The sequence below is a fragment of the Schistocerca piceifrons genome, chromosome 8 (genome assembly GCF_021461385.2).
Source record: "Schistocerca piceifrons isolate TAMUIC-IGC-003096 chromosome 8, iqSchPice1.1, whole genome shotgun sequence".
NCBI lineage: Eukaryota > Metazoa > Arthropoda > Insecta > Orthoptera > Acrididae > Schistocerca > Schistocerca piceifrons.
In genome coordinates this window covers 398620521-398841676 of record NC_060145.1, presented here as the reverse complement: position 1 = coordinate 398841676, position 221156 = coordinate 398620521, and the positions used below count along the sequence as shown (strand labels likewise).

Genomic DNA, 221156 nt, shown 5'->3' with positions numbered 1-221156 from the left:
TCATCAGGAAAGAGGGAAGGAGAGGGAAAGACGAAAGGATGTGGGTTTTAAGGGAGAGGGTAAGGAGTCATTCCAATCCCGGGAGCAGAAAGACTTACCTTAGGGGGTCCTTTTTTCCCCCTAAGGTAAGTCTTTCTGCTCCCGGGATTGGAATGACTCCTTACCCTCTCCCTTAAAACCCACATCCTTTCGTCTTTCCCTCTCCTTCCCTCTTTCCTGATGAAGCAACCGTTGGTTGCGAAAGCTTGAATTTTGTGTGTGTGTGTTTGTGTTTGTTTGTGTATCTATCGACCTGCCAGTGCTTTCGTTTGGTAAGTCACATCATCTTTGTTTTTAGATATATTTTTCCCATGTGGAATGTTTCCCTCTATTATGACCACATACACATTGATATGGCCCTGTATTTAAAAAGAACAGATGAAAATGCTGAAAGGTCAAAATAACAGAAATATAATTTTTTTGGCTGCACCTCCAAAATCTAATGGATCACTATTGTTGTTATAAAACACCTCTATTTTGATAAGAAAAGTGTTTATTGTCACTTGTTCAACAATTACTTAAAAGTCACAAATTATTCTACTAATTCAGTTTTCTACTGATCCTGTAAGTTAAACTCAGCTTCTTAATGAAGCCTTCAAATGTTTTTCACTACATCCCCATTGTCCTCTTAGAACTGGTTGCACACATCAAGTGATCTTAGATTAGCACGAAAATCAACTCAGAAATTTGCCTTCTGTAAATGTTAATCTTAAAGCATAGTAAAGTTGCAGTAATGAGTTCCTTGACAGTTGCAGTGGGCTGGGGACAGCAGCTTCGGACGTCTACTGCAACCAGGCATGTTATGCAATTTTGTAAACGCCTCTATAGCAATGCCTCAGTGTTGTTGGAGCACTATAGACTGCTATTGCCACTTTGTAGTTGGAAGCTGGCAACAGCATTGTTGGCTGTCAGGGCTCAACTTATGCCAACTCGACTATAGTAGTTAACAGTTCAATATATTTCTTTTCAATTTGTTAAGATTAGTTTGAAAGAATATTAGTGCAGTTAGTAACCAGTGGATACAGTAAACTGCTCCTATATGAATTCATGGAGGCCAGTTGTAATCAATGTGAAAAAGTTTAAAAGTATTAGGTTTGTGCATAAGTTTGTAGCATTTTTTCGTAAGTTTAATAAACACAACAGATACTCATAAAAGAGACCTTTATCACCATTCCTCCTCCATTATTTATGACACTCTGCCAATGTTTTGATTCCGTTACTGTAGAAATCACTTGGTTTTGAGGTGAAGAACTTGTTGAGCCATGTTTGGAGTCCATTTTCATCTGGAAAGGGAGTTCCTTGAAGGTTGTTCAATAGAGAGCAGAAAATGTGAAAATTTGGAAGTGCAAGATCAGGTGAATAAGGTGGGTGTGGAATTGGGCAGAAGTGGAAGAAGCGGCTCAGTCTGATACGAGCAGCCAATGATGATGGTTGGCGTGTGGCCCCAGTAACAGAATGGTTATGCTAATTTGGGATATGGAGGAAGTGCTTCTATAATTGTGGAAAAAGTTTTGTCAATATATTTGTAAGAAATTGGAAGTTATAACGGGAATAATATCTCGGGATATTGCGTCTGTTGCCACTGTTAGGGCCACATGAGTGTTCAAACATTAACAATGTAGCGAACGTTTGTTTCACATACAACTTGAAACACCATGAAACCTACATGCAGAAATCGCTCCTGGATACCTGATGATGGATAAATACCAAAACGCATCGTATGAGCGATTTAATCATTCTATGCCTGGTGTTTGACTTGTACCATTAAGACCCTGTCAGCCTGAATGCAGAACTACTGATTATTATAATAATGGTCGCCTGTCTCCTGCACGACTTTATGTCACATTTATATTTTTAACAAAGTGACCGTTGATATTATTAGATATTGGAAGACTTTATATTAAGTATCAGTCAGTTAGTCAGTGTAACTCTTCAGAACATAATTTTGATGATGGAGTGAGTGCTGTGAATCTGCATATGAGTTGGATTAGGGGCCATTTGCTTGTCCCATGAATTAATGAACTACATTTTGATAGTGACTTTTATCATTTCAAATGTATTGTTAAATATAAATCCTTCCAATCTTAGGAAGCAGTCATAGGCACATTTCAGGCATAACAAAGGGGTAGTTTCAACCACTTCCGAAATGAACACGCCCAGTACAGCAGTGTGGTAGTCTAATCAATCATTACATTGTTGACAGCACTACCTAAGCAGGCAATGCAAATAGCTTTAAAACCAATGAGTTATTGAAACTTTCCTCCATGTAGAAAACCATCCAATCTCGTGGTCAATGATCTGCATTGTGTATCTTTTCATCACACTCAACTCAGTTTATGTTTGCAGTCAAATCAGCCATCCCAGTTAGGTGGCTGAGAATTATCAACTGCCAAATGACGTATTCTCTATGTTATGCTTATAATGAAAATTATGACAGCAATTTGTTTTAATACCACACCACACGAATATGCCACATGCTGCTTTCCTAAACGTTTTGGGCTCCTAGACTAAGCAGCATTAAGTGCTGAGAATTATATTGTTTTTTTCTTTTTCATTTATTTATGGATATCTGGCTTTCATTGTTTTCTGGATGTGGAGAAGTTCCTTTAAGAAGTTTCTTCTGCTTATTTTCCTCCACTAAACCTTCAGTAATACAGATTGTACACTTGATATCTGTAATCGAAGTGATACCTGATATAGCTAGTTACTTTCATGTTACATAGTTCATTTTGCATGATAAATCGTCACGATGTGGAACGAGTCATTTTACATTCAACTGCCCCCCCCCCCCCCTTTCCCGAAATGAAAACAAGATATAAAGATTGAGTTAGTAATTCCTACCCACCACCTTTTATACATTACAAACATAGAAATTCTTCTATGGAGTACAAGGAGTTGTCAAGGAAAAACTTTTTCAATTTATTTTCAAATTTTACCTTGGTGTCTGTTAGATATTTTATATCACTGGGTAAGTGGTCAAAAATTTTTGTTGCAGCATTGTACACCCTTTTCTGTGCTAAAAGCAACCTTAATGTTGAGTAATGAATGTCATTTCTTCTTCTAGTGCTGTAATTATGTACCTCATTGTTCATTTAAACTGTAGTGGATTATTTACAACAAATCAATCAATCAATCAAATTTTATTGTCGTTCAGCTCATAAAGCAATAGACAACATCAAGATAACTTACATTTTTAACATTAATTACTAAATACAATTTAGTTTGGATTACATAAGGCCATCCGCTAGATACAGTGTTGAAAGACAGTATTTTCAGTTTCAAAAAATTTGTCTACTGTGTAGAAAGGATTATTTACTAGTATTCTGTACAACTTAGCTTTGAAGAAAACTTCATGAGGGGATAAATATGCTGTAAAGCAGTGGTCAGAATGCTCAACTCCTTAAACAAATGTCTATATGATGATCGCGGGTGAGCACCACATATTTTCTTACAGCACGTTTGGGCAACGAAGACCTTCTTTCTTAAAGATGAGTTACCCCAGAACAGTATTCCATATGACAGTACTGAATGAAAATATGCTCCAATGTTAATCCAGTGTGCACTCCATGTGCATTCCGGGTGGAGTCATTCCTGATGTGGAAAGGGTCATTCCGGATGCCATGAAGAGCACAGGGTGCAGCCAGCTGCAGAAGGTGGCACATGTCAGCACTAATGATGTGTGTCGCTTTGGATCTGAGGAAATTCTCTCTGGATTCCAGCGGCTATCTGATTTGGTGAAGGCTGCGGTCTTGCTTACGAGATGAAGGCAGAGCTCACCATCTGCAGCATCGTTGACAGAACCCACTGCGGACCTTTGGTGCAGAGCCAGGTGGAGGGTCTGAATCAGAGGCTCAGACGGTTTTGCGACCGTGTTGGCTGCAGATTCCTTGACTTGTGCCATAGGGTGGTGGGGTTTCGGATTCCGCTGAATAGGTCAGGAGTTCACTACACTCAGCTGGTAGCTACATGGGTAGTGGAGGCTGTGTGGCGTGGACTGGGCAGTTTTTTAGGTTAGATGGCCTCGTGAAAGTACGGAGTGGGCTGCAATCTCAAAGGGTGCATGGCGAATACAGGACGTGCTTGGATCAAGGAACAGTCGGAATTGTAGTTGTGTTGGTAAAGTCCCTGAGCTTCAAGCGCTAATAGAAAGCACTGAAGCTGAAATCTTTATAGGTACAGAGAGCTGGCTAAAGCCTGAAATAAGTTCTGCAGAAATTTTTACGAAGTCTCAGACGGTGTTCAGGAAAGATAGATTAGGCAGAATTGGTGGTGGAGTGTTTGTGTCTGTCAGTAGAGGTTTATCTTGTAGTGAAGTCGAAGTAGGTACTCTGTGCGAATTGGTATGGGTGGAGGTTATACTTAACAGCCGAACTAAATTAATAATTGGCTCTTTCTACCGACTCCCAGATTCCGATGATATAGTTGCTGAACAGTTCAGAGAAAATTTGAGTCTCATAACAAAAAAAATACCCCACTCATACGGTTATAGTTGGTGGGGACTTCAACCTTCCCTCGATATGTTGGCAAAAATACTTGTTCAAAACCGGTGGTAGGCAGAAAACACCTTCCGAGATTGTCCTAAATGCTTTCTCCGAAAATTATTTCGAGCAGTTAGTCCACGAACCCACGCGAATTGTAAATGGTTGCGAAAACACACTTGACCTTTTAGCCGCGAACAATCCAGAGCTAATAGAGAGCATCATGACTGATACAGGGATTAGTGATCACAAGGTCGTTGTAGCTAGGCTCAATACCGTTTCTTCCAAATCCACCAGAAACAAACGCAAAATAATTTTGATAAAGTGTCACTAGAAGCCTTCCTAAGAGACAATCTCCATTCCTTCCGAACTGACTATGCAAATGTAGACGAGATGTGGCTCAAATTCAAAGATATAGTAGAAACAGCAATTGAGAGATTCATACCTCATAAATTGGTAAGAGATGGAACAGATCCCCTGTGGTACACAAAACAGGTCCAAACGCTGTTGCAGAGGCAACGGCAAAAGCATGCGAAGTTCAGAAGATTGGCTAAAATTTACAGACGTGCGAAATTTGGCACGGACTTCAATGCGAGATGCCTTTAATAGGTTTCACAACGAATCACTGTCTCGAAATTTGGTAGAAAATGCGAAGAAATTCTGGTCGTATGTAAAGTACACAAGCGGCAATATGCAGTTAATGCCTTCGCTGCACGGTGGCAATGGTACTGTTACCGACGACTGTGCCGCTAAAGCGGAGTTATTGAACGCAGTTTCCCGAAATTCCTTCACCAGGGAAGACGAATGGAATATTCCAGAATTTGAAACACAAACAGCTGCTAGCATGAGTTTCTTAGAAGTAGATACCTTAGGGGTTGTGAAGCAACTCAAATCGCTTGATACGGGCAAGTCTTCAGGTCCAGATTGTATACCGATTGGGTTCCTTTCAGATTATGCTGATGCAATAGCTCCCTACTTAGCAATCATATACAACCGCTTGCTCACCAATAGATCTGTACCTACAGATTGGAAAATTGCGCAGGTCGCACCAGTGTTTAAGAAGGGTAGTAGGAGTAATCCATCGAACTACAGACCTATATCATTGACGTCCGTTTGCAGTAGGGTTTTGGAGCATATACTGTATTCAAACATTATGAATCACCTCGAAGGGAACGATCTATTGATACGTAATCAGCATGGTTTCAGAAAACATCATTCTTGTGCAACGCAGCTAGCTCTTTATTCGCACGAAGTAATGGCTGCTATCGACAGGGGATCTCAAGTTGATTCCGTATTTCTAGATTTCCGGAAAGCTTTTGACACCGTTCCTCACAAGCGACTTCTAATCAAGCTGCAGGCCTATGGGGTATCGTCTCAGTTGTGCGACTGGATTCGTGATTTCCTGTCAGGAAGGTCGCAGTTCGTAGTAATAGACAGCAAATCATCGAGTAAAACTGAAGTGATATCAGGTGTTCCCCAGGGAAGCGTCCTGGAACCTCTGCTGTTCCTGATCTATATAAATGACCTGGGTGACAATCTGAGCAGTTCTCTTAGGTTGTTCGCAGATGATGCTGTAATTTACCGTCTAGTAAGGTCATCTGAAGACCAGTATCAGTTGCAAAGCGATTTAGAAAAGATTGCTGTATGGTGTGGCAGGTGGCAGTTGACGCTAAATAACAAAAAGTGTGAGGTGATCCACATGAGTTCCAAAAGAAATCCGTCGGAATTCGATTACTCGATAAATAGTACAATTCTCAAGGCTGTCAATTCAACTAAGTACCTGGGTGTTAAAATTACAAACATCTTCAGTTGGAAAGACCACATAGATAATATTGTGGGGAAGGCGAGCCAAAGGTTGCATTTCATTGGCAGGACACTTAGAAGATCTAAAGAGACAGCTTATACTACACTCGTTCGTCTTCTGTTAGAATATTGCTGCGCAGGGTGGGTCCTTACCTGGTGGGATTGACAGAGGACATCGAAAGGGTGCAAAAAAGGGCAGCTCGTTTTGTATTATCACGGAATAAGGGAGAGAGTGTGGCAGATATGATACACGAGTTGGGATGGAAGTCATTAAAGCAAAGATGTTTTTCTTCATGGCAAGATCTATTTACGAAATTTCAGTCACCAACTTTCTCTTCCGAATGCGAAAATATTTTGTTGAGCCCAACCTACATAAGTAGGGATGATCATCAAAATAAAATAAGAGAAATCAGAGCTCGAACAGAAAGGTTTAAGTGTTTGTTTTTCCCGCGTGCTGTTCAGGAGTGGAATGGTAGAGAGATAGTATGATTGTTGTTCGATGAACCCTCTGCCAAGCACTTAAATGTGAATTGCAGAGTAATCATGTAGATGTAGATCTCAACTTTCTGATTTCTGTCTCCCCAACATTTGATATGATTCTAATTGCAAATTTGGCTGAACTAAGTTGTTTTAGAAATTCCAAAATGTGTTTTTTTCCATATTAAATTCTCATCAATATGGATACCGAAGAATTTTGAATTTTCCACTCTATGTATTATTTTATCACCATGTGTTACACTTAGCACTGGTTCAGTACCCCTTGAAGTCCAGAACTGAGTATGTTGTGTCTTTGTGAAATTCAGGGTGAGACCACTTGCAGAAAACCAACCAATGATACTTTTGAGAACTTTGTTCACCATTTCTTTTATTTCTGTGTGTATACTGGGAGTGATTGCAATACTGATGTCATCTGCAAAATGAACTAATTCTCCTTGTTGTACATGAGACGGTAGATTATTTACATATATGAGAAACAGTAGTGGATCTAAGACTGAGCCTTGAGGAACTCCATATGTGATTTCTCCCCAGTCAGAATTATGTCCCTGGATTCTGTTGGTTGAATTTCTACTGAGTACAACTTTCTGCATTCTTTGGGTTAGATATGACATGATCCATTGGATGGCTATACCATCAATCCCATAAAACTTCAATTTATCTAGGAGTATACTATGAGTCACACAATCAAATGCCTTGGATGGGGCACAGAAAATACCTACCGGTGCTATTTTGTTATTTAATACTTGTACTATCTGGTGTGTGAACATGTAAATGGCATTCTCAGTAGAGCAACCCTTCTGAAACCCAAACTATGATTTACTGAGAATACTATTGTTGCCAAGGAGAGATACTATTCTAGAATACATCACCTTCTCAAAAATTTTGGAAAATGATGTCAGCAGGTCAGTAGTTACTGACATTTCTCTTATCACCTTTCTTAAAGAGGGGTTTAACGACGACATATTTTAGTCTCTTTGGAAAAACGCCTTGAGTTAGTGATGCAGTGCGTATTTCGGACAATACTGGAGTTATTATGTGGGAACCAATCTTTAGTGCTCTATTGGAAACACCATCAAAACCAGAAGAACTTTTATTTTTAAGAAAATGTATGACCATCTTAATTTCGCAAGAAGTTGGTGGTACATTCATATGATGTAATTTTATGAGAGTTACTTCTTCAACATATTGCTGTCATCTTTCTCTTGAACAGTTGGCCCCTATATTTTCTACTATGTTTAAGAAATGATTATTAAATACATTTGCTACTTGTGATTTGTCATTTATAACTCTTCCATTCAATTCAATAGTAATGTTATCCTCTTCTGTGGTTGGTTGTTGTCCTGTCTCTTGCTTCACTCTTTTCCATATTGTCTTAGCTCTGTTGTCAGACGTACTGATTTCTTACATTATGTGCATGTTTCTTGATTTGTTAATAATATTTCTTAGTAATTTTTGTAGTGCGCAAATACTGCAAGGTCTCTACTTATTCTTGCCAAAAGATACATTTCCCTTTTCCTTTCACAAGATACTTTAATCTCCTTAGTGATCCATGGTTTTTTACATGGCTGTTTAATATCCCTTCTGATTAGCTTACGCAGAAAGCTATTTTCAAATAATGATATGAATTTATCATGGAATAGATTAAATTTTGTATTGGCATTTGGTTCTTTATAAATTTCATCTCAGGCTGTTTCTTGTAACCTACTCTTTCAAAACATTTGCCCTGTAGTCATTAATGATTCTGACTGACTTCCACTGTAAGGCACCATGTCATTTATCCTGACTAACTGTGCATCATGATCAGAGAAAGCATTTGTTATGGAGTAAACAGTTATTTTGTTGCTTTGTGCCTCATCAAAGAAAACCTTATCAACTAGGGACCGACCCTGAGAGCAAATTGTAGGACCCAAATAAGTGTTCCAGATAATTTTTTTATCAGAATCCTTTAGAAAATCTATGACGGTGGTGTGAAAAGTTCTCGGGATGGAATAGAAAAAAGTACTTACATTACTGAAACTTTTTTATTTTTCAATGTAGCCTCCTTGTAGATTAATGCAGTTGGTCCAACGATGTTACCGCTCCTTGATCCCACCTCGAAAATGAGTTTCCTCCAGGCCTGCAAAATAGTGTCAACTCCAGCTATCAATTCTTTGTTTGAAGTGAATCTTTGTCCACAAAGAAAAATGTTTGGATTTGGGAAGAGATGGAAGTCTGACAGAACCATATCAGGTGAGTAAGATGGATGTGGCAACAATTCATACCTCAGTTCGTGTGATTTTGCTATGGCGACAGCACGTGTGTGGGCACATACTGTCTTGATGGAAGAAGACTTTCTTCCTTGCTAAACCTGGCCTTTTTTTGCATATCTTTTATTGCCATTTGTTCAGGAGGTTAGCATAGTATTCTCCAGTAATTGTTTGACCAGTGGGAAGATAATCTACAAACAGAATCCCTTCACATCCCACAACGCTAATACCACGACCTTTCCTACCGACGGAATTGTCTTTGCTTTCTTTAGTTTCAGCATGTTTTCACAGCTTTGACTTGTTTTGTCTCTGGGGTACCCAAGTTTCACCCATGCTCACAAACCGGTGCAAAAAAATCTTGTTCGTTTCTCCTAAAACGGGCCAAACATTGTTCGAAGAAGTCCATTCTCATGCATTTTTGATCCAGCATCAAGAGTCTCAGCACCCATCTTGCAGATAATTTTTCAATTAAAATGTGACATACCCTTTCAGATGATATCTGCCAAGGGTGAGCAATTTCACATACTTTCAACTGGTGATCCTCCATTATCATTTTGTGCACTTTTGCAGTGATTTCTGGAGTAATGACATATCTTGACCGACCACTGATCAGGATCATCATCTAAGTTCTCCATACCAAATTTAACTTCATTTGTCCACTTGGCAACAGTTGAATATGAAGAAGCAGAGTCCCCCAGTGTATTCTGGAAATCAACATCAATGTCCTTTGCTTTCATACCTTTCTTTACTAAGTACATAATCATGCTCGAATCTCAATTTTTTCCATCTTCGCAAATCACTACTCGGGAACAACAACAGAGCCACATCACCGCTACAGCTCTCTTCCAAGATCACTGATGTGGCATGTATTTACAGGCAACAGTCCAATGAATATCACATGAACAACTCGTTGCGCTAGCGCTGGCCTCCCGTGTTGATTCTAAGAGCTTTTCAAACCAGCCTCGTACATTGAAGTCACCACAGGCTATTAACTGCTTGCTGATGTCTGACAGACAGCGCAACAAGGAATCCAAGTTCCCCATAAATAATTCAAAATTTCCCAGTGGGGATCTATATACTGTTACAATTAAAAATGAATTGTTTTTCAGCATTAATTCACAAGCACACACTTCTATGTGCTGATCACTACAATGTCTACTTGTGTCAATGCTTTTGAACTTATGTTTTGTCTTTAATAAATGCAACAACTCGTTCCCTTCCCATATTAGTTCTGCACGAGTAAGCTGCTAGACTGTAATCTTTTATATGTAACTTATGTAAGCCTGTGGTTATGTGGTGCTGAGACAGGCACAGGGTGTCTATCTTTTCCTTTAAATTTTGCAAGCAGGCAAGAAGTTCTTCCACCTTATTACTCAATCTTCTAATATTTTGGTGGGATGAGCTAACCTTACTTTTCTGTGCATTCTTGTGGGGCTCTTCTATTATAGTGACTTCTGTCAAAAGAGGGTGCCTGAAACTTGATTCTAACCTAAAGAAGTTGCCCCTCTGACACCTGTAACCACAGGGATTTTGCACTGTGTGGTGATGCCCCCCCCCCCCCCCCCCCCCCCCCTTACATTTCCTGAAAGAAGTGCAGCCAACCTATCTTTCCCTCTCCTACTCAGGTGCAGGCCATGTCTATTATAACCTCATCTCCCAATTGTAGCAATGGGCACTGCACTCATATGAGAATTCATTTTAGTCAGCAGTAACCTGCTCAACTCAGAGTTAACATGGCTCACAGCAGTATTAACCCAGGGCTGGCCATGGCGCTGCAGGACCTCAATGAAACTCACATTTTTGTGTGTAGTTGCTACTCCTCTTTTATCCACGTGTTGCCAAGCATCTTTCATGTTAATTTAGATCAACACAGAACTTCATTCAGTCAGTCCAAATTTAATATTATCAATGTAGTAAGTTTGTGAGCTCGGTTTATTTTCTGAACCAAAATCAAAACTGATCTCCAGTAAGCAATCATTATACAATAATTAATTATCTGCTGCACTACTCTACCATATCTGGAGTGCTTTGCTCCTTTCATGTGAGTGTTTTCCCATTTCTGACACTTCAAAGAAATAATTTCCCTGACAGACTATTTCCAGAGTTTGTTGGTTGGTTTTAAATTGTGCCAAAAATTTCACACTGTCATTTTTTCAATAAGACTAATGAGTAAGACTGATATAGTAAAAGCATATGGCTACTGGGATATACAGCTGAAAATGTTTGTTCTGCAAATTATGATATTGATGGTTTTAATAAATTAATTTCCAAGACTTGAGTGTTGGCATAAACATAAAATATCTTGAGTACAACACTTTATAGATTTTTGGTTGACTAATAGCACAACGCAAAAAATTAGTGTACCAGAAGGCATTGAAATGGGAGAAACAGATGTTAAAAATGGTCTGCACCTGCAGTCTAATAAACCATGTAGCTGAAATGAATGGACTATGTGAACTCCATGATAGTAAAGAGAGAGAGAGAGAGAGAGAGAGAGAGAGAGAGAGAGTGTGTGTGTCACTCTGGAAGTGTAAATAGGTCACTCAGTGAGTATGTATTTATCATGAAAGGACTTGTAATTTAACAGTGTAATCACTTTCACTATTTGGATGAAGTAATGAATGATGTAAAAAACTAAGATGGAAAATGATTATTTACTATGATTTCCATACTAAACAATATTTGAGGGGAGAAGTAAGGTGCCAAGGAATAGTTGGAGAATCTCATACTGCCATAATATATCGAAAGACTTATCCTCAACCTCATCTTGGAGCTGCTCTACTTCCTTCAAACCATACACTGTAAAAACATCAATTCTGCTGGTTACCCTGCACCCTCTTTGATGCAGTGTAAAATATGTCTCAGAAGAGGCTGTTCTATCTGTTCAAGGATGCCACAAATTACTATTCAGGACAGCAGCTGCATCCATTTTTATTCTTTGTGGCGAAATTCATACATTCATGGGATGCGTTAAAGCTAACCAGTTACTAATGACTGATATAACCATGTATTATTACATGTTAGTGTGCATGTATTTTCCATAAATATGTAATCTATCAATCTTAGTGAATGTTCAGAAAACTAATTTACAGGGAACATGATGAATGTCATACTTTTCTCATTTACATATCAAGGTGAAATATATTGAATTATGCAATAAAACTTTACACTGCCCAGTTGAAATAGTGTTTATGCAGGAGACCTTTTTGTCATTTTAAGTTATAGTATTTTACTTTAAATCTCAAATTTATCAGCCTAGGCAATGGACCAAAAAATAGTACTTGAATATTGTGCAAGACTGGAAAATGAACATTCTAAATTAAGAGTTTAGTAGCTTCTACATGTTTTGTAAACAGAAATTTGAAAATGCCACAGAAAAATTAAATTTTATGAATGTATTAAAAACTGGGAGCTTATGCTTACTTCTTTCTGCATTCATCTGATGCACATTATATTACTGGTATGTATTTGGCAGAAGTACTGCTATAACCGCTCTTCAGTTAAGATAATTTGGTTTAATACTTCTGGAATAAGAAAACTTGTTTAATATACTAGTTTGCTACAAACCACCCATAAATTAAATTCACAGATTATGTGGCCGGTTTCCTCTCAGGAACCAGACATCTATACTGACCATAAGTTGTCCACTTCACAAAATATATTCACAGTGCTTCTTTCTTTGACAAATAGCTCAACTTCACTGGAAATAGTTCTGCTTAAAACATTATTTTGCAACATTGACAATTTATTGTACTGCTTCATATTTGTGACAACATTTTAATAAGAAAACATGTTGCCACCACTAAACATAGTTTTACACTGTTTTAATCGTATCTTGCTTCCCTCTTAATGAACACATATTTACATACAGTGTGATTCTGTGATCATGTTACAAATCTCCAGAGATGATGGAGAAGGGTAAATGTACCAATTTGAGGTAAGAGACCCTAGTCCAGAGAGAATGAGTTGAAAGTTATAGGCAAAAATTGTTCTGATACCTCTGACAGTGGAATACATGCATATCAGCAGTGTTGTTGCTATAAGGCAGGCAACTTTCAGTAGTGGTGGTATAGACCAAAAGAATAAAAAAAAAAGGTCAAGTAAATGTTGTTGTTGTTGTTGTGGTCTTCAGTCCACTGACTGGTTTGATGCAGCTCCCCATGTTACTCTATTCTGTGCAAGCTTCATCTCCAAGTACCTACTGCAACCTATATCTTCCTGAATTTGCTTAGTGTATTCATCTCTTGGTCTCCCTCTATGAATTCTAACCTCCACACTGCCCTACTAAATGAGTGATCCCTTGATCCTTCAGAGCATGTTCTAATAACCAATCCCTTCTTCTATTCCAGTTGTGCCACAAATTCCTCTTCTCCCCAAGTCTGTTCAGTAGCTCCTCATTTTACATGATCTAATTTTCAGCATTCTTCTGTAGCACCACACTTCGAAAGCTTCTATTTCTTCTTGCCTAAACTATTTATTGTCCAGTTTCACTTCCATACATGGCTACAATCCATACAAATACTTTCAGAAAAGACTTCCTGACACATATCTATACTCAATGTCAACAAATTTCTCTTCTTCAGAAATGCTTTCCTTGCCACTGCCAGTCTACATTTTATATCCTCTCTATTTTGACCATCATCAGTTACTTTGCCCCAGAATAACAAAACTCATCTACTACTTTAAGTGTCCCATTTCCTAATCTAATTCCCACAGCATCATCTGATTTAATGTGACTACATTCAACTACCCTTGTTTGTTTTTATTGATGTTCATCGTATAACCTCGTTTCAAGACACTGTCAATTCCATTCAACTTCTCTTCCAGGTCCTTTACTGTCTCTGACAGAATTACAATGTCATCAGCAAATCTCAAAGCTTTCATTTCTTCTCTATGAATTTTAATTACTACTCCAAATTTTTCTATTCTTTCCTTTACAGCTTGTTCAATATATAGATTGAATAACATGGGGGTAGGCTACAACCCTGTCTCACTCCCTTCCCAACCACTGTCGCATGCCCCTCAACTCTTATAACTGCCATCTGGTTTCTCTACAAATTGTAAATAGCCTTTCCCTGTATTTGACCCCTGCCACCTTCAAAATTTGAAAGAGAATATTCCAGTCAACATTGTCAAAAGCTTTATCTAAGTCAACAAATGCTAAAAACATAGGTTTGTCTTTCCTTAATCTATTTTCTAAGATAAGTCGTAGAGTCAGTATTGCCTCACGTGTTCCACCACTTCTACAGAATCCAAACTGACCTTCCTCGAGGTCGGCTTCTACCAATTTTTCCATTTGTCTGTAAAAAATTCGTGTTAGTATTTTGCAGCCATGACTTATTAAATTGATAGTTGGGTAATTTTCACACTTGTCAACACCTGCTTTCTTTGGGATTGGAATTATTATTTTCTGCTTGAAGCCTGAGGGAATTTCACTTCTCATACATGTTGCTCACCATATGGTAGGGTTTTGACATAGCTGGCTCTCCCAAAGGTATCAGTAGTTTTAGTGAAATGTTGTGTACTCCCGGGGCCTTGTTTCGAATTAGGTCTTTCAGTGCTCTGTCAAACTCTTCACGCAGGATCATATGTCCTATTTCATCTTCATCTATGTCCTCTCACATTTCCATAATATTTCCCTCAAATACATTGCTCTTGTATAAACCTTCTATATATTTCTTCATACAGGTGGTTCTATTTTCTCCAAAGGTCTCCTTAATTTTCCTGTAGGGAGCATCTATCTTACCCCAAGTGATATACGCCTCTACATCCTTACATTTCTCCTCTAGCCATCCCTGCTTAGCCATTTTGCACTTCCTGTTGATCTCATTTTTGAGACGTTTGTATTCCTTTATGCCTGCTTCATTCGCTGCATTTTTATATTTACTCCTTTCATCAATTAAATTCACTATCTCTTCTGTTACCCAAGCATTTCTACTAGCCCTTGTCTTTTTACCTACTTGGTCCTCTGCTGCTTTCACTATTTCATCTCTCAAAGCTACCCATTCTTCTTCTGCTGTATTTCTTTCCCCTGTTCTTTCCAATCGTTCCCTAATGTTCTCTCTGAAACTCTCTATAACCTCTGGTTTTTTCAATTTATCAAGGTCCCATCTTCTTAAATTCCCACCTTTTTGCAGTTTCTTCAGTTTTAATCTACAGTTGATAACCAATAGATTGTGGTCAGAGTCTACATCTCTCCCTGGAAATGTCTTACAATTTAAAACCTGGTTCCTAAATATCTGTCTTACCTTCCAGTGTCTCCAGGCCTCTTCCACATATACATCCTCCTTCATGCTTCTTAAATTAAGTGTTAGCTATGATTAAGTTATGCTCTGTACAAAATTTTACCAGGCAGCTTCCTCTTTCATACTTTATGCCCATTTCATATTCACCTGTTATGAGGTTGGTTTAAAAATTTCTCAGAACAGAGTAGGAAAAAAGTACTTTCGTCACTGAAACTTTTTTTATTTTTCAACATAGTCTCCTTGTAGATTAATGCACTTGGTCCAATGATGTTCCAACGCCTTGATCCCATCTCGAAAATGATTTTCCTCCAGGCCTGTAAAATTGTTCTAAAATCCGACTATCAATTCTTCGTTTGACGTGAATCTTTGTCCACCAAGAGAAATTTTCAGTTTTGGAAAGAGATGGAAGTCTGACGGAACGAAGTTAGGTGAATAAGGTAGTTATGGCAACAATTCATATCTTAGTTCATGTAATTTTGCCATGGTGACTGCACGTGTGCAGGTGCACGTGAAGAGTCACGGCTCCTATCTTGCAGACAATTTTTTCATATCTGATTCTTCACTTAAAATGCGATATACCCTTTCAGATGACATCTGACAAGGGTGAGCAATTTCACGCACTCTCAACCGGTGATCCTACATGACCATTTTAAGCACTTTTGCAATGATTTCTGGAGCAGTGACACATCTTAGCCAACCACTGCGCGGATCATCATCTAAGCTCTCCCGACCAAATTTAAATTCATTGTCCACTTGGCAACAGTTGAATATGAAGGAGCAGAGTCACCCAGTGTACCCTGTAAATCGGCATGAATGTCCTTTGGTTTCATACCTTTCTTTACAAAGTACTTAATCACTGACATCTTGGGTTGTCGGGTGTTCTGTCGGATATCAGCGTCGTACTTGCACGATATTTCGGTCACGTAGTTCGTGGCCTTCATCAGGTGCGACCTGAGACTACTCCTCGAGTGGACCTGGACCAGTATTTATGCCTATGGCCTTCCCCCTCCACCAACGGCTGCAGGCACTTCCTCTGTGGTCCGCGCCCATTCCCTGCGACCTGCTGGAGCGTTGCTGCTCCGTTTTCCATCCGCTGTGGTTCTAGGTGTTCCCTCTGCGGTCCGTGCCCACCAAACCCGCTCCTGGGGGTTTCATCTATGGACCGCAGAGGGAACACCTAGAACCGCAGCAGACGGAAAACGGAGCAGCAATGCTCCAGCAGGTCGCAGGGAATGGGCGCGGACCACAGAGGAAGCGCCTGCAGCCGTTGGTGGAGGGGGAAGGCCATAAGCATAAATACTGGACCAGGTCCACTCAAGGAGTAGTCTCAGGTCGCACCTGATGAAGGCCACGAGCTACGTGACCGAAATATCGTGCAAGTACGACGCTGATATCCGGCGGAAACCCGACAACCCAAGATGTCATTAGATCACCGGGAAAGCCTGAAGAGTTACTTAATCACTGGTCGAATCTCAATTTTTTCCATCTTCGCACATCACCATGCAGGAACAACAACAGAGCCATGTCACCGCCACAGCTCTCTTCGAAGAGCATTGACGTGGCACGTGTTTTCGGGCAACAGTCCAATGAATATCATGTGCACAAATCGTTGCGCTAGCACTGACCTCTCTTGGTGATTCCGAGAAATTTTCAAACCATGCTCGTACTCCTCTTCCTTTTCCAACTATCAATTTCCAGTGCCCCATGACTACTAAATTTTCATCTCCCTGCACTATCTGAATAATTTCTTTTATCTCACCATACATTTCTTCAATGTCTTTGTCATCTGTGGAACTAGTTGGCATATAAACTTGTACTACTGTGGCAGGTGTGGGCTTCGTGTCTATCTTTGCTACAATAATGCATTCACTATGCTGTTCATAGCAGCTTACCCGTGCTCTTATTTCTTTTATTCATTATTAAACCTACTGCTCCATTACCCCTATTTGATTGTGTATTTATAACCCTGTATTCACTTGACCAGAAGTCTTGTTCCTCCTGCCACTGAAGTTCACTAATTCCCACTATATCTAACTTTAACCTATCTATTTCCCTTTTTAAATTTTCTAACCTACCTGCTCGATAAAGGCATCTGACATTCCACGCTCTGATCCGTAGAACACCAGTTTTGTTTCTCCTGACAATGATGTCCTCCTGAGTAGTCCCTGCCCGGAGACACCAACGAGGGACTATTTTACCTCCGGAATATTTTACGCAAGAGGAATCCATCATCATTTAACCGTACAGTAAAGCTGCGTGCCCTCGGGAAAAATTATGCCTGTAGTTTCCCCTTGCTTTCTGCCTTAGCAGTACCAGCACAGCAAGGCCGTTTTGGTTAATGTTACAAGGCCATATCCGTCAATCATCCAGACTATTGAAATGGCTGCTGCTGCTCTTTAGGTACCACACATTTGTCTGGCCTCTCAGCAGATACCTCTCCATTGTGGTTGCACCCATGGCACGGCTATCTGTATCGCTGAGGCCTGCAAACCCCCCCCCCCCCCCCTCACACACCAACAACAAAGTCCATGGTTCATGGTGGGGGGGGGGCGGGGGGGTATCCAGCAAATAGGGACTTAAAAATTCATACTCTAATAGCCAGGAGCCCTTTTTTTTATCTTCACTACTGTGAAACTCATCCCCTCTACTGAGAAAGTGCCCACAGCTGGTCAGGTATGCATTTTAAAGCCCCTATTTACTAGACTTTTTTCCAAATTTTGGTCCATACTACCTCCTCCAAAAATATGGTGACTAAAGAACTTGCTGTAGAAAAGGTATGTTTCACAGTGTCAAATACGAAAAAAATGCTTATAGCTCTCATATGCATTTTAGAGCCCATGTTTACTAGACCTTTTTTCTTGTTTTGGTCAATACAAACACCTCCGAATGTTGCATACACTAAAAGCTTAGTAATAACTGTACTGCGACCTGCCATAATTTTTCCCAAGTGCATACAGCTCTATAGTATGGTTAAAATATGACAGCATTCTCTGGGGTAAAATATTCTGGAGGTAAAATAGTCTCCCACTCAGATTTATGGGTGGGGACTACTCGTGAGGATGTCGCCATCAGGAGGAACAAAACTGGTATTCTACAGATTGTAGTGTGGAAAGCGGGATCCCTTAATCAGGCAGGTAGGTTAGAAAATTTAAAAAGGGAAATGGTTCGATTGAAGTTAGATATAGTGAGAATTAGAGAAGTTTGGTGACTGGAGGAACAGGACTTCTGATCAGGTTAATACAGGGTTATAAATATGAAGTCAGATAGGGGTAAGGCAGGAATGCGCTTAATAACGCATATGAAAATAAGAATGTGGGTACCGGTAAGCTACTATGAACAGCATAGTGAATGTACTGCCATAGTCAAGACAGACACAAATCCCATGTCTACCATAGAAGTACAAGTTGTTATGCCAATTAGCTCTACAGATGATGAAGAGGCTGAAGAAATGTACAATGAGATAAAAGAAATTATTCAGATAGTTAAAGGAGATGAAAATTTAATTGTGAAGGGGGATTGGAATTCAATATAGCAGGAAGTGAAGTAAAAATTGCAGGTAAATGTGTGCTGGGGGAATGAAAGAGGAATCCTTCTGGAAGAATTTTGCACAAACCATATTTTAATCATATTTAACACTTGATTTAAGAATCATAAAGGAAGGTTGTACACGTGGAAGATACCTGGAGACACTGGAAGGTTTCAGATTGTGTATATAACAGTAAGACAGAGATTTCAGAACCAGATTTTACATTGAAAAACACATTTCCTGGAACAGATGTGGACTCTGACCACAATTTATTGGTTATTAACTGTAGATTAAGACTGAAGAAATTGTAAAAAGGCAGAAAATTAAGGAGATGGGACCTTGATAAGTTGAAAGAACAATAGGTTGTTGAGAGTTTTGGAGGGAGCATTAGGCAACAACTGACGAGAATAGGGGGAAAGGAATACAGTGGAAGACAAACGGGTAGCTTTAAGAGGTGAATGCAACAGAGGATCAAATTGGTAAAAAGACAATGTCTGCTAGAAATCCTTATCCTTGTAAAACACAAGAGATATTGAATTTAACTGATGAAAGGAGAAAATTTAAAAATGCAGCAAATGAAGCAGGCGAAATATGAACGTTTAAAAAATCAGATTGACAGAAAGTGCAAAATCGCTAAGCAGGAATGGCTAAAGGACAAACATAAGGATTTAGAAGCACATTTCATAAGAGAAAAGTAGATACCACCTACAGGAAGATTAAAGAGGCCTTTGGGGAAAAGAGAAACAACTGTATGAATATCCAGGGCTCAAATGGGAAACCAGTCCTAAGATAAAAGGGGAAGCTGAAAGATGGAAGGAGTATATAGAGGGTCTATACAAGGGGAGATGAACTTGAAGACAATATTATAGAAGCAGAAGTGGTTCAAATGGCTCTGAGCACTATGGGACTCAACTTCTGAGGTCATTAGTCCCCTAGAACTTAGAACTAGTTAAACCTAACTAACCTAAGGACATCACACACATCCATGCCCGAGGCAGGATTCGAACCTGCGACAGTAGCGGCCTCGCGGTTCCAGACTGCAGCACCTAGAACCGCACGGCCACTTCGGCCGGCGAAGCAGAAGTGAATGTAGCTGAAGATGAGGTGGGAGATAACATACTGCAAGATGAATTTGACAGAGCTCTGAATGATCTAAGTCGAAACAAGACCCCAGAGGTAGATGATATTCCATCAGAGCTACTGATAGCCTTGGCAGAGCCAGTCATGACAAAACTCTTCCATCTTCTGTGCAAGATGTATGAGACAGGTGAAATTCCCTCAGACTTCAAGAAGAATGTAATAATTCCAATTCCAAAGAAAGCAGTTGCTGACAGGTGTGAAAATTACTGAGCAATCAGTTTTGGACAAAATAAGGTAATGGGATAGATAAACAAATCTATTCACCAAGTGACAGAACACACACATAAAAAGATCATAATTAGGCAAGCTTTTGGAGTCAGTGGCTCCTTCTTCAGGCAGAAGTGTTGAAGGGAAAGGATGAAGGGTGAAGGAAAAGGACTGGAGGGGTCTAGGAAAAGGGGCAGATTTTGGGAGTCATCCATAACCACAAGTCAGAGAGATTTACCAGATGGGATGAGAAGAAAAGACTCGCCGTTTAAAAAGTCATGGTTGCAAAATACTAACATGAATTCATTACTAAAGAAAGAAAAAACTGGTGGAAGCCAACCTCAAGGAAGATCAGTTTAGATTCTAGATAAAAATAGAAACACGTGAGGCAATATTGACGCAATGACTTATCTTAGAAGACAGGTTAAGAAAAGGCAAACCTACGTGTGTGGCATTTGTAGACTTAGAGTAAGCTTTTGACATTGTTGACTGGAATACTCTCTTTGAAATTCTGAAGGTAGCAGGGGTAAAATATAGGGAGCGAAAGGCTATTTACAGTTTGTGCAGAAACCAAAAATACAGGGAGCGAAAGGCTATTTACAGCTTGCACAGAAACCAGATGGCAGTGATAAAGAGTCAAGGGGCATGTAAGGGAAGCACTGACTGAGAAGGGAGTGAGACGGGGTTGTAGCCTAACCCCAATGTTATTCAATCTGCACATTGAATAAGCAGTTCAGGAAACCAAAGAAAAGTTTGGAGTAGGAATTAAAGTTAAGGGAGAAGGAAAAAACTCCAAGATTCGACAATGACATTATAATTCTATCGAAGACAGCTAAGGACTTGGAAGAGCAGTTGAACGGAATGGGTGATGTTGTGAATGCAGTCAAATTAAATCAGGTGATGCTAAGGGAATTAGATTAGGAAATGAGACACTGAAAGAAGTAGATGAGTTATGCTATTTGGGCAGTAAGATAACTGATGATGGCTGAAGTAGAGAGGATATAAAATGTAGACTGGCAATGGCAAGAAAAGCATTTCTGAAGAAGAGAAATTTGTTAACATCAAATATAGATTTAAGTGTTAGGAAGTTTTCTCTGAAGGTTTCTGTCTGGAGTGTAGCCATTTATGGGAGTGAAATATGGACAATAAACTGTTTAGACAAAACGAGGGGTAGTTCATGAAACCAACGAAGTGATACTGAATAGAATCAGGGAGAAAAGAAATTTGTGGGACAACTTGTCCAAAAGAAGGGAACGGTAGACAGAACATATTGGGTGACATCAAGGATATTTATCAAATATTGGAGGAAAGAGAGTGTGAGAGTGTGTGTGTGTGTGTGTGTGTGAGGGGGGGGGGGGGGGGGGGGGGGGAGGGGGTTAAAAACCATAGAGGGAGGCCAAGAGATGAATACAGTAAGCAGATTCAGAAGGATGTAGGTTGCAGTAGTTATTCAAAGATGAAGAGGCTCACACTGGACAGAGTAGCATGGAGAGCTGCATCATTGACAACAACAACAACAACATCATGTGGAACTCCCAGATCAGATTTCAGGATGACACAAATGGGCTTTGTTGTAAGAGACAGTGTTGAATACAAAATCTCTACAGAAAAGAAAGACAAGGCTGAAAAACAGTTGCTCTTACAACAGAAAAAAGGGGGTGTTGCAAACACAATGCAGTGATATTTCTTCACATTTGCCAGAATTTAGTACAGGGATAAAGCTGAAGTACAATAGTTATCCACAAAGAATTGAATTTATGACACTTACCTTGTACTGTGTAGCATTACCTTTCATCCTTATGTCTGTGGATTTTCTTCGTGACATGCATCCCACAAGACAGTGTTTCCACGCATTCTGATTCATGACCTCTCAACTGGTGCTCGCAACTCATGGAAACTCGTCATACCTTTCCTCAAGGCATGTTTATCTCACTCAATGATAACTGATATCACATTATATTGGACACCATACAAGCACCTTCACTTTGATGGGTTGTTCCTCAAGCCAGCCTAAAAATTTGGGCGCAATAAAGGGGTGCACTATCTTGCTTACGGTAAAGGTTTCCTGTGGGGAGCTGCAGTAGTAATCCCACACAAGGAGACGCCACAGCAGCTTGTAGGCATATCAGTTTATGCTGTCACTACAGTGTGAGCTACCAGCACCGGCCCACTTCCAACGCCTAAAATGAAACAGCTGTTACCTGATGTTACTCATGTTGCATGTATTGGCATGTCCATTTCCTCTCACCTTGCTCCTCACCCCTCTGACAGTGAACATTTCATGGCTTGAGCAAAGTACACGAACTAATGGACATATATGACTGTACAGTAGGTTTAGATTTTGGTACTGTTTGCAGATGTATCAGGGGCCAGTTCCGTTTCCATGTAATCAGCCATCACCATCTGCTGGAATTTACATGTTGGCAGACATACCCCGCCAACAGCGTGCAGCAGGACTTGTCAGTATAGATAACATTCCTAACATGCTTTGAGTGTCTAATTGCAGTGATCCTGCTACCACACTAATCTCTGTGTCTTCTGACATGCTGTAAAGAAAGAGAGAGGTGCGACAGAGGCTCTACATTCTGAATCAGGTGGCATTGTATGTTATGAATGTATAAAAGTTTTTGCCTGGCATTTAACTGGAGAGAGATTTGCTGCTGTTCACAATTACTGTCCAGGGAAGTCAATGGCCACCCCTGCCATCAAGACGTTGCTAATGGCATTTATTTTGGTGGCAGCTTTCCTCATTCTGAGGTACTCATGATACACTTCTGACCTGGTGATACTTGAAAGACCCAATGCATGCACAATTTTGGAGATGATGGGTCATAACATATAAGGTGCCAGTGATCTTCCCAAAATGAAATGCAATGATATTAAACGACAGGTTACATCACTGTCACAAAGCATGCTAAATTATTCCGGCAAAATCAAACACTGGAAACTCCAGGCAGGAATGTCAACAATGTAGGAAAAGAGAGATTGCAATTTACCATAAAGGAGACACATTAAGTTGCAAACAGGCACAATGAAAAGACACATACATAAAGCTTTTGGCCACAGCCTTCATCAGCAAAAGAGAAACACACACCATTCATACACACAAGCAAGCACACACCTCATGCACACAACTGCCAACTCTAGCATCTCAGGCCAGAATGTTGGCCCGAGTGCTGGAGTTGGTGGTCAAGTGTGCTTGCTTGTGGGTATGAATGGTGTGTTTCTCTTTTCTTGATGAAGGCTGTGGCCAAAAGCTTTATGTAGGTGTCTTCTCATTGTGCCTGTCTGCAACTTAATGTGTATCCTTTATGGTAAGTTGCAATCTGTCTTTCCCTATATTGTTGATAAATTATTCCTTTCACCTATATGACAGGAGCAGTGTCTCTCCAACATAGCAGCAGTGCCCTCACAAGAATACATGGTTACTTGCTTCTTTCCCCCACCAAAAAAAAAGGCTAAGTAATTTATGTACTGTCAGAATTCACAATTTTTCATTTTGATAAAGTGGAAGGTACAGCAGCTGAGCAGGTTTGTGAGTGCAGCACTAGCAAGGAGAGGTCCTCAGAGATGGGATCAATGTTTTGAAGCTATCTACATGGCTGTCTAGGTTAGGGTCCCAGAAGGCACATCCTGCAGCCATTCATCAAAGTGGGCCTGTTCGTGGGTAATCAACAAAAAATAATTTCACATGATACTCTAGACCCTTAAAAACAAGTCTATAATGCAGAACAGCAACATAGCGTAGTGGTTACATCCTTGACATGCAACAGGTTGGGGGTTAGATTCCTGTTGGGTGTTTTGATACACTCCTGGAAATGGAAAAAAGAACACATTGACACCGGTGTGTCAGACCCACCATACTTGCTCCGGACACTGCGAGAGAGCTGTACAAGCAATGATCACACGCACGGCACAGCGGACACACCAGGAACCGCGGTGTTGGCCGTCGAATGGCGCTAGCTGCGCAGCATTTGTGCACTGCCGCCGTCAGTGTCAGCCAGTTTGCCGTGGCATACGGAGCTCCATCGCAGTCTTTAACACTGGTAGCATGCCGCAACAGCGTGGACATGAACTGTATGTGCAGTTGACGGACTTTGAGCGAGGGCGTATAGTGGGCATGCGGGAGACCGGGTGGACGTACCGCCGAATTGCTCAACACGTGGGGCGTGAGGTCTCCACAGTACATCGATGTTGTCGCCAGTGGTCGGCGGAAGGTGCACGTGCCCGTCGACCTGGGACCAGACCGCAGCGATGCACGGATGCACGCCAAGACCGTAGGATCCTACGCAGTGCCGTAGGGGACAGCACCGCCACTTCCCAGCAAATTAGGGACACTGTTGCTCCTGGGGTATCGGCGAGGACCATTCGCAACCGTCTCCATGAAGCTGGGCTACGGTCCCGCACACCGTTAGGCCGTCTTCCGCTCACGCCCCAACATCGTGCAGCCCGCCTCCAGTGGTGTAGCGACAGGCCTGAATGGAGGGACGAATGGAGACGTGTCGTCTTCAGCGATGAGAGTCGCTTCTGCCTTGGTGCCAATGATGGTCGTATGCGTGTTTGGCGCCGTGCAGGTGAGCGCCACAATCAGGACTGCATACGACCGAGGCACACAGGGCCAACACCCGGCATCATGGTGTGGGGAGCGATCTCCTACACTGGCCGTACACCACTGGTGATCGTCGAGGGGACACTGAATAGTGCACGGTACATCCAAACCGTCATCGAACCCATCGTTCTACCATTCCTAGACCGGCAAGGGAACTTGCTGTTCCAACAGGACAATGCACGTCCGCATGTATCCCGTGCCACCCAACGTGCTCTAGAAGGTGTAAGTCAACTACCCTGGCCAGCAAGATCTCCGGATCTGTCCCCCATTGAGCATGTTTGGGACTGGATGAAGCGTCGTCTCACGCGGTCTGCACGTCCAGCACGAACGCTGGTCCAACTGAGGCGCCAGGTGGAAATGGCATGGCAAGCCATTCCACAGGACTACATCCAGCATCTCTACGATCGTCTCCATGGGAGAATAGCAGCCTGCATTGCTGCGAAAGGTGGATATACACTGTACTAGTGCCGACATTGTGCATGCTCTGTTGCCTGTGTCTATGTGCCTGTGGTTCTGTCAGTGTGATCATGTGATGTATCTGACCCCAGGAATGTGTCAATAAAGTTTCCCCTTCCTGGGACAATGAATTCACGGTGTTCTTATTTCAATTTCCAGGAGTGTATTTCTTATTTTTAAATCTTTATAAAAATGACTTCAATCATTATTTTTATTCAATTAATTGGTTTAAATTTACTTCTTTATTTCTAAATCTTTGTTGTGTCATTTTAATCATCATATTAACTTTTCATTTGCTCTCATTTTTTCTCTCCTATCAGTCTTCTTACATTTCAATAAAGATTTAAAAATAGAAAGTTCTGAGGCATTTGACAGGGTTTGAGTCCTCTACCTTCTGAACGTCAGGAATGTACTTTACCCATTACACTATGTCGCCACTCTACATAAAAATGTTATTGATAAGACTCTTGAGCATTACGTGAAATTATTTTTTGTCAGTTACTTACAAATGAGGATTTATTTTTCCAATTCAGTTTATTTTAAACCATTTTAATTACAGTCTGCCATTTTTATTACACTTTTATTATTTTCAGTGTTTAAATGGAAAGTATTAATATTATTGATGTGGCAGTAATGATTGTGTTCCAGATCTATAGCAAGCCAAAAACTTGTCTATTGCAAAACTGAGATGTTTATGGTGTTATACAGTTGGTCTACATGAATGAGGTACTGGCAATCTAGCTGCAATACAAATGGTCGGAGTAAGCTAACCATTCACCGTAGAATGGAAGTTTTCTCTCCTACTCTGTGTAGGCACTACACAGTTTATGATAACTCACACTGATAGCAATGGAGAGACTGGCAGAATGAAACAGACTGTTACAGAGGCAAATGATAGTGGATTTCATGAAATGAATGAATAACCAGAATGCATCTAGAGCATAGCAAAGTCACCTGAAGCATACGTGTAATAATCCACTGAGCAATCAAAGTGACCAATGTAAATCAGGCAGGGTTAAGAGAACTGGTCAAGACAACTGTTCAATGATGGGTTAATAAACGCTTCAGAGACTGAATAGCAGTTGTGATATTTGGACGGCGAGGGCAGAATTATGAATCTTTGTCAGTTTTAGGAACTGAACTACATGAGCATGACTCATGAGCCAACCTTGCAGCTTTACAGTCAGGCCCTCAGTTACCACCTGTTCACATATCCACAGTGGTAAGTTACGTATTTAGCTTTCCTGTGGTTTTTTAGCAGCAAATTTCTTAAATTTTGTGCATGTTTCTCTATTTAAGAGGTTTCATCTCACGTTTTTAACTGTAAGTATAAATACTGCTGTCTGCAGCACAGTTTTCATTTCTTCTGAACATCCAGCTACACAGCTCATTAAGACATCAGCATCCAAAGGTGATATGCCACGCGGATAACAAGTTCTTCATCTAGGTTTTACAGTTTACTTCATCAGTTAGTCTTGCTAGGTTGGGTATGATGTGTGCAGATGCAGGAGGGGCTGGCCGCAGTTTGCTAACAGTTGAATGCATTTTTGGCTATGATCAGCCAGCTTCAGGCTGCTGTCTCAGGGTGTAGCGGTGGCAGATAGTCTTGGGCATTGCATGGGACACCTCTATCGGCTCTACTGCTGAGTCATCTCCTAGTGCACCCGAAGCAGGGGAACTTTCCTCACAGCATGCTGAGTGGCACCTGGTAATGTGTTCATGTTGCTTGAGATGGAGGGCCAGTGTGGAGACTGGCCGTCTGGCCTCACCTACTTCAGCAGGATCCAAGCACGCTTGTATGGGCTGTGGGTTGCAAGTTACTGAGAGCCCCTAATGGCTTGGAAGAAAGCCAATGTTCACTTGGTTTGTCTGCCATTTGCAAGTTGTGCCTCACATTGGCATGAGTGACACCTGTCACACAGGTTATAAAGCCAGCCTCAGTTCATACAGGTGGCTGGCATCATCCAATAGGTGCAAGCAGATCTCACAGTTTGCAGCACTGTTCCCAGAGCTGATTCGGGTCCTTTTGTTTGGAGCTGATTGGAGTGTCTCAGCCAAAGGCTTTGTCAACTCTGTGATGGTCTTGGCTGCAGATATCTGGACCTGCATTATCGGGTGGGAACTTGTAGGACTCACCTTGATAGGGCAGGAGTGCACTACACAAAGGAAGCATATACTCGGGTAGCACATGGGTGTTTTTTACACTAGGCTCCGTAGTTCGAGGAACTCGCCATCAGACATGCATATAGTGAAATCAGACCATGCTCACATTAGACACTGCAGATGTCAAAATTTTATCAGTAAATTATTAAAACAGTTCATAACAAAGTTCCCAAATTTATCACTGTGACTTAGCTTTATGACAGTAGGAGCAACGAGCTAACCAGTGACGTCATAGTCATCACATGACTCAAATGGAGCATTTTAGGGGGCTTTGAAATCATCTGAATTCCATTTTAATTTTTATAAATGAATACTGAAATTCAAGAAGGAAAAACGCATGTTTTGTAATACTTCTAGAGTCATTCAAAGAATGTCTACAGTCAGCAGCATGTAAATATCCACATCTTGCAATGCTAGTTGGAGACTATTTTAACCTGCCAAATACAGACTGGAACATCCATGGATTCATTGCGGACGGGGTGGGGTGGAGGTTACAGACAGATAATCTATTGCAGAGTACTTGAACATGTTTTCTGAAAACTATCTTCAGAAGCTAGTCCAGCAACCCACACACCATGGAAACATCTCAGACATTGTACTTATAAACAAGCCAGACCTCATTGACTGCATCAGTATAGACACAGGGATTACCGATCATGATGTCATTACAGGAACTATGGATACAAATGTTAACACTGGAACCGCTAGAGCAATCAAAATGACTGCAACACGTTTTCAAAACGCTATTTTGACTGCAGCTTTTGTTGTATTGCAGTGAGCTTCAGTGACATTTCCAGGTTAAAGGTCAGAATCACCCGTGCTAAATATATGTATTTTTTGAAAAATGGTTACGGCGCTGTTAACAACTACACCTAGAACTGCAAGAGCAGTCATTTTGACCGCTGCATTGATTATTGTAATAAAATGTCTTACAACATGTCTCCCTTCCTCTGGTTGAGATCAAATCTGTTAACAGTAAGTCTCTAAACAGCAATAATACACACAGTAATGAAACTCTTTTAATTTACTTATGTCCATTGTCTGTCTCTGTGTCACCAGTCATATTGTCATTCGTTAGTTCTTAGCAATGTAGTAACCATGGCCTCAAAGATCTCCTTCGCTTACCGACACAGAATTCTTCACTCTTACATGTTATTCCAGATGATAAGTCTGATGCAGAATGTGACCTAGATGAAGAAGACCTAAGAGAAGATGTGGCCAAAGATTATTGTCAACCAAACGATCACTCCGGAAGCAGTGACTCACATTATGTTGACAACGTTGTTCAACCAGGTTTGTAACAGCCTAATGAAATGCGTTATTTACATGTCAAAAATCAACTTTAATTTAAAATTCAGGATTTAGATGATGATGACTCTGAGCGGACACTTCTAATTTGAAGTTTTCTGTAGTTCAATTACAGCAGGAGAAAACGTATCACATAAAAGAAGATATCAGGAGGGACAGATCAACACATGCCTCTCAGGACCACGTAGTATGTTGCTGGGTACAGATGGTATCGCAGAGTGGACTGTAGCAGAGTTTCGAAAGATGACATCTGGCAGAATGGCGAGTCATAACATCGTGAGAGAAAATCCAAGACCTACACCATATTCAAAGTGGTATATTCCTGACATCAGTGTAGTGTGTGTATGGCGTCTGTTTATTAATGACTCAATACTGGAAGACATAAAACACTGTATGGAAACGCAGGCAAAACATTTTCTAGGAAATGAGTTGTGGAGTGTACATTTGGAGAAATTGGAGGCTTTTATTGCTTGATTGTATGTTTGTGGTGTCCTTGGAGCCAACAGTACTGAACCTGATGAACTGTGGTCTAAAAAGTGGGGCCCACCTATCTTCAGAGATTGTATTGTATTGTATGTTAACCGGGGACCTAGAAACAACGGATAGGTTCCGTCCCCGCCACAGCCGCAGTGGTCCACAACCCCACGATGACTACCCCAGTCCACTTCACTGGGTTTGCCCCCCCCCCCCCCCCCCCCCCCCCCCAGGGAACGTCTCACACCAGACAAGTGTAACCCCTATGTTTGCGTGGTAGAGTAATGGTGATGTACGCATGTGGAGAACTTGTTTGCACAGCAATCGCCGACGTAGTATAACTGAGGCGGAATAAGGGGAACCAGTCCGCATTTGCTGAGGCAGATGGAAAACCATCTAAAAACCATCCACAGATGGGTCAGTTCACCGGACCTCGACACAAATCCGCCAGGCGGATTCGTGCCGGGGACGAGGCGCTCCTTCCCGCCCAGAAGGCCATGCGTTAGACCACACGGCCAATTGATCTTCAGAGATACTATGGTGAGAAATTGCTTTCGAGGAATTCTAAGATTTTTGTGCTTCAACATTAGAAACACAAGATCAGATCGTTTGAAGACAGATAAATTCTCTTTAGTACCAAAAGTTTGGAACAAATTCATTGAAAATTGCCGTTTGAGCTATATTCCAGGTGAAATCTGACAGCTGATGAGCAGTTTTTTCCAAGCAAAACAAGGTGTTTGTTCTTACATTATATGCCAAACAAACCAGATAAATTTGGTACAAATTTTGGTTTCTTGTTGACATTGACTCAAAAGTTTCTGTGCAATCTGTTCCCTTACTTAGGAAAAGCCAACCACAGATCATGTGGCCAGACTCTTCCTGAAAGTGTAGTAATGAAGTAGATGGAGCCATTTCCAAAGAAAGGGCGAAACATGACTATGGACAAGTTTTTTACAACAGTGAAACTGGGCAAGAAGTTGAGAACTAATCATACTAGCATTGTTGGAACAATTAGACAATCAAGAAGAGAAATATCTAAAGCTGTGAAGGCTAATCTTTATCATTCAGATCTCTTCAAACATTCCAGTGGTACCCTTACTGTATATCAAGACAAACGAAACAAGCAAAACAAGAATGTGCTTTTGTATAGCACTTTGCATTCAAAAGTTGAACTTCAAACTGGTCCAGTGGAGGGGGAAAAAATAGATTTCTACAGCAATACAAAATATGGTGTTGATGTGGTGGATCAAATGGTGAGAAAATACACTGTTCTGAGTCATTACTCGTAGATGGCCAGTTCATGTATTCTATAATATTCTTGACTTGGCAGCTATCAATTCCTGGATTGTTTTCAAGACAGTAACAGGGATGAAAATCGCTCATCAAAATTAAATTCTGAAGCTAGCATAGGAGCTTCGTTTTGGAGTATGTGCACTCGTAAAGTAACTTGGTGGAAACAGAAGCTGAATCTGGAAACTCTGTGGAAGGAAATAAAATGAGGAGACAATGTCAAATGAAGAAGTGTAGGAATAAGACAAGTTATATCTGCGAAAAGTGCAGACAGCGAGTGTGTGGCTCTCATTCAAACGGCGTAACTAAGGACGTGGTATGTAGTTCCTGCTATTAAAGATACGTAATTCACATCACTGAAGAAAAAGTCAGGCAGTGTTTTACAAATATGTTGTGGTACATGGATTTGGCAAACAGATTTCACGACTATAAGTGCACTATATAAAATATAACATTAATTAATTTTATACTAATGAGTAGACAATAAATACATCAGCTTCTTTACTAAAAAAATTTGAAACAAAAACTGTGTTTGTTAAGTAGATAAAACGTTTCTAAAAATTCATTCTTGCTTGTAATAAATGGAAAAAATATCAAGTTTGAAAAGAATTACATGATTCATCTAATTTTAGCTTTATAAACCAAAAATACACATTTGAAACAATGATAATGAGAAAGAAAAATAATAATTTTCATATAGTGGTCAAAATGACCGCATCGATGGTTCTAGGTATACAATGTGACCAAAAATAGCCGGACACCTGGCTGAAAATGACTTACAAGTTCATGGTGCCCTCCCAACAGTGGGAAGCAAGAAGGTGCTTAAAACATCAATGTAGGCATGTGCTGTGATAGTGCCATGCAAAACAACAAAGGGTGCAAGCCCCCTCCATGAAAAACATGACCACACCATAACACCACCGCCTTCGAATTTTACGATTGGCACTACACATGCTGGCAGATGACGTTCACCGGGCATTCACCATACCCACACTCTGCCATCAAATTGCCACATTGTGTACCATGATTTGTCACTCCACACAATGTTTTTCCACTGTTCAATCATCTAATGTTTATGCTCCTTACACCAAGCGAGACATCATTTGGCATTTACCAGCATGATGTGTGGCTTGTGAGCAGATGCTCTACTATGAAATCCAAGTTCTCTCACCTCACACCTAACTGTCGTAGTACTTGCAGTGGATCCTAATGCAATCTGGATTTCCTGTATGATGGTCTGGATAGATTCTGCTTATTACATATTACGGCCCTCTTCATGTGTCGGCAGTCTCTGTCAGTCAAAAGATGAGGTTGGCCAGTACGCTTTTGTGCTGTACGTGTCCCTTCATGTTTCCACTTCACTATCACATCAGAAAAAGTGAACCCAAGGGTGTTTAGGAGTTTAGGACTCTCGGCAAAAAGAGTTAACATGTGGTTACATAAGCGGCAGTTTCAAAAGTTTCTTTCCTAGATTTCTGGAAAAGTATGCACTTGTGGACACCATACCTGATGATGTGAGACGATTGCTTGTCATAACCTTTATGGGTGATTTTCTCAAAAATAGGAGGGTGTTGAGTCAAAATATCTTAAAAGTCCTTCATTTTAGGTTGTGCACAAGCGACCTGCTAAATCTGAGCCGAATCGGTTGGCCATATCTGAGGCCTTCCCCTTGTTAGACAAAATTTCTAGATGGGGATGACTAGGAAAAACTAGCCTGTAATCTTCTGATACATTATTTGCACAGTCCTGCTTGACACAGTCACAGCATTTAAATATCTGGAAGTAACATTAAAAATCAATATGAAATGGTACGAGCATGTGAGGATTGTGGTGGGGAAGGCAAATGGTTTATTGGGAGAATTTAGGAATGTGGGGTTCATCGACAAAGGAAACTGCACATAGGACACTAGTGCGACCTATTTTTGAGTACTGCTCTAATTTTTGGGATAAGCACCAGATTAGATTAAAGGAAGACTTCAAAGCAATTCAGAGATGGGCTGCTACTGGTAGGTTTGAACAACACTCTGGTGTTACAGAGATGCTTGGAAACTGAAATGGGAATCACTGGAGGGAAAGCGAGGAACACTATAGAGAAAATTTTGAGAAACAGCATTTGAAGCTGACTGCAGAACAATTCTACTGGCGCCAACATAAATTTTGTGTAAGGACCGTGAAGATAAGATATGTGAAATTAAGGCTCATGCGGAGGCACACAGACAGTCATTTTTCCCTCACTCTATTTATGAGTGGAAAAGAAAAGAAATGACTAGTAGTGGTACAGAGTACCATCCACCACACACCATACAGTGGCTTGTGGAGTATATATGTAAGTGTACTTCTGCCAGTACCTCATGTCCTGTCTTCCAAACTCCAGAGAAGTTCTCTAGGGAATCTTGCGGGATTAACACTCTTAGAGTGTGGTATTGTTTCCAGAATGAGTCTTCACTCTGGATCGGAATATGTGCTGATATGAAACTTCCTGGCATATTAAAACTGTATGTCAGACTAAGACTTGAACTTGGGATCTTTGCCTTTCGTGGGCACGTGCTCAACCAACTGAGCTACCCAAGCACAACTCGTGACCTATCCTCACAGCTTTACCTCTGCCAGTAGCTCATCTTCTACCATCCATGAGTCATGGTTGAGCACTTGCCTGACAAAAAGCAAAGGTCCCAGATTCGAGTCCTTGTCTGGTATAGAGATTTAATCTGCCAGGAAGTTTAATATTGACACACCCTCCACTGCAAAGTGAAAATTCGTTCTGGAATCATCTCCACTCTCCTTGAAATACTGCCAACTCTGCAACTTTTGATTATGTATATAATGTGAAAATAATTACTGAACCTAAGTGTTGCCAAAAGACTGTCACAGGTCTATGCAGTCCTTCTGAAAAATATGGAAATCACACAGTTCAGTGTTCATGGTGAATCCAATTTATTGAAAATACCTATCCAGTCCTCAAAGTTAATATCTCCATTCCTGAGGGCTAACCTGAATCCACACTGCATTTCAAGCACAATACAATGAAGCCAATAAGTCAATAACCTCAGTGACATCATAGTGATACGCTTCTAGCACAAAAGAAAAATGGAGAGTCACAAAGCCTTTACCCAGTGGCAAGCAAGACACACCAGTTTGCATAACAACTATATAGTCGGCAGAATGGTGCCTTCTGAAAAAAGTAAGTAAGTTCAAAAGTATTTATTCAGCATGTTGTTGCAAATTTATCTATGCTATCAATTTTTATAATTTATTTTAATGAACTTTTATAAATTATTATTTCATGTGGTACTGTGTAAATATATTTATTGAATTCAAGGTTGTAATATGAAACACATGCCATATTTTAAAGCCCAACAGAAATATACTATACAGACACATCAACATTAGTATTATAAATTTTCTTGCATTAATATGTATTATCACAGTGTTTTCATGTGACTAGTTACACTGAAATGAATGATTTGTAATGTATCTTTCCAAGATCGTGCACATGTAACATAGTGGGTGGGAAGTGTGCACTTATATACTGAGATATTCATTCAACTTCTTCACTACCAACTGAATATTGCTTTAAAGAGGTTTCTTCTACCTGCATTGTTTTTTTGCATCAACAAAGTGTGGGTGTATTATAACTGGCTATTCATATCAAAATATATTCTATAAACAAAGTGATTTTATCAAAAATACATAAATACTTCAAGAACTTCCAAATAACTCTCTCATCAGATTTGTTTTATTTTTAGCCCTGTCAATATCAATTTCAGTATCTTCTACGCCAACGTCTGTATGGACATCTTTCCCTTTGTCTATAGCCTCCAAAGCAGCTAACAGCTCTCCTTTCCTGAATGTACTTTGCTTCTCTTCCTCTTTTATAGGTGCATGCTGTTTGATATTTATCTCAACATTCTCTTCTTTAATTACCGTATTTTTTGATACCCTTTTTGGTCTCTCAATTGAGTTGCAAGGCTGTTGAACAGTTTCGCTTTCACCACTACATGTAATTTCAGCCAAGGAAGGTGATCTTACAAAATTATTTTCTTCCACACTGTGCTCTTCAGAGCTGTTGCTATGTGAGTGAGAGTTAGATGAAGCGGAGGTGTCGTTGAAATGTGTGTGTGCTGTGTCGTTTATATTACCATTATTGTGTGATGTTTGTATTATATTATCAGAGCAATTTTTTAGAGAATTGTCTATTAGTTGTGATGTCACTGGACTGCTGCTGTAGCTCTTTGGAGTGTGTAAACTCGACACAAATTTCAATGGCTTTTCAGAAACATTATCTGAAAATTCCTTGCTTTGATCTGAATTGTGCTGCTCAAGTGGAGAAGACACTCTACTAAGTTCATCAGTAGTGACAGTGTGCTCTTCTCGCTCTCCTACATCATCAAATAGCTCTCCACCAGACGAAACTATTGTCTGTTGTGAATCTGAGTCTGGGTCCTCCAGGATGGTTTGGTGGTCTTGATGACGCCTTCCATATTTTTGTTGCTTCAAACTATAACATGGTGTAGCTGCATTCAACTTCTTTGTTCCTGTGATCTGTAGCTGGTCCAGTTTTTCATCAGAAGATTGGGGTGTTACTTGATCTTGAACCTGCACATAAGACCAGTTTATTTATGGATACTGGGAAAGGAAATTCTTTGTTTTCAATTAACATATAGCCCTACTTAAAAACTAGAAATCATTAAGCTATACTCCACAATTTATTCTGTGCATAGGGATTGGGTTACAGAAATACCTCACGAATGGGGTGGGATTGGGATAGGGATGTATTGGGAATTGTTTGGGCACTAAACAGCATTGTCATCAGCACCCTTGTCCAAGATTTTAGTACTGTCGTATGAATAGTCTTTTCTTTTTAACACAAAAAGCAAAGACCATACAAGTACAACCACAGATGTAAAAAAAAATCACAAACATTAGGAGAAGGTAGGGGGAGCTTCTCATTAACTCATGTTAACAATCAAATTAAAAAGACTGCCTGTTGGCAAATAAGCAAATTATAATTGAAATCAGGTATAATGTAATTTAATTGTTGTTTGCTGAGGGTTTCATTAAAGAGGTATGCTTGCGTGCTTATCAGCCCTAAGCTATGACTGGCCGATTAGTCCGGTTTCCTGGCCAGTAAGTTCGAGTTTATGACTAATGTGTTCCCTCAAGTTACACACAGTATTGTTTAGGAGGGGATGAGCAAATTGGAAGTCAACTGAAGGAAGCAGAGGGGATAATCATTGACCAGAGCGTATTTGGACAGCAGTATACAGACAACCATCCCTTTGGGCAATACTGGAAAAATTTGTTGCAAATTTTCTTTGAATGTAAGGCTGTTCCTGCAGACCATAGTGCTGGCGAAGCAAGCCCGCCAGCTCACCTAAAATAGCTGCCAATAAGAAACACAGAATGGTGTCATGGGAGAACAGCTCGCTTTGTCTGCCACCTCTGACCTGGATACATATTCCTTCTCCCTACTCCACTGTAACATTATCATAATGGTTCCTCCAGTTTGCCATCTGGTTACATTCCTTGAGAGAAGCTACACAGCAGGAGTGGTGCATTTCCTATGATTATCTGTGTTACTATCATAGGAGGTGGTGGGGAAAAAACATGGCAATCATTTGAAAAAAGGCCAGCTGGCGAACACTGACACAATGAGTTCAAGTATATTTTCATACTTTGACATTTACAGAGGTTAATGAATTTTTCTTGACAAAATGCTTCATCTGAGAATACTATTCTATTTGTGACTGGAAAACGAATTATTTCTAGATAAGTTGGAACTTAGTTCATATATGTGGCTGTTTTTTGAAAGAGCAGAGTGTAGTAACACGGTTCACGTTTTACGTCGCACTTCAGAGTAGACCGGGAACTGTCTCATAGGCATGCCCGATGTGAACTGACTGGGCACGGCCTGTGCTGCCTGAGTTGTTGTTGTTCCGCTGGCAGAGGTCACGGCCGAATTCTCGCGTGCCCTCTGGTGGACGGGACTCTATTTGCGGCAACTACCGTCCGTGACGCGCTGTGTCGATGTGCGCCTCCCGCGATCTTTCTGGTGGCTACTGCACAGAGGATCTAAAACAAGTAAGGTGTATAGTGTATGTATGTGTGTGTGTGTGTGTGTGTGTGTGTGTGTGTGTGTGTGTGTGTGAGATTTTGTTACATATAGGTTTTATACTGATGGTCTTGTGGTGGATCAACTGAGAACCAACTAGAATGTTATGCTTCCCATGAGAATAAAATGCTTTGCTGAGATAGGAGATGCTCAATTAATAGTGACATGCCCCTTCAAGGATTTGAATAAGAGTATATAGGAACTGAATGTGCAGATCAAGCATATTGGGATATGTACTGAAGTTCATTTAATTTATGTGACTTGTAAAATATTTATGGAATCAAATTTTTTTAATCTGTAAATGTGTTTTTCAGTGTACAATCATTTTTACTATTGAAAAATTGGCCGGTGCTGTACTGAGTTTAAGGAGAATGTCAAGAAATGCATAAAGATCAGTAGAACTCATTGGAAACTATGTTTAAGAAACCAAACAACAGCACAATTCGATTTGGAGAAATGAATTCATACTGTCATCTTAGTGGTTACTAAAGTCACAAAAACGTGCCAGTGTTTTTTATGAGCTTATTCTGACTATTCACAAAGGAAAAATACTCCTCAATTTTGTAGCATAAAATATATTTAAAATGAAAAGAGATTGGTATTCGAGGAAGTGATGTTGCCTTGACACTAAAGAGACTGGATGTTCAACATTGCTATTTAACGAGAGAAGGCTGGAGCCTCTAAAATGGCATTGACCCTCCACTTCCAGAAAAATCATTCAGCAGCCAGTGCTTCCACAAAACATATTGAGCATTATTCATCAGAGGAATGAGTATATCCAGAAGGCATCCCCACAAAAATAATGGATAATGATGAATACATTCATAATTCAGCTGATAAAGCAAAGCTATGTGGAGTATTATAAAATAAAAAAGTAACAAACCCCTTAAAAGTAGCCAACACATTTAACAACTTTTTTGCAGGTGTTGCTGATAATACAATAAAATCAAACTTAAATAAGAATACCCAAGCCAGTGAATCCATACTATTATATAAAGACAAGTTGTTGTTACCAAAATTCTCTAAAAACAGTTGACCAATTTACTTCACATTTTTGCACGATGCTCTAATGAACAATCAGATGGACACAGGCTATAATTTGTTTTAATATATATGTGCAATATAGGGTGACATAGCAGTCTGTTAACATTTGAAAATGCACTAATTCACAGACTAATGTAGGCAGAGAAGTAAAAATTGACACATGCACAAAATGATATGGGGTTTTATTGAAACCAAAAATTATTGCAAAAACTGGCCAAGATGGCACTGGAAAGCAGTACGTCAGTGATGCTGCATGATATCTACAGATAAAATGACCTGTAGTGAGAGAGGGCGTCAGATCATCCCTAGCCTGGCTGATAAACACCTGCTGGAAAGTATGTCTTTTAGGAAGGATGATGCTTCACCTCATACTGCTTCATGTGTGAAAGAGTTCTTGCACACATCGTTTAGTGAAGATCGCCTACTAAGCCACCATGTCCGTCAGGTTTGGCCTCCCTCGTCCCCAGACCTCAATCTGTATGATTGTTGGTTGTGGGGTTACCTGAAGTTGCAAAAGTTACCACGATCATCTGACCTCATTAAGTATGCTAAAAGACATCTGACAGAAATTTCTCACCATGCCAATTGATATGATTTACATTGCTTTTCACAACATTGTCTCTCGACTACAGGCATTGATGAATGACGGCCAACATGCTGAACATTTGTTATAAAGAACATCCACTTTGCTCAAATAAATTGGTATGCTAATTATTGCTTTTGTATGATATGAGGGCAAGGTACTATTTGGATATGACACGCTGAAGAGATGGCAAGAATACATTGAAGAGCTATATCAAGGAGACCCTCTAACAGATAATATGATAGAATTAAGCGAAGAAGTAGAGAAAGAAGAACTAGGGGACACAATTCTGAAAGATGAATTTGAAAAAGCACTAAAAGAACTACCAGATAAGAAAGCGGCAGGTGTTGATGATATACCTTCTGAACTAATTAAGAAATCAGGAGACAAAATGAAAGCTACATTACTGCAACTCATACAGAAAATATACAAAACAGGTGAAGTTCCTGAAGACTATCAGAAATGCATCATATTCCCCATACCTAAGAAAGCATCTACTATGGACTGTGAAAACCATCGAACACTCAGTCTTCTTTCACACGCATCAAAAATTCTAATAAGAATAATTTTGAAAAGAGTTGAAAACCAATTGAATAGCACTCTAAGTGAAGACCAATTCGGTTTTAGAAGCGGTGTAGGGACGAGGGAAGCAATCTTATCTTTAAGACTAATAATTGAGAAACAAATTTCCAAAAACAAACAAGTATTTATAGCCTTCGTAGACCTCGAAAAGGCATTTGACAATGTTGTATGGCCAGAAATGTTTAGAATTCTGAAGAAGGCTGGTCTGAAATATAATGATAGAAGGATAATCTTTAAAATATACCAAAATGAAACAGCCTTAGTTAAGAAGGAAAACAAAGAAGAAACAGCAAAAATAAGGAAAGGAGTGAGACAGGGATGCCCACTATCTCCAGTAATTTTCAACGCATATATCCAAGAAGCAATAGACAAAATAAGAGAGAATATTGAAGTAGGAATAAAACTTAACGGAATGAAAATAGATATGTTGCGATATGCAGATGATATCGCCATAATTACAGAAAGGAAAGAAGATTTAGAAGCCGCACTCAATGAAATGGAAAACACCTTAAAAGAACAGTATGGAATGAAAATAAATAAGAAAAAGACTAAAGTGATGGTGAGTGGCGCCCTGAACTACAATGAACCCATACGAATAACAATAAAGGGAGAGAAACTAGGGCAGGTTACAGAATTTAACTACTTAGGTAGCAAAATAACAGCAGATGGAAGGAGCAAAAGTGACATTAAAAACAGAATACAACTTGCCAAAATAGCATTCAATGGAAAAAGAAACTTACTGACGAGTAGAAATGTTAGTTTAGACGTAAGAAAGAGAGTCATGAAAACCTATGTGTGGAGTACAGCCCTTTACGGATGTGAAACTTGGACTAGTGGAAAAGAAGAAAAGAGAAGATTAGAGGCATTCGAAATGTGGTGCTACCGGAGAATGGAAAAAATCAGCTGGCGAGACAAGGCTACAAACGAAGATGTCCTCAGAAGAGTGAAAGAAAACAGATCTCTTTGGCGAAATATACAGAAAAGAAGAATAACCTTCATAGGTCACATTTTACGGCATAACAATTTCATTAAGAGAATATTAGAAGGAATCATTGAAGGAAGAACTCGCCGAGGACGACCTAGATTAAGCTACATTCAACAAGTAATAAATGACATCGGGTGCCAGACCTATGCAGATATGAAGAAGAAAGTTGACAAAAGAACGGAATGGCGTGCTGCTGCCAACCAACCTGTGGGTTGATAACCGAAGAAGAAGAGATGATATGAAACCAATCTGTGCACCATTTTGTGCACTTTTTTGGATTCAATAAAACCCCGTCATTGCAAGCATGTGTGTTAATTTTTACCCCTCTACCTACATTATTCCATGAAGTACTGATTTTCAAATTGTAACGAACTTTTGGGTCACTCTGCATATACAGGTGAAACACTGTTACCAAACATTAAAAAAATCTCACAATACTGTAATGAACATTCATATGGACACAGGCAATAAACTATAATTCATAAATACATATGTAATATATAAATGGGAAATGCTGTTACCTAAAATCTCAAGTTCCTGACCGATTTTTTTCAATTTTTACAGAGTACTCTACTTAATATTAAGACCAAGATAGGCTACATATTTTTTTAATGTTTATACTATATAAATGGGAAACACTGTTAAAAATTCTCAAAAAGTTCTTGAATTGACATAGACTACACATATTTTTGAATGACAATGTCAAAGTTCTATGTTAAGACTGACTATGAAAACGAAATCTGACAGACAGGCTACATATTTTTTTAATTTTTATACTATATAAATTGGAAACACTGTTCAAAATTCTCAAAAAGGTCTTGAAGTGACATAGACTACACATATTTTTGAATGACAATGTCAAAGTTCTATGTTAAGACTGACTATGAAAAAGAAATCGCTGTGATGTGCTTTAAAAATGTAGCGGTTTAGTGTTCTTTCTTGTAGTCAGTTTCAAGTACAATAGCAAGATATGTAAATAATTAAACAAATTGTTCTTTCTCCTTATACAAAATTTCAAACAAATATTGTACACACAAAGATGTGCTGTTCTGTTTCCTTCCTTGCCATCTGTTTTACAGAAAACTGGAAAGGTGTATTTATTGCTTACGGCATAGTCCATATCAAATCAGACAGGCTAGGAAAAAATTTAACGTTCATAGTCTCGGATATTATTGAATTTAGCATATGTTAAAATGAAGGACTAAGTAAGGAACACATATCTTTTCTTGTTTTCTCCAAAAAAAAGTTCTCCTCTGAGATACAGCCCTCCAAAGATAACACTGTGCATACCATTTTGAAGATGTGAATCTCGGAAATTTTTTTAAAATGCTGTATATCTGGAACAGTTCTAGATATTTTGTGATTACAAAGAAATCCTCCATTTGGACTTATCTGTCAAAGTTCTTTTACTGTAGCATTCTGAAATGTTTTTATAATTTATGGAATTTATAAAAAATGCCAATCCATGAAATTTTTATTTTTTTTCTTTTGATTAGTACCATATAGTCCTACATTCCCTGAAAAGGAGAGGTTACACTTTTAGGTTGAACAGGTTTTATAAACAATTGAAATTTTTGCCATACATAAAACCTGTTTTATTACCATATTATCACATAAAAGGCTCATAAAAATCAAAACCTAGCCTTATTTAAAATAATTTTAGTTTTGAAAGATGAATAAGAGACTCATTTTTCAAGCATTTTAAATGGTTCCAAAATGTATTTGAAATGTCCAAAGACTTAAAGGTTTCAATTTATACTACTTCTGTGCACTCTGTTTTGTACTGAAACTAGCCAGTCAATGAACTAATAATGTGTTCGACTGCTTCAGTATCTTCCTATGATGTAGAGTGATGCCTTCCTGTTGAACCAAGAGGAACTGGAGCACTCACAATTGTCAAAACATTGTCAACAGGAAGTGAGCACAGATGGCATTGTTGCTGTCCTTCAGCTGGAAACCTCTACCCAGTTCACTACAATTTCATTTAACTCATAACTGGTGTCTATAATATCTGCAATCCGCCAATCACAAGTCATACACACAAGCCACAAACATCCCCCTTCTCAGGTTGTGAATAAGAATATTATCCTGCTGTTTCTCAGGTATTAGCTGAATGAATTAAAAGTCTTCTTTCTTGCTCTTTAAAGTCTGTGCAATATGAGTTCGCCCATCATTTTGAGTCCAAAATTGTGTCTTCTGAATTCCTTTCACAGGAATAGTTTGTTTGGACCATTCTTTTTTCTGCTCACAGAATTCTTCGATTTCCTCTTTGGGCAAAAGAATGAGGGATGTGGATGTGTAAGATTTAATGACGCTTGTAAAATCCTCAGCATTCTGAATTGCAGCTGTATTTGGTATGGAAAGATTATGTTTTGTAGCATGGTCCTTCAGCAGGTCTCCTACACCGTCACAAGACCCTCCCCAAGACCAGTAACACTGTATACCCAGTCAGTTAGCACAAGCGACTTACTCAAATCCAAAAACTGGTAACCATTTTTAAAATGACTAGTAGCACCATCAGATATAATGATGATCTTCTTTGCACCTGTTTGCAGTTGAAGAATTTTGCGCACTGCTAGCAAAGCATGTGCTGAGTCATGTCCTGTGTCATCACTTATATGTGCAACACTTGTGATCTTGTTTTGAAAATATGTCACCCCTGTAAACATTGAAACCTGGTCATTACTCCAATGATACCCTTGTACTTCTTGTGGGAGAGTCACAGACCAGTTCTCAGCAAAATCACAGTGAAGCACTAAACATAGTTCTTCAGACTGTACACACCCGTACACTTCTGCAATTTGTTGTTGTTGCCATTTCTTCAGATGCTGTTGTGTTACTGCTTTCACTAACCATTTATTAAGTTCATCAATGAAACTGTCAAAGGCAATAGTTTCCTTAATTAGTTTATTTTTCTCCCAAGTCGCCTATGTAATTTCTGCAGAGTTATCAGCTATGTGTTTCAGGCCAAGTGTCTGTAAAGACAGTCTTCCCTTTCCAGGGTGTCACCACATTCTTGAAACAAAGAAGTCTCTCACTTTACAACACAAACTACTAGAGTGCGCGTCATTTACGAAGGCGGTCGAGTTTAGGTTCGTTCTGCGCATCTGTCATCACAAAACACAGTCAGCCAATGAACAGAGAACGACGTTGCCAGATCTCAACTGCAGTGCAGAGCACGGACGAGTGTCTTCAGTTTTAGAAACGTTAAGTCATAAAGAAAGTAATTGAACAAAAGCAATGTCTTGATAGCAGACATTCTATAAAAGAAAGTTTGCAAAAGGCATTCTTTATACCAACTGCTTCATATTCTATAAATTAATTAAACCAAACAAGCAATAAGCCTCCAAATTCAGGCAATAGCAAGGCAATTCTTCTCACTAAGCGCTTTTTCGCAATAAAGAACAGTGGTAATTGTTTATTTCCTATTGTACTTCGACGAAATGTGAGTAATTCATAGTCATGCCAACAGTGTTTGTTGGTATTTTGCGTGATTCTTTAAGGAACTCCAGGCATTCTGTTGAACGCTGAGCTGCGTTAGTATAATGGTTATTATATTAGGCTGCTACGCAAAAGGTTCAGAGTTCAAATCTTGTTCAATGCTTAGTATTTTCTTTATTTAAAAACAATATCGAAGTGTCTTACTTCATGAATTTTATTCGTTTGAATGTAACTTTTTGAAATTTCTAGTGGTAACTAAAATCGACCATACAGAAAGTATATGCTGTGGACTTTTACCTCTGCAAACTCTTCAAAATTTCGTGCAATGGTTTACTACATTTAATGCTGCACAGTAACTGCATTGAACATCGAAACAAAATTAAGTCATTTATGGGGGGGAGGTATCACTCAATAAGATGTGTAAAAATCAAATTTTTGGGCCAAATAGTTTTTGTGAAATCGAATGACAAGTGTGTCAAAGCAGTCGGAACGCCATGTGTCTGCACAGGCGAGCAGTGCAGTGTTGACAAAATCGCGCACAGCACGGAACGCGGGGAGCACATCTCTGACGCAGCGAAAGTATTAATGCGGCCGTGGTGGCTTTACTTCATAAACTGCGCGCTATCCCCTAACTATACTATACTATGGCACTGCTTCTCTTGGCACGTGCAACTGGCAACGCAGCAATCTCCCGCATCTGGGCGGGCATGCACGAGCTGCCAAGATAAAAGAATTGAACTATAATGACTTCACACGACCAACAAAAGTGACATGTCACGTGCTCCACTAAGTTCTTCAAAGTTACCACACAAAGTTCAAAATTCGCGCAGTACACACATAAACAGACATCTCTAGGTGGGTGTGAAACTACCCAATTAGGTCGTAGTGCATAAATTTTGATCTTCCAATATGTGAAGTTGTATAGTTGCTCTTATAAATTGCAAAAGTTTCTTTAATACTGTGAGTCATGTACCTCGTCACTTTCACAACTTTTTGACCTTCAACTGTTACAGTTAGAGTGTCTTTTCTGTTGGCACTCTGGCGAGAACAGTCCCATTTACCTTCTAGATAAAATGACTGCACTATTTGAACTTGAGCTGTTTCCACAGGATGACCATAAAAGGGACCTGGTCTTCCAAGGACTCCTTTTACAGACCTCACATTTCTTGATTTGTCTACCATGTACTTTGATACTGATGGAACGTGGTTCAAAATTGTTTTCTTTGAAAATTTCGCTGGAATCATAGTTAAAATTTGAACCTTTTCACTCTAGGATGCACAATATTCAACAGCTGAATTGATATTTGTGAAAAATTTCTGGTAAAAGGTGCAAGAATGCTTTGATTCATTTTCTTCTGAAGATGGAATTTCTACTTTGAAGAGTGTGGTCAGTTTTGCTGTAGTGTATTCACCCATAGCTTTAATAATTTCTCTGCACTTTCTTGATGCATAGAGCTTATAACTCGACTTCACTGACCACGGATTCTCAACACGACTAACATCTATCTCTATAGTTTACGGATTCAGGGTATTTAATTCTTCCTCTATTGATGCAAAATCTGCATCGTCTGGGCCACGGGTGGCTTCACCTTGTTCAGATATTATCATTGTTGTTATTCTGTCAAAACATTTTGAACACAAAAAGTCGTCACTGGCAACATCTTCACTTTGAAACAGAGCATTCAAATGTGAACACTTATTTCCAACCTGAACACAGTCTTATGTATCACTCTTTTACGCGTATGCAAACTGTCAGCACAATTCACTTTCCTGTCGCCCCAGTCAGAAGACATTTCAAACAGTCCTTTTCACAAAACACAGTGCAACTGTGTCAACTGGCAAATTCCTCACGAAAACATACAACTCCCTGGGTGGTCTCAGATTTCTTAGAAGCTTCTTCAGTAAACAAATTAGCACTGAACAACTACAATACAGAAACCTGAGATGAAAAACCATGACAAAGAAACTGACAAAAAACTACAACAAAGTGTAAGAAATATCTGCAACAATGAAAGTGCAAAGAAATAACAGCAACAAAGAAAGTGATAAGAAATAGCTGCAACAAAGACAATAGTAATAAACATTGTAACAAAGAAATTAGTAAGAAACAACTTCAGTGAAGACACACATTACTGCTGAAAGTTAAAAAAATGATTTTTTAAAATAAAACCTGTCCAAACTAAAAAGTGGAAGCTCTCCTTTACAGAGAATATAGTACTACATGGTACTAATCAACATAAAAAAATCTAACTTTTCTGGATAGGCATGTTTGAAAAAAATGTTTTTTCTGTAAATTATAAAAAAAATTCAAAATGCGACAGTAAAAGAACTTATTATGTCCACACGGAGGATACCATTGTAATCATAAAGCAATTATCTTTCAAATAAAAAAAAACCTTCTCTATAACTGTTACAGAGATACAGCATTTTAAAAAATTTTCCAAAATTCCCATCTTCAATATGGTATTTGCTGTGTCATCTTTGGAGGCCTGAATCTTGAGGCAGGAAATTTTTTGGAGACAAAATAAATAAATAAATAAATAAAAATAAATAAATAACATGTTTCTTACTTAGTCCTGAATTTTAACATATGCTAAATTAGATAACATTCGAGACTATAAAGGTAGCCCTCTGCCTAAAGTGATACAGATTGTGCCTTACAGACTTCTGATTAGAATTGGCCCACTACCACATGATCTGAATTGTCTGAAACTATGTAATACCCTATCCATTTGCAGATTAAAACTGTGCAAACTACTGTCACTGAAGCTACTATCCTCACAAATTCGGCAGCTGGAGAGGTCTCTCTCATACCTGTACTGATGATTCAAACTGATTTACCCATTCATTTTAAATGACTTCAGTTTCCAATGAAGGTTGGTTGGCTGGTTTGGGGGGGTGGGGTGGAGACTAAGCAGCGAAGTCATCGGTACCATTGGACTAGGAAGGATTTTGTTTGCAATAACAGTAAACAAGGCTCAAGATCAGACAGAGGAGTAAGAGGCTGGGGGGAGGGGGTCGTGGAGGGGGATGAACATAGATGGGGTGGGTGGGTGGAGGAGATGGATAGAGGCGGGGGGAGGTGATCAACAAAGAGAGGGAAGGAGGGCAAGGGTAGAGAGAGGGGGACAAGGAGTTTGGGTTTGCTACTATTTTATAAGTGAATGTAGGGGGACAATGCATATCAGCTCTGTCTCACAGAATGAAGTAGTGAAAGCAATAAAAGGACTAAAAAATTCCAGCTTTGCAGGCACTGATGATGTCCCTGCAACAGTCTTAAAGGAGAGTGCACCAAACCTAACTGAAATACTTACACACTTTCCATTATGTATTGAAAACATCTAAGATTATTCCAATACATAAAAAACTGTGAGAGGAATACTGTAAATAACAATTTCCTCTTGCATTTCAAAAGTATCAGAAAAAGTTGTGTGTGACAACTTATGAAATTTGTAAATAAAAACGAAATCCTATGTAATGAACAAAATGTATTCAGAGATAAGGAGATCAACAACAGCAGCCATTTGTGAGTGCATCAATTACATACTAAGCCTGACAGACATGAAACAGGAATCAATAGGAGTGTTCATTGACCTATAGAAAGCTAGATTCTGCTGTCAAAGCTTGAAAAATACGGCAGTCGATGTCCACCAATGGATCAGTTCCTCCCTAAGCAATCTTAAGCAAGCAGTGTGCATCAAGCACACAAATGTCAACCTGAAAACAGTTTCTGTACACTTGTCATACAACAAACATACAACAAAACAAACAAACAAACAGTGTACCCCAACGATCAGTAATGGGACATCTTCTACTCTTTCTGAACATAAATTATCTAAGCTTAAATGTGGATGCTCATAAAACAATCATATTCGCAGATGACACTACAATTCTGTCAAAAGGGAAAAGTAAGGAAGAATTAAAGCAACCAGTAAACACTGCCACAAAACAACTTACACCTTATAATAAATAATAAACTATTGCACTAAAATTGCACAATGCTTCAAACAAGGATATGTACATCCCATCTGTCTCCATCATTGATGAACCATGTGATATTGGTATGGAAAAGAAATTCTTAGGACTATGGCTGCAAAGCAATGTAAAATGGAATAAACGTACTGAATACATTAATATGAAACTGAGCAAGACATGCTACCTTCGTTGCTCATTAAAATCCTGCTGTAGTGATAGATGAGTAATGAACCCATTTCAGGCCTACTTTCATTCTCACCTTAAATATGGGGTCACTTTCTTGGCAAACTCTAAAGCAGCCACCAACACTTTTGAACTACAAAAAAGAGCCATTAGAATCAGGTTTGGATGCAAACCTTGACACTCATGTAAACCCCTACATAAATCTCTGGTACTGCTCCTTTACCATGTATCTAGATTATGGAAACACTTATGTTCTTTAAAATAAATGGATAGGTAACGCCTGCAAATTACAGAAATACTGTGAGATCCATAATCACTTTACTAGACAAAACAAAAACATATATACAACCCAAATCAAAACAACGCTGTGTCAAAATGGTACTTTTCACATGCGAGTTATTAGATTTGGAAAATCTATGCCAAGCCTTCTTAAATATATCCTTAATCCATTGCAATGGGTGACAATAGCATCACATTAGTCAAAACTTCAACAAAAGCTTTGTTTCATGTTCAGTACTAACTAAGTCTGTGCATAGAGCAGCGCAGAGAGTGTCTACTGTAATTTATCAAATGAATAAATAAAATGCAGGCTGGCAATAGCAAGAAAAGGGAGTCTGAACAGAGAAATTTGTTAATATCTGATATAAACTACACTACTGATAAGTTTTTTCTGGAAGTATTTGTCTGAAGTGAAAGGTAGATGATTAGTAGTGTAGACAAGACTAGAATGGAAGCTTTAGAAATAGGGTGGTAGAAAAGAGTGCTGAGGATCAGATGGATCTAGATCAAATAACTAATGAAGATACAGTGAAAATAACTGGGGAGAAAAATACATAATGCGACAATTTGGCAGCTAAAGATTGGATCAGCTGATGGGCACATACTGAGATATCACGGAATAGTCAAATTGGTAATGGAGGAAAGTGTGAGGCATAAAAATTTTAGAGCGAGATTAAGGCTTGACTACAGTAAGCAGATTCAAGGAGATGTAGATCATAATAATTATTCTGATATGAAGAGGTTTGCATGGGACAGGCTAGCATAGAAAACTGCATTAAACTAGTCTTCAGACTTAAGATCACAACAAATATCTCATTCACGTATACGAGGGTAATCCCAAAAGTAGAGTCTCCTATTTTCTTATAAGTACATAGACCTGTTTATTTCTACAAAGATTTATGTCAGTTTACAGTTTGAACATTTAGCTATTTTTCAACACAATCACCATTTCTGTTGACGCATTTTTATATACACTATGGCAGTTTCTGTATGTCCATGTCATACCAGCTCACCGCCATGCTGTTCAGAAAGTTATGAACCTCTTCTTTCACCTCGTCGTCGGAGCTGAATCGCTTTCCGGCCAAATGTCCTTTTAACTTAGGGAACAGGTGATAGTCACTGGGTGCCAAGTCAGGACTATAGGGTGGGTGAGTGATCATGTTCCGCTAAAACTGTTGCAGGAGAGCAACAGTTTGACGGGCGATGTGTGGGCGAGCACTGTCATGAAGAATGTGTACGCCCTTTCTCAACATTCCTCGTCTCCGGTTCTGAATTGCCTGTTTGAGTTTATTCAGAGTCTCACAGTACCTGTCTGTGTTAATTGTGGTCCCAGTCGACCAGCAATACCCCTTTCTCATCCCAAAAAATGGTTGTCATGACTTTACCTTACCGGCAGACTGTGTTTGTTTGAAGTTCCACAGTTTGGCGAAGAAGGATGCCGCCACTGGTGTGATTGTTGCTTGGTCTCAGGTGTAAAGTGGTATGCCCAGGTTTCGTAACCCGTGACAATTGAGTCCAGAAAGTTGTCCTGTTCGACTGCAAGGCGGTGAAGAAATGCGCAGTCAGTCAGCATGCATGGCACCCATCTTGCACACACCTTCCAGTAGTTCTATGTTTTCGTTAAAATTCTGTGAGCGGTGCTTCGGGAAACCACAGGAACCAATGTGCAGAAATAATCCAGGATGATCCGCCGATCTTCACACATGCTTTGCTCAACCTTCAACACTGTCTCCTCAGAAATTGATGGTCTCTCACTCCTCTGTTTGTTGTGAATTTCGGTCCAACCAGCTGCAAACAACCTACACCACTTACAAATATTTTTGACATCCATGCACAACTCACCATACACTTCCATCAATTGGCAATGGATTTCAATCGCCACAGTGCACTTTGCATTCAAAAACCGAATAACTGCGCACAATTCGCACTTGGTGGTAACATCCAATGGGAGCTCCATTCTCAATGGCTGCAAGCCAAGGCTGAGTGCCTTAGTGCGGCGTACACATGTTTACAAACAGCACATGAAGCACTCTCCATAACAATTAACAATGTGACCAACTGCCACAAAAACAGAGTTATGTAATGATAAAAAAAAAAAAAAAAACAGGAGACCTTACTTTTGGGATTACCCTTGTAAAAGACATCCTTCCTTCAAATCATTAAAATTTCATCACAGTATAAATATATAATATGCCAAATATATGACACTTATCAAGTAAGCATGTCAACATACACCGAATGAAATCAAAGATGTGCTGCAGGAAAATAGCAGGTCACTATAGTCCATGTGAAAGAGTAATGGAGATTCTCAGGAAACTTAATTGGTTTTCTTAATGGGGAAAATGACATAGTTTATGCAAAAATCTGTTGGGCTTATTTAGACAGCCTGTATTCCATGAAGACTGTGTAACCATTTCGCTGCCACCATCATTTATTTTCCACTGCGAGAATAAGATGAGAACAAGTGAGCAACAGAGCTTTTTTTCCTTACTCACTGTGTGAATGGAGTAGGGCAGAACACTGTTACTAATGAAGCAAGGAACTCTTCAGTGTGCTCTGTCTAGTGGCCTATGGATTATATCTGTGGATGTAGATTGTGGACAAAGGAGAAAGACTGTAACAGTACATAGTATACCATGATAATGATAAAATTAGAGTCCAAGAGAATTGTGAAAATTGATGTCTTGGAAGACAACAGAATTTCGTCCACTTGTTGCATGAAATGAGATGACAATGAATGACAATTTATACAAGTGTACTGAGCAGAAAAAAATCACCAATCCTGCTGTCAGCACGCAATACAAGCAGACAGAGGTAGAAGGGACAACTACAAATGTCGCAAAAAAAGCAAAAATGCTAATAAAGCAACCAATTGCTGCATAAAGTACTCCACATATCAGAGAGAGGGCAGAAATTACAAGACTGCTCATCACTTCAGCTATCTGTATGCAAGCCAGATATTATTGGGAGGATGCAATGGTCATAGTAATTATATGAAATCACTTTTATTCATGACATCTGTGTAGTAACCAAGTAATAAAGGAAATAAGCCGCTCATGACTTCATATGTAAGGAGACGAGAGAAAATACACGGAACAAATGATGTGAGCAGTACAAACTAAGAGAACACAGTGAGAGCGAATCAACGCTGCTCCGGAAGTATATAGGTGCTAGTCGTTGGTAAAAGGTGCAATGGAGACGGTGCCGTATGCACGGTTCCTACAGGTAGCTTCCAGTGGGCGGCCCATCCTGATGCAATTGGCCTATGCTGATACATATGCACAGCGACACTATGCTCGGTGCACTGACACTCACATGCATTTGTAGCAGGATACAGCACACCTCTTCCTCATACAAAGAGGGCACCCAAACAGAGAAGACGCTGGCAGCCCGACCAGAGGCACATTCATTGGATCCAGTGCAATGGCAGCCAGTGCCAATGGTGGGGGAGGGACAAAGTGGTGGGCAGGCACCAAAGCGTAGGGCCGGAATGTGCGAAGGTGACACACTCAGGGCAGTGGGCTCATGCAGCACCCCGACAACAGCACCAGGAGGAGAGTGCCATTGCCATCTCTTTGTCATCACCAGCAGCCACATCCCAATGTGAAGGACATGGGGCTGGACCCGCTGGCAATGATGGCTGAGGTGACAATGGCAAGGGGACCAGTGGAGGCGACTAGACCAGAACAGCAGGCTGGGGCAACGGACCCAACGCCCAAGACGAACCAGCAACAGGTGCTGGGAAGCTGGAACCCCAGGGAAGAATCCACAACCAACTTTTTCATTTGGGATCCGAACAAACACACTATTCATTCCGCATCATCACTTAATTGATAATGGAACAGTGGAGCCGTAACATGACAAACACTGTAATGGGAACAAAACTGAAATGTGTGAGAAATGAAATGGGCCTGTTATTGGAAACTAGGGTACAAGGCAACCCCTCAATACACACAACTCTCAACAGTGTACGAATTGTGACCTCAGCCGATATCGACACACACCAGAGAATGTAAGGAAACCAGGCAGATGCATCCACAGCTAAGAACCAATAGGAACTCAAGACGAGACCCACAACGTCTACACGAAAGCGTCCCCATGGCTGGTGTGGAGCAGGAAAGGGGGGCAGAGACGCCCTGGGAGCTACCTGTTGGGCACAAAGCTCACAAGCTGCGACAAAATGGACAATTTCGTCATCAATCCCCGGCCAAAAAACATTTTTCCTAGCTAACAGTTTAGTGTTCCAAACTCCCTGATGGAGAGGAAGGATGCTGTAAGGAAAAATAGTTGTGCTGGGGGTCCAAAGCCTGATCCAGCAATTCATCTAGCCACCCGCTGAATGAACTGAACCACCTGGCGGAGAACCGGGTCGGTGACAATGGTAGCTGCTGTGTACGAGCTCATAATTGGGAAATCCTTGACCATGGCCCGCGTTTCAATATCAAGTTGTAAGCAAAGCTATTCTTCATGATCAAAGTTGGGATCAGGACCCAGAGGAAGGCGGGACAATGCGTCCACATAGGCATGTTTAGAAGTTGGTCGAAAATGGATTTCATAATTGTAGTGAGCCAAGCACAGTGCCCAGTGTTGTACGCGGTGTGCTGCCTTGTCAGACAAGGAAGTGTGAGGGTTAAATAAAGAACCAAGGTTTTATGGTCAGTAACAAAGGGCAACTTGGAGCTATACAAAAAAAAGTACGAAAGTTATGGTGAGCACAGACTATGGCAAGACCCACTTTCTCACCACCTGAGGGTAATGCTGCTGGGCCAGAGTGAGAGATTTACAGGCAAAAGCAACAGGTCATTCAGAGCCGTCAGCTTATTGGTGTGCTATGACCGCGCAGAGGCTGTACTTTGAGGCATCATCGCCAAAACTATGTGCTCATCCAGAGAGAGCATAGCAACACAAGGGGCCAAGAGTAGTTTGTATTTGAACATTTGAAAAGCACATATGCGATCTGGGCTCCAGCAAAATGGTACGTTCTTGCTTAACAAGGCATGCAACAATTGGATGAATGTGGTTGTTCCCAGCAGGAATTTAAGGTAGTGGGCTATCTTCCCTATGAAGGTCTGAAGCTCCTTCATGGAAGAGGGGCAAGGCATAGACATAACACCAAGGATGTGGTCTCACAGAGGACAAACCCCATCCCATAAGACCTTGAATCCCAAATTAACAATAGAAGGATGGAAAAACTGAGATTTGGCGAGGTTACACTGTAAGCCTGTGGACTGTAAGACAGAAAACGTTTTTTAATGTGATCAGCTGTGGAGGACTCGTAACAACAATATCATCCATATAATTAATGCAACCAGGGACAGGCATAGCCAACTGCTGTAAAAATCATCGAAAAATAGCAGGGACACTAGCAACATCAAAAGGAAGGCACAAATATTGATAGAGACCTAGAAGAGTATTCAAAACCTGAAATTACTGAGACTCTTCATCCACAGGAACCTGCAGACTTGATTCAGACAAATCAATTTTAGAAAAGTACTTGTCACCTGATATTTTCACATACAGTTCCTGCACATTGACAGTAGTATTGAAGTCGCCACAGAGGCAAAGTTTCCCCAATGGCTTACGAACTACAAGCAGCAGAGACGACCATTCACTAGCTATAACAGGTTGCACCACCACTAGAGACTGAAGTCTTTCCAATTCTGCTTTCACTTGACCTTTCACGGTGACAGGAATAGGATGCATGTGACAAAAAAGAGGCTTGGCCATGGTTTTCAAAGAAATATCAGCAGAGAAATTAGTCGCATACCCTATACCTTCCAAAAACAAGTACGAAAACTCCTCACACAGTGTTTCCAACTGAGAATACGGTACCTGAATGGACACAAGATGAACTGCGTCAGTGACACAAAATCCCAATGTCTGAAATGTGTCCATCCTGAACAAGTTCTCCACACCAACATCAGCAACCAGCAAAAAGGAACGGAATGAACCACTGATTTGTAGAGGCAGATGTTGTACATTTTCCCAACAGTACAATGTGCTGTTTGTTGTAAATGACCAACTTCCGTCTAAATTTCCATAGGTTTGAGAATTCAATAACATCGCTGTGTTGACCTGTAACTGGAGTACTTGGTGACAAATACTTAACTTGATAAACAACTTGGAAGAAGTCAAAAACATTGATGCCACACAGTTTACGTCCATGTCCCTATCCTAAGCAACCTTCAGTGAATGACACAGAGGCAATGTGGTCTTTCTTCTGGCAAGCATTACAAGTAGCCCAACACTTAGGGCACATCGAATGTTCATGCTGGACAAAACAGAAAGGACAAGACAGAAACAGAGAACGCTGATGCTGGCACTGTGGCGGTCATGGCTGCTTGGGCTGGTCTTGGTCTACTCAGCGCCGGGCCACATGTTTACTGCTGCCCTTGCACAAGCTATCTGTCATCCTTCCAGGCACACCTTGTCACACTATTGCCACATCACCTCACACTTCAATTTGGTCACCCATTGCCCATGAAACTTCAAAAGATTGTGCTACTTGCAAAACTTCTGCCAATGGGGTGTTTTCACAGAGTAAAGCCTTCTGGCACACTTCCTTGTCCAGAGATAAACAGATAATTGTGTTGCATGCCATGGAGTCTGCATAAGAGACATTGTCTTGGTCATTGATGTACAGAAAAATATTTTGCAAATAAGAGTTTGACTGCATGAACAATGAAAATGTAGCAAGCAACCGACTTTTTTCCTTTCATCATTTTGTGGAGGTGTCAGCAAGAAAAAGTTTCCTACAGGTTTGAGATTATATGTATACTGCCAGGAAGTCGTTAAGTGTTCTCATTCTTAAATACTGGATGAATATAGTCTGAGCATTTGCACACAATGCATTGTGATGCCTCACGACACTTACACAGCTTCTACCTGTAATACTGTATCAAATACTGTGTCAAACCTTTAATATAAGATTATATGTCTTTAACGGGTAGATCATCATATCACTCTACATTTTTTTAATTCAGGCAGTCATCATACCTAATTCCTTTCTCAATTCTTTACCTTTGCTCTCATTCAACATTATGTACTGAATCTATAACTAAATGGAATATACTGGGGTATTCCCATCATCTGATCACCTTAGGTAGTCCATTATATGGCATTCACTTCAGAAACCAGGTTGTTTATTCTGCTGGTAGAAGTCTAATATGTTTCTCAGACAGACTGTTAAAAATGGATAAACACCTTATACACCAGTTGTAAGATATCATTCCTGGCCTTGCTGTGGAGTCATCCTCTCGATTATTGGGGACGACACAGCTCATTCCCGGCTCTGAGCACTATGGGACTCAACTGCTGAGGTCATTAGTCCCCCAGAACTTAGAACTAGTTAAACCTAACGAACCTAAGGACATCACAAACATCCATGCCCGAGGCAGGATTCGAACCTGCGACCGTAGCGGTCTTGCGGTTCCAGACTGCAGCGCCTTTAACCGCACGGCCACTTCGGCCGGCCAGCTCGTTCCCAACAACTGGTGGAAGGCTGTTTTGTTCAAACTGGGGATGAGGGGTTGGTCTTTCCATTGTCCATCTAATTGGCTTATGAGCAGGGCCTACTATGCTGAATTAAGGGCTACCATCTTCTTCATGACAGTAGGTGTTTTCTAGCACCTGTTGGAAATAAATTTGCAAGAAATTCTGGCAGGAAGCAACATTTTGCAGAGAGGTGGTACCAATGGGAGCACGTAATGGCCACTGAAAACGCCTGCTTTCTTCTCCTGAGGCTAACTGGTTGTAAAGCCAAAAAGTTAAAACAATTCGGTGGAGCTGCTCGCAGTTTGCGGAATTGAGGATTCGACTGGCAACCCTCTTGGATAAAGAAAGCAAGTTGGGTACCCTCTAAGGAAAAGGTGCTATTTTAGTGTGTTAGTGTCCTTTGTACGCAACAAAGTTACTTGTAATAAAAGCCTACCCAAAAAGCATGTTTCCATGTGCACGTGTGGAATCCTTTACAGTGGTTTTTTTTTTTTTTTTAGAAATGTGTTGCAATTTTGTGGTCATACTTGTCAGTAGAAAGATTCCTTATATTAGAGTGTGGTGCTATTAGCTAGCTGGAGATGTTGTTTAGTGAAAGTGATGGACTTAGTTAGGTTTAATTGAAACTTAACTGAAGTCAATGAAATTGTATTTGTTTCTATGGAAACTTCATGTTGTGTTCTTGTGAGACTTTTTAACAATGGACTTTGAACTTTTATCCTGTGTTATCATTGTGGAGATTATTGGTGTAATTTGGCAGATATCAGTTGGAAACATTGTACTGACTGTTAGTGGTATATATTTTCCTGTCCAGTTGCCAGGTCTCGTAATACTCTTGAATGCAAATGGATAGCTATAGGGCTTCAATTATTGGTTTTGGAGTAGTGACAAAATTAGCCCTGATTTGCATGTCAAAGTGAGACTGGTAACCTTTACTAAGGCTGGTGACAATAATGCAGCAGTGTAGAAATTGATTCAAGTCTGTTAACAAATGGTTCATGGTTAATCTTGGGTGCAATTTGTTGCATAATTTGTCTCACATTATGGCAAGTTGGGCTGCTGCGGCAAGTGAGACTTCATGCAACACCATGACATTTCACAGCGACAAAAGACTAAAAAGCCTATAGGTTTGTAAATCTTCCCCTTTAATGCACATTTGTGTGAATAATTCTGCTAACCTCACAGGTGTTTAACTTTATCTGTGTTTCAAATGGTTTTACCCACTAATAGCTACATACTAGAAACATACCTACACACTTTCATACATGACTTCATGTTTTACTACATCAAATATAAATATAATTAAAGAAATCTCTGTACACCTTAAGTATGGTCTGCCTCTACGTTAGAGATGTAATTTAGTATCCTGATTGATGGGATGTTGCATCCAACCAGCGGAAGAGCATGCTCTTTTGCTGTATTCTTCAGACAATCCTTACGATTCACTCATTATACTTTTTGAGATATCTTCATACATGTTTCTGAATAGCCTTATTTATTTAGTGAAATATATAATATTGTTTGATCTTAATTCTCTTGCTCTGACCAAATGTTGTAATTCTCTTGAAATTAAGTTTAGTTTTATCATCTGATACTTGCAACAACTTGTTTACAAAAGAATTTGACTTCTACCATTCCTTGTCCTTATGCCTGTTGTTTCCTCAGTTTCTAGATCATCTAAGACTTTTTATTAATTTTATTTGATTCTCTGAATATGGATTGGTACTTACTGAATTTGGCCTTTACTAACACAGTGTTGAGTTTTATCTCACTATCCTCTGTGAGCCCAGGATTCCTGACATATTTAAGATTGGCTGTTTATTTTAAATTTTGAGAAATGTGAAACTGTGCACTTCACAAAGCAAAAAGATAATATCCTACAACTACAATATCAATGTATCAAAATTGGAGTTGGTCAACTCACACAAATACCAGGGTTTTGTAGGGATCTGAAATGGAATATGTTGACCATAATAATACAGGGTGTCCCAAAATGAATACAAAGGTTTTAAGGCTTTGTAGCATTTATTACATTCAACTAATACGTATAAATAATACATCAAATTACAGAGCAACTCTAACAGTTTTGTTTGTATACCTCTGCGCGAAGGGAAGAGTATGGAGTGACAGAAGAATGTGCTCAACAAGTGTGAGTCTTTCATGCTTAGTACGACGAAATCAGTTTGGAGGGTTAGTCATGAATTAGCAATTTCAGCGACATCTGTATGGATACTTTGAAGGACACACTTATAACCATGTCCTTATCATTTATAGTTGTTACAAACGCTAAAACCTACAGACTATGGTTTATGTGCCAACTTCTAAGCAAAATGTTGCTGAGTGATATGAAGATTTTCTGAATTATGTTGTCTTCAGTGATGAATCAACATTTCATCTAAGTAGAAATGTGAACACACATAATGAGCACATCTGGCAAATCCTCATGAGTTGCAACGAGCTTCTCCTAAATTGAATTTTTTTCACACCATATCCCACTGGAAAGTTTACGAGCCTTTCTTTATCAGTGAAGCAACTGTAAATGGTGTTTCCTATCTTGATGCACTACAATTATGACTCTTTCTTCAATTGGAAGAAGATGAACCATGGAACTTATTTGGAGCAAGAGGGTGTGCCACCTCACTGGCATAACTCATTACACGATGATGTACCAGACAACTGGATTGGCCTGCAAGGGGCGGGATGACAGAGACTGTATTGTATGACATCTACAGGGTGTTTCAAAAATGACCGGTATATTTGAAACGGCAATAAAAACTAAACGAGCAGCGATAGAAATACACCGTTTGTTGCAATATGCTTGGGACAACAATACATTTTCAGGCAGACAAACTTTCGAAATTACAGTAGTTACAATTTTCAACAACAGATGGCGCTGCAGTCTGGGAAACTCTATAGTGCGATATTTTCCACTTATCCACCATGCGTAGCAATAATATGGCGTAGTCTCTGAATGAAATTACCCGAAACCTTTGACAACGTGTCTGGCAGAATGGCTTCACATGCAGATGAGATGTACTGCTTCAGCTGTTCAATTGTTTCTGGATTCTGGCGCTACACCTGGTCTTTCAAGTGTCCCCACAGAAAGAAGTCACAGGGGTTCATGTCTGGCGAATAGGGAGGCCAATCCACGCCGCCTCCTGTATGTTTCGGATAGCCCAAAGCAATCACACGATCATCGAAATATTCATTCAGGAAATTAAAGACGTCGGCCGTGCGATGTGGCCGGGCACCATCTTGCATAAACCACGAGGTGTTCGCAGTGTCATCTAAGGCAGTTTGTACCGCCACAAATTCACGAAGAATGTCCAGATAGCGTGATGCAGTAATCGTTTCGGATCTGAAAAATGGGCCAAGCTTCGTCAGTAAGCCAAATGCTGCCCACATGCATATCGCCGTCATCAATCCTGTGCACTATATCGTTAGCGAATGTCTCTCGTGCAGCAATGGTAGCGGCGCTGAGGGGTTGCCGCGTTTGAATTTTGTATGGATAGAGGTGTAAACTCTGGCGCATGAGACGATACGTGGACGTTGGCGTCATTTGGACCGCAGCTGCAACACGTCGAACGGAAACCCGAGGCCGCTGTTGGATCACCTGCTGCACTAGCTGCGCGTTGCCCTCTGTGGTTGCCGTACGCGGTCGCCCTACCTTTCCAGCACGTTCATCCGTCACGTTCCCAGTCCGTTGAAATTTTTCAAACAGATCCTTTATTGTATCGCTTTTCGGTCCTTTGGTTACATTAAACCTCCGTTGAAAACTTCGTCTTGTTGCAACAACACTGTGTTCTAGGCGGTGGAATTCCAACACCAGAAAAATCCTCTGTTCTAAGGAATAAACCATGTTGTCTACAGCACACTTGGACGTTGTGAACAGCACACGCTTACAGCAGAAAGACGATGTACAGAATGGCGCACCCACAGACTGCGTTGTCTTCTATATCTTTCACATCACTTGCAGCGCCATCTGTTGTTGAAAATTGTAATTTCGAAAGTTTGTCCGCCTGAAAATGTACTGTTGTCCCAAGCATATTGCAACAAACGGTGTATTTCTATCGCTGCTCATTTAGTTTTTATTGCTGTTTCAAATATACCGGTCATTTTTGAAACACCCTGTACGTGCATTCACACACGATATGATGCCACGTGATTTTTACCTTTCGTAGTTCATAAAGGATCATGTATATATGTCTCCACTACCAGATGATCTACACACTATAGAAACAGGACTGTCACAATAATTACTCCAGGTGCTCTGATCAAAGTTTCGGAAGAATTTGCCTATCAACTTGATGAGTGAGAAAATGGTACTCACTTGTAAGAAAAAACTGTCTGAATTGCTCTTTCATTTGATGTATTATTTGTAACTGTATGCTGAATATAATAAATGCTACAAAGCCTTAAAACCACTATAATTATTTTGAATAATACAACAACAACAACAACAACAACAACAACAACAACAATCGTATGACCCATCCTAGAATACTGTTTAAGTATATGGGACATGTACCAAATAGGACTAAGAGAGGATATTGAAAGCGTACAGAGAAGAACAGCAAAAATGGCCATAGGTTTGTTTGATTCATCAGTGTGTGTCATGGAGATACTGAAGACACTGAACTGGCAAATGCTTTAAGATACATGCAAACTATCCCGAGAAAGCCTACTTACAAAGTTACAAGAGTCTAGGAATACCCCACAACCCTCTACATACTGTGCAATGACAAGACTGAACTAATTACAGCCTGCACAGAGGTGTTTAGACAATCACTCTTCTTGAGTTCCATATGTGAATGGAATGGGAAGAAGCCATTAGTAACTGATACAACAGAAAGTAACCTCTGCTATACACTTCACAGTGGTTTGCATTCACGGATGTAGATGCAGAAGAATGTAACATTCTGAAAATTCGGTTCATTTATTCACCTAATTGTAATTGCATCTGGTTCCTTTACTTAACTTTTTGTTCAACTTTTTCTTATAACATGTAATAACATATATTTTATTTACATTGATTTGTCTTTATCATTACTAATGCCACTGCTAAAATTTCTCAGACTCGACTAGTTTTTCCACCTTGTCCCTAATTCTGAATAAGAAATGTTCAGATGGGATGAAATGCAGTATCTTCTATAGTCAACGGTGTAATGATATGTGGACAGATCAGGTATATGCGGTGGTGTTTCTAGACTCCCCCCTCCCCAAACACAAATTCTCAATGGAAACATGTAGATCCAGCATAATAGTGCTTGATCCCACAGTTTGTAAATTCTATTAATAGTGATTCCATGAACATTCCAGACATTTGTGTTGTACTCTAACATAATTGCCAAGGACACCAACAGCATACTAGATTGCTGCAGCCTAATAAGTCGGCACTCATGGAACATTGCCTATCGGAATTACACAGAATGGATTATGACCGTACTAATGTTCTGACACATATATGTTTAATTTCTTGGATGGTATCATTAAGGAATCAACTGCAATTTCAGTGAGTGTGCTGCTGATAAATTGTGACAGCGACTGCATACCTAGTAGGACCTGGGCACTTGCAATCAGTCTCATTAAAAAGAGGGAGGAGGTACCAAAGCGCAAACTGACTTCGGGTGTTGGTGGATAACAGCAGAGATGTCACCAGCATGCATACCCAGCTGCAGATCTGGGATGGAGCAATATGTCAGAGGGGGGAGTGGGGCAGGGGATGGAGGGGGCAGACAGAGAATGGAATTGTGAATCGGACGAAGGGAGGAAAGGAAAAAAAGTGCTGCACTGACTTTCACGTGGACAGTTAATCAGCACACCTAATTGTGGCAATGTGATAGCTTCCCAAAATTTAGTGCCTGCTGGCCACTAACATCCACCAATTCACCTGCGAATATTTTGTCAATATTGTAGTAATTACTGCTTACTTGTTAACAGTTTCCTATCAGTAAATTACTGGATGGAAGAGCTTCCTAGCAAATAATGAGTCAAGAGATTGGCTAGGGTTGCTTGTGTGTAAGCAAAGGGGTTGCCCAGTGAGCATAATGATGAACTATAATACGGCAGCCTGTCCTTTCAGCCCTTTATTTGTGTAGAATGAAGATACCACATTAAATGTTCCCATATCAAATGTTACTATAAAAACAGATACTGAACAAAAATATTTCTCGGCTGTTAGTGGATGAAGCAGCCCGACTGGAAAGACTGCTGTTGTGTATTGATGCTTTTACTCTTTTCAACACACTAACTCCACTTCTGAAAAATATAGTTGTTTTTGAATACAATTGATACATACACTGCCAAAAATCCAAATATAACTGGCTGACAAGTATGGAGATCTGTGCCACATTCCACAACAGTAATTTGTATCAAGATGTTACTCCTCAACATAAGCCTGCTTCATCAGCATGATGCTTGGCCAAAAATTTTCCCCACTGTAATAGGAATTCCTAGCTGCCTTGTGGTATAGGACATCTCAGTGAGACCCCCACCACTCTTCATTGCAATAAAACAAAGAGAACAATCATGTGGAGTACTGAGTTCACATTATTGAGAGTTCATTGGACCTACCAGGCCCCAGGCTGGGGACCAATAGAGTGCAGAGAATACTGGCGCTGGAATTCATAACTGGGCGATTTCATTCCAAATCATACAGGTTAAGAGTGAATGTGTCACATCACTCTTTCAAAGTTTTCTGGGGGGGGGGGGGGGGGGGGCAAAAAAAAAAGTTGAAGTACCACATGACACATCTCAAAAAATAAAGATTTAAAAAAATGCTATTAAAAAAACAAGTGATATAGGTCTGAATATTAACCTTGTTTGCAATACTACCAACATGATTACTACATACACACTTCTGAGCTTTTTTTCATCTTTAATTTGGAAAAATTGACTATGAAACTTAGCAACTTTTAGCAAATTTCAAAATTATGTTTTGAAAATATGAAGTCACAGGATGCTAACTGCTTTGAGAAATGATAAAGTGAAAAGCCTGCTAATTGTCAGCTATCATATTAAGGCCTGAAATACTTGTATTACCGAAAAATTTCTACATAAAGATGAGAGAATCTGAAAATCTTTATACATTATTTCCCCTGAAACTCTCATCCTGAATATTCTAAAAATTACAAGGAATGTTGGTCATTGTACTTATGGAAGGTGCAATCTGAGTGGACAATATCTTGTGGTGCTACTCTCGAGATTAAAAGATCCTGGACACTTAAAAATTTAAGTTGATTACTGATGCTGAGTAAATGTAAAGTAAAACTGGTATATCTTAATCAAAATAACTATTTCACAACCTTATAAATCAATGGGGAAACAATTTTTCATTTTGTTCAAGCATTTTTTAAAAAAAAATTAGATATAGAAAATAGCTTTGTATAAGGGACATTCAAATAAAACCCAGTCACTAGTATAAATTCACGGTAATGATTTTATTAACTCAAAAATTTAGTTATACATAGCACACATAGTCAAAAATAGTCGCCAAAACTGTTGCCACATTTATCCCATTGCGACACTAGTAGGTCGATTCCATCCTTGAAGAAGCTAGTAGGCTGCTGTCGGATCCAGGCCTCGACGGCAGTCACGCACTTCATCGTCCATTGCGAATCGATGTCTGAGAATAGCCTGTTTTAAAGGTCCAAACACATGAAAGTCGCACGGTGAAAGGTCGGGACTGTACAGTGGATGTTCCAGTGTTTCCCACCAAAGCTGCTGCTGCAATGTTGTCTTCACCACAATGCCCGTGTGTGGGAAAGCATTATCATTCAGGAGGATAACACCATTGGAGAACATGCCTCAGTGTTTCCACTTGATGGCTCATCTAAGGTTCTGTAAACTGGCTTGATAACGCTGGGCATTGATGGTAGTTCCCCGTTCCAGGAACTTGACAAGCAGCGGCCCTTGTGGTCAAAAAAGAAGGACATCAGGACCTTAACAGAACTGGTGTGCATGGCCTCTTATTTCTTTGGAGGTAATGAAGTCGCATGATTCCACTGCTTGCTCTGACACTTGCTTTCTGCTTCAAAATGGTGACACCATGTTTCGTCATCTGTGACAATATGTGACAGAAAGCCGTTTTCCTCCTCATGATAATGTTGCAGATGACTCAAAGACAGCACCATTCGATTATACGCTGTTCGACAGTCAGTCGGTGGGGAACCCACTGCGCACAGTTTTTTCGAAAGTTTCTAGTGTTGATGCATTATAGTGTGGGCGGTATCAACACAAATACCCAGTAATTGATGAATCTTGTCCACGGTTATTCTGTGGTTGTCCAAGACTAAAGCATTCACTTCTGCAACCATTTCCCGTTTGATGACACGATGAGCCTGTCCAGGACGAGCGTCATCATTTAGTGACTCGTGTCCCTCAAGGAATCGTTTGCACCATTCCACAACACTTGAACAACTCAGACTGTACTCACCATACACAGCCTCCATTTCATGGCCTCCAACTCCCTCTGCTGCCAAAAATCAAATCACTCCTCATTATTCCTGCTTACTCACCTGCATGTTTGGCAGTGGACGATAACTTGTGTGACCATCTTCTCTTCGGCGTGAAACCACACTGGCACTATCCAACATCGAATGGTGTGCACACGTCAGTCTCTCCACCACTAGATGGCGCCACCATACCCATAGTTATGTGATGACGATGTTTGGTTTGTAGGGCGCTAAATTGCGCAGTTATCAGCACCCATACAAATTCCCAACCTTTGCTCAGTACAAACTCGCCACTTTTATGAATGATGATGAAATGATGAGGACAACACAAACGCCCAGTCATCTCGAGGCAGGTGAAAATTCCTGACCCCGCCGGAAATCGAACCCGGGACCCTGTGCCCGGGAAGCGAGAACGCGACCACAAGCTGCGGACTGCCAGTTACATGGTGCAGTCACGTGTAAGGCAAAGGTAGATGCACTGACCAGGTTTCATTTGAATGAACCTCATATATACATTGTTTTGTTTCTGGTATTGTTTGTAAATTGCTATTGTCTTCTGTCAAAATCTTCCTTCTTCCATGAATTAAAATTGTCTAGTCTGTAACAATCAACACCACACTTTTGAAAAAGGGTTCATTTGTTTTTTAAGTCTGCTCCTCACTGAAATTGTATACCCGATATGAATTTGCATATGGACAAGGATGATCCAACAAGAGCAGTACTTGGTAAATGGGAACTGCACACTGACCTGTTGATGACAGCCATTTTTTTTAATTTCGCATAAATTTATTCTAGAGCAACTTCACAATACATAGTAACTTAGCTATACATTTTTGACAGTATATACATATCACATATTTAGTGATACCTCATGAAATTGTAGGAAACAGTTCTTTTTCTCATTGCAGCACAAATACACTTTACATGTACTACATTGTGAATGTGGTCTCGACTGAATTTTATTTTTCGCACACATTTCGCATCGTCCTCATTTACAACTGAACACTGCAAAATGGTTTCCTCGGTTGCCAAGACGTATGTACATCCTTCGGAACAGAAAAGTTATCCTTCCTTCTCTTTGGGAGAGTTATTTCATCTTTACCAGAGTTTCTCTTTTTGAGATTTGGCACTTGCTGTTCATTCATTAGCCGTAGTGCCACAGCACACCTGAATTCCAGCAGTGGCAGTGCCCCATGTAGATAACTGAAAATGATGCAAGCATTGACAAAAGCAACTTCTATTGCTCCCCAGAAGAGACGGTACCACCATTTCTTTGATCGCTTGTCAAGACCATAAGTTGAATGTAATCTGTCTGCATGATCCACACCACCCATGTTTTTATTGTAATCACATACAATAACTGGACATGGTATAGTCATACTAGTTCCATCTTTCTGTTTTCTTGTCACTACGCTCTGTTCAACGCCATGGAAGTTTGACGCAAAATATACTACTTTATTTTCCTTCCATTGAAATACTGTTAGGTCTAAAGATGACTCTCTGTGATTTGATTTAGACATTTTTCTTTAGGTAAAAATATTTAATATTTATATGGAATAACGTACAAGTTATAAAAATTGGAGCATTTTTCTGCGCATGTTGTGATTCTGTACATGGAGTCTGACGGTACTTCTAAGTACCAGGAGAGAAAAAAGTTGTGAAAAATAAAATAAAATTTTACAAAAAATCCTACCGTCATTTGAGGCCACAACAGCATAAATTCTGCAAATAATATGTTAAAAAGTAAATTTTTTCTTATGTCAGGAAACAAAGGGTTAAAACAAAATTCCCCTAAAGTATTTTCATTTAGAACTAAGAGTTTTGTGTTTTGTAGTAATTTCGATGTGGTCTTCACAAATCCAAAAGGATCTCCTATAGCATCAACAGCTTCACGCTGGAGATAAATCTTGCTGCATGACATTTACAGATACCTCCTACCCAATCACATGCACTCTCTCCACGACTTTTCGCTGAAAATAATTCCTGTATAGTGTTCCCAAGCTCATAAAATTGAAAGCGATTTTTAAAATGAGATGCTGCGCTATCAGTCGCTTACACCCGTTTAGGAAATGTATGACTTCTAGATGATAGTCATCACACTATCATGCTGACAGCACAGCACATATGTGCACTGTCGTGAATGAGATCATCACTTGACAATAGCAAATCAATGTGATGTTCCAAAATAGTGAGCAACACACGTAAATATTGAAACTTGTCACGTGTGCCAGTGGTAACTTTGAACTTCGTTCTACAAAGAAACGGAACAGTTCTCAGAAAAGTCAAAATGTATTCGGGGATGTGGCTGATTTTACTTCTGCTATGGCCTGTCTCTGAATCCTGTGAACATGATGATGAACTACTCCTTTCATGACTCAATGCCTAGCCTCTGCAACAAACCTCACAAGCTCCACTGTCTTCTAGACCAACTCTCCTCTGTCCCACAAGGCATAGGTTAAATCATTGTCAGTATCCTGAAAGTGTAATGCTTCAACAGTCATCCCTTCAGCACTAGGACAACTGCACACTCCTGCAACCAAGCTCTTGACATGTACGCAAAAGCATCAGCTCCATCTCTGCGTACTTCTTCCCTGTGACACTACTTATGGTGAAACAAGTAAGTTTCAAATTAGTGCAGTATATATATGTGCATAGTTCCTTCATTGGCTGCCATTTTACCCATTTTGATCATAAGGAGTAGAATTTTGTGAAACCAGTCTCCTTTTTCATTAGGAGATATGCATCTCTTACTGATTGATCTTGTCGTATACCTTTTTAAGCATTTTCACTAACAGAGACAGCATCAGCCTGATTAGAACTTTGCCTGCTGTAATCTTCGTTATCATTTACGTAATATTCCAGAGCAACAGCACATCTTGCAATGGACTTCCATAGTAGGAATCTGGGCATGCTCAAATACCTTTTTTGTTATTTATTTAATGAGCTCTTGAAATTAAATAATGTGAGGAAGTGGGTATGTATTTCTGTATCTGCTGCCTGGAGTGGCTACCTGCTACCAGTGTCAGTAATTGTACCTTGTCAGTCGAGATAGCAGTGTTCAGGTTGTGAAACCACTTATCACACTGAGTGCACATGTCACTATCTTCAGGTTCTGCACCAAGTGCATCTACATTATACATTTCACAAAGTTTTGCAGTTGTTGCTTGTGTAAAACTTGTTTCAAGTTCTTCCACTTTTCTTTATACATACCATTTGCTTCTTGTGCTTCTTATCTTGCTTGGGCATTTAAGGGAGGATATATAGGGCCTACAACTGAAATGCTAACATTCAACACATTGCAACTTCATGAAACCCAAGAATATAAAGATCTGCACTGTCTTCTTCAGATCCACATTCTAGTGACAGTTATAGTTCAGGTGCGATATTACTGAATTTCCTGTTGTAGTGAGTATAGCAACTTCTCAGTTGGTGTGGTGGTAACACAGTTGCTTGAGGGCCAAGATATTTCTGTAAAACCTCTCACAGATTTCCAACAATTGTGAAGTGTTTTTCAATTTACTTAAACACCATCTTCTTGTGTCTTTTTCCATAGCCCACAAATCTCACCCTTTGACCACCGTATTTCCTCACTGACATTTCATTTAACAAAAAATTCAACCCAAACACAAAACTCTATGCAGAATGATTGATGAGTAAGTGCTCACTCATTTGTTATAAACAGAAGAGAGCTGGAAACAGTATTGCTCAAAAATTTCTAACACTTTACACAGAAAAATATTTTTACTTTGATTGCAGTAACTACTAACAAGTTAACCAAAAAATATATTGTGTCATTTTCATGCTTTGTGACGGGTGTTTTCCAGTGAATAATTCATAAAAACTAGTAAAAATGTAATTTTTTAAATGTTTAGTAATAAATATTTGCATAATACAGATAGCTGGAGCAGAAAAGGTATTGTTTATAACTATACCAGTTGCATTTGGTAATGTAACAAGAAGATTAGTATTCTGAGACTTTCCAAACGAGGAAAACAATTTTTTAGTAGAAAAAATTAAAATTTTTGTATTTTCTTCTCAAATTTGTAAAAGATATCCCATAAGAGAGAGAGAGAGAGATAGAGAGAGAGACTGTCAACTAAATCTGAAGAGTTAAAGAGGCATCTTTAAAGCAAAACATCTGATACGTCGTCATACTTTTTTTAGAGTTATTTACAAAATACACATTTTTTCAATGGATTGTACCGTTTACAAAAACCAAGACAAAAATAAAATCTTTAATTTCTTAATGTATATAATACAGAGGTCTAACACACATTTTTTCAGAGAAATTCATGATCATGAATTGACATGTCCTGTATGATTTGAGATGAAATTGCCCAACTTTTTATTTTGCTTATCCTTCTCCTAGCAACTTTTCTGAGAGGTAATATACACAATCAATACTGACCTTATTGTGAAACAAAAGACTGTGTTGTTTATTAAGAGTTTCAAAATGAAAACTAATACACTCATAAACAGAAGGAATTTCCCACATTTTTGTACTGAAATGCACAGTTGCTTGAAGTTTTAGCTGGGCAAAGTGAATACAGACTGATATTACTGATATACGAGGGCTGTTCGATAAAGAATGTTCATAATTTGTTTTTGACAACATACCTTTACTCATCCTCATAATTTTGATGGTCCTTCTCAAAGTAGTCTCCCATGAAAGTGATGCACTTGTCCCAGAATTTCTGCCGGTCTTCAAATATACACATCAAAAAAAGTTTTGCATCACCTCAGTTCCAAGAGTTCCGGTGCCTGTACAGACAATTGGAATAGAGATCAACATAAACATCATTTCTGCCCTTTTTATTGCTCATGAAAACCACACATTGCATGTCATACCACCATACAGCGAGACCTTCAGAGGTGGTGGTCCAGATTACACCGGTACTTCTAATACCCAGTAGCATGTCCTCTTGCATTGATGCATGCCTCTATTCGTCATGGCATACTATCCACAAGTTCATCAAGGCACTGTTGGTCTGGATTGTTCCACTCCTCAACGGCGATTCAGCGTAGATCACTCAGACTGGTTGGTGGGTCACGTCATCTATAAACAGTCCTTTTCAGTCTATCCCAGGCATGTTCGATAGAGTTCATGTCTGGAGAACATGGTGGCCACTATAGTCGAGCTATGTTATTATCCTGAAGGAAGTCATTCACAAGATGTGCACGATGGGGTCGCGAATTGTCGTCCATGAAGATGAATGCCTGGCCAATATGCTGCCGATTTGGTTGCACTATCAGATGGAGGATGGCATTCAAATATCGTACAGCCGTTACAGAGCTTTCCATGACCACCAGTGGCATACATCAGCCCCACATAATGCCACCTCAAACCAGCAGGGAACCTCCACCTTGCTGCAATCGCTGCACAGTGTGTCTGACGTGTTCAGCCTGACTGGGTTGCCTCCAAACATGTGTCCGACGATTGTTTGGTTGAAGGCATATGCGACACTCATCGGTGAAGAGAACATGATGCCAATCCTGAATGGTCCATTCACCATGTTGTTGGGCCCATCTGTACCATGCTGCATGGTGTCATGGTTGCAAAGATGGACCTTGCCATGGGCATCAGGAGTGAAGTTACGCATCATGCAGCATAATTGTGCACAGTTTGAGTCGTAACACGACATCTTGTAGCTGAAGCAGGCTGGTGGTGTTGCTGTCAGGGTTCCTCCGAGCTATAATAGTACGTAGCAGTCATCCACTGCAGTAGTAGCCCTTGGGTGGGCTGAGCGAGGCATCATGTCATCGACAGTTCCTGTCTCTTGTACCTCCTCCATGTCTGAATTAAATCACTTTGGTTCACTCTGAGATGTCTGGACACTTCCCTTGTTGAGAGCCCTTCCCATCATAAAGTAACAATACGGATGCAATCAAATCGTGGTATTGACCGCCTAGGCATGATTGAACTACAGACAACATGAGCTGTGTACCTCCTTCCCTGTGGAATGACTGGAACTGATCGGCTGTCAGACCCCCTCCTTCTAATAGGCACTGCTCATGGTTGTTTACATCCTTGGGTGGGTTCAGTGACATCTCTGAACAGTCAAAGGGACTGTGTCTGTGATACAATACCCACAGTCAATGTCAATCTTCAGGAGTTCTGGGAACCAGGGTGATGCTAAACATTTTTTGATGTGTGTAAATGCGGGAAACTATTTTCTAAGAGGTCCTTCAAAATAAGTTTCTGCAGCCTTCGCCACTGCTTCTGATGATTGATAAAGCCTTCCACAAAGGCATTTCTTCGTGTTAGGGAATAGCAAAAAGTCACATGGGGCTAAATCCGGATTATAGGGAGGGTGAGGGATGCACTTCACATTGATTTTTGGAAGATATTCAGCAACAAAATTGGCAATATGTGGCCGCACATTATCATGCTGCAGCATCCAGCCTGCCTCAGGGAAATGTGGTCCTTTGCGCCTGATATGGATTTGCAGTGTCTTCAGGACAACCCTGTAGTATTGTCCAGCTACTGTTGTGTGCAAGTACAACATGCTGATACACCTTCCCATGAATATCAAAGAATGAGATGACCATAACTTTCCAGCAGAAGCAACCACTTTGAAGCAACCACTTTTGCTGTTTTGGGGGTTTGTGGTGAAGGAGATTTCCACACTGAGCTTTGCCATTTGCTCTCAGGATCCAAACGATGTAGCCAAGTTTCATCAGCAGTGATTATGTTTGGAAGAAACTCCCAATCTTCCTCTAACATCAACTTTAACTGAATGCATACCTGCATGTGAATGTCCTTTTGTTTGGGAATCAAGTCTTGGAACCCATCGCGCACAAACACGTGTAATGTGTAATTCTTCTGTCACCAATAGGTGGGTGTGGTATCGATCCGATGACCCAAAGTAGATCTATGTTTATAGTAACATGCCGTTTACATTGTATATCCGCTCCTGTAGAAAAGTTAGTAATGATGAGAAAATACATGTATGGATGAAAGGACTTGGTGTACTTGCTGAAAATGTAACCGTAACTGGAGATATTACTTTGTACTTTCAGAAAGTGATCTTAAGGTAATTCATCGATCCTCTCTCACAGTGATAGCAGCAGTGTAGGTGTTTTTTTCCCGTCAGAGCAGTAACTAGATCACCAGGTCCACCTTCCTTTGAAAGTGATTGTCTCCTCACTCTTTAAACATTTTAAACCACCCCTGAGCTGTGCTGTAGGGAAGAACAGACTCTCCATAGGCCTCCTGTAACATTTTGTAGGCCTCAGCTGAAGATTTGTTGAGACAAGAGCAGAATTTCAAAGCTGCATATTGTTCCTCACATGTTACCTCCATTGCAGCGATAGACGATACTGAACATGTCTGACCTTGCCTGCCTCTCACAGGCGGGAACCAGGAGTCCCAACAATGAAACTACTACTGCATTTTTGTTGCACATTAAGCTAACAGAATATCATAAGATTAAATTTTAGCGCAAGAAATTATGACCATAAAAAAATTATGATAATTCTTTACTGAATAGCCCTCATACTTTGTTGTGAACTGACAATCACCACGCCTGTCAGAAAGATAGTATTTTTTTAATTGTAAAAACAAGAAGTCTGAAAAACTTTGGAAATGTTCAATCTGTGTGTCCTACTTCATAAAGAAAGATTGTCTGCTAGAAAGACTACATAACTGTATACCTGTTGACTGTGATGTTTGATTACTTTGAAGAGAGAAAATAAATACTGCGCTATCTGAAAAGTTTACCTGGAAAATCATTATCCCGTCTTGTTGAAAGCTTTAAGGAAAGTTTCATGAAATGAAATGCCTTACACAATTTCAACATGTGAAGCCATCAACAATTATAGACTGCTCAATCAGTAGGAATATATGAACAAATTTGACTTATACAAGAATTACTAACTTTGAAATATTAAACATTTGGCTAACTGAAAGAATAGAAAGCTATAAACAAAAAATTACAGAAACTATTTAACAGACATTTAGTGAGCAAAAATTTTTATCTCTAGGCCACGATGTTACAATGAATGCGGAAATAAAAGAATAACAGGATATCTGGTGGACACAACAACACACATAAACAATATTCTGAGGCTGTTATCTAACATGATCCTACTGCAAATACTATCTGGAAATTAAATCTAAAAAATTCCTGAAAAGAACTTGCATACTAAGTGCAATAATACTTGTATAATTAAACAATAATGTAAACAGCTGCATGGAGCAATACGTAAAATAATGGAAAGGCAGCCACCCACAGAAGATATAACAGAAATCAGCATTCACACTAGTTTTCCAGCACTAGCTCTTTTCCTAGCAATAGTACACACACACACACACACACACACACACACACACACACACACACACACACGCACACGCACACAAAACAATAAATAACACAGACTCCAAAATGCTCATCCTGTGGCCACGTGATTGTGTGTTTGGGTCTCTGTGGTTTTGGGAGTGTGTGTGTGTGTGTGTGTGTACTATTCTCAATAAGAGCTAGTGTTCAAAAGCTAGAGCGGATGTTGTTTTCTGTAATGTTTTTCTGTACTCCACACATCGATTCGCTGTAGCTGAGTGGTGGCCTTTCCCTTATTTTACATATATAATTAAACATTTAGACTGACAATCTATTGTGTTCGTGGTGCACCAGACCACGGTTGTATAAATTATGACATAGCATGGCATTTGTGGCACCCATTATGAACCCTCTCCCCCCCCTCCAAATCTGTTCCTCTTCTCAACAGTATAGTTTGATACCTTAATATGCAGTCATTTCAACTTTTATGGGCTTCTCTACAATCCAGTATTTCTATTTTATAAGGTTAGCTGTTGTCTAAACCTTAATCACTGAATATTTTCAATTCTGTCAAATGTTTTCATGTGTTTGTAACATCTAACTTGGACAATACTCATCATCTAGGGCTGAGTGCCTTTGACAAGTAACAAAAATGCCCTAGGTCCTGGGTTGGAATAAAGCCACTGTTTAAATTTTTAATAAAAATCATCATCAATATCAGCCAAAGTTTAAGGAGTGGCATTCTCTAGGAACGCATAGGAGCAGATGGAGTTTCAGGAAACCTCTCAATCAGGAAACCTCTTGTTCCCAGGGTGGGAATGTCCCCCTAAAAGGCAGAAGAATCAGCAATTCAATGGCATGAGGATGTCAAAGGCAATGGTAACCACTGCATTAAGGACACACAATGTGAATTCACAGGATATGTGGTCTGTAAATAAAAAAGTATCACAATGACTTCTCTACTGTCAAAATATTTTGGATTAACCCCATTTACATCAAAGGGAGGAAACAGCCAAGGAGAACGTAACTACGAAAAAAGATTGTATAATCAATGAAAGGATAACATACCACGTGTCAGAGCATGGAATTCCGGAAGTTTCAATGTGGTAGGTAATCTAGAAAATCTAAAAATGGAAATGCAAAGACTCAGTATACATACAGTGGGAGTCAGTGAAGCGAAATGGAAAGAAGGTAAGAATTTCTGTACAGACAAATATGGGGCAATATCAACAGCAGAAGAAAATGGTATAATGGGAATGACAATTCAGAGAGTACAGTAGTTCTTATCAGAAGAGAAAGAAAACCAACACCAAGAACAAAAGTTCAGGCATACACGGCAATGTTAAAAGCAGATGAAAAAGACAGAGGAAGTATATGAGGATACTGGACAAGTAATTCTATGTGTAAAAGGAAACGAAAATCTAACAATCTTAGACTGCAACATGGTAGTAGGGGAAGAAACAGAAGAACGGGTTATGGGAGAGTGTGGGCTTGGTAGCAAAAATGAGAGAGGAGAGCTTAACTGACTTCTGCATTTAATTTCAACTAGTAACTGCAAATACACTGTTCAAAAATAACAAGAGGTATACTTGGAAAAGACCTGGAGACATGGGAAGATTCCAAATGGATTACGTCATGACCAGGCTGAGATTCCAGATAGTGGATTGTAAGGTGTATCCAGGGGCATATATAGATTCAGATCACAATTCAGCACTGATGAAGAGAAAGCTGAAGTTTAAAAGATTCTTTCAGAAGAAATTATATGTAAAGAAGCAAGATACTGAAGTACTGAAGAATGATAAAATGCAGTCTAAGTTATCTGAGGTTAGAGATACTGTGGCAATGAATAACACAATAGGTAGTTCTGCTGAAGAGAAATGGACATCCATAAAGGGGGCAATCACAGAAGTTGGACAAACAAACATGGACACAAGGAAGGTAACTCTGAAAAAACAGTGAGTAACAGAAGAAATAATTTAATTGATCAAGTGCAAAAATGTTCAAGGATTTTTTGGAATACCGAAATATAAGTCACTTAGGAGAAAATAAATAGGAAATGCATGGATGACAAGAACGAATGGCTACAGAAAAAATGAAGAAATCCAAAAAGGAACAGTAGTTAAAAAGACTGATTCAGCACACTGAAAAATAAAAACAACCTATGGTGCAATTAAAAGCAACATTAAGAATTCAATGAGAATTCCATGGTTCGGCACAGACAAAATTGCAGCCAGGTGGAAAGAGTACAACAAAGGCCTCTGTGAGTGGCAGGATTTATCTGATGATGTGACAGTCTGAAACAGAAGTCAATATGGATGACACGTGTGATCGAGTATTAGAGTTCAACAGAGCTTTGGAAGACTTGCCATCAAATAAGGCAAGAGAGAGATAAACACTACTCTGCTTTTCTCAAATCGTTGGGGGAAGTGGCAACCAAGTGACTATTGAAGGTGGTGTACAGAATCTGTGAGTCAGGAGACGAACCATCATACTTTCAGAAATATATCATCTCCACAATTCCAAATATAGCAAAGCCAGGTAAATGTAAGAACTACCATAATATTAGTCTAACACCTAATTCATCCAAGTTGCTGACAAGAATAATATACAAAAGAACGCAAAAGTAAAGATGATGAACAGGTTGGCTTAAGGGCAACAGAGAGTCAGTTCTGACATTGCTGTTGATAATGGAAGCAAGACTTAAGAAAAATCAAGATAAATTCATAGGATTTGTCAACTGGGGGTGGCGGATTTCTGCAATGTAAAATGGTGCAAGATGTTCCAAATTCTTAGAAAATTGGGAGCTTTAGGGGAATATCGATAATATACAATATGTAAAAGAACTAAGAGGGAACAACAAGAATGAAAGTCCAAGAACAAAATGCTTGGACTACAAAAGGTTGTAAGACAGGATGTAGACTTCACCCCTGTTCAGTCTCTACATCAGAGAAGCAATTTCAGAAAGAAAAGAATTGCTCAAGAGCTGGAGTAAAATTCAAGGTGAAAGAATATTAATGATAAGATTCGCTGGTGATATCACTTTCCCCAGTGAAAGTGAAGAACTACAAGACATGTTGAATGGAATGGAATGAACACGTCTAATGAGTACAAAATACAAACTGAGAGCAAATACAGAAAGACGGAAGTAATGAGGAGTAACAGAAATGAACATCAAGATTGGGGATCACGAAGCTACATTGGAAGCAAGGTGACATATGGTACACAAAGCAAGGAATATTAGCACAGGCAAGGAGGTCATTCCTGACCAAGAGAAGTCTGCTATTATTAAGCATTAACCCTAGAGTGAAGAAGATATTCTTGAGAATGCCTATTTGGAGCAAAGTGCTGTGTGGTAGTGAATCACTGATTGTGGGAAAACCTGTAAAGAAGAGAATCAAAGCTTTTGAGAGGTGGAGATACAGAAAGATGTTGAAAATTAGGAGCACTGCTTAGGAATGAGCGCGTTCTCAGTAGAAGCGATGAGAAAGGAACATATGGAAAACACCAATAAGAAGACGGGACAGGATAATAGATGCAAGACTAGAATCATTCCACAAATAACTGAGGATGTAGGGTGCAAGTTGTACTCTGAAATGATCAAGTAGGCATAAGAGAGGCATTTGTAGCAGGCTACTGTGAGAGCAAAATGGGAGAGAGGGACATGCAGCGAATCAGATCTCTTAATGATTTTTACTATATAGAAGAAGGTATATGCATTTGCTTACCAGAGAAAATCTGGTGCTGTGGCTACGATTATGACTACTTTCTTCTGAGAAGTATCCGCTTCCTTTTCCACTACCTTGGAATTGATCTCCTTTCTGGAGTTCTGGAAATCTGGAAGCAGAGGCATAGTATTAGACACTCACCTCCATTGAAATTCTAAACATTTCAATTTGTAGTCAATTGTTCAACAATTTCACAAGAAATTATTTCAAATGTGATATTCTGAAAGTGTGTACATGTATGATGTATGAATGTAAGACAGATGGACATTTAAATCTAATGGATATAGAAACATTACACAATGACAAAAAGAAATCAACATGGAAGCGTTGCCTTTAAATATCACTTGTAAAGGTATAGCTCTAGGGAGCCTACCTCAATATTTCTTTTCCCCTTTATTATTTTGTTTTATTTATTATATTTAGTATCAAATACCAATATCTTCAAATAATATATCTGAACATAAATGTTTCAATGCATTTTTATACAGCTTTGCTTTAAGAAAACCTGTTTTTGATTGTCGGTACTGAACAATCAAGTGATGGGACAGGGACGAGAAGAATGCTAATTGTTAATGCGATGGTGTGGTTGATGTGTCGGTTTCTGTGCCTAGTGCACTGTAATGTGTGAACTGCAGAAAGACAGTGAAACAACGCATGCAGATGATATCAGTTTTGAACATTTTGAGAACTGTGCTTTGATGTGAAATATTGTTGTTGTTGTAGTTGTTGCTGTTGATGGTGGTGGTTGGTGTTTCTGGGTGGTAAACAGTAAGGTCATCACCACTCTTTGAATTAGCCTTGAACTGGTCATATCAATCAATAAAATGAAACTGTTCTGCAGGTGCCATGGAGTAGGATATTGCATAGATAAATATACTTCGTAAATCAGTTAGTGACACATATTTCGAAATGTGCACACTCTGGAACTGCAGTCCCACAACAGCTGCAAAAGCACAGGAAGCTCATTATTACCTAAACAGACATATAATGGATCCAGAGATGTTATTTTCAACAGACATCAAATATGAGCTTCGAGCATCATCATCACCATGCTGTATCAGAATCCTCCAATGAGATGTGGTGCAGCCAAAGAGGAGTTCTGCAAAAGACTACCGCATAAAATCTCCCTCTCAATTCAAAATGTAATTTAGTACCCATTTTTCCTTTAAAATACAATATTATCCCAGTTGTAATATTCTAATTTGTTGATCTATGTTAGCATTGTCATTGCAACAGTACCAGCACATAAATGTATTGTTTGCTCCTTCCTACAATTTTTCTACTATTTAGTGAAATAATAGTCACTCACGCTCTCAATCATCAGTGGACTTGCCATGTTTTGCAGATTTTGAGTTCACATGTAACAAATATATAACTTAATGAAGGGAGCAAAGTTGCAACCTGTCGCGTGTGCTTTGTTCTGATTGGCTGAGAACCATAGCTCATATGGTATTCATATTTTACAGCTGGTGTACTATGTTTGAAGTTGGTTTGTTTATAATATTAGACAAATTGCACGAGTTGAGTGCATCAGTGTATTTTGAGTGAGTACATTTCAGGGTACATGCATACTCATTATTCCACATCATTGGTACTATATATGTGTGGCAGAGAATGATGTTTAGTTTTACTGATCCTGGTTTTTGCATGTATGAGTAAAGGTGCAAGGCGATTAGATGAGTACAGTTTTTATCCGTGTTAAAACTGTAAGGATGAAATTAGCAAACTAAATGAGCGCATAACTAGTTTACAGTACTTTAAAAACAAATAATTCGAAATCACAGCTCAAAAAAATTGAACTGGACAAGCTGAAACTTTTGCATGATAGTGCAACCGTTATGGAAAAGTAGACGAATATGATTTACAATAGCAGAAAGAAAAAAGTGCTAAATAAAAAAAAATAAAAAAACTGTGAAGGTAACATAAGCTTTCTACACAAAAAACTTTTTCAAGTACTTTCTACTGATGACTGGAAGTGAAGGCCTTGGCAGTTTTCATGAACGAGGTGAAGAGGAAATGGACAATATAAATAAAACACAAGAAGTCAATTTATCGATGCTGACAAATAAGAAACTAGTGTAAAAGTGGACAGCGCAAATGTGCTGACCTAAACATGTGCTGAAGTGTTTAGTGAAATGACGCAACACGATTTCCTGACTGTAAAATCCAATACCAAACTGTTTGTGCTGTCAGACAGCCATGGTCATGGTCTTGCAAATAAGCTAAACGAAGAATGTAATATATATTCGTGTTGTATACTGAAACCGGGAGCTGCAATTGGTGAAATTAAAACGATGATTGCATCTATACAGGTAAAACATCTGCACAATTAAGATTTTGCTGACCTAAAGATGTGTTGAAGTGTTTAGTGAAACGATGCAACACAATTTCCTGACTGTAAAATCCAATACCAAACTGTTTGTGCTGTCAGACAGCCATGGTCATGGTCTTGTAAATAAGCTAAACGAAGAAAGTAATATATATTCGTGTGGTATAGTGAAACCAGGAGCCGCACTTGGTGAAATTAAAATGATGATTGCATCTCTAGAGGTAAAACATCTGCACAATTAAGATTTTGTCGTACTTTTAGGAGGTTCTAATGACGTATGCAAAAACGAAACGATGAGTGCTACAAACGATCTTAAACAGTTTCTGAAAAATCTCAAATATACAAATGTCATAATTGTGAATATTTTGCATCGCCATGATCTTATGAGGCAATTGTGTGTTAATAAGGAGACACGGAACGACGATAATCAGTTTGCTAATATCTGCAGGAATTTTAAAAATTTGTGTTGATGCGAGTAATATAGGATATAAATTCCACACACAACATGGAGTACACCTGAACAGCTTGGATAAAGAATATCTGGCAAACCTGAAACCTTTTATATATTTAAAAAAAAAACTGTGAGGAGTCAGCAGAAAAAAACAGTGGATAGTGAAGTGAATGACAAGGAAACTGTAGCTCCTCATCATTCCAATGATTTTTTGGAGGAAGACAGGAAAAGCAAGAAGGCTCCAAGGTAAGAAATGCTCAGTGTTTCTGAGATCTCCACCAAAATATCCAGTCATAAGAAGTAAAGTGCAACAGTTAAAAGTTGAAGTGCAGACTACTGATTGCCAACTTGTTTGCATAACAGAACATTGGTGTAGGGGATCTGCAATTACACATGTAGCTCTAAGCTCACATGATCTAGCATGCCTTAAACATCAAGACATTGAACCCAGATAGACTCTGCAACACATTTTTGAACATTACGTACAGCTATAGAATATCACTGTTGATTAACACAGTCACAAGGGTAACTCAGCATTCAGAATCAGTCATTTACCATATACTAATTGACTTAGAGAAAGAAAATTGTGATGTTGTTGCATGTAACCTGGGCCTTTCAGATCATTCCAGTCATTTCTTAAAATTAAACATGGCTGTAAAAAAATAACTACAACACCCATGTATAGAAGGGTCTTCTCTAAGCAAAAAAGGCTTGAATTTACCATGCAAATGAACAATGAAACCTGGGAAGATGTGTATGTGGAGACTAGTACAGATAGAAAGTTTTCGAAGTTTCTATTAACATTTAAATTCATGTTCAAACAAGTGTTCCCATAAGTACTACAAGTCACTAAAACACAAAACAAAAGTAACTGGGTGGTCAATGGGATAAGAAAATCCACTGTAACACTCAAAACATTTCTGCAACATAAAAAACAACCAAAATGTCCCTGCATTTCAAAAACACTACCAAACATACAAAAACATATATAGAAAAGTTGTAGTAACAGCAAAAAGGCCTCAAAATGATAAAATTATAGAAAAGGCATAAAAAAAATAAAACCAGCCTGGAATGTCACCAAACAGGAGAAAACTAGAAAAAGACAAAATAAGTAAACATACAATTACAGCACAATGGTACCACAATACATGATCCAATACAAAACTGCAAATTTGTAAACCAATATTACAGCAAGATAGCTACCAAGCTACAACACAAATTTGATAAAATACAGTCTCTACAAACACTGAAATATCCAAACACAGTAAAGCTGCGAGCCACCACTTCAAGAGAAATAAGCAATGTTGTTCAGAACCTAAAGAAATAAAACCTCAGCAGGTATAGATGAAGTGCCTGTATGCTTGCTGAAGGACTGTATAGACAGTACCAAAGACTCTTTAGTGCAATCATAAATGAATCATTCCCTACAGGTTGCTTCCCAGAGGCACTAGTGATGCAAAGGTTCTGCCCCTATATAAGAGACCCTGAAAACATAGAAAATTATAGGCCCAACTCTTTACTGTCATCATTTTCAAAAATAATGGAAACTAAACTTGGATACTAAACTTTGATACTAAAAGGTATCAGATAGATTATATAATGGTAAGAAAGATATTTAGGAACCAGGTTTTAAATTGTAAGACATTTCCAGGGGCAGATGTGGACTCTGACCACAATCTATTGGTTATGATCTGTAGATTAAAACTGAAGAAACTGCAAAAAGGTGGGAATTTCAGGAGATGGGACCTGGATAAACTAAAAGAACCAGAGGTTGTACAGAGATTCAGGGAGAGCATAAGGGAGCAATTGACAGGAATGGGGGAAATAAATACAGTAGAAGAAGAATGGGTAGCTTTGGGGGATGAAGTAGTGAAGGCAGCAGAGGATCAAGTAGGTAAAAAGACGAGGGCTAGTAGAAATCCTTGGGTAACAGAAGAAATATTGAATTTAATTGATGAAAGGAGAAAATATAAAAATGCAGTAAGTGAAACAGGCAAAAAGGAATACAAACGTCTCAAAAATGAGATCGACAGGAAGTGCAAAATGGCTAAGCAGGGATGGCTAGAGGACAAATGTAAGGATGTAGAGGCCTATCTCACTAGGGGTAAGATAGATACCGCCTACAGGAAAAGTAAAGAGACCTTTGGAGATAACAGAACGACTTGTATGAATATCAAGAGCTCAGATGGAAACCCAGTTCTAAGCAAAGAAGGGAAAGCAGAAAGGTGGAAGGAGTATATAGAGGGTCTATACAAGGGCGATGTACTTGAGGACAATATTATGGAAATGGAAGAGGATGTAGATGAAGATGAAATGGGAGATATGATACTGCGTGAAGAGTTTGACAGAGCACTGAAAGACCTGAGTCAAAACAAGGCCCCCGGAGTAGACAATATTCCATTGGAACTACTGACGGCCGTGGGAGAGCCAGTCCTGACAAAACTCTACCATCTGGTGAGCAAGATGTATGAAACAGGCGAAATACCCTCAGACTTCAAGAAGAATATAATAATTCCAATCCCAAAGAAAGCAGGTGTTGACAGATGTGAAAATTACCGAACTATCAGCTTAATAAGTCACAGCTGCAAAATACTAACACGAATTCTTTACAGACGAATGGAAAAACTGGTAGAGGCCAACCTCGGGGAAAATCAGTTTGGATTCCGTAGAAACACTGGAACACGTGAGGCAATACTGACCTTACGACTTATCTTAGAAGAAAGATTAAGGAAAGGCAAACCAACGTTTCTAGCATTTGTAGACTTAGAGAAAGCTTTTGACAATGTTGACTGGAATACTCTCTTTCAAATTCTAAAGGTGGCAGGGGTAAAATACAGGGAGCGAAAGGCTATTTACAATTTGTACAGAAACCAGATGGCAGTTATAAGAGTCGAGGGACATGAAAGGGAAGCAGTGGTTGGGAAGGGAGTAAGACAGGGTTGTAGCCTCTCCCCGATGTTGTTCAATCTGTATATTGAGCAAGCATTAAAGGAAACAAAAGAAAAATTCGGAGTAGGTATTAAAATTCATGGAGAAGAAATAAAAACTTTGAGGTTCGCCGATGACATTGTAATTCTGTCAGAGACAGCAAAGGACTGGGAAGAGCAGTTGAATGGAATGGACAGTGTCTTGAAAGGAGGATATAAGATGAACATCAACAAAAGCAAAACAAGGATAATGGAATGTAGTCTAATTAAGTCGGGTGATGCTGAGGGAATTAGATTAGGAAATGAGGCACTTAAAGTAGTAAAGGAGTTTCGTTATTTGGGGAGCAAAATAACTGATGATGGTCGAAGTAGAGAGGATATAAAATGTAGGCTGGCAATGGCAAGGAAAGCGTTTCTGAAGAAGAGAAATTTGTTAACATCCAGTATTGATTTAAGTGTCAGGAAGTCATTTCTGAAAGTATTCGTATGGAGTGTAGCCATGTATGGAAGTGAAACATGGACGATAAATAGTTTGGACAAGAAGAGAATAGAAGCTTTCGAAATGTGGTGCTACAGAAGAATGCTGAAGATTAGATGGGTAGATCACGTAACTAATGAGGAAGTATTGAATAGGATTGGGGAGAAGAGAAGGTTGTGGCACAACTTGACCAGAAGAAGGGATCGGTTGGTAGGACATGTTCTGAGGCATCAAGGGATCACCAATTTAGTATTGGAGGGCAGCGTGGAGGGTAAAAATCGTAGAGGGAGACCAAGAGATGAATACACTAAGCAGATTCAGAAGGATGTAGGTTGCAGTAGGTACTGGGAGATGAAGAAACTTGCACAGGATAGAGTAGCATGGAGAGCTGCATCAAACCAGTCTCAGGACTGAAGACCACAACAACAACAACAGTTACTCATGCAACAGATCAACATCTTTTGCATATGTTTATTCTGCGATGAGTTATGGAATAATGTTCTGGGGAACAAATGAGCAGAACAGCCAAACAATCCTTAAGCTTCAAAAAAGGCCTGGACAAATGATGACAAAAAGTAGCATGAGAACTCACAGCACTGAGTTGCTTAAATCTACAGGTATTTTGACTGTTCCATGTGAGTACATTTTGCAAAGAGTGATCCACGTTAAAAAAAAAAGACATTGATCAGTACCCGACGAACAGGTCTCTATATGAACATGGAACCAGATCCAGCCATCACTTACATCTCAATAGAAAAAACGAACAAAAACCCAATATAATGTGCTACACAATGGAATTAAACTACACAATAAACTTCCACAAGAGATCAGAGACAAAAGTGAAATACATGCCTTCAGGAATACCCTAAAAAATATTTGTTTGAAAAGTGTCTTTATACTGTAGAGGATTACCTAAAATGGTGTATAAATTTTGCTGACAATTGTGCTAATGATTAATTACTGCTATTAAGAGGCATTTTACAGTACGTTCAATAGAACTGTGAAATTCAATGTCCAAATCTATAACTCAGTAAGACAAGAAATTTATATATCTATTTCTGTGTGTACTTGTGTACGTTTATGTATCTCTGCATCTGTATTTCATGTATTTATTTGTTGACATCTATGCAATTTACACTGCCTTCAGATGGATAAATATATAAATAAAGGAATTTAATGTGAACATGTGGCATGGAAAAAAATGTTGGGAAACTAATACCTGGCGCCCCTCCCACGCTCGCCAAAAAAAAAAAAAGTATGAAACCAGATGGTGGCAGGGGTGGGGGTGGAGGTGAGGGTGGGGGGAACAAGGGCAATGTTAGTCACATTCTGTAAATAAACTTTAAAACTAATATTTCCTCTGTAAATTTAGGTATAGATATCGCAAAATATTTTCTGAAACTATGAGCTGTCTTCAAAGTTCTTTCCCATAGCTGGTAACGTGGCATTCTATATGAACAGATCGTTTGAATTATAATACTTTTGATTTTTCCGCAACATCTGAACTGGCCTTGCAACATATATCTCCTTGTATTGGTGAAAGCAGCATTTGGAAGTTATTAATGGTGTTGAATTTTTTTCTGGCCAATGCACTATTATATATATACTCTCACTGTCACCTCATTTTGCGCAACAGCTCCTGACACCAATGGTGACGATAGCCATCAAAAGCTAGAGAATTTTATTCAAACTGCTGCAGTTTGAAAACTATTTTATTAAGAGCACCCTGTTCATAGAGAGATAATCAGCAGCCTCATTATGTCAATAGTCTTCTGAGAAAAAATTTCAATGGATTTTGTATGTTCAGATAGTTCACATGACAGCGATTTCCATGGGTCCTAGTTTTAGTATCATTATTGTATATGAAATACTGTAACAATGTTTTCTTTTTCCATTAGTTATTGGGGGGGGGGGGGGGGGGGCACATCTCCTATAAAGAGACAATACTCCAAAAAACCAAGGTTGGTGGGGTGCACAGGCAATGGAACTGGTCCTCCTCTACCTATCCATCTGTCATGTTAGATACCAGCCAGGGCATCTCAAACACTGAGATTGAAATGTGACAGAGCTCAATCTTCTTATTTGCAGAGGCATATCTTCCAGTTCGTTTTGGAGGGTGTCCTGAATAAAGTCCCTGCAGGCAGCACATGTGATACAAACTGAGCTAAGTATCTAAAGAATTTGAAATATTTCTATATGTGATGTTTGAAGTGAAGTGTTCACTCAGATTTCCATTAATTACATAAATGAAAAAGTTTCAAATCTCATAAAGTACGCTTTGTATGCCCTACAAATTTTATGGAAGAATATTGCATACTCATGAAGGAAAGTGCACCTACAACACGTGCAAATAAAAGTTTGTGTAAAAGTGGAGAAACTGTTATATGCAAAACTAAAATTTCTATTAACTTTTACAGTTTCCACAATATATTAGAAGGTATCCCACTACTTTTGTCACCACAGTGTATGTCTGCATACACTTCATATTACATGAACTGGTATTTCATCATATCACAATGCTACTACCCGTAAGCTACATGCAGTTACACGTTTGATGAATATTAACGACAAAAACTCCTGTCCACTGCTCACATTTACCTGCCTGTTTTTTGGAGAGGGGTAGATTGCGAGGTCCTGATGACTATGAACTAGCATTATCAAAATGGTAATCTCTGTATGATGTTCATAAGTTTGTGGCATTAATATCCATTACAAGTGAGCCGCTAGTACACAAAAGGCAACTTTCTCTTAACTGCATGCTTGGAGTTGTTAGAACGGTTTTTCTATATCAAAAGGGACAGTCTCATGCCTTCGGCATCATTTTCATGCCATAGGTTCACTTATTCCCAGAAAAGGTGAAGATAATTATGATGAGGCTGAGGCTGAGCAAGGCATGTCAGGTTAATAACAATTTATAATTTTCTATTTCACTTAAGATTTACTAAGATAACTGGTTGAATGATTACTGCTGTACATAATTTCTTTAGTCTACAGGAGGAGGAGGAGACTTGTAGAAACAGGGAAGATGTTTGGGTCCTGGAAAAATGTAAGAACGAATGAGGCAATACTGATCCTGCGACTTATAAGATATATTGGAAAAACTTCATACCTATATTTATAGCAGCTGTAGATCTATAGAAAAGTTTTTGACAATGCTGACTGGATACATACTTTGGATAACTGAATGTAAAAAGGATAAAATACAGCAGCAAAAGGTTATTTATAGCTTGTACAGAAACCAGTCTGCAATTGTAAGGCTCTAGGGACATAAAAGGGAGACAGCTGTTGAAAAGGGAATGAGACAGGACTGTAGCCTATTCCCAATTGTTATTCACTCTGCATTTTGAACAAGCAGTAAGGGCAACCAAACAGAAATAACTTCAAGGCAATGAAACAAAACTTTTAGGTTTGCGACCACTGAGGGCAAAGTATTCGTACGATCAGTTACACTGAATGATAGTCTCTTGAAAAGAGGTTAAGATGAACACCAACAACAGGCTTTTTTTTTAAAAAAAAAAAAAGGGGGGGGGGGGGGGGGGGGTAATCGAGTGGAGGAAAATTAAATCAGGTGATGCTGAGAGAGCTAGATTTTGAAATGAGACACTAAAACTAATATTAGTTTTGCTATTTGTGACAAAAAATAACTGGCAGTGGCAGAAGAAGATAAGATATAAAATGCAGACTGCCAATAGCAAGAAAAGTGTTCCTAAGAGAGATAAAGACTTGAGACAAATTTCGTATGGAAATTAACAAAATATTTTCTGACCAGCTTAAGCAATTCTGCATAGCTGAAAAACCACTGAAGACAGGAGCCCGATGCCAGGGGGTGATGTCACAGTTGTGTATGCAGAGCTTTTTGGTGTTGTGTCATACTATGTATACAAATATGATGGAAGCTGACGGAGTTTCACACTTAACCCTTTGGGTACTATGAATGAGTACATATATATGCAGCACCATAACCTTCCTCAGATGCTCTGGATGTGTCACAGAGCACAGCTGGTACTTTCGGACAGCGCTAATAAATATTTATATGCCTTGTTCCATTAGCCCTCTCACTACTGTGAACATGTTTTAAGTTAGCTGAGTGATAGGTACCCAAGTGCTCTAGGTGTGTACCACACAAAGCTGTATTTTAGTTCCATTTTTCCAGTATCTTTTCAGAGTTCCAGCTGAATATTTTAAGTATGTATCTACGTTTCCTGCGGTGCTCCCTTGTTGTAGATTTCGATTCCATTTTGCATGTTTTCATCACCTAACTTCGAGTCCTTCTCCTTTATAAGAGAAATGTCACATCATTGTAGCTGCACAGGTAAACGAGATCCTGAAGATGCTTCCTAGAAATTAACATTAGTGCAAATTCTCTCATGTAACTGGAAGTAGTAATTCCCAGCCCCGTACATCAGCTCGGACCGCACACCAGTTTGATGTTTCTACAAGGGGAGCAGTTGGTAGTTGTTTAGACTCTGAAGTGACAGCAAAACTCTTTGAAAAAGAGCACATATTAGTGACACTTTGGAGTGGAAACAAACTGATTTCCAGCTGTTAAAGCACGTGTTTGATGACTCAGCCTCAGCACACAAATTTCAATTGGTTAATGATTCAAGAATTCTGTCATTTTTATGGTATCTCTGTCAGGGGACCTGTTGCAAGTTACAGCAGACAAAACAAATTCATATCATGTACACACCACGGCAAATACTCCACTATCTGTGCATTCTCTACTGTCAATACGGAAAGACTGGATTTGAGAAACATTACTGTTTTGTTGCTATTTGTTTTGAAATGGCTCAAACACTCAAGTTTTCAGTGGAATTATGTTGGTCTGAAAATGTTTTATTTTACTTTTGTGAGTGTTACACTTTCGTGACAACTCTGCGAGAACTGGAAGTGACTCTTTGAAATTAGGAATAATGTTGATGAATCCAGAATGAGATTTTCACTCTGCAGCGGAGTGTGTGCTGATATGAAACTTCCTGGCAGATTAAAACTGTGTGCCCGACCGAGACTCGAAATCGGGACCTTTGCCTTCCGCGGGCAAGTGCTCTACCACCGAGCTACCGAAGCACGACTCACACCCGGTACTCACAGCTTTACTTCTGCCAGTACCTCGTCTCCTACCTTCCAAACTTTACAGAAGCTCTCCTGCGAACCTTGCAGAACTAGCACTCCTGAAAGAAAGGATATTGCGGAGACATGGCTTAGCCACAGCCTGGGGGATGTTTACAGAATGAGATTTTCACTCTGCAGCGGAGTGTGCGCTGATATGAAACTTCCTGGCAGATTAAAACTGTGTGCCCGACCGAGACTAGAACTCGGGACCTTTGCCTTTCGCGGGCAAGTGCTCTACGAACTGAGCTACAGCGCCAGGAAACCAGACACCAATGCAAAACTTGTGGCATACCATTAGGTGTTGTACCTCATTTTGAGACTTCTCACAAGAAGTATTACTAACCTCAGGAACTGAACCGGATAGTTGAAATTAATTGACACTTTTGAATAAATTATTTAAACACACACACACACACACACACACACACACACACACACACACACAATATTGAAAGGCTAGCTTGTTACTCACCATACAAAGGAGTCCCTGAATTCCAGATAGGCACACAAATAAGACTGCTCAAATATTAAAGCTTTTGAACAATGTACTATTTCTGCAGTAGAAAGCATACACAAACATTCACAAAAGTACAACTCATACTCACAGAGCCATTGCTACATGGCATTAGAGCCCAACTGCAAGTGCATCTGCTTCTGATGGACCAGCAATCTACTGGGTTGGACGGTGGGATAAGGAGGCAGCATGTAGTGGGGATGGGGAGGGATAGCAGGGTACAGGTGGAGGATGATGCTAGTGTTACCTGGTAGGGTGTGCAGGGACTTTGAGGGGACAGGATAAGGCTGTTAGGTGCAGTGTTGGAAGGCTGTGATAGGGAGCAGGGGGGATGGGCGAAAGGAGAGGAGAGAAGCACAGATGCAGAAAGGACTTCTAGGTGCATTGTTGGGGTAGAAGACGTATGTAGTACTGGACTGGGAGCAGGGAAGGGGATAAAGAAGTGTGAGACAGCAACTAGTGAAGGTTTAGACCAAAGGGGTTATGGGAAAGAAGGATATGTTGTAGTGAGAATTCTCACCTGCGCAGTTCAGAAAAGCTAGTGTTGGTAGAAAGAATCCAGATGGCACAGGCTGTAAAGCAATCATAAAAGTAAAGAACATCATGCTGGTTGGCATGTTCAGCGACTGGGTGGTCCTGCTGTCCTTGGCCATAGTTTCCGTGTTACTCAGAGGAGCTGTTGTTGATAGGAAGGATCCAGATGGCACAAGATGTGAGGCAATCATTAAAGTAAAGAGCATCATGTTGGGCTGCCTGTTCAGCAACTGGGTGGACCTGCTGTCTCCGGGCCAGTTTGGCAGTGACCATTCATGAGAACAGACAGTTTGTTTGTTGTCATGCCCATGAAGCAAGTGGCACAGCGGTTGCAGCTTACTTGATAGTTGGTTTCGCAAGTGGCCCTGCCTTTGATGGGGTAGCATATCCCTGTGACAAGACTGGAGCAGGTTGTAGAGAGAGGATGTGAGGGACAGGTCTTGCAAGCAGGTCTATTGCAGAGGTAAGAACCGTTAGGCAAGGGGTTCGCGAGAGGGGTGGAGAAGAGATGGCCAAGGATATTGCTTAGGTTCAGAGTTGGGGGGGGGGGGGGGGAATGACACTGTGGGAGGGTTGACAAGGATAGTTGGTAGTTTAATCCTCATTTCAGGATATGACGACAAGTTGTCGAAATCCTGGAGGAGAATGTGATTCAGTTGCTCCAGACCTAGGTGGTTCTGAATCATGAGAGGAGTGCTCATTTGTGGCCAATCAGTGGACTGTGGGAGGTGGTAGTGTTCTGGACTGAAAAGGCATGGGAGATCTGTTTCTGGACAAGATTGGGATGGTAATTTTGGTCTGTGAAGACTTTCGTGAGATCAGTGGCATGCTTGGAGAGGAATTGCTTGTCACTGCAGGTGTGACATCTATGGGTGGGCTGTATGGAAGGGACTTCTTGGTGTGGAATGGGTGGCAACTGTCAAAGTGGAGGTATTGTTGGCAGTTGGTAGGCTTGATGTGGTGGGAGGTGCTGATGTAACCATCTTTGAGGTGGAGGTCAACATCGTGGAAGGCGACTTGTTGGAGTGAGAAGGAACAGGTGAAGTGAAGGGTGGAAAAGGTGTTACATTCTGGAGGAATATGGACAGGACAACCTCACCCTCGATCCAGATCATGTATCTGGTCAGATCACAAATCATGATTTGGACTGAAGGTGGGGACACCCTACCCACATTCCTCCAAACCCTCAACACCTCCTTCTCCCTATTTTGCTTGAACTGTTAATGCTCAACCCAACAAGCCATCTTCATCTCCTTCAGTGTTGATCCCCACCTCACTGATGGTTACATTAGTATCTCTATCCACATAAAACCTATCAACTACCAACAATAGCTCCATTCCGATAACTACCATCCATTTCATACCAAGAAGTCACTAGCCCTCGTGGTTGTAGCATCTGTAGTGACAAGCAGTCCCTCTCCAAATTTGCCAAGGGTCTCATGGAGGCCTTCACAGACTGATATTACACTCCAAACATTGTCCAGAAACAGATCTCTCATGTCCGGTCTTTCCAGTTACCTATCTCCACCCACATACCCACTGTCCAGCCACAAAGAAACACTTCTCTCGTGACACAGTACCACCACGGGCTGGAGAAACTGAATCACATTTTCCAACAGTGTTTTGACTACCTGTCACTGTGTCCTGAAATGGCAAATATCATCCCCACTATCCTCAAATTGTGATATCCCACCACTCCCTTAATTCTACACTGGTGTGGTTCAGCTAACACCATTCTGGCAGTGTCATAGGTGTCAGAGCCATAGTGGTAGAGACAGTATGGCTATGCCAGAACTGTGGCCTAGTTTACATAATATTTTAAATATGCGTAATGATATTGTGCTGATTTTATGACAATCCCACCATGGCTTTATTATATTAGGACACGTTATAAAACAGATCCGAAGACGGTCATTGCTGACTGCAACCGGAAGTCTAAGGACCAGAAGTTTTGTGATCATTGGTAGAAATAAAAGAAATGCATTCTACACTTCCTGGATCACTGTTTTAATCTGTGACCATGTTGTGACTTGTGTACAGGCTGTCCCCTGTGGAAGGGCATCAGTGCAGATAGTTGGCTTAGATGTTAATGACACAGTGCTCGGCACAGCCTGTGACAAGCACATCAGTAGCAGTGAATGTTTAAGGAACAGTTTGGCAGAGGTTGTCTTTCAAGTGCTTCTTTTGAAGAATGTCACATAAAAAGAGACTTCATTAAATTGAGGCAATACCAAAACAAATTTCAACTGGGTCCAAATGTCATACTGATGACAGTCATGGCAGATGATCATTAATACAGTAAATTGTAAATGAAGTGATATGAGGTTTTATGATGTCTGCTAATGTCAAACTCAGCCACGAGAACGTATCATGGCTAATTCCAGAAGAGGTGATTGGTCACCTGTCCTCTTTGCTTTTGAACATTCTTTCCATCACCTCATATGAAACCATGCTTTACTTATATCTTCTTTAACTGTCACTTTGGCTGGGAGACCACATTTGTTCTCTACATTCCTCCACCAATCATTTCTATTTGTGGCTGTCATGATAGATTTTCCTTTTCTTAGGCCTACTGCCTTGTATCCCTGTTAATATCATCCTTCCATCTTGCCCATGGCCTTCTTCGACCCCTTCTGTCCCCCTGAAAATGCTACTCATGGTAGTCTTTCATCTTCCACCCTAGTTAGGTGTCTTGCTCAGATCAGTCTTCTTTTCATCAGCTTTTGGCCAACATCAGCTTGTGGTGGTTCCTGATTTTTTTTAATGCCCTCCATTCTTTAGACTTTGAGTTCCTCCCGGTGCTAGACATTTACCTTAATATTTTTAACTCTAAAACTAACAGTTGTTGTCTATCTGTTTCCCTTAGCCTCTGTAGCTGACTGGCGAGTGAGGTATGCCATGCAGAGGACCAGGGTTCCATTCCCACTATTGCTAGGTGTTTTTCTTTTGTGGTAGGACTGGCACGGGGTGCACTCAGCCTCATGATGCCAATTGAGGAGCTACCAGACCAAGTAGTAATGATTCCAGGGAGAATTACACTGGTATAATCTAGTTTAAAACTTCTTAAAATTGCTCTAGTGCATAGCATGTTCTATAAGCCAAAATATGTTCTCTTTGCCACTGCAGTACATTCCTGAATCTCAATTTCCATTCTATTTTGCTCAATAAAATGCTTCCCAAATATTTAAATATGTCTATTCTTTTAAAAGTGAATTTGTTACCTATTAATGAAGTTTGATGACTGGGCGCCTTGCTCATGACCATGTACTCTCGTTTTCTCTTTGTTAATTTGAAATCTGCTTTCCTTGCAATGATTCAGTCAGAACTTGTCATGAGCTGCATGTACTCTTTGATACAACTTATCATAACATTGGCTGCATAGCCAAGCCGATTTATTGTGATATTACCCAGTTTTATTCCAGCTTAGGGTATTTTTTGGTGTTCTCTGCCTACCTTTTCTAAAATTAAATTAAAAAGTATTGGAGATAATGCATCTCCTCGTCTAAGAAGAGTTCTGACTTAAAATTGCTCTGACATTTGATCATTACTCAGCAACAGGTTCCCTCTAAACACCTGTGTACTACCTTTATAAACTTCTGTGGAAAATGAAACTCTCTCAGGACATTGATGATTGTGCACCTATCTGATATGTCATAAACTTTTTTGAAATCTACAAAAACCATGTGGCTATCAAAATTATGTTCTCAACCATTCTTACTTGTACATAAATGTAAGTTAGTTCTGAAGGTTTTATTTAATACAGCAGTTTTATGATTTTGTTCTTTCTCAACATTGACACACACCTTTCTGGCATATACTTCAATTGTTTACGAAGCTGTCAGATTGTATATGGTAGTCTTTGATTTTATTTCTGTTTTCATTGGTCCATGTTGACTGTAGTTTTTCTGTCTTGTTTTCTCAAACTATAAAGCTACTGGAAAAATCACGACAGAAAATATGGAAGAACTGGAGGAGATTAGAGTGTAAGGGCTGTTTACCCTTACACTTACTACTTTTACATATTAATTATTTTTGTATTTTATTATTGTTGGCAGAAAAGAGGGTATAGCGCTGACCATGAACAATGAGCCACAGAAAACCAGTGTTAGAGCTGCCCGCATATGTATACTGTGTTGTGAGGTGTGGTGCTGTGGAGTAAAGTTGTGCTAGCATGCAGACCTGATAATTTGATTAAAATTTGGAAAGAGCATTATGGATCGACTTCCAGATTGTTCAATTCAGTTGCACATCCACATTGGAAAGAGATACGTAGTATAAAATTTAAGTGCAGAGTGAATTAATAGTACTCCACGGCACATAGTCTACGGGGCTTTATTGTGGATCTATATGAGGCAATGGACAATAAATAAGTCAATAAAATAATGTTTGTGACCCTTAATGTTACAGAGTTTTTAAATCATAACCTACAATACACACGGCAATTTGGAACAGTCATTGATTTGACAAAGAGCATTAGCTGTAAGAATACTGCAGAGAAATTGTAAGAGGCACATCTGCCCTGTATATCTCAGTTATAGGTACTGTTAGAACAGAGTTAGAAAGCATAATGCTTACAGTAATGGTTACACGAGAACAATTTCAACAAGTGGTCTTTTGTTCAGTCTGCTGAGAGCTATCTGCAGAGTTGGATGGAGTGGCAAAGTTATACAGTTGCCTTTAATAAATTCAAACATTTGAGCTAATTATACAGTAGTTAGTAAAAATTTAACTGGCAGAAGGGTTATTTTAACATTATTTCTCATAGACAAAAAAGACACCAGTGCATCTTTCAGCCCAGCATGAATTTAATGAAAAAGAATTGTAATATTGCACGACCATGTCTGCTGTAAAAGAGTTGTTCCAGGCCAGCACAGACCCAAGATGACACATTAAGTCTCCATTTATGTCTTAATATTCTAAGAAAATTACAATTTCATTGCTGTGTAAATAGCACTTAACAAAGACAAGACAAATGGCTCTGAGCACTATGGGACATAACATCTGAGGTCATCAGTCCCCTAGAACGTAGAACTACTTAAACCTAATTAACCTAAGGACACCACACACATCCATGCCTGAGGCAGGATTTGAACCTGTGACTGTAGCGGTCGCGTGGTTCCAGACTGTAGTGCCTAGAACCGCTCAGCCACACCAGTCGGCATTAACCCTTTCGCTGCTACAGACATGCACTTTACATTCTGTGTTGAGTTGGCTTTTGTTACGGCTGTATTGCTCCCAAAATGCTAGTGTAGGGGCTGAGATATGGCATTCAGGCTGATATGAAATACTTGTCATCCAATTTTTCAAAAACTATTACATGAAAAAATTTGATTCTTTCCCATTTTACAGACTGATATCTTCACCCGAAAAAGAATTTCAATTTATTTTCGTTATCCACTATACTTATTGTGCTGCTTCAAATTACGTAAAACATTGCACAAAATTTTAAACAGTTCACAGAAAAAACTTTGCATGTGGCTGATTTTTGCTCGTATATCGCAGTGAATGAATTGTAGATATCGAAATTTTAGTTAAAATTGAGAGCAGAATGATATCTCATTTGTTCGAGTTACTGGGTTTTATATATGACAGAGGGTTGGGTGCGACACACCCATTTCTGTCCGTGCGGACTTGCAGCTGCTGTGACATACGTATCACAGATTTTTAAGAAAACTATAAGGAGAAAAGCTGATTTTTGCACATCTAACAGTCTGATATCTTTGCTTGATGAAGGACTGAATTTCTTTTTGTTACATGATATACTTACTGTGCTCCATCAAATTAAGTAATACATTGAGTGAAATTGTAAAGATATTGCAGAGGTAAAAAACATAGCATAAACTTTGCATATAATTGATTTCATCTCATACATTGCACAAAACAAATGGTAGACACTATATTGAAATTTCATTTTTAATTGAGAGCAGAGGATACCTCATTTCATTCTTGAGCTATTAGGTTTTATATGTGAAGCACTGTCACACACAACATGTCCATTGAGGTCCTTGTGCATCATGAATCATGTGGTCATAACAATTGTCATATCCCATAAATGATTCAAGATACTGAAATGAGTGTATTTTTAATAAATGATACCATGCATTGAGGTACATATGCTGTCTGATAAATACTCAGAAGTTTTTTATTCACCTAGACACAGAAGTAATTCATCAACAGCAGAGGTGTCAGCGGCTCAGGACATATTCAGACATTTATAGCACTGCAGGAAAACCGAAGTGGCGCACATCCAGAAGACATGGGGAATAGCACAGCAGAACATCTATATATGCCCACAGTAGTGAAAGGATTAATGCTTCACTATTCCTCTTCATACAAATAGAGTTATACAAGACAAGATAAATTCAGAGACAACTGTATTAGTATCATACCTGCTTTGAGCAGCACTGCAATGAGAGAAGCTGGAAACCGATGCAATCCCAGTTTCATTCCTTCGTCTGTTGTTGCTGGTTGGATATATTTTAGATCTTATGAATTTTTCCTTCTCATCCAGAGCAGTCTGAAGTTGTGCAGCATTCTCCAAAACTCTAGCCAGTTCACGTTGTGTGTTGCGGTGGTTTGTTGTTTCTGTTTTCAACCGATGTTCATAATTTTTGCTTTCAAGCGCAACTTTTCGATTGAGCAACTATGAACATTGTTACAGAAAAAAATGTAAGGCCAAACATTCATAAATTCAGCACTTATTTATCTGTATCAAGAAAATTGCATTAACAGGAAACACGAAAGGATCTTGATTAAGAGTTAATTAAAAATTTCATCGACAATGCAAAATCAATGGACAGTGAAATATGTTCAGTTACCTTAAAACCAAAGATTTCAAGTGACAGGCTACATCTAAGTTCCCTTTGAAAATTCAAACAGAAACATTTTTACTTTGTACACTATGTGATCAAAAGTATTCGGACACCCCCAAAAATATATGTTTTTCATATTAGGTACATTGTGCTGCCACCACCGCCAGGTACTCCATATCAGAGAGTTCAGTAATCATTAGACATCGTGAGCAAGCAGAATGGGGCTCCCTGCGGAACTCACCAACTTTGAATGGGGTCAGGTGATTGGGTGTCACTTGTGTCATACGTCTGTATGCGAGATTTCCACACTCCTAAACATCCCTAGGTCCACTGTTTCCGATGTGATAGTGAAGTGGAAATGTGAAGGGACACGTACAGCACAAAAGCGTACAGGCCGACCTCGTCTGTTGACTGACAGAGACCGCCGACAGTTGAAGAGGGTCGTAATGTGTAATAGGCAGACATCTATCCACACCATCACGCAGGAATTCCAAACTGTGTTAGGAGCGTAAACATTGGATGATCGAACAGTGGAAAAATGTTGTGTGGAGTGATGAATTATGGTACAAGCACAAGACATAAAAAAATTACAGAACATTATTTTCCAATGTACTTTCAACAATGAAGCTGTGTAGAAGCGTATTACATGTGACTAGTTACGTGTATAAGCAAGGCAGTACACTAAGCATAGATAAAAAGATTTCTTTCTCAGAAACAGCCGTGAGGCTGTATAAGATTAGCCAGACTCCACACTACATCTTGCCACTTCAAAACAGTAGCCTCACAACACCATGACAGCCCCTTGGAAGTGACAGGAAAGAAAGGAAGAAGAAAGCAACATTAACGATTAACACACAACAATCATGAAGTCATTAGAAAAGGAAGGGAAATAAGAGTTTACCATTCAGTTTATGTCAATGCAAATTACACACACGGCACAAATCTGGATTATATGTCTATCTATCAACCACACACTTTGAATCGAACCATCCTGACATTTGTCTTAAGGAAATTGGAGAAATCACAAAAAGAAACTGACATCTGAATGATCAGGCAGGGATTTCAATCGCCAACCTCTCAGACACAAAGGCCAGTGCCCAATTACTGGGCCACCTGTCTCGCAGCATTATAGATGGAACACAAGCCTGAATTGGCAAAGGATGGAGAAAGAAATTAGTTGTGTTCTTGTAACATCCCACATTTACCACACACAAATAAGGGAAATCACAGAAAACTTGAATTTGGATTATCACAAAATAATCTGAGTGTCAGTCCTCCTGAATGCAAGTCTTGTATCTTAAAAAGTACATCATCTCACTTAGTGGGACACAGCAATATTTCATTTTTAGCTGTATGACCAATTCCAGTTTTCCCCAAAACTTCTATGTCTAAAATCTGTGTTGCGTAGTATGAGGCATCATTGTAGTGGTGCCATCTCATGAGTCTTTCTATCACCACAGTTCACCAAGAATTCCATCAATTCTGTACATTTTTCAATGTAAAAGGAATGCAGTGGCCAAGTTTTTGAATGAAGCAGACAGATACATAGGTCTTTCTTTCACCACAGTTTGACAAGAATTCCATCATTTCCATATGTTTTACACTGAAAAAAGGCTGTACAGTGGACAAGTTAATGAATGATGTCGACATATGCATACGTGAACAACAATAAAATAGAAGCTGCCTAAATTCTGATGTAGTACATAGTAATTCAATAATGTGTAATTGTGTACATTAGCTATATGGACCATCTTAACATACACAGAATATTGATGTATAAGCATTGCGTAATTAGGATTTTGTGCTGTAAAATGAGATGTCTATTTGGTGCAATAGTGCTAAAAGTCAAACATGAAATTGAAAACACTGCTCAGATGGTAGCCATCAATCAGTGGACAATCAATTCTGTCAAAATGCATTCACTTTTGTGATGGTGAAATGGACAAATTTCTCAATGCAAGGATCAATCAAACTGTGAACTACAAGGTGATTAATTTGACAGCGGATCAAGTGACGGAGATTCCTCTGAAAATCACGAGTCGATGAATGAAACAATGTAAGCACACTGTCGTGAGAACCAATGGTGCAATTTTTACAACTGTTCTTAAGTGACAAACATCAATAGAGCATTCCCAACAAAATAAACAAAAACATTGCACCACAAAATTTTTAATAACAGTTTTAAAAAAATCCTGTGGGGAACGACTGGAAAAACATGAGTGCACAGGAATTCAATGCACAGGTAGTCACTGCTGGTCTGAATCAGTTCCATCCCCCACCATATAAAGCCAGTGTATGGCTACTGTGCATGTGATGTCATAGCTCATGCTACATTCCACTGACTATGTCCTGCTGGAATGGTTTCTTCACACAGGTAGACTGCAAACCCATCTACGTGACCTGACTGAGGCAAACCACTAATAAGTATCTGCACTAAACACATCTTGTAACTTTCTAGAATTCCTTGCCAATTACAAGCACCTTAGTCTTCATGCAGTTTTGTTCTATCTGTACACTCTGGAAATTGATATATGTAAAATTTGTAACCCTGATTACACATAAGTTACCAGATGAAGAATCTAATGCACAGATATGAAATGTGGGTAGGAGTTCTAAAAAGCACGTTTGAGGTGTTAAGTAGGTGATAGAATTGAAGGAAGGTAGAATTATTTCTCAGGTACAGTCGACATGACTCACATGAGACAGGTGACTTCGTGGATACTGCTGTGAGGTCCAGAAGAAACTGTTTATCACACAAGAGTTTTAAAGCAGACAATGCTATGATATCTGAAGGTACTAAGCTAACTAGAGCTTATGTAATTGTCTTCATTATAAAATTTATGATGTGAAACTTTTAATACAATCTACAGTCATCGGAATTTCTATATTACTAACCCATACCATGCACATGGTGTGATAAATATTCCTCTGAATGAAATACATTGTCATGTGTTGCAAATGGTCAGGTGGTTCTCATTTGAGTCATTCGGGGATCAAATGGAAACTGACTGAACTGCAACACTAATGAGCAAGGTAATTTTCATTAAGGTTATAATGAAGGGCATCAGGTATCAGATATTACTGCTGAATCATCAAAGATACCGTAATTCAGTTATCTACATTTGAAACTGCTGACAATAAAATGGGAAGGGATTGCCTAAAGCATAGGAATTTAAGTATAATTTCTTTGAATTATACATGATTTAAACCGGCATAACCCTATCGGTGCAACTGCCTACATAAACTTGATTGCTTACCCTTGTAAAAAATTTTACAAGTCAAACTAGCCTATTATCACTAAACAGTGTCACATCTGTAATTCCTTTTTTTGGCCTGTTCTCAGATGAGACAATGTTGACACCCTGTAAATATCATGTTTTGAGGAATGCAGTATGTACTGAAGCTTTGGCACCAGCCAACTTACTGGTAGGCCAAAACACAAACATCAATTACTTCCTGTACTTAATGCGAAGTTTCCCCATCAGCAAACATGACACACTCAAGTCAAACTAACTGGCTACAGGAACATTCAAAACAACACACGAACTAACTTTGTTGGTGTGGCCATTTTCTGCAGCAAGTATATAAATATCAATTTCCTAAATTGACTTGTCTTAACTTGCTGCAATCTATATTTAATTATGTTCCAGACACAATCCAGCTCTCACATTAAGGCATTGTCAGTGGGATAACACAGTTTGTTTCTTATATACAATACCTATAGGTTACACAGCAGCTCACGCCGTATTTTTACATTAACAAGTGATTACTTACATTTATTTGTTTTTCTGGATAAAATTTGCATTTCCTCTCATCTGGTCCTATTTTAGAGTTCGCACTGTTACTATATTTGTAAAACATCAACACTTTTCATGTCACAATCTTTTTGCTTTACAGTTTTTATATTTTGTTAGTTAAATGCTGTGGAATACCACTACTGCTCTGGCAATAACTGCAAATTTTTGGTAAGAAAACTTGGAATGATTTCTATTACAGCTGTATGTTTATTAGACATCTTTTTTTCCTTCCTTCTATCCATCTCTCCCTCTACCTCTGCGTTTGTGTGTGTGTGTGGGGGGGGGGAGGGGGAGGGGAGGGGGGGGGGGGAGACCATACACCGCAAAAAGTTGAAAATGCACACAAAAAAATACCACACACAGATGTTTTCACATTATGTTAAGATATTTGATATGGTTGTTGTGGCTACTCAGAGAGGAGGTTGAGTGTGCATCTTAGCTGTTCCGGAGTGGGTAATAAAGAGCTCTTGGTGTTCAGATCATTGGATTCTTGGTTAGGAGGTTACTTGCTGGGTATCTGTAAAGAGTGAGAGAAAGTGTCACATTATTCTGGTGATCATCTGTTTGAGTGTCTATTATTTTAGCTATGAATCTAAATAGTGAGTTGTCTGACAGGTACACTTGATCATTCAAAATAGTTTTCTTTTTGTATGTGATAAACTTCTTGTAAGCTAAGAAGGTAGCATTTACTGTTTATTCTTATTATTTTCATGTAATCTTCTTTTGAGGTTGGTTTATGATTATCTTTTCTGAGATACTCTGTGAATGTGGAGTGTTTTGTTCCATACTTCCACATTCTCAAATGTGTCAGTCCTGCAGGCATTCCTGAATAGCCAAAGCTGTTAAAGCGACTCCTCACAGCAAGTGTGAGATCCTGGTTCAGGTCTCAGTCCAGTGCAAATTTTCACGCGCCATTAACAGCTGATGTCATATTTGCAATATGTGAAATTATTTCATGACGTTTACCACGGCTGTACTTGTCAAAGACATTCATGTCTGAACAGCATTGTTTTCTGAAGACGCAGACACCTTATAAACACAGACATTGTAACCATCAATGATATTTCATAACATTGTCTGCTATACAAACTGAAAATGTTACAAGAAAAGGACTATGCTGAGATAAAGAAATTGTTGGAGCAGTCTTCTGATTCTGAAAACCCACCTTCTGAATTTGAATTTTCTAGTGATGATGATAATGAAGTAGATGTGACTGAAAACACAAAGACGAATTAATGCAAATTCTGCTGAGTGTCACTTACTGTTTTCTCATAATGGGAATAAAGGATGGCTACAGCCCCTCATGCTGGAATTTCTGGCAGAAAAAGAAGACGAAGAAGAAGCAGAAGGAGGCTGTATTGAGAGAAGAGCAGGGACCTACAAGTTATTCAATTAGCAACTGTGATAATGAAGAGTCTTGTTTTATGTTGTTCTTTCATGACTGCTCACTGAGAAAAACAACTAAAGTTGAATCATTTACAAGGATTGGGTGGATTTAAATTTGCATCAAATGAAGAAGTTTCTTGGTGCTCTGATTCTGAATGGTGTTTACAAGTCAAGAAATGAAGATATCAGTCAGCTTTGGAGTGCTGAGAATGGCCAACCACTGCTCAATGAAACTGTCTCTCACAAACACTTCCATGCTCTTTCACAAAGCAGCAGCATGACATGAACATAGATCCTGTGGCAAATGTGGAACCAATCAGAGAAATGTTTGAGATGTGGGAAACTACCCTAAGGAACACCTGCATTTCAGTATGGTGCTTGGCTGTGGATGAGCAGTTTCTCAACATTTCGAGGTTGCTGGCCATTTTGACAACACATGCCATCAAAATCTGGTACGTATGGAATAAAGTTATGCAACAAGCTACTGCTGAAAAATTAAAGCCTATCCAAGGAAGAAACCAGAGCTGGGGGACTTGGAGAGAATATTGTGAAAACCCTGATGATTGAACTGGAGAAGCCTGGACATAATATCCTCTACAATAATTTCTGTACATCTCTTGATTTAGCGTATTATCCGTTCTCAAATGATCCGACACTAGTCAGTACAACCCGAAAAAGCAAAGGTAAATAGCCCACCAATTTTATTACATCTAAAGGAACTGAAGTACACTCTACGTTATTTGATCTTCAACCAGATAGCCTCTTATGTATCCAAGAAGAACAAAGTTGTTACTGCCCTTAGCTCTCTTCATGGAGGGTATCACCATCAGAAGCAAAGAAGCCTGAAGTTCTTCTGACACACAATGCCACAAAAGACGGTATTGACACCATGGACCAGTAAGACACAATGATATAATGTGAAGAAAAAAACAAGACACTGGCCACTGGTGGTTTTATTCAACGCAATTGCTGTAAGTGTAATGAATGCATACATGATTTGGACGATGCTGGTGACCAACAAAAAAATGAGATGTCGGACTTTCATCATCTATTTGGGAAAGCAATCAGCAGAGGTAAAGTAGTCAATGAATTCATTAGTGGCACTGGATCCAGAAAGGGAAGCAAAATCTACAGCTAAGAAAAGGAGGAGATGTGCATATTGCGTATCTGTTATTGTCTGTGAACTCTGCACAGATCTGAAATCAGCATTATATTATAAAAACACCTGGTGCAGAAAGAGAATGAACTATATATCCTTAAAAAGCCACTAGTAAAAGTATCAAGATTGTGTTTTTAAAATGTAAACTTTAAATAAATGAAATTATTTTAAAAGTATTTATCCTAGAAAGGCAGTTCAAGTGATAAGTGGTCAAAGTAATGTAGATTTATGTCAATTTAAACAACAAGGACCTGAGAGGCCCAACAGGTACATAACTTCATAACAGATTTTCTATGTAAGCAGAGGGTTTAAGAACCTGTTTAGTATAGAAAGATACGTAATGGAAAAAGCTAGATTATGAGTTCTACAGCTGTTCCGCAACTGCTACCTGAGCGTAAAGGAAAGTAAAACAGAAACAAATTTCTCCTCTATTATATTTGAGAATGTTACAGTTAATCTGCATACTATAATTTCATTAGAGATTAATTCCTAATTATATAATCAGAAGCCTACAAGAGTGACAAACCCTAAATTTTCAATTCTAAGTTGAAAGGTCTCCTTTCGGCATGTTCCTTTAACTCTGTGCTGAAGTTTCTCACACTAATTACAAGCCTTGCAAGATGGAAGTACTCCATCTGCTACTATTCTACTTCTTTAAATAACTTTCTCTTCTTGTCTTCCAATTGCAATTATACACGCGATGCCTATATCATGTGTACACAAAATTGCCAAATTATTACTCAAGCAGTATTTTCCCTAAAACTATTATTCTACTGATTCCAATGTCATTGCTAGTTTTCAGTAAAACATTTTCCATTGGAATAATTCAGTAATTGAAGTTTTTCCGTTAACAGATAATCATTAAAATGGTGTGAGATCATAAGTTTATACACAAAAAGATATAACTCAATGGATAACCCTAATTTCACTCTTTTTGGTAACTGCTTTATTTTTTCTTGAAAAGTCATTAACTAAATAACTATCCACAGTTAAATTTTAGCCACACCCAAAAATACTTTCGTTGTTTGAGCCCTTCAACTTATTTCCCAGATATGATGTCACACTTTCGTTACCCTAATTTTTTCTGAATCGGACAGTACCTTCAGTTAGTCAAATAAATCACTAAAAGAAATGTCATAAGACAGAGAAATTTCAAACCTGAGGATTTTACATGAAACCTGGTAATTCACCGTGCAGATTACAGTCTGTCACTAAAATAGTACATCTGACTTTAATCCTTTTCTAATCATCTAACGCACAGTTAAAAAATTATTGTTGGGCTTAATAAGCTGACAGTACTGTGAAATCTGATCTTTACATTATTATAAACTAAAATAGTATTACCAGTTTCACAAAATATCCATATGCCTTTCTTTACGCACCCCTCCAGACCACAAATCTTCAGTCTGCAGGTAGAATGCCATTGAACAATGTTTCCGCATCACTCCTTTCATTAACAACATGTAGTTTCTGTCTAATTGAGAGTCCATGGTTGGAAACTGTCTGAATAACATCTATGTGTATAGAGTCATTGCCTCATTATTAAAGTCTACCTTAATTACTTTATTAATTTCTCCTTGTCATTCACATGAACATTTGTGTATTGTTACTAGTTATCAGTTGCTTTTGATATTCATTTGTAAGAACTCACTTGTGAAAGTGCACCATTGTCCGAATGTTTCGTAAAATATTCTAACCTGTGGCTAGTGTTCTGAGTGACATACACTAGCTGGTCATCAGATTGCTATAAATAAGAATAAATGTGAAAACCAGTGAAATTAACTAAATATGGTGTCGTGTAAATTATTAAGAATTCATCACAAAAACCAGAGTACATCTGGACAATAGACATTTGACAACTCGCCACCAAAGACAATCAAAAATCACAGAACAGACTCATCATTTATTTGTTGTATATAATTGTGTCAATCACTGTATGTTCTTCTTCTTCTTCTTCTTCTTCTTCTTCTTAGCTACGAACACCATGTGTCTGAAATATTACTGAACTACCCACAGAAAACTATCATTTACAATTGATTCTGGAGATATACCTTTGGTTGAATTAATAATTCTATATATATTATCAGGAAAAAGACTCGATATGGCCCCTCATTAACAGAATGTGAGCAAGAAGAGTAGAAGGACCAAAAGTGATGCAATGGAACATTTTTTATAACTGCCCGATGTAAATGAGGTAGGCTCACATTTTAAACTGCTCAAAATTTGTGATTCTTGAAGTTTTTCCAGTGTACTGAATATTCTATGAGGTTTTTGGATTGCAGTCAGATAATGTTGACTTCTTGCCACAATATTTCGGCTGGCAACTGTCCAGCCATCTTTAGGTGTGTCTCCGCCACTAGTATCTGCTAGTTCACAGCGTCGTCTCTATAGCAAAAATTGGCACGAGAACACATGAGCATTGGCGGCCATCACACAAGCGTCCTCCATTGAAGTCTGTGCCCTCTACAAATACTGTTCCACCTGTGGTGTGGCATGAAAGTGCAGGCATAAAGGTGAAACTGCATGTTTGGCCGTGAACTTATTGCCGATGATTGACACAGAGTCCATAAGAGGAACCTTAGTGAAAAGTCAGATGACATCAAAGCTCACTAGTAAGTCAGTTTCACTGAGTCAAAGTTTCTTCAGTCTATTGTTTAAATCAGCAGAGTTTCAAACATCATGTGCGCACTTCCCTACAAAAGGTTTCAGTAGAGTGGCAAGGTGTACAGCCAAATTTTACGTGGAGATGCCGATATTACTGACGATTTGCCATAACGGAACCTTTTTTTGTGGATTGTGGTAGGGAAGGCAGATGTTCGACTTTGGTTTATTGGGAGAATTTTGGGAAAGTGTAGTTCATCTGTAAAGGAGACTGCACAAGGATGCTACTGCTACCTATTCTTGAGTACTGCTCAAGTGTTTGGGATCCATACCAGGTCAGATTAAAGAAAAACAACAAAGCAACTGAGAGGCGGCCCGCAGATTTGTTACCAGTAGATTCGAATAACTCGCAAGTGTTAGAGAGCTGCTTTGGAACTCAAATGGGAATGAACTGGCATCTGAAGCTGACTGCAAAACGATTCTACTGCCACCAATACACATTTCACGAAAGTACCACAAAGGTAAGATATGAGAAATTAGGACTCATCTGGAGGTATATAAACAGTCATTTTCCACTGTTCTATTTGCAAATGGGATAAGGAATGGAAAGACCAATAGTGGTGCACAGTACTGTCCATCGCACACCGTGCAGTGGCTTGTGGAGTATGATGTATATGTATCCTCCATCCTCTGTAAGTCTTTTTACAGTGTGTCATGATGGGTATTTCATGTACCACTGTCACTTCCGCCTTTGCTGTTTTAATCACAACTTGTGTGTGGAAACAACTGTTGGTAAGCCTAAGTGTGAGATCAAAGCTCACTAATTTTCCTTTATAGCCTTTTCAAGAAATACTGGTAGGAAATTCTGTTCATCAATATTTTAAAACTTAAGTTAAATTATTGCTTGTTTATAAAAGCATTAAATTTTATTTTACACCATAATTGTTTAATGACTGGACTGTGTTGGTTTTCTCCGTGCAGTCTGCAATTAACAAATTGGAACTTTTTATAACACTATTTGAGAACACTTGGTCTTCTTCTGGCAATAAATATTATTTAAGTATATAAAGATTCTGACCTACTATAATCAAAGTTCAGATAGTGATCCAGGTTCAGGAAATGTGTGTAATAAAATGACATCCCTTAAAAATCACTTTCATCAATGGAGATATCTTGTTGGTTAATGGCAACCTGAGGTGATGGACAGTAAGAAGCTGGGTAAAGAACTCACTGGAACCATAATCTACACAGAATTTCATCAGGATCTGCAAGTCCTTGCACTTGTCTTTGGGCAGGACAATAGGTGCATGGCAGAACTGCCCAGGTTCCTGACACTGTTGCTTCATCTGCTTCTTCCAATCATCCTTTATCAACACTACGAAGAATGAGCTGTGTCTTTATGTTTCATGGTTCTTGAATTTGCTAGAAGAAATCTGAACTAATTCACTGGCCTAAGAGCAAAAGAAAGCTTTTTCTTGTATGACTTAGAAGAAAGAAATTTACTCCAACTTTTAAGCATGCTCTGTCCACACAAGACAACATTAAATGGACATGGCTTGGCTCTGGCCCATCTGATCACTTCTCTCCAGCTCTCAGGAGCTTCAGCCTTTGCACACTTGGGGATCAATGCAAAACTTTTATTTGGCTCCATGAGAAAATGGCCACACACTGCATATGCAAAAATCATTTTGTCGAACTGTATTAATTCAACAGTGATTTAGTGCAGGAATTGAATGATAGAGTTTGTGTGTGAAGACATCAAGTATTTGACTGTTCAGACAATTGTACAAAAAATGACGAAGCATTGGCACATCATCATCTTGCCCCTTCTTCGCCAGAGTCTCGTCACAGGTGTACATAATTGATGAGACACATGATACAATATGGACATTAAAAATGTCTTCTGAAGTAAACCTTACTTGAGGTTACTTTTGGTGTAGGAAGGATTTAACTGAATCTATTGCAATGGCCTCAGAAGTTGGTGAATGTTTAGCCTCTTTCTAGGCACTTCTTTCTTGAGGCGCAATATATTTCCATTTTCCAGCATCCTACGATCCACTTGCAGCATTTCACTTTCTTGCTCTCTTGTTACATTACAGATTTTCCTGTCGAGATCAGTTATTTTAGCTATCTCTCTTCACACCAAAAGCACATTTCAGTTTTAGGGTAGCTAAAAGTGATATTCAATTTTGAGACAAAAATGTGTCTAAATGATTTATAAGAAATCTGAATGTCTCGATATTTGGTCAAAAAAACTCAAAGAAGTTTCTTGATATTTAGGTCTGCTGGAAGATATACTTAAAAAAAAAAACTGTAATGTGCTTCACTTCCTTTTAAGACACCACAAAACTGTATTCACGAGTCTGTTTGGCGAGCTTTTGAGGTCAATTAATATGCTTCCTCGTCCATCATCTAGTAACTTGCCAGTTCTTCTAAAAGACGTTTTAATTATGTGTAAACAGAAAGGTTTAATCACAAAGAGTGACTGAAATGCTTTAAGAAATACTAATACCTCTAGTGCTTCACCATCCCTTATCACCCTAGCTTTTTAGGTATAGGAGCTGTCATTTAACTTAGCATCACCTTTATTTGCTTCGGTCTGCACCAAGTTACAGGGCACTTTGAGATAACGCTTGATGAATAACTTGTTATGCATCAGTAGCACCATCATACCAAAGATTGTTGAACTGTGTTATTAGATAATGTCATTCATTGCTATAAATATTCTTGAAACATTCATACTGCCTACATTGGCAGTCAACTCCAGTTTCAAAGGCTCAGAGCTTTTTCCCAACGTTACTGACGCGGCCATATGTTTTACGTTTTTTGTCAATTTTTCGTCACTAGCATGTACATTTCGACACTTTCTTCACTTAAAGGCAGTTGAAATTAATCGTCCAACATTATTGCAACAAAAATTCAAGCTACTACATAAGAAAACCTATTAACCAAGAAACACAATACATATACTATGTGAATTAAATGAATAAGAAGCTATAACATCCAACTCAGTGACAATAGATCCTGAGCCAGAACACACAACATGCATGCACCAACTATACCTTAATAGACTGTGTTGTTCATCATTGTGATTTAGATAGACTCTATTACTTTTTCCAATGTATATGTATTCTTTAACCGTCTGTAACTTGAACAGTACTGTGTTTTCCTTGGTACTACATAGCACAGAGAAACAGCTGACTGAGAAGGATGCAGTGGTACCAATATCTCACTTTCAAATTTTTTTGGACTCTTTTTGTTTTTTCCCATGTACTCTTCATATGCTCTTGGAATTTTAACAGTAAATCACACTGTGATGCGTCTTTATTTCCTCTATCAACTTGGTAAGTGTCTCAAAGTAAGAAGCATTTCTCAAGTAACAGATGAACTAGAATGCTCTACGCTATCTATCTCTACTTGAACAACACTTCTTGATGATTCTTCCAATGATCATTAGTCTGGCATCTGGCTTTTCCAAAAAAAGTTTTATGTTTTAATTCCCCTTTAAATCACTATGTGTGCTATCACACATTTAATGGATGTGACTGTTTCCAATGACTGACTGGTAACTGTGTAGACAAACAACAATGGGTCCTTCCATTCATTTATGAATGACATGTTACATAACATTTTCTGCACTGAGGACTAACTGCCACTCCCTTCACCAAGTTTCAATCACGAGTAACACTTCCTGTATTTCATTACTATTTTCTAATGTTGCAACTTCTCTATACACAACAGTGTAATCTGGTCCTCCAGCTCTCAGCTGGTGCGTATCTACAGAGTGGTTAGTTAAGGGTTTACCTTTTCCTGTCTTTTCCTCGTAGTATATTTGTAAAATTTCATGTGTTTTAGTTTGAGAGATGTAATCTTGCATTTTGTATGTGTTAATTTGGGCAGTCTCTAGCACAGTTTTCATTTCTTCTGAACATCCTGCTACATAGCTCAGTGCGGCATCAGCATCCATATGTGACACATCAGGAGTGAAGCAAGTTGCATATATAGGATTTGTCTGATTTTATAGTTTAATTTTTCAATTAGTCTAAGTTTACTTTTTCAGTCTTGTTAGGAAGGTGTCTCAGACTATAGTGGTGGTGGAGAACTTGGCATGTTACATGGGACACCTCGGGTGTTGCTTGTTTCGCCCACAGTCTCTCTTATTGAGGCACCTCCTAGTGTACCAAATGCATTGGATCCATCCTCACAGCAGAGGAAGTGGTTGGTCGTACCGTGTTCGCATCACTTAAGCTGGAATGCCAATGTGGAGACTGATCATCTGACCTCACCCAATCACCCTGTGAGAGAGCAGATGGCTGCTCCTTCAACAGTGGTTTATTATTTGTCAGCAGATCCAATGTCGAGTGCATCGCAGTGTCCCTTAGGCAGATAGTGTTCAATGCTGGACAGAAAACTGATGTGCACTCGGTACGTGTGCTGGAGGGCACCTGAGATATGGAGGCAGCCTTGCCTGGGCCTATCGAGCGTGTTGGGTGCAGCTTTTTACAAGTTTTAATTCACGTTGCCACCAACGATGCTTGTCGCATCAGTTCTTAGGCCACTCCCAGTTGATACAGGCGACTGGTGGAAGTAGTGAAAACTGCTGGCCTCAGGTGTGGTGTGCAAGAAGAGCTCGCAATGTGCAGCATTGTTCCCAGTGTTGATTGGGGTTCTTTGGTTTGGAGCCAAGTGGTGGATCTCAACCACAGGATTCATCAACACTGTTACAGCCGTGGCTGCAGATTTCTAGATCTGTGTTATTGGTTGGGGATTTGTAGGATCTCCCATGATAGGCCAGGGGTGCACCATACAAAGGAAGCAGCTACTCACGTAGCAGAGTACTTGTGGAGTGCACATGAGGGTTTTTTAGGATCGGCAGTAGTTTGGGGTACCCTGATAAATACTTGCCAGTCAACATGCAGCAACCGAAGTCAGACTGCATTCAGAATAAAGACACTTCGCTGTCAAAATTTTTCCAGTAAACTGTCAAAGCATTTGCAACAAACTTCCTGAATTTACTGCCCTCCAGGAAAGTTCTCTCATCAAATTATTCTCAGGACCAAGAGCTGGCTAAAACTCTAGTGGAGAGCTCTGGGATATTTGCCAAGTCATGGAGCGTATATCGAAAAAGACAGATTACAAGCCATAAGCGGGAGAGTGTTCATTGCAGTTAGCAATGTTGAGTGTGACAGTGAAATTACCTGATCTTGTATAACAGGTCTAGGTGAAACCAAGTATTTGTTGGGTGGGTTTTATGGCCACTCAATTTAACAGCTCTAGAGACATTCGAAGAACGTCTGTGATCAGTAGAGTGTAAATACCCAGATCATGTACTGCTAGTTGGAGGCGACTTTAACTTATTGGTACAGACTGAGATGTCTGTGGATTCACTACAAGGGGTAAAAATAGACAGTCATGTGAAGTACTTCAAGTACTTCTGAACGCGTTTTCTGAAAACTGTCTTGAGCAATTAGTTTGGTAGCCCACAACAATAAGAACATCTCAGACCTTGTAGCTACAAATAGGTCGGACTCTGTCCACAACAAATAGAGACGGTGATTAACGATCATCATGTGAATACAGCAACTATGGTTACGAAAGTTAATAAATCAGTCAAGAGCGCTAGGAGAGTATTTCCACTAAAAAGAGCAGATCCGCAGTTGCTAGCATCTCAATTAAATAGTGAATTGGTATCACTTAGCTTCAGTAAGAGGTACGTGGAGGAATTATGGGTAAAGTTTAAGGAGATTGTAAATTGTGGTCAAGAAAATTATGGGCCTAGTAAGTGGATTAAGGACAGAAAAGACTTGCCATGGTTCAATAGAGAGATTCAGAAACTGCTGAAGAAGCAGAAGCTGTTGCACACTCGGTTCAAAAGAGAACGCACAAATTATGAAAATCAAAGTTTAGTTGAGATATGTGCGTCTGTGAAAAGATCTACGTGTGAAGCATACAACTACTACCACCACCATACCTTAGCAAAAGATCTGGCAGAGAACCTGAGAAAATTCTGGTTGTATTTAAAATCACTAAGTGGGTCTAAGGCTTCCACAAGTCAATTGACAGTTGAAGATAGTAAAACGAAAGCTGAAGTTTTAAATTTCACGTTCAAGAAATCTTTCATGCAGGAGAATAGCATTGGTCCCTTACTTAGTTTGCATTTATTGCAAATCTCTCACCCAGTGCAGAGCCCCAGTGACTGGAAAAATGCACAGGTGACTCTTGTGTATAAGAAGGGCATAAGAACTCACCCGCACAATTACAGACCAATACCCCTAACATTGGTTCGCTGTAGAATCCTAGAACATATTCTCGTTTGAATACAATAAATTTTCTTGAAATGAGAAGCTTATGCCGATAAATCAGCATGGTTTTAGAGAGCATCACTCATGCAAATCTCAGCTTGTCCTTTTCTAACATGATATACTGCATCTATGGATGAAGGGCAACAGGCACATTTCATACACATTTCTGGAAAGTGTTTGGCACGGTGCCCCACTGCAGGCTGTTAAAGAAGGTACAAGCATATGGAACAGATTCACAGATATGTGGGTGGCTCGAAAACTTCTTCAGTTATAGAACTCAGTCATTGACGGCGAATGTCCATCAGAGGCAAGGATATCCTCAGGAGTGGCCCACAAAAGTGTGATAGGGCTGCTGTTATTTTCTAATTTTCTACATACATAAATGAGTTGGCAGACAGGATGGGCAGCAATCTGAAGTGGTTTGCTGATGATGCTGTGGTGTAGAGTAAGGCGTCATCATTGAGTGACTGTAGGAAGGTACAAGATAACTTAAGACAATATTTCTAGTTGGTGTGGTGAATGGCAGCTAACTCTAAATTCAGAAGCAAGTAAGGTAATGCAGATGAGTAAGAACAACAAACCCGTAATGTTCAGATACAGCAGTAGTAGTATCCTGCTTGACACAGTCATGTCTTTTAAATATTTGAACATAACATTGAAAAGCGACATGAAATGGAACAAACATGTGAAAACTGTAGTACGAAAGGCGAATGGTCGACTTTTTTTTTATTGGGAGAATTCTAGGAAAGTGCGGTTCATCTGTAAAGGACACTGCACATAGGACACTGGTGGAACCTAGTCTTGAGTACTGCTCAAGAGTCTGGGACCTGTACCAGGTCAGGTTACAGGAAGACATCAAAGAAATTCAGAAGCAGGCTTCTAGATCCGTTACTGGTAGGTTCAAACAACATGCGAGTGTTATGGACATGTTATGGACATGCTTCGGGAACTCAAATGAGAATCCTTGGAGGGAAGGTGACCTTCTTTTCAAGGAACATTATTGAGAACATTTAGAGAACAGGGATCTGAAGCTGACAGCAAAATGATTATGTTGCCTCCAACATACATTGTGCGTAAGGACCACGAATATGAAATACAAAGGGTATTCAAGAAGTTTTGCATAGTCGTCTCTAATTTTTTTTATTTTTTGCAGGAGGAAAATGAAATTTTTTGTGAACATACTTGGAACATTAGCTATAATTTGGCATATAAAAGTATTTTCTTTTATTTACAGGTGAACCATAATGAACCGTGAAGTAGATTTCAGGTTGTGACAACGGTCGGTGATGGAGTTCCTCCTCAAGACCGGCGAAGATTCTGCCACATTGATTCAGAAGAAGTTGCTCCCTATTTATGGGGAGAACACGGTGGATCGCAGCAGTGTCCAGCGGTGGTTGCAAAGGTTTAAAGGTAGTGATTTCTCTCTACTGGACAATCCACAATGCAATAGACCATCGACGGCATTGAGTGATGTGAATAAGGAGACCATTGATCAAATCATCCAAAACGACAGGTGTGTGATGACATGATAGCTTGCTGAAATGGCTCGTTTGTCATCGGGTAGTGTGGTATCACTGGTACAGTCACTAGGGTACAGAAAAATCTGTGCACGTTGGGTGCCTAGATTATTGACAAGAGAATTGAAAACAATGAGGAAGAATGCATGCGAGGGTCTCATGAAGACCTTTACTGAAGTGTGGAAACAGTGTTTTGATGGCATCAATACCCAGGATGAAACATGGTTGTTTTTGTCCGAACCTGGGAGCAAAACCCAATCCACGGAGTGGCGTCATACAGGTTCCCTCAGAAGAGGAAACCAAGACTTTCACGAACAGCAGGCCAAAAGGTGGCAGCCTCCTTCTTCTGGGATCAGTGTGGTGTCATTTTCATTGACTTTTTGGAACCTGGCTCCACAATTAACCAGGACCGTTACTGTTCATCATTGGACAAGCTGCGAGATGCCATCAAGACCCACAGACAACAGCTTCAGGATCAGCTCATCAGACTACACCATGCCAAAACCCATACAGCCTTTAAACACTGGAGGAAAAAAAAAAAAAAAAAAAAGGGTTGGGAAGTTGTTCCTCTTTCTCCTTACAGTCTAGACTTGGCTACGGTTGATTTTTACCTCTTTGGTCATCTGAAGGCCCTCCTGGCCGTAAAACATTTGATAGTGAGAAAGACCTTATTTCCTGTGTCAAGCGATAGTGTAAAAGTCCATCCCCAGAATTTTACCAAAGTGCAATTACATCATGGAAAGAATGTTGGACCAGGTGCATCACAGCTGATGGAAGCTACATTGAGTAGGCTCAATGTACAGCTAAATGTTCCCAAGCATGTTCACAAAAATTTCATTCTCCTCCTGCAAAAAAAACAAAAAAATTAGACGACTGTGCAAAACTTTTAGAACGTCCTTTGTACAAGAAATTAGGGCTCATACGGAGAAATACAGAGCCCTTTTTCTCTTGTTGTATTTGCAAGTGGAACAAGAAAGGAAATGACTAGTAGTGGTACAGGGTACCCTCCGCCACACATGGTAAGTTGGATTGTGGAGTATCATTGTAGATGTAGAATAGTTTTGTGGAGCTTCAAATGTTACCTTAAGCCATTTATAGTGCGAGGGCTGATCAACAAAGACTGAGACTGATTTCTTTTTCACAGATGTTTATTACTCAGCTTCATTGTTTACATAATCTTTTTCAAGGCACTCCCCTCCTACTTGAATGTACTATTTTAGCATCTCTGCCAATCCTCAAACATACGGTGCAGGTCATTCTTTGTCATGTCCTTAAGAATTGCCTCACATTTCTTGAGTACTGCATCACAGTTCTCAAATCGAATGTCCTGAAGCTTTGCCTTTAGTGATGGGAATAAAAAAAAAAAAATCACAGGGTGCAAGCTCAGGGCTATATATGGTACACAGGTAATGTTGAACTACGCCAGAAACTGCATGGCTTGATTTGCAACGCGAGGCTGCACACTGTCATGAGGAAGTTGACACTCACTCTGTGAAAGTTCTGGTCATTTCCTTGCAATGAACTTCCTCAGTTTAGCCAATACTGATAGGTAATATGCTGCTGTTACAATAGTGTGAGGGGGAACTGCATACTCCTAAATCATTCCATGACAGCCAAAAAACGTGATTACCATCATTTTCCCCTACAGATGCAATAACATTTGCCTTTTTTGTTGTTGGAGAACCTGGTGATTTCCACACTGTGCTGGCTCGTTTTCCTCTAGGATCATAATGATGCAGCCATGAATCATCATTAATGATAATTGATTCTAGAAACGCATCTCCTCCATCAACAGAGAGACACAGCACCTCATGCCAAGTCTCCATTCACACTGCCTTTAATTCAGGACTCGACAGATGTGGCACCCAATGGGCACAAAGACAGGTCGTATGGAGACAATCATGCATAATAGTAAAGACACTACCACATGACAATCTCAACACTTCGCTGAGGCTAGGCAATGTTGTTTGCTGAGCCTCACGTACAATCACAGCAGCTGTATTGATGTTGGCTTCAGTCACAGGAGACGCTGGAACACTAGGCTCACCTTCCTTAACACAGACAAGTCGGCCTTCTATGAAGTCCTTGAACCTCCTCAACACTGTTGCACAAGGTAGTGAATCTTCACTGCACACTTGCTGCAGCTATTCATAAGTTTCAGTGGCTGAATGTTTAGACACACATATAATTTTATTGTGTTGTACTAATTAAAAATGATATTCTGTGTCCTGTTTGCCGAAAATTCTTCACTCAAATCATAAACTTGGCCTAATATTTCATATATCCACCTTTTGTTCGTTAAGTGGCAATATAGAACTATGTCAAGTGCCTCTCAGAAGGCAAATACCTTGGCATCAGCCTAGGTGTCAGTATTTGTTGCCTCCTGGGTCTGCTGGATAAACAGAACAGGCTGGGTTTCAAAAATGATTGTCGGCTAAATCATATTGATTTCTGGTGGAGACTTTTGCACTCCATAAAGAGTGTAACAAGCAAACGTGAAATTTGTTCCAAAATTCTACAACACACTGACATCAATGATATAGACATATAGCTGTGTGACTCTTCTTGAAAATGGGCATGATTTTTCATTTTTTCAATCACTTGGAGCATCTCATATCTATGACAGATTGTTCCGAAAAAAGGACCAAGTCTTTCTGTATACTTTGCATAAAGTCTTTCTGTATACTTTGAGCAGGACAGGTAACCAAGCAATTCTCATCACTTTCCTCCACGATAAGTTACCTCAAAACATGGCATTTAGGTTTTCTGTGGGGCAACTGAAGGAAAGAATTGCAGTACAATCTTTCTCAGTAAAGCAATTTGTGATGGTATAGAATTTGGCTGAATTAAATTCGGGAATGTTCCCAGAAGCGTTAGAGGGTAGAAATTTCCTGTGCACTCATCATCTATAAATAAGCCAGCATACCTACTATGATTTTACTATAATTTCTATGATAGTTAAATACAGCAGAATGCTGTCATTTATATGATGTCCTGTACTAGGTCAAATGTTTATTTTGCACTTTATTATTTGTTTGAGGTACTCCTTGTGAGGCATGCAGCATATGGTATTCATCAACAGACATTCCTATATCATAGCAGATGCTTTCAATGCTGTGCAGAGTGTCAAGGAGAACTTTCGAGTATCACACTATAAGATTTGTCAATGAAGACGACATTCAACACTGTCAGAAAGAAAATGTATTCAGAAGTCCTGTAAAGGCTTTAGTCGGGTTTAACCATTTGATCACATCATACAACAAATGTTGATTGTGATTCACAACTGTTGAAAATTATTTGAAAGTGAATTATAAGATTGATAATTAATTAGGTAACTGAAAGAGAACCTTTTAAACACCAGAAAACACAAAATAGTATTTTGGAAAAAATGACTTACTCTCTTGGAGCTTATAAAGTTAAGCAACTGACTCGTGTTGTTTGATATTTCATGATACATTGTCAGGACTATAAATAATGTAAAGGAAACCACTTGCAGCATGTACCTTTAGTCTGAAGACAAACAATGGCTGGTCAAAACCAGTCATCACATTGTGAAATTGTCATATGATTGTGCTGTAAAAAGTATAAAAAAATACAGAGTTTAGCATTTTGCCTATTCCCTTTTAACTTCCATTTTGGTGCATTTATGGTTGCTGATGACTGGATATATGTCTTAATCAATTTACTGACTTAATTTAAGAGCAAAATTTCTTATAATTTTTAACAATCAATAAACAGAAATTTTCTTTCAAATTATTTCAATGCATGGCTCTCCTCACATACATTTTAACTTTATTCAATTTTAAATTGTGCACAAGGCTTTGTTTATGATTAAATCTTTGCTCAATACATACCTATATCAAGCATATTATCCAATACTCTTCAAATTTGTCTTTACATTCCATACATACCAATCTCAAGCATATTATCCAATACTCTTATTTGTCTTTACATTCAACAGTCTCAAACTGTATTCAATGACTAGATTTGATAGCTCGATCATCATCTGGTCAAATATAACTAAGTCATATCAGCTAACTATAGCAAGCCATTTGCACCATGTACCATGGTTGGCTATAAATAGACAGCATGTCTCAATTTCATTCAACCAGATAATAATGCATTGAAACTATTCGGCATTGCAGTCAGATAATGTCCACTTCTTGCACAATATTCTGGCTGACAACCACTCGGCCACCTTCAGTGTTTTACACTGGAGGTTGCTGGTGCACACAACTAAATTTATACAAAAAATCGGTGCAATGGCACCCTCTGAGTATCCTTTTTAAATATCATTCCCTCTGTGGTGCTCAGGTGCATGCATAATGGTGATATTAAGAGCACACCCTGCGTCGAATTTAGGGCTCACAGAGTTAAAATTCACGTGTAACCATAATAAAATTAATTGCTGTAGCTGTGTCATTAGCAATAAATTTTTTTCTTACTGAAGATATTAAAGAAACCACTGAGTCTCAAACCTTATCCAGTCAAAAGCCACCATCGGAATTAGTAAGATGCCATCACAATTAGTAAGATCTTCCACCAAACGTATTTCCACAGTTTCCTAAAATACTGAAACCTAGGAGTATCTTGTTGTGGCCAATATTTTCACGGCAAAACAATCCACAGAATGTTCTTCAGCTGTAAAAGGTGGTGTGATAATAATGTTCCACATCTTTGAAGTTGTGTAGATGTGGTCTGACCAGGGTTAGTATTGCCACACTGGTATGGTATTCTGTGGTTCCCTGTCCATCCTTCACCGAGCTGATAGACCAGAAGGAAGGTCTGTATACATGGATACATGGCTAGATCACTGTAACATCATGTTTCTTCAGGATTCTGCCTAATTTCAATGAAATATTGCTGACGTATGGGAGGAACACCTGGACTTGAACAACTCCTCCTCCTCTTGATTTTGTGAGCAGTCATATTTCTTCCTGCTTAAAGCTTTCCTTCCTTCTTAAAGCTTTGCTAACCTGTTGTGGAGAATACCCATTATATTTGAACACAGATTGCAGGGTTCCCGGTCCTTTGCAAGGCTGCCCTCATCAGGCACATCTTGTGCCTGGTATACAAACAGTTGGAGGACACCCAAAGTTCATGAAGGGTGTTAGCAGCAAGACACCCACAAATACAAGACTATATGTAAATACAGGTGTATATGAATGGGCTTACAGTAAACAGAATTCCTCAATAACACATCCACTGTCTGACTAAGACACCTAGCACAAGTGGACAGCCTTTTTCCTCTTCCATCGTAAATGGGATATTCTTGTGGATGGAATTTTTAGTAGAAATTTAGCGACATGCACCAGCAATCTCCAGTGTAAAATACTCACCTGAAGATGGCTGTCAGCTGAAATATAATGGCAAGATGTTGGTGTCACCTGACTGCATTCCTCATGGAATATTCATTACACTGGGAAAACTTACAACAATCACTATTGAAACTAGTTGTTGAAAACAGTATAGTCATACTGTAATGACCCAGTTCACTTTTCTTCAAAACTTGTTAAGCTGCACGTCATACCTACACAAAACTGCTTAGGCAATCTGAAATCTGTTTCTTGTCACAAATAGAAATATATTTCTACATTTCTACTGTCCCCTGCACCCAGTGATAATACAACAATTGTATAATGACTGATTCTCCATATTATGTCAACGGAATCTAGAAGTTCAGATCTGTCTGAAACCAGAAGATGTGAGGCACTGCCCTCACTTGTTGGTTCTCTGATTAACTGCTCAAGGTAATTTTCACATAAGGCCTTTAGAAAAATATCTCACAAATTCTTATCCCAATTGTCTGCCCATATCATTGGTGTGTTGGCAATTTTTGAATAAATCATTTAGTACAGTATTACACACATTCTTATCTTAACCAACCACCTTTATCACTTGAGTATTGGCAAATTACAGATAAGGCATTTAGAACAACATCATGCAAATTCTTATCACTACCACCTGCCCTTATCACTTGAGTCTCTCTGTATATAACTGTTAAGTTGCAATCTTCCCCAATACTACAACATGATCAGAAAACTTATGTTTTCACTAAAATGTTTCATCACTATGGCTTCTTAGGCAGGTGATCTATAAAATCACCTAATTATCACATTTGATCCACTTTTAATACTTATTTTGACCCAAATTATTTTGTCATCAGTATCCGGACTAATTTCATTAGATATGGTTGTAGCATTCACAACTATAAACTTACCTCCACCAATTGCATACAGCCAATCTTATGAAACAAATTCCAATTGGAATTTAAGATATTTCTGGTATTCATTTCTGTTTTCAGCCAACTTCCTGTTCCTAGTACAAAACTGACACATCTATTATTTGTAAGTAAGACTATTTCTGGAACCTTGCCATGAACACTTACACAGTTAACTAATATTACGCAGACTTTTTCTTTCTTGGGTCTGCAACAAGGAATGCCACCTTATGTAATTAATGTAGCTGTATTCTTCCTCTCTGAAATCAGCATGTAATGCATCAAACCTCTGGTGAGGTTTCTCTCTCCTAAAAGACCCACAACAGATGTTAAGATCCACTCACTCAAATGAATTTCATAACATACAAAACATCCAATTCAAAATTTGTATTTAATGGTCAGTGAATATTTGAATAATTAGTCTCAGGAGAATAGCTCCCTGGAATCTTGTTGAGGATCATATACTGTTTATTAATATTCTCTGAATCAGAGAGATCATACATATGAACAGACAAACAACCACGACCATATTTAAGAAACGAATGAGGATGTGCATTGAGCAACTATATAATGATGTATATAGTATCACTACCTTTATCCTTTCAGTTTGCTCCTCATTTAGTTTTGTCAACTCTTCAACACGTTTCTGCAATACATCTCTCTCTTCCAGCTGTTTGTTGTTACACAGATCTGTAAGTGTTGAGCATCTTTCTCGTAAAAGTGTCAGTTCAGTATCACGATCTTTCATCTTTGCTTCCATTTCACGTACTTGAGCTCGAAGCTGCAACAAAAAATAAAAAATTCATATATGCTACAACTCCATACCTATGACAATAAATGTAAATGTCACGATTTACTTTTAATAACACAATGCTAAAGCATCTCAATACATGTAAACAGTTTGAAACTGGTAAGAAAGTTGTGGCGTAGCAATATGGATTGAGAATTAGGAAGCTGTAAGCTGCTTCTTGCGCCTCTAAGTGGCGCAGTTCGCTAAAGAACACATTCCCATGCTGAGAAGTTGCCATCTCTCATCTCTGGGGTTGATTGCAGCATGCCTGGTCATGTGCTTGTACACTTTGCAGATCATAAAAATCACACATCTACATTTATATTAATAAAGCAAAGGAAGCTCCAGGTTGGAATATCAAGAATATGTTGAAGAAGATGGCACACTGAGTTGCAGACAGGCATAATGAAAAGACTGTCACACATTTAGCTTTTGGCCAAAGCCTTCTTCAGAAAAGAAACACACACACACACACACACACACACACACACACACACACATTCACACAAGCAAGTACTCCTCACACACAACTCCCATCTCCGACATCTAGGACTGGAATGCAACTGTGAAGTTGAATGGAAACAGCAATCTGCTAGAGGCGGCAGGGAAGGGGAAGGTATATTGAACCATTTTATTTTTCTTTCTTTTCTTATATGAGGTTCATTCCCATGTAACTGCTGGTATAGTGGTGCTATCTATTGGTAGAGAGACTGACGCGAGTGCACCATTTGAGACGCATAGCGCCAGTGTGGTTTCACGCCAAAGAGAAAGTGGTCACACAAGTTATCGTCCACTACCAAACATGCAGGCGAGTAAGCAGGAATGAGGAGTAATTCGATTTTTGGTGGAGGAGGGAGTTGGAGGCCATGAAATGTATCGATGGATGAAGGCTGTGTACGGTGAATACAGTCGGAGTGTACAAGTGTTGTGGAATGGCACAAACGATTCCTTGAGGGGCGCAAGTCACTGGAAGACAATGCTTGTCCTGGAGAGGCTCATCGTGTCATCACACTGGAAATGGTTGCGGAATTGAATTCACCATGTGAGTTTTACGTGTTTGGACCTCTAAAACAAGCTATTCGAAGACATCAATTCGCAACGGATGATGAAGTGTGTGACTGGGTCCAGGCCTGGATCCGACAGCAGCCTACTTGCTTCTTCAAGGACGGGATCGACCAGCTAGTGTGGCAATGGGATAAATGTGCCAAGAATTTTGGTGACTACTTCTGAGTATGTGTACTGTGTGTAACTACATTTTTGAGTTAATAAAATCGTTACCATTACTTTACACTAGAGACCAGGTTTCATTTGAACGCCCCTTATATTTAAGCTAATGTAAACTGAATGAGCTATAAACCAAAGATGCTACTAAAGAGTAAATTAACGAGTTATTTTGTGGCAAGGATAATGTTTTGATACAGCGTTAAATATCTGTATGAACCAAAGTAAGTACACTCTTCAGTTTATTGATTCATGTGTCTCCACCATTTTGTTTCAGGAAATGGTGACGTACGGACGTATGCTTGGATCTGTTGTACCAGCATTCTTAAAAATGTGTATTTTAACCGTTCATTAAAAGTATCATAAAAAGTTATTAGAAAATGAATATTTATTCGCACGGTTATAAGTTCAAATCCTATCTGTTCATCATTTCACTCACCGCCGAGATCCTGCATCCCTGAGTTCTTTTGTCGCAAGGATAATGTTTTGATACAGCATTAAATATCTGTATGAACCAAAGTAAGAAGTACACTCTTCAGTTTATTGATTCATGTGTCTCCACCATTTTGTTTCGGGAAATTGTAGCAAACGGACGTATGCTTGGATCCATTGTACCAGCATTCTTAAAAATGTGTATTTTAACCATTCATTAAAAGTATCATAAAAAGTTATTAGAAAATGAAAATTTATTCGCACGGTTATAAGTTTGAATCCTATCTGTTCATCATTCCACTCACCACCAAGATCCTGCATCAAGAGGTTCTGTGAAGACAAGAACAATTCACACGATATATGGAGGAGTGTTCCTGCATTGATATTGTCACACTCAAGAGTAAACAATGGAATTAATGTAAACGTAATGACTAAGACCTGATAGGACCCACTGAACTTGGTTTATTTATATTAAAAATATTGTGCTTCATGAGACAAGATTGACAATTTCAATGGTTGTGGTGATTATTTTGGTACCCCACACTACTGGAAGCAGCAGTATGTAACGCAAATTATCTTTATTGACCTTGAATGTAATGATATTAAAGGTCTGTTGATATTTGTATCAGTTAAAGTTCACCCAAGATTGTGCAAAGATTCGCAAATTATCTTCAAAAAATTTTTCAACTATTCTTTCTGATGCATTTTCCAATTATTCAAGCAATTATTAATCCATTTTCATTTCAACATCTCTATTCAAAGGGATAGCAGGATATGGGGGGGGGGAGTCAAGAGCGCTGTCTGGCAGAGCTTGCAGGGACTAGAAGCAAGCATGACAAGACTGCCATCAGGCGCAGCACTGGGAGGCTGCGGGCCATGGAGGTGTGAGGAAGGGAGTAGCTGGGGGTGGGGGTGGGGGGGTGGGGGGGGGCAGATAGGAGCAGGGAAACGGAGAGACAAGCTGGTGTGTGGTAGATGATGGCATACAAAGACAGTGAGGTGATGTGACTAGCAGGGCAGGATGATTTCAGAAGCAGAGGATGTGTTGTAACAATAACCCTCATTTGGGCATTTCAAAAAAGCTGGTGGAGGAGTGGAGGATCCTGATGGTGCAGGCTGTGAAGCAGCCATTGAAATGAAGCCTGTTAAGTTCACCTTATGTTGTGCCACAGGGTGATTTACTTTGCTCTTGGCCACAGTTTGTTGGTGGCCATTCATCCTGGTGGACAGCTGGTTGGTAGTCATATCAGCATAAAAAGCTCTGCAATGATTGCAGCAGAGCTGCTTTCACAGGTGGTCCGGCTTCTGATGAGGCACTACAAACCTGTGACAGGACTGGAACAGGAAGTGCTGGGTGTGTGGATTCGGCAGATCTTGCGTGCGGGTCTTCACACAGGTATACGATCCCTGCGGGATGAGTTTGCGATTGCGAGTGGCACAGGGATGGACGAACTAGAACACCTTACTAACTTTATCATAAGTCACAACTATTCCTTTGAAGGAAAGGTATACAAACAAACCTGTGGCACCGCCATGAGCGCCTCCATGCTGTTGGATATCTTCATGATCTGGACTAAGTACCAAGGCACACTATCCTCATTCCTTCACTATCTCAACACCTTCTCTCCCATCCACTTCACCTGGTCCTCCTCCTCTCCGACGGCTCCATCCATACCTCTGTCCACATTAAACCCACCAACCACCAACAGTACCCGCATTTTGATAGCAATCATGCCTTCCATATAACAAAAAGTTTCCCATACATCCTGGCCACCTGGGGATGACATATCTGCAGCGACAAGAAGTCCCTTGCCCAGTATGCCGAGAGTCTCACCAAGGTCATCACAGATGGGCACTATCCCCCAGACCTAATCCACAAACAGATCTGTGTGTCATTTCCCCACAAATCCCCAACCCTTCCACCACACCCAAGAACCAGTTACAAAGGAGCACCTCCTTTGTCACCCTGGACTGGAACAATTGAGCCACATTCTACCTCAGGGGTTTGATTACCTATCATCATGCCTGAAACGAGGGACATCCTACCAATGATCCTTCCCACCCCTCCTAAACTGATATTCCACTCAACCCTCCTAAAGTGGTGTTCCATAACCCATCCCACCTCCACAAATGTCACTCTCAATCCTAACCCCCACCTCAGGGATCATTTCCCAGGCTCAAACTACAGTAACCTACTGCCCCAATACCCTCCACCCAACAGTTTCCATGCCCTCTGCCCTATCACCACCTCCATATTCATGTTCCCACACCCTCTTGGTGTACTGCCCTCTGTCAATGCACCCACCCATCTTTCTCTTTGCCTGTGCCTCTCCTTTTCTGCTTGGTAGTTCTGTAATAATGGTTTAATCTGCTTTTGCTGAGAATCTGAGTGGTTTGGAAACTAATAGGATCTGTTGTTACTGATGTTTCTGGAAGTTTTGAAATTTAAGAGAAAATTGGTACATTACTTGTGGGATAAAGAACTGAACAGTGAGATAATCACTTTCTCCGTCAATAATAACAACAACAACAATTTCGTGTGGCCCACTGGCCTGGTGTATGTCTTTCAACTGGATGCCACTTTGGAAACTTGCATGTCCCTGACATAGACAAGTTATCCAACTGGGCAAAGGGGACTTACAGTTTAAGGTGGAATCCAAACAATGTATCATTTCTGGCAACTCCTCTCTTTGTTGAGAGGTGAAGGCTAAACCAAAATACAGACTGAAAAAGCCAAGGTCTCACAGGGATTCAATCCTGCGATTCTTAGTTTCCAGTCAAGTGCTCTACTGCTAGGCCACTAGGCCAGACTATAATAAATGTGAGAAGGCTAAAAACTTAATGGACACCAGTTGGGCCTACAATAACAAAACAAGGTGAGAAAAATAGTCAGGTTAGCAGGTTGATGGAGCCAGGTGAGTGCCCCTGGGCCTCTGCATGTAAAGGGGAGTGTCCTTCCTATAATCATTATAGTCACAGTATTAAAGTAGGAAACAGCACCCAGTATTTATCAAAGAGCTACCCCTAAACTGAAAAAATAAGGCATGGAGAGAAATGGACTAACTGAATTTAAATGCAATTAAAATGGAGATTTAGATGTGACCAAAGGAGCTGGAAAAGAAGATGTCCCAACCACACTGCCTCATCCCAAAAGTAGTTTCAAACATTATATCTGACAATAAAAATCACTTTCACTGACAAGCAATTCAACTATTAAACCAATATTAGAGTTAAGAATCTGGAAGACCATGCTTAGGCTTAGCATGAAGAGCTAGAAGAAGTAGGCATTCCACAAGGATGCTAGCTACTGCTTAAGGCTCTGCAACCATAATGTGACAGTGACTTGTTACATACAAGAAAACTGTGTGTTAATTTGGTATGACCGATGCAGAGGGAACATAGGATGGTGGATTCCTTCCAGGAGGAAAGGAAAGCAAAGTTACATGCAGCAGTAATCTCCTTGACAGTGCATAGTTTGTTAGAGGGAGCAGTAGCCCACCAAATGTTGTTCCTTCTCCACGTGAGGTGAAGTCTTATTTGCACCCACAGTTCTGTACTGGGATTTGTTATGGTGAATCATAGGTGAGTGCATTATCCCAACAATTAGCTAGTTCATTTCCTGGGATACCCACATGACTTGTGACCATCGATCAGACAGTACGACTTAGGCCAGAGAGGAGGTCATAATAGCAGATGTCACGGGTGACGAAAGTAACACCTATCAATCAACAGCCTGGAACAAGCACATTAAGTCACCACAAATTAAAATGCAATTGTGGTAGGGCTGCTTAATAAAACGCCCCATTGTACAAACACTACACGTTCCCAATAGGAAATGATGTTCCTCATCAGTGAGAGGTGTAAAAGCATATCCTGTCCTATCCATGCCATCATCTTGTATCCTATCTTCCTCCATCACTTCACGTTCCTTAACAAAACTCCTCCCCCATTCATTCATTCATTTTAGTTTATACCTTCTTACTTACCAAAGTTTTACTCTTTGTCTTTTGTTTTTTTCCTTTTCTCTGCCTCCTCTCTCCTTCATCTTCCTGCCTGTTTCTCTCTTTGGTGGTTCCCCATCACTGTTTTTGCTTTACTCATAGTTCTTCGTTACTATGGTCATCTCACTTCTTATTTCTTTTCCTCTCAATTCATCTTTCCTTCACATACTGTCCCTGTATCATCCATAAACCAAAAGTGGCACAGTGTTTACTAATGACCTACTTTCTCTAAGTCCTCTTTGTATCCCCTTGTCCACACAAAGGAAGGATGGGTTCCTTTCAACCTGGAGTCTCAGTTATCTGACCTGCCCTTCCTTCCCAAACCTATCCTCCTTTCCTCCATGAAGAAGGAACTAGCAGTTCTGAAAACTATGACTCTGCTTACACTTGCAAATGCGTCTATCAGTAATGATGGACAAACAATATTGTAACCTACTCATCTACACGATTACTCCGCAATTTGCAATTAAGTGTTCGAACCACCTCCATACTATTTCTTGAACATTTTACTCCTGTATAACATGTGGGAAATGCGCCGACACAAAAAATGTCATCACTGTTGCGGTGTTAACTATCATGTGGGATGCAGAGCAGCACTATGAGTACTGTGGCTGTTGGTCTTGCCAAACAAAGCTGCATGGTGTAAAGAGGCAACAGCAGCAGCCTCGCACATCCCGCCTTCGACCTGTAAGGACCATCAACCTGGCCTGCTCTTCGCAAGACACCGTTCCCATGTCCTGTCTCCTTGGTTCATGTCATCACCAGCTGTGGTTACCACCTTGTGATCTAATATGTTAAGGTCATTTATTTGACTTGTGTCACCTGGTTCTTTTAAGATTGCCGGTGACTGTCAGGGTTACGAACTCATGTGTATCTCACTCACTACATGGAAGATCTGGGTTTGCCTTGCTTATTATTCTGAAAGGCTTTGATTATTATTCAGAATGCAGTTGATGCCATCAGCTTAAGAAAAGCAGTTTGTCTCAAGAGTTTATGAGTACAGTAGCTCCAGTGTTGGTTTGCTATATTTAATTGGCAGTCAGTTATACAACAATTCATGAACAATATTGTATACTTTTTATTTGTCTTGAGCTTTTTGGTAAGGAATGACTGTGGTGATAAGTACTGATGGTTGTTTGCTGTATGTAAAATTTTTATAGTGGTTAATGCCACTCATTTATCTGGTAGTATTTTCCATGCAAGGATATTATTTTGCTGGTATATCTCGTTAGGTGTTCCATTTAGCGGATGTTACTTGTTACTGTTCTGTTTCAGCATGGGACTTTATAATTATGAGATTCAAGGATATGGCTTTATTAAAGATGTTACAATTTTTGTTATGGTGCATTATCTAAAGCCATTTTACCTTGCATTCTTCTATCTGTCGAGCAAATTCTGAAGGTCTATCTGTGTAAGTTCTACAAAGTTTTTCCGTGACAGAGCCCTTGCATAAAAATTTCTCAGTTTACTTGCCACATCAAATTCAAATAAAATTCCAAGCTTTCGATGATATCCTCCATTATCTTCATCAGGGACTAAAACTGACCATCGTGAACTGGTAGTCTATATGGACGATTTCCAACCATTGCGTTGAGCATCAATGTCACCTTAAATACGGGCATTCGGGTAAATCAGTGGTGGTGGAGCACAGCCTGTTAAATAAGCATCAGATTTTGTTTGAATAAATGAAAATAACTGCACCCACTTCAAACTACTGGGACTCTGTGATCAGAGAAGCATTTGAAATTAGACCATACGAAAACAACTTCAACAGAGACACCGGCCATGCAATTAGCAATTCATGGAAGTGTGCACTTGAAAAGGAGAAAACACGGAAGAACACTTTTCACAGTTCACCGCCTGAAGCAATGGATGGCGCTGGTTGGTTGGTTGGTTTGGGGAAGGAGACCAGACAGCGTGGTCATCGGTCTCATCGGATTAGGGAAGGAAGTCAGCCGTGCCCTTTCAGAGGAGCCATCCCGGCATTTGCCTGGAGTGATTTAGGGAAATCACGGAAAACCTAAATCAGGATGGCCGGACGCGGAATTGAACCGTCATCCTTCCGAATGCGAGTCCAGTGTCTAACCACTGCGCCACCTCGCTCGGTGGATGGCGCTGCAAACACCGCTAGCGCAACAAGAAAAATTTTTGGACGAGAGTGTGCCACCTCTGTACCCGCCTTTATGATGTAATCCAACCAATCGGATGCCATTCTGTGGGTATAAAAGAGGGAACCTTGCCAGTTCATGACAGTGTAAAACTTCCTTTTCATTTTAGTCGCTGATGAAGACAATGGAGGACATCATCGAAAGCTTGGAATTTTATCCGAATTTTAAGCAGCAAGTGAATCGAGATATCTCTGTAATTGTTTAAAGTTATATTTGGCTTTACACTGTGACACTGTCAAGATTAGATGAGGGTTTTCCGTTTACAAATATTTCTGAATTTTTTGGTGGGAGTCTTTTGCTGTAATAAAATTAAGTTAGCACTTTTGGCGAAATGCAGTTTGGAAGAGATGTATTACACCCACCTAGACTTAGCCCTTCCACTCATTTAAACTGTACCACTGTAGTAGCAGTGTGTGTGGCTGGGGAATGATGTAGTGCTTTTGCATTCTGTTAAGCAGATGTTAGCTGTTAATCTTCTGTTTCAGTATAGCTGCCTGCAGGATGCAGAGGTGATTGATGCCATCTCCAGCATTAAGCTCATGTTAACCGAGTTAAAAACTATAGTTTCCTTATCTGAAGTAAGTGAACCACTTCACTCACAAGTTAATATAATTAGAGTCCATTTATTCATTACGTTAATAGAGAAGAGCTTTTGTGTACCATCAGAGTGTTCGACTTGTGTATAAATAAATGTGCAGACAGCTAGATGATTTACTGGTATGAACCCAAGCTATGTTGACTCGGATAGTAGAAATTATCCAAAGTGAATTAAGCACACGTTTAGTTCAATAGATAAGAAAGCAAAAACTCTTGTGGGTTTCCATCTATAGCTAAGGCTGATCTGTTTGCCAAGTTACCCAACCTGTTAGTGGGATTATCACATGATGGTGGTGTACTTTCGGTAGGTTCATTTAAAGGTGATACAGAGCAATTTGTAATTTTTTTGAAATTACAGGATCAAGGAAAATTATTTCGTTTAAGTAATGAACACTGACATCAGTTTTTGAGACACATGGTGTGTGGGCAGTTGGAGCAGACATCGCCTGAGACTATCCAGTGGAAACTGTTTTCATTAAATTTCATGAGTTAATTTGTCAAAACTATCTTAGTGCCCATACCTGATGTGAGCTAATCAGCAAGAATTATTTTGGGGTGTAACAATATGAAGAACCGTTAGACAAGTGTATTAAGGGAATCAAAGCTAGCACTAGGAGTCTGTGGTTGGATTATAGTGAAGAGCAAATAGTTGAAAATATACTGGAAGAGAATGCGTCTCAGTAATTATTGCAATTCCACAAATCTATCTGTAATGTTTTTATAAATTTGCTGGAGATAATATGAGTTGCTTCCACTGTTTTTAGTAATTAGGTACCAGCTAGGGCATGAGTGTTTCAAAACTTTTGCAAGTAAAATGTTAAGACATGTATTTTTTATTATTGTAAATTGCGAGAGAAAGGGAGTTGGGATCTGGTACTAACGCGTAAGTGCGAGTTCTTTCGGCTACATCCTCCTCCCCAAAAGCTTTTAAGTTTTGGTGGGGACAGAGTGCCAACTCAAAAAAGTCATCACTGTCGCTATGTATTTGAACATAGATGCATGCCTCTGCTGTTCATGGTGCAGAATGGTGCTGTGGGCAGTGTGACTGTGGTACTTCATAACCAAACCTGCCTTGTGTCAAGAGGCAACAGTGGCAGCCTTGGGCATTCAGCCTTTGATGTTTAAGGACCAGCAATTGGGCCTGCTTGCTGCAGAAACCATTTCCATGCCCTGGAGTTCTTGTTTCCTCAGTCCATATCATTAAGTGATCTAATGTGTTAAGGTTGATTGTTCAACTTTTTCCGTAGGCTTTCTGTCAGGGTTGTGAACCCAGGTGTCTCTCTGCAAGCTACATAGAAGTGCTGGGTGGCCTTGGTTATTATTCAGAAAGCAGATGATGCTGTTAGTTCAACTCAGAAAGCAGATGATGCTGTTAGTTCAACACAGGTAGTGCTCAAGAATTTATCAGCAAGGTGGCTCAAGTGTTGTCGGTTTGTTGTATTTAATCAGCACAAAGTTAAATGACAGTTCACGAAAAATATTGTATAACTTTTATTTGCCTTCAGCTTTTTGGTAAGAGATAACTGTGTTGATGTGCTTATGGTTGTTTGGCATATGTAAAATTTTTATAGAGTTTCATGCCACTCACTTCTCTGGATAGTATTTTCCATGCATGGATACTAGAAAATTTATGGATTGAGTTTTAAGCATTCGGTTTTATTAAACAGATTATGATTGTTTTATGGTGCTTTTCCTAAAATTATTTTAACTTGCATTCTCATACCTCCTACACAAATTGTGAAGATCTGTCTATTGAATAATATTATATTTGGCTTTATTTTGTAATATTACTATGATTACATGAGAGTTTTCTGTTTATGAATACTGCTGCATTTTTTGTGGGAGTATTCTCTTGCAATTAAATTGAGTTGGCAATGTGCTTTTCAGGAAATAGGTAATTCACAGTCAGTGATCCAGTTTTAGTGTGTTCCAGCCTGACCATTTCTAATGAAATTCTTTGAGTAGTTAAACAATGTCTTGGATCAACATGTACAAAGTTTCAGCTCAATATATTTCTACAGACTATCATGAACAGGAGTCCAGCTGTAAATGTGCCAAAGTGCCAACTTCGGACAACTTCTATAGAAGGTACCTTGAATTTACATGCCCCAAATTTTGTACACTTAAACAGTTTTTTTTTCTGCTAAATAAGAACACATTACTGATTAGATTATTAAATGCATCTGGTGACAGTAGCGCTTCTTCAAAAATGGCACAATATTCATAGATGGACTTGGAGAAACCATCTTTAACCAGACATAAATCATAATTTTATGGAAGGATTCAGCCACAAATTGGTAATAAGACACACCAGGTCAAGCTGTCTTCTTGAGCTTGTTACACAATAGCCTCTGTTCTTCTCTATCAACATATATGCACCTGAAAATGTGATGAAAATGTTTTGAGTGCAACATTTTGGGCAGTTTTAGGGGGCTGTATCTCAACTGTCTATTCTTTAATCTTTTTTATTTTGCTATATCTAAAAAGAGTATTCTAAGTTTCAGAATTTATTAGTTTAATTTTTTACTCATGCCTTTGTCATTACAGAATTTAAACGGATTAAGATGTGTCAATACTTGGTTATCTAAAGGCTTCTGCAAACTAGCACGAGCTGCCCATCTTTTAGCTGTTCCTCCAATTCCATCACAAGGAGTTGTTGGCTCCAAATAAATATCACTCAGCAGATATAATGAAGTCCTTTTATGCAAACATAAACTGATACAATTCTTGAGCTTCTTATACTGGCAAGCACATCCATCACTGAAGTGGTGCATGTGCTCAGTTTTTCCTGTTTTTATCGTCAAATATTTAATTAGCTTTGCTATGTCTGTGTGAACTGCACTGGTATCACAACCTTGAAGAGACACTTGAAAGCAAATGAACAGTTCTCAGCAAAATCCATGAAAATGATAAACTGCACCATCTGCAAGATTTTCTTTCAGGTGCGTTAGATGTGAACTTTGGTGCTTTGAAATGAAATGGCGGCTTCTCAGATCATGAATTTTCAGAACCAGTTCCTCTCTTAACTCCTCTACAATTGCTTGGCACATCTACATTGTATCTCTGTCAGTATGAATCAACCAACTGTTTGTATTCTTCTGTATCACATACTTTGAAATTCTGCCAACCTGTCCTTCACAAACCTGGTACTGCAAAAAAACACTTCTCTATGGCACAGGCATCCCAGAATCACCTGTGCTCCCTAAGATACTGCTTGTGCACAATCACATACATCACACCTCTGAAACTGAAGCTGTGGCTCTCCAACACCTGGAAGAGTATTCCACCACCTACATAAGTTATCCAACTGAAGACTTCCTGCTGCCACCTTGGGGCACCACTATCCATCCCTTATCTTACCCACAGTGTTCATCCTTGTCAACCCCTCAAGGCACCCAGACCCTAGCTAGCTGACCTTTGAAACCTACCACATCTCCCAAAATTACCTTCCAGCACTCCACTAAATCTAGAGCCTAAACAATCCCAGAGCTCTGTTGTTAACCTTCCCACCAAAATCCTCAGCCACACAGAAGTCTGTCCTATCCTGAGTCCTCACGTTCATCCTTACAACCAAACTTAAGCACAGTGAACCTGATCCTTCTCCTGATCTCTGCAGCGGAAACACCCCTTTACCATCAATCATTCCAACCAAAGCCAACCTTATCCCGACACTGAACCCACAGTCTCCCAGTTCATATCACCATCCAGCTGTGATCCCCGTCCCAACTAACCACCCCTGGTCACCTTGCAGGGATTCTCCAACTTTCATTCACAATCCTTCCCCAGGCCCCTTCCTAAGAAACCCAGTCTATCAACGAACAAAAGAACAGTCATACGCAGCCTTAAAAAAAAAAAAAAAAATCCTGACCTAATCAACCTGCCCACAGACAAAGATTCCACCACTGTCATCGTGAGCTACAGTGACTACCTGGCAAAAGGCTCTGCAAATAGTCTGACTCATCCACCTATAAGCTCTGCCAGAGTGTTCCCATCCCAGAAGTCCATCATAACCTTCAATCCCTGCTTAAGGCCTTAAGCCCTTCACATATCCTTTCCCCTGAATCCATTTCCCTCCTCACCCCTATGACATCATGCACACCCACCTTCTACATACTCTCCAAAATATACAAATCAACAATCCTGGATGTCCCACTGTAGCTAATTATTGTGCACACACTGAAAGAATTTTGGTCCTCATTGACCAACAGCTCAAACCTATTTCCAGAAACCTAACCTCTCATGTCAAAGATACCAACCACTTCCTTGATAAACTCTCCACCACCCCTGTCCCTTTACCTCCTGGATCCCTACTCATCACTGCTATAAACCAACATCCCTCAGGCCCATAGTCTTGTCACTACTGAACACACTCTCTCTCTCAACATTCTGCAGAGTCCAAACCCAGTACCTCATCCCTCATACACCTTACTAACTTCGAGCTACACAACTTCTTCTCCTCTGAAGGGAAGGTATACAAACAAATCTGTGGCATAGCCATGGGCACCCACATGGAACCATCCTATGCCAACCTGTTTATGGGCAATCTAGAGGAAACCTTCCTAGCTTTCCAAAAACTCAAACCCCTTGTCTGGTTCCAAGTTCACTGGTGATATCTTCATGACCTGGACTTGGGGCCAAGACATCCTATCATCATTCCTTCACAACCTTAACACCTTCTCTCCCATCTGCTTCACCCTGTCATCCTCAACACAGCAAGCTATCTTCCTGGATGCTGATCTCCTGTTCTGTGATGGGCTCCATCTACACCTCTGTCCAGAGTAAACCCACCAACCATAAACAGTACCTACCTTTCAACAGCTACCATCCCTTCCACACCAAAAAATCTCTCCCATACAGCTCAGCCACCCGCAGACAGTGTATCTGCAGTGCTCAGTACGCTACAGGCCTTCATAGACAGGTCCTAGTCCCCAGATCTAATCCGCAAACAGATCTCCTGTGCCACTTCCCCACACATCCCCAATCCTCCTACCATACCCAAGAGCCAGCTCAAAAGAATGCTCCCTTCATCACCCAATGCCACACCAGACTGGAACAAATGAACCACATCCTTTGCCAGGGCTTTTGTTATAAATAACAATACCCTGAAATGAGGGAAATATTACCAAAAAATATTAAAATATTATGAAAAGATCCCTCCCACCTCTCCTAAAGTGGTGTTCTGTCACCCACCCAATCTTCACAACGTCCTAACCCACCCCTATGCCACTTCCAAACCCAACCCCTTGCCACAGGGATCATATCCCTGTGGAAGACCCAGTTGCAAGACCTGCCCAATCCACTCACCAAGCACTTCCTATTCCAGTCCCGTCACAGGTTTATCCCACGCCAACACAGGCAAGGCTACCTGTGAAAGCAGCAACTTCATATACCAGCTGTGCTGCAGTCACTGAACAGCTTCCTACGTTGGTATGACTACCAATTAGCTGTCCACAAGGATGAATGATCATTGTCAAACTGTAGCCAACCAGCTGTCCACAAGGATGAGTGGCCAATGCCAAACTGTGGCCAAGAGCAAAGTGGACCAGCTTGTGACACAACACGCAAGTGAACATAAAATTCTCGATTTCAATGGCTGCTTCACAACCACCAGCTTTTCTAAACTGTGCAGATGAGAGTTACCTCAACCAAAGGTAACATACTATCCTACACCTTCCATCCAAAAGGTTCCACCCCCTCTGGCTCACACCTTCTCCATCGGCATCTCATGAGTATACATTCTGGGTGTTCACAAATTTTTAGATTCAGGTAAATTTGAGAGAGTGAAATTAATAGCATCTGCTGTATAACAGTTAAGCTTATCAACAAGTTTATAAAACCACAGCCACTGCCAATAACAACAACAACAGTAATCCTAATAATAATAAGCCACATAACTTAACTGAAAAAAAAAAAAAAAGAATTTTTTGTGGAATTTTGTTGTTTTGTGCACAATTAAGTACAGTTTACAGCAATAACAAAATAATATGTAAGCTTTCACAATTCTCCATTTCAAATTTTTGTTTAATTGGGAGTTGTCATACTTTTCCATTTTTTCAGACAGATAAACAAGATCCCTAACAGATGTATTAGTCCACAAGTTTACTTCCGGGTTGAAAAATTGAATATTCTTATGCTGCACCCACAGAACAACTTGTGCTAACTGTACATTTCCTTGTTAAATGTTCCCTTGTAGTCATACTTATTTGATTTTGTCACTCTCTCAATCAAAGGATTTGTACTCGGAGGCCCTAGTTCCATTGTGGCTAACTTTTCCTGACAATTTTCTTTCCTGTTCCCAAAATGAGATTTTCACCCTGCAGAGAAGTGTGTATAGATATGAAACTTCCTGGCAGATTACAGCTGTATGCTGGACCCAGACTCAAACTCGGGACCTTTGCCTTTCTCGAACAAGTGCTCCACCTACTGAGCCACTCAAGCACGACTCACGATCCCTCCCTGCTGCTTTACTTTTCTGTTAACATTTAAGTACATTCAACATGGTTTGTGTTTATACTGCACACAAAACCTGATTACCGCACAGTAAACAACCAACTCCAAACACAAAATGCTGTTTGTGGAAATGATTAAACTCAAGTAGTAATGTCTACTAACATGGTCACTTGACTAGAATACAAAAGAGGCACCGAGATCTGTAAGGGTCTAAAGTACATCGCAATCGATCTCACATTTAAGTGAATATCAGATAAACCAGTGATACAGTTTTTAGTGAATTTTCATACATACAATGTGGGCCTACAGCACAGATAAACAGACTGAACACAAGATCGACAGATTTCAGGAGCATGAATAAATACTATAATGTCACAATCAATGGTGATGTGCTTTAGGCCCTTATGATTCTCAGCACCTCAAATAGATTACCGTGCGATAAAATTCATAACTTACTATACTATAATTCATTCAGAAACCCACAAAACAGGTTTACTGTCAGTACAACTTTAACATGTACTGTCGTCCAATCTAATTTTACTGCAATGTATATTGAGTGAATTAGCATATCTGATGAGTGTGCAATGCTTTAACAGGATTTATGCCAAGCGAATGGGGATAAAAGTCTGCTGCAGTAAACTACCACCTACTGGCACTAACGTAAACTTCTAGCATGCAGAGCATGACCTGTGCATGTTGTTTATCAAATCCTTATGTATTTGGCCCACAAGGCAATTATGTCCCACAAGTTGTGTATGCAGAAAAGCTCCTTAAAACATGCACAAGCACAGGTGTGCTCACGACCTTGATGCCAAGTTACACGGAGTCTAGAGCAGCAGTAGTGCGTTAGATTTAAGTGGTGTATCTTCCAGATTGCAACATCTATGTTACTTTTAACAGTATTCAAAGAAAAATAACCAATAAATCCACAAGATGTCGAAAGTTGGGGTGTCCACGTGGTCTTGTGCCCTTACACAGGAGCCGCCATTGATCTCCTCTAATTTATGTCCTCTCATCCTTATTGTGTGTCACTTTCTGCCAATGCACCCAACGGTCTTTTGCCACTTCTTTGCCCTTTTCCTTTTCCACGGCCTGTTCCCCTCCCCTCCCTCCCCCACAGCCTCTCAACACAGCTCCTGGCAGCCTTGCCTGGCTACCATCTAATCCTGCATGCTTATCAGCCACTGCTGACTCCTCTCCCTCCATCCATACCCTGCAATCCCTCCCCCACCCCACTCCACTCTGGATTGCTGCTTGCGTTTGATGCAACACCTCTGCATTCTGGTCAGAGCAGACTGAGATAGCACTCATTTGTGCCTGCTTGTGTGAATATGTGTGTGTGTTCTTTTCTGAAGAAGTCTCTGATGGAAAGCAATCTATTCTTTTCACAATTTTGTTGATATTCCTACCTGAACTATCCATTGCTTGAAATTTAATGGGTATTTTTAGTGCTCATGCAGGGGACCGCACACCTTTTACTTTTTAATGTGAAATGCCACTTTTCACTCCATACAGAGATCTACTCTAAAACATTTTGCAACAAGTTTTGATCTTCTGTTTATTTCACTAGATGGAAAAGGACAGCATCTTATGCAAAGAATCTAATACAGCTTGTGATACAACATATCACATCTGAATATTGGTAATTTTTTGGACGGACGCAGCATTTGGTTTGTGCATTCTGTGTCGCAGACTCCAGGCACACATGCCACTGATGGTTAGCTGCAGGCATGGCTAGGCTGAGTGGAGTGGAACCGAGCCACCAAATGCTTTTGTCAGATTTTGAACGCACCTGGTATGATGTCAGATCTGCACGGTAGCGCATGCAAAGGAAAGTTTTATCTCGTTTAGGTTTTTGCATGTGCAGGGCAAACTATGTTTATACAGTTTTAGAAGCACAATATGTTATTTTAAAGATCAGATAAAGACAATCCTGCCGATACACTCTAGAGATAATGTGTGTGGGAAGATAAAAGTGCTAAGCAAATTCACTGAACTGAAACCCAGTAAATAATTAATAATTTCTACAATTTTTAATATACAAAAGAGATCAAGCTATCAATTTGTAGTGTTCATTGATGTGGATTGATTGAGCTATTCACATGTTTGGTAACGTAATTAATTAACCTGTGAGACACATTTTTTAATTCAACTTTTCATTAAAATGTACATATCTGTTATCCAAGACAGCTAAGCCAGGAAGGCAGTATGTGTTGGCAGATATGATAACAGACCACCCACAACCTTTAGTTTGTAAGATTCATATTTTTAACTGTGTTTTTATCATCTATTTACTAATTTACACAGTTTTGTCCACAATTCAAAAGCAACTGGAACTACATTAATTATAATTGCAGCAATGGAAAGAGCAGGAAAATTTCTGCAAGAAAAATTTGTCATATACTTTTGTACTGTAATATTTTAAGGCACCAAAACCATGAACTATTAACAATATTGCTGCTGAAATTTGCAATTGTTTAATATTAACTTGTGGGGAAAGTATTTCACTTACAATTAAGTATGACATATCAACTTTGTTGCGGTTTTTAGTGCACGTCTAATGTCAAATTCAGATTTTCAGTTGCATTTATACATAAAAAGTTGTACAAGAGGCTGGTGATAGCATAAAGTCAACAAGTGATGTAGAGGTATGGGTCTTCCATGGAGGGGCAAGCTGACGGCTTAATAGAGTGGCAGATATCTTTCTCTTTTACACTGTTCAGGACAGAGTTGGAGAGGCAAGACCTATGCTTGTCTCAGCATTGCTCCAGCAGAATGCTTTTCAGGGCTAGAAATTGTTTGAGTCATTTGTTGAGACACACTGAAATATTTCATAACTGTTCAGAGAGAATTTGTTCTGCAGTTGCAAGGACTATTTTATTTAAGCCGATGGTACAGCACAACTTATATTTTTTCGTGTGCAACTGATATGGACTTTTGAGTTGTTTTCATTGACAAGACCACGTGACAATCAGATTTTTGTAATTTTTTATATTTTTGGTATATGAAGCTTAGAACTCAAATATCAGTCTCCCAAAACAGATCAATACAACACTAAAAAATTCTTGAAAAAAAATCAACTCTGTTGTTTTCTGAGTATCTTTAAATCCCTAAAACTTCAAGATTTTTTGATGAGCTTCATGGCTCTATTGTAGAATGCTCACCGGCCATGGGGACAGGCAGCCAAGGTCTGATTCTTGGACAGTGGAAATAGGAAGTGTCTGTTCTATGAGCATTTCCATGAACCATGACGCATAAAATATATAAGTATGGGAGCGAGAGAGGGTTGGGAGAGGGGGGGGGGGGGGGGGAGATTAAAATAAAAACCTCAGTACCTTCAAGATGTAATCACTGCTTGAAGTCTCTCTCTCCCCCTCTGCCTCTCCCTCTCCCTCCCTCTTTTTTTTTTTTTTCTTTTTCTTCCTTTTTTTAATAACTATGCCATTTAAATATAAAATTCATCACAATAGCAATAACATGTATTTCACTGTTATTATGAAAAATGCATGGTTTCTTATTTTGAATTACATATCGCACACAAGATTCCAATTTTCATCTCACACAAATATTCTTAATTAGGTATTAATCTTTTATGAATGACTGTTAACAAAACAATAGAAATATTATGTGAAGGACAGATTTCTACTCAATATATAGAGATGTTAGTCGTTGACAGGCACAATGAAAGGACTGCAATACATTTTAGATTTCAGCCAATAGGCCTTTTTCTAAAGTAGTCAACACGTACACATTCGCGCAAGCACAACTTACAAGCACATGACCACTGCTTCTGGCTGCTGTGGCCACACCAAGGACTGCAATTACGACTGATGGGGGAAGCAATTTCGTGTGGGTGGTGGGGTAAAGGAGGCAGGTGGGACAAGGAGGGGGAGGGATAGCAGGGTAGAGGTGAGGGAAGATGTGGTACTTGTGGGAGCATGCAGGGTTATGGTGGGGACAGGGTCGCTCTGTGCAGTCGGGTGGTTTGGGAGGGGGGGGTGGATCGTAAAAAGAGAGAAGTACGGAAGGGGAAAAAGACTGGTGGGTGCATAGGTGGAATAGAAAGCTGTGTAATGCTGGAGTGGGAGCAGGGAAGGGGACCGACCAGTAGGTGAAGGGCAGGACCAGGGAAGTCCAATGAAGTTTTGTAACTTTCTCTCAGGTGTGCAGACTTGTATGAGGCCTTGTGTTGTCATGGAGAAGGAGCCGTTTGTATTTCTTTGACAATGAACATGTAGAAGTTGTTTCTTCAGTTTCCTGAGAGTACCACAGTACACTTCACAATTGAAAGTTGCACCATGGGGGAGGACATCGCAGAATAACACCCTTAGAGTTCCAAGAAGACCATCCCCACTTCTTTATGGCTGAAGGTGTGGTTCTGAACTTTCTTTTCAGAGGAGAGGTGGTGTGGTGCCACTCCAGAAATTCCTGTTGGGTTCCTGGTTCGAAGTGATGCACCCTACTTTCATCACTTGTGGCAATGACCCACAAAAAATTGCCATGATCTGCTTTGTAATGCACAAGCAATTATGCACGGATGGTCCTTTGTTGCTCTTTATGATCTTCTGTTCGGTGGCACGGAACCCAGTGAATATACATTTTTGAGTGCCCAAACTGATGGAAGTATGTGTCGGCACTACTAACAAGAGACATCCAGTTGTGCAGCGAAGTGTTTGATTATGATCAATCGATCACCTAAAATGAGAGTGTCCATTCCAAAATTGCAAGAGTCACAGGTGTGTGCTGCCAGTCAGCATGCTACAGATCGGACAGGTTTGCACGACCTTGTCGCGATGATGACAGACATCTTGCCCCATGATCCATCACGCTTTTGTTCACTGCTAAGTTTCCATAGACATCCTGCAAGCACTTATGAGTATCTGCAATACTCTGGTTTCCACCAAAAGAAACTCAATGACAGCTCTCTGCTTGGAACATACCTCCGTTACAGAAGCCATTTTGAAGACTATGTATAGTGCCACCACCTACTGGAATTCCATGTAGGGGCTGAAATAGGAATATTCCACAATGCCCCACAACAAAGTGCACAATTTTCCAAGCAAAATTAGCCAAGAAAAAAATTTGTTCCATTACTTACTGAACGCCCCATACATCCTCCCACCACCACCTACTCCAGACCTGTCATAGCCATCTTCTACCCCTTTGAAGGATACCTGTGAAAGCAGTCATATGATCTACAAACTAAACTGCAACCACTGTGCTGTTATCTATGTGGGCATGATAACTAATACTCTGTCAGTCCAGAAGAATAACCACCGACAAACTGTGGGCAAGAGTCTGCTTGACAACCCAGTTGCTGAATATGCTGCCCAACACATTGTACTTCATTTTAGTGACTGCTTCACAGCCTGTGCCATCTGAATCTTTCCTACCAAAACCAGCTTTTCTGAAATGTGCACGTGGTAACTCTCCCTGCAACATATCCTACAGTCCTGTAATGACCCCCCCCCCTTTCCCAGCCTCAATCTTCATCTATAACCATCCCTGCTCCCATTCCAGCACTACATGGACTTCTATTGCACCTATGCACCCACCAGTCTATTTCACCTTCTCTTCTCTGCCCCCCCCCCAAAAAAAACCTCCCAACTGCACCTAGTGACTGCACCATTATGCCACACTTCCACAAGCAAAGCACTGTACCTTCCCCCACCCCTACCCCTTTCCACCCTAATCGGCTTCTTACCCCCACCATCCACACCAGGTTGCTTGTCCCATCAAGTATAGTTGCAATCTGGCCACAGCAGCCAGAGGCAGTGGTCATAAGTGTGTGAGTTGTGCTTGTGTGCATTTTCTACAAGTTGGTTGTACAGTTTGAATCAACTGGAGATTTGGGAATTGCTTCTGGGAGAGGCCGATAGCAAAGTGCACCACACATTGTTGAAGAAGGTACTGCTCCCATCACAGAGTGCTAGATGTAAAGTGCAATCTTCAAGCTGTGTCCAACAGCTGAACATTACATGGACCAAGGTTCCGAAAGCACTGCAAACAACTGAGACGCTAACATGGGAAACGTAAAACATACTAAAAGTTAAATTCTTCAGGAAAAGCAAAAACCAATTTGTGATGACTCTGATATTTTATTAGAAAAAATGCTTCCAATTTGAAATCCAACTGCAGCTGAGGGTTTTAAGAGAAGTCACACTCAAACATTTATCAGCTTCATTGGCAAAGTCAAAAAAGTCTTCAGGTTTCACTGTAATTACTTCACAAGGTTTGAAAACTAGCACTGCGAACAATTTCAGCTACTTCTTCCAGAATCACAATCTTACACTGCTTTTTCCTCTTTTCAATTACATCAAATTCCATGTCACAGTAATGTTCAGAAGCCAGAGATCTTAATTTCACAGAATCAAAATAGTTTCTTGCAATAACATAAATAATAACCAATTATATCATTTGATTCTTCTACATTTACATCTACACCCGCACTCCACAAGTTGTCATACAGGGCATGGCAGAGGGTACACTGTATCTACTAGTCATTTCCCTTCCTGTCCCACTCGCAAATAAAGTGAGGGAAAAATGACTATCTATATGCCTCCATACAAGGTCAATTTTCTCTTATGTTTGTGGTCCTTATGTGAAACATACAATGGCAGCAGTAGGGCCACTCTACAGTCAGCTTCAAATGTTGGTTCTCTAAATTTTCTCAATAGTGTTCCTCAAGAAGCTCATTGTCTTCCCTCCAGGGATTTCCATTTGAGATCCCAAAGCATCTCTGTAATACTTGTGTGTTGATCAAACCCACCAATAACAAATCCAGCAGCCCACCTCTGAATTGCTACATGTCTTCTTTTAATCTGATGAGGTGGTGATCACAACACTTGAGCAGACTCAAGAATGGTACGCACTAGTGTCCTATATATAGTCTCCTTTACAGATGAACCACATTTCCCTAAACCTCTCCCAATAAACCAAAGTTCATCATTTGCATTTCCCAATACAATCTTTACATGCTCGTTCCATTTCATATTGCTCTGCAACATTATATCTAGATATTTAATCAACATCCATGTGTGAAGTAGTAACGCTGTATTCAAACATTATGTACTTGTTTTTCCTACTCATCTACATTAACTTACATTTTTCTACTTCCGGAGTTAGGTGCCATTTATCACACCAACTACACATTTTGTCTTCACCACCTTGTATCCTCCTACAGTCACTCAATGACGACATCTTCCTGTACACCACAGCTTCCCCAGCAAACAGTTGCAGATTGCTGCTCACCCTGTCCATCAAATCATTTAGGTTTATAGAGAATAACTGCAGTGCTATTACGCTTGCCTGGTGCACTCCTGACAACACCCTTGTCTTGCCGTCAAGAAAAAGGTACCGGGTCCTATTACTTACAAAATCTTCAAGCCACTCACATATCTGGGGACATATTCTGTAAGCTTGTACCTTCATTAACAGTCTTACTGTGGGGCAACTTGTCAGACACTTCTCAGGTATCTAAGAATATTGAACCTGCCTGTTGTCCATCATCAATACTTGGCAGAATATCATACGAGAAAAGGGCAAGCTGATGTTTTCTAAAACCGTGCTGATTTATGAACAGGAGCTATTCCATCTCAAAAAACTTTATTATATTTGAAATGTAAAGATATTGAAGATTTCTATGGTAAGCGAACGTTAAGGATACTGATCTGTAATTCTGCAGATCCATTCTTTTACCCTGCACTTTTTCCCGGTCACTTAGGACTTTGCACTGGGTAAGAGTTTTAAAATAAATGCAAGCTAAGTAAGGGACCAATGCTATAGAGTGCTCTGTGTAAAACCGAACTGGGATTCCTTCTGGACCTAGTGACATATATACTTTCTCTTACCATCCTCCATATAGGAGCCTGTGCAACAGTCAAACGACAGTATGTTTATATGAGCCTCCTGCATGAACAATTTCTTAAACATGAAATTTAAAACTTCAGTTTTCCTTTTACTATCTTCTATTGCCACATCGCTGTAATTCTGCCCTGCGCAGTGTCACACCATTTTGGCACGAAATTGACTAACTACTGCACCTTGGGCTTGTTACTTGCTGCAGGAGCCATCAGCAGGAATGTTTTCAAGCTGTTCTAACTACCATTGTACTAACAACTTTCTTTCTGCTGGTGGAATTGGCTTTTACTACCTTGTCCATGAAAAAAAGGAATGAAAAACTATTTTTGGCACATACCACCTTTCCCATGTCAACGCCCTAATTGTAAAATGGCATCAAGATGGCCATCTCATTAAGAAACATCTGTAATGTGGAATGGGAACTTGGTGTGCAATTAACAAATGTTACACTATCATGTGGAAATTAAAATGTGTTTCTTTCAATGGTTCATTTGTTATTTCTCTTCCACACGTCCTTACAAATGGTTCCACATAGATTCAATGTCCAGGGATCAGTTTGTTTCATGGGGGCCCCTCAAGTAGTGAAAGTTTAGTTATTATAACCACTTTGTACTTCAGAAGAACTTTTGGCCAAAAGCTAAGACATAGAGCAGTCTTTTCATTGTGCCTCTCTGTGACTAAACATGTCCTCTATATGGTGAGCAGTGGCCTATCCTTTTCATTAGAATATTAATGAAGGTCAATCCTTATGTATTTTATGCTGCACAGAAATGCTCGTAGAACATGCACCTTTATTTTAAAAATTTTCTTCAGTTGAGAATTGAATCTGGACTGCCCACAAGGCAGGCAAACAGTCTACCACAGAGCCATGCGGCACACCGAAAAACCACACTAGATGTAGCTATTTAAAAAGGCTCACAAAGCTTCAACATTGATTTTCTCAAGAATTTTTTAGACTGGGGACTGCTTTAGCAGATAACATATTTGAATTCTGAACATCACATTCCATAAATATAAATAATTACAAAAATCTGATTGATGTGTGGTCTCCTTGTGAATCTGATTTTTACCTCAGTTTGCCAGTGGTGAGTCTGATCATTTTTTGCTACTGATTGGCACTAAGCATTAATACATGACATGTCACTTAGACTTCAATTCATTTGTGTTAGTGTGGAGTTTGATTAATTTTTAGCTGTGAACACTGTGTTTTCCAGTTATTTTTATTTTATTCTTCAATGAAGAGGGAAAAAAAATTGCAACACCAAGGAGTTGTGCAACATAAATGGAAGTTGGTAGGCATGTTTGTACATGTGAAAGATGATGTCTACTCAAATTTCACGCCACTCGCATGAATGGCGTAAATCAGATTTGCTTTAAATATATGCTGTAACAGTTGTGAGCGTTAGTTGCCTTAGTGATTGGACATGGTGAGTTGATGTTAGTCAAGAATGCTTTAAGGCAAAAAGGTGTCATTATCAATATGTCATTGAGTTTGAACAAGATCTTGTCATATGGCTATGAGAAGCTGGATGTTCCTTCTATGATATTGCACAAAAACTTGGCAGGAATGCAGCCACTGTACATGACTGCTCGCAGCGATGGTTGCAAGAACGTACAGTACCAAGAAGACGGGGCTCCGGACGGCCATGTGACATTACCGAGAGGGAAGACCATTGTGTTCAATGTATGGCTGTGGCATGTGCACCATAGTGACACAATATTACAAATCAGTTACTTAAACGACAGTTCCAAGACAAGACATCCTGTAGTGTGCATTTCAGCAACCCCCAAACCACCGGCATTTTTGCCTTCAGTAGTGTCAAGTGAGAACTCACTGAAGGGCAGGGTGGAGGTCATTTGTCTTGTCTGATGAAAGATGGCTCTGGCTCTGGCTCTGCCTCTGCTCCAGTGATGGCTGTTTGTTGGTTATGAGGAGGCCAGGTGAGTGCCTGCAACTAACCTGTCTGTGGCCTAGACATGCTAGATCTACACCTGAAGTTATTGCCTGGGGTATGATTTCATAGGACACCAGAAGCACTTTTGTGGTTATACCCAGCATCATGACTGCAAATTTGTATGTCAACCAGGTGATTCGACCTGTTGTGACGTCATTCATGAACAGCATTCCAGGAGATGTTTTCGAACAAGGTGCTACTCATCCACATACCTCTGTTGTAACCCAATACCCTCTACAGAGTGTCGACATGTTGCCTGCACCTGCTCAGTCATGAGATCTGTCACCAATCCAGCACATATGGGACATCATCAGACGACAACTCTAGCGTGCAACAGGTGTGGAACTACAACTCACAAACTGACATCTGGCACAATGCATACACTTCTGCTTTCCTGCATTCAACATTCTGGCGGTTATACCCGTTATTAATGTGCCTGCATTTCACAGTCGCAATGGCTTATCTCATGCTTACATTAACCTGTGATCTTGCAATGTTAATCACTTAAATATGTTACCTACACACATGTATTCCCAAAATTACTTTACTGTACATCAATTATTTTTTGGTGTCACAAGTTTTTTTCCCATCAGTGTATTTATATACCGTGTTCACCAACCTCTATATTAGAGGCTCGAGCTAATTTCAATTCTCTTAATTACACAGCAGCTTATCACCATGCTAAGAGTCTTTGTGTGACTTTACGGACAGTAAACTTTATTGTAGTTGAGGTACATTATTTAGATTTGTAGCATCTACAATCAGTCTAACATTAATCTGCATCTGATTAGAGCAACGGAGGCTTCTTTTTTATTGAAGTGCCAATAACAGAAGTACAATCATCCCCACAGACAATGAAGCACAGTCATTCTTGTATTGCCGCAAGCTGCTCAGTGTCACCTAAATTGTTTATGCGAACAGCAGAAAGCAATTTCACTACATAACTAACTGCCTGTCAATAATTATGAAGTGTGACCTTTCTCATATCAAATCAGAAGTCCAGTTGCACTGCTGAGATGATACTTCAGATGTATTTACGACACTTTAAAACCAAGTTTTAATTGTAACTTGGATACCTGTCATTTATAGGCACGGTGCTGCTACTTGGACTATCTGAACACTCCTTGCAGACTGACTAAAAGCTTCATCTTGCTAGTGGTTCCTCTCCATATGTTCCAATTGTCAAAGGGGCTTTCCCTAAATGAAGCTGTTGCAAATCCGGATTGTTCTCCTCAATATGTTCTGTGCACAGATTTTTTTTAATCATTATGTTTTAAAGTTGCACAGGTATAGTCAAAATACCACTCCCCAACCTCCCCCTCCCTGAAAAAGGAACATTTTCTTATATGAGTTTGAACTGTTACAAAAGTAACAAAATCTAATGCCAGTTCATAATCACTGATAAAATATCATCTATGAACAGGAAATCTTTCTACAATCAGAACACAATGATTCAGACTGTCCAGGGTTTCATTTTATTTGTTTGGTATAGTTAATTTAAACACTGATTTTAACATTAGAATTCAGTATAGTCCTAAGTATTCTTGGAGAAGAGTAATTTGTATATTTTAAATGATCCCCCTCCACTCTGCAGTCATTAAAACTGGATCAGGTTAGCTTTCAGGCAGACATTTCCTTTCAAAAGAAGAAGGGCTTTGCTGCTCATTTTAATGCATTCTTATACAGTAAGCACTAACAGACAGTACCTATTTAATGGTAGTTAACTGCTAATAAAGCATACACAATTTGTTTCTGGTGAGTGATCTGTCCTATCAATGTATATCCTGACTTATGCCATGGCCTTCAAGACTCTCATTCATGGTGGAATTTACAGAAATAAATGAATACACAAATGCATTCTCTTCCAACTGAGCCATACAAGCATGTCTTAGGGAAGCACATATATGCTTACTGTCAGTAACTTCCACACCACATTCAAAATCATGCAGAAATAACACATCTGACAGAAACAATGTAATGAAGGGAACAACTTTTCCACAAGGCCAGTGTAATTACTGAAAATATTTAGTTTTCTTCAGAAATATGGTGATATGATCATTACTGCCAAGTTAACAACATTCCAATAATGGCCTTACAATCTTGTTACTATGTTATCTCCGACATCATTTATCCCAGCGATGGTGATCCAACAGCCAGCAAAAGAGCTTTTCTATAGTTCAAAAATATACAATATGCACATGGAAACTGAAGTTGTGTGATGTGTTCAGGTGACTCAGATCAAAGACCTTTTGATGCAAATCCAAACGTATAGTTTCAAGTTTTGATCCCAAAAACTTTTTTACCAGCCTCAAAGAGTTAAAACAGCATTGCCTACTCTTTAGTTTCACTTGTACGGATAATTCAAGCTGCATAAACATCAAGCATACAGGTGACACCACCTTTTAATTAAATTTGTACAGGTACTACACATAAATTAACGGTAGTAGTACCATCTGCAATCTGAATGAACACAAAATGATTTTGCTTCACCTGTTTTATAGTGGCCCGTAGAGTACGAACTTCCTCTGTGTGTGCATTCAGAAGCACTGGAAGGTCAGCTTTTTTATCTTCAAATCGTTTCAATGCTAGATCTTGACGCTTCTGAAGTGTGCGTAGCATCCTGTTTTCAGTAGCTAGTTCCTAAAACAGTAAAAATTCAGATTAACATATCAACGAAAGGCATATATAAAATACAGAATATAACACCACCTAACACAGTGCTATGAACATGTAAAACAGTAATTTACCAGAACTACCACTTGACCCAATATGAATGGATCTGTAACTGTTCAAAATGAAAGAGAGATGCCACATAAAAATTATTTGATGCAACAAACACTTAGAAGTTTCAATTATTTTAGAGAATATCCTACTCCTGGAAAAGAAACAAAACACAGATATACAAGTCTTTAATGGCAGCAGGGATCAGTATGCCCAATAGAGTACGAAGTACGGGAAACTTTTAAGCTTTATTTTTCAGTCCATTAGTGTACCTGTCACGCTATGTTACCTGTTTGATAAATCATTAGCCATAATTAAACAAAAAAAGATATTTCTATTCTACTGTATGTATCACAGTTACTTGGCATTATTACTTGTATATTCGTAAATAAATAGTGAATGAATGGGACAACAGGAAAGGAGAAACTTTTCTTTTAAGTACCTATGTTTTATCAAAATAGCTGTAAAAACTGTAACAATGGGTTTGTGAATCAAAAAGTGGGAAATATGTAAAACGTTTCTGCTGAGTTATGGTGAACATATATGTCTCTCAGCAGCCTATTTTGTATAACTAGAAAGTTTATCATCATATCATGATGATGATGCAATGTCAGAATACAAGAGAATTATAAACAGTAGAACATTCACTCTTTAGAAAATGCGTTTGTCATACCACAACAATTAGGCTCAAACTAATGCAGGTGCGGAATAGAAGAGCTTTGCATAAAATGACAATAAGGTATTGTATGATGCAATGTGACCACAGCATGATCTGTAAGGCTGCAGTGATCTTAAAGCTTTGTCCATAGTATTGTATCAACATTACAGTATTAAAATGGGTATATACCTGTCTGTATTGATACCATCTGCTGCTGGCCTACGTGCTACTCACTTGGCTTCCATGGTCCAAAAATAGCAAACTTGTCAAACTTCAATGGCACATGGATGCTGACATTGGCATAGAGGATACATGCCAAGTTATGGTATGAGATTTCTTTGGATATATCATGCGGTCTACACTCCCACATACTGAACTCATTGTGGAAAGCAAACAGTACATTTAGTACATTTTAGAGCCTAAGCAGCAGCCTTTCTATCGGGCATTTGCACATGCTACAGCAACACTAAGAGATGGCCTCCTTCAAACAAAAGAGCTGACTTCGTTCGTTCAAACAAGAGCAGGTGCAACTGTTTCAGTGGCATAATATATTGGTAACTGAACACATTTGTGGTATGGATGGTGAGAAACTTGTTCATCGGAGTCTGCCAGTTGCCTGTTCTAGCTTTGTGGACATGCATACACCACAGCATTCAAAAACTACAATTGCAGCACATAGAGGACACAGATGTCATTGCAACTGCACAGATTACCCCTATGTGCCTCCCGTCAGACCCAAATTCTGAACCTATCCCCACACTACTGATGTAGTGCCCCTTGCCCATTATTCTCATTACTCATAGCTTTTTTCTGTCATGGGCATTTACATCACTGAGAAGTGGTTTTGGGCCAGCTTACCTACAATTCCCTGCTTATGGAGATCCCCTCATCTTGTTTTGATGCTGACAAACGAAATTCAGTTCTGCAATGACTTCTGCAGTTGCTGTACTTTCATTTTTCATCACAATCCTCTTCAATTAATGGCTGTCACATTTCGGCCACTTTGGTTGCGGAAGTGCCCACCATATGAGCATCCACAATTTTCCCACATTCGAATTCACTTGGCTCCAACATATTGCATTCACAGCAACAGAGAACACTGTTCTGACCAAGACTTGACACTTGCAATGCACTGAGGACATTGATAGATGCCTTTCATGGTTAAATACTACAGCGCAACCTGCATGTTTGGTTAGCATCAGCATTTGTGTTCAGGCATGCATTTCTCGCAGTATTTCCAAATTTTTGTCCAACCCCTGAACCATAAATGCTAAACTGAGATCATCTTCAATTATCTTATCATGATCAAAGCATTTTTTCACAAATACATCAATTTCTTTCTATGTTCAGCAACACAATGCCTGTTGATTCAGACACCTTATACTATTATTCGTAAGAATTTTCACTCTTCAATAAAATATTTGCACGTACATGATTGTGTCATTATGTTGTTTATTACCTCTTGCAGGTGGCTTCATCAGGGTGATGTGTCTACAATACCCTTTTTCTTTCCAATGCATTCTCACTTAACGGAAATATTTAAAACTACAATATACAATGTAATTAGACATTCTCATACCTCTTTGCTCAGTTTAGGCATTTTGTTTCATTTATCTAATAACTGGCCCATGATTAAATGAAATATTTGTAATTTAATTAATAAAATCATTTTTGTTACAAAATTTCAAACTGGTCACAGTTGCAAATTTCCACATTTTAAAAATCTTATCTGAAACGCATTTAAAATTTAAACTGCACATCAGAAGATTCAACTACTTGAAACAAGTTTTGAGTTAATTAATGCAGGTGCTTTAAGTGACCACTAGACTTAAGTGTGTAAATATGAAGAGATGTATGGCTGTCTGTCTGAGTGTGTTTTGCATGGCAACTTCTCTTCAAGTTGAGTGGTTGGTATGACCTTTTAGTTACTGCTCATTTTACACCAAGACTTTCTATTACTACAAAGAAATCTTTACCCTGAAAAGATGGCAATAGTATCAAAACAAAATGCACAATAGTAAGTATTTCACAGACTGAAAATTGCAAGCATAGATTTATTGTAATCTATTTATTACTACAACAAAATACTTTACCCTGAAAAGATGGCAATAGTTTCAAAACAAATGTGCAACAGTAAGTATTTCACAGACTGAAAATTGCAAGCAAAGGTTTATTGTAATATTAACAGAATCTTCCGTCAGTTCTTGGTAGAACAACATTATAATAATAAATGAAAAGCACCAGTTTGCTTTTGTTCTACAATATTATTTTTATTGCTAACATACTATAAAAGACGGTTAATTGTGCTGTTGTGGCACATTTTATCATATTAACAGAATCTTCCGTCGGTTCTTGGTAGAACAACATTATAATAATAAATGAAAAGCAAACTGGTGCTTTTCATTTATTATAAAAATAATATTGTAGAACAAAAGCAAACTGGTGCTTTTCATTTATTATTGTTTATTGTAATCTTCGGTAAATTGTTTTTGGGTATGTAATTGCACTGTGACATATTGACCATCATTTCTGGTACTGCTCCAAGATGATATATTTGCATCTAACAACCAATGGCCTCTAAGAAATAAACAACTGAGGTGCTTCCTATACAAAGATGTAACAAAGTAATCAAACAAGTTCAAAGTTACATTTCTTGGTGGACAATTCCTGCACTGAAGCAGGCCATATTATTTTCATGGTTAATTTTCAAAATTGTCCTGTTGGCACTGACTTCATGAAGAGACCTGGGAGAACTGATGAGAGAGATTTAATCTTTTCCTACGATATGACATAAGGTTGTTGACCCAGTGCAACTTAATTTATACACTTTATATTAGTATGGTGATGTGAATGGGTATTTTATGAAAAAGAAAATAAAGCCACAGAAAAACAGTGGGATGGTCTCAAAAATTCTGATATTATTTTTCTGCTGACCGTTGTGTTATCTCACAAATAAATACGTAGTTACATTATGATACAACACACTCGAATTATTTTTCTGACAATTAAATTATTTCTACTTTATGTTTTAAGGAAATATGTTCAAAACAAATAAACTTCAAATTAAATAGACGAAAGTCCTATCCATCGAGGCAATTACACATTGGTCAATCATACAGTTGGAGCTTAACAAGTGAGCAGCTTCTGCCATCTGTATTAGCAGAATAAAAGCATACAAACCAGCAACATGTGACTATTTCAGTGATATCTGGAATATGTTTACTGTACAAGCTGTGTCACATGCATAATACAAAATGTGAAAAATTATGATGGGAGATCGAACAGTATAAAAGTAAGTCCTAATCCCTATACCACCCCAAAAAAGGCATCTTTTCAGATATTACATCTCATGTTAACAGAAGAATCAATTCTCAAACAAGTGATATTTTGGTCCTTTTTAAATGAGAAGGCCAGATAATCTCAATAACAGACGTAGAAGCAACAGGTCAAAAGTAAACAGACAATTACTGGTATTAAAGAACAACCTCAATATTTTAACAGTAAGAGATGACAACAAAATATCAGTATATGTGTCAAAGGCGGAGTGCTGAATATAAGACATGGCCTCTAGGGCAAATTTACCGTGTGTTCAATTTAAAGAGCTTTCATCCTGGTGAGTAATGGCACTGTAGTATTAGCTACAGATATGTAATGTGGCATGTGGATCTGAGTTTTAGTACTAACTTTCTTTTCATGGTGCTAATTCACTGGTAGACACTGTCTGCAATAGGAATCAAATACAAGATCACTGCATGTGTTACCAAAGAGGAAGTGGCACTGCAAACAGTATTGAGAACTTACAATATGTAAATAGAACAGGAGAATGGCAATGGAATATGAATAAAACGCAATGAACAAATAAAAAATTTTTACTGCAATCGGACATTGAGAACACAAAAAGCGACACTTACCTAAACAAACAAGACAAATGGAAAATCTGTGGAAAATGTTAGTTCATGAAATTTCAGTACTCCTATCAGACTTAAAATCTCTGCACTACAATGGCTTCGCTGAATAAAGACATATGCTGATGTGTGTATCCAAATGCTACAGATTAATGTTTTTCTCACAAGTATCCAAAACATTAACAACCACTGTGAAAAATGGAAACCACAGTGTAAAATGAATATCTATGTAAAATGAATATCTTTATGTTGAATGAGGACCAACTTGGGAAACTGACACATATAAGCTAAAGCTGAAAAAATTCAATTGTGTTAAGTGTATCAGTATATGAATAGGTTTTTAAAACAAAACAAATGTTGGAGCCTGAACAAAAAGTAAATGATAGTAGTAACTTCAGACTGAACAACAATGAAATAATATGTAAAATAACGGAAAGGCTACAACTCACCTACAGCCGACTTATGTTTGGCACACTGAAACACACAAAAGAAAATTGTGTATACCAGTTTCCAAGCTTTTTCCCTTTCTCTGGTGGAAGCATACATTCACACAGAGAACCATACAGATACCCAAACATACACGACCATGGCCATGGCGAGGCTGACTGTTGTTTATTGCCAGTGGTTGCCTGGGGAGTGGGTAAGGAAGCATGAACAAACAAGGCAAGGAGGAAGTAGTGGGACGAGTGCATAGCAAGATGAAGTTAAGAGGTCAGAGCATATTAAGATATAGGAGAGAGAGAGGGTTGGTTATTTCTAATGTCCAGACGGATTGCTGTATAGTATGGCTGTACAATAATGGCTGCTTTCACACATGGCACTGCCTTTTCCTTTTACAGGCTAGGAAATGGCTGTGACTGGATTGCAAAGGGAGGTTGGAGGGGGGGGGGGGGTAGGTGTATGGAACAGGTCTCGCACCTGGAATGGCCCATGGGGTGCAGGATTGGGAAGAGGATTGGAACAGGGATGGCCAAGGATAGTCTGTAGGTTGGGTAGGTGGTGGAACATAACTTTGAGTGATGTGGGTAGGATGTCCCTCACCTCAGGGCACAATGAGAGATAGTCAGAGCCCTTATGAAGGATGTTGTTAAGCTTTTCAAGGCCAGGGTGATACTATGTGATGAGTGGAGTGTTGGTCAGAGGCTGGTTAACAGGTTTACTGATGTCAGATGAAAAGATGGCACTGGAAATCTGTTTCTGGATGAGTTAGATAGAATATTGGCTGTCAATAGGGGCTCTGGTAAGGTCATCAGTATATTTCGACAACTCCTGCTTTCCACTGCAGATGCAGCATCCATGGATGGTGAGGCTGTAAGGAAGAGACTTTTTGACATGGAATGTATGACTGCTGTCAAAGTGGAGTTACTGCTGGTAATGGGTGTGGTTGATAAGAACAGATGTATTCATGGAACCATCAGAGAAGTGGAAATCAACTTCTAAGAGGTGGCTTATTTTGTGGGAACGACCTGGTGAAACCCATTTAGGTATGTGCTGAAGTTATGGAGGAAAGGTTGTCTGTTGTTGCCATTATTCCAGATGATGAAAATGTCATCAATGAATCTGAATCAGTTCATGGGTTTTAAAGTGCTGACTGGAGAGCAACACTTCCTCCAGATGGCCCATAATGGGGGTGGGGGGGTACACGGACCATCCACAGTAACCAACAAGGAGGTTGGTGGTAACAGGACAGGAACTATGGTAAGGCAGTGAAGGAAGTGAGCAGTGTCTTGAATGGGAGGTTAAGGCAATATTTTGGAAGTGTTAGTCTACAAAGGCAGAGGTTCCTTCTGTGGAAGCATTATAACTATTCACAATGGGACAACCAGTAGGATAACTAGTGGGGTTGGGTCTGTGGAACTTACAGAGCTAAAAGGTAGGTGTGCAGGGGGTTGCTGGTGTGAGGAGGGAGATGAAGGCAGGGGGAGATTTCGGGCTAGACTTAGGGCCTCTGCTTCTGGGATGGAATCATGGTTACCACCACCTTTTTTGTCACTATGGATGCAACCTCCTAATACACCAACATCCCCTATGCCCATGGCCTTGTTATCATGGAATGCTACCTTTCCAAATGTTCTCCTAAAACCAAATGCACCATCTCTTTTCTAATCCTCATAACCAACCACATCCTGAACCACAATTATTTCATTTTTGAAGGTTAAATCTATAAACAAATCCATGTTCCTGCTACGAGTTCTCACATGGGATAATCCATTGCCACCTTATTTATAGGCCATCTGTAGGAACCCTTCCTCTCCGGTCTGCACCTAAAAGCCCTTCTCTGTGCAGATAGATCGATGATCTGGAATCATGGTCACGACAAAATTGGCTCTTTCCTCCACAACCTCAATACCTACTTCCCCATCCACTTCACCTCGTCCTTTTCAACTCAACGAGCCACCTTTCTAGATGTCGATCTCCACCCCTCAGATGGCTTCATAAATATGTCTGTTATATTGAGCGCACCAACTACCAACAGTATCCTCATTTTGACATCGGTCACCAGTTCCACATTAAAAAATATTGTCCTTGAAGCCTACTCACCTGTGGATGCCACATCTGCAGTGGAAAGCAGGTGGTGTTAGAATGCATTGATAACCTTAACAGGGCCTTGTCGACAGACAGTAACCTACACAGCTCATCCACAAACAGATCCCCAATGTCATCTCCTCCTCCGCCTCCAGATAAACTCTTAACCAATACTACAGGGCTATTACAAATGATTGAAGCGATTTCATAAATTCACTGTAGCTCCATTCATTGACATATGGTCACGACACACTACAGATACGTAGAAAAACTCATAAAGTTTTGTTCGGCTGAAGCCGCACTTCAGGTTTCTGCCGCCAGAGCGCTCGAGAGCGCAGCGAGACAAAATGGCGACAGGAGCCGAGAAAGCGTATGTCGTGCTTGAAATGCACTCACATCAGTCAGTCATAACAGTGCAACGACACTTCAGGATGAAGTTCAACAAAGATCCACGAACTGCTAACTCCATTCGGCGATGGCATGCGCAGTTTAAAGCTTCTGGATGCCTCTGTAAGGGGAAATCAACGGGTCGGCCTGCAGTGAGCGAAGAAACGATTGAACGCGTGAGGGCAAGTTTCACGCGTAGCCGCGGAAGTCGACGAATAAAGCAAGCACGGAGCTAAACGTACCACAGCCGACGGTTTGGAAAATCTTACGGAAAAGGCTAAAGCATAAGCATTTCTTAAACAGGAGATTGGAAAACCGATGGATCAGTCGTGGTGGAGATCATGATCAACAATTCATGTCATGGCCTCCACGCTCTCCCGACTTAACCCCATATGATTTCTTTCTGTGGGGTTATGTGAAAGATTCAGTGTTTAAACCTCCTCTACCAAGAAACGTGCCAGAACTGCGAGCTCGCATCAACGATGCTTTCGAACTCATTAATGGGGACATGCTGCGCCGAGTGTGGGAGGAACTTGATTATCGGCTTGATGTCTGCCAAATCACTAAAGGGGCACATATCGAACATTTGTGAATGCCTAAAAAAACTTTTTGAGTTTTTGTATGTGTGTGCAAAGCATTGTGAAAATATCTCAAATAATAAAGTTATTGTAGAGCTGTGAAATCGCTTCAATCATTTGTAATAACCCTGTATTATTATTACCCAATGTCACCCGGGCCTTGAAAAGTTCCAATTCCACCACCAAACCAACCTACAGAATATCTTTGTTCATCCATATTCCAAACCTGCTCCCCATGGGTCATTCTCTTGTGGCTGACATAGGTGCAAGACCTATTCGTACAACCACCCACCCACCCCTTGCTACTGCAGTCCAGTCACAAGGCATTTCTTACCATATAAAAGATAGGGTCACATGTGAAAGCAGTCATGTAGTATATTAGCAATGCTGCAATTAATGAACAGAATTCTTTACGGACATGGCAATCAACCAACTGTCTACTCGCATGAATGCTCAAAACAGTGCCGAAGCACGAACTTGACCATCCAGTTACCGAACATGCTGCACACGACGACACAAATTATTTCTACAGCTACTTCACTAAGCAAGTCATTTGTATACTCCCTTCTAGCACTCGATTCTTAGAATTACAAAGGAGGGAATCGTCTCTCCAGCGTATCCTGCACTCTCGGAATCCCCCTAGCCTAAGCCTCCACTAGCCTGTATCCCACTGCCTCACCTTACCTTTTCCCTTCTCTCTTCTGTGCACAGCACTCCTTCCCCATCTAGACCATGTACTGCCTTCTCCCACCACTCTCCAGCCCTCCTCTCCATTTGCCCCCCCCCCCTTTCTCTCTCTCTTTCCTCTCCTTCCTCCCTATCCCTTTTCAATTCCTGTCCATTCCTCTCTGTCACCCTCCTCATCTCCGCCTTCCTTTCATTTCCTCCTCACCCTATCTCTTACATGTGCTATGCTCTGTACTCCCTTCACCTTGTTGTGCTGCCACTGAGCTACCTGTGGAAAGACCTGTCTCACACTATCCCACTACCCTCTTCTCACCTCATGCATCCTATCCTATCCCCTCATCACTGCGAACTGTACAGGCAACTGCAATGAATAACCAACAGCCAGTCTGGGTGTGGCCATGGACATGTGTGTGTGTGTGTGTGTGTGTGTGTGTGTGTGTGTGTGTGTGTGTGTGTGTACTTCCACTGCACAGAGGGCAAAAGCTTGAAACTGTTGTTGTGGTCTTCTGTCCAGAGACTGGTTTGATGCAGCTGTCCATGCTACCCTATCCTGTGCAAGCCTCTTCATCTCCGAGTAACTACTGCAACCTACATCCTTCTAGATCTGCTTAGTGTACTTCATCTCTTGGTGTCTCTCTATGATTTTTACTCTCCACACTTCCCTCCAATACCAAATTGGTGATCCCTTGATGCCTCAAAATATGTCTACCAACCGATCCCTTCTTTTAATCACGTTGTGCCACAAAGACCTCTTCTCCCCAATTCTATTCAGTACCTCCTCATTAGTTACGTGATCTACCCATCAAATCTTCAGTATTCTTCTGTAGCACCACATTTTGAAAGCTCTTTTTGTCTAAACTATTTATCATGCGTGTTTCACATCTGCACATGGCTACACTCCATACAAATACTTTTACTAAAAGACTTCCTTGCACTTTAATCTATACCCAATGCTAACAAATTTCTCTTCTTCAGAAACGCCTTCCTTGCCACAGCCAGTCTAAATTTTATATCCTCTTTACTTCAACCATCATCAGTTATTTTGCTCCCCAAATAGCAAAAGTCATCTACTACTTTAAGTGTCTCATTTCCTAATCTAATTCAATCACCATCACCTGATTTAATTAGACTACTTTCCATTATGTTTGTTTTGCTTTTGTTGATGTTCCTCTTATATCCTCCTTTCAAGACACTGTTCATTCCATTCAACTGATCTTCAAGGTCCTTTGCTGTCTCTGACAGAATTACAATGTCATCGGCAAACCTCAAAGTCTTTATTTCCTCTCCATGGATTTTAATTCCTAATCCAAATTTACTTTACTGCTTGCTCAATATACAGACTAAACAACATTGGGGATAGATTACAACCCTGTCTTACTCCCTTCTCAATCACTGCTTCCCTTTCATGCCCCTCGACTCTCATAACTGCCATCTGGTTTCTGTACAAATTGTAAATAGCCTTTTGCTTCCTATATTTTACCCCTGCTGCCTTCAGAATTTTAAAGGGAGTATTCCAGTCAACATTGTCAAAAGCTTTCTCTAAGTCTCCAAATGCTAGAAATGTAGGTTTGCCTTTCCTTAATCTATCTTCTAAGATGTGTCGTAGGGTCAGTATTGCCTCAAGAGTTCCGTGATTTCTACAGAATCCAAACTGATTTTCCCCAAGGTCAGCTTCTACCTGGTTTTCCAATCATCTGTAAAGAATTTGTGTTAGTATTTTGCAGCCATGACTTCTAAAATGATAGTTCAGTAATTTTCACACCTGTCAACACCTGCTTTCTTTGGGATTGGGATTATTATATTCCTCTTGAAGCTTGAGGGAATTTCACCTGTCTCATACATCTTGCTCACCAGATGGTAGAGTTTTCTCATGGCTGGCTCTCCCAAGGCTATAAGTTCTAACGGAATGTTGTCTAGTCCTGGGCCCTCATTTCGACTTAGGTCTTTCAGTGCTCTGTCAAACTCCTCATGCAATTTCATATCTCCCATTTAATCATCATCTTCATTTACATAATATTTCCCTCAAATACATTGTCCTTGTATAGACCCTCTACATATTCCTTCCACCATTCTGCCTTCCCTTCTTTGCTTAGGACTGGTTCTCCATCTGAGCTCTTCATTCTCATACAAGTGGTTCTCTTTTCTACAAATGTCTCTTCAATTTTCCTGTAGGCAATATCTATCTTACCCCTAGTGATATATGCCTCTACACCCTTACATTTGTCCTCTAGCCATCCTTGCTTATCCATTGTGCGCTTCCTATCGACCTAATTTTTGATACGTTTGTATTCCTTTTCGCCTGCTTTGTTTACTGCATTTTTATATTTTCTCTCATTTCATCAATTAAATTCAAAATTTCTTCTGTTACCCAAGGATTTCTACTAGCCCTAATCTTTTTACCTACTAGATCCTCTGCTGCGTTCACTATTTCATCTCTCAAAGCTACCCATTCTTCTTCTACTGTATTTCTTTCCCATGTTTTTATCAATTGTTCCCTAATGCTCTCTCTGAAACTCTCTACAACCTCTGGTTCTTTCAGTTTATCCAGGTTCCATCTTCTAAAATTCCCACCATTTTGCTTTTTCTTCAGTTTTCATCTATAGTTCATAACCAATAAATTGTGGTCAGAGTCCACATCTGCCCCTGAGATGTCTTACAATTGAAAACCTGGTTCCTAAATCTCTGTCTTACCGTTATATACTCTATCTGAAGCCTTCCAGTGACTCCAGGCCTCTTCCACATATACAGCCTCCTTTCGTGATTTTTAAACAAAATGTTAGCTATGATTAAGATATGCTCTGTGCAGAATTCTACCACGCAGCTTCCTCTTTCATTCCTTACCCCCAGTCCATATTCACAAATTACTTTTCCTTCTCTTCCTTTCCCTAGTATCGAATTCCAATCCCTCATGACTATTAAATTTTTGTCTGCCTTAACTATCTGAATAATTTCTTCTATTGCATCATACATTTCTTCAATCTCTTCATCATCTGTGGAGCTAGTTGGCATATGAACTTGTACTACTGTGGAAGGTGTGAACTTCATGTGTATTTTGGCTACAATAATGTGTTCACTATGCTGTTCATAGTAACGTACCCACGCTCCTCTTTTTTTTTTTTTATTCATTATTAAACCTACTCCTGCATTACCCCTATTTGATTTTATATTTATAATTCTGTATTCACCTAACCAGAAGTCTTGTTCTTCCTGCCACCGAACTCCGCAATTCCTACTATAGCTAACTTTAACCTATCCATTTCCCTTTTTAAATTTTCTAACCTACCTGTCCGATTAAGGGATCTGACATTCCACACTCCGATCCATAGAACGCCAGTTTTCTTTCTTCTGATAACGACTTCCTCTGCCCAGAGATCAGAATGAGGGACTGTTTTACCTCTGGAATATTTTACCCAACAGGACACCATCATTATTTAACCATACAGTAAACCTGCATGCCTTTGGGAAAAATTACGGCTGTAGTTTCTCCCTGATTTCAACCGTTCACAGTACCAGCACAGCAAGGCCATTTTGGTTAATGTTACAAGGCCAATTTAGTCAATCACCCCGACCGTTGACCCGGCAACTACTGAAAAGGCTGTTGCCCCTCTTCAAGAATCATACTTTTGTCTGGCCTCTCAGCAGATACCCCTCTGTTGTTGTTGCACCTACGGTACGGCTACCTGTATCACTGAGGCACACAAGCCTCCCCACCAACGGCAATGTCCACGGTTCATGGGGGAGCTTGAAACTATAGATAACATTATTGGCAAACAATGATCTGCCAGATACGTAAAATTAGTAAACAACAGTCTCAATCACACAGTCACTTATTAAAAATATGATTGCTGTGACTGGGGTCAGCACAGCTGTTCCAGCCATCATCATCATCATCATCATCAGGCACATGGTGCATTATCTGAAGATGTCCTACTACTTGAGGCGAAACTGGTCGTATTTTTAGTAAATGACTGTGCGATTGTGACTGCTTTTTACTAATTATAAAAGCTCAAAAGTTAATGTAAATAGTGCCACTCATGAGTCAGCTACAGTTGAGTGGTTGCCTTTCCTATATTTTATGTATTATAACTGGAGAATGATATATGCATACGTCAAGGGTACTGTAACAGATATCCACTGGTACATTTTTTTTACAAAACTTTTTTGTTAAATGAACTTATATTTTAAACAACGGAAAATCCAAAGTGAAATAGAGCCTTAGCACCTGACGATGACAGGAGTGTGTGTGTGTGTGGTTTTGTCCAAGTCTGACGAAGGGCTTAGTCCAATCAGTAATAATGTCTAGCAGTCCGTCTGCCACCTAATGGCTCCTCTATGTGGTGAGTACTAATCTAAATTTCACTGTTGAATTTATTTTTTAAATATTCTGAAGAAACTAAACAAGGAAGGTAAAAGAATGCAGAGAATGAAAGTCTAAGTAAGCAACTGTGTGTGTTGTGATCAGAGATGATCTATCAGTCATGCCATAAATTCAAAACAACTGGAGGAATGGCAATCAAAGACAGTGTCTGGAAGAAAAATACAGTTTGAAATTTAATAAATCAAACCCAACATTCAATGCAACAGTATGAGTTATCATGAATGGACATGTTGAAGATACAAATCGCATAAATCTGCAGTAAAATCTAAATGGACACTATAACTGCGACATGTCTTATAATAACTGTGAATGAAGCCACTGACGTAGAGGTGAGTGCCAGGTGACAGTATAATTCCCTTGGTTGAAGCAGACCGTTAATGAAAAAGAAACTTTGTCAGTATTACCCAACAAGGACAACAATATTTAGTACAGAGTATTATGATAGAGTAAAAGGGGGATTGGGAAGAGGGGGGGGGGGGGGGGGGGGGGAGAAAGGAAGGAACAAATGATGAAACTTTATGAGGTTATCATCTGAACTCAGTGCTACTGAAAACATCTGTTTCTTGATGTATATGAATGGTACCTTTCTCATCTGGCCTCTTGGCTCTGAAGAATTCAATCACTTCTTAGGCCACAAGAGTTTGTATATCCTAAAATCAAATTTAGCCAGAGAGCAAAAAGATAATTATTTCACTTTATGACTCTTCACAATAAAATGCAAAGAGAATGGATGCTTGGAGCATACTGTTTATGGAAGCTCATAAACACCAGTTTATAATTACATGGGCCACTTGACATCATCCAATTATAATGCGACATTTTCCGAGCTTGTAGAAAGCAGCATTTTGTGAGGTGTTTTAAGATTCAATTGCCTAGAGGTACTTGTTTGTGTCTGCAACAAGGAGCTGATGGGTCAGACCTCCCTACTCCTTGTAAAGTGAGTCACCAGGCACTGTCACAAAGCATGCTAAATGTTGGGATCCAAGCCTAGTAGGTTTGCTTAGGTGTTGAAGACTTTCTGGTGAAATGAAATTTTCTCCCACTAAGAGTAGAAATAATGTGAAAATATCTGCCAGAGGACAGAACTTATCAAAGAAGTGTTATTTGCATGAGAAATATGACAGCCAATGAGAATGCTCAACTTTGCATCAAAAAATAATTAATCTGCACCTCTAGTCTGAATGGCAGAAAGGCCCCAATGTTTAAACAATGTTAAGAGTCCTTGGGGCTCACAAATAAATCTCTTGGTAGCCCTCCTGGGTATAGGTGGTGAGTTATGGACGGTCTAAGGTGAGAGAGACAGTGTAACATATTTCTGAAGTCAGTTGTTAGTGGCCCATAGTGTTCAAAAACTTATTTTTCCACACAATTGTCAGTCAGAAACTTCATATTAAATTGAGGAGATATCAGCAAGCAGGAGGTGACGCTGACAGAAGAGATGGACTTGTGGATGTATCACTGATCATATCACATATAAATTCAAATCGCCTGTTCACTTCTTTCTGTGTATTCAGGCTAATCTCAAAAACTACTGTAGAGATTTTGGTATGGTTTTTATCATAGACTGATTTATGTGGAGGGTTTGTGTATACGATTTACAATCATTTTGAGAAAACTGGCCAAACTGTAATGAGTTGTGAAATGCCACTGTGAAGATGATGCCATTGCCATCTACATCTGTACTCTGCAAATCACCATGAGGTGTATGGCAGAGGGTACATCCCATTGTGCCAGTTATTAAGGTTTCTTCCCGTTCCAATCAGATATGGATCATGGGAAGAACGATTGTTTGAATGCCTCTGTGCGTACAGAAATTATTCTAATATTATCATCATGATCCATATGTGAGCGATATGTAGGGGGTTATAGTATATTTCTTAAGTAATCTTTAAAAGCCGGTGCTTGAAACTTTGTTAATAGACTTTCTTGGGATAGTTTACTTCTATCTTCAAGAGCCTTGCAGTTCAGTTCCTTCAGTATCTCTGTGACACTCCCCACAGATTAAACAAACCTGTGACTATTCATGCTACCCTTCTCTGTACAATGTCCACTGTTAGTCCTATCTGGCATGCACCCTACACAGTTGATTAATATTCTAGAACTGGTCGCACCAGTGACTTGTACGCAATTTCCTTTGTAGACTGATTGCACTTCCCCAGTATTCTACCAATAAACCAAGGTCTGCCACCTGCTTTACCCGCGACTGATCCTATGCGATCATTTCATTTCATGTCCCTACAATTGTTACACTCACGTATCTGTATGAGTTGGCTAATTCCGACAGCAACTTATTGATATTATAGGATGCTACATTTTTTTTTTTTTTTTTTTTTCCATTTTGTGAAGGGCACAATTTTACATTTCTGAATGCTCAGAGCTAGTTGCCAATCTCTGCACTGCACTGAAATCCTATAAAGATCTGACTGAATATTTATGCAGCTTCTTTCAGATAGTACTTCATTATAGATAACTGCATTATCTGGAAAAACCTGATTTTACTATTAATGTTGTCTGTAAAGTCATTAATATACAATATGTCTGCCTGCTTAGCTGGGTGGTAATGTACTTGCTTCCCATGCACTGGTCCTGGGTTCGATTACCGGATGGGTTGGAGATTTTCTCCGGTCCTCTCATCCTCATTGTCAGCCGCAAGTCACCCAATGTGGCACCGAATGAAATAAGACTTGCACTTGGCGGCCGAACCCGACTGGGACATCCCGGTCAACAATGCCATACAATCATTTCATTTTTTCAATATGAACAGCGAAAGTCCCAACACACTTCCCTGGGGTTCAACCGAAGTCACTTCTACATCTGACTATGACTCCCCATCCAAGATAACATGCTGTGTTATCCCTACCAAAAAGTAATCAATGCAATTGCAAATTTCACTTGGTAACCCATATGATCGTACTTTTGACAATAAACATAGGTGCAGTACTGAATCGAATGCTTTTTGTAAATCAAGAAATACTGCATCTACCTGGCTGCCTTAAACCAAAGCTTTCAGTATGTCATGTGAGAAAATTGCGAGTTGGGTTTCACATGATTTATGTTTTCGGAATCCATACTAGTTGGCACTGACGAGGTCACTCTGTTCAAGATGCCTCATTATGTTTGAGCTCAGAATATGTTCCACAATCCTACAACAAATCGATGTCAAGGATATTGGACAGTAGTTTTGCGCATTACTTCTACTACCCTTCTTGTAGACAGGTGTGACCTGTGCCTTTCTACAAGAACTGCACTTGGTTTTTTTTTTTTTTTTTTTTTTTTTGGAGGATCTATTATAAATTATAGCTAGAATGAGGCTAACTCAGACGGAAATTCAATTTAGAATCTGACAGGGATTCCATCGAGCTCTGGTGCTTTGCTCAATTGTAACAATTGGAGCTATTTCTCAACTGATTTGAAAATGGAGTTGAGCATTTCAGCTTTCGCTTTGGTACCCTCAATTTAAGTTCCTGTCTCATTCGCTAGGGACTGGACTTTAACTTTGGTACCACTAACAGCCTTTACATACGACCAGAATTTCTTTCAGTTCTGTGAAATCACTTGACAATATTCTTACGAACTGTTCTACAGGGTACATATCTTTCCAGTGCATGGTCAACTATTCTTTTAAATTTCAGTGAGATTTCTAGTGGTGGAAGGCAAAGCTCCTCGGATCCCTAGCTCTAAACAATGCAATGTAGCTATGGCTAAACTAAGTGGGTGTGAACATACCACTTCCTTCACTGTTCCGACAACAGAAGGAATGCATTTGGTACGGCACAGGTGTGAATGCAACCCCAGTATTATTTGTACGGGCACTTTAAAATTAAGCTGCTTGTCTTGCACACCACAAAGATTGTTCCTATGCTTGCAAGTTGTTGCTACTGATTTACAGTCCCTAGCCCTACAGTTTTTAAGTAAATCTGATTTATGTCTAACAAAATTTGTTTTTTTAATACATAAATTGTGATAAAATAATTATGCGTAGTCTACTTCACAACTAAGGTGTTATATAGCAAATAAATAAAACATAGTATTTGTTGAAAATATTTTATTTCAATAATTACAACAAAAATTAAAATATTGTGAAAGTGAAAACACTAGTTTAAATATCTTGTTGAGCCACCTTTTTCAGCTATGAGAGCCTTAATACAGCGTGGTACACTGTCGACGCAGGACTATATTGTTTCCTGCATTTGTGGATGATGATCCACACGTGGATGATCTTCTCTAAGAGCTGTGATTTTGTTGTGATGACATCTTTTGCCACCTCCCTCTTCACTAGTTTCCATACATTTTCTATGGGGTTCATGTTGGGACTATTACCTGGCCAGTCTAACAGAGGGATATTTCGTTCCTTCAGAAAGGATTTAACTGACCTGGCTGTGTGACAGGGAGCTCCATCCTGCATAAAAATAAATAGTTCCCCATTTGGGAACCATTCTCTGAGCTGTGGTATTAACCATTTTTGCAGGACTTCCTTGTACTGGTCTTGCCTCATTATGCCTTTAACTATGTAAAGACGTCTTGTACCCTTACCACAGATGACAGACCAAATCATCACCTTTGACGCATGTTTTACAGTCTGAATAATGCAGTCGGGATGGAAGTTTTCTCCTGTTCGATGGTGCACATACTTAGATTTGTTAGTTAAAATTTCAAACGTCCTATCATCGCTGAAGCATACCTGTAAAAATTATGAAACACAATTAATATGCTATGAATAAATGTACATAGGTTATATCATATCGTAAATAATAATTTTAAAGTTAAATTACCGATCTCCAGATGTCCACATCCTTATCCCACCACTGTTTAGCCCACTTCAGACGCTTTGCTTTCATTGTGGCTGTTAACTTTGGTTTTCTAGTGGGTCGACAGGCCTTGAAATCAATATCCTTCAACTTTCTGCAAACAGTGTGTTCAGATGCATTCACATTAGCCTCTTCCAGTTGAGATTTTATCTGTTTCGTTGTTGCAAATCTGCTTTCTAGGTGAGAAATCTTTCTGATCTTGGGGTGAAAATTGGTTTTCTTCCACATTTATTCTTCCTTCTGGGGCTCAATTATTCACCTGAATCAATTTTGTTCTTTATCCGCCTCACGCTAGCTTCTGATATTTCCAACCTCCGTGAAATTTCCCAATTGGAATACATTTTTGTATTAACAAAACCATTTGAAAGGTCACAATTAGTAATATATAGCTGTTAAACAATCAATTGTAATGTCGATATTACAAAATCGATAATCAAAGCGAATAAAGTATTACAACAGTTACATGCGAGAATGTTACTGAATAGGTCCTTTCCTGTACACTGTACTCTGCACACTGATACCTACAATAAGTCAACAATCCAATGTCAGGTAGCAACCACAGATACAAAATTCAACAACTGTCATAAATTTTCCAATTAATCACATTAAATATAGTACTCAAGATGTAATTATTACAAATAACATTAAAAATGTGCAGTGTGTCTAATAATTTGGCCCGGGGCAGTAAAACTTATTGAATAAACACAAAAAACAAGTAAATTTATTTCAACACAAACCCTGCTCATTAAAGATAGATACGATAGGAAAACTAAAGAAATAATAACAAAACAACAGGAAAAAATCTATCAACTTCTCAACTAGCAGCAGATTCACAGGGCCATAGAGAGGCTATAAAGCTTAGTACTTCTTGAAATCTGGGATTCTTTTAGAGAATACGTAAGGGACTTGTTCTGAACCAAGAACACTGTAACTTTATTGCATGAAAACGCATGAACACACGAGACACAAAGCACATACAATGCACAATACACAAGAGGCCAGTGGAGCCTTGAGCTCCAACCTATAGTAATTAGTTTGACACAGGGTGCAACCAGCAGGCTGCACACACAACAGCTGTCGTAGTAGCAGGCCAAGTGGCCTCTAGTGGCCAAATCAAACACAAACTTCATATTCGAACTATGAAGTGGCTCGCTCACAATTCTGGTAGTTACAGCATATTCTTCCTTTGCAAAGAAGCGAGTACTGTGCTCATGTCCATTCTTCTTCAATGCTTGTTTATGAGTCATGCGACATGCTGCCATCAGTGCATAGGGTCTGAAGTGGCGCGAGCACAGACAAGTGCAGCACCTGCCCCTCTATGAAGATCATATGGTAGGACAGGTGATGCTGGCACAGCTCCCATTTTGATGTCCAGTGAAGGAGGCTGTGGAAAAGGCAGCAGAACAGGTGGCACTGGCTGAGATGGAGGCAGCCATGGCAGATGTGTCGGCATGGGAGCAAATGTCCATTCTTGGCCCCCAACAGCTAAAGGAGGCACCCACAGCACAGGAGACAGCTGTGAAGGTGTCTGCAGCCATGACAGGGAAGGCAAGGGCACTGTCCACTGTGTAGGAGCTGGTCAGGCAGAGAGAGGATGCAAGATTGGCGGGGCTGCTCCCAGTGCGCAGCCACCCATGTGAGGTCACAGTTACTCGAAGTGCCACAACTCCCTCCCCTCAACGGTGTATATGACGCAGAGGCTTCACCACAGCGACTCTCTATGACTGTCGGCACACATTTTGGTTGGTGACCAAAACCACAAGCCCATATAGCTGGAAGCATTGTGGCACCAGTGTTAGCACATGACCTGGTATCAGCTGCTGCAGATATAGCAGAGTCTGGGGCTGATGACTGTGCAGTAACTCTGCCAGACTCTCTATCTCCAGCAGGAGTAAACCATTAAGAACTGAGGAACTGGTAAAGAGCCACTTCCAGTGACATATCCAGAATGTATTTTTTCATCTGCTTCTTAAATGTTCGTACTAGTCATTCTACCTCCTCATGCAGCATGAACGTTCGGTAAATGTTTGCCGCAGAGGCACCAGACACTATTATGTCATCTAAATAGATGATGGATGCATCCTGGAACTGACGAAATAATTTGCTTTAAAAAGTGTTGAAAAAAGCTGGTGTGCTTGCAATACCCAAAGGCAAACACTGTTGTTGATAAAGCCCAAAAGGTGCATTGATAACTAGAACGCATTAAGATTCCTCGTCTAGTGGCAGCTGTACACCCCCCCCACCCCCCCCCCCCCACACACACACACACACACACACACACACACACACACACACACACACACACACACACCCAGTAATTCTGTCAACAGCTCGGCAGGGGGTGGTAAACAATAGGTATCAATGATTGGCTGTGCATTAATTGATTTTTTTGTAAAATCACCATAGAGGTGTAATTTACCTGTAGGTCTTTTTTTTCCTGTCACCACTGGTGTTGATCCTTCACTGGAAGAAATAGATCGAATAATGTCAAGGGATTGAAGATGATCTAATTCTACTTTTACTTGATCCCATAAAGTTATCAGTACTGGGCAAGCCCAGAAAAGACGAGGACAGGCAGACTGCTTCATCTTTAAATGAGCCTAAAATTCTGTTGCTTAACCCAATTCTGGAGAAAATAAAGAGAAAAATTCAGCACAGACAGCATGTAACTGTCAATATTGAACTTGGTCAGAAACCAAATGCACTTTCTCATCGATGAATAATCGAAAAGGTTTAAAAGAACCTGCATCAAACAGATTTTCATTGTAAGCCTTTTCCACAACTAGGAATATTAATGAATGAACCACAGTGTTTTAAGTTACAGGTGCAGAAAATTGTTCAAGAATGGGAATCTGTTGTTCGTTATAACTCACCAGCCTCCATGATAGTGGAGCTGCAGTGGGAGAACCCCTGAACACTGTAACTTTATTACATGAAACAGCATAAACACATGCGAGACAAAGTACATGCAACAGACGACACAAAAGTAGCCGACGGAGCCTTGCACTCCAGTCTATGTAGTCATTAATTCTGACAGAGAATGCAGCTAGCAGGCTGCACATCCAACTACTGTCGTACTGGCACACTGGGTGGACTCAAGTGGCTTAATCAAGCACAAAATTCACATGCAAACTATGAAGTGGCACACACACAAATTTGGTAGTTACAGCAGCATCCATACTCATGAGAGACATGGTTCAAAAGTAGGGTAACAAATTAAGAAACCTTAGGTTGTAAATGGCAATAAACCTGGTTTTTGTACATATTGACTTACTGCTGCTCTGAATCTATGGTTGTAAGCATTCTGCATTTATTGATTGTATCATGAAGCTTCAAGTCATCCAAAAAGGGAGAAAGCAAAAACAGTGTGTGGGAAATACTTACATTAATTTGGAAATGTGCATCATTCAGTTCATTTTGAAGCTGTTTTAAACGTAACATTCTTGCAGAAAGGACCTTCTGAGCAATGCTATTCATGTTGCCTTTGGAATTAGCATTGAGCAAAACATATCGTGCACCCAAGTTAGAAGCTGATGCACGATATGGATTTCCTGGTGCTGCTGAACATAAGAATTATGTATCTCTGAGTGTCAGAAAGTTTATTATTACAAATAAAGTTTATACTCAGGTGATCATTAACAATAAAATATATACCAATTATAGTTACACACTCAAAGGATACACAAAATTAACTCCTTTCTCTATCCCTGTAGCATACCTGTGCAAGTTTTCCTTCTCTTCTCCAGCAAGACATTATTTTTACTTCTATTTGACTGATTGCCATCACTAGATTCTGAACAGAATGTTTCATCACTGTAATTCCTGTACAAAAATGAAAAATAGAACATGGCACATAAAATTATAGCACAAAAATCACATGCATGACTTTCACCACATTTACTTGTCCCAAGAACCACATGAGCAACAGGGCATGGCATTATTCATATTCACCAAATTAATAGATAACTGTAGAAGATTATAACTGACAACGAACATGGGGTCATCAGTCATCAGTATGTCCTTCCTACACACGACTGCTTGGGCAGAGGGTACGATTACGATTTTCCTACTTATGAATCGATTTCAGTGGGAAAACTGCTATTTAAAAAGATCTGTTGTTTTCCCTATCTTCAGTACTTTCAATCCTGCAGCTGTTTCTGAAACAAGTGATGACTTTACAGTAAACAAGTACAGTGATGAATGCATGGCACTGTGAATGATTTCCAGACAGCTGTGCATACACCATCAAGTGCTTCAGCATGTTCTCATAAAATACCATGATAAAAACTTACGATAATCTGACTGAAGTGCCATTGCTCCCAGGTGTAATAATACTGTGAATGACTAATAGCTCATTATTATAATAACCACACTGATATTTATCGAACAATAACAGCTATCTACATGATATAATCATAAAGTCCTAAATGGACATTGCTGTTTGTTCTTCAGCTAATACAAATCATTTTTTTGCCAAATTTGTATTACCAGATACATTTCAGGAGTGGATAATAAAGTAGATTTTCAATTTTTGTTTAGTTTTTCAGACTCCTATTACCTTTCTTTGTGTCTGAAGAGAGCTCATTAAGACTTTTTCATCACAATACAGAATTCTATTCTATGCTGTAGAAAAGAAGACGTAGTCTGCATAGGAATTGTTTTTGCAACAGACATTGTGGTCCTTTAAATCACCTGGAACTCATTTTTTTAATTAGTGACAAAAACAATTAGGGAGTAAAACTACTAAGAAATTAATGTAATAATTCTGTACATTTTCAAGAAATCTGTCTATGACTTGCAGTTATCTACTTCAGATGATGCTCTTACTACCTGTTTTTGCTGAATAAGCACTTTCTTTACTTTTGGCGCACTGCCTCAAAGACACTTCTGTTCAAATAACGATCAACTTCAATGTGCGAGACATTTTTCTTTTTCATCAAGATGTTAGCTTTCTAAAGATAAATAGCAGAAATCATCATGTAAACAATCGCCAATACCCACTCCATACAATACAACAACCCGCATCATCATGTTCATTAGCAGAGTCTATCTTCTGTACAAATAAAATCAAGAACAAGAAAAATAGTACCTGTAGGGATTTGGGTTGGGTTGTTTTGGGGGAAGAGACCAAACAGCGAGGTCATCAGTCTCATCGGATTAGGGAAGGATGGGGAAGGAAGTCGTCCGTGCCCTTTGAAAGGAACCATCCCAGCATTTGCCTGGAGCGATTTAGGGAAATCATGGAAAACCTAAATCAGGATGGCCGGACGTGGGATTGAACCTGTAGAGATTATATATAGACATTCACATTAGTATGAAGTGCCTTATCCCACAGCTGTCGATAGAGACCAGAAAATTTCAACTGGGGGGAAAATGTATTTACTAGTGGGGTGTGAGTGTGGGAGTGGAGGGGGCGCGGGGGACTGTTAAGGTCACTTTTTTAGGTTTTTCTTGAATATCTCGCAAACCGCAGCATCAACCGAAAATGTCCCCCAGTATGAAATTAAGCTAAGAAAAATTAGCCTGCTACTCTAAGACACTATAAATAACACCATTCCTCTAACTGCTGTCAAAGCGTAATGGATAGCATACTAGACTGGTAAGGCAAAGGTGGAGGGTTCAAATCCCTGTCACAATCGTTTCCACCATTAGTTTTCTTCAATTATTTGGTTCAAATGTTATGTTTTTAAAATTTCTAATCCTTTGACACATCATTTTCTTATTTGTTCTCATTTCTCCACTGGGCTCAAAATCATTGGTGCATTTGCTGTTACCCATCACAAATCAGTTCTTTATTGTTTACTGGTTTCCTCTTGCTTATGTTCTATGTGTGTGCGGCATTTGAAATGTACAACAATGCAAATTCATCAACCAACAAATGTCACAACGAAAGAATGGAGAAATTTGATGAAGAAGAGAGGAGAACTTTAACAAATATCTTAAGCAACATACTGTCTACTTATGAGGAGAGATCTCTCCTTTCTGAAAAGTCTGCTGATTTTATAAATGCAAACACAATAATGATAGGCAAACAAATTGCAGAGGAAACGATTTGTCTCATGATGGAGAGTGTTATTGTTCAGGATGAGGATCTCATTTTAAACAGTGAGACTGATGATGAGGATTTATATGATGAAGTAAGCCTTCCATATTACTATCTTTAATTTTCGGATTTTCTTGTCCACTATTAACATGAAAAATTTGTTCTTTGCAGTGTACCCTCAACGATGAAGACATAGATGAATGTTTTAACCTATCCAATCTACAAGCACACATATATTCAATTAAAATAGAAAGTAAAAACAGTTGCATTTGCTGAAGCCCATCTCAATTACTCAATGAAACGTATCCAGCAAAGTGGGTTTTCTCATTTACGCAGAAGAAAATACTTGAGGAAATGGAGACAAGGTGTCAAACAAGGAGAAAGTGAATTCGATAAGATGTGCTGTGTCTAATTATAATGAAGCATTTGAAAAATTTAAGGATGCTTGGATGTAGCACGAACAACTGCAACAATGGGTAATGGATATTGCCGTTCCATATTTGTCAGAACACTTTTCATTATTTGCAAATGGGAAGTGGCCAAAGAATTTCAAAATAAAACACAGAATATATAATAGAAAAGTGACTAAATTTGTTAGTGCAAATGATGTTGCAACACTTGAAGAAGCTGTAGAAGCATCAGAACAATTTAGAAAAATAGTAGTGCTGATAATGGGTGATTACAATCCAATTCTACAAAACAATACTGATCAAATGGGTTGCAATTATGAATCAACATATCATCAATCATTGGTGCTTCAGGGATCAAAAACAATTTTGGTGGGAAAGAGAAATTTAACAAAAGCTACACATTTGTATACAACGCAATGTGCTTGGACATTCATCAGCGAACTGCTACCATACGTGTCCCTATATATATGCACGAAATTGGAAATAAATTAAACCTAGGGGTGCTAAAGAAATTGAACGTTTTGAGCTAGAACATGAAACTGTGATTGTCACCTGCTCACAATCAGGAAAATCAAAAGAACTGTACAGACAATATTTGTAATCTGTAATGAAACTATATGTCAAAGAAAATGATTTTTTGTTACTTGTTGAGTTGTGGAGTGCTTGGATGAACAGCACATTATACAATGAAATATTTCTGAACAGTGCTGGAAAAACTATATGCACTGTGAAAATTATTCCTCCACAATGTACTCCCCTGTGTCAGCTATGTGACATACTTTTTTATCATATGATGAAAAATACTATAAAAAAAACTTCAGGGTGCACCTGAATTACTTCAAGATAAATGTGAAATTGCTAAATGTGAAGACGTAATCAAACTACATGCAATTGTTCACTGGATTCTATGAGCACCAGCTTTTCGAAACATGATTTGCCTGGTATAGATCAAACTTAAGTAATGAAAAGACAGTATTTTGTAACGCCAATAAAGTGTGCTTCCCGTTGAATCTGATGAAGAAGCAATGTGAATGTAGAAAGGTAGCTTTAACATTTTGTCCACTGTGTGAGAACAAGTTTTGTTTTAAATGTTTATATGGCAATTACTGTCCAGAAATTGTACATATCACAACGAAAAATAAATTTTTGTGACCACTGCACAAACAATAGGAATTCTGATAACAATTTTTTAAAGTTGCTTGATATTTTTAAATGATTAAATATTGCAAATATACTAATAAAAATAATTAAAACCAGATGGGCAAAGATTCTAAATGGAAAAAGAGTGACAGGAAAGCAATATAAGAACAAATAAAAAAGTTAATACGATGCTTAAAACAACACGGGAAAGGATAAGAAAAATAATCATGGACGTAATTTCGATAAAAATTAAAAACACCACACATTAAAGGAATGTGGCAGGATTTGAACCCACCACCTTCAGTTTACCAGTCTAACATGCTATTCATTACACTACAATGGCAATTTGACAAATAGTGTTAATTATAATCCCCCCCCGGGCATTTACCCACAAACAAGTGATACCTGGGATCCTCACCTACACCACTAAATAGCTGGTAGCAAAAAGTCAATCCCACCGCTGAGGACCTCTCCGTATAAGACTAATAGTTTTCGCACTGCAGGGAATGGAAAAATGTCATTACTAAAAATGGTGGTTTAATAGTATAAAAGTAATGTTTATAGTTAAATGAAGTGGGTTAGGAACAATTATTTAATGTTTGTTCAAAATCTAAGTGCAGTAGATCCTTGTTAAAGGATAAACTGTGCTCCGAGGATGTAAGAGAGTAGAACGGCAAGGTGGACATAAATAGCATGAGAAGGAAGGTAGGTTGATGGATTGTGAGCATGCACTTCTCTACCACACAAGTCTGCAAAAAGAAGAGCGCCAGATAGTTCTCTGCCATATTACATCACAAAATGCAACCACAGGGCATTTCACAAAGTTACATTGCGGCTCATCTTATGAATCACTGGTGACGCTGTGCGCAGACACTCCCAGGAAGCGCTACTTCCTCTACCACGAAAGCTGCTGATCTACAGCTGTTAAGTGAGCTTTTATGTAAAATACGTTCCTATAAGCAATGGGTGAGAAGTGCTTAATTTGTAGTGAGATGCTGTCATAGGCCTACATAGTGTTGGTGGGAAAAGGATTGGATCGGTAAATGTGGAATCTTGCTGCTGTCTGTCATTGACAATAAATTGTAAAGCCCTGCAACCATGTTGTATAGTCACTCAGTGATGAATAAATGAATGATCAGAAAGATACTGCCCTTTTCTCACCATTAATTGTGTTACTAGTAAACTGTACAAATCTCTTCCAACCAGGATTTGCTGGGACTTGTTGAGTGGGCTGCGCTGAGTGGAATCACTTACCACACACCAGCAGCTTGCAAGGAGGGTGTCAATGTATCTGATGGAATAGGACTGATCATGTTTAAACCCAGAATAGTGAACACATTGCCTGACGTGCTGAAATATCAGAAGTTTCATAACACCTAAGTGACCTACTTCTGTTACAGAGGGGGCCAACTGAAGCCTCTCAGCCTCTTCAGATGCTGGGAGGTCTGAGGTGATGCACTTGACACCCTCAAACTGTGAAAAGTACTCCACCCACTGATAGTGGAGACAATTAAATTGACATTGTTGAATACATATTGACAGCATGTTACACTTGGGGCAGGGTCTTAAGTGTGGTACACAGTTCACAGCTCCAGCTGTTGAGCTTTTTCACAGAGTAGCTCATTAAACAACTGCAAACAAGAACTCACTCAATGCATTGTGTGGTACACAGTTGAGAGCTCCAGCTGTAGAACCCTTTGACAGAATGGCTTATTTAAGAACTACAAATAAGTGCTCAGTTAATAAACTGAAGATAACTCCACTGTATAAAAACGAGCTCAGAAACATTATTTGTCTACTCACGAGAGAACTGGTTAGGAAACACAAAGGAGGTAGTATATCTGTACACTGAAACATGAGTAGCAATCTTGATGGGGAAAGTTGCTTTTCCTGGAGGAACACTACAGCTGCCATAGAGGATGACTAAAAATCAATTTCCCTGTAGCTTTGTAGATTAGTGTGTAGAGAATTACACACATTGCATCCACATGCATTTCTAGGGATAGTATCAGTAATTAATACCTGTGTTCCTTGTACTGTTAACATACTTTATGGAAAACAAACACTTCCTGGCATATCTGCACATTGTGTCACCAGTGATTCACAAGGCAAGCTGAGAAGGGTCAGTATAACTTTGTGAAATACCCTGTAGCTGCTTTTTGCAAATAGGTGGTAGAGAGAATGAGCAATTGCCTCTTCATTTTGCAGACCTATGAAGGACAGAAGTGCATGACAACAATCCAGCAACCAACCTTCCCTCATGTTTCTAACCTCCAACCCCACCTTGCCACCCTTTTATACCCCCATAACACAATTCAACCTTTAATAAGGTTCTGCTGGACTTAATGTGGTACAAACATAAAGTATTCATTCTTAACCCACTTCATTAAACAATAAACTTCAATTTTACACCTCTAAACAATTTTTCTTCTCTAATTTGCACGTATTCCTTACCTTACTGGAGAAAGTTTGTCCTTTTCTGAAGGAACATGGTCGACAGAAACTTCGCCTTCCATATTTTTATCAATGCAATTCCTTTCATTTATGGTACCTCTGTGAAAGTAAAACATATTTTTGTTAAGGATCAAAAAATTAGTTTTCTTCATTTTAATATTTTTACTTAGGTTATGATAAAACAGGTAAACATTTTGATGTAGGTTTACTACAAAATTAATTGAAAGGGACATGTAGATAGCAATATTATCTTACTCTTATATCAAGTACAGCAATAAAATCACACAATTCAATCACAGTTTCGATTGCACATGCAACTGACCTTACATTACATATTAATGACTTTGCACTGTGTGTCCTAACAATCTACACATCATCCACTAAAAAGCATACATTTGACTCCATCGAAAAAAATGTTAGAAAATAATTTAAATGTATAAAATGCAATATCCATCATTATAATTTGTTTAATCTTACATATAAGTACTGCCTATATTTCCAAGTGAAATAATGTCCCTCAACAATGACTTTACTCATGACCAAAACAGAAACAATTATTTTTCATTGCCCACTTCTAAATTCTGAAGGCTGTCTCATTTCACAGACTGTCAGTATTTTAGGTAATGATTCCTCAAATCTGCCATGATCACATCTTTTGAATATCTAACTATCACACAGTTTCTCCAGCAGCCACTAGAATTAAGTGTCAGGCAAGTGCAGCCCTTGGGAGTGAGAGGATACACTCTACTTGACAGGAACTGGACTTGGTGTTAAGGAGAGTACCATAATTATATCTGACGATACTGATGAATCTTTCAGCATTATCCTGGAACTGGGTATGTAGTGCTACTTGGGCACTGGCCAAATGGGTGAAACAATGGATTTTGGAGTTAGAGAAAGGGGTAAAATTTGAACCTACACCATGTCATCATCCAAAATGTTACCATTGGAATAGGAAAGGCAATATCACCCACTCCACAGTGATTTTGCAAACCAAATTAGAGGCAACACCAGTTGTATTTCGAAAGTCTCCATTCACAAAGTTCTTGAATAGAAAGGCAATATCAAAGCTCCACAGCGATTTTGGCAAGAAAGTTAGGTGGACCACAAGTTGCATTCAGACAGTCTCCATCCACGAAGATCAACACCACCTCAACAAAGGACAGTGTCCCGAGACTTGAGAGATAACAAGGATATTGTCTTTTCTCACCTGTTGATCAGGATGTAGCTTTCTCACAAATCGTACATAATGACAAGTCATTGAAATTGCTCAGTGATCCTGCACACTGCTGATTAAATAATATTCTGACTAGAAAGATTCAAAGGGAAACACAGAACTCTTTTTGAGAAGCCAAAAGGAGTTCAATTGCAGCCAAAGTAATTCAGGGTGCCACTAACAGACTGCTCTTCCTCCAAGACTCTATGGCTAACAAAAACCTACAAGGATTGGGTCTCCCTTTGACCTGCTGTTAAGTTACATTGGAACATCCACTTATTTTGAAGCTAAACATCTTTCATTACTTCTGGGACAGCTCATAGGCAAATGCGACCACCATCTGGAACTCAAAGGACTTCATAAGGCACCCGAAAACGCTTAGCCTACAACCAATGGATCTCTTAGTTTGTTTTGACAATGTGTATTTACAAAAAGTCCTTCACAGGATTCCTTGAAACTAATAAGCAGCAAGTATCAGGAGGATATTGTGATGCTCTTTAGACATGTACCAACTTCCACAAGCTTTTTATTCAATAATGAAGACTGTAAAGGTATGTTAATCTGGCATCCAATGGTCCAGCATGTTCAATAATCCAACATCACTTCTAACATATTGAATATTTCAGATGTGTACAACAAATTTCGGTCGGGCTCGGCAGTGGCCAACAATTACAAGTTGTGAAGTGGCAACAACTGTTCCAGTCGCTGATCCGACAGCTTCGTTATGAACCAATTATCTACAGAGATTAAAAAGTGGTTCTTTAAAGTGTAATCACAAAGTGTCTCTGTACCAAAAGGTCCATAGAAAAACATGTAACTGGATATATGAATATGGAAAAAGGTAAACAGTTCCATAATGATTTGGGGTTATCAAAAACTAAATGTGTATTTTCTAACGGTTGGTTACAAAACTAGTCACAGAATTTGAAACTTGATGTAAGTGGACAGTTGTAATTGGCAGATAAAAATGCAGCTGAAGACTATAAAGAAACTTCTTGCAATTTGGTTTAACATCATAACTTAGCTACTAGTCAAATCTACAATGCCAATGAAACAGGCCTACTTTGGCGCTGTTTGCCATTTCAACTTTTGGCAGGTATAGAGACGAAAAGTGTGCCAAAGATTCAAAAATCAATAAAAACACCACCCAAGGATAAACTGACAGTTTTATTGTGTTCAAATGCTTCAGGTGACCACATGTTGACACCTTATGTTATTAGCAAGTACAAAAAGCCAAGAGCTTTAAAAGGCATTTTAAATATTACTGTAATTTGTGGAACTCATTCCAATGCATCTATGGCTTCAGAATTGTTTAAGAATTGTTTTTTTTTCCATAATTTCATATAAGAGTCAGTTTCAAGAAAAACTGGATTTGCCTGAACGAAGCTGAGTTGTACTGTTCTTATGTAATTGTACAACTCACCTTCCGGCATCTGAACTGATCTCATGGAATACATTCACCACTTATCTTCCAGCAAATATTACTTTTCCGATCCAACCAATGGATCAGGGAGTAATTCAAAATTTCAGATGTTTTTATAAAGCTCCTTTTCTTTCCAAGAGCTCAGCAATTCAGACTGTTCAGCAATGGATTTTCAGAAAAAATTAACATTAAAGATGCTATTTTAGGAGCCAATTTGGCATAGAATAAAGATAAGACTACTACTCTTTGGAAATCATGACAAAAATTCAGGCCAAAAGCCTAAAAAGATGAAACATACTCCACTATTCCAACCGTAAATGATGCTGTTGTTAAACTGTTAGATGTTGCTCAAAATGAAATGAGAAATTTGTTTCAAAATGAAGTTTTGGATGGGATACACACTGATGCAGAAAAAACTCATCACCTCTACCTACCTGCAATGAAGCAGCTGCTGCTATTGGTACATTTATAAGATTTACTGAATGTAGCAAGTCTTCCAACACTGCACAACTTTTCAATTTGTGTGCTATATATAATGACTTCTGGAAGAAAAACCTGCACTAAAAAAAAGTTACATCTTATTTCAAGGGAATTAAGCAGAGAAAATATGATAAACAATCGAACACCAATCACACATTGTTTGCCGTGTCTCTCACACTCTGTACACTGCTAGTTTTAGACGACAGTTGGTTAATCTGGCATTTTCGGTAGTCCAGCACCATTAGAACCCATGAGGTACCAGATTAGTGGGTTTCTACTGTACTTTGAACAACTAGGTGGAAGTCTCTCTGTGGTAGCCAATTATTTTATGGAAGAAGCACTACAGTCAGCTGCTTTAAAATCCTGGCAGTACATGGATGATACACTTATGGGGATGGCATCATGGAACCAGACATTACCCATATCTCCAATTCTTTGACATCTCAAGTTGCACCGCACAGGGTAGCCACGCAGTCTGAGGCGCCTTGTCACATTTTATGCAGCTCCCCCTGTCGGAAGTTCAAGTCCTCCCTCTGGCATGGGTGTGTGTGTTGTCCTTAGATTAAGTAGTGTGTAAGCCTAGGGACTAGTTTGGTCCCACAGGAATCTAAAATTGCACCATTTGAATACTCAGTTTATGATGCAGGTAGAGAAAGACAGTACATTGCCCTTCCTGGACATTTTAATATGAAGGAAAGTTGAGGGAATGTTGGGGCATAGCATGTACTTTACATCTACTCACACTGGCTTATAATCTACTCAAAATGACTTTTATTTGTAGGCTACAAATTATCACTACCATGCACAATGTGATGGTGTGTTAAGTACTCTGATTCACAGAGCAGACGTTATGTCCAATTCTGACAGCCTGCCATGTAAGGGACACCCCCTTAGAGCAGCTTTCCAAGAGAATGGCTATTGTGGGAGAAAACATTCATCACACATTCCAGTTAAAACGACTCCAGCCAAGGGAACAAAATGAAGAAAAAGGGACAACCACTATCAGTCATTTCATGACATACTTTGGCAATACAATCTCAAGTATTGGAAGAGTCTTCGACAAACACAACAGACTCAACCAGAAACTCCGTCAATTTAGCAGCAGATTTCTGGACCTTTGTAGTGGGGTGGAGATTTGCAGCATTCTACACAGGTCATGGGTAGATTGCACAGAGAAATCAGTAACTTCTGTAATGGAATACTTGTGGAATGTAAGTACATAGATTTTTTTTAAGGTCAGGCAAAAGTCTGAAGTTCTTTGATGAAAGCTCATCAGTCAGTATGATGAGAGCAAAATCTAATAATATACAAGGTAGATGCACTTTCAATGTCAAGATTTTAAAAGTAAATTTCCAAAGCATGCATAACAAAATAGCTGAATTTGCAGCCCTCTTGGAAAGCAGCGGCATTCAGATCATACTCAGAACCAAGAGTTCCAGCAGCACACTACTAACCTGCTGTACTTGAATATTATGGGATTGTTTTTCCTAATCTGCATTAACTCACAATTTTCTACATTTAGAGCTAACTGCCATTCATCACACCAACTAGAAATTTTGTTTAAGTCATCTTGTATCCACCTACAGTCACTTAACGACAACACCTTCCCAAACACCACAGCATCATCAGCAAACAACCAGACTGCTGCTTACCCTGTCCATCAGACCATTTATATATACAGAAAATAACAGCACCCCTATCACACTTCTCTGGGGCACTCCTGTGGACATCCCTGTCCCTGATAAACACTCAGTGTCGAGGTCAAAATACTGGGTTCTTTTACTCAAGAAGTACTTGAGCAACTCACATACCTGGGAACCTATAGTGCATGCTTGTACCTTTGTTAATAGTTGGCAGTGTGACATTGTGTCAAATGCTTTACGGAAATCTACGAATATGGAATCTGCCTGTTGGCCAGTATTCATGGTATGCAGGCTCTCTTGTGAAAAAAGGGCAAGCTGATTTTCACAAGTGTGATTCTCTCTACAACAGTGCTGATTTGTGGACAGTCGCTTTTCCCTCTCAAGGAAATTTATTATATTTGTACTCAGAGTATGTTCACGGATTCTGCAGGAAATCAATATTAATATCATTTAGTCATAGAGAAATTATGGAGAAGTTTGTAAATCATGCTCTGGAGCAGTATGTGCCTAGTAAGTGGATTAAGAATAGACAAGGCCCATCATGGTTTAATAAAAAAATTGGAAAATGCTGAGAAAACGGGGATTATTGCACTCTCAGTTCAAAAAAGAATACCAAAATATCAACAGGGAAAAGTTAATAGAAATTCATGCACCTATAAAAACATCAGTGCATGAAGCACCCACTGCCATATGTTAGCATAAGACTTTGCTGATAATTCTAGAAAATTCTGGCCCTACATGAATCAATACCAGTCTGGTGTGGCAATACAACCCACTACAAGGAGAGCTGAACTTTTAAATACCATGTTTTAAGAATCATCCACACAGGAGAGTCATAAAGACACACCACTGTTTGACCGCAGTACAAACTCCCATATGTAGAACATAGAAATAGGCATTACTGGTGCTGAAAAGCAGTTGAAAGTTGAAAACAAAAAAGTCACCATGTTCAGATGAAATCTCAATTTGGTTTTACAGAGGATACTCCTTGACACTGAACTCATACTTAGCTTGCATTTATTGAAAATCTCTTGCAGTGGAAAGTCCCAAGTGAACAGAAAGTGCACAGGCGACGCCTGCGTGTACAAAAAATAAAAGAATGTACCTGCAAAATTATGCACCAATATCCTTAACACTGGTTTGCTGCAGAATTCTTGAACATATCATAAGTTCAAATATCATAAATTTCCTTAAGGAAGCAAAGGCTAAATCAACACAGATTTAGAAAGCACCGCTAATGTAAAATTCAGCTTGCCCTTTCCTCACATAATACCCTGCAAATCATGGATGAAAAGCAACAAGCAGATTTCATATTCCTACATTTCCAAAAAGTTTCTGACATGATGCCACACTACAGCCTGTTAACGAATGTTTAAGGATACAGAATACATTCTCAGATATGAGTGGTTTGAAGACTTTATAAGCAACAGAAACCAGTATGTTGACCTGGATGGTGAGTGTTCATCACAGGTAAAGCTATTGTCATGAGTGTAGCAGGACCACTCTTATTCTCCACATGCATAAACGATCTGATGGACAGGATTAGCAGCAATCTACACTGTCTGTTGATGATGCTGTAGTGTACAGGAAAGTGTCGTGTTTCAGTGACTTAAAGAGTATACAAGATGAATTGGACGAAATTTCTATTTGTTGTGATAAATGGCACTTTGTTCTAAATGTGGGAAAATGTAAGTTAATGGAGATGACTAGGAGAAACAATCCTGTAGTGTTTGAATACAATATTAGTGGTGTGCTGCTCAACACAGTTATGTCTACTATATACCTAGGCACAAAAAGCATGTAATGTCAGTTGAAGGGAACATGAATGGTCAGCTTCAGTATACTGGGAGAAATCTAGGGAAATGTGGTTTATCTATGAAGGAGATTGTATACAGAAAACTTGTATGATCAATTCTGCTCGAGTGTTCTGTGAATCCTACCCCGTCAGAATTAAGGAAGACATTGAAGCAATTCACAGGGGCAAATCACTGGGTTTTGTTTTGTCTGTTTGGTTTTGCTTTAGGGTGTAATAAACAGCTGGGGTCATATGCATCCAAGTCCAAACTAGGGAACACGAACACAGAGTGGAGTTAAACTAGAGAAAGTTTGGAGAAGCAGCATTTGCAACAGGCTGCAGAACTTTCCTATTTCCACCAGAATACATCGTGCATAAGGACCACAAAGACAAGATGAAAGAAATAACGGCTCATACGGAAGCATTTGCAAGTGGATCAGGAAAGGGAATGACTAACGATGGTATGGGGTACCCTTCACCATGCATCGTTGTATGATAGTTTACGCAGTATGTATGTAGATGTAGACGTTAAGATCCCCTATATTTTACATTAATATTAGTTCTTGAATAGTGAATTCTTTAGACTACTGTATTTTTTTTGGCATCAGACTTGATTTTAACAGCACTGCTAAATATCTTTGCTCCCAATGTACATGTTTCACTTTAACACACTGTAACAAAGTACTTAACAACGTGGCTAGTTGACAAGTGCCCCATCAAGCTCCTTCTCTCATTACACCACATAACTAAATAACTAAGTAAGAGAGAGAGAGAGAGAGAGAGAGAGAGAGAGAGGATAAAGATCTCTTGAAATCAGAAACGGTTTGTATTAAACACTGAATTTATAAAAAGTCTCTTGAAATCAGGAACAGTTCGTATTAAGTTTACAGAAAATGTCCCTACTATGTCTTAAGTACTTCACTATGCATTAGCGTTCATATGCTTTCACAACTACACTCGAGTTAGCCACTACTTTACAGACTCATTCCAGTAATTACAAAATACAAGTCTTCCATAAATTATACACGACTGCAAGCTTTCTCGGTGAATTTCATATATGAAGACTTCACAGGTTGTCAGACAAGTAGCATCGTCGTCTTGTAGCAACATTTCGATGGAATGCATCTCCATCATCTTCAGGCGAAGTGTCGGGATATCGTCGGTCGTGGGCTTATATCTCTGCTGGACCGCTCTCTGCTTCCCGCGGACGGCCAATTACGCGCCCGCGGAATCGCCCGATGCGCCTGGATCGGCGGCAGAACGAAAGGCACTACAGGCACTCAGGGAAGACCAGGACATAGCGGTCTTGGCAGCGGACAAAGGCAACGCCACGGTGCTGCTTAAATCAGAAGACTATTGGCAGAAAATCGACGCCCTCCTGCAAAATCCTGCCTATAAAAGACTAAGGAAGGACCCCGCTACAACAGTGACACGCAAGACCGTTGAGATGCTCAACAACTCGGGACTAGAGAAGGATATCATCAGGAAGCTGTACGCGAGGGCACCGGCACCACCATGTTTCTATGGCCTCCCAAAGGTCCACAAAGAAGGTGTCCCATTACGACCTATTTTAAACACTATTAACTCGCCAACATATGGTATTGCTAAGCATTTATCACAGATGCTAAAACCCTTGGTGGGTTACAGTCCACACCATGTGAAAAACTCGGCTGAGTTTGTGAAAGTACTACAGGGAATGCAGGTGAAAAATGAAGACCTACTAGTCAGCTTCGATGTAACATCCTTATTCACCCAAGTACCAATAGATGACTCCCTGGCTTTACTCGAAGAACACTTTGAAAAGGATATCATCAAGCTCTTTCGCCATGTTCTAACCACCACCTATTTCAAGTGTGGTGGGAAGTTCTACGAACAGATAGATGGTGTAGCTATGCGCTCTCCCCCAAGCAGCAGGCATAGCTGATCTATACATGGAGCACTTCGAAAAGCTAGCACTGGACACTGCTCAACACAAGCCAAAAGCCTTCTACAGGTACGTTGACGATTCCTTTGTAGTTTGGCCACATAGCAGGGACAAACTGCTAGAGTTCCATCAACACCTCAACAGCATATATGGAAATATCAAATTTACCATGGAGATAGAAGAGAACAGAAGCTTACCCTTTCTGGATATCCTGATCACAACATGGACAGCACGCTGGGACACATAGTGTATAGAAAGAAAAAACACACGGACCTCTATCTTAATACCAATAGCTGCCACCACCCTGCGCAACGCAATGCTGTACTCAACACCTTAGTGCACAGGGCCAGGTCCATCTGCCACGAAAATTGCAACACCTAAAGGACACCTTCAAGAAAAATGGATACAATGAGACACAAATAAGGAGAGCTATGAAGACCGACCACAAGAAGAGAGAAAAGAGACCGGATGAAGATGAAGCAATGGGCTGTGCGTTCTTGCCATATGCGGGTCCTCCGACGTCCAACATAGCGAGAATTCTCAAAAAACAAAGTGAAGACCGTTTTCTGCACAGCAGGTGAAGACTGTTTTCTGCGCAGCAGGAAAAATCAAAGACCTTCTCGGTTCAACCAAGAATCCACTAGGTCTGACGGCACCAGGTGTGTACAAGATTGGATGCGAATGTGGGAACCAATATATAGGACAGACGCAGCGTTGCATCTCATAGCACCACAGTGAACACATTAGGCATGTACGCTTGGGCCACACCAACAAATCTGCTGTGGCAGAACATAGTATTGACGAGAAGCATACCTTCGATTTCGAGGACACAAAGAAAATATGCAGTACAAACGGATTTTGCGACTCAGTAATCAAAGAGTCCATAGAAATACGATTACACGACAACCTAATCAACCACGACAGTGGCTTCCATCTCAGCACAGCCTGGGAGCCTGCAATCAGGAAAATCAGAGAAGAACATTCTGTTACACCAAGGGCTGCGGGCGGGCGCGTGATTGGCCGGCCACGGGAAGCGGAGAGTGGTCCAGCAGAGATATAAGCCCGCGACCGACGATATCCCCATCGCCTGAAGATGATGGAGACGCATTCCATCGAAACGCTGCTACGAGACGATGATACTACTTGGCTGATAACCCGTGAAGACTTCATATACTTCTATAAATTATTTACTCATTTTTGGAGTTCTATATTTTACAAAATATTACATGTACAAATATGACCAATGCATGAACAGAAATGTAAACTCACAAAGTTTGCACTGTGCACACTAGTTGGCATTACGACTGTGGTGCCTTGACAAAATGGTGGCAAAGCAAGAAAAGACTTTTTGCGTATTGGAATATGAGAGATGTTTCTCTGTTACACAAATGCAGTGTGCGTTCAGAAGGAATTTGGAAAAGAACCATTATGTAAACAGAGCTTTGTGGAATGGATCCACAATTTACATCCACTGGTTGCCCCTGTAAATAAAAAAGTACCGGATGACTCAAGTGTGCCATAAGCAACAATGGAGAGGGTGAGAGAAAGAAACCTCAAAATTTGGAAAACTGCAGCAAAGTCTGTGGAAAATTTTGTGATGGCAGTTACTTTTCAAACCATACTGTCTGCAGCTCACATACCAATTAAAACCAGAAGATTATGGCCAGGGCTTTTGATTTTGCATCACAATGCAGAAAGCACTTGAGAATGAACATTTCACCTCCAAGTTCAGTGACAAAGTAACCTTCCATTTATCGGTAAAGGTTAATTGGCACAATGTGTGAGATTGGGGCAACAACAATTCTGATGAAATTGTGACGCATGAACAAGATTTACTCATGGATAAAGTTTTCCACACAGTGTCACAGACAAAGCTTTCTGGGCCAATTTTCTTCTCAGAGAAGGACAGTGATGTGTACCTCTTACCTTACTTGTTTGCAGTTGTGGTTGTTTCCACAACTGAGAATTTCATCTTCCAACAAGAAAAGAATATCCTCATTGGGGCGTCGATGTTTATTGCTATCTAAATTATGAACTTCCACATTACTGGATTGGGTGTGGAGCAGAAGATAATGCGGATCTGTTCCCTCGGTCCCCAAGGTCACCTGAACTAATGTCTTGCGAGTTTTTCATTGGGGGGTACACTGAGGACTGAGTTTACTTACCCACACTGTCATGAAGAGCTAAGGGAATGTGTCAATGTTGCTGTGATGACCACTGATAGGATGCTGATACATAAGGTATGGAATAAACTTGACTGCCACTTGGACATGTGGCTCAAACACAGACAGCTGGGACCACAGCCCAGCAACTGAAACCAGACCACAGTTGCCAGTCGATGTCCTGCCATCTCAGCAACATCAGGAGACAAAGATTCCACAACTGGTGCTCCTGCATGAGGGCTGTCATGCAGGTCCTGTCGCATAAGTGACCAACCTCAACCTATCTATATGTTTCGACACAGTCTTGATACGGGGGGCCTTCCGTGATTGTCAGCACGTGGAAACAGGATTTCAACCAGCAGGACCAGCCCATCAGCAACTAGTCACAGAAGGGCCATCTGATGATGCAGAGCCTGTGTCAGTCATTGTCGCATCTATGACTCTGCCTCCACTGGGCTGTGATCAATGACAGCTACCTGACTGTCCATCTCGGCACAGGCACACCACATCGCTGCCGCATCACCACCCCACAGCTATTAGCCGCCATCTGCCAGCATGCTGTAGTAGCCAGGGCACCGCTACCATTTACGGGAAACATCTGCATCAGCAAACCAGTACCAATGTGCTGGGATCTGAGAGTCACTTCCCTGAGAGTCAGTAAAAGCTTGCTACAGGCACAAATAGAACGCTTGTAGAGTGCAAAATGCAAATCTGGTGAGTTTACTCCTCTGTTATTACATCAATCATATTATAATACTTTGAAAATATAAAGCTCTAAAAATGAATGAATCATTTATAGTAGCCCTTTATTTTGTGTTTCCTACGTCTCGCACAAAATTAACTTGAACTGAAAATTACTACAGTCAAACCTCCATATAACGATTACCGATACAATGATAAACCCAGGTACAGCACTAATTTTATATAGCCCCTGCTGATTTCCTATATGCACTTTGTTCATTACCCCTCCTTACAACGATGAAGTAAATTTTGCGACTCCCTGTTATAATGAAGACAAAATTTTAAGGAACTGACTATTCCCTACTTCTAGGAAGCTCACTATAGAGGTAGATATTGTTTATTTGGATACTAGACTTTCGGTGCTTTATTTCCAGAAGCTAGTACTACAGTACTCCATTTATTCTAGTGGTAAAGAGAATAGCATACAGTCACAGGCGAGCTGTACTGAGCAGCATACGTCAACGAGCTCCTTTGTTTGAACGAGTGTTTAGTTTGTCCATTGATGAGCTTCAGTAGCAGACAGAAGTGTTTTGTTGGGCTCATACGCAGCTTATCTCCATGATTTTTGAAATCTGTGCATGTTCACTTTGGACTTCTCCAAGATTGGCTGGAACTCAGAAACAAATAAGACTGGAGATAAAAATAGAGGTTTTCAAGACATGGATAATGGAATGCAACAAGTAGATGTGGCGAGGAAGTATGGACTCGCACAATCACCGTTAGCTACATTCCTTAAAAAATGAAAATAAATTGAAAACACTTTTGTAGGTGGCCAATTTAACCCTTCAAGAAAAAGATTGAAGACGGCTGCTGCTGACGATGTGGACAGTGCTACACTGCAGTGGTTGAATCAGATTGCCTGCGCAGTATGTACCAATTAATGGTCCGTTGATATGGCAAAAAGCCTTAGATTTTGCTAAGTTGCTTGGCGATTCTAATTTGACGGCAAGTAACGGACGGTTGCAAAGATTTAAGAACAGGCTTGAGATTTTTTTTAAAGTGATTTTGGGAGAAGAAAAATCAGCATGTTTAGGTGATGCAGAATTTTCGAGGAAAAATGCCACATGTAAACTGTTAGAAAAATGCGGTCCTGAAAACTTGTACAATGCAGATGAGACGAAATTGTTTTATCAACTGATGCCAGAGAAGATGATGGTCTTTAGGAGAGAAAAGTCTAAAGGATGGAAGCAGCCTAAAGAATGCCTAACTGTTCTTCTCTGCAGCAAGGCGCCAGGGACACAAAAATTGACGCCACTGGTGATCGGAGGATCAGCAAACCCACAGTGCTTCAAAAATGTAAGAAGCTTACCAGGTAGGAGGGTACATACATTTTATTTTACCTTCCCTTAATTAATACATTAATTCAGTACAGTATGGCTTCAGCTGTAATGTTTTGCTACAGTCGTATTGTAAATGTGATTTCTTTTATTGCAGATAATTACAAGGCAAATCGAAATGCATGGATGATGTCTACTCTTTTTATTTGAGTGTCTGCTTTCGCTTGATAAAGAGATGTGAATGAGGAATAAGAAAATTGCATTGCTGCTGGATAATTGAATGCACATAACAACATGCCAGCATTGAAGAACATTGAACTACGCTACTTCCCCCCAAGCTGTACTTTGATTCTTCAGCCACTAGATATGGGGATAATTAAGAACTTTAGACAAAATGCCATTCACATTTAGTTCTACACATGTAATATTGGTAATTTTCGCCTCGCAAGCACTAGTATACGCTCAACAGTAGATGCCTGATGGCCTGAAGTTATCAAACAACTGTAATGTAAAAGAAATGAACCATCGAATAGCAGCATCAGAATCTATTAGTCTTTATCTTTGCCACTCCTGCACGGCAGCAGTAAATCTCTTTGGGCATATATCCATTAATGATATAAAAAGAATTTGTTTTTCAAGACAAACAAGGCGTTGAGTGCTTCACTTTTTACTGTTTCTATTCCATGAAAGGCAGGTACGGACTTGCTGCGTTCCGCCATCTGTATTTTATAATTTGTGCAAAATAGCCTGTAAATGTGCTAATTGTCTTCTCAATCAGACAACATACAGTTTTATGTAATTAATTACGAGCAGGCACCATCAAGAGGACATTAATCTCAAGTATTGCCTGTGATGTGCGAAGTTTTTGTTAATATGCACCAGCTATTGTAACTGTCATATAAAAAAAGTACGTAGCATTAAAAAAAAGTATGTCATATATATGAAGTGTGGTTATTTAGACAAATTATCCTTAAGTATCTCCATCTCCTCATTACTTGAATGTTAATCGTTTTGTATCAGTTTATCTCCCGAAATTACGATCACGCTGATGGACCGAACGCAGCAATGAGGCAGGAGGAACATTATCGTTTTCCTATCACTTCTGAAACAATCTTTTCAATTGGATAGTGTTGATTTCTTTTAAAGTCAGTAAATCTTTTAGTTCCTTAGTGTCGATCCAGGTATGACTGCACCGCGGCATGAAAATGCGTGGAAATGATACTGTTGCTTCCTACCGATCTCAAATCAATTAGTCTGCTGCTCCATGTCCAAAGAATGTCAGGTATTTAGTGACTTGTTACTATAAGATAATTCAATCAATCTATGATTCTGTCGCCAAGTTACATAAAAAACATCATTATATCTTCAACAACACTACACCCATGATGGCAAACATTGAAAGAAAGGTGAGCAATCCCTACAGTTTCAACGTGAAGCAAGATTGTGACATGATTGCTAGTTCCTGGAACAGTGTACAGCTGAATGCGATTGTGAACTGCTGGAAAAATGCAAGAATTTCTGAAAGTGAAGATCTCGGTGAGAATGTTGTGGCGGATGAAATAACACAGGATGATATTCAAAGTGATCTGGAGATTTATTCAGTAGTTACCAGTAAAACCATAGATACTTCAGTAGTTGAATACTTGTCAGTGATGATGAGGCGAGTGTTTGAAGCATATACCAACGAATCTATCATCAAGGAGTTAAAGGGTAATTCGGCTGCTGAAGATTCTGGCGATGACAGTGATGTGATAATTGCAAATCCCCCTCCTCTGATGGAGCTAACAGGTCAGTTGGAAACAATTCGGCAAGTAGCATCTTCAATCCCCAGTGTTTCAGCACTGCAATTGACTGAGTTAGAGGAGATATAAAGACAATATTCGCAAGAGAATCTTTAAGAAAAAAAGAGGAAAATAAATGAATTTTTCTGTACACAAAAGTAAGACACTCTACAGGTACAGTATTAATAAACGTAGTGAACAAAATGAGTTTCATTATTTGTCTTTTAAGGTTATTTTTCATCAGAAAAGTACTACAGCAATGTACTTCTCAGCCATTAACACATGGCTCCTTGCTCCAAGTCACGATAACAAAACCTCATTATAACAATAACCCTGGTACAACAATTTAATTTTCATGGTCCCATGAAATTCATTGTATTGAGGTTTGACTGTATCACTTTTCACACCTAATTTAAGCACTCCAATGCGCAACTATACACACCAGTCTTGCCTGCAACCCCCTTGCAGACTCCCTGAGACTACATGCGGATTCCTTTGGGAATTTTGGCCTTTTAGTAGTCCGTTCTTAATTGGTTATCAGGCAGATTCATTCTGCTTTTCCAAAATCTTAATTTCTAGCATTTTAGAAACAGTGTAGTGAGAGGTTGGAAGGATACAGATATTGATACATTTCTGGTGTCTAGAAGCTTACCCTCACTTACCTCAGGCAGCCTACAGCCCACAGGGCAGAGAGCAAAAATGCTCCTATACTGGGATGATGGGGTATAGATGCCATGTGACAAATTGTCAGGAGCAAAAATGCTCCTATATTGGGACGAAGGGGTATCTTTATGTCCCTGTGGGCTGTAGGCCGCCTGAGGTAAGTGAGGGTAAGCTTCTCAACACCAGAAATGTATCAATATCTGTATCCTCCCAACCTCTCACTACACCGTTTCTAAAATGCTAGAAATTAAGATTTTGGAAAAGCAGAATGAATCTGCCTGATAACCAATTAAGAACGGACTACTAAAAGGCCAAAATTCCCAAAGGAATCCAAAAATTTCTAATAAATGAGAAAACAGCAATAGCACTCTCTTCATCAGTGATAGAAAATTCTGACAGTGACAAAGACATCACATACACACTCACTCATTCATCACTATATGTAAAAAATTTACAATAATTGTTACAAGTTTTCATAATACAAATGTTATTATAAAGAGCACAAATTAAAAATTCATATTTCATAGACACTTCAAAAACTGTTTCTTTCCATTTTCAAATGTCACTATGTCCACATTTACAATACAAAAAGATACCAATATTCTTTTGTTACTGAGATGTTTTTACATTCCATATAGATATTCTGCATCACAAAATTATAAAAGATAATACAAAATTATTAAATATCCTCAAATGTTACAGTTCTTTCCTTCTTATCCCATCCCATAAGTCTCTCCTGACCCGGGATTCTGGGTGACTTTTCTGAACTGTACCCCTTCTCCTAAACCTCTACAGTTCTTTCCTTCACTGCCCTTCCTTCCCCTTCAACTCTTCTGCTGGAAGAAGGAGCCACTGGCTGTGCATAAGTTAAACCTTTTTGTGTATGTGTTTTCTCCTGCCACAACTTGGTGAGTAGATTTTTTTTATCTGTCTAGTTACATTATACTTAAAAAAAGTCAGTTGATTCAACACACAAAAATGTACATTGTGCTTCAGAGCTGGACAAAAAACGCGACTAGGCTGAAGATGATGATAATTATTATTAACAATAATACTACTACTGCATATGTACTAAGAATGGCTAAGGTCTCAGTTTATTCATTTAAGAGAAAGCCATTGTTTACTGTGGATTCTGCTCATCTCAGAAAGGTGTAGGAAATAGATATAAATCAAAAGACATTCTATGCGCTGTAAGATAAATCACTATGCAGACCCTTAGCAAACTTTTTAATTAAAAAAGTTATATGTGCTGAGGCATAATATGACTTGCAATGGATAGCTGACTTATACACCACCTCAGTATACTGCCACAAATGCTGTAAACAATATCCATGTGAGCTGCCTATGGGTCTTCTGCTTGCTGTTGTGCTCAGCTCACTGGGAGTTGAAGTTGATGAAGCTAGCTGAATGGCCAGCAGCTGCTGGCACTTCCTTTGTCCCTGGACATTTCTATCGTTAAGCAGCTCCAGGTGACTGCCACACACTCCTCGCCAACTCATAGCACCAAAGAAAAGTAACACGCCGTGCATGTTGTGGGTCTAACTTAAGACAATACACAGCTGCCATCCTGTATGAGGACTGTTCAAAAAATTCTGAAACATTCATAATTTCACACCAAAGGTGTGTTGGAGTGAAATGCGATTGGCATCCCCACACAAGTCTGCGTTTAATGTGCAACTGCTGTAAGTTGCACAGTTTGTAAATTTTGAGTTGGCAGTGTTAGAGCAGCAATGTGTCTGCATTACATTTAGCGTGAAACTCAAGAAAACCATTTAAGGGACATACCAAATGATGCAGGAAGCCTACGGTGATGAGTGCTTAAGCCATACTCGGTGTTACGAATGGTCCACATTGTTTAAAATGGCTGGAAGGAAGTGAAAAATGACCCTCATTCAGGATGTCCTTCTACCGACAACACTCATGTCAGGAACATCAACGAAATAACGAACTTGTGCGTGCCAATCGAAGATTTACTGTCCAAGAGATTGCAGAAAAATGTAACATTTCAGTTGGATCGTGTCATGAAATCCAGACACAGCATTTTGGAATGCACTGTGTTGCCACCAAATTTGTCCCATGGCTCATAAGTCAAGACCAGGAAGACCTTCACCCCGCAATCTGTTAATAGCTTTTGGATTGCGCAAATGAGAACAAGATGTTCCTTAAGAAAATAATAACTGGTGATGAGATGTGGGTCTACAGTTATGATGTTGAGACCAAGGTTCGATCTTCACAATGGGCAAGGAAAAGTTTCCCAAGACCAAAAAAAAGTTCATCAGGTCAGGTGAAACGTCAAAGCCATGCTGATAGTTTTCTTTAACTTTGAAGGATTAGTTCATCATGAATTTGTGCCACAGAGACAAACTGTTATTCGATGGTACTATCGGGACATGTTGTGACACCTGTGAGAAGGAAACGATCTGAAATGTGACAACACAATTCATGGTTCTTGTATCACATTAATGCAGCCACACATTCATCCCTGTTGGTGTGTGACTACAGCACATAAAACAAAATCACTGTACTTTCCAGACCTGGCCCCTGAGAGCTTTTTTTTAATTATTATTTTTTTTATTTCCAAAGTTGAAAACCCCATTGAAAGGATGAAGATTTGCAACGACATACAAGATAAAAGAAAATTCACAGGTGGCGCTTCGTGCGATCCTGCAGGAGATGTACCAAGACTGCTTTCAGAAGTGGAAACGGCATTGGGAGTGGTGTATCAACTGTGGAGGAGAATATTTCAAAGGGGTCCAGGCACAATACATAAAAGGTAAGCACAGAAATATTTTGTGGATCAAATTCCAGAACTTTTTGAAAAGACCTCATATGTGAGGTACCACTAGTGCATTACTGTATGATATATAAATGCTAAGCAGTCTGCTCTCTGATGTGATGGGTTTTTAATTAATTGCTGCATATTAAACAAATTAAATATAAAACACTGTTGAAAACATGGAAAAGAACATTAAGCCTTGGTACACTGTTTGAAAAATGGTGACAATCAATACACAAACACGAAAGATAAATCTTCCTCACTGGTTTAAATCTACTTTGTAAAAGGCATTTTGAAGTGGCTTTTCTGACACTTCGAACATCCCTTGAACAGGGTTGCCACAAGTTTCCGCAAGTGAAATTCCCTAATATTTCCCTGATTTCCAGACAAGTTTTAGCATTTTCCCCTGACAAGTTTTGAGATCTCAAGGGTAAGTAAGGACGTAAGTTGCCAAAAAAATATAAGGATTTCTGTATTTCTCCCTCATTTTGTTTTGTTTTAGGGTGCAAAAACAACTAGGGTCATACACGCCTATGTCCAAACTGTTAAACACAAAGACAAAGAGAGGACTTAAAAATGACTTCATGTCAATCCACGACGACGGAAGAAAAGACAGGTAAAAACAGGGATGTGGAGATAGGTCTATAAAAAACACGATAGAAAAATGGAGGTCCCCCATGCGTCATTTGCTAAACGGTTGGTAACTCAGATGGCAAACCCAAACAGCAATGTAGACAGTCAAAAAAAGGGCATTCCATCTGGAAATGGTGGACAGTTAAAAGATGAACGCAATGTGCACAAAGCGGTACGGGAGCGCCACTTAACAAATGGCAATGTCTAAAAAGGCAGTGCCCAATACAAAACCTAGTTAAAATGACCACCCCGTGGCAGGAGGGCCGAGAGGAGGTCGTCCAAGCCACTGGGAGAGGCTTAATAATCAACAGCTTATTCTCATGAAGGGAGGACCAGCAGCGATGTCAAAGTGATATCACCTCCTTGACATACAGCAACACAGAGATCATCAGAGAGAATATAAGAACCAGTGGGCTGAGATACAAGGAGTGCAGCCTTGGCAGCAGCGTCAACACCCTTGTTTCCTGTCAGACTGACATGACCAGGAACCCACATAAACATCACAGTGACTCCATCAAGAGTGAGCAATTGAAAGCTTTCTTGGACCCATTGCACTAAGGGATAGATGGTGTACAGCGCACAGAGGCTTCGAAGGGCACTGAGATTCTGAGCAGATGACACAACTGAAAACACTGTGTTGCTGGATGTACTCCATGGCTCGATACAGGGCAAAGAACTCTACTGTAAATACTGAGCAGTGTGCCGGAAGCCGATACCAAAAAATGTTGGTGCCAAATAGGAAGACTCAAGTGTTGGTTGGCTGGAGGGACGTTGGAAGTCTTAATGAGATTATTCCTTCTGTCCTTTTCAGCCTGTTGGTTGTGTAGCTGGTGACTTCGTCCCATGAAGCGAGAGTCTGATGGCTTCTTGCACAGCTGGACGAGGGGACTGCAATGCTACCATGACACTGGGCTATTTCACAACCTCAGAGCTGAATTTGAGGTCGCATGTCTGCACGGCCATGTCCTTCATGGAGCAAGATGCAGCAAGAGCAATACTATAAGTGCCAGATGGTAGAATGCAGGGTTTGTGACTAGCCAATAACTTGCGAGCAACAGGGTACGGAACCTTTTCCTTCACCCGCATCCCCTGGACAGCCCACTCACTGAGATAAACGAGATAATCTCGAGAGGCGGCGGCATGGTCACCATTGTAGTTGATACAGCAGGGAGAAGGAGGCGGACAATCGCCCTCATGTGCATCCCTACCACAGGTTACAATTCGGCCAAGCATCGACAAGACATTATAGTGTGGTTGAAACAATGCATTGGGTTCGGAATGTACGGTCGGACTGTGAGAAGCTCATAGCCTGCTTTCATCTTGGATGAAAGCACCACTCTATCAAAGGTGAGAAAAAGCATGCATGTGGGCACTAAGCAGGCATATACCTTTTCCGCTGCCCAATGGATGGCAATGACACACTGATCAGAGGTATGTTTGGATTTTGGCTTTAGTCAGACAGTCGTGCAGCCTAGTGTGAATAACACCAGAGGAAGAATTCAAAGTTCTACGGGCGTCAACATGAACAGGATAGGCGTGGAGAAGCAAAGCAGCAAGCAGTTGTCGTGCTTGAGAATCAGAAGCATCCTCCAAAACCAAAGTGTCATTACATAAACAGGAGCAGTATTTCACAGGGCCACCAATTGCAATAACATCTTTCTGAATAATACTGTTGTGAATGACTGATTGCCTTCAGTACATGGAACTATGAGGAACTGTGGTGCAGGTGTGGTGGGTCTTTGAATTGTTAGCCTCATTTTGTTTCCGTTCTGTAGACGTTGATTGTAAAGATGATTCGCTCATTGTCAGAGCCCCCCATGATTGTCAGCATCTCCAATGGCGCACTCCTTCCAACTGAGGGCCCCTTTACAATGATCGTTCACACCTTAGGTCACATCTCCCAAACACTTGACAGAGGGACCAATCGGCAATTTGGGAAGGTAGCAGCTCAGGCAATCACCCCAACGTGGGCCTGGTCTGTACCAGGGGGTACGTGCGAACCCTACCTGTATACCCAGGGCTGGTAACTAGGCATTACCCAGTCACCTGTTACGCGTCAGATGCATGGGCCAGCTTTCAGGAGCAGACATGGACAGGGAGGGGGGAGGGGCGGGGCAGACATAGAGGAGGTGGGGGAGGGGGGGGGGGGGAAGGAGCCTCAAACACCGAAGCAGAGGGAGGATAGGAGAAGGTGAACGAAGAAAGGAAAAAGGAACGAAAAACAGTGGTGAGGCTTTCTTATGTCAGCTACAGACAGTGCAGAACATTCTCAAAAATACCCCAGACATGTTCCCCAAGGGAGGGGAAAAAGAACAGCAAGAGGATAGACATGCAGCAAGGGAGGACAACGATACTGCAAAGGCTGGGACCCCTTAGTAGATTTCTCCCCCATGTAAGCAAAAATCTTAAGTACTAACATCAACACGTTTCATAATGAACCGTTTTAGGTGGAGAAAGCAAGACAGATGGTATATGTTTCATTAAGACCACTGTTGTTATTATATTTCGATAAAGCGAAAACATTTGTGACATAAATACACATTTCCTTGGCGTCACAAGACAGATTTAAAATATCTTCAGTGATTTCAGAAATAACCTCAGAAAAAATGAGGCCTCTTGAAAGAAGTGAATAAGGCATAGAAGAGTTGTGTGCACCAACACTATAGGTGACCACCAAGAAAATGTTGGTTCTATGTTCTTATTGCCAATTATTATTCACTGTGTTATGTCTACTGTTTACAGGTATTGTGTGACTTTTCTTTCTAGAAATATACAAGTACATAGCATACAAACTGCGAGCGACTGCCATAATGTTGTTCTTATCGTCCATACCTTCTAATATGTAAAATTATTTTTGAAGTGCCAAAATGTATTAGAATAAGTAAAACGTCTATAAACGCTGTGCTGTACAATGTACTTGTAGTGGGACAGTCGCAATTCATGAAATCTTTGCCCGTGGCCTCTGGTCTGACGAGGAGCACTGCCGTCCTGGGTCCTTGGATAAACTATGAAAATCCGCCGCATTATGCCACACACAAACAGATCCAGACTGCAAGCAGATTGGTGAGACTAGATCCAATGGGCAGGGCTTGCGCATTAGTGGGAAATGATGGGCTTCAGATCAGCAGGCCCGATCCATTAGAGATACCCACAGAAATGGCCTGCGGTGTTGGCCTGTCGTGGAAATAAACTTGTGTGGCCAGCTATTTACATGTCACAGACACCGTGTTGATGAAATGAGATCACATTGATGAATCCATGCAACAGACAACTTGCGCAAATGCTCTGAGAATCAATACTAATGAGGACAGGTAGCAGCTCACTGCAAAGATGATCGCTGAGTTGCAGACAGGCACGCAGAACAATCACAACTACATTTTTGGCCATAAACTTTGTCAGAGAACAAGAGCATACACACATTCACACAGCCCCTCAGACACAACTCATGCATACACGACTGACATCTTTCGCTGCTACATCAACAATCTCTGAGAATCAGATTCAAACAAACCACTCCTCCCGCCTCTCTGCCTCTCATCGGCAACTGCTAGGCTAGTGGCAAGAAGTGGTGGCAGCACTGACTGCAAGCTGAGGAGTGTGGTAGGAAGGGGAGAAGCAGTAAGAATGAGGGAATAGACAAGTGGCGCACATACTCAGCTGTGCCCAGCCAGTGAGATTTTTGCATTTTATTTCCAGAACTTGTGGCAACCCTGTTGAAATACGTGTCCACAAATTTTGAACTTTATGAGCCAGTTTCTTTCGATTTTTTGTGGGTCTTTACTAAATCAACAACATTTCCTTTAATTTTTCTTGTGTTTTTCTTTCCAACATTTCCTTTAATTTTCTTCTTGTGTTTTTCTTTATCTCCTAGCTAATATTTTCTCATAGTTTATACTTTGTTTTTCCATATTAAACCTCACTGCTTGGAATTCCACTTTCATCTCCATTTTTAATTCTTCGATTACTTTCTCTTGCCTATCGCATTTTTCTACTTGCTTGCCTATCTAATTTTTTTCAATTCTCTTGAAAGTACTTTCTTGCCTGACAATTTTTCTACAAGTCTCTATTGAAGCTATTTCTGTGTTCGTCAATTTAGAATGCCTGACTTTGCTGCTATCTTGTCTTACCTCTAAATTTTCCTGTCTTATTTTTTGGGATGCATCCACCTTTTGTGTGCTTCCTTCCTTTGTTATATCTGTTATTCGAAACTTCTTGTTTAACCTGCCCATTTTTTCATCCTCGCAGTCTGACAAAGTTCTCCTACTTAATGTTAGCTCTCTCTACTAACAGTTTACAAAGTCCAGAATATTACAGAACACCCAGAAACAGTTAGGACTCATCACACTCAGTTTTGGCACTATTACTGCATACTGCAGTAATTCCAAATGCTCACCTACAGCACGTGTAATACATGTCATTTTTTGCTACTAACGGCTGTTGTGTATTGTGATGTTGCATCTGCTTGTAGCGTGTATGTTCATCGTGTACCGTGACTTGTCTTCTCTCTTCTTTTTTTCTTTCTTGTGGCAGTTGCATTAGAAGAGTAAAAACATTTCTCTGTAGCAGTCGTATCTGAAGATTTAAATGGTGCTGTCCTGCCATGCTGAGCCATTTGTAAGTCCCCTACCCTATATTTTGGATTAATGTTGGTTCTTGAATGTTGAATTCTTTAGCTTGGGGTACTTGTTTGACATTGTACTCTTGATTTTTAGAGCATTGGTGAGTCGTTTTACTATCAGATACACATATCTCCTTAATAAAGTACTTAACTGTGTGCCAAAGTGGCTTGTGCCATATCAAAGTCCTACACTCACTGCTCTACATAACTTAGTAAACTCACATGAATTTCGATAAAGGTTTCTCTAAATTAGAAACACTTTGTATTAAACACAGCATATAATATATTTTAAGTTAAGAGAGACTGGATCAAGGATGTCCAAAGTCTAACATTCACACAGTATCATAATTTGATTTGTGTTAGCCATTGTTTTTCAGAATCAGTCCAGTCACTGAAAAATATCACAGTTTATTCTTTTCACAGAAAACTGACTTGAATTATTAATTTCCATGCCTACTTTTCATGCACTAATGCATGACTGAGCACACTGTACCTGTCTGCAACCCACTCTGTACGCTCTCCAGGACTAGACTAGCTCGCAGAGAGGTTCCCGCTTCCTGCTTACAGATCATGTACGTGGATTGCTTGATTTAAATGCATTGTAACCATATTGCTCATACTGTATTATATTTCACATTCATTTTTCGTACTTTCTCATATTTAACACTAGAACAGTGGAGTTTCTGACATTCCTAAAACAGTGGAAATTGGTCATTTTGGCTCCATATAAAATATTTTCATATTTGGCTTAAACATGTACTTTGTGTTAGTGCTTGTTAAACCATATCTTTTTTCCAGATGTTCTTGTTCTTTTATTCGCTTTGAGTGCGATCATCACCAGCTGAAGTATGAATTTCTTCTTTTCCATTTTCTTGTTTGTTGCTACATTGTAGATGACCCATACATTTTTTGCCACCATGCCCAAGATGTTGTAGACAACATACATGGGCCGTCTCTTACATGCAACCTTTGTAGTATATATTTGTGTCATTTGATCAACCACATCCACTGCATACTTTGTTGTATTGAGAAATGTTATGGTTTCAGGTTTTTCCTTTTCTTCCTAGCATTTGCTACTTCAGCATGCAGTGTACTGAGAAGAATGACATTTTTGTTCTCCTTTCATTGGTATATAGTCATGGCGCAGTCTGTGTTGCCACTATGATGCATGATGGTGGTGGAGTGTATTTCAGCATACACTATGTGATCAAAAGTATTCGGACACCCCCAAAAACGTTTTTCATATTAGGTGCATTGTGCTGCCACCTACTGCAAGGTACTCCATACCAATGACCTCAGTAGTCATTAGACTTTGGGAGAGACCAGAATGGGGTGCTCTGCTGAACTCATGAACTTCGAATGTAGTCAGGTGATTGGGTGTCACTTGTGTCATATGCCTATACGCAACATTTCCACACTCCTAAACATCCCTAGGTCCACTGTTTCCAATGTGATAGTGAAGTGGAGATGTGAAGGGACACGTACAGCACAAAAGCGTACATGCCGACCTCATCTGTTGACTGACAGAGGCCGCCAATAGTTGAAGAGGGTCGTAATGTGTTATAGGTAGACATCTATCCAGATCATCACACAGGAATTCCAAACTGCAACAGGATCCACTGCAAGTACTATGACAGTTGGACAGGAGATGAGAAAACTTGGATTTCGTGGTTGAGCGGCTGCTCTTAAGCCACACATCACGACAATAAATGCCAAACGACGCCTCGCTTGGTGTAAGAAGTGTAAACATTGAATAATTAAACAGTGGAAAAACGTGGTGTGGAGTGACAAATCACGGTACACAATGTGGCGATCCAATGGCAGGGTGTGGGTATGGTGAATGCCCGGTGAATGTCATCTGACAGCATGTGTAGTACCAACAGTAAGTTTGGAGGTGGTGGAGTTACAGAGTGGGTGTGTTTCTCATGGGGTTGGCTTGCACCCTTTGTTGTTTTGCATGGAACTATCACTGCAGAGGCCTAAATTGATGTGTTAAGCACCTTCTTGCTTTCCACTGTCGAAGGGCAATTCGGGGATGGCGATTGCATCTTACAACATGACTGAGCACCAGTTCATAATGCACTGCCTGTGGCGGAGTGGTTACACAACCATAACAACCATAACATTGTTGTAATGGACTGCCCTGCACAGAGTCCTGACCTGAATCCTATACAACACCACTGGGATGTTTTGGAACGCCGACTCCATGCCAGGCCTCACTGACCAACATCGATACCTCTCCTCAGTGCAGCACTATGGGAAGAATGGGCTGCTAATCCCCAACAAACCTTCTAGCGCCTGATTGAACGTATGCCTGCAAGAGTGGAAGCTGTCATCAAGGCTAAGGGTGGACCAACACCATATTGAATTCCAGCATCACCGATGGAGGGCGCCACGAACTTGTAAGTCACTTTCAGCCAGGTGTCCAGATACTTTTGATCACTTAGTGTATGTGACTTTCTTACTTCATCAGGGATTTCATGGCAGATCTTGTTCACTGTTCCGAGTAATGCTGTTTTCTTTTCTTCAAGTTTCTCAGCAAATTAGGAAAAGTCATATGTCATTAATGAAGTAAATAAACTGTATATGACAATGAAGGGAAAAAAGTATGACAGGTGTCATTTTGATCACTTCTGCCATTGTAGTGTTAATGGAGAACTCCATTTCGGCAGAATTGCTATTCTACTTTATTACACCCTGTCACAGAATGAGTATGTATTTCTGCTTTGAATGATGTTGCTTCTTGTCAATGAGCATGGTTGGTTATAGAACTGTTGATATTTTTGGAAATATGGGGAAGCCAATATATCGATATTTAAAAAAATATCATTACAGCTCTCAATATATCAAAAACAGGTATTGATATATCGGTGGAAAAATATCAACATACCTGCCTACAAAAATATCAGCTGTACATTGTATACTAATGGTTTTAGAGCTGTATACTGAAGTACTGATTTATTGTTAGATATTCTGTAAATCAACAAGCTGGTAGCCTGCCTAACCTCCTTAGAGCAAGGATCCAAACGAAAACAATACATGTTCACGTTTGGCAATAACCACTTTGCTAACAATGGTAACTGCATGTCAGTGCCACAATAAAAAGTATCTGATGGGTCCATCATTCAGTTTCGTCACATATTGGATTTGTCCAGAACACGTCATTTCGTCTCCCCAGTTTTTCTCATCTCTGCAAACATGAGCGACCTACCAATTGTAGTGTCAAAACTGGGTGGTGAAGCTAAACATTGCAGTTTCTGTTCATAGCACTGAGCGCCAATTACGGCAACATTTCCCCTCACACATCTCCAATGACCAATCTTGTTATTTAAATTTTTGTTCATAATTTTCAGCAAATATTTTAGAAGACTGTCGATGTAAAAAAATAGCACAATAGTTTCATTATAATTTGTTTTTTAACGCAGCTGGTGTGCTGTTTCTTCACATCGGAAATCTTGTTATCCCAGTCATACTGTCACCCCCTCAGTGCAATCAGTTCTACCATGTAGTCAATGAGAAAGATTGGACATGATGAATGCTCATACAGTAGTAAGACTCCTTCACACAGTGAAAGTAAAATTGTAAAGAGCGACTTTTTAATATTTTCCAAAAATTGTGAAAAAAATATAATTTAAAATTAAAATATTGGCACTCGAAATTGCCGTTTTGATATAAATTTATCAATGTATCGGGGAAAATATATCGACGAAAGATATCAATACTTTTTGGAAAAAATATCAATATATCAATATTTTATCAACAGCCATAGTTTGTAGTATTATTGATGAAGTCTGTTATTATTGTGCCAGGTACTATTAGGCAGCAAAAATATTCTACACTGAAGTGCATATTTGTACATGGGATTGTGTGGTATGGTGCGAACATACTTCCACAGTACTGAATGTTATTAAACTTAGTAAACTCTAGTTATACAGGAGTCACCCTAAGAGCCAATGCTGAAAGCACGAGAGTATGTGTTATTTGGTTATAAATTTTCATTGGAGTGGGAATGGGAAGATGATTGCAGTACAATAATTTCTGCTAAAATGTATTGTTTGTAGTACCTGTTGATAATGGGTTAACAAATTTGCTTAACTGCTGAGCCACTTTTTGCATTTGCAAAGAAGAAAGTCTTAGCTTGCAAGAAGCAACACCATTCAATGCAGGAATACAAACTCATTCTGTGATGAGACATAACAAAGTACAATGCAAGTTATGTCAAAATCTGCTAATATGGAGTTCTCCACTAAATTCAAGAAAGCATCAAAAGTGGATGCAAACTAAAATAAAACAAGACACAAACAAGATACTTACAATGCATTTAAATCATGCAATTCACACATGGATTCATTATGCAAGAACAAATGTACACGAGTAGACAGAACACTAGGCAATGAAAGCAGCTTCTGTTTTATATGAAACAAAAACAAACACAGACTCATTTACTCCAAAAAATATTATGAATGCACGCAAAAATAAAGCAGACAAGCAACAAATTCTCCGTGCAGTTAAAAAGAGTGCAACACCTATTAGAAGTTGTAATCAGGAACACAATGTGATGAAACCAGCTCCTGTGTCACATCATGTCAGATGCCTTTTAGCTTTTGACATACAGCACAATTATTTCCTGTGGTTGAAATTTAAATATTGTATTATTATTATTATTACAGGATTAATCACTACAAAGATTAATTAATAACAACATCTTGTTGTATTCCTGTTATACTACTCCGCAATGTCAGTCTTCATGACAGTAATGCAGTCTCTGCAGTTATTCCACTTTTAATCTTTCCTTCAGCACAATAGTTTGTTTCCTTCACTATAAAATTACACTTTTCTTCATCAAGAAAAAACTGTAAATGTGCATCGGACAAATATTTGCAGGTAGATTGTCCAAAAGTGTATTGCCTGCTCCACAGTTACCCCACAAAACACTTCCCTGCACTTCACACCACTTTATTAGTGACTTAGGGAGCCCATCAGTACAAGATCTCTCTTCAGGTGACAGCTCACTTTCACTGTCTTCATCAGTGATGCTGAAACTTTGTTTGCCCTTTTGTGGACATATTCATAGTTTGCTTGTGTACCTTTTGTTCCTTCAAAGAAATTACTTCATCTCCATTATTACTCTCGTTTAAGGAAGGAGCACGACAGTCAGGGTCAGAATGATTGCCATTTCTGAAAAGTGATTCATCAGATAAGCTCAATTCCTCCAACCATTTTCAGATTTCCTCTTTTTATGAATCCATTTTCCATCAGACAACCACACGGTCTACACAAGCACTGCACTATGCCACGAATGTAAACAAAACATCAGTACTAGCAAGAAATACATACTGATGCTACACTGTAATCAGGTAATGTTTGCCTTTCATCCACTGCTGCCACTATCACAGAACTTTTCCCACTGGCATGTGGTGCCCATTTGTTTTCAATGCAGCTGTGATTGTATATGCACCACAAGCCAATACCCGTGATCCCTCGCGTGATCAAATATGATGCAGACAGAAAAAACAAAAAACTGATGTGTGTCATATATAAAGCAAAAAGCAATGAAAGTTTAACCAAAAAATCAGCAGTTTCAATTGTTTAAATATTATGATGGCTAAATAAAAAGAATCACACAAAGATTCCAAGATGAAAAAGAATGATAGAAGAAAAAATGAGAGCAACTGAAAAAGTTAAAGATGGTGGGTTAATTAACTGAATAAAATAATGCCAAATGTCATTCTGATATAGATTTAAAAATAAAAAAAATTCAACCCAGCGAGGCAAAAGGCAAATTCTGGAAAGCCTAAGTATAACTAACACAATAAAAAAATAAATAAAGGCCAAGAAAAAAAAGACAGCACAGATAAGTCATTAAAAGATCAGTCAAGACAAGGCACTAAAACCAAGAAATAAAAAAAGGTGGGAAGGATAAAGGCCGGAGAGGGGAAGTCGGGAAGAAGGGGGCAGGGCTGCAGCAGGTGAGGGGTGTCCCACCAACCCCTCAGGCTGTCAATGAGGTCAAAAAGCCCTACCTCACAGGGATGAATAGAAACCACTTTTGCGTGCAAAATGTAGCTCCAAGTCAGCCGCTTTGGCATCCTATGCCAGCATCAGAGGTAGCCGTCTCAAAGAAGCCAAATTAGGGCAGACTATGAGTAAGAGGGACACCGACAGGAGGGCTTAGCATCAGCAGTAAGGAGGATCCTCATGGCGGAGAATGTGGCCCCAGGTCAGCCGAATGTGGTCAATGCAGACGCAACAAAGGACAGTGGATCCCCTGTGAGAAGCACACGGGGGAAACTGCCACATGGTTGTAATTTCCCTAATTGTCCTCATTTTTTGGTGAGATCAGGGCAGACCATTCCGAGTTCCAGACGTCCAGAAATCGATGTGCATAAATGAGCAAAGGTCCATTTCTGGGACCCACATTTCCAGGATTAGCATCTTGATGGCCAGCTTGGCCAACTCATTCATTTCCCAAAATTCCAGTATGACCAGGGTCCAAACAAAAAGGACTGGTTGCCTAAATTCAGAGACAAGATCCTGGACAGATGTAACCAGCGAGTGAGGAGAGTACCACAGGTCTATAGCCACAAAACTGCTAAGGGAGTTACTACAAATTAGGATACTCATACCAGTGCAAGAATGAATATGGCTAAGGGCTAGTTTAATGGCCATCAATTCAGCAGTGAAGACACTGCAGTCATTTGGCAGAGAGTGGAGTTCACTGCACAGTGTGTGTGTGTGTGTGTGTGTATGCAAAGCATGCTCGTCCGCCAACTGTCGAGCCATCTGTGATTACGACTACCAAATCCAGATACATCTCAAGGATAGCCAAGAAGAGGCAACGAAAAATCGTGAGGTCAGAAGAATTTCTTGGACCAACGGAGACTTCTGGACAAATCCGAGGTCATGTATAAGCCATGGGGGCAGATGCAATGTCCCCTGACCATAGGCAACAATGGAGGAAGCTACAATTCCAAACACAGACACTGGAGGCATGCACCAATTGTAAATTCTGGTTAGCTGTTGTGGGAGGTGGAACTCCATTCCAGAGAAAAGTATACAGTAGTTGAGATGTTCAAGGAAGCTATGAACATGTATAATGTAATTCAGCAGCTGTTGTTAACGCCTGATAGGTACCTGAAAGACTCCAGCCTTGACTAGTAGGCTATTAAAAGGGCTAGTTCGGAAGGCTCCTGTCGCAAGTCGAACAACATAATGATGAATGGTGTCACACATCCGCAATGCTAAGGGTGATGCTGAACCACATGCATGACTCTCATAATCAATACGGGAAAGAATCAGGAACTTGTAGAGCGACAAAAGGGCAGAGTGATCTGCACCCCAGCTAGTGTGATGAGGCAGTGAAGTGTATCGAGGTGTTGCCAGCACTTTTGCTTATGTTGGCAAAGGTGCGGAAATCATGTCAGCTGGGAATCGAAGACCATCCCAAAAAGCAGTGCATCTCAACTACAAGAAGTAACTGATCGTCTAGGTCCAGGACTGAATGTGGGTGGGCACTACGATTCCGACAGAAGTGAATGACACGAGACGTGGCGGCTGTAAACCGAAAGCCATGGTTGACAGACCTAGACTGCGCGTTTTGTATGGCACCTTGTAGGTGATGCTCAGCAACACCCATACTATAGGGGCAATAATAAAGACAAAAATCATTGGCATATGAGGAGGGCGATACCGCAGAAAGAAGAGCCGCTCAGTACAGAACCCTGCAGAACCCCATTCTCTTGTAGATGGGGAGTACTAAGTGTAGCACCCACTTGAACCTGGAACATACCGTGCAACAAGAAGTTCTTGACAAAAATCGGGATTAAACCACAGAGACCATACTCTCAACAAAGTAAGGATGTGGTGATGCCATATCATGTCATAAGCCTTCTGTAGGCTGAAAAAGACAGTGATGAGGTGTTGATGACATGCACAGGTCATCAAGATGGTGGACTCCAGGTGAACCCAATTATCAGTAGCGAAGCAGCCTTTGCGAAAACTACCCTGAGATGCAGCCAAAAGGCCACGAGACTCAAGGAGCCAACACAGCCGCTTGCACACCATGTATTTGGGCAACTTACAGAGAATGTCAGTAAGGCCGATTGGGTGATAACTGTCCATCTCTAGCAGGGTTCTTACCAGGTTTCAGCACCCGAACTATCGCGGTTTCTTGCTGCTGAGATGAGAACTCATCCTCATTCCAGATCTGATCAAAGAGGGCAAGGATGTGACATTGACAACTGACTGAGAGATGTTTCAGAATTTAATAAATGAAAAGCACCAGTTTGCTTTTGTTCTAAAATATTAGTTTTATTGTGATAATCGGTTTTCCGCTCACAAAGCCATCTTCAGACATTTACTAAGTATTGTCACCAATGAAGTTACAATGCTTGCAAACAACATTGGAAGAGAAGTAACATGTCTAGACTGAAGCAGAAACATACTGTAAGTAACGTCTTTGACAGCGTGGTGGTAATGCAATGAAGAAGTAAAAAAATTGAACAATAAATAAATAAAACTGGAGTAGACAGGAAAAACTTTAACACAAAGTATGAACAGCATGCCTACATAACAGTTTCTACTAATAAACAAAACTAATAAAATAAAATTAGTACTTGACAAGGCTACATCAGGAGGTACAAAACATGGCGAGTTACATACAAACCAATTAAAAGAAGAAACAATTGTCAATGTAACTACAGAATACATTAGGAATGTAAGCAATATCAATAAGATAAACAGAAATAAATAAATGCAGGAAAATGGAGGCATCTGAGCGAACATAAGAGTAAATGCAATCTTTGAGGGTGTCGTGGTACTGCACTTTAACATTAACATTATATTCAAAACTGTGGCTATGTAACAGTTTGCATTGAATAAATGAACCAAATAAAATATAAAAAATATTTGATGAGACAATTACAAGAGGTGTTAAAAATGGACAGTAATACCCTTGACACACCAAGCTTGGTTGCAGTGGCCATTAGGGTGAATGTCTGGACAGCTTCTATAGTTTTTGTCATTTGTTCAGGCTTGTAATTTCTCTTGGGTTCAAAATCTGGAACAAGATGCTCCAGTTGTTCCAGTAATTAACACCGTACGGTAGACTGGAACCTAATTTACAAACCAGTCTTACATAACTCTCCTTAAAATTAACAGCTACAGTTGATCTAAATTTTAAAAGGTTGCTTGACTCCCTACAATATCACAGATCTGTCAACAATAACACTATTACTAAATTTAACTTCATTTTACATTTCCCATTATTTAATAAAATTGATGTAAATATCAAAGACTGGAGCATTGTCAAAGAATGGTGTTTCTACCTTATTGTTCAATTGGAGACTGTGATACGCAGTTATGAATATATGTGAAGATCAGTAGTAAATGGAAATGATTATCACACCAAAAGAACTTTAACTATTTGTTGAAAAGATGAGCAAATCTATTACCAGAGAAAACTCTATAGCTGCAGTGGGTACCATGATACACATTACAAGCTAAAACAAAATTAATAGTAAAGAAATTGAAGCTAGTCTCAAAAAATACTTTTTAGCTACATATATCAAGTGAAGACTGTATTACACAATTATCAATGTACTTGTGTATCATGAGTAAATCTTTATGGTAATCACAAAATGAACTTTATTTATCATAAAGAAAATGAACAAAGTGTCATAAGGAAAGTTCTACAACTTTAGTGGGGTCAATGACAAACAGTGTGATTTAAAAAAAACTTTAGAAAAAAAGATTGATAAATCAAGATTGTATTATAATTACCTCTGTAAGAGACTAAAAATAGCCAGTGCGAATTTTTAAAAAATGTTTATTATAGAGGGAAAAAAAAAAAAACCACGAACCTACTACGGTGTCGTAGCAGGCGGAGAGGTGATACTCCGACGTGGCGCGTCCCAGGTGGCGGATAGGGGGGTCCTCACCAGTTTACCGGCGGACTTGAGCGAAATAAAATAGCTCTCGCGGACCAAACACTAAACAACCTCTACGGCTAACAACCGTAGTTGTAACTCGGAGCTTGCTCCACACAAGGTTGACTACCTTTGAAAGTCAAACATGGAAGGAAATCTTTCAAGGAATAATCCACCGCTTGGAAATAACCAAGGAAGACTGCACTCGGATACGGTGGGCAGTCACCTGAAAGATAACTTGGATGAGTCGGAGCATCTGAAAATACCCAAAACGGACAGACGACCAAAACTCAAGACAGGACAAATAAACTACATTGCGACACACAATATAAATTCCCTCATACAACCAGGCAAACTCAAAATTCTGACGGATGAAATGGATCGCAAGGGGATTCTCATAACCGGACTTCAAGAAATGAGAAATACTTATCAGGAGCCGATAGAATCACAAGGATATAGGATTTATAAGGGAATACCAGGGAAAAGAGTCATGAAACAGTGTCCAGAATTTGGAACAGGATTCGTGGTGAGTCTGAAAATAATAGAGTCCATAATAGAATTTAAAGCACAATCTCCCAGGCTCTCAACATTAACTCTAAAAGCTGCAAATAAAATGTACACAATAATAAATGCCCATGCCCCGACAAATGATAAAAATAATAAAAAAGAACACAGAGAAGAGGTAGAAAAATTTTGGGAGCTCTTAGATCAAACGACGAATAACATTAATAAAAATCACATCAAAATTTTAATTGGAGACTTCAATGCCCAGTTAGGAAGGGAAAAGAGATATAGAGACATAATAGGGAAATGGACAGCACAAAGAAGAACAAACAAAAATGGCATAAGACTAGTGGAATTTTGCAGAAACCATGACATGATCTCAAAGTCGACGTATTTTAAGAGAAGACCAAGTAAACTAAAAACTTGGAAACATCCAGACTGGAAAAAAGGAGAATGGCAACTGGACCATGTCTGCATTGATAAGAATTACCACAAGGAAATTTACAATGTGAAAGTACTGAGAGGGACAGATACCAGATCAGATCATTACATGATAAAAATTAAAATTAAATTAACCCCATCAGCAAAGAAAAAATCCCACCAGAAGAAGAAGAGAACCTATGACCCTCATAAACTGATACAAAATGAGGATTATGAAGCACAAACCAGGGATATAAAAATAACAGATGATCTGGAAGAAATAATTCCCAAATTGAAACAAATAGCTGAACAAGTTGCCCCTATAAATCCAAGGAAAAAACACCAGTGGTGGAACGATGAATGTGATGAAGCAGTGTTGGATCGACACCAAGCCTGGTTAAGGCATCAAAATGAAAAAACAGAAAAATCATATTTGGAACTCACAAAACAAAGGAAGACAACACAAAAAATAATAAGGAGAGTTAAACGTCAGTACCAAAAAGATATACTTCTAATGATAGAAACAAATAGTGAAAAAACAAACTCAAGAGACTATTACAAAATATTTAGCAGATAATTACAAAGATATGATCCTCCAACATTAATGTTAAAAGATAAAGATAATAACCTAGCCCATAACAATAGTAAAAATACAGAAATTCTAGCAGAAACATTTAACAAGTTACTAAATTGTGAAGATCCCCCAGAACTTCTTCAGATAAACACAGAAACCCCAATTAAAACACCAGCAGAAAATATAAATCCACCTACAATTAATGAGGTCTACAGAGCTTTGAAAGAACTCAAAAACTACAAGGCAAGTGGAGAAGATCAAACGTTTGCTGAACTTTGGAAATATGCAGCAGAACCAGTAAAGATAGCATTACACCAATGCATAGTAAAAATCTGGAATGAAGAGAAATTACCAGAAAATTGGACTACTGCTATAATACATCCATTACATAAGAAAGAAGAAAAATCAAATCCAGACAACTAGGCCTATAGAGGAATTTCCCTTTTGGACTGCACGTATAAGATCATGTCAAGAATACTATACAACCGCTGTAAAGATCAATTAGAACTGGAACTGGGAGAGTATCAAGGAGGATTTAGATCCTGGAGAAGCTGCCCAGAACAGATAATCACCTTGAAGTTAGTTATGGATGTCTACAAAAGAAGGCAAAAACAACTAGTCATAACCTTTGTAGATTTCAAAAAGGCGTATGATTGCATCCATAGATCTTCAATGATGAAAATATTAAGGAATTTTGGACTTCATCCTAAATTAATAAAAATGATACAGTTAACCTTAACAAACACCAAATCCAAAGTAAAATTTAGAGGAGAAATATCTGAACCATTTACGATTAAAACAGGGTTGAGACAGGGAGATTGTTTATCACCATTGCTATTCAATTGTGCTCTTGAATATGTAATGAGAGAATGGTACAAGGAAAATCCTATGAATGTTAAAATTGGAACTAAGAAAGATAAAATAAACCTAAATTGCTTGGGATTTGCTGATGACCTAGCATTACTAGCTAATAATATTCGGGAAGCCACGAAACAAATAACAAGCTTACAAAATATAGCACAAAAATTAGGACTCCAGATATCATTTGAAAAGACTGAAATAATGGTAACGGATCCACTTGTAATAGATCACATCACAGTGAACAATAGGGAAATTAAAATAGTGAAACAATTTAAATACCTGGGTGAAATTATAACACATAAATTGGACGAGAAACCTGCATGGCGAGCAAGAACTAATAAAATGATAAAAGCTCAAAAACTAACATGGTCTACGTACAATAAAAAATGTCTATCAATTAAAACAAAATTAAAACATTACAAGACGGTGGTTCAACCAGAGGTTACATACGGAAGTGAAACTCTTTTTAAAGTCACCCAGAAAAACAGAATTGACAAAATTTTAAAAGTAGAGAGAAGAATTGCTAGAACATGCATAAATAAGAAATATCAAAAAGCTGGGCAATGGCGGATAGTTCCAAATGAAGTGGTATACAGAGAACTGGAGCCCATCACTTATACTATACGAAAGAAAAGGATCTCTTTTTGTGGTCACATTCTGAGGACACCAGAAACCAGATTATCAAGGAAAATTATTGAGGAACTCTGGAATTGGAAACAACAAGGAGGATGGCTTAAGGAAATAAGAGAGGATATGGAAGAACTGGAAATAACTCTGGATGATTTGCAGAACAAAACGCCAAATTTAAAGAAGTTGAGGGACACAGAAATAAGATTTAAACCAAAAATTGACAAACGACATACAATGAAAAGGGTATTTACAGATAAGGAACGACGAAAAGCATCGGAACGAATGAAGAGATACTGGGCCACTCGGAAGGGGAATATACCAAAGAAGAGGACCAGAAATGATTGACTGAAGTGGTCCAATGAGGCCGTAAAAGCAGAAGAAGAATAAGAAGAGGGCAAAAAGATTGATAAACCAAGATTGTATTATAATAACCTCTGTAACAGTAGAGATTAAAAATATGATTTCTCTCAGAATCGATGAAAATATGACAACAAATAGCACCATTAAAAAATGCAATTCAAAAGACACACCAAGATGTGACATTACAGTAGCGATTATCAATACTTAACTGACGGAGTTCGATGGTTCGTACTACAAATTTCTCGAGAGATAATAGCCGGTATTTACAAAGCAGGGCACCCAATATTCAAAAGAAAATGTGTGACGCATTACAAATGTGTGCGCTTCAGTTCTCATGTAGCCACAAAGAAAGAAGACTGATGGGGTTAGGTACTGGGATCTTGCAGGCCAAGGTGCAGGTCCTCCTTGGGCAATTGCCTAAGGTATGAGTTAAAGCTGCACAAACTTGTGCTGTAAAGTGTGCAGGGGCACCATCATTATACAATCACATACTACCTATGACATAAAGTGGAACCTCTTCCAAACCGTGGCTTACATTTCAAGATGGAGAAATACTGCTACTTGATAAATAAAATTATGAGTATTATATTAAATAACAAGCGGGGAGATTTTAGTAACAAAAAATGAAATCTGCACTTTCCTTCAATAAGATGATGTGTGCTGCTATTGAAAATCATCAGATTTTAGCCAAAGCAGATTGCTTCATGGTTACAGATTTTAATGAAATTTGACACAGTTAATACCTGCACTAAAGTAAGTTCGTATCTCTGGTACTGAAATGTGTAACCCCTGGGGAGGGCAGAGACTGCCCCAAAGTTACTAATTTGGCCATTTAAATAATAACAATAATAATAAAACTCATATGTGACAACCTAGGTCCTGTATGAAAACAGATACAGCCCAAATGCTTGTCTCATTAGAAAGCTAACACCTCTCCCTTGTAGGAAAAAAGCAATAACGCATTGCAGTGGTTGATGTTTCGGATGTGATACACATACCAATTGCTACACAAGTTATTTTTTCAAGTTTCCAATACTTTGTTCTCATTTGTGGATGACAGTACTGAAATATTTGGTATGTATAGAAAGGTGAGACGACCGAGTTCACTGAACAAATTCAGTTGCTTCACTTGCACACACACACACACACACACACACACACACACACACATATTTAGAAAATTCCGAAACTGTCAAAAAACATTATTTGGAAACCCCAAAATGTAATGTGTGCAAGGTCACAACATGCTGCAAATTGCCTCATTATGTAGCTTTTAGCTAAATTTAATTCCTCCCAAAATATCTATGAAGTACTCCAATGCATACTTTTTTTTACTGTACCCTAGAAATATGTATTTGTCAAAATGGACACTATTGCAACTGCCACAGAATTTTAGACAGGAGAGACATTATTCTCCAACATATTCAACCTCAATAAGTAGAAACACTGTGTTTCACACTCTGAACGTATCCATAATTATCTAAATAGAAAGTCACATACCTTGCAGACTGGTGACCTTTGTCATTTGTAGTGCTAAAATTGGAGTAGACCTATTTCAGTTTCAGTTGTCCAGCCCATATGCCACTTATAATGTTTGGCAGCGCATATGGTTTCAGGATATTCCTGAACTTCACCCACCTGTCTTCACTGATTAAAAAGTATGCTTTAGCTGGGCCAGATGGATTCAAGTGTTTTACCAAAATATCATAATACTCTTCAGAACAGTCCATATCAAAGGGAATGGACCTCTGAAAAGTGTTGTACACACAAACAATTTAAGCTTAAATTCTTGCAGAATCAGAAACACTGTGTTTAGCTCAAGATGTACAGCAGCCCTATATGCAGTGGATCATAACATATTGGTGTGTACACTAATTGGTGGAAACAGTTGAAGATTTCATACCCATTTTTTGCAATAAACCGGAATTGCTGAAAAGTAATCATTTTGTAATAAAGCAGCAATCACATTATCTAGCTTCACTGAAAGAAACTCTCGATTTTTCAGAGAATTATTCATTTCTTGTACAAGATGCAGCACAACCATGTCACAAGCAACAATCCCAGGCCATGGTGCATCCTTTTGTACTATATATACCAAAATCAGGTCAACATCATCAACTTCAAAGACCATTTGTATCTCATTCACTTAACAGCTGCAGTACATTATTATCGGAAAACCATTATCCCCCACACAAAAGGTGCAAGACTAAGCTTATAAAAAATTCACCATTTTCCAAATGGACATCATCTCAATATAAAAATTGGAAAAAATTTAAAATATCCGACAGTGCATTTTGAGGACTTTGGAATTGATGCTACCTGCGGCATTCCTTTGCCACTAGCCATGGAAATAGCACCTGTGATGGAGCTGAGCTGGAGCCAGTCAAAAGACTGGCTGCCACAAGTAGCCTCCACGAACTTCACACAACCAATCGTCACTGCACAAGCACTTTGAGATACGCATCCCAAGAGAGAATAGGGTGTTCACTTCTTCTATGTGTCATCAGAAGACATTGAAAATATGTAATGATGCTGTTTCACTGAATGAAAGGTTTGGTGAGTGCAGGACAATTCCAAACACCAGGCATTATCACCACTTTATACCTGCCAGAAAGGATGTAGTAAGATGTTCCAAACTTCAACCTTCATCAAACATGGTCTGGATTATCTCTCACATAACACAGAGGCACAACAGTCTGCAAAACAATACCAACAAATATTGCTGTGGCACGAAATCAGGCCATTTTCTTACATTATTTGTGTCTATAACTAAGTGGTACCTTGCCTTTGTTATAAAGATGTCCTGTATCAACCTGGACCAGCTAAAGCTTACTTTTTAACCAGTGAAGTCAGCTGGGTGAAACACAGAGACATTTAGCAAATATTGTGCCAAACATTATAACAGACAGACAACACACATTTTACACGACAACTGAAATTGAAATATTCCAGTTGATTACGAACTTTCAGCACTACCAAGAGCGAAAAGTATATTTAGATAATAATTGACACGTTTGGAGTGTGAAACATATAGTTCCAACTAATTCGGGTTGAATATGTTTGCAATACTAATGTTCCTCTCGAGTAAAATTCTTTGGTATTTGCAATATTGTCCTTTTCGGCACATACACATTGTCAAGGGTACAGCAAAAAAGTTATGCACTGGTGTACCACAAAGATATTTTAGGGGTAATTACACTTATAAGTTAGTTACACAATGACGCAACTGGGAGCATTTTGCGACCTTGTGCACACAGGAATTTGGAGGGGAGGGGCAAAACTGATTTTCAACAATTTTGTAAGTTTCAAAATTCAAAAAGTACTTTGCATGGAAATACGGAAGCGTCCGATCCCACCCGTCTGCTTTGACCCATGACGTCACAAATATGGCGGAAACAAAAACAAACACACACACTTTCCACAAGAAGCCTAATGACACTAACGGGACAAGCGCGGGAAATGAGGTGTTTTGGGTGGGGGGCAAACTAAATATAAACAAATTTAGACGCCTTGCGTAGCTACAACGTGTAAGTGAAGACAGCCATGCATGAATACCCACCCACCTCCCCAAGGGTCGTAACCCCTGCAACCCATAGAAAATATAGATGCTTCAGTAGCTGATTAGTGTTTTTTGTCTTTTTTTAAAAAAATCTCACGGGATAGAACGAACAGATCAGAAAGATAAATATAATAAACTAAAACAGAAATTCGAGGAAACAGATAATTAAAATAAGTAATAAATGTTTTTAAATTTTAAAAAATTCTCACGAGATAGAACGAACAGATCAGAAAAGTAAATAAAATAAGATAAAACAGAACTGGAAACAGCCACACTCCGCGCCGTCACAACGTCACACACGACAACAAACTTACGTCACGGGTCAAAGCCGACGCGTTGGATCGGACGCTTCTGTCGACCCCTTTGCATGCAGGTAAGACAACCAATTTGCTCAGTGAATTCAGTCTGATCACCATTCTGTACATACCAAATATAATTTCCATACTGTCACTGACAAGAAAGAAAAAAAGAAAAGAAAAAGAAGATGCAAACTTGCAAAACTGTACAGGTGTTAGGAGGTCACACATGGTGGCTTCATAATACAAAAGACAAATAAAAGCAGCCAAAACAATTAATTTGGGGGAGGGGGTCTAGTTCAGTCCATGGGGTTACACATTTCAATACCTGAGATATGAACTTACCTTACTGCAAGTAATAACTGTTTCAAATCTCATTAAAATCTGTAACCATTATGCAATCCCAATCTGATTATCTGCAATGGAATGACCCAGGTAAGATATTAGGCTTACTAGTAAATGAGTTGTGCCTACATTACCTGAGAAGGCATTCAACAAAAAAGTTATCTCAAACAAGCTAGAAATAAGTACTCTGAAGCAGTAGTGCAGAGCATTTTAAATAAATAGAACAAAAAAGAAGAACAAAGTAGTTGCCTGAATTAAGCTACTTGAAGATAGTTTGAATTAAGGATTTTACATTGAAACATAGCACATCAAGCAAAACCACAGTTACTGAGCTTTAAAAATTCACCACACACAACTCAACAGATTTAACAGGATTGAACTGAACTCAAAACTGTCCCTCACAACCTTCAGACGGTCAAAGCAAGCTTCAATTTTTTTAAGGCGCAATAATTTAAAGACTGAATGATCAAAACTTATCAGAATTTGCAATATTTGATAACCGCATCGACAATCAAATATTTGATATTAGGGAACAAACAATAAAACAATCAATCATTTAATATGTACTAACTATTTGATGAGATGTTCATACTGATCATCACGATATCTTGATACATTAATTTATAAACCAGGTTTGATTGAAGAATCATTAACGCACAATGGATGGTTCGGGAACACGAGTTCCGTAAAAGGTCTAACAAGAGATCGATTTTGGAAAGTATTTCGTGCCGAATCGACAGCGTAAAAGAAGAAATTAGAATGTAACCGGCTTTTGGAAAGTGTGATAGCCATGCCAGAGGAATACTAGTTTACGGGGAAAATTCTTGGAACAGACAGAAATTCTTAGTAGCTCATGAGGAATCGAAAAGAAATAGGCAATGAAGCAATAACAAACAAAATTTGACGTGTCAGAAAATACAGCTGTAATTTACTGTACATTCATAAGATAAACACTGAACTGTCTGGCAACTCTCAAGCGCTGTCACAATCATTAGACGCTCTAACTCACAAGAAACTTACCTATCACTCCAGGATTTGCTGCTCCTTTGCAACAGCCTCAAGCTCACAAGAAAAATATTGCTCCTCTTCCTAATTTTACGTCGTATTAAACCTTAAATTACAAGTAACAGCAGCTCAATAAAAACAATGACACATTTCAACAATGCTTATTTACAAAACAGTTATTCAATTGTTCACAGATCAAAGAACATCGTAAAGTCGTACAAAGTAACTAAAATATCATAGATACAATCTAGAGAAATGTATTATCAATCGCACCAACGATTATATTCCATTGACATCCAAGAAAAGTGATGATAGTTGGTCGCCACTAAGGTGACGAACCTGGGGTTACTTGTGGAACACCTTTACCCATTCCAAAAAATTGCGATGTCTTCTCGTGAATGACGTTCGTAACACCAGGGGCCAGTTCAGTTGTACAATCTCTGGTTAGCAGCTGGTTGCGCTCTATTCACGGAATAGCTCCAAAAACGCGTTGTGCGAACCCGGAATACACACTAACCGGAGACTAAACTCGAGATAACTTAAGCGGCGATTTTTAGCCGGTTAGCGAGCTTAACTGGAGAATACTGTTTCAAAATGCCACAGATAGTAACGGCTGCAGAGAACTATGGCGAGATTTTGGCTGATCTGCTCATGAGAATGAGGAAGGAAAAGAAAGAGAGATGACACCGATTCCGAACTTATATCCAGATTTGGCATATCAAAGGAAGCTCTACTTCGTATTGTACGTGAGAAACTGTGTATTCGACGAACATATGAGACTATTTCTCCGCTTACTTAAACAATATGTTTATTTTTTAGTAAAATGCATACGATTTCAGTACATCGTGTATTCCATCGTGTTATTTTTGTAAATCAGGAACATTAATATGATGATTCGTACGAAAATAACTATTGTTTATCTGGCGTGTGTTCCAATTGCTGCAGTAAGGAAAAGGACTGTTTCGTTTTATTTAGCAGACAGTCTCATAAAGACATAACCAAATCGAAAAACCACACCAGTCATGTAAATTATTTGTATTAACAGCAGTTTCTGTTTTCGATAAACATCGATTTTTCGAGTTGCAGAGAGTTTTGATAAAACAGTAGTGTCCCAATTTCACCAACAACAGAAAAAATTGTTCTACACTGCTTTCTATTGGGAATGCTCTTTTTTGTAAACCCCACAGCAGTGTCGGAACAAATTTCCAACTTTTAATGAAAATATTAGGATCACAGGCTTATTAACGCTTCAGGGTAAGTACATTGTCTCCCACTTACCAGTATACATTGAAGCCAGTGAATACTCAGGGCTAAGCATGCCACAGTAAGATTAAGAGGAAAGGTAGCTTTTTTTCCTAAGGTGATGCTTCCTCAGTAATAGAACATAGCTATTGTTTCTCAGTTTTTAGTGTTATCTACACAAGCCCACCCACATTTATCATAAAGTAATTGATACATTTGTATGTTATAAGGGCAAAACAGTTACTGAATCTGCATAGCTGTACTATGTGAAAGGAATGCCTGGGATACTATGTTTTAACTCTGCTTGAATATCAAGTTATTTTCATTGTTCTCCTTTGTCACACTCTAACTACTTAAAGTAACCAAAATTGAAATATCTTATATTGTACTTGTGTTAAGTAGATTTTTCCTGAAATTGATTGTTTATTGTAATAAAAATTTTGAAAGCACGCTAATATAGCTAATTCACTCAGCCAAATCTATAAAATATTGTTCACTCTTATCTCCCAAAAGAACAATAACTTTTCATCTCTTAGTGAATGTTTTGGAGCAACAAAATTGTACAACACATAACATTCTTCCCACAAACATGTAAATAATTTGCGTTTACTCAAGCCGAGTTTCACACAGTAAAAATAATAGGAAATTCTTTTTTTAAAGAAAGCCATAGCAGATAGCTGTTGTATTTTTCAGTTATTAGTATTATCCACATAACCACATACATGTTTATCATAAAGCAATTACCTCTATCAAACAATGGAAAATCGTGGATGGAAAGTCACAATTTATGAAAAAGGAAAGTTGCCATTCAACATATAGCGGAGATACTGAGTGGCAGAGAGGCACAACAAAAAGACTGCTATAAATGAAGTTTTTGGTCTGTAAGGCTTTCATCAAAAATACACACACACACACACACACACACACACACACACACACACACACACACAAACGCAACTCACACACATATGACTGCAGTCACAGGCAGCTGTAACGACACATTATCTCTTCTTGATGCAATAATTTACCAACAGCCGTATTTTATTTTATGAACTTCTATGTGCTACCAGTTTCGGCATTAGATTGATGCCATCTTCAGGACTCACTCGTCATAGTCGTAAAATCGCTATACACGGAAGGAACCACATAGCTGGATCCTGAATCAAATCGTCCTGCAACAGCTCTTACTGCAAAAGAGCTACTACAGACACTCAGCTACTACAGACACTCAAATATTTTGCCTCTGCTGATTTCTTTGTCTACTGGTGAGTTCATTGGTACTGGCAAAGGGACAGGCAGAATGATTATTGACACTGGACAACATGCACAACAGACAGTTTTTTAATTATTGTAGTTTTCTGGCGTAATGAAAAGAAAATAAAGTAAAAAATGTTTATGGATTGATATATTTTTATTCTGAAATCATTTCTTTATGATCCTTTTTTGAACCAATACAGTTCTTTCATCTTTCCCTGGTTCTTGTCAAGTTACTTTTGAAGCAGCACCATCTGCAACTCTGCTAATTCTTTCACATTTGAGAACAGGTATTTTTATTCTGAAAACGAAACTAACAGTTCTAAGCTGAGAAGAAAAGAAGGAAGAACACAGTAAAGGTCTCACGTCTCCAGTTACTTACCCTTCCCTTCCCAGATTATATACAGATGTTAGAGATGATTGCACAAGACAAAATTATGCATCAAATATTTCCTGAAACATTTATGATGAGATACAATAACAGCAGCCTCCAGTTTGATATGTGCCATAGGTACTTTCCTACAATGGGGTTATAAAAAAGACAATGGTTGCTTGTTGTAAATGTTGGCATCTTATTCTTCATATATACCCTCAACATAGCTAATAATCACCACATCATAGAAACATAATTTATATGTGCTTAAGAATTGCAAGAGTGGATGCACAAATAGTGTTCAATAATCAGCAAGAATTTTTCTGCGTAATACTCATTGCTACTCTAATGAATTAACTATTCTAAGTCGTAAATACAAAAGCAAGCTAACCAGTAACACCTTTGAGAATTTTCAGTCAAATCAATCTCCATGATGTCTGTGTTGTCATTGTTTGTTGGAGAGACTAAAAGGAATAACTATTACAGAAAGCACACATCATTCCACAGCTTCTATTTATGTGCCTACTTACAGTTCACTACCATACTGCTACGTTTGATGGAATACTATCATGCTGAAAACATCTGAACTTAACTGACTGTGGCATCATTTTGTTGAGAACTTTATCAAATCGTGTATTTCGTTGCACACAATTTGTAACTTACATTCCACATATGGAACACCACCAACCTGTAACCTCTGCTACCTTCTCTGTGCATAATATTTACATGTTTCTTTCCTTAAATAATAATAATCGCCCATCTGTTACATCTGCTCTGTCGGTCTATCTGAATTTGTTTGTAAATGGAGACTCTTGCATATTTTTTCTATACTTTATTCGGAAATATAGAAAGATTTCTGGTAAAATAACTAATATCTTATCATGTAACTAAATTCAAGATAGATCGTTATAAATGTAAGTGCCCTACCAATTTAGTTAATGTTTTGCTCTAATACTTTCATTGAATCAGAGTGCAGCATTTTTTGTATTTTTGTATCAGCATCAATCTATCCTCAGAAGAAAAGTTTTGCGATGTGGAACGCTTATCACTCATGTTTGACATGCTAGTCCAGCAGATGACGATATGAAGTGAGGTACACGAAAATACCCAGAGTGATCTTCAGCTGTTGCCAACTTAACTGGACATGAACGCCATTCTGGGAATAACTAAACCAGGAATAAAATGACGATGTACAATTCGCACTCAAAATTAACATGTGGTTAGTATATTCCTCGGTTACTAGTCCAGGATTTATCCCAAGATTGTACAACCGGCTCCATTTCAATATTTTATATTAAGCCTACTTTCAATATGCAACTAAAAAACGCCACAGCAAATCACACAATGGCAGATATGTCAGAGGCACCGAGTTGCCATTTCTACATACTCCTGTCAAAATTCCAACTGCAAGACATTAAACATGGCGCCAATGGATGTTATTCAAACTGTCATTGTTGTTATTCAGGTTATTTCATTGGTATTGAGCATAGAATCCAATAAGGAGAAGAGAATGCATAACTATAGGTTCTGAAAACTGATTTTTCCCAGAAGTAACACTAGGGCATCAAAAACACTTATAAAGAAAGAGGCATTCTTAAATGGAGACCTCTTGTTGAAACACTCCACATAACAAAATTAAATTTCGAGTAATTATTCATCTGTATATCGAGCTGCATCAAAAAATCTGATGCGTTAGCGATACAGTATTTGTACAAATGAAACTACAAGTGATGCTTTCATATCTGCTATCTGACAGTTGCATTATTTGTCCAATGTTTATAGCATATCCTCAACACTACAGTTTCAATGTTCTTGTGTGGGTTGTTGGATGCTATTTTCAGTGCCTTGGAGGCTTATTTGCAAGCTAATATTTTCACTGCACATTAGCTAAATCTGTACTGAATTATGAAGTTACACTTTGACAAACGAGCTAAAAGACACTGTAATACAACTGATTACTTTTATTTAGAGGTATTTTTTGTAAACTAAATCTGAAATTATACTGCCAGCATAAACGTTGGTACCACCTTTATCAAGTCCACTTTGCAAGTGCTTAAGAGCACTGTAGGTGCCAGTATATGGAATCTGTATATACTGGCAGCACTTTATCAATTTTCCCCATTCGAAGAATTATGTAAGCTGTTCTGCGACTACAAGTCACCTCCACTAAGCACTCAATAAACACTAATTCACGCTGGCCATCACGACACCTTCACATCAAGGCTGCACCACATAAAGGTGTATTCACATTGTCTGTCACGTTATGACATGTCAAGTCAATTCAAGTCTCGTGATATCAACTCGTAAAGCAGTCCACTACTGTTTTTTTCTGGGGAACTGGAAGCTGATTTTCAACTGTTTCCATGTGTGAAGTTCACATACGCAATTTGGTAGCATATATATGTGGATGTTAGAGTCCACATTTGTACGAAAATGACATTGATTGGTCTCAAGGATTTCTAGATTGAAAGGATATTGTGTATAATAGAGAAGGAAGACAGAAGTGCAAAAAACACATAAAAAGGAGTGTGTGTTCGAAAAAATATCATTACATGGTACAAAAAGAGTATTTCATACACTATGCAAGGCGATCCAGACAGAGAAATGTTAATTTTATATTTTAGGAAGTCGAAGCATCAATTTTTTTCAATTGTTACATCAAATCGCACCCAGAATCGCTAAAAAGAACACCGTGTTACAAGCTGCCATCACATCATCGCTAGTGATGTGCAAATTTTTGTGGCATAGTG

General features: G+C 39.4%; 1 protein-coding gene across 3 annotated transcripts; it reads right to left on the bottom strand.

Moving 5' to 3' along the window:
- Positions 1 to 33808: 33808 nt before the first annotated feature.
- On the bottom strand, positions 33809 to 215712 carry LOC124711495 (lebercilin). Of its 3 annotated transcripts, none has more exons than XM_047241605.1 (9): positions 215553 to 215712; positions 173926 to 174024; positions 167597 to 167700; positions 167263 to 167438; positions 145721 to 145870; positions 118349 to 118537; positions 94352 to 94605; positions 75618 to 75726; positions 33809 to 35078 (listed from the first exon to the last, which is right to left on the bottom strand). In XM_047241605.1, the coding sequence occupies exons 2-9, from the start codon at positions 173985 to 173987 to the stop codon at positions 34182 to 34184; spliced, it is 1941 nt and encodes a 646-aa protein (XP_047097561.1). In that variant the 5' UTR covers positions 173988 to 174024; positions 215553 to 215712; the 3' UTR covers positions 33809 to 34181. The 3 variants fall into 3 exon arrangements, with proteins under 3 accessions (XP_047097561.1, XP_047097564.1, XP_047097563.1); XM_047241608.1 differs by having other exon boundaries at positions 167263 to 167435; XM_047241607.1 differs by lacking the exon at positions 215553 to 215712 and adding an exon at positions 176999 to 177114.
- Positions 215713 to 221156: the final 5444 nt, after the last annotated feature.

Excerpts from the sequence above, each read along its gene's own strand:
- LOC124711495 (XM_047241605.1), bottom strand. The coding sequence starts at position 173,987 with ATGGAAGGCGAAGTTTCTGTCGACCATGTTCCTTCAGAAAAGGACAAA. Across the intron at positions 75,727-94,351 it reads TGCAGTGCTGCTCAAAGCAG|ATTTCCAGAACTCCAGAAAG; the intron begins GTATGATACTAA and ends CTCTGCTTCCAG. Across the intron at positions 35,079-75,617 it reads ACAGCACCAGATTTTCTCTG|GTTCAAGATCAAGTAACACC; the intron begins GTAAGCAAATGC and ends TCTTATGTGCAG.